Source organism: Oncorhynchus mykiss, chromosome 30 (genome assembly GCF_013265735.2).
Source record: "Oncorhynchus mykiss isolate Arlee chromosome 30, USDA_OmykA_1.1, whole genome shotgun sequence".
Taxonomy (NCBI): Eukaryota; Metazoa; Chordata; class Actinopteri; order Salmoniformes; family Salmonidae; genus Oncorhynchus; species Oncorhynchus mykiss.
Window position 1 is genome coordinate 44915080 of NC_050570.1, and position 288358 is coordinate 45203437.

The following is a 288358-nucleotide window of genomic DNA, read 5'->3' on the forward strand; positions in this document are numbered from 1 at the left end:
CTTTTCTATCTATCTTCAAATAACTAATTGGAACACAAAAGTACTAATTCAACATGGAGATAAAAACAAAGTAAACAGAAGGCACAGTATGTGTGGATCGATGGTGTTGTGTGTGTTTTTTGGTGTTTGGGAAAGTGTGGCGTTGAGTGAGAAAGGAAATGGTGGCATATCCCAGAACCAATGTATTTCTGTGAGCAGGGGTTGTGAGAGAGCTTTCAATGTTGTACAGATGAGGGATGTACATTTTATAATGAATTATTATTATTTACTTATTGTCATATCATTGGGAACTACATTTTTATATATTTATGCTCCTATATTGATGGAACGGTCCACAACCCTATACCCAAGACACCCACCTGAATGACCCAGATACTAAGGAGAAGTCCGCATCTGTTTTATGGGCCTGCTGTAAGCGGCCTGTATACAGACAAAATACGGTCAGAGACCTAGAGCAGTACCGACCCCTCAAGATTCTGAGCCTGCTTGGCAGGGTTGGTCCTGCAAAGCCAAAGCCCCCTGATATGGGAGAGCATAATATACAAGGAAATTCTCAAAGCTGAAAATGAGAACCTTGACGGCCGGTAGGGATTCCAGTGGGGTGCCCCCACCCAGGCAGTGGTAGTGCTGGCAACACTAGCTGCAGTAACCCATGTGGAGGGGGTCACACTCAGACATTCAGAGGGGGCATATTATTGTGGTCCTGGTGGCACAAAATCAAAGGTCTGACTGCACAGAGATGCATGGGAATATGGTCACTACGGGGGACCATGTTGTGGGTGTTTCAGGGGAAGGGGGTATATCTGACCTCCGTCAAGGACGTGACAATGGTTAATCAAATCTCAAATCTCCCATTTCTGTCCATTTTTTTTGTTCAGTTTTGCAGGCCTTCTTATACAGCTGCAACTGTATATGCATTCGTAAATCAAGACCTTTCTTAAGTTGGGCTCTGGGATCGTGCAACTGTTGAGTGTGGGGGAAAGGGGTTGAGTGTGTATGAGTGTGTGTATTCCACAACTGTTGCGAGGGAGTAAAATATGTTAGGGACAATATAGGAGGATTCACAATAATTGTTTGCTAATATAATAATTGCTTGCCATAATGTCATTTTGGTAATGGCGAGACTGGTGAGAGGTAAAAGTCCTTTGCATAAATTGCCTACATTACTACAAATATTAATAGCTAACTATGGAAAATAAGATAAACAGGATTTTTATATATATATATATTTTTGTATTTTAAAATTTTTTAAATGGCTATATGTAATACAAATCGAGGTGAGGGCGATTGAAATGCATTTGGCGGTTGATCTGATTCTCTTCTGTGGGTGGCACTGTGTGCTCTTTTCGAAGGATGGGTCCCGGTCTTTCCTGGGCTATGGGATCCATGGGGTCGGGGGTGGTCTGCCGGGCATTGGGATGACAACCCTACTTGGGATGAGGAGGGCTTTTAGCGGGTGGAATAGTGGGGACCAATTGGAGGTTTACTTAGTAGCAATGCAAAGATCATGGTACAGCTATATGGACACTCAATCATTATGTTACTTTTTAATGGTACGTTTACAAACATATATTTTGATAAATAGAATTGAAACTTGTGTCTCATTATGGTAATTGGTGAAATAAGCATAGCCAGTTATAATTGTAATGGCTTAGCAGATAATAAGAAAAGACGATCAGTATTTACCTGGCTAAAAGAGAAGGAATATAATATCTACTGTTTACAGGAAACTCGTTCAACAATGTTAGATTAACTTTTGTGGAAAAAAGACTGGGGGGGATGAAATATATTTCTCCCATGGGAAAAGAAATTCAAAAGGGTTGATGATATTAATTAACAGTAATTTTGATCCAAATGTGCAAATTGTCCAAACAGATCCTCAAGGTAGATGGATTACTGGACAATAAACAGATATGGCTTATTAACCTATACGGTCCAAATAATGATGATCCAAGCTTCTTTGAAAATATATATAAGAATTTATCAACCCGACACGGACACTAGACTCTATTATTATGGTGGGGGATTTTCACAAGATTTGAAATACCTCTATGGACTGGAAAGGAAATCACACTACAAACTATCACCCTCAGGCACTTAAGGAAATCATGAATGTCATGGATATATTGGAATTCGTGGATATATGGAGGCTTAAATACCCTGACCTAGTGAGATATACATGGCGGAGGCTTAATCAAGCTAGTCGTCTTGATTACTTTCTTATGTCATTTTCTCTGGCAACAAAAGTTTTTAAAGTGTTGATGGGGACAGAATGCGGTCGGATCATCACATAATTGGTATATATATTACTCTTACAGAATTTCCACGTGGACGAGGATATTGGAAATTGAATCAAAGCCTACTGGATGATAACTTGTTTATAACTAGGACAGAAGAATTTAGAACGGACTTTTTCTGACATAACATAGGTACAGCAGATCCCCTTATTGTATGGGACACTTTTAAAACGTGCCTTTAGAGGCCATGCAATTCCGTACTCATCTATAAAACAAAAGTAATTTAGCTCAAATGAGTCCATATTAGCAAAGGAAATTGAAGGACTAACAGTACAGTTAGATAGCAATTAAAACTGCACCATCGAGGCACAGAATATGTTAGAAGAAAAACAAAAAGAAATGGAGGAACTTATTCAAGAAAGATCCCGTGTAATATATTATAAAAATAAAGTGAACTGGATGGAATATGGGGGAAGAATGCACCAAATTCTTTTTCAATCTTCAACAGAAATGCTACCAAAAAATTGTAGTGAAACGTGTTACAAATGATGGAGTCACGCATGATTCACTGAATGATATTTTGAAAGAGGAAGTACTTTAAGAATGTTTTCTTTTCAGTCTCCTCCATCTCCACTAACCAAAGCTAATTGTATGGACTTTTTTCTTATTAATAATGTAAAATGAACATCCTATACAGAAATACTCATTGTGAAGGCCAAATTACAGAGGAGGAACTTCTGGATGCAATTAAAACCTTTAAGGCTGCGAAAACTCAATGTCTGGATGGCATACCAGTGAAGTTTTGATATACTCAGAGGACTATTATTAGCATGTTTTCACCACTTCATTATTACTGAAACAGGATCCAAGTGGTATATATAAAGCTCCAGTCCATTTAAAGTCCACTTACACTTCAGTGTTGTGATGCAAAAATTCTAGCTAAATGCTTGGCGCATAGAATTAAAAAGGTATTGTCAGATATTATTCCTAATCCTAATCAGACAGGTTTTTTTCACATGGACAGTACATTGGAGATAACATAAGACAAGTACTGGAAACAAAAGAATACTATGAAATATCGGGGAAACCAGGCCTGGTTTTCATAGCTGATTTTGAAAAGGCTTTTGATAAAGTATAAAAAAGTTTATGTTAAAATGCCTAGAATATTTCAATTTTGGAGACTCTCTTAGAAAATTGGTTGAAGTTATGTATACTAACCCTAGATGTAAAATAGTAAATAATGGCTACTTCTCAGAAAGTTGGGATCAGACAGAAACTGTCAAGAGGAGTAAAACAAGGTTATCCACTATCGGCATATCTATTTATTATTGCCATCGAAATGTTAGCTGTTAAAATTAGATCCAATGATAATATTAAGGGATTAGAAACAAAGGGATTTAAAAACAAAAGGTGTCATTGTATGCTGATGTATTGTATGTTTTCTTTTGAAACCACAATTAGAATCCCTCCACAGCCTCAGAGGATCTAAATAATTTTGCTAACCTCGATTGGATTAAAACCTAATTATGTTACAAATTATGGTACTATATTACGTATTGGATCACTAAAAAATGCTACTTTTACGTTACCATGTAGTTAACCAATAAAATGGTCAGACGGGGATGTGGACATACTCGGTATACAAATCCTGAAAGAAAGAAATGATCTCACTCCAATACATTTTTATAAAGAGTTAGCAAAAATAGACAAGATATTGCTACCATGGAAAGGAAGATACCTATCTATTTGTTGAAAAATCACCCTGATTAACTCTTTAGTCATCACAGTTTACCTATTTGCTTATGGTTTTGCCTACACTTAGTGACCTGCTTTTTAAATGATTTGAACCAAAAATATTTAATTTAATTTGGAATAGCAAGCCAGAAAAAAAAAGGCCTATTTATATAACGAATATGTTGGGAAGAGATTTTCGATGTACTGATTCAATGGCACATGGGTTATGAATTAACACGCAAAACAACCCCGGATTCAAAACTTTCAATTATTATACCAAATTCTTGCAACGAATAGAATGTTATTTATATGGGGGATACAATCTTACCAGCTCTGCAAATTTTGCTGCTAGGAGGCAGAGTCATTAGATCATTTATTTTGGTACTGTCCATATGTAGCTCGTTTTTGGTCACAGGTCCAGGAATGGCTGAAGAATTGCAACATTTACCTAAAACTAACGCTGCAGAAAGCAATACTGGGTGATTTCAAAAATTATACTCAATCGATTAATAATATAATAATTGTTTTAGCAAAAATGTTTCTTTAATTTACAATCTGTAGAAGCTATGAGAATAGAAAGGTTCAGTACTTTTGTGAAGCATCACAGCACAGTTGAAAAATATATGGCAAATAGAAATCCAAAATGGATGGTACAAAGAGATAAATGGGAGGGGCTGACTGGAGCTGAAGTGGGACTAATAACAACAAGATAACAAATGTAAAACATACGGGTCTGTAAAATGTGTATAGGTTCAGAAATTTTGTGAAATAGCAGTTACAAATAGAAATCAAACTGGATGGACATTAGAAATAGAGGAATGACTAAAAACAAACAAAATATAACTCCTGTAAAATAGATTGTGTCTGTAAAATGTGTATAATATGTATAAACTGAAGGTAGAAGCCTAAGTATTATTGTTTATTAGTTTACTCCAATTGGGGGAAGGGTGGTAGGGTTTGCGGGGAAAAATAAAGGTATATTCTAAAAAAAAAAAGTGTGTACAGTTGAAGTCGGAAGTTTACATACACCTTAGTTAAATACATTTAAACTCAGTTTTTCACAATTCCTGACATTTAATCCTAGTAAAAATTACCACTTTATTTTAAGCATGTGAAATGTCAGAATAATAGCAGAGCGAATTATTTATTTCAGCTTTTATTTCATTCACCACATTCCCAGTGGGTCAGAAGTTTACATACACTCAATTAGTATTTGGTAGCATTGCCTTTAAATTGTTTAACATGGTCAAACGTTTTTGGTAGTCTTCTACAATCTTCCCACAATAAGTTGGGTGAATTTTGGCCCATTCCTCCTGACAGAGCTGGTGTAACTGAGTCAGGTTTGTAGGCCTCCTTGCTAGCACACACTTTTTCAGTTCTGCCCACAAAGTTTCTATAGGATTGAAGTCAGGGCTTTGTGGTGGCCACCAATACCTTGACTTTGTTGTCCTTAAGCCATTTTGCCACAACTTTGGAAGTATGCTGGGAGTCATTGTCCATTTGGAAGAACCATTTGCGACCAAGCTTCAACATCCTGACTGTTGTCTTGAGATGTTGCTTCAATATATCCACATCATTTTCCTTCCTCCTTCCACCATCTGTTTTGTGAAGTTCACCAGTACCTCCTGCAGCAAAGCACCCCCACAACATGATGCTGCAATCCCCATGCTTCAAGGTTGAGATGGTGTTCTTCGGCTTGCAAGCCTCCCCCTTTTCCCTCCAAACATAACGATGGTCATTATGGCCAAACAGTTCTATCTTTGTTTCATCAGACCAGAGGACATTTCTCCAAAAAGTACAATATTTGTCCCCATGTGCAGTTGCAAACGGTAGTCTGACTTTATGGTGGTTTTGGAACAGTGGCTTCTTTCAGGTTATTTCGATATAAGACTCGTTTCACTGTGGATAGTAGCAAAGCTACTTGTGAGGGAGATAATACCTAGATTTGGTGTTCCTGAGGCTTTATCTGCAGAAAATGGTACCCACTTCACTGGTGATGTAGTGAAGCAGGTAGCCATAATGATGGGAGTGGACCAGAAGTTTGTGTCCATCTACCACCCCCAGAGTAATGAGGTTACCGAGAGAGCTAACCAATCTATTAAACAAGGGTTAGCTAAGGCATGCCACTCCACCAAGAAATCTTGGGTGGATTTTTTACCACTGGTGTTAATGAAAATGTACAGTAGTGTTAATAAAAGGCCTGGGGTGTACACCACGTGAACTGTTGACAGGAAGATAAAGGAGAGCCGCACGCTCAGATGCAAAAATGTAATGTCCAACGTTTCGACAGCCAAGCTGTCTTCATCAGGGTATAATCACAAACATGGCTGTCGAAACATTGGACATTACATTTTTGCATCTGAGCTCCTAGAGTGTGCTGCTCTCCTTTATTTTAAAGTTTTCCACTCCACTAGCCAGCACCTCGCCTAATAGGTGTGTGTTTCTTTTTCTTCTAGACTGTTGACAGGAAGACCCATGAATGTTCCCACACACAGAGCCATGACTGACAGACAAATAGACCTCACTCTAGCTGAAGTAGAACACTTGGAGTACACGAAAGAGCTAACTACTGTTGTCAGATCTCTCACACTAGGAAAGCTCAGGAGGAGGTACTAGGTGAGGACCCCGACTACCTGCCTGTGGAGGTTGGAGACTGGGTCAAAATCCACAAGAGAAAATGGAACAAGCCAAGATGGATGGGGCCATGCAAGGTAACCATGGCAACAACAACTACAGTCAGAGTTCAGGAAAGGTCCGGCTGGCACCATCTGTCCCACTGCCAGAAGGTGTTCAGCCCACAGGAGATGATGGAGCCAGACACAGCCTGAAACAATAGGCAGATGTGAGATGAGACCAAAGACTTGAAAAAGATGAAGGGCAAGCCCAAAGCCCTGAAGAACCAACTGTTTTACATGATCAGCAAGGTTGTTGTAAATAAACAAACCTTTAGGGGGTATAAGAGAGGAAAGATGACAGCATGAGGTAGTTGGTGGTTGACTGTGTTGGCTCTATCCACACTACTTGTTTGTGTGGGTGAAGCCGGCCCTGTCAACACGTGGGTAAAGTTTGCTCGTGACTTAGGTAGAAAAGGGGGACCCAAACGGGACTGCAGTGTTAATTTCAAGGAGTAAACCAATGGCAGAGACAGATCAGGCCTGTGGAATGCTGTATTTAATGAGGATGGCAAAAGACAAGCAGAGACAGCGTAATTGTACCCTAGGACTCTTTTGGACATGAGCTAATTGATCAAGGTAATAAAAACGTATCAAAAGTGATTGAGGGATACAAGATCTAGGGAGTGTGTTTGACAAATAGGAATCCATAAGCTGTGGATAAAATAGGGACTGTAACTCATGGGTTTTGGCCACGGCATAATCCCCGGGATGATGGTAATTGGAAGATAGTTAGGAAAAGGCTTGTGTGTACTCATCGAACGATGTATGGTTGAAGTGAAAACCTGGGGACCCCTGTGGCTGAACCAATTGTAGAGAATCTGAAGGAAGAACGTGTTCCGCCATTATGTATCTGTAACAATGGCTCTTTAGCTGTAACAGTGCATTGTAGAGCTTATGCAGGATACGTCCCTGAACAGTTAGAGCGCAGGCAAAGTTTTAGTATGCCTATGGGTGGCATTTAGTGGCTGTCTCATATTTAATTACTAGAGTGACCTATCTTGCTCTAAACGATGATCTGGGATCACCCTGGGGGTTTATGTGTATTTGCGGCAGTAGAGGTTATGTGCTAATTCCAAATAACTGACGCGGGTGTTGTTTCCTCGGTGAAACTATCTTACCAATGCTCTCAGTCCCCGCCTCTGCTACACTAACTAACCGTTCCACTGATCCCATTTCCAAATCAAGAAGCGGTAGGAGCCAACTTCCTCTGCAAGTGCTTGTGCCTCCACTTTGGTCACAGGATCGTTGATCGTCTGTCTGGCTTCCAGTAATGCCTCCCAAACCTCAGAAGCCTGATACCTGATTGCATGAACACTTTGGAGCCTGCTCTCCCATCTTGTGTCACTCCATGACATCACGGTTTCTTCAAAACACTCCATCTTTGTGTGCCAGCTGAGAAGAAGGTGAAGAGATTTTGCACATGCCCAAAAAACCCAAATCTTTTGAAGATTTGGCAGCATCTGCAATGACAAGGTTTAGAGAATGTGCTCCACCATGGGACGAACATGGCTCTGGGATTTTTTTTGAGCAGTCTGACTTGTAATCCTTGGTGCTTGCCCTTCATGTTGGCCCCATTATCATAAGCTTGCCCTCTGCAGTCTTCAAATGGAATCTTCAGCTCGTCCAGCTTCTCTAAGATGACAGTGGACAGGTTCAAGCCTGTTGTAACCTCAACATTCACAAAGCCGAGGAAATGCAGAGGAAATGCTCCTTGGTCTCTGGCTTTCCATTTAAAGCCACGCTTCTCAGAATAATGGGAATTTGCTCCTGGTGAAAAATGTCAGGTGTACAGTCCAAGACTTTGAGTCTCTTACTTGAGTCACTATTGCTTCCAGAATTGTGTCACTAACAACCTGTATCAGCTCATTCTTTGTGTGCTTCCCAAGGTAATGAGCATGTGTCTCCCTATCTTTCATTTTGCTGAGATTATTTTCCATAACGGGGTCCCATTTTGCCAGTAATTCAACCTGTTTTAGGAAGTTTCCATTATCTGGTTGGAAGAGTTTGTCTGATGATCCCGCCATCTCTTTCTTTCAGCCTCAAGAATTGTCATTGGTATCTGGTCAAGAGTCTGTACCCGACATAGGCGCAAATCAAGTTCTCTCCACTTAATCATATTGTTTATGTGTTCAGTGTTTCAGAATGGTGTTAATATTTGACCAGTCATTCACACCTTCCTTTATTATTTTGTAGAGCTTACAGCAAAAACAATACACTGGGTTGTTTTTGATTGAGTATGAAAGCCATCTCCTGGTAACCTATTCCCAATTTGACAGCTGTCTCCGTAACAAGCCTGAATGGAAACCTCTTCTAGACTTGTCTTGAGGGTAAGAAAAATACAGTCCTGGTTTGAATGGACCTCTGCGCACTAACTCAGTCCTCATAAAGTCTGTTAAGACTGGGGGCCAATCTGCTGGGTCATTTGGTGGAGCAGCAACTGTTCTATTAGGGTCTGAGCTGCTTGTATCTGATGCTGGCTGTACACCTTTAGTTGTGCTAGTACTGGCTGAGGCTGCCTGTACTTCACCTGGGTCTGTGTTAGTACATGCTGAACACGGCTGTATTGGGTCTGTGTTAGTATTTGCTGAAGCCAGCTGTACTGGGTCTGTGTTAGTACTTGCCCATAGCTGCCAATACTGGGTTTGTGTTAGTACTTGCTGAGGCTGGATGTGGATCAACTGAGTCTGTGCTTGTACTGGCTGTGTCACGTCCTGGAACCTTAGTTCCTTTTTTATGTCCCTATTTTAGTTTGGTCAGGGCGTGAGTTGGGGTGGGCATTCTATGTGTTTTATGTGTTCTATGTTTTTGTATTTCTGTGTTTGGACTGGTATGGTTCCTAATCAGAGGAAGCTGTTTATCGTTGTCTCTGATTGAGAACCATACTTAGGCAGCCTGTTTTCCCACTATGGGTTGTGGGTAGTTGTTTTGTGTTGCTGCACCTTACAGGACTGTTTTGTTTTCGTTTCACTCTCTTTGTTATTTTGTTTAGTGTTTCTGTTCCTAATAAATAACATGAACACTTACCATGCTGCGCATTGGTCCTCACCTTCTTCCTACGACGATCGTTACAGGCTGATGATCCATCATCTCCTCTACTGACAAACTTAAGCATAGCACCTGTAAAATATAGATAATACTATTATTAATTTTATCAGCTGTATCAGGCCCATTCAAACTGCTCCCCCAGATGTCCTTTTATACATTTTCTAATATAAAATACTATTTATACTACGGCTTGGCTGAATACTTGGTTATTATTTACTGAGCGATGTGCATCGATATTGCCCAGTATGCCCAGCTAATCAACATTTTAAATTCAATATATAAATCAATAGTCATGTCAATCTATTGCTTTCCATCTTGCATTAATCCAGAGTTGTAACTAAACCTTGACTGAGAGACTAAATAATCATTGTCTTGTTTTAAAATGATGTGCTTCTATGAGGAGTGCCATCACACCCATATATTGTCTGGACTGGCAGCAACCCACAGAGGTTGCAGCTGGAAAGCGAGAGTTTCATTTCGTGAACACATGTTCACGCGCAACAAGGTTATCTTTTCTGAGCTGCAGTTTATAAACACCGTTGCCTGTTGGCATTTATCAAACAGAACAAATAGTTGTATTTCACTCTCACTTTTGTCAGGCACAAAGTCCCAGAACACAGCCCTGGAAGTGGCTGGCAAGCAAGACACAGACAGACCAAGAGATGCACTGATCAGCTAGTTTAGCAAGACAGACAGACTAGAGAGAGATGCACTGCAAGCTAGCACATCAACTTAACATTATTGTAATTTGCTGACATCTAACTTGGAGAGGAGAGAACACACCTGATTGCTGTTCCTGCAATTCACTCTCATGGTCTGCACAACACATCACCGGGGGCAAACTACCTGCCCTCCAGGACACCTACACCACCCGATGTTACAGGAAGGCCATAAAGATCATCAAGGACAACAACCACCCGAGCCACTGCCTGTTCACCCCGCTATCATCCAGAAGGCGAGGTCAGTACAGGTGCATCAAAGCTGGGTCCGAGAGACTGAAAAACAGCTTCTATCTCAAGGCCATCAGACTGTTAAACAGCCACCACTAACATTGAGTGGCTGCTGCCAACACACTGACTCAACTCCAGCCACTTTAATAATGGGAATTGATGGGAAATGATGTAAAATATATCACTAGCCACTTTAAACAATGCTACCTAATATAATGTTTACATACCCTACATTATTCATCTCATATGTATACGTATATACTGTACTCTATATCATCTACTGCATCCTTATGTAATACAGTATCACTAGCCACTTTAACTATGCCACTTTGTTTACATACTCATCTCATATGTATATACTGTACTCGATACCATCTACTGTATCTTGCCCATGCTGATCTGTACCATCACTCATCCATATATCTTTATGTACATATTATTTATCCCCTTACACTGTGTATAAGACAGTAGTTTTGGAATTGTTAGTTAGATTACTTGTTCGTTATTACTGCATTGTCGGAACTAGAAGCACAAGCATTTCGCTACACTCGCATTAACATCTGCTAACCAGGTGTATGTGACAAATAAAATTTGATTTGATTTGGTGTTTTTTTTCTTCTCTTTTCGTGGCCAGAAGGATAGTTCCTCTTCATCCTCTCATCTAAGTTTTAAACATTAACACCCGCTTAGACACAAGGGGGAGGCACGCCCTTTCGTCATTTGCGGGGCCCAACGCAACTTGTGTAGTGAGCGTATAGGGCCGCCCGGCTCTGCTCAGATGTTATGAAGGCTTCTTGATGGCACCTACAGGCCAGTTTGAACTGGACATAATATTTCATAATTCTTGGACCTCAGCTGAGACCCTCCTCTCCTTTCCCGTCTTTCAAGGAAACCCCCTTCTTTACACTTCCTGTTTGGCATGATGCTCTCAATGTGTCTCTTTCTCATGTTGTGTGGTATTACCTATAGATTAATTCTAGACACTTTCACACCAACTCCTAGACACATGACCAAATGTATATGGAAACCCGCTCATCGAACATCTCATTCGAAAATCATGGGCATTAATATGGAGTTGGTTGTAACGGGATTCTTGCTGCTGCTGCCTGTCACCACGCCGCTTGGTCCTTGGTTGGTGGGTGATTCTGTAACGGGATTCTTGCGTCGAAGGAGAGGCGGACCAAAATGCAGCGTGGTTATTTGTATACATCTTTAATAAAGATGAAAACACGAACAGTATACAAAAACAATAACCGTGAAAAAACCTAAACAGCCTATCTGGTGCAAACAAACACAGAGACAGGAACAATCACCCACAAACCCCAACACCAAACAGGCTACCTAAATATGGTTCCCAATCAGAGACAATGACTAACACCTGCCTCTGATTGAGAACCATATCAGGCAATACACAAACAGACAAACTAGACACACAACATAGAATGCCCACTCAGATCACACCCTGACCAAACAAAACATACAAAGCAAACTATGGTCAGGGTGTGACATTGGTCCCCTCCTTTTCTGCTGTAACAGCCTCCACTCTTCTGGGAAGGCTTTCAACTAGATGTTGGAACATAACAAAGGCAGTGCGGGAAATCCCAAAATATTTTTTTTAAATATTTAACTTTCACACATTAACAAATCCAAATACAGCAAATGAAAGATAAACATATTGTTAATCTACCCATCGTGTCTGATTTTTACAATGTTTTACAGCGAAAACACAACATATATTTATGTTAGATCACCACCAAATCCAAAAAAACACACAGCCATTTCTCCCAGCCAAAGATAGTCACAAAAGCAGAATTAGAGATAAAATGAATCACTAACCTTTGATAATCTTCATCAGATGACACTCATATGACATCATGTTACACAATACATTTATGTTTTGTTCGATAATATGCATATTTATATCCACAAATCTCGGTTTACATTGGCGCCATGTTCAGAAATGCCTCCAAAATATCCGGAGTAATTACAGAGAGCTACGTCAGATAACAGAAATACTCATCATAAACTTTGACGAAAGACACATGTTTTACATATAATTAAAGATAAACTGGTTCTTAATACAACCGCTGTGTCAGATTTTTTTTTAAACGTTACGAAAAAAGCATACCATGCAATAATCTGAGACGGCGCTCAGACGTAAATATATTTCTCCTCCATGTTGGAGTCAAAAGAAATACGAAATGACATCATAAATATTCCCTTACCTTTGATGATCTTTCATCAGAATGCAGTGTAAGGAATTCTAATTCTGCAATAAATCGTTGTTTTGTTCCATAGTGTCCATTATTAGTGTCCAATTAGCTACTTTTGCTAGCACGTTTAGTTCACATGTCCAAAAGCTGGCGCTGGTCCAGGCGAACTCGGACAAAAACTTCAAAAAGTTGTATTCCAGGTCGAATAAACTGGTCAAACTAAGTAGAGAATCATATATATCCAATAACGTTCCAACCGGAGAATTCGTTTTGTCTACAGAGTAATGGAACGCAAGGCGATATAATGACTACTGCGCGTAACCAGGAACTGGCATTCTGCCAGACCAGTGACTCAAATAGCTGCCATCCAGTCCCACATCACACTAGAGGCTTCATTCTACGTTCTACTGACTGTTGACATCTAGTGGAAGGCGTAGGAAGTGCGAACAGATCCATATCTTATTTGGATGTGAATAGGCGATGAGTTGAAAATCAACCAGCCACAGAATTTCCACAGTTTGCCTGCCCTATGAGTTCTGTTATACTCACAGACATAATTCAAACAGTTTTAGAAACTTCAGAGTGTTTTCTATCCAATAGTAATAATAATATGCATTTATTAGCATCTGGGACAGAGTAGGAGGCAGTTCACTATGGGCACGCAATTAATCCAAAGTGAAAATGCTGCCCCCTATCCCTAAAAGGTTAACAATTCATCCAAGCTTCGTGAAATAACACGGAAATAACGAACGCCAGCCTGGCGCGTTACAAAACACGTAACACACAAACAATATCACACAAAGGCATGAGGGGGAACAGAGGAATAAATACATGCAGTGTAATTGGGGAATGTAAACCAGGTGTGCAAAACAAGACAATAGAAATGGACAAATGAAAAATGGAGCGGCGATGGCTAGAAAGCCGGTGACGTCGACCGCCGAACGCCGCCCGAACAAGGAGAGGAGCCGACTTTGGCGGAAGTCGTGACAGTAACGTAACAAAATGTGGAAAAAGTCAAGGGGTCTGAATACTTTTCTAATGTCCTGTATCCATAAAAAATTATGCCAGCTGATTCATGATTTCAACTGGCTGAGAAACGCTGTCCTGAGGGAGACAGCATGTCTGTCGAAACGTTGGTTATTCAATTATTGCAACTGATCTCCTGTAGTGTGCGGCTCTCCTTTTCTTTTTCAAGTGTTCTACTCCGCTAGCCAGCACCTCGGCTAAACAGGTGTTCTACTCCGCTAGCCAGCACCTCGGCTAAACAGGTGTTCTACTCCGCTAGCCAGCACCTCGGCTAAACAGGTGTTCTACTCCGCTAGCCAGCACCTCGGCTAAACAGGTGTGCTTTTCTTTTTCCTCCTGAGAAATGCTGCCTGTCTGTCTCGTCCCGAATCCCGACACGTTCATTACTAAGGGACAGCTGACGACCGAATTTCAGTATTGAAACAATGTTGCAAATGTCGGAGAGACAGACAGCAAGATTTATACAAATATCTGCTGTTGAAAACAAAACTTTAGTCTAAAAGAAATGTGAGATAATGTCTAGATGATTTTTATAGTGGAGATCAAGTTCATAAATTGCCTGTCTGGGCTGATGAGGCAGTGGATTGCGCGGACAGATGGAACAGGCATTTTAGCTTCATAGATTTAGCCTGTGGAATAGATTTAGCCTGTGGAATAGACACCGGCTGGCATGCAGTTCTAACCAATCAGCATTCTGGATTAGAACCACCCATTGTATAATTAAGCAATAATGCACGAGGGGGTGTGGTATATCGCCAACATACCACGGCTAAGGGCTGTTCACGACACAACACAAAGTGCCTGGCTTGAATTCTAAGTAAATCACAGAGTGTCACCAGCAACGCACCTCCACACCATAACACCTCCTCCATGCTTTACGGTGGGAAATACACATGCAGAGATCATCCGTTTACCCACACCGCATCTCACAAAGACACTGCGATTGGAACCAAAAATCTCCCATTTGGACGAAAGGACAAATTTCCACCGGTCTAATGTCTATTGCTCATGTTTCTTGGCCCAAGCAAGTCACTTATTATAAGTATCCTTTAGTAGTGGTTTCTTTGCAGCAATTCAACAATGAAGGCCTGATTCACACAGTCTCCTCTGAACAGTTGATGTTGAGATGTGTCTGTTACTTGAACTCTGTGAAGCATTTATTTGGGCTGCAATTTCCGAGGCTGCTAACTCTAATGAACTTATCCTCTGCAGCAGAGGGAACTCTGGGTCTTCCATTCCTCATGAGACCGAGTTTCATTATAGCGCTTGATGGTTTTTGCGACTTAACTTGAAGAAGCTTTCAAAGTTCTTGACATTTTCCGTATTGACTGACCTTAATTTCTGTTTGCTTATTTGAGCTGTTCTTGCCATAATATGGACTTGGTATTTTACCAAATAGGGCAAATACCACCCATACCTTGTCACAACACAATTGATTCGCTCAAATGCATTAAGAAGGAAAGAAATTCCACAAATTAACTTTTAATAAGGCACACCTGTTAATTAAAATGCATTCCAGGTGACTACCTCGTGAAGCTGGTTGAGAGTGTGCAATGCTGTCAAGGCAAAGGGTGGCTATTTGAAAGATCTAGATATAGAATATATTTTGATTTCTTTAACACTTTTTTGGTTACTACATGATTCCATATGTGTTATTTCATAGTTTTGATGTCTTCACTATTATTCTACAATGTAGAAAATAGTCCAAATAAAGAAAACCCTTGAATGAGTAGGTGTTCTAAAACCTACTCGGAATATGTGCAAACAGAGATTTGCAAGCAAGGAGAGAGAGACTTGGACAATAGCTTCCCAAAAAGTATTACTAAGGGGAAAAAAAGCTTGCCTACAAGCTATAAGACAAAGAAATGTAAACTTATCCGCCATGACAAGTAACAGCTGAGCAAGTTTAAATGTCTTTCTTTCATGACAATTAACAGCGCAAGTGGTAACCTGGTAACACACTACGCTGACAGGTGGTTGCGCCAGCATGCCCATGTGAGCTGTAACCAACCAACCAGTGTAGAGTAGCCTATGCTGGTCTATAAAAACCTAATCTGATTGGTTAGAAGAATCAGGTTCCACTTCCATGAGCCCCTACTCTCTCTTTCTCAATTATTTTAAATTCAATGGGCTTTATTGGCATGGGTATCATATTTTAACGTTGCCCAAGCAAGTGAAATAGATAATTAAATAATCAAAAATAGACAGTTAACATTACACTCACAAACGTTCCAAAGGAAAAGAGGCATTCCTCTCTCTCTCGCTCTCCTTGCAAATCGCTGTTTGCACATCTACAAATATGTTTGTAGTAAAAAGCACTGCCAGAAGTCTGAGCGTGCGAAATTGACATGTGCAGATATTACAAGTTTGCGAATGCGATTACAACTACAAAAAAAGTATGTTCACAACTCATCTATTACACATGAGAATGTGTTTACAACTACAGATTATTATTTCATGTTCACAACTGACCAGTTACACAATTACAAATTGCATTCATAACTACAGTGATTTACCTGCATACTTTCTTCTCTTTCTTGTGATGTAAGTGTCAAGAAGATGTGTGAAATGCCCAACCGAGCATTACCCAGCTAGCAATGAGGGGGGCTTGGAACTGATTGAATCGGCCTGGAATCGGGAGTCCCGGAATCAAAATGAATGACTGCCCACAATCGGCCCAAGTACATCAGAACGTTCTAATCTGTGAAGCATTCCTTATTTTGCTGTTTGTCTCTGTCCATTTACTAGTCAAAGTTCACAATATAATCCATGGCCTATTGTACTGTGAAAAGAGGGGGAGAGAGAGAGAGAAAGAGGTGAGTTTAACAGCTTTCTTCTGTGGATGAAGGATCGGACCAAAGCGCAGATTGGTTAGTTCAACATGGTTAATAAAGACCATAAACGTGAACACTACAAAATACCAAAACAACAAATGTGAAAAACCGAAACAGTCCTATCTGGTGCAGACACACGAAGACAGAAGACCAGAAACAACCACCCACAAAACCCAACACAAAACAGGCTACCAAAATATGGTTCCCAATCAGAGACAATGACTAACACCTGCCTCTGATTGAGAACCATATCAGGCCAAACATAGAAATGGGAAAACAAGACACACAACATAGAATACCCACTCAGCTCACGTCCTGACCAACACTAAAACAAAGAAAACACAAAAGATCTATGGTCAGAACGTGACAGTGAGGGAGACTAGATTAGGGGTTTAGGAGAGAGAAACTGCACATAGAAACACAGAGAGACAAAGAGACAAGACCAAGGTTGCTATCTGTATCCTGCCATTGAAGGGACACCTTGTTTGTTGGTTGTAGATTAAGGTGACCAGATTTCTGAAATGAAAACCAGGGACATTTCCAGTTCGGCGGTCAATATATAATTAAAACATCCAATGTTATTTTATCTATGAAATAAAAAAGGGGGACAATTCCGGTTTCATGTATTTAGTCTAACAGGCACACTGTGATAGAGAAAACAACTATACTACAGAAACACTACAGACAAGACAGAACTGTCCAATCTGAACAGCCATTCATTGGTCCTGCTAGAGCAGAAGAGAACATGAGCAAAATTGAAAAAACAGAAATAGTATATGTGAAACACTTAACAACATAATAAAGAAATAAGATGCTGATGAGATTGGTAACTACATAATATACTTGAACCAACCTAATCTGTTTACTTCTCAGAAGAATGTATTTTCTTCAGGATTGCTCTGTCTTTGGCCAGCTTCATGAACTCCTGGCAGGGGAGGTTGAAGTTTGTCTTCACAATAAGCATGGCCTTGATGGTAGGAGCAGTGAACCTATTTCTTGCTGCTGTCCATAGATCATTCATTTGGGAGGAACACTCTCTCGACTGGTGCATTACTTCCAGGTAAGCACATGACAACAGACGCTAATCTAGCCAGGTTAGTGTGTGGGATGTCATTCTCTTTGAAGTGGGTAACCACCGTGCTCCATCTCTAAGCCATGACTAAGCTGTGTCTCAGATGTTTTCCATTCTTCAAGCGATCCCCCCTTTAGAAACTCTTGCAGGCCAGTAACCTCGTCACACAATGCATCCTCATTGATGGTCACATTGGGGCATTTTCCCTGCAGTGTGTGTGCCTGCTGCCTTCTGGATCTCTTCACGCAGAGGTTGCCTTTTTAAAAGGAGACCATGTAAATCCTTTAGATTATCTGTGTGCTTTCCCCATGCTTGCAAGTAGTTCACAGCCGTAGTGAAGAATGATTGGGATGTTTTGAGAAAGCTCTCTTTAGACATGGCTCCAGCTCTCTCAGAAGTCCTCTGACCAAAACTGGAATGAAGTTGTCATCACGTCTTGCAGTGAATTTTGCCTCAACGTTTCCCTAGCCTCCAAGCATCTTGATCGTGTCACTGAATACGGTCAAGTTTCCATGGACAAAGGCCAGCCAAAGTTCAGTCAGTGGATCTTCAAACATTGTTCACAGGACAACAGGGCATTTGTCTTCAGAAATAAAAAAGGATTTCAATGGCACATACATTTTCAGCACTCTTTCTAGAGCAGGGAGCATGGACAGCCAGTGAACATTGCTGTGTCCTAAAATGTTATGGTACTCCTAGCCAACAAACTCACAAAAGCCCTTCAGTCTTTCTACTCTGATGGTGAAAATATGAACATATCCAAATATCTTTGTGAGCAGGTACTCAACATCATATCCAAAGCTGTTCTGGCTGTGTTATGAATGATATGGGCAGGACAACCTAAGCCAATCACCTCCCGCTGCAGAGCATTTTTAACTTTGACCCTCCCCAGCCTATTCAGTCCTCCAAAGTTGGTATTTGTTGTTGGCAGAGAAGGTTTTCCAGGTTACATTTTTGGATGACCACCAGGACCTCAGCTGCAATTACCTCTACTGTTTCTCCATTCAATTCAATAAAATCAAGCAGTTTTGTTTCCACAGATGTGCTGCCATCATATATCTTACATATCTGACTATTGGCAGCAGCTTTACCTGTCCATGATTGGACGCATCAATGGACAGGGACACAAATTCAACCTGGTCTAGGTCCTGTGTTACCAAAGTAGTTGCCCATGGTGCTAACACGTTACTCAATATGGCGTCACATTTTGTCCTAGCACATGTAAACTTTGGCTCATAAAGCTTCCGTATCAGTTGTGCTGTGCAGTCCATAGATCTGTAACTATGATTGTGTCGCATAGTGTGGGTATGCGAAGACACCCTCCTGCACAGCTAAACCATATTCTTCTTGGGAAGACTCTATCTACCTTCTTGAAGAATGTGGTGACAGAGGGCATACCAACACGGCCAATCAGAGAGGCTTTATGCTTTTTCGTCTGCTGATGTTCTACCACTGCCGTTCTTCCAAAGCTGCCAATTGAAAGAGAGGAATTACAAAGGGTGCAGTGAACAATTCTATCGTCTTGACCTGAGCGTATAAATGGAAATTCTCTCATTATGTTTTTCATAGAAAGTGCATTGCCGTTTCTTGGAAAGAGTCATTGTATCTGCTCTGTCAGTTCTTCTTCACTCTCCTTGTGTAAGTCTTCTTACTCTCTTAACTTTTTCTTCTCCTCCAATCTTACTCCTCCTCTTTTTTTCACTCGTCTTCATTTCCTTCTCTTCACCTTTCCACCTCACTCTTCTACACTCTCCTTGCTTCACTCTTTTTACTCCCTTAATTTTTCCTTTTCCTTTCTCTCCAATCTGTATTAATAAATAGCATACTATTAGATCAAATACTTTGGTTAACAGATTCCCATTGCTTGCCTCATTTTTGTATTTTATCAAAAACATTGTTTGGAATAATAAATTGGCAGGCTCTGTAACCATATCGTTCCTCCTCTGTCTCCTTCCTATCCAGTCTTCCTCCTCTCCTTCCTCTCCACTGATAATGTTATCCATGAACATTTCTAAATATATTTTCACACTACTTATTATAATGCCAAACCATTAAAATTGTAATCTACAAAAATATTCTCCGAATGAATTGTGCACTCATCTAATATAATAATATTTTCGAAATGTAGACTAACGTTTACTAGCATAACCTATTTTAAATCTAATTGAGCAGATCATCTATCTATATAATAAATTGTGACATTATACAGTGCCTTGCGAAAGTATTCGGCCCCCTTGAACGTTGCGACCTTTTGCCACATTTCAGGCTTCAAACATAAAGATATAAAACTGTATTTTTTTGTGAAGAATCAACAACAAGTGGGACACAATCATGAAGTGGAACGACATTTATTGGATATTTCAAACTTTTTTAACAAATCAAAAACTGAAAAATTGGGCGTGCAAAATTATTCAGCCCCTTTACTTTCAGTGCAGCAAACTCTCTCCAGAAGTTCAGTGAGGATCTCTGAATGATCCAATGTTGACCTAAATGACTAATAATGATAAATACAATCCACCTGTGTGTAATCAAGTCTCTGTATAAATGCACCTGCACTGTGATAGTCTCAGAGGTCCGTCAAAAGCGCAGAGAGCATCATGAAGAACAAGGAACACACCAGGCAGGTCCGAGTGTTACGGTGCGTGAATGAGGACCCAAAAGCGTGAACAACACAAACAAGAATCCGACAAAGACAGAAACAAAAACAGAGAGAGATATAGAGGACTAATCAGAGGGAAAAAGGGAACAGGTGGGAAAAGGGGTGACGAGGTAGTTAGGAGGAGACAAGGAACAGCTGGGGGAAAGAGGGGGAGAAAAGGTAACCTAATAACGACCAGCAGAGGGAGACAGGGTGAAGGGAAAGGACAGAAACAAGACACAACATGACAATACATGACAGTACCCCCCCACTCACCGAGCGCCTCCTGGCGCACTCGAGGAGGAAACCTGGCGGCAACGGAGGAAATCCTCGATCAGCGCACGGTCCAGCACGTCCCGAAAGGGAACCCAACTCCTCTCCTCAGGACCGTACCCCTCCCAATCTACTAGGTACTGATGACCACGGCCCCGAGGACGCATGTCCAAAATCCTACGGACCCTGTAGATGGGTGCGCCCTCGACAAGGATGGGGGGGGGGGGGGGGAGACGAGCGGGGGCGCGAAGAACGGGCTTGATACAGGAGACATGGAAGACCGGGTGGACGCGACGAAGATATCGCGGAAGAAGAAGTCGAACTGCGACAGGATTAATGATCTGAGAAATACGGAACGGACCAATGAACCGCGGGGTCAACTTGCGAGAAGCGGTCTTAAGGGGAAGGTTCTGAGTGGAGAGCCAAACTCTCTGACCGCGACAATATCTAGGACTCTTAGTTCTACGCTTATTAGCAGCCCTCACAGTCTGCGCCCTATAACGGCAAAGTGCAGACCTGACCCTCTTCCAGGTGCGCTCGCAACGTTGGACAAAAGCCTGAGCGGAGGGGACGCTGGACTCGGCGAACTGAGATGAGAACAGCGGAGGCTGGTACCCGAGGCTACTCTGAAAAGGAGATAGCCCGGTCGCAGACGAAGGAAGCGAGTTGTGGGCGTATTCTGCCCAGGGGAGCTGTTCTGACCAAGACGCAGGGTTGCGAAAAGAAAGACTGCGTAAGATGCGACCAATAGTCTGATTGGCCCGTTCTGCTTGACCGTTAGACTGGGGGTGAAAGCCGGAAGAGAGACTGACGGAAGCCCCAATCAAACGGCAAAACTCCCTCCAAAATTGAGACGTGAATTGCGGACCTCTGTCCGAAACGACGTCTGACGGAAGGCCATGAATTCTGAAAACATTCTCGATGATGATTTGTGCCGTCTCTTTAGCAGAAGGAAGCTTAGCAAGGGGAATAAAATGAGCCGCCTTAGAGAACCTGTCGACAACCGTAAGAATAACAGTCTTCCCCGCTGACGAAGGCAGTCCGGTGACAAAATCTAAGGCGATGTGAGACCACGGCCGAGAGGGAATGGGAAGCGGCCTGAGACGGCCGGCAGGAGGGGAGTTACCGGACTTAGTCTGCGCGCAGACCGAACAAGCAGCCACGAAGCGACGCGTGTCATGCTCCCGGGTGGGCCACCAAAAACGCTGGCGAATGGAAGCAAGCGTACCCCGAACGCCAGGGTGGCCGGCTAACTTGGCAGAGTGAGCCCACTGAAGAACGGCCAGACGAGTAGGAACGGGAACGAAAAGAAGGTTCCTAGGACAAGCGCGCGGCGACGGAGTTTGAGTGAGTGCTTGCTTTACCTGCCTCTCAATTCCCCAGACAGTCAACCCGACAACACGCCCCTCAGGGAGAATCCCCTCGGGGTCAGTGGAGGCTACTGAAGAACTGAAGAGACGAGATAAAGCATCAGGCTTGGTGTTCTTAGAGCCCGGACGATAAGAAATCACGAACTCGAAACGAGCGAAAAACAGCGCCCAGCGCGCCTGACGCGCATTAAGTCGTTTGGCAGAACGGATGTACTCAAGGTTCCTATGGTCAGTCCAAACGACAAAAGGAACGGTCGCCCCCTCCAACCACTGTCGCCATTCGCCTAGGGCTAAGCGGATGGCGAGCAGTTCGCGGTTTCCCACATCATAGTTACGTTCCGACGGCGACAGGCGATGAGAAAAATACGCGCAAGGGTGGACCTTGTCGTCAGAGAGGGAGCGCTGAGAAAGAATGGCTCCCACGCCCACCTCTGACGCGTCAACCTCGACAACGAACTGTCTAGTGACGTCAGGTGTAACAAGGATAGGTGCGGATGTAAAACGATTCTTGAGGAGATCAAAAGCTCCCTGGGCGGAAACGGACCACTTAAAGCACGTCTTGACAGAAGTAAGGGCTGTGAGAGGGGCTGCCATCTGACCGAAATTACGGATGAAACGACGATAGAAGTTCGCGAAGCCGAGAAAGCGCTGCAGCTCGACGCGTGACCTAGGGACGGGCCAATCAATGACAGCTTGGACCTTAGCGGGATCCATCTTAATGCCTTCAGCGGAAATAACAGAACCGAGAAATGTGACGGAGGAGGCATGAAAAGAGCACTTCTCAGCCTTCACAAAAAGACAATTCTCTAAAAGGCGCTGGAGGACACGTCGAACGTGCTGAACATGAATCTGGAGTGACGGTGAAAAAATCAGGATATCGTCAAGGTAAACGAAAACAAAGATGTTCAGCATGTCTCTCAGGACATCATTGACTAATGCCTGAAAGACAGCTGGAGCGTTAGCGAGGCCGAAAGGAAGAACCCGGTATTCAAAGTGCCCTAACGGAGTGTTAAACGCCGTCTTCCACTCGTCCCCCTCCCTGATGCGCACGAGATGGTAAGCGTTACGAAGGTCCAACTTAGTGAAAAACCTGGCTCCCTGCAGGATCTCGAAGGCTGAAGACATAAGAGGAAGCGGATAACGATTCTTCACTGTTATGTCATTCAGCCCTCGATAATCTATGCAGGGGCGCAGGGACCCGTCCTTCTTCTTAACAAAAAAAAAACCCGCTCCGGCGGGAGAGGAGGAGGGGACTATGGTACCGGCGGCAAGAGCTACAGACAAATAATCTTCGAGAGCCTTACGTTTGGGAGCCGACAGAGAGTATAGTCTACCCCGGGGGGGAGTGGTTCCCGGAAGGAGATCAATACTACAATCATACGACCGGTGTGGAGGAAGAGAGGTGGCCCTGGACCGACTGAACACCGTGCGCAGATCGTGATATTCCTCCGGCACCCCTGTCAAATCACCAGGCTCCTCCTGTGAAGAAGAGACAGAGGAAACAGGAGGGATAGCAGACATTAAACATTTCACATGACAAGAGACGTTCCAGGAGAGGATAGAATTACTAGACCAATTAATGGAAGGATTATGACAAACTAGCCAGGGATGGCCCAAAACAACAGGTGTAAAAGGTGAACGAAAAATTAAAAAAGAAATGGTTTCGCTATGATTACCAGAAACAGTGAGGGTTAAAGGTAGCGTCTCACGCTGAATCCTGGGGAGAGGACTACCATCCAGGGCGAACAAGGCCGTGGACTCCCTTAACTGTCTGAGAGGAATGTCATGTTCCCGAGCCCAGGTCTCGTCCATAAAACAGCCCTCCGCCCCAGAGTCTATTAAGGCACTGCAGGAAGCTGACAAACCGGTCCAGCGTAGATGGACCGACAAGGTAGTGCAGGATCTTGAAGGAGAGACAGGAGTAGTAGCGCTCACCAGTAGCCCTCCGCTTACTGATGAGCTCTGGCTTTTACTGGACATGAAGTGACAAAATGACCAGCAGAACCGCAATAGAGACAGAGGCGGTTGGTGATTCTCCGTTCCCTCTCCTTAGTCGAGATGCGGATACCTCCCAGCTGCATAGGCTCAGCACCCGAGCCGGCAGAGGAAGATGGTAGTGATGCGGAGAGGGGGGCAACGGAGAACGCGAGCTCCTTTCCACGAGCTCGGTGACGAAGATCAACCCGTCGCTCAACGCGAATAGCGAGTTCAATCAAGGAATCCATTCTGGAAGGAACCTCCCGGGAGAGAATCTCATCCTTTACCTCTGCGCGGAGACCCTCCAGAAAACGAGCGAGCAAAGCCGGCTCGTTCCAGCCACTGGAGGCAGCAAGAGTGCGAAACTCAATAGAGTAGTCTGTTATGGATCGATTACCTTGACATAGGGAAGACAGGACCCTGGAAGCCTCCTCCCCAAAAACAGATCGATCAAAAACCCGTATCATCTCCTCCTTAAAGTCCTGATACTGGTTAGTACACTCAGCCCTTGCCTCCCAGATTGCCGTGCCCCACTCACGAGCCCGTCCAATAAGGAGAGATATGACGTAGGCGACACGAGCAGTGCTCCTGGAGTAAGTGTTGGGCTGGAGAGAAAACACAATATCACACTGGGTGAGGAACGAGCGGCATTCAGTGGGCTCCCCAGAGTAACACGGCGGGTTATTGATTCTGGGCTCCGGAGATTCGAAAGCCCTGGAAGTGGCCGGTGGATCGAGGCGGAGATGGTGAACCTGTTCTGTGAGGTTGGAGACTTGGGTGGCCAGGGTCTCAACGGCATGTCGAGCAGCAGACAATTCCTGCTCGTGTCTGCCTAGCATCGCTCCCTGGATCTCGACGGCTGAGTGGAGAGGATCCGAAGTCGCTGGGTCCATTCTTGGTCGGATTCTTCTGTTACGGTGCGTGAATGAGGACCCAAAAGCGAATTAACGTAAACAGAGCTTCTTTAATAACAAAACAAACGTAGGCTCAGATGGACCGGCAGGTTCCGACAGGACAGGACAAGGTTGCAGCAAACATGACGATAGTCTGGTTCAGGCATGAACAACACAAACAAGAATCCGACAAAGACAGAAACAAAAACAGAGAGAGATATAGAGGACTAATCAGAGGGAAAAAGGGAACAGGTGGGAAAAGGGGTGACGAGGTAGTTAGGAGGAGACAAGGAACAGCTGGGGGAAAGAGGGGGAGAAAAGGTAACCTAATAACGACCAGCAGAGGGAGACAGGGTGAAGGGAAAGGACAGAAACAAGACACAACATGACAATACATGACACCGAGATAATGTTGTGAAGAAGTTTAAAGCCGGATTTGGATACAAAAAGATTTCCCAAGCTTTAAACATCCCAAGGAGCACTGTGCAAGCGATAATATTGAAATGGAAGGAGTATCAGACCACTGCAAATCTACCAAGACCTGGCCGTCCCTCTAAACTTTCAGCTCATACAAGGAGAAGACTGATCAGAGATGCAGCCAAGAGGCCCATGATCACTCTGGATGAACTGCAGAGATCTACAGCTGAGGTGGGAGACTCTGTCCATAGGACAACAATCAGTCGTATATTGCACAAATCTGGCCTTTATGGAAGAGTGGCAAGAAGAAAGCCATTTCTTAAAGATATCCATAAAAAGTGTCGTTTAAAGTTTGCCACAAGCCACCTGGGAGACACACCAAACGTGGAAGAAGGTGCTCTGGTCAGATGAAACCAAAATTGAACTTTTTGGCAACAATGCAAAACGTTATGTTTGGCGTAAAAGCAACACAGCTCATCACCCTGAACACACCATCCCCACTGTCAAACATGGTGGTGGCAGCATCATGGTTTGGGCCTACTTTTCTTCAGCAGGGACAGGGAAGATGGTTAAAATGGATGGGAAGATGGTTGGAGCCAAATACAGGACCATTCTGGAAGAAAACCTGATGGAGTCTGCAAAAGACCTGAGACTGGGACGGAGATTTGTCTTCCAACAAGACAATGACCCAAAACATAAAGCAAAATCTACAATGGAATGGTTCAAAAATAAACATATCCAGGTGTTAGAATGGCCAAGTCAAAGTCCAGACCTGAATCCAATCGAGAATCTGTGGAAAGAACTGAAAACTGCTGTTCACAAATGCTCTCCATCCAACCTCACTGAGCTCGAGCTGTTTTGCAAGGAGGAATGAGAAAACATTTCAGTCTCTTGATGTGCAAAACTGATAGAGACATACCCCAAGCGACTTAGAGCTGTAATCGCAGCAAAAGGTGGCGCTACAAAGTATTAACTTAAGGGGGCTGAATAATTTTGCATGCCCAATTTTTCAGTTTTTGATTTGTTAAAAAAGTTTGAAATATCCAATAAATGTCGTTCCACTTCATGATTGTGTCCCACTTGTTGCTGATTCTTCACAAAAAAATACAGTTTTATATCTTTATGTTTGAAGCCTGAAATGTGGCAAAAGGTCGCAAAGTTCAAGGGGGCCGAATACTTTCGCAAGGCACTGTAACATCACTAGCTAGTATCTCAAACGACTTGGCTTGAAAAGACATTTGTGGTGATGTTGTGGATTCACTTGACCCTTAATAGCTTCTGGCTGAGTTTTCCACAGCAGTTTTCTCTAAAACTAGTGTGAGCAAGTAGTTAGTAGAAGAAGAGCGAATGAAGCTGCTATAGCAAGCAGCCCCCTCTGCTAGCCAAAACAAGCACAACGTGATTTAGACTCTGCTGCCTGGTCTTTCTTGCCAAGTAAAATATTTCACTTTGCGGTCTAAAAAAACAGGACATTTCCGGGGACAGCTACAGCCGGGAACAGGCCACCAAAAACGGGGACGTCTGGTCACCCTATTGTAGATGTAGGTAGAATGTGTGCTTCTATTGCATGACTTAAGGTGATAGTATTGAATCTTGTACGCTAGGATAAAAAGAAAGTAATGCTTGATCACACTGCTCTGGTTTAGCATGGTAATGGTGTGTGTGTGTGTGTGTGTGTGTGTGTGTGTGTGTGTGTGTGTGTGTGTGTGTGTGTGTGTGTGTGTGTGTGTGTGTGTGAAATCATGCATATGGATTTGGAGAGGATCATTCAGTGCATCAAACAAGGAGACCAGGACAGTGTCCAGACACACCTGGACCACTACAACACTCAAGTACTACACTGCCTGTGTTACTATGACTACCACACTACTGTAAACAACTGTCTGTAACAATGACTACCATACCATGGGGCTGTCTGTTTCCATAACTACAATACTCCATGACTGCACCATGTATCCTTGACTGTATTGTTATACTCTCTCCTTCTCTTTACAATTATCTTTATCCCTCCCTCCCACATATCCCACCATCTTCTCCACAGTATGCTGCTTCTTCAACATTGAGGAGAGGGAAAGAAGAAAGGTGAGGACGAAGAAAACTTGAACTATTCTTTATTTCTGTCATTCCTTTGCATCGTTTCGCCGTTGCCTCTCTCTTTCATTCTTCTGTCATCCCTTAATTTCGACTTTTTCCTCCCTCAAATAAAAAAAATACAAAATTCCCTTATGTTGATAACTTCTTGCAGAACCCAATCAGTTTTTCAAGTTGATTCAACGTTATCGCATATACTTTTTTGTTGTTGAAATGACGTAGGAACAATGTCCAGTGGGATGGTTCTTTTCATCCTCCCTCCCCTACATTCCACCTCCCTCTCATCCCCTCTTCTCCCTCTCGTCTGTCATCCCCTTCACTTCCTCTCTTCTCTCTCTGTCGTATCTCTTCATAATGTTAATGACGTCATTATTCATCATTTCTGTCTTCTTTCTTCCACCTATAATGGCTGTGCAAATGACTGCAGCAAGAAGAGCTGGATGAGGTAAAATGATGAACTCATTACACCATCAGAAAGAGAAGGAGAAAGAGAGAGAGATACAGAGAGAGAGAGATACAGAGAGAAAGGAATATAGAGAAAAAGGAAGAGAGAGAGAAAGACAGAGAGGGAAGGAGAGGGAGTGGGAGGGTGAGAGTTGAGCTGACAGGTCCTTGCACTACATTACACCAATCTCCCTTCAGAGCAGTGTTTCATTAGTGGGTGTGTGCGTGTGTGTGTAAGTGCGTGCCCATGTGTGTGGGCGTGTGTGTGGCCTACGTAAGTGTGTGTGTGTGTGTACTCCAAAGCTAATTGTGTCCTCGATGATGTCAGTTCTATAACCCTGTAAACAGAGCGACACGGAGGTCAGTGGGTGCAGTAGGGGCGCTAATGCTAGCTCGTTAGTGGTTAGCAACGTGAATGCTAACGTTGTCGGTGATAGCCCGACCCAGCACCCCTTGTCCCAGGCTTCCACTCAGAGCTGTACAGCTGGTTACGGCCAACAACAGCCAAGGTGGAGCAACGACATTGCCATCGGTGACCAGGGACCCCTGCGGCACCCTCAGCACGGAGACCTGCCATGGCAACCTGTGCTCTGTCTCCACGGAAACCTGCAATGCCAAGCACCACTGCTCTGTGGGGCATGGAGCGCTGGTGCACAGAAAGAGGGATGTCCGGGAAGAGAGGGATGAAGAGGAGGACAAAGAAGAGAAAGAGGAAGATGACCAGGTGGGGAGGAGGGAGGCCCTGAAAGCCCTTTGTAATATAATCTACAACAGTCAGAGGGCGCAAGAGAGGGTCAGCACTCTGAGGTGAGAGAGAGCAACTGTTGGAGTACAGCAAAAACTATTTATAGTATGGCATCACTTCCCTCATCTCTCTCTCTCTCTCTCTCTCTCTCTCTCTCTCTCTCTCTCTCTCGCTCTCTCTCTCAGGAAGGCTGAAGCAGGGGATCAGTGCCAAAGCTCTTCCAAGTGGGCAGTTTTATGAACTATGGCTGCTCTTCCTGCTGACGGCCCTGAGGCCAGAGCTCAGGGTCAACTGCAGCAGGTAACAGCCTCGAGGAGGATGGAGTTGTGGTTTCCCTGATAATGGCGTATGATTTGGGATGGGTAGGCCTACTGTATGCCCCTCTCTCCTGCCATTTATCTTTCTTTTCTCTCCATATCCCCCTGTCTCCCTCTGTCAGGAGTGAGGGGTGTCAATGCTGTGTCTGTCTGTGCAGTGGGGGGAAGAGTACAAGATGCTGAGCGACCACAGTGCGCCAACTGGCTCTAAGGAGGTGTCACAGAGGGCTGTGGAGATCCTCAAGACCCTGTTCAACATCGCATACAGCTTCCACAGACAGGAGCCAGATGAGGTGGGTGGAGGAGAGTTCCATTGAATTATTGAATCTGTACCTTGTCCGTCTTCTATGGGGCATCGCTGGCTTTTAGTTTGTGAGTAGGCAGGAGTAGGTAGCTAGGAGCTGTCGCCAGTATTTTTTAAGTTAAGAATGGGGGTTAGTTTAAACTGATCCTAGATCTGTGGTCAGGAGGCCTTTTTAACATCTCCTCTTCTCTTTATGTCCCTCTCAGGAGGATCCAGCTCTCTATCGCCGCCTGGCTGCAGTGCTACGACACTTCCTGCTGCTGACCAGTGATGGAGAAGAACTCACTGAGGAGTTACAGGGGTATCAGTATGTACAAGGGCTTCTGCTGTCTTCTATTCTGTTGTCTATCTATGTATTTGTATTTGCATCATTCTTTTGAAAGTAATGGTGGCCATTCTAGGTGTTGTCTAAATGTTTCCTTTTTCGTGGCAAAGTGGAAAAGATATGTTCTGAACCATTTCGAAATGGGTGCCATTTCACCCTTAACCCTTGACCTGTAACCCCCCATGGTGTGCAGTGGAGGGTTGCGTCTCAATAGAGAATAGCTATGGAAGCATACTGGGTGTGTATAAAGGGTCATAAGCTGACAAAATCTCCTATGAATTTATTATGAAGGGTCAGAAGTTGAAGGAGAAAAGGACTCCAATTCTGAATCTGTGCCAAAAGCACCGCGAGACACGCCACTACCTCAGACAACAGGTACTGTTCTCTCCCGTTGGGCTGAAACTCCAAATGATTATTGTGGCTTTAATACAGAATGAATGTTAGTCTGATGTTCAGTTTACATTGTTGGAGAAGCCTGCTTCGACTTGTGATATTGGGGCCTCTGTCTGTCCCCTCCCTACATGAGTTCTGGATAGCAGCTAACTGGTTGAGCAGGTCTTTGTTCCCACCCAGCACTAATATTTGCCTCTGCCTGTCCACCACTACAGATCCTTCCCCCTCTGAGGGACATGGCACTGAGGCCGGAGCAGGGGGCCACAGTGAGGGGACGTGGACACGGACATCAAGCACTGTGCTGCCGAGCTCCTCTTTGTGCTCTGCAAAGAGAACGGTGCCCACATCATATCACACTCCTGTCACTCTTACTAGCTCATTTCAAAGTAACTCTTAGTTAGAAGAACCCACTTATTAACCCCTCATAGCACATGTAGTAACTCATCTCTCTCTCTCTCTCTTTCATCCCCCCTTCATATCTGTTTCAGTTAGTGACTATCCAAGTGTGTGAAATAGATGGATAGATCGAAATAGAGGAATGTCTCTCAGTGAGTTGTTTTGTGAAGTACTCAGGCTATGGTAAGCGCAGGGTTCGCTGAGTGGAGGTCAGGTGACCCACGCCTAGTACTCTAGCGACTCAGACTCTGACACAGAGGAATACAGGTGTGTAAAACAACCATTGATAATGTCACAAACACAACACTTTGTAATACTGTATAGGGACACAATTAATCATTAGGCTTGTGATACATGACTAGGCTTGTGATACATGACTGATAGCATAAATCGGAGCATGCAAAATAAACAATTTTTGATGGTTAGGAGTGGACAGTATTTACAAGGGAGGTGTTTGTAACTGTGTTCCACAGGCAAGCTAAGGGGCGCATCAACCCAGTGACGGGGAGGGTGGAGGAGGAGCAGACAGACCACATGGAGGGAATGACGGAGCACGAGAAAGAGCAGGAGGCACAAAGACTCATCACCCTGTTTAACAGGCTCTCACGGTGTGTGTGTATTTGTGAGCGTGTATGTGCATGTTGTGTGTGTGTGTGAGTACATATATGTTTCAGTTAGTGACTATCCAAGTGTGTGAAATAGATGGATGTTGCCATTTTCTCTCTTTCTCTCTTTCTTCCTGCTTCTCTCAGGGACATGATCATCCAACCAGTGGGAGTGACAATAGGGGAGTCCCTGTGTGGTCAGATGAGGGGCAGTACTGTGGAAGAGGTGGAATCAGAGGGAGAGAGAGGAAGAGAGGGAAAAGTAGGGAGGAGAGAAAAGAAAAATGAGATATAGGAGGGTGGAGTAAGAAGATTACAAGAGTTACTGCATAGGATGAAGTTACAGCATATGATGGTGAAGAGAGAGAGAGAGAGAGAGAGAGAGAGAGAGAGAGAGAGAGAGAGAGAGAGAGAGATAAGAGGTTGGTTTGTATTTATATAGCACAGTGGTGGAAAAAGTATCAAATTGTCATACTTGAGTAAAAGTGACAATACCATAATAGAAAATAGTGCAAGTAAATGTGAAAGTAACCTAGTAAAACGTATTTGGTTTTAAATATACTTAAGTATTAAAAGTAAAAGACAATGCAAAAAATATACACTGCTCAAAAAAATAAAGGGAACACTTAAACAACACAATGTAACTCGAAGTCAATCACACTTCTGTGGCTCAAGTGGCTCAGGTAGTGCAGCTCATCCAGGATGGCACATCAATGCGAGCTGTGGCAAGAAGGTTTGCTGTGTCTGTCAGCGTAGTGTCCAGATCATGGAGGCGCTACCAGGAGACAGGCCAGTACATCAGGAGACGTGGAGGAGGCCGTAGGAGGGCAACAACCCAGCAGCAGGACCGCTACCTCCGCCTTTGTGCAAGGAGGAGCAGGAGGAGCACTGCCAGAGCCCTGAAAACGGGCCTCCAGCAGGCCACAAATGTGCATGTGTCTGCTCAAACGGTCAGAAACAGACTCCATGAGGGTGGTATGAGGGCCCGACGTCCACAGGTGGGGGTTGTGCTTACAGCCCAACACCGTGCAGGACGTTTGGCATTTGCTAGAGAACACCAAGATTGGCAAATTCGCACTGGCGCCCTGTGCTCTTCACAGATGAAAGCAGGTTCACACTGAGCACGTGACAGACGTGACAGAGTCGGGAGACGCCGTGGAGAACGTTCTGCTGCCTGCAACCTCCTCCAGCATGACCGGTTTGGCGGTGGGTCAGTTATGGTGTGGGGTGGCATTTATTTGGGGGGCCGCACAGCCCTACATGTGCTCGCCAGAGGTAGCCTGACTGCCATTAGGTACCGAGATGAGATCCTCAGACCCCTTGTGAGACCATATGCTGGTGCGGTTGGCCCTGGGTTCCTCCTAATGCAAGACAATGCTAGACCTCATGTGGCTGGAGTGTGTCAGCAGTTCCTGCAAGAGGAAGGCATTGATGCTATTAACTGTCCCGCCCGTTCCCCAGACCTGAATCTAATTGAGCACATCTGGGACATCATGTCTCGCTCCATGCACCACAGACTGTCCTGGAGTTGGTGGATGCTTTAGTCCAGGTCTGGGAGGAGATCCCTCAGGAGACCATCCACCACCTCATCAGGAGGATGCCCAGGCGTTGTAGGGAGGTCATACAGGCACGCGGAGGCCACACACACTACTGAGCCTCATTTTGACTTGTTTTAAGGACATTACATCAAAGTTGGATCAGCCTGTAGTGTGGTTTTCCACTTTAATTTTGAGTGTGACTCCAAATCCAGACCTCCATGGGTTGATAAATTTGATTTCCATTGATAATTTTTGTGTGATTTTGTTGTCAGCACATTCAACTATGTAAAGAAAAAAGTATTTAATAAGAATATTTTATTCATCTAGGATGTGTTATTTTAGTGTTCCCTTTATTTATTTATTTTTTTTCCAGCAGTGTACTTAAGTATCAAAATGAAAAGTAAATGCTATAAATCCTTTCAAATTCCTTATTTTAAGCAAACCATTCAGAACAACTTATTAGATTTTTATTTATTTATGGATTGCCAGGGGCACACTCCAACATCATTCACAAACAAAGCATTTGTGTTTAGTGAGTCCGCCAGATCAGAAGCTGTAGGGATGACCACGTGTTTTCTTGATACGTTTGTGAATTAAACACATTTCATGTCCTGTTAAGCATTCAACATGTAACAAGTACTTTTGGGTGTCAGAGAAAAAAAAAATACATATTTTATTTAGGAATGTAGCGGAGTAAAAGTAAAAGTTGTACAAAATATAAATAATAAAGTAAAGATCCCCCCCCCCCCCCAAATACTTTAGTACATCAAAGTATTTTTACTTTCATCCATTTACCTGAAAGAACTTTACTTTTCAGCGTGTGTCTGTACCCCACCTCATCTGTCACTACGTGTAGCACTAGTTTGAATGTACTGCATACGGTAGCATCACCCACCAAAACAGCACTCTTAGAATCACTGTAGCCAGGTACATTCATCGAGAGAGAAAAACACCGCAAGAGAAAGGACCAGGAGCAGAGAATAGAGTCCTCAGATTTCTTGCCAATCGTAGTGTTGTTATGCTTCCATATCCTTTACTTTCCACTCTGGTTCCTCTCCTGGAGATACCCCCACTTATATTCAAGGGTGCAATGCCATTCGCTTGTAACAGGGGATAGATCTGGTTGAGTGTGTTCCTGTACTTGTACACTCCACCCAGCCAAGGAGCCAATCCACTCTGAGGATATTATCCCGATGTGGAACAGATATCACAATTGGACTGCAGAGGGAATAACAGGTCCATGATGATTGTAATCAATGATGTGGGAGAAGTTATTGTGCAGGTGTCTGTCCCTGTCATGTGGTGGTGAAAGGGAATCATTACATTTGAGTAACATGCTTTTTCCTCGTCCAACATGTTGTCATTCTTTCATCTGCGTATATACTTCCTTTCCCCTCCAACATTTGCTGTAGTGTAAAGTGCATATGGTTTCTCAGGTGGAAATATAAATAAACAATTCCTGCTGTACTGTGCTGTCAGTGTCTGACTTGGATAGGAAAATAATCAATAGGGGTAAAATCCTCTGAAACTCTTCTGGGGCTGTCAGAGAAACCATGTTTTGTCAGCATTTTCACACCCAAGAAATGATTAACTTGACTGGATCAGAAACTTCACAGACCCAGACTTTTAACTGATGTAACAGATGACCTAGCAAACCAGGAACATTCCCAGAACATTAGCTAAGATTCCAATGAAGTTCTAGTTAAGTTTTTATCTAACATTAGGATGATAACATCCCAAAAGCATTCAAAGAATGTTTATTTGATAACAAATTATTTTTGTCTTCCAGAAAATGTTTTAAATTAAATATCCTTGGAATGTTCTCATTCACTAAAATGTTGTGCACAACAATTCCAGTTAATGTAATAACACAATGTACCCGTTATATTTTTAGAACATACTGCCACAACTAAATGTGAAAGGGAACGTTCTTGAACATCAGGGGAATGTTTTCTACAAACATTGTATAATCATCCACACAACTTGACTGTTTCTGATGAGATTTGCCTCAATCTAACAAATGTTCTGGGAACTTTCAAGAACCAACTTTGGTTTGCTGGGGGCTCAGGGCTCTGTGCAGGCCAGTCAAGTTCTTCCATACTGATCTCAACAAACCATTTCTGTATGGACCTCACTTTGTGCACGTCTGCATTGTCATGCTGAAACAGGAAAGGGGCTTCCCCAAACTGTTGCCACAAAGTTGGAAGCACAGAATCATCTAGAATGTCGTTGTATGCTGTAGAGTTAAGATTTCCCTTCACTGGAACCAAGGGGCTTAGCCTGAACTATGAAAAACAGCCCCAGACCATTATTCCTCCTCCACCATGCACATTGGGCATGGTGATCTTAGGATTGTGTGCGGCTGCTTGGCCATGGAAACCCATTTCATGAAGCTCCCGACTAATAGTTATTGTGCTGACTTTGCTTCCAGAGGCAGTTTGGAGCTCGGTAGTGAGTGTTGCAAACGAGGACAGATCATTTTTAATGAGCTATGCGCTTCAGCACTCGGCGGTTCCGTTCTTTGAGGTTATGTGGCCTACCACTGCATGGTTGAGCCGTTGTTGCTCCTAGACATTTCCACTTCACAATAACAGCCTGTCAGCAACAAGTAGGGCTGAAATAGCCAAATCCACTCATTTGAAGGGGTGTTCACATACTTTTGTATACATAGTGTACTTTACTAACAATAGTACATGTGGTTCAGGGTTGGGAAAATCCTATTTCCAGCCAAATCAAAAGGACACCAAATTCCAATTCCAAACTGTTCCTCATTGGAATTGCAATATTTGTGTACAATTTTAATTGACTGGAATTTAAATGGATTTGAACCCAACCCTGATATGTGGTCAACCACACACCTAATTCATTATCTTATAAAGTTTTAGGAGGAAAAACAAAATTACAGCTAAAGTTGTTTTTCCCTGTCATGTTCATCAATTTCAATTTTTTATTTGCTTTTGTCAAATACAGGAATAGCATGTACAGAAGAGGAACTGGGCTTTAGAGACTGAAGTAACTGTACAATATTTACAGATAAGAGAGCTTGAACAAATAGGTAAACCTCCAAAATAATAATTATCATAAACAACAAACAGATCAAATAAAAACAGTCAACACAGATTTTATACGCTTTTTAACAGTTACACCTCCCTAAAACCACAGAGCTTTCTTTTAGAAAGCGAACAGATATTTATTTTAATTTATTAACTTCAGGTGTAAACTCTGCTCTCATTGTCTTTTGAAGAACAAACATAAAGAACACAGTTTGCTTAGTTTTTAAATGCATATTTCCCGCTCACAATGTATTTAGGCAGACAGAAAAAAGGGAACATCACACACTCCTCTAACCTCTCCCCTTCCCTCCCTTCACCTCAGTTTTGCTCCCCTCCACTCTTTTTTCCCCTTCAGCAGTAAAAGGGGGGACTGAGCAAAGGATTTTGCGTAGGCCATTTCATGTTACCCTAATAAAACATGATTATTTAAAATAACAACAGCAAACAATCCCAGCTAGGGAGGGTAATTTCCTTGTATAAATAATACAAATCATAACTATTAATACATATACGTATATATATATATATATATATATATATATATATATATATATATATATATATATATATATATATATACGTATATATATTTAGTGTTTGTATGTTGGTGTGTGTGCCCGTGCATGTTTGGATGTAGATTCACCGTGGTCCCCTGCTTTTCCTGTTCAGGTCAAGTGGCAGAAGTCATACCCTTTCACACATTCACTATTTTCAACCCGCCTCCTCTGCTCTCCTCCGTCCTTCTTTTTTCTTCAGTCAAGAGATATTTTGTGATAGAAAAACTAAACAAAAGCGCTAAAAACAGTTCATTGTAGCATCCATTTTAAGTTAAAACTCAACCATACTCACAGACCGAACATTGACTGTTCTTTCTTTCTCGCTGGGAAAGAACTAGAATGGTAGGGTCTGAAACCCCCCTCTCTCTCCATCTTGGTACGGTCCAGTGTTCTCCACTCCAACTCTCTTGCTTTGTCTCCCAAATACTGTATACCTCCCCCCTCCCCTCCCTTCTCCAACCCACATTCTGCTTTCCAAATGGCACCCTATTCTCCATATAGGCCCTATGGCCCTGGCCAATTGTAGTGCACTATTTCAGACTGTGTCCCCTCCTCCCTCATCAGGCTTTGGTGCTGAGGGTTAGAAGGTCGATGAAGGAGTTGAAGAGGGTCTCCAGCCAGCCCTGGTTAGCCATACACTGCTGCACCACCTCCTCCTGACCAGGGTCTTCCGCTGCCTGCTCTATACTGTCCGTCTGGGAGGGGGGGAAAGAGAATAGAATAGTTTATTTTCCACCAAGGAAGACATTCGATTATTTTGCTATTGAAATTCACTTGCTTATTTACAGTAATATATACAAAAAGTATGTGGATCTTCAAATTAGTGGATTTGGCTATTTCAGCCACACCCGTTGCTGATGGGTGTATAAAATCGTGCACACAGTCAGGCAATCTCCATAGACAAACATGGCTTTGCTGAAGAGCTCAGTGACTTTCAATGTGGCACCGTCATAGGATACCACCTTTCCAACAAGTCAGTTTGTTAAATGTCTGCCCTGCTAGAGCTGCCCCGGTCAACTCTAAGTGCTGTTATTGTGAAGTGGAAAGGAGCAACAACTGCTCAGCGGTACAGTGGTTGCTCCACTAAAAGTTTTGCGATTAGGCTGCGGGACTTACAGGTAATTTGTGGTTTAGTACGGTACCCTGCGTCACCACTTCATTGCTCCAGACCCGTGTATGGGGTAGTTAACTAATTATGCTTTTGGGTTCTACTGTGTCACTAACAGACAATGAATGGGCGACATAAACCTAAATAGAAACTGATAATTGTCCACGACTTCAGTGGTACTTACTAAAACTGTTGATACACTAAGATTTATGTATATATTTTTTGTTAGGATTATTTTGGTCTTACTGTAGTACTGTAGGCCACTCCCGATCGGTCACATTATACAGTGCCTAAGTGGCACAACAGTCTAAGACACTCCATAGCAGTGCAAGCTGTGTTGCTACAGATGCTGGTTAAATACCTGTGCCGCCCTCGACTGGGAGACCCATGAGATGATTGTAGGTTTTTGGTATCTCTCCCTCTAAAAACAGAATTAAATAAAATAACAAACTGGCTTTATTTACAAATTAGTAACAATGTCTCACCCCATGTTCAAGAATGGCCTTTTTCCTCACTCATTTTACGTTATTTGAAAACAAAATATTCTTATTTTTTTAAACAAAGATATTATTATTATTAATTTAAAATGATATAAAAGCCTGTTGGATATTCTCTCGGATATATTATTAACCCTGTTATTAGCAGGACAATATATATTGGTCATATTGGTCATGGCTCCCGAGTGGTGCACAATGGGATTGCCTAGCAGTTCTCCAGCTGTATCGACTGAAAGCGCGTGAGGTTCAAGGCACGAGGGCAGGGGGCACGGGATGGGCCGCAGAACCGCGCACAAAAGTCCGACCTAGACCATGGGGAAGGGAGGAGGAGGAGGAAGGTGGATGGACCACTACCCCGCCACACTGGCAACACTTTAAGGGGCATTGCACGAATAATGACGCTGACTAGCGAAACGTTCCCTCTGTTCTGTTCTTAGTGCCAGTCTGCATGTTCAAACTAATACAATGCAACTAATAACAGCAAGTCAATTAAGAACAAAGACAGCCTACTCCTTCCTCCCAGTTGGGGAATTAAACCCTGGTCTCCAGCGCGCCATCACGACACAGGGATTATTTTGCTAAATAGCCCGGTACTGTACTCCAGACCATCACGTTTTACAGTGCCATATTTTCCGTTCCGTCCTAACGGAAACCCAGAGGGTTTTTCTTAGATTAGAAACCCCATAATATCAATCAAATTAATCCCAAACTCTAAAAGTAATTGGAAAGGTAGATATAAATTATTTGTAACGTGGTTACAATAAAGAATGTAGACAAGATGTAAACAAGATGCTGTGTTTTTATTTACAGTAGTGATGGACAGCTGGTGGCATTTTGAAAACAGGTTTTCAAACACTTGGTGCCGATTAGCAGGACAAAAAAAGACTCTTTGTAGCCCGGCGACTATAGGTGTGAACATCCCCCTACCTGCAATTTATTCGATGCTTAAGTACTCTGAAGTGTTACATTGCTAACTCAAAACAGTACAGTATTTCTTCATCAACATCTTTATGCTTTCGTTAAAAAAATAACTAGAAAGTTACCATTCAAAAACAAGCTGTTTATCTAAAAAAAAAAAAGACATTGCGACCAAAGAGAACAGATGAAATGGACATCATTTTCATCTTCTTTCTACGGTGCTACCTGTTCCAGGGTTTGAACTACCACGAGGACTTGAAAATGAGCCGGAGCTGAAAGGATCACTAAAACTAAAGTTATTTTGGTTTCAGTGCATTTTCTTTAAAAAAAAAATGTATATAGCCTATCAATGTGAAGGCATACCATGTAATAAAATTGGTAATGAAATAAAGGTTCAATTAAATATATATATATAGAAATGATTGTGTGCTAAAAACATGAATGTGTTTTTGCAGCGCATACAAACATGCCGACAACCATCCGTGGAGATCAGTGGACAAAGGGCGGGACAACGGGCCGCACCAAAAAAACGCATTGTTGCCAAGAAAGCGGTTAGTTTTGCCAGATTCCTAAAATATGTACACAGCATTTGTGTGTTGGAGTCACTGAATTCTTAATTGATCTACCGTTTCTATCATAGGCCACTGTAATTGATGGGGGCTCAGTGCGGTACCATTCTGCTCATCTGATGAAGGTGCACGTGGATCAGATTCAAACTTTGAAGACCGAGATCAAGTAATTGAAGGCAGATCTGCAGAAGAGAAACATTATTGGAGGGCAGAGATACGGGCGACAGCTGATGCATTGGTCCAGAGCCAGGTGGCAGTCACCGCATCGCATTGTAAAATGCGTTGCTACAGATACCCGTGCCGGCCGCCACCGGGAGACCCATGAGACGGCTTTTGGTTTTAATTTAGAATCCTCCAATCCTCTATATGTAATTATTGGCGGAGAGTCACGTCATATTTGTCGATATACTGTAGGCCTACCGTAGGCGACATGAGTCTCAATAGAGTTGAGTAATGGGCTTTTAAAAGTGGTGTAGGTCTTATTTATTTAAAGAGCATATTAAAGTTAGTTGTGGGCTATTACTTCAAATTCAATTGCTTCTATTTTAGTATCATTTCGCAGCGCTCTGAGACAAGCATGGGGACTGTTCTTGATATGGAGATTTTTATTTTCACTGAATCTCCGTTTGGGTATTGGTTAGACTTGAATTAGAAAATGAGATTGTAGAAATGTTATGCTCTCAGTGTAACCTTTATTTAACTAGGCAAGTCAGTTAACTTTGAGATAGGGGGCAGTATTATCACGCCCGGATGAAAAGCGTGCCCAAAGTAAACTGCCTGTTACGCAGGCCCAGAAGCTAGGATATGCATATGGAAGTATTGGATAGAAAATACTCTAAAGTTGCTAAAACTGTTCAAATAATGTCTGTGAGTATAACAGAACTGATTTTGCAAGCGAAACCCAGAGCACAATTTTTTGAGATCATTGTGCTTTCCAATGTTTTTCCTTGGGAAACCTGATTTATTTGGGCCCAGATTGCAGTTCCTATGGCTTCCAGTAGAAGTCAACAGTCTTTAGAAATTGTTCGGTGTTGTTCTTTTGTAAAGTGTCCCTCAGATGGACTCTAGTCTTTTGGTGCACGTGAAGAAGGAGTGCGCTCCTTGTTGTTTTTCTCCGGTATTGGAAACAGTTTATTCCGTCTCAAATTTGATCGATTATTTACATTTTAGGGTACCTGAGGTTGGATTAGAAACGTTGTCTGAAATGTTTGGACCAAGTTTACAGGTAACTTATTAGATACTTTGTAGTTATGTTGGGCAAGTTGGAACCGGTGTATTTCTGAATCAAACGCGCCAAATAAATTGACATTTTGGGGATATAAAGAAGGAATTTATCGAACAAAATGACCATTCATTGTGTCACTGAGAAATGCGTTCTCTGGAATGATGAATCACGTTTCACCATTTGGCAATCCGACGGACAAATCTGGGTGTGGCAGATGCCAGGAGAACGCTACTTGCCCCAATGCATAGGGTGTCACTGAGAAATGCGTTCTCTGGAGTGATGAATCACGTTTCACCATTTGGCAATCCGACGGTCAAATCTGGGTGTGGCAGATGCCAGGAGAACGCTACCTGCCCCAATGCATAGGGTCAACTGTAAAGTTTGGTGGATGAGGAATAATAACCAGGGGCTGTTTTTCATGTTTCGGGCTAGGCCCCTTAGTTCCAGTGAAGAGAAATCTTAATGCTACAGCATACAATGACATTCTAGACGATTCCGTGCTTCCAACTTTGTGGCAACAGTTTGGGGAAGGCTCTATCCTGTTTCAGCATGACAATAGCACTGTGAGATCCATACAGAAATGGTTTGTCAAGATGGATGTGGAAGAACTTGACTGGCTTGCACAGAGCCCTGACCTCAACCCCATCGAACAACTTTGGGGTGAATTGGAACGCCGACTGCAAGTCAGGCCTAATCGCCCAACATCAGTGCCCAACCTCACTAATGCTCTTGAATGGAAGCAAATTCCCGCAGTTATATTCCAACATCTAGAGAAAAGCCTTCCCAGAAAAGTGTAGGCTTTTATAGAAGCAAAGGAGGGACCAACTCCATATTAATGCCCATGAGTATAGACATGTTGCATATAGATCTAACATGAATTGATATTATGCAATTCAAATATCCACTCTAGGATGGATAATAAATAAAGTGATTATTATATAAGCACAACACAACCACCCACAAATGATAGCCAACCTTTCACAACAAAAGGACTAACTACACAGTGCTCCATTTGAATTATTCTTACCACAATGGAAACAGAGAGAGAGAGGAGGGGAAAGAGAGAGAATCAGGAAGAAAGTAGAGAAGAACAACAATGTTGTGTTGTGAAAAGCGATTGTGATGCTGAGTCTTACCTCCTTCTTGCAGTCCAGAAAGGTGTGATACTTGTAGTGATGGAGAGAATGATAAAGGCTATAGACACGACACGTCTCTGTGGACAGCTTGAGGTCCTGAGAATCACAGAGAGAGAGAGGAAAAAGAGAAGGAGGGAAAGGAGAGAGGAATCATTTATTAGGGAATCTCTCCAGTTCTCTTGGACTGAGGAATAGGGAATAGGGAAAAGGCCTAGTCTACTTTGTATTCACAACTTCAAATCAAATTGTATTAGTCACATGGGCCAAATACAACAGTGAAAAGCTTACTTACGAGCCCCTAACCAACAATGCTGCTAAAAAACAAAATCAAAAATACAAATAACAACAAGAAATAAAAAGTAACAAGTAATTAAAGAGCAGCAGTAAAAAAAACAATAGCGAGACTATATACAGGAAGGTACCGGTAAAGAGAAAATGCGCGGGGACACCGGTTAGTTGAGGTAATAAGTACATGTAGGTAGAGTTATTAAAGTGACTGCATAGATGATAACAACAGAGAGTAGCAGCAATGTAAAAAGGGGGGGGGGGGGGGGGAATGCAAGTAGTCTGGGTAGCCATTTGATTAGATGTTCAGGAGTCTTATGGCTTGGGGGTAGAAGCTGTTTAGAAACCTCTTGGACCTAGACTTGGCGCTCCGGTACTGCTTGCCGTGCGGTAGCCGATAGGACAGTCTATGACTAGGGTGGTTGGAGTCTTTGACAACTTTTAGGGCCTTCCTCTGATACCGCCTGGTACAGAGGTCCTGGATGGCAGGAAGCTTGGCGCCAGTGATGTACTGGGCTGTACGCACTACCCTCTGTAGCGCCTTGCGGTCGGAGGCCGAGCAGTTGCCATACCAGGAAGTGATGCAACTAGTCAGGATGCTCTCGAAGGTGCAGCTGTAAAACCTTTCGAGGATCTGAGGACCCGTGCCAAATCTATTCAGTCTCCTGAGGGGAATATGTTTTGTCATGCCCTCTTAACAACTGTCTTGGTGTGCTTGGACCATGTTAGTTTGTTGGTGATGTGGACACCAAGGAACTTGAAGCTCTCAACCTGCTTCACTACAGCTCCGTCGATGAGAATGGCAGTGTGCTTGGTCCTCTTTTTCCTGTAGTCCACAATCATCTTCTTTGTCTTGATCACGTTGAGGGAGAGGTTGTTGTCCTGGCATGACATGGCCAGGTCTCTGACCTCCTCCCTAGAGGCTGTATCGTTGTTGTCGGTGATCAGGCCTACCACTGTTGTGTCATCGGCAAACTTAATGATGGTGTTGGAGTCGTGCCTGGCTGTGCAGTCATGAGTGAACAGGGAGTACGGAGGGGACTGAGCACGCACCCCTGAGGGGCCCCTGTGTTAAGGATCAGCGTGGTGGACGTGTTGTTACCTTCCCTTACCACCTAGGGGCGTCCCGTCAGGAAGTCCAGGATCCAGTTGCAGAGGTTAAGTGTTAAGTCCCAGGGTCCTTAGCTTATTGATGAGCTTTGAGGGCACTATGCTGTTGAATGCTGAGCTGTAGTCAATGAATAGCATTTTCACATAGGTGTTCCTTTTCTCCAGGTAGGAAAAGGGAGTATGGAGTGCAATAGAGATTGCATCATCTGGATCTGTTCGGGAGGTATGCAAATTGGAATGGGTCTAGGGTTTCTGGGATAATGGTGTTAATGTGAGCCATGACCAGCCTTTCAAAGCACTTCATGGCTACAGATGTGAGTGCTACGGGTCGGTAGTCATTTAGGCAGGTTACCTTAGTGTTCTTGGGCACAGGGTCTATGGTGGTCTGCTTAAACCATGTTGGTATTACAGACCCGGACAGGGAGAGGTTGAAAATGTCAGTGAAGACACTTGCCAGTTGGTCAGAGCATGCTCGCAGTACACGTCCTGGTAATTTGTCTGTCCCTGCGGCCTTGTGAATGTTGACCTGTTTAAAGGTCTTACTCACATCGGCTGCGGAGAGCTTCTGGAACAGCTGGTGCTCTCATGCATGTTTCAGTGTTATTTGCCTCAAAGCGAGCTTAGAAGTAGTATAGCTCATCTGGTAGGCTCGTGTCACTGTCACTCGGTTGTGCTTCCCTTTGTAGTCTGTAATGGTTTACAAGCCCTGCCACATCTCACGAACATCAGAGCCGGTGTAGTACGATTCGATCTAAGTACTGTATTGACGCTTTGCCTGTTTGATGGTTTGTCGGAGGGCATAGCAGGATTTCTTATAAGCTTCCGGGTTAGAGTCCCGCTCCTTGAAAGTGGCAGCTCTAGCCTTTAGCTCAGCGTGGATGTTGCCTGTAAGCCTGTAGTCTTCTGGTTGGGATATGTGCGTACGGTCACTGTGGGGATGACGTCATCGATGCACTTATTGGTGAAGCCAATGACTGATGTGTGGTACTCCTCAAAGCCATCGGAGGAATTCCAGAACATATTCCAGTCTGTGCTAGCAAAACAGTCTGGTAGTTTAGCATCTGCTTTATCTGACCACTTTTTTATTGATCGAGTCACTGGTGCTTCCTGCTTTAATTTTTGCTTGTAAGCAGGAATCAGGATGATAGAATTATGGGCAGATTTGCCAAATGGAGGGCGAGGGAGAGCTTTGTATGCATCTCTGTGTGTGGATTAAAGGTGGGCCAGAGTTTTTTCCCCTCTGGTTGCACATTTAACATGCTGACAGAAATTTGTTGAGACGGATTTAAGTTTCCCTGCATTAAGGTCCCCGGGCCACTAGGAACACCTCCTCTGGGTGAGTGTTTTCCTGTTTGCTTATGGCGGAATACAGCTCATTGACTGCGGACTCATTAAAGGAAAAAAATGATTCTGCCAGTTGGTGGTGAGTAATCGCAGTTCTGATGTCCAGAATATATTTTTGGTTATAAGAGATTGTAGCAGCAACATTATGTACAAAATAAGTTAAAAACAACGCAAAGAAACAAACAAAAAAACACAATCGGTTAGGGGACACATAAAACGTCAGCCTTCTTCTCCGATGCCATCTTCACATACTTTCAGAGGACCACTAAAAATACAAATACACTTGATCAACGCTAAAAGAAGAAACATAGCCTTGTCGAGAACCAGGTTTCCCTGATTGGAAAGCCTGGTGAAGTCTATGGCCGAAAGTGGCTAAAAAGGGGTGGAGAGCCGGTGTAAATCAGTGACGCCTTGCAACACGTCAAACCGATCAAATGCATTGCTTGGGCGGAGCTTAACACGCAGCGCCAATCAAACACAATCAAACACATCAAATCAATCAAATGCTTTGCTTGGGCATCGCTTAACACGCAGCACTCCTTCAACGGACATGTGGGGGGAGGGTTCTTGAAATGTAAAATACCTAAAAATGTAGCCGCTGGAAGCCAGTGGACCATTCAAACCGTTTCCAAAGGACGTGACAACAACGTTTTTGGAGGTATGGCTACGTGAGACTAGAAGAAACAAGACAACGCAAGTGTAAATAAGGACAGTGTCATGGTTTTGCTTTGTTAGCACATGGGTAAACACCTTCCGGACCGAGTTAAAACCACCGAGATACAAGTTTATGTACAAAGCAAAGTGGCAAACAAGTCCGGACTTTATTACTCCAGTTCTTGTGAGACTGAATTGTCTCTTCTGCTCGGCTTCTACAACACCTAGACACAATTTTCAAGGCCAGGGTTAGCCACAGTGCAGCGGATTGGATACATTGGTGTCAGTGGTTGGATACTAAAGTCAAGGAGTTCATGACTGGATGTGGGTCACTCACCTGCTGTTTGGGCGTGGTGCTCTTCTTGACGCGGTTGAGGGTTTTACGGCTGTAGCACTCACCGCTGAGGTGCACTTTGACCGCTCCAGAGTCCAGGGGGTCCGCCGTCATTTTGGGGAACATATGCAGAGTCTCCTAAAGAAGAAAAATATAAAGATGGAGGGGGAGAGGGAGAAGAGGTCATTTCAACTGTTTTAAAGCTTTCACTTTTCTTTATGATAGTGAGAAAGTTGGATGGAGATTGGAAGGAGATATGGTAAAACTCCAGACACAACAGGTACTTTTCATAGGTAGGTATCACATCTGGCATCAGCATTTTTACAACTAAACAGACAGACGTACCTGGTGTTGGCCACTCATGTTGACTCTCCTTAACAGTCTCCTCTTTTGTTCATTGAGTAGGCTGTCAATCTTCCTCATGGGCGGGAGGTACAACTCGTCTGGGGGCCAGAGTGGGAGGGACATAGAGTCTGTATGACTTATCTCATGACATCTTTCTTCCTAAATCCTACTCTCACTTACTTTTGATCAATACTCTCTTTACTCACTCCCAGGGGTGGGGTAAATTCCCTTTGAATTCAGTCAATTCAGGAAGTAAACTGAAAATCTAATTCCAAATTATCATAGAGGAGCATTGCGAATAATGTAATTTCAGTAAAAAAAAAAGCTGATACCGATTAATCGGACGATTTCTTTTATTTATTTGTAATACTGACAATTACAAGAATACTGAATGAACACTTATTTTTAACTTAATATAATACATCAATAAAATCAATTTAGCCTCAAATAAATAATGAAACATGTTCAATTTGGATTAAATAATGCAAAAACAAAGTGTTGGAGAAGAAAGTAAAAGTGCAATATGTGCCATGTAAGAAAGCTAACGTTTAAGTTCCTTGCTCAGAACATGAGAACATATGAAAGCTGGTGGTTCCTTTTAACATGAGTCTTCAATATTCCCAGGTAAGAAGTTTTAGGTTGTAGTTATTATATGAATTATAGGACTATTTCTCTCTATACCATTTGTATTTCATATACCTTTGACTATTGGATGTTCTTATAGGCACTTTAGTATTGCCAGTGTAACAGTATACAGTGCCTTGTGAAAGTATTCGGCCCCCTTGAACTTTGCGACCTTTTGCCACATTTCAGGCTTCAAACATAAAGATATAAAACTGTATTTTTATGTGAAGAATCAACAACAAGTGGGACACAATCATGAAGTGGAACGACATTTATTGGATATTTCAAACTTTTTTTAACAAATCAAAAACTGAAAAATTGGGCGTGCAAAATTATTCAGCCCCCTTAAGTTAATACTTTGTAGCGCCACCTTTTGCTGCGATTACAGCTGTAAGTCGCTTGGGGTATGTCTCTATCAGTTTTGCACATCGAGAGACTGACATTGTTTCCCATTCCTCCTTGCAAAACAGCTCGAGCTCAGTGAGGTTGGATGGAGAGCATTTGTGAACAGCAGTTTTCAGTTCTTTCCACAGATTCTCGATTGGATTCAGGTCTGGACTTTGACTTGGCCATTCTAACACCTGGATATGTTTATTTTTGAACCATTCCATTGTAGATTTTGCTTTATGTTTTGGATCATTGTCTTGTTGGAAGACAAATCTCCGTCCCAGTCTCAGGTCTTTTGCAGACTCCATCAGGTTTTCTTCCAGAATGGTCCTGTATTTGGCTCCATCCATCTTCCCATCAATTTTAACCATCTTCCCTGTCCCTGCTGAAGAAAAGCAGGCCCAAACCATGATGCTGCCACCACCATGTTTGACAGTGGGGATGGTGTGTTCAGCTGTGTTGCTTTTACGCCAAACATAACGTTTTGCATTGTTGCCAAAAAGTTCAATTTTGGTTTCATCTGACCAGAGCACCTTCTTCCACATGTTTGGTGTGTCTCCCAGGTGGCTTGTGGCAAACTTTAAACAACACTTTTTATGGATATCTTTAAGAAATGGCTTTCTTCTTGCCACTCTTCCATAAAGGCCAGATTTGTGCAATATACGACTGATTGTTGTCCTATGGACAGAGTCCCCCACCTCAGCTGTAGATCTCTGCAGTTCATCCAGAGTGATCATGGGCCTCTTGGCTGCATCTCTGATCAGTCTTCTCCTTGTATGAGCTGAAAGTTTAGAGGGACGGCCAGGTCTTGGTAGATTTGCAGTGGTCTGATACTCCTTCCATTTCAATATTATCGCTTGCACAATGCTCCTTGGGATGTTTAAAGCTTGGGAAATCTTTTTGTATCCAAATCCGGCTTTAAACTTCTTCACAACAGTATCTCGGACCTGCCTGGTGTGTTCCTTGTTCTTCATGATGCTCTCTGCGCTTTTAACGGACCTCTGAGACTATCACAGTGCAGGTGCATTTATACGGAGACTTGATTACACACAGGTGGATTGTATTTATCATCATTAGTCATTTAGGTCAACATTGGATCATAGAGATCCTCACTGAACTCCTGGAGAGAGTTTGCTGCACTGAAAGTAAAGGGGCTGAATAATTTTGCACGCCCAATTTTTCAGTTTTTGATTTGTTAAAAAAGTTTGAAATATCCAATAAATGTCGTTCCACTTCATGATTGTGTCCCACTTGTTGTTGATTCTTCACAAAAAAATACAGTTTTATATCTTTATGTTTGAAGCCTGAAATGTGGCAAAAGGTCGCAAAGTTCAAGGGGGCCGAATACTTTCGCAAGGCACTGTAGCTTCCATCCCTCTCCTCGCCCCTACCTGGCCTCAAAACAGGAACACATCGACAACAGCCACCCTCGAAGCAGCGTTACCCATGCAGAGCAAGGGGAATAACTACTCCAAGTCTCAGAGCGAGTGACGTTTGAAACGCTATTAGCGCTCACCCCGCTAACCATTTCACATCGGTTACACCAGCCTAATCTCGGGAGTTGATAGGCTTGAAGTCATAAACAGTGCAATGCTTGAAGCACAGCAAAGAGCTGCTGGCAAAACGCACGAAAGTGCTGTTTGAATGAATGCTTACGAGCCTGCTGGTGCCTACCATCGCTCAGTCAGACTGCTCTATCAAATCATAGACTTAATTATAACATAATAACACACAGAAATACGAGCCATAGGTCATTAATATGGTCGAATCCGGAAACTATCATCTTGAAAACAAGACGTTTATTCTTTCAGTGAAATATGGAACCGTTCTATATTTTATCTAACGGGTGGCATCCATAAGTCTAAATATTCCTGTTACATCGCACAACCTTCAATGTTATGTAATAATTATGTAAAATTCTGGCAAATTAGGCAGCCCAAACTGTTGCATATACCCTGACTCTGCGTGCAATGAACGCAAGAGAAGTGACACAATTTCACCTGGTTAATATTGGCTGCTAACCTGGATTTCTTTTAGCTAAATATGCAGGTTTAAAAATATATACTTCTGTGTATTGATTTTAAGAAAGGCATTGATGTTAATGGTTAGGTACACATTGGAGCAAGGACAGTCCTTTTTCGCGAATACGCACCGCATCGATTATATGCAAAGCAGGACACGCTAGATAAACTAGTAATATCATCAACCATGTGTAGTTAATTAGTGATTATGATTGATTGATTGATTGTTTTTTACAAGATAAGTTTAATGCTAGCTAGCAACTTACCTTGGCTTACTGCATTTGCGTAACAGGCAGTATCCTCGTGGAGTGCAATGAGAGGCAGGTGGTTAGAGCGTTGGACTAGTTAACTGTACCGTTGCAAGATTGAATCCCCGAGCTGACAAGGTAAAAATATGTTGTTCTGCCCCTGAACAAGGCAGTTAACCCACCATTCCTAGGCCGTCATTGAAAATAAGAATGTTCTTAACTGACTTGCCTAGTTAAATAAAAGTTAAATAATTTTAAATCGGCCAAATCGGTGTCCAAAAATACCGATTTCCGATTGTTATGAAAACTTGAAATCGTCCGACCTCTAGAATGAACATTGAATTTACCCCACACCTGATCACATCATCACCCCATCCCTCTCACCGTCTGTGTCCTCCAGGGCTTGAATCATGTCGGGGTCAAGTGCTGTACTGACCAGCATCTCTATGTAACTCCTGAACATCTCCCTCATGGCTCGACTGTTCATCCCCCCTCTCACTGGGGCTACAGGGGAGACACACAGAGAGAGAGACAGAGAGACAGAGAGAGAGAGAGAGAGCGAGAGAGAGAGAGAGAGAGAGAGAGAGAGAGTGAGAAAATATGTCACTGAGTGGGTTTGAACCTGGGGCTCCAGTGTGTTACAAGACTTAACTCTCTGAGTTTTTGCCAAGCCATTACACATAAATATACATACCAAAATTGCATTAACACACAGTTACACACACACACACAAACAAAAAATAATCCCTCACCTTGGTCTTCGCTGGGCCCATCGAGGGAGGAGTCTGAGTCAGAGGGGACTTCCTTCAGCCACTTCTTCCTCTTCTTGGGTGGAGGCTCCACCTTCACTAGCCTGGCCCTCGATGGGCGCTCTGTCTTCTTCTCTCCTACTCCTCTCTTCTCCTCCCCCACTCTCTTTCGGTCCACTTCACTGCTTCTTCTCTCCACCTTCTCCTCAGGTGGTGAATGCCTCTTCTCTTTTTCTTCTCTCTCCTCCTTCTCTCGCTCCCTCTCTCGCTGTTTATCTTTTTCCCTCTCCCTCTCTCGCTCCTTTTCTTTTTCCCTCCTCTCTCGCTCCTTCTGCTCCCTCTCCTTCTCTTTCTGCTCTGTTGCTTTGTTGTTTTGCTCCCTCTCTTTCTGCGCTCTTGCTTTCTCCTTTTGCTCCCTCTCTTTCTCCTTCTCTTTGTCCTTTTGCTCTCTCGCTTTCTCATTTTGCTCCCTCTCTTTCTCTTTTTGCTCCCTCTCCTTCTGCTCTTTCGCTTTTTCCTTTTGTTTCCTCTCTTTCTCTCTATCTTTCTCCTTTTGATCTCTCGCTTTCTCCTTTTGTTCCCTCTCTTTCTCTTTCTGCTCCTTTTCCTTTTGCGCTCTCTCTTTCTGTTCCTTCTCTTTTCCCTTTTGCTTCCTCTCTTTTTGCTCCCTCTCTTTTTGCTCCCTCTCTTTCTGCTCCCTCTCTTTCTGCTCCTTCTCTTTCTGCTCTCTCTCTTTCTCCTTCTCCTTCCGCTCCCTCTCATCTCGCTCCAATCGGGGTGGAGTTTGACCGATGGCAGGGGGAGGTGGCTTGGGGAGCGATGGGAGTGATTGACGCCTGTCAAGGTACAAAAAAATGAGTATTTTTGCAGGATATTGCTTACAGTTACACATGCATGGAGGTAGGGGCTACGGTTCTACATGGGGTTGGGCACATATGAATCAAGACCCAGAGGAGTACGGCAAACACGCAGGGACAAACAGCGCAAACCTACCTCAACATGAGTCTAGGTCTGTGCCAGGGTTTACGTGAGCACACACGGACATAATCCTTTTTATTGAAATTCTCCAGGAACTTGACATAGAGGCGTTGGTACCGCATCTTGGCATCGCCAAAGTAGCCCAGATACTGAGAGAGAGAGAGAATGGGAGGGAAATATTTATAGAGAGAGAATCATTTTAGTTATTATAAACAAACTATGTGTAGCTTCAAAATATTTGTACAACTATCATGACGATCTCATGCTGGATTGTAAATCCTTGCATCCATCGCTGGATTGTACTTTAAGATGAAAGAGAAGGAGAGAGTCTCCTGTCTGAAAGGGGATGTGAGTAACTCACGTTACTGGTGGCACAGAACTGCCTCTGTCCGTCTTTGATCTCGGGGCTGAACTTCTGCAGCAGGGCTTTCTGCACTCTCCAGATGGGTGGTGGCTCACGGCCGGTCTGCAGGGCCACCTTGAGAGACAAAGAGAGTGTGTACAGTACCTTCAGAAGTATTCATAACCCTTGACTTTTGTTGTGTTACAGACTGAATTCAAAATAGCTTATATATATTATTCTTCTCACCCATCTACATACAACATCCAATAATGACAAAGTGAAAATATGATTTTAGAAATGTTTGCAAATGTACTGAAAATTAAATACAGAAATATCCCATTTAAATGTCTGGTTAGACTGTAAACTCTCCTTCCAGACCCACATTAAACATCTCCAATCCAAAGTTAAATCTAGAATTGGCTTCCTATTTCGCAAACAAAGCATCCTTCACTCATGCTGCCAAACATACCCTTGTAAAACTGACCATCCTACCAATCCTCGGCGATGTCATTTACAAAATAGCCTCCAATACCCTACTCAACAAATTGGATGCAGTCTATCACAGTGCCATCCGTTTTGTCACCAAAGCCCCATATACTACCCACCATTGCAACCTGTACGCTCTCGTTGGCTGGCCCTCGCTTCATACTCGTCGCCAAACCCACTGGCTCCATGTCATCCACAAGACCCCGCTAGGTAAAGTCCCCCCTTATCTCAGTTCGCTGGTCACCTTAGCATCACCCACCTGTAGCACGCGCTCCTGCAGGTATATCTCTCTGGTCACCCCCAAAACCAATTCTTTCTTTGGCCGCCTCTCCTTCCAGTTCTCTGCTGCCAATGACTGGAACGAACTACAAAAATCTCTGAAACTGGAAACACTTATCTCCCTCACTAGCTTTAAGCACCAGCTGTCAGAGCAGCTCACAGATTACTGCACCTGTACTGCACCTGTACATAGCCCACCTATAATTTAGCCCAAACAACTACCTCTTTCCCTACTGTATTTATTTAATTTAATTTATTTTGCTCCTTTGCACCCCATTATTTTTTATTCTACTTTGCACATTCTTCCACTGCAAATCTACCATTCCAGTGTTTTACTTGCTATATTGTATTTACTTTGCCACCATGGCCTTTTTTTGCCTTTACCTCCCTTATCTCACCTCATTTGCTCAGATCGTATATAGACTTGTTTCTACTGTATTATTGACTGTATGTTTGTTTTACTCCATGTGTAACTGTGTCGTTGTATGTGTCGAACTGCTTTGCTTTATCTTGGCCAGGTCGCAATTGTAAATGAGAACTTGTTCTCAACTTGCCTATCTGGTTAAATAAAGGTGAAATAAAAACATTTACACCCCTGCTAGAATCACCTCTGGCAGCGATTACAGCTGTGAGTTTTTCAGGGTAAATCTCTAAGAGTTTTGCACACCTGGATTGTACAATATTTGCACATTATTATTTTTAAAAGTCTTCAAGCTCTGTCAAGTTGGTTGTTGCTCATTGCTAGACAGCCATTTTTAAGTTTTGCCATAGATTTTCAAGACGATTTAAGTCAAAACTGTAACTAGGCCTCTCAGGAACATTCAATGTCGTCTTGGTAAGCAACTCCAGTGTATATTTGGCCTTGTGTTTTAGGTTATTGTCCAGCTGAAAGGTGAATTTGTCTCCCAGTGTCTGTTGGAAAGAAGACTGAACCAGGTTTTCCCTGTGCTTAGCACTATTGTGTTTATTTTTATCCCCCAAAAAACTCCCCAGTCCTTGCCAATGACAAGCATACCCATAACATGATGCAGTCGCCACCACCATGCTTTGCTTGAAAATATAAAGAGTGGTACTCAGTGATGTGTTGTGTTTGCCCCAAACATAATGCTTTGTATTCAGTACAGTAAATTAATTTCTTTCCCAATTTTTTTTGCAGCTTTACTTTAGTGCCTTATTACAAACAGGATGCATGTTTTGGAATATTTGTATTCTGTACAGGCTTCTTTCTTTTCACTCACTTAGGTTAGTATTGTTAACCTCTACAGAATCGGTGCCTCCGCCCGCGGGATGGTTGAGCTAACGAAGGTTAATGTGATTAGCATGAGGATGCAAGTAACAAGAAAATTTCCCAGGACATAGACATATCTGATGGGCAGATATGTCTATGGGCAGAAAGCTTAAATTCTTGTTAATCTAACTGCACTGTGCAATTTACAGTAGACACTACATGGAAAGAATACCATTCTATTGTTTGAGGAGACTGTGCAGTTATGAACTTGAACAAATATCAACAAATATCTAAGATAAGATAAGAAAGCTCAGGAAATATTTTCGTTATACATTTTTTTTAACCCCTTATTTTTGTTGGGTTACCTTCAGACGAGTGGGGGTCAGAGCAAAACGGATATTAGTTTGTAGCCCAAAAGGTTCAGCAATTGGCACGTTACCGATTTCGGACTCCCGTAACACTTGTGGGGCTCGTAGAGCTGTTCAGATGCTACAGACGTTTTCGTGAGAGGACCGATTTTCAAGATGTCTCATGGTCTGACAAACACAGCTGTAGGTCTGCCACCTTCCACCGCAGATGCGGAAGGCCGACATAGGCGGATGCAGTGGATTGATACCTCTAGTTTAAACTGACGGATTATGATGGGGATTTTTTTTATTATGTTACTTAGACTGACGCACGGGCGTGTCTCTTATTAAGGATTAATAACTTCCCCATACTCAAAGGGATATTCAATGTTTTTTTTTACCCATCTACCAATAGGTGCACTTATTTGTAAGCCATTGGAAAACCTCCCTGGTCTTTGTGGTTGAATCTGCGTTTGAAATGTACTGCTCGACTGAGGGACCTTACAGATAATATGTGCGTGGTATAGAGATGAGTTAGTCCTTTAAAATCATGTTAAACACTATTATTGCACACAGAGGGAGCTCATGCAACTCATGGTGTGACTTGAACTTATTTAGGCTTGCCATAACTAAGGGGTTGAATACTTATTGACTCAAGACATTTCAGCTTTTCATTTTTTATTAATTTGTAAAAACATGATCCCACTTTGATATTATGGGGTATTGTGTGTAGGCCCGTAAGTGTGTGTGTGTGTGTGTGTGTGTGTGTGTGTATGAGTGAGAAGACAAGACATACCACCTCCCATAGTGAATGCCAGAAGCCCTCACCTTGAGCGTGCCAATGTCCTCAGTCCGCACCACAAACTCGTCCCTCTCCCGGAAGATGCCCTCGCCGCCACTCTCGCTGTCCTCCTCCTCGCTCTCTCCAGCAATGGCCGCATTGTCCTGCTTTTTGGCCAGGTGCAGAGAGGTGATTTTGGAGGCTGGAGCATCCTCAGGGGTGGGGGGTGAGGGTGGGGAAGAGGAGGGCAAGGAGGAAGGCTGGGCCAGCTCTGTAGCATCCGAAAGGGGAGGGGAGGAGGAGGGAGGGGGGGTAGTGGAGGGGGGCATTGCAGGGGAAGGGGAGGGTGGAGAGGGCAGGGCCAGGGGCGAGGAGCTGGGGGGAGGAGAGGTGGAGGGGTTGTGGTGGGGGTGGTGGGTTTGTTGGGGGGACGGCTGCTGCTGCTGCTCCTCTTCATCGTCCTCATGCTGGAAGGGCAGAGGGGAGGGTGGGGAGAGTGGTGGGGGAGGTAGGGGGGAGGGGGAGGAAGAAGTGAGAGTGGACGGGGAGAGGGATGGGAGAAAGGGGGGTAGGGGAGGCCCGGATGGAGAATCTGTGGGTGTGTGTGGGGGGGGGGGGGGGGGGGGGGGGGGGGGGGGGTTCAGAGTATATTACATCTTTGGAAATGAACAACTGTTTGTCAGACCATTCCAGAATATCTGAGATAGTAGGCTACTCACCTTCCACTTTAGGAGCATCCAGCATCTCAAACTCAGGCTCTCTCTCCTCCTCTTCTCTCTCCTCTACTTCTTCCTCCACACCCCTAGACTCTAAATTCAGTTCTTCCTTTACCCTCTTCTTCTCCATCTCCTTCTCTTCCTCCTCTTGTCGTTCATCCACTCTGTCCATCCCACTCAGTCCTTCCTGTTCTGGGGATGGTGTATTTGGCTGTGTGTTGGCCTGTGTGTTGTGAAGTTGCATGTTTGTCTCTACTTCATTGTCCTGCTCCTCCAGATCGGCTACGTCCTCCTGCATTTGGACCACGGGCAGCGGCGTTGGTGGCAGCGATGGGCTCTGAGACGGAGATGGGCTGGGTGGGGGCAGAGCCACGGCTGCAGCCAGTGAATGGGGAGTGTCGTAAAGGGCAGATATGGCCGAGGAGATGCTCTTCTGCAGGTCCTGGTTCTTACTGACAGAGTCCTCCTCCTCGTCGGAGGAGAAGGACGGCAGTGTCTCCAGGTTCCTCTTCAGCTCGTCGTCCAGACGCTTACAGGGACTCAGCCCATCCTCGCCCTCGCTACTGTCCCCAAACGGAGGGGGTGGAGGAGGGGGCGGTGGAGGGGGAGACAGGGACAGGATCCTACCCTTCAGGGAGGAAGAGTCTGTGGTTTCAGCTCCTTCCACTGGCCCTCCTAGGTCTTGTGGTCCACCAGGTCCAGATTCAGGCTGCTTCTTCCCCGTTTTGAGGAAGTCCAGGAAGGAGGCCATGAAATTAGACTTCAGCTCCGGGGGCTTGTCCTCTGTCTAAGAGGGAGGAGGGGGGGGAAGAGAGGAGATGAGGAGAGGAGAAAAGAGAGGGAAGAGGAAAGGTGAGGTGCAGACAAGACAGGGGAGGAAAGAAATAAGAAATATAATGGCAGGAGAAATAATGAGAAAAAGGTGTGAATGGGAAAATAAAAAAAATAGTATATAGGAGGGAGAATTGTATATATTATTATAATTAAACTTGGACAGAAACAAATGGTAATAAATCCCTAAATGCCATATAATCATATTTTTCCATGCTTCGTGTTGGGTGTACCTTTACAAACCTTTCTCTTCCTCTGAATAGAGGTAGTTCACCTTACCAACAGCAGGGGGGGGGGGGGTGTCTGAGGGTGGTAAGAAAATATAATTGGGTAACCGTGGCAACAGCAACCCTGGCAACAGCCTTCTCTCTCCTCTCTCCCTTACTCTCTGATTTATTGTCAGTCAGAGGCTGGCTGTCAATCACCTCAGACTCATGTCTCTGCTTCGCCCTCTATAGGCTGCCGATATGCACACAGCCTTACACACAGCCTCACACACACAGCTCTATGTAGATTCACACACACAGCCTCACATACACACAGCCTTACATACACACACCTCTAATGCATCTTCAAAGCACAGCCAAATGGTGAGGTCATTTGTTTCGGCTGTCCTGACACTTTCAGATGTAAGTGGTATCCCTCTGGGCACACTGCGTCATTTCAACGTGGATAATTGGCTAATATCTGGTTGAGACGTTGATCAATGAGATTACAACCTATATTCACCCACTCAAAAAAACAGGCAAAAGTTAGTTGAACTTCCAATGTGTTATCACTATGCTTTCAACCATTTAAAAGCACAACCAAATTCCAAAATAAAAACAATGTCTGATAAAACAATGTCTGATTTTTGGGGAAAATACAGTTATATAGCATTTAGGGATTTCTTACCATTTGTTTCAGTCCAAGCTTTATTATAATGACATGTAAAAATCTCCCTCCTATATACTCTTTTTTTTCTCTTCCCCATTCACACCTTTTTCTCATTATTTCTCTATCACTATACTTTCAACCATATAAATTCACAGCAAAGTTGAAATTGGAATACAAAGTCAGATATTTAGTTCATTTATACAATAGATTCATGTGATGTCACTGTGCTTCATCTAATAGCAGAACCAAATGACCTAGATTGCAGTTGAGATTACATTAAAAGTACATGGTGCAAGTGATCAATGCCGTTAGAGATTCTGCAGAGATTATTACAGCAATCTCCACAGACCTGCGATAACCTAAGCATGCTATCTTACGCGCACGGTTTATATGATTACGTAAGAAGAAATGTATAGCTACGGTAACCTCAAAATGTGGCGATTGGATGTGTCAATGCCGTTTGAGATTCTATGCACGCTTTATATGATTACATAAGAATTTGACCATGGATGTGTTACTCATATTATTGTATTTCAAAAGTGATATTGATTTGTGTTTAGTTGTCAATGCAACCAAATATCAACATTTGAAAAATATTTTGATCTTCTACATGAATAGTTCCATCTGTGCAACTGACTTAGTCTGCCTTTAATTCCTGTATATCTACAAATTAATAATTGATATGTTGGATTCAAGTCTCCATCTCAATTTTTGTGTTGAATTCTGGGTTGAATTAAAACAATTTCTGTTGATGACTTTGAAAATAGCATCACTGATGATAGATAAAGTATGGTCACATATTTGCTCTGTTAAACCTACCCTTTGGAATGATAGCAACAATGACTCTACTTAGTTTTTAAGTGGAGCTCTCTCAACAATCATTCTCACAATAGCACATTGCTAATAGTCAGTGACAAATATGATAGCTGGGCTTTGTTAAAACTTTGGATGGGAGGGTAGCTGTAGCTAGAACAATTCTACAGTAGGAGGTGCTGCCCAGCCTATTGGTACAAATTCAACATATTTCAACATAAGGCTTGTCTATGTTGAAATTTGGTTACCTTGATGACATAATCCTGTCGTTGACAACCTCAAAACAATAGCGGATAACTTTTTTCAAATCCAATGTATTTTCCATGTAGATTCTACATCACAATACGTTGACGAATTACGCTGAAACAATGTTGATTCAACCAGTTTGTACCCAGTGGGATATTTTCAAAACTCAAAGTACAAAACTAAACTGATAACACTTGTATCTTATGCTCAGAACATTTGATTGTTCATGCATTGGAGTTTCACACATATTTCACCCATGAGTCACTCATACAAAATCCAATTATTTTGTGAAATACCAGGAGAATATTTTATTTAGTCACCAATACATCAGATAATGACGATAGGCTCAGCATTTAGTCAAGTTAACTACTATTCAATCCAATAGCAAAAAATTCAACATACACATTTTAACACGGTTCTTTTTGAAGTGCTGAATAGAAAGAATAGTAGATGGTAAATATAATTTTCCATACAGTATTTGGCTATAGCTTGACATGCACAGATTTTCTTTCTGATTTGTATCAATTGACAGGTTTTGAGCACGTTGAGATATACACTACATATACAAAAATATATACTCCCTTTCAAATGAGTGGATTCAGCTATTTCAGCCACACAAGTTGCTGACAGGTGTATAAAATTGAGTGCACCGCCATGCAATCTCCATAGACAAACACTGCCAGTAGAATGGCCTTACTAAGAGCTCAGTGACTTTCAGTGACCGTCATAGGGTGCCACCTTTCCAACAAGGCAGTTCGTAAAATTTCTGCCCTGCTAGAGCTACCACGGTCAACTGCAAGTGTTGTTATTGTGAAGTGGAAACGTCTATGAGCAACAAAGGCTCATTGGCAAAGTGGTAGGCCACACAAGCTCACAGAACGGGACCGCCGAAGCGTATAAAAAGTGTGGAAGAACTTCACTGGCCTGTACAGAGCCCTGACCTCAACTCCATCAAACACATTTGGGATGAATTGGAACGCAGACTGCGAGTCAGACTAATCGGCCAACATCAGTGCCCGACCTCATGAATGCTCTTGTGGCTGAATGGTAGAAAGTCCCCGCAGCAATGTTTCAACATTTAGTGGAAAGCCTTCCCAGAAGAGTGGAGACTGTTACGGCAGCAAAGGGGATACTCCATATTAATGCCCATGATTTTTGAATGAGATGTTTGACGAGCAGTAGACGAGTATCCACATACTTTTGGTCATGTAGTGCATGTCAGCCTTACAGTTTCATTATCCTTATACAGTACATATGTTTTGGCTCTGTACTAAAGCACTTTGGATTGTAAGTGATACAATGACTATGAGGTTAAAGTGCAGACTGTCAGCTTAAATTTGAGGGTATTTTGTGCCCAATAGAAATAAATGGTAAATAATGTATTCTGTCATTTTGGAGTCACTTTTATTGTAAATAAGAATTGAATAAGTTTCTCAACACTTCTACATTAACGTTTGTTGCTACCATGGTTAAGGATAGTCCTGAATGAAATGTGAATAATGATGAGTGAGAAAGTTAGACACACAAATATCATACCACCTAAAACTGTTAACCTCCCCTGTTATTGTAATGGTGAGAGGTTAGCATGTCTTGGGGGTATAATATTTGTGCGTCTCACTTACCATTACTCACAATTCATTCAGCACTATCTGTAATCATGGTAGCATCCATATTAATGTAGAATTTTTTAGAAACATATTATATTCTTACTGTATTTACAATAAAAATTACACAATGCTTTATTTACCATAAATTTCTATTGGGCACAAAACAATTTGACACACAACCAAAACAAACAGCAAATGCATCCAACAAGTTTCTAGCATCACAAGCTTGATGTAAACATTGCATGCTAGGAATATGGGCCCAAATACTAATCTTTTGACTACTTTAATACACATACAGTGGGGAGAACAAGTATTTGATACACTGCCGATTTTGCAGGTTTTCCTACTTACAAAGCATGTAGAGGTCTGTAATTTTTATCATAGGTACACTTCAACTGTGAGAGACGGAATCTAAAACAAAAATCCAGAAAATCACATTGCATGATTGTTAGGTAATTAATTTGAATTTTATAGTATTTGATACATCAGAAAAGCAGAACTTAACCTTTGTTTGCAATTACAGAGATCATACATTTCCTGTAGTTCTTGACCAGGTTTGCACACACTGCAGAAGGGATTTTGGCCCACTCCTCCATACAGACCTTCTCCAGATCCTTCAGGTTTCGGGGCTGTCGCTGGGCAATACGGACTTTCAGCTCCCTCCAAAGATTTTCTATTGGGTTCAGGTCTGGAGACTGGCTAGGCCACTCCAGGACCTTGAGATGCTTCTTACGGAGCCACTCCTTAGTTGCCCTGGCTGTGTGTTTTGGGTCGTTGTCATGCTGGAAGACCCAGCCACGACCCATCTTCAATGCTCTTACTGAGGGAAGGAGGTTGTTGGCCAAGATCTCGCGATACATGGCCCCATCCATCCTCCCCTTAATACGGTGCAGTCTTCCTGTCCCCTTTGCAGAAAACAATCCCCAATGTGTTTCCACCTCCATGCTTCACGGTTGGGATGGTATTCTTGGGGTTGTACTCATCCTTCTTCCTCCAAACACGGTGAGTGGAGTTTAGACCAAAAAGCTCTATTTTTGTCTCATCAGACCACATGACCTTCTCCCATTCCTCCTCTGGATAATCCAGATGGTCATTGGCAAACTTCAGTTGGGCCTGGACATGCGCTGGCTTGAGCAGGGGGACCTTGCGTGCGCTGCAGGATTTTAATCCATGACGGCATAGTGTGTTACTAATGGTTTTCTTTGAGACTGTGGTCCCAGCTCTCTTCAGGTCATTGACCAGGTCCTGCCGTGTAGTTCTGGGCTGATCCCTCACCTTCCATCATGATCATTGATGCCCCACGAGGTGAGATCTTGCATGGAGAGGTTGTAGTCTGTTTGATTGAGTGTGTGGACAGGTGTCTTTTATACAGGTAACGAGTTCAAACAGGTGCAGTTAATACAGGTAATGAGTGGAGAACAGGAGGGCTTCTTAAAGAAAAACTAACAAGTCTGTGAGAGCCGTGACTGTTTGAAGTTGTTATCAGTATAAAGACACCTGTCCACAACTTCAAACAGGTGCAATTAATACAGGTAACGAGTGGAGGACAGAGGAGCCTCTTAAAGAAGAAGTTACAGGTCTGTGAGAGCCAGAAATCTTGCTTGTTTGTAGGTGACCAAATACTTATTTTCCACCATAATTTGCAAATACATTTATTAAAAATCCAATGTGATTTTCAGGATTTTTTTTTCTCATTTTGTCTGTCATAGTTGAAGTGTACCTATGATGAAAATTACAGGCCTCTCTCATCTTTTTAAGTGGGAGAACTTGCACAATTGGTGGCTGACTAAATACTTTTTTGCCCCACTGTATATGATTTGGTTTTACCTTCCAACCTAAATTTATGTCAATTTGATACATTTATGAGGGAAAAATATAGAAATGTAGTGTTCAGAAGTTATCAAACTATGTAAGCTACAGTAACGAGGCATGAGTATACTTTTGGTTCAGTAGTTAGCAGTTTGGAGCACTTTGATTAATTAAGAGATAGTTGTGTTGTTAAAAAATGACAAGAACATAATATCTAAAGGCAAGTGAATATTGCATTTTGAAAACCAGATACTTAGATAGAATATTTGTCCAAATTGACAGAGTATTTTGGTAAAGTTCTTTGTTGTATGTACTCAGTCAATCGAAAATAGAGTTGTGAAAATGACCCACATACTTGCGAAAATTGCACCTTAAATGTTTTTTAAAAACTTACACACACCAATGTGTGGTTCTCTTTTGTCTTTCCCCAACTTTACTCTGAAGCTTGAAATATCACTTGTGGAGCCCTATGCCCCTCTATCTTTATGCTCCACTAACCACAAGATCTAACTACACACATAAACTCTCCTCTGAATGTTTGTGTTCCAGTCAACGTTAGCCCACCACTGTTGTGACTGAGGTAGAGCCTTCCCTGCAGCCTTCTTGCCTGGCGAGTTTCACAGCGCTGAAGGGATCTCTGAGTTATATGACTTGTGAAATATGAGTAATGAATTATAGATGATACTGTGAGATATTAGGTGTAGCTAGGGACAGATTGAGGTTTCTCACCGTGTTGGAGAGCTTCTGCATGGCAGCCCAAGCCTCTGGGGTCAGCTGCTCATCCATATCCCTCTCCCACGTCATCTGTGGAGGCCACAAAGAAAATACATTAATTAATCATATGTTCAAAAAACTAAACCCATATTCAATTAAAGGCAGTGTCCGGCCAGCTTGTTTCATGGGGTAACATTTACATTGTTGGCATATCGGCACTGCTGTGTGCTACAAGAGAGGTTTAATTAATGATTAAATTGATGATTGGTGAATTGGCTGATTGACTTTGCATTGTTGTCTAGTTGAGGTTATATTCCATTTTCTATAGAGTGACGTGAGGAAACCGGTCGCCACTGTTTTGACTGTTCAACCCGCTTCAAATCATATAATATGGACATCTGAGCACACTTGATTAAGACTCAACAACAGTCTTTGTTGCACCACTGTGAAAATGTTGTATCATCTCATCAATTAAACTTACTGCATTATGTTAAAAAGGCATTACAGTCAATTGACACCAGTATATTTTTATAATTGCAACCGCAATTCCACTCGACTCCACTCCACTCCTCTCCCCTCTACCCCTGCAAATCGCACAGAAATGTACACTGTTCATTTCATTGGCCACTTTCCTGAGTCCACACTCTCCCTGTTGCTGAGGCAACAGCCGCCATTTTACTTTTACCATGACCAACCAGCAGACATCAACAGATGGAATCCAGAACATCAAACTCACGCAAAAAGAATCCATCTTATCGATCTCTAGCCCAACATAAGAAATACATTCAAAAGCCCTATTATCATACATGGCTGGCTGCTGCTACACTGTAACACTCAGACTACAATCACATATTGATAGAGGATGAGGTGACTCGAAGTGCTTTGAGCACCTGGAAAAGGGCCATGTAGAGGTTAGGAAAATGTTGTATTATATGTACCATCTTAATGACTTCCTATGAGATTCCGACCATTATTATACAAATACCGAATATAAATATACGGTGCCTTCAGGAAGTATTCACACCCCTTGACTTTTTCCACATTTTGTTGCGTTACATTCTGAATTTAAAATTGACTCAATTGAGATTTTGTGTCACTGGCTTACACACAATAACCCATAATGTCAAAGTGGCATTGTGTTTTTAGAAATATTTAGAAATGTATTCAAAATGAAAAGCTGAAATGTCTTCAGTCAATAAGTATTTAATCTCTTTGTTATGCCAAGCCTAAATACTGCAAGTTCAGGACTACAAATGTGCTTAAACAGTCACATAAGAAGTTGCATTTACTCACTGAAATAATAGTGTTTAACATGATTTGGAATGACTACCTCATCTCTGTGCCCCACACAGAGCGGCAGGTAGCCTAGTGGTTAGAGCGTTGGACTAGTAACCGAAAGGTTGCAAGATTGAATCCCTTAGCTGACAAGGTAAAAAATCTGTCGTTCTGCCCCTGAACAAGGCAGTTAGCCCACTGTTCCTAGGCCGTCATTGAAAATAAGAATTTGTTCTTAAGTGACTTGCCTATCTACACTGGAGTTACTTACCAAGATGACACTGAGTGGCCTAGTTACAGTTTTGACTTAAATCGGCTTGAAAATATATGACAATTCTTGAAAATGGCTGTCTAACAATGAGCAACAAACAACTTGACAGAGCTTGAAGAATTAAAAAAATAATAATGTGCAAATATTGTACAATACAGGTGTTCAAAGCTCTTAGAGACTTTCCCAGAACGACTCACCGCTGTAATTATTGCCAAAGGTGATTCTAACTATAAGGACAGACGCTGGGTACAGGGAGTGAACATTTAATAAACACGGACATGAAACAGAACACGGACAGCGTCTGGACAGGGAAAACAAAACGACAATAATGCTGACACGGGGAACAAACGGAGGAACAGACAGATATAGAAGGGGCAATCAACAAAGTGAAGGAGTCCAGGTGAGTCAATATTGAGCACAATATTGTGCTGATGCGTGTAATGATGGGCAGCCTGGTGCCCTCGAGCACCAGGGAGGGGGTACGGGAGCAGGCATGACAGTACATGACAGTTCATTTTCAATACATTTGCAAACATTTCTAAAAACATGTTTTCACTTTGTCATTATGGGGCATTGTGTGTAGATGGGTGAGATTTAAAAAAAAAAGACTTAATCCATTCTGATTTCAGGCTGTAACACAACAAAATGTGGAATAAGTCAAGGGGCATGAATACTTTCTGAAGGCACTGTAAATATTGTATACTATATATGCTGAATTTAAATATATAAAGTCAGATGTAGATTAAACACATACTCGTTATCACATCTAGTAGATGTCCAAGTTCTTTTTTTGGACTAGTTGTTCATATCAGAAATATTTCAGTTTTCTATGCAAAAGGTTTGTCAGTTTAAATGTAAATTTAAATAAAGTGATTCCTCCCTCCCAAGCTGGTGTGTATAATGTGACAAGAAAGAGGAGAAAACTCTCAGGTTTGGTCACACACCACAGAGCGTCAAAATCCCCAAAAATGTGCATTGTAAAATGATTACTGATTTGACGTGATCCAAACCCCCAACCCTTTTCATAAGTAAAAAATTACAATTCCTACACTATGTGCATGAGAGACAGATTTACACTTCAAATAACTTTGTCGTTCTCACTTTGTAATGAGAAACTCTGACGAACATGAATAATTAGAAACATATATCAGGTACACCCACTAATGAGAAGAAATCTCTTTCAAAACCTCCGATACTGTAGCTACAGTGCATAACAACAAATCAACAGTGAAGTACTGACCAGCGAGTTCGGTAGAAAAATAGAAAAATAAACATCATTGCTGATGAAATATTCAAAAATGTTATCTTTGTTTTTTTTAAATCATATGCATCACTACGGATTCTCTGAAACTATCTCTTAGTGTCCAATAGAGAGAGGCCTCCCTATCACCCTTGCCCAAGGATATACATGTAGTGGTAAATAAGTTGGGATAAAGCTGAACACTGGTCAAAATGACAGATGGTGAATGAAGTAAACATTAACGCAAACAATAATAACGTAATAGGTACTATTTACAAAATAAAAAGGTGAATAAACAGTATTCACTAGCAATGCACGATATATCGGTGAACTTATCGGAATCGGCAGAAATTAGCTAAAAATGCCAAAAATGCCAACATCGGTATCGGCCCGACGTCTAGTTTAAGGCCGATGTGAAAAACCAATGTCAAAGCTGACGTGCATATCTATATTATGTACGTACATGACGTAATGACGCCACGGGAAATTTTGCGCTGCACCTGCAACACAGCATTCCTAACCCAGCCCACAATGTCTGCCGTGTGGATCGAGCAGTCAACAAGTCGAGCAGTCATTTGAAAGAGTAAAAACATTTCAGCGAGACAACTCAAATGCGTAATCCATTAACACCAAGATAATGGAATTCATTGCCCTTGACAATCAACCCTTCTCTGTCGTGGGTGATGTTAGCTTTTGCAACTGATCGAGCACCAGTACACACTAATGTTACCAAGTGCGCTATTGTTCAGATGTTGCCCTACCGGAGTAACATAGTAATAGCATCACTGCAATTAGCTTCACAACATACTATGGAACGCCGTTTGGGTCTTTGCGTGTCAAAAAAGAAACACGTCAAATAGCACAATTTGACAATAACACTATTTGACACGTTAAATAAACGCTTCATTTGACATGTCAAATAACACAGTTCTATTATAGAATGTTGTGTGTTCTGAATTTGCAGGTGCAAGCCAAGCGCCACCACTACTATCAGTGGCACTGTCGAAGCTGTACAAAAAAGTCTGCAAACAAGCAAACACTTGCCACGAACGATGTGTTTACAATACCGTGTTGGTAATAAAGCATTATTTGTTCGACCCCAACTTCTGGGGTAGCTAGATAGCTTTAGCTTGGTACCTAGCTAGCACCAATACAACCTGCCTGAAAACAATGACCAGGAGAAACTGCAGTCATTTTCAGTATTCTTAGCAATGATTTAGGAATCCTTGTGAGTAAGTATTAGCTAGCCACAATAAGGATTAGCACACAATAGTGGAATTTGCGTTTTGCCCTCAAAATAAAAGTACCTCTTTGAAAGTGATGCAGAAGGTTACAATTGGTGGAATCATGCCATGTTTAGACTAGATAATGGTAAACAAGGTTGGAATGTGAAGCAATGTAATGGGGTATCAGTCTACTCGGTGACACCCACAGAACACAACTGTGAAGAGTTTACACAAATATTAGCGTTGTAGCTCTTATCGCGGGACTGTGACTGTGTGAAATCACCTCTACAGTCAGCCTATTGTGTGTATTGACATTCATATTGCACTGTACAGCTTTACCTAAGGATTGGGGATCAATGAAATGGGGTATCTGTCTACTCAATACCCAAGATATTTTTTCCCAACATCCTCCTCAGAGTTATCAGACTCCAAAACATCCACGCAATATTGCTTTTTCTCTGGAATAGTGTTCAATACACATAGGTTGACAATAAATGTGGCTCAATTCACAGTTGTTTCAGAGTCCCGCAACAAGAGCTACGATGCTAATGTTCTCTGGGTGTCACTGAGTAGACAGATACCACATGTCATTGATCCACAATCCATAGGTAAGGCTGTACAGTGAAATAAGTATGCCCCCAATGCAATCCTAAAGTATAATACATCCAGTGTGATTTCAACAGATTTTTGTCAAATTAACAAATTGATTTTATATAACAACATTCCAACCTCGTTTAGCATGACCTATTCAATTATGGCATAATTCTACTATTTTTAAGCATTTGCATCACTGTCAATTACATACTTTTATTTTGAAGGCTAACCGCAAAGTCCACTATTGTGGCTAATCCTTTTTGTGGATAGCTTCACATTTGATGGGTCCAACCACCAGTAATCAAATAAGAACTGTCTTATAAATTAGGGTTAAATGAACAACGAAACAGCACAGCAAGTAAGTGAAAGAAATAGGTTTTGATTATGTTTTACTGGTAATGGGGACATACGTAAAGGCCAACAAAATTACCTTTTGATCAGTGTGGTGTGTGTGTGTGTGTGTGTGTGTGTGTGTGTGTGTGTGTGTGTGTGTGTGTGTGTGTAACCTTTATTTAACTAGGCAAGTCAGTTAATATCAAATTATTATTTTAAATGATGGCCAACCCGGACGACGCTGGGCCAAATGGGCGCTGCCCTATGGGACCAATCACGTCCGGAGGTGATACAGCCTGGATTCGGTATCGGCCAAAAATGTCATATCGGTGCATCACTAGTATTCAAGCAACTCCCTGCCCTTTCCCTTTAAAATAGTTCCTGATGTACGAAGAGGGAGACATCCTGGACCCAAACTGCTACAGACCTATATCCATCCTGCCCTGCCTATCTAAGGTCTTCGAAAGCCTAGTCAACAAACAGATCACTGACCATTTCGAATCCCACCGTACCTTCTCCGCTGTGCAATCTGGTTTCCGAGCCGGTCACGGGTGCACCTCAGCCACGCTCAAGGTACTAAACGATATCATAACCGCCATCGATAAAAGACAGTACTGTGCAGCCGTCTTCATCGACCTGGCCAAGGCTTTCGACTCTGTCAATCACCATATTCTTATCGGCAGACTCAGTAGCCTCGGTTTTTCTAAGGACTGCCTTGCCTGGTTCACCAACTACTTTGCAGACAGAGTTCAGTGTGTCAAATCGGAAGGCATGTTGTCCGGTCCTCTGGCAGTCTCTATGGGGGTGCCACAGGGTTCAATTCTCGGGCAAACTCTTTTCTCTGTATATATCAATGATGTTGCTCTTGCTGCAGGCAATTCCCTGATCCACCTCTACGCAGACGACACCATTCTGTATACTTCCGGCCCTTCCTTGGACACTGTGCTATCTAACCTCCAAACGAGCTTCAATGCCATACAACACTCCTTCCGTGGCTTCCAACTGCTCTTAAACGCTAGTAAAAACCAAATGCATGCTTTTCAACCGTTCGCTGCCTGCACCCGCACGCCCAACTAGCATCACCACCCTGGATGGTTCCGACCTAGAATATGTGGACATCTATAAGTACCTAGGTGTCTGGCTAGACTGTAAACTCTCCTTCCAGACTCATATCAACCATCTCCAATCTAAAATCAAATCTAGAGTTGGCTTTCTATTCCGCAACAAAGCCTCCTTCACTCACGCCGCCAAACTTACCCTAGTAAAACTAACTATCCTACAGATCCTCGACTTCGGCGATGTCATCTACAAAATAGCTTCCAATACTCTACTCAGCAAACTGGATGCAGTTTATCACAGTGCCATCCGTTTTGTTACTAAAGCACCTTATACCACCCACTACTGCGACCTGTATGCTCTAGTCGGCTGGTCCTCGCTACATATTCGTCGCCAGACCCACTGGCTCCAGGTCATCTACAAGTCCATGCTAGGTAAAGCTCCGCCTTATCTCAGTTCACTGGTCACGATGGCAAGCCTTTTATCTCCCTCACCAACTTTAAACATCTGCTATCTGAGCAGCTAACCGATCGCTGCAGCTGTACATAGTCCATTAGTAAATTGTTACGGTGCGTGAATGAGGACCCAAAAGCGAATCAACTTAAACAGAGCTTCTTTAATTACCAAACATAGGTAGGCTCAGATGGACCGGCAGATTCTGACAGGACAGGACAAGGTTACAGCAAACATGATGACAGTCTGGTTCAGGCATGAATGACACAAACAAACAAGAATCCGACAAGGACAGGAGCAGAAACAGAGAGAGATATAGGGACCTAATCAGAGGGAAAAAGGGAACAGGTGGGGAACGGGGTGAATGGGTAGTTAGAGGAGACAAGGGACAGCTGGGGGAAAGCGGGGGAGAAAAGGTAACCTAACACGACCAGCAGAGGGAGACAGGGTGAAGGGAAAGGACAGAGACAAGACAACATGACAGTACATGACAGTACCCCCCCACTCACCGAGCGCCTCCTGGCGCACTCGAGGAGGAAACCTGGCGGCAACGGAGGAAATCATCAATCAGCGCACGGTCCAGCACGTCCCGAGAGGGAACCCAACTCCTCTCCTCAGGACCGTACCCCTCCCAGTCAACTAGGTACTGATGACCACGGCCCCGAGGACGCATGTCCAAGATTTTACGGACCCTGTAGATAGGTGCGCCCTCGACAAGGATGGGGGGGGGGGGGGGGGAAGACGAGCGGGGGCGCGAAGAACGGGCTTAACACAGGAGACATGGAAGACCGGGTGGACGCGACGAAGATATCGCGGAAGAAGAAGTCGCACTGCGACAGGATTAATGACCTGAGAGATACGGAATGGACCAATGAACCGCGGGGTCAACTTGCGAGAAGCCGTCTTAAGGGGAAGGTTCTGAGTGGAGAGCCAAACTCTCTGACCGCGACAATATCTAGGGCTCTTCGTTCTACGCTTATTAGCAGCTCTCACAGTCTGCGCCCTATAACGGCAAAGTGCAGACCTGACCCTCTTCCAGGTGCGCTCGCAACGTTGGACAAAAGCCTGAGCGGAGGGGACGCTGGACTCGGCGAACTGAGATGAGAACAACGGAGGCTGGTACCCGAGGCTACTCTGAAAAGGAGATAGCCCGGTCGCAGACGAAGGAAGCGAGTTGTGGGCGTATTCTGCCCAGGGGAGCTGTTCTGACCAAGACGCAGGGTTGCGAAAAGAAAGACTGCGTAAGATGCGACCAATAGTCTGATTGGCCCGTTCTGCTTGACCGTTAGACTGGGGGTGAAAGCCGGAAGAGAGACTGACGGAAGCCCCAATCAAACGGCAAAACTCCCTCCAAAATTGAGACGTGAATTGCGGACCTCTGTCCGAAACGACGTCTGACGGAAGGCCATGAATTCTGAAAACATTCTCGATGATGATTTGTGCCGTCTCTTTAGCAGAAGGAAGCTTAGCAAGGGGAATGAAATGAGCCGCCTTAGAGAACCTATCGACAACCGTAAGAATAACAGTCTTCCCCGCTGACGAAGGCAGTCCGGTGACAAAATCTAAGGCGATGTGAGACCACGGTCGAGAGGGAATAGGAAGCGGCCTGAGACGGCCGGCAGGAGGAGAGTTACCGGACTTAGTCTGCGCGCAGACCGAACAAGCAGCCACGAAACGACGCGTGTCATGCTCCCGGGTGGGCCACCAGAAACGCTGGCGAATGGAAGCAAGCGTACCCCGAACGCCAGGGTGGCCGGCTAACTTGGCAGAGTGAGCCCACTGAAGAACGGCCAGACGAGTAGGAACGGGAACGAAAAGAAGGTTCCTAGGACAAGCGCGCGGCGACGGAGTTTGAGTGAGTGCTTGCTTTACCTGCCTCTCAATTCCCCAGACAGTCAACCCGACAACACGCCCCTCAGGGAGAATCCCCTCGGGGTCAGTGGAGGCTACTGAAGAACTGAAGAGACGAGACAAAGCATCAGGCTTGGTGTTCTTAGAGCCCGGACGATAAGAAATCACGAACTCGAAACGAGCGAAAAACAGCGCCCAACGCGCCTGACGCGCATTAAGTCGTTTGGCAGAACGGATGTACTCAAGGTTCCTATGGTCAGTCCAAACGACAAAAGGAACGGTCGCCCCCTCCAACCACTGTCGCCATTCGCCTAGGGCTAACCGGATGGCGAGCAGTTCGCGGTTACCCACATCATAGTTACGTTCCGACGGCGACAGGCGATGAGAAAAATACGCGCATGGGTGGACCTTGTCGTCAGAGAGGGAGCGCTGAGAAAGGATGGCTCCCACTCCCACCTCTGACGCGTCAACCTCGACAACGAACTGTCTAGAGACGTCAGGTGTAACAAGGATAGGAGCGGATGTAAAACGATTCTTGAGGAGATCAAAAGCTCCCTGGGCGGAAACGGACCACTTAAAGCACGTCTTGACAGAAGTAAGGGCTGTGAGAGGAGCTGCCACCTGACCGAAATTACGGATGAAACGACGATAGAAGTTCGCGAAGCCGAGAAAGCGCTGCAGCTCGACGCGTGACTTAGGGACGGGCCAATCAATGACAGCTTGGACCTTAGCGGGATCCATCTTAATGCCTTCAGCGGAAATAACAGAACCGAGAAATGTGACGGAGGAGGCATGAAACGTGCACTTCTCAGCCTTCACAAAAAGACAATTCTCTAAAAGGCGCTGGAGGACACGTCGAACGTGCTGAACATGAATCTGGAGTGACAGTGAAAAAAATCAGGATATCGTCAAGGTAAACGAAAACAAAGATGTTCAGCATGTCTCTCAGGACATCATTGACTAATGCCTGAAAGACAGCTGGAGCGTTAGCGAGGCCGAAAGGAAGAACCCGGTATTCAAAGTGCCCTAACGGAGTGTTAAACGCCGTCTTCCACTCGTCCCCCTCCCTGATGCGCACGAGATGGTAAGCGTTACGAAGGTCCAACTTAGTGAAAAACCTGGCTCCCTGCAGGATCTCGAAGGCTGAAGACATAAGAGGAAGCGGATAACGATTCTTCACTGTTATGTCATTCAGCCCTCGATAATCTATGCAGGGGCGCAGAGACCCGTCCTTCTTCTTGACAAAAAAAACCCCCGCTCCGGCGGGAGAGGAGGAGGGGACTATGGTACCGGCGTCAAGAGCTACAGACAAATAATCTTCGAGAGCCTTACGTTCGGGAGCCGACAGAGAGTATAGTCTACCCCGGGGGGGGGGTGGTTCCCGGAAGGAGATCAATACTACAATCATACGACCGGTGTGGAGGAAGAGAGGTGGCCCTGGACCGACTGAACACCGTGCACAGATCGTGATATTCCTCCGGCACCCCTGTCAAATCACCAGGCTCCTCCTGTGAAGAAGAGACAGAGGAAACAGGAGGGATAGCAGACATTAAACATTTCACATGACAAGAGACGTTCCAGGAGAGGATAGAATTACTAGACCAATTAATGGAAGGATTATGACAAACTAGCCAGGGATGGCCCAAAACAACAGGTGTAAAAGGTGAACGAAAAATTAAAAAAGAAATGGTTTCACTATGATTACCAGAAACAGTGAGGGTTAAAGGTAGCGTCTCACGCTGAATCCTGGGGAGAGGACTACCATCCAGGGCGAACAAGGCCGTGGGCTCCTTTAACTGTCTGAGAGGAATGTCATGTTCCCGAGCCCAGGTCTCGTCCATAAAACAGCCCTCCGCCCCAGAGTCTATTAAGGCACTGCAGGAAGCTGACGAACCGGTCCAGCGTAGATGGACCGACAAGGTAGTGCAGGATCTTGAAGGAGAGACAGGAGTAGTAGCGCTCACCAGTAGCCCTCCGCTTACTGACGAGCTCTGGCCTTTTACTGGACATGAAGTGACAAAATGACCAGCGGAACCGCAATAGAGACAGAGGCGGTTGGTGATTCTCCGTTCCCTCTCCTTAGTCGAGATGCGGATACCTCCCAGCTGCATGGGCTCAGCACCCGAGCCGGCAGAGGAAGATGGTAGTGATGCGGAGAGGGAGGCGACGGAGAGCGCGAGCTCCTTTCCACGAGCTCGGTGACGAAGATCAACCCGTCGCTCAATGCGAATAGCGAGTTCAATCAAGGAATCCACGCTGGAAGGAACCTCCCGGGAGAGAATCTCATCCTTTACCTCTGCGCGGAAACCCTCCAGAAGACGAGCGAGCAAGGCCGGCTCGTTCCAGCCACTGGAGACAGCAAGAGTGCGAAACTCAATAGAGTAGTCTGTTATGGATCGATTGCCTTGACATAGGGAAGACAGGGCCCTGGAAGCCTCCTCCCCAAAAACAGATCGATCAAAAACCCGTATCATCTCCTCCTTAAAGTCTTGATACTGGTTAATACACTCAGCCCTTGCCTCCCAGATTGCCGTGCCCCACTCACGAGCCCGTCCAATAAGGAGAGATATGACGTAGGCGACACGAGCAGTGCTCCTGGAGTAAGTGTTGGGCTGGAGAGAAAACACAATATCACACTGGGTGAGGAACGAGCGGCATTCAGTGGGCTCCCCAGAGTAACACGGCGGGTTATTGATTCTGGGCTCCGGAGATTCGAAAGCCCTGGAAGTGGCCGGTGGATCGAGGCGGAGATGGTGAACCTGTTCTGTGAGGTTGGAGACTTGGGTGGCCAGGGTCTCAACGGCATGTCGAGCAGCAGACAATTCCTGCTTGTGTCTGCCTAGCATCGCTCCCTGGATCTCGACGGCTGAGTGGAGAGGATCCGAAGTCGCTGGGTCCATTCTTGGTCGGATTCTTCTGTTACGGTGCGTGAATGAGGACCCAAAAGCGAATCAACTTAAACAGAGCTTCTTTAATTACCAAACATAGGTAGGCTCAGATGGACCGGCAGATTCTGACAGGACAGGACAAGGTTACAGCAAACATGATGACAGTCTGGTTCAGGCATGAATGACACAAACAAACAAGAATCCGACAAGGACAGGAGCAGAAACAGAGAGAGATATAGGGACCTAATCAGAGGGAAAAAGGGAACAGGTGGGGAACGGGGTGAATGGGTAGTTAGAGGAGACAAGGGACAGCTGGGGGAAAGCGGGGGAGAAAAGGTAACCTAACACGACCAGCAGAGGGAGACAGGGTGAAGGGAAAGGACAGAGACAAGACAACATGACAGTACATGACATAAATAGCCCACCCAATTTACCTACCTCATCCCCATACTGTTTTTATTTATTTACTTTTCTGCTCTTTTGCACACCAGTATCTCTACCTGCACATGACCATTTGATCCTTTATCACTCCAGTGTTAATCTGCTAAATTGTAATTATTCGCCTACCTCCTCATGCCTTTTGCACACAATGTATATAGACTCTTTTTTTCTTTTTTCTTCTGTGTTATTGACTTGTTTATTGTTTATTCCATGTGTAACTTAGTGTTGTTGTCTGATCACACTGCTATGCTTTATCTTGGCCAGGTCGCAGTTGTAAATGAGAACTTGTTCTCAACTAGCCTACCTGGTTAAATAAAGGTGAAATAAAAATAAAAAAAGGTTAACGGAAAAAGGCATCTAAACAGCAGGTAGAATCCAAAAAAGACAAAGGCAGATGCACTCACCTCCTGGGCTTGAGCTTTCTGCTTCATCTTCTCCTGGCTCCTGGTCATGTTCATGTCCATCCCAGCAGTGGGTCCAGGACTCAGGCCCAGGGAGGGAGCCGAGCCCACTGACCCGTCAGAGAGAACCGGGTCGGTGCTGGACAGGGAGTCTGTCCTTAGTAAGGAGTCAGAGGGAGACACAGAGGGAATAGGCAGCTTGATCTGAGAGATGTAAAGAAGGGATGGAGAAGAGTGATGGGTGTAGGGAAAAGAGGAAAAGAGACAGAAGGAGGAATGAGGGTATTTGGGGAATGGCGAGGGGAAAAGAAAGGGATAGTTGAAGTGAGGGGTATAGGGATAGAGGAAGAGAAAATGCAGAGAGAAAGAGAGTTAGTGGGGTAAGAGAGGAAATAACACAACTGATTTTTTACAGTGCCTTCAGAAAGGATTCACCCCCCTTGACTTTTTCAACATTTTGTTGAGTTACAGGCTGAATTTAAAATGGATTAAATTGAGCTGAAATGTCTTGAGTCAATAAATATTCAATCCCTTTGTTATGGCAAGCCTAAATAAGGTCAGGAGTAAAAATGTGCTTAACAAGTCTCACAAGTCACATAATAAGTTGCATGGACACAACACATCACTGAGTGCCAGTCTGCATATTTTCAAGCATGGTGATGGTTGCATCATGTTATGGGTATGTTTGTCATCGGCAAGGACTAGGAGTTTTTTGGGGGATAAAAAAAGCACAGAGGAAAACCTGGTTCAGTCTGCTTTTCAACAGACACTGGGAAACAAATTCACCTTTCAGCAGGACAAAAACCTAAAACACAAGGCCAAATATTCCCTGGAGTTGCTTACCAAGACGAGATTGAATGTTCCTGAGTGGCCTAGTTACAGTTTTGACTTAAATAGGCTTGAAAATCTTTGGCAAGACTTGAAAATGGCTGTCTAGAAATGATCAACAACCAACTTGACAGAACTTGAAGAATTTTAAAAAGAATAATGTGCAAATATTGTACAATCCAGGTGTGCAAAGCTCTTAGACTTTCCCAGAAAGACTCACAGCTGTAATCGTTGCCAAAGAAGTTTCTAACATGTATTTACTCAGGGGTGTGAACACCTATGTCTGTATTCATGTCTGTATTTCATTAACAATACATTTGCTAAGATTTCTAAAAACACGTTTTCAGTTTGTCATAATAGGGTGTTGTCTGTAGATGAGTGAGAAAAAAAAAATATTTAATACATTTTGAATTCAGGCTATAACACAACAAAATGTGGAATAAGTCAGGGGTATGAATACTTTCTGAAGGCACTGTAAGCTTTACGGAGTCCATACAACTCGCTATCTAAACATGATATCACTCTGCTCATGTCTCCCTTACCTTGATAGGCTTGAAAGTTTTATGGTGCTGTGGATGCTGTGCTTGTTGTTGTTGATGAAGGTGTTGTAGGTGCTGCTGCTGTTGCTGCTGTTGATGTTGAGGTTGTAGATTTTGCTGCGGTTGGAAGTGATGGTGTTGGTGCTGCTGTTGTTGAAAGTGCTGTTGTTGGTGGAACTGCTGTTGTTGTTGCTGATATTGGAGGTTGGGTACTTTGTTCATGTCTCGGTGCATCTCTATCATCCCTTCCTCCTTCCTGCCACGCCCCCTACCCCGCCCACGACCCCTACGGGTCTCCCCGCCTACATTTCCCATCAGCCCCCTACAGTAGGGCGGCTCCGGGAGCGGGCGGATGCGAGGGCGCCCTCTGGGCCGAGGTGGCCCTTCACGTTTGGGTTTGGTTGGTTTCCTGCCCCTCTTCTTGGGCCCGTCGTGGGGTAGGAGATGTGGAGGGGGGCCAAGGGAGGGGTAGCCGGACGGGTGGCAGAAGTCCAGGTCACCCATCAGAGGGCTGAGGGAGCCCATCCCCGAGGCCCCTCCTCCTCCAGCCTTCCTGCAGCTGGACACCAGGTCGGGGAGGAGGTCAGGGAGCCGCCGGCTGTTCAGGCGGATGTCAGCGGGAACATCAGCCTTGTCCTCGTCGCCCTCGAACTCGTACTCCTGGGCGTAGTTCTTCTTGGCCTGTGGCTGCGGGTCGCGGCGCTGCTTCAGCAAGTGGAAGGAGCTGGTCTTCAGCAGCTTCTTGGGTCGGGAGGAGCAGAAGATAGGCGACGTCAGCCCGGCCAGACCAGAACCCCCACCCACGCCCGTACCCCCAATCATCTTGTTGGCGGAGCTGTCCCCAGGAACTCCCTCTGGACCCCCCAAGACAGTCTGGGACTGGATGAGGCCGAGCTGCTCTGTGTTCACAGTGGAGGGGAGCTCATGGGTTTTCAGGGAGTCCAGGTCCAGATGCATGGTGCTGTTTTCTGTTTCCGTGAGGCCGTGGCAGTACCCGTAACCATGGTCGCCATGGTGACCCATCACATCATACACACCTCCTCCATCACTGGTCTTGACGTCCTCCATGCTGTCTGGTCCCTGTCCACGTGCCTCAGACATACCTTCCTGGACCCCTTGGCCTGCCCCAGGACCCCCGGCGCAGCTCGACTTGGAGTAGTCGTCAGAGCAGAACATATCCTCCATGCCGGGGAAGAAGGAGCGATCCTCATCCTGTAAGAGGGAGTCTGGGAAACAGATGGAGGTCAGAGGCACAAACCTGTGCTGCTGCTGCTGACCTTGGTTCTGGCCCGCTTTCCCCACGGGGCTCACAGTGTCAAACTGGTGCTCTTTGAGCTGGTCCAACTGGGATTGGCAGAGCTGGGGCTCCTGGTCCCTCTGATGGGGAGGAGGCTGCTGCTGGGGCCCTGCGTTGGTCTCCAGGTGGTGGGAGTGGTGGTGGGCATGGGTGTGCGGGAGGGGGTGGTGCGGGTGGGTCTGCTGTTGGTGATGGACGTGGGGGTGGTGTGGGTTGAGGTGGTGCAGGTGGGAGGGTGTGGTTATGCCCAGGTCTGGCTCGGAGAGGAAGTTGTGAAGCTTGGAGGCAGTTTGTTGGGAGTGGTGATGAGACGGCAGCCTGTGCTGCTGCTGTTGTTGTCTGTGTCCATCACTACTGCCCCCATCTCCTCCCCCCACCCCACTTCTATCCGCGGCCCCTCCACTGTCTCTGCTGTTGGCCCGAGACAGGGTGCGCTCCAGCATGCCCAGAGGAGAAACCGAGTTCTGGCTGGCTTGGCTCTGGCCGTAGTGGGCCTCCATAGCCTGTGACTGGAGTTGGAGCTGCAGCTGGGATTGAGCCTGGGGCTGGGGATCCACCCCCACTTGTCCCCCAGGCTCTGCCTCTCCACCTGCCCCCATCATGGCCTGCTGACTCATGGAGTGCTGCTGCTGCTGAGAAGCAGCTTGCTGGGTGTCCATCTTGTTGCGGGTAGTGTGGGACAGAACAGACTGGAGCATGTGGGCAGAGGGAGGCTGCTGGGGCTGGTTTGGGGGGGAGTCCATGAGGGAAAGGGAGGATTGGGGCTGTCGGGGCTGCTGCTGCAGTTCGGGTGTCTTCCGCAGGTATGGCAGCTCGGACGGGTCGGGAGGCTTTTTGAGCTCCATGTGAGGGTGGATGTGGGAGTGGGGGTGGGCATGTTGAGAGTGCTGGGTGTGTTGGGGATGTGAGGGGACCTGCGAGGGATGGTGGGGGTGCTGGGAGTGAGGGTGTTGGGAGTAAGGGTCGCCCCTGCCGTATTGCACAACTGAGCCGAGGGAGTCGTGTTGCTGCGGATAGGGGACGTGAGGGTTGGGATGTGAGAGGGAGTCTGCCCCCCCTCTCCCTCCGCTGGCCCCTGCTCCAGACAGCCCTAGTTCGTTCTTGGCCTGCTGCTGCTGCTGTTTCTTCAGAGACATCTCCAGCTGGCTCTCCAGGCCACCTCCGCTGACGTTACCTGCAGTACCGGGAACCATGCTGTTGGTGGCGCTGTTGGTGCGGATGACGCTCTGGAGGTGGTAGCGCTCCTCAGAGGCCTTGTTCAGGTCGTAGGCCAGACCTTTGCCCCCATCCCTGGCCTGAGTGATGGACTGGGGCGGCTGCTGCTGGGGGTGGTGCTGGGACGGGTGGGACGCAGGGCTCTGGGCATGCAGCAAGTGCTGGATCAGGAAGTCCTCGTCATCTTCCTCGTCTTGGGAGCGCTCTACTCCCAGCATGTCAGTGTCTGGCTTGGGCTTGGGGGGCGTGGGGTGGTAGGACTGAGGCTGGGCGCCTCGGGTGTCGGGGTAGCCCTGCGGAGAGGACAGGAAGGCAGGGGAGAGGACGGAGGAGAGGTATTTGTTTCCCCCGGGGGACTGGGCAGGACGGGCGGGAGCAGGAGAGTGCAGCCCAGGTCGAATGATGCTGGAGGGAGAAGGGCTGGAGTCAGGGAGGTGGTATGAGCTGCTACCACCTGATCCTGATCCTGCACCCCCAACTCCTGATCCACCTCCACCAGCCCCGGACCCTGCCCCGCTGCCGGCTGACCCTCCACCCCCTCCAGACCCCAGGAGGGCAGGGGAGTGCCTTGGGCCACTGTATCCCAACGAGGGACTGCCTGCTCCCCCAAGGGAGGTAGGCAGCGAGCCGTATCCTGAGTCCGTCCCGTAGACCACCTCGGCAGAGAAGGAGCGGCCTCCTGGCCCTAGTCCTCCATACCCTTTCCCAGAACTCCCAGGGCCAGAGGTCAGGTCCTGGGGGGAGCTGAAGCCCCCATAGGGCTGGTGGGAGGGGAGGTGTGAGGGAGGGGGCTGGCTGGGTGAGTATGACTGCTGCTGGGGAGGTGTCTGGCCAGGGAGGCCTGTGGTGGGCTTGATGGGGGCCACAGGGGAGCCATATGCTGACAGGCAGGGTTTAAGAGGAGGCTGCTGGGCTGGGGCGGATGAGACTGGGGGGGGGGGGGGGCGCCGACTGAGTTGGGGGCTGCTGTCTGGAGGGGGCAGACGAAGAGCTGGAGGAAGGGTTAGGGTTGGGGTTTGAGGAGGACGAGGAGGTGGAGGAGGCTGAGGGTGGGGTGTGGGGAGTTCGGGACGACGAGGAGCCCGAGGAGGAGTAGCCACTACTGGAACTGGAGTTCTTAGCCCCTTTCCCTAGACCTCCACCTGACCCTGACGAGGAGGCGGCGGAGGAGGTGTACGGGGTCTGGATGATGGGGCGGTACACTTGGTCTGAACGGGGGGAGGGTTTGGGGTCTGCTGAAGGGCTCTGCTCCCCCAGCGGACTGCAGGACACCCCTCCATGCCGGTGGTGGGAAATCTGCTGGTACCCCGATGCCCCACAGCTGAGGTAGTGCTGCAGGGGATGGGGGGCTGAGGAGGAGAGCTGCGACTGAGCCGGAGAGGAGCGCTGGTAGTGCTTGATCACGCTGTCCTGCCGTGGGATGGCCCTTTCCTGGGGTGGCGGGGGGCCTGGTGCCGATGAGAACACAGAGGCATTGTACAACTGGGAGGACTGGTCCTGGAGCTGGGAGGACAGCAGGTTAAACTGGGGAGGGGGTAGGTGGCGGCCTGACGAGGAGGAGGTTTGCGGCGGGCCTGTGGGGTCCTGCGACCCTCGGTAGGCGGCGCCCTGCGAGGAGAGTAGGCGGTCGAAGCCCAGGCTGGACTGGGAGGGTGTCTTGATGTGCAGCAGGGGGTCGTGGGGGGACAGGAGGCCGTTGGACGTGGGGCTGAAGGTGGGGGAGTCCTGGAGGGAGAGCGAGGAGCCAGGGAAGGACCGCCCGGAAAAGGAGGCTGGGTGCTGGTAGGCCGAGAGGGAGGAGGAGGGGAAGGAGCCAGACCCGATGAAGAGCTCTGGCTGAGTGTGCATCGCTATGGAAAATGGAGATAGAGAAAAAGACAAGTAACAGAGATTATTAGAAATGTGCTGCTGTCCTTCATAACACTTAAAAAATGATGAACACGACTCGAGTTGTACTTGAGCATTACTCATGACTGGCTCCTGCACTCACCAGTCTGCCAGGAGGGTGTTCGGAACTGGGAGAGGAGAGAGGAGGCTGAGGGGGGTGGCTGCCGACCCTGGGACTCTAGTGCTGAAATCAAGTTCATGACAGATGGGTCTGGACCAGAGGGACTGGCATGGTGTAGCCCAGTATCAAACAGCCCAGATAAGCCTAGAGAACATAGACACAAAAGCATTTACTCAACCACCCACATTTTTCTGTTTAAAGTGACTCATCTAAACAAAAGTCTAATCTAAACAAAAATACTTTGATAGAGAGAAAAATGTACATTCTCCCTGACTGTGTATAGGATAGGACAATATTGTACTGTAATAACAGGTATACTAACATTCTATATGACAACCTTTTGGCATCATGCAGAGACCTCAATTTTACATTTGAATCAAGGTTCATATTAGCCCGGCCCCTTACCTAGACTCCGCCCAGCCCCCCATGCCCCGCCCTGTCCAGAGCTACCAGGATGGTGATTGGTTGCGTAGCCCTGCAGAGGGTGGGGTGTGCCATAAGCCTGGCGATGGAGCAGCTCTGAGTCCGGATGGGAGGACCTAGAACTCCCATACACCAGGCTGAGGAAAGAAGGGAGAAAGGGGAGAAAAATGAATCATAATGAAAATATGCATTATTCTTCTATATCGGGGTTATCTAAATCCTGGGATCGAGATCTGCAGTACAGCTGTTTTTCTTTTCTCTTTGGTAGATAATTGATTGATTAATGTAGCCTAATTGATTGGCCAGAGAGTCCACTCACTTAGTGTCTCAGGTCGGAATCAATCTCTGATTATAGGGTGAATGTATGTAATGTTGTCTCATAGTTCTTCAATCAATCAATCATGAAAACCAGAAGCGCTGCAGGCTTGATACATACGAATTGGGATACTCGTATTGTTTACCAGGGCTATTGAAATCTTACTCTACGAAGTCCAGAGTACTGCTGGGTTTTTTTTCAACCTGATTCCCCCGACCTGATGTCCCAGGTCTAACTCAGTCCCTGATTACTAGAAGAACAAAAAAAAGCAGTAAAACTGACTTTGAGGTCAAGATCTGAATTTGAGGGTTGCATACGAATAGTGAGACAAGAGAAGTATTGTGCGTACAGGATATTACTGATAACCCATCATCATCAATTAGGCCTAGATACGGCTACTTTTTTGAAAGCTTACAGCATTTTCCATAACTGTTTCCACCTCCTGTTATCAAATAACAAATAAATAGTTAATTTCCCAACCAAATAACTGTAAACATCCAACAAAAATGGTGATGGCATGGCAAATGGAAAAATGTCTAAAGTGTCCTTTAGTAGTAGTGCGAAGGAATCAGCAAATGCAAGGCTCTCTGCACCGACTTTAGATAAAATCCTGTTCTAACCACAAAGCCTCAACAACAACAATGCATTCTGGTCCCGGCTGACAGTCTCCCAGGCTTTGGTGATGGATTACCTTTCTAATCTACCTATACTCTCTTGTAGAGTTGTTTACTTGGGTATACTCCATACTGTATACAGGCAATATCGCCCTTTCCAGCCCACACCATATAAAATCTGAGCCTTGCACTTTACACAGGGTAACCTAACACTCAATAAGGTATTGTTCATCAATATCAGCCTCTGAATAGAACTGGGAGCAACATTCAAATGAAAGTCTGAATGAAAAGAAAGATTTTTAACAATCACCCCCACTTCCAATCACTTACTTGCACAGAGGAGAAAAACAACACCCAAACATAGAGACAGTGTTCTAAATGGCCTGGTCAAAAGTATGGCGCTATGTAGGAATAGGGTGCCATTTGGGATGCAATAGGGTGCCATTTGGGATGCAACCATAGTCTCAGAGAACAGAAAATCTCCACAGAGTCAAGAAATCAAAGGTTGGGCATGGTCATGAGATCACCACACTACAGTGCAGTGTAGTCTCTACATTTAAATTATATTCTTTCCTTCATTCATTAATGTGGAATACACTCAAAACTATTATGCATAAAGAAAGTATTATTAACTGTTAACTTTTAAAGTCCTGTGGTTCTATTTTTGAACTGCCCGATAACCATGGCCTTTTATCAATTAGATTTGCTCGCCTCCTGCGTCCTCTCTCCTCTGTCCTCTCTCGCCTCCTTTTGAAAAAGGTCAAAGGTAATTGAGGAGAGGCAGCGAGGAGTGGGAAAATGGATGAAAATGGCTGGTATGAAATGAGACTCTCCTTCTCCAATCACGCGTCATCAGGCAAATTAAGTTTACAGGGTGGAATCCCAAATTAAATGTATAAACTGATGAAAACGATTAAGCCAGTGCAAGACCTTTTATAGATAAAAGGATAAGTAGCATATTGTTTTTACATGTTTGCATGCTTTTCTCCATCGATAAAACAATAGCTGATTCAAAGGGGGGGTGATTTCAAAACTCTTCCGTGAAGGATTCAGGTAGGATACACTTCTCAAGTTACTATATGCTTCCTCGCCAAAATGAGGCCATCAAATCAAATACCTTTTTATTGGTCACATACATATGCTTAGCAGATGTTATTGCGAGTATAGCGAAATGCTTCTGTTTGCCTGCAAGCGAATTTACACACTCGTCGACCACTCATCGGTTTCCGGGTCACGGAGGAGAGAGGACGGAGGATGGTATTTTGCTCAAACGAGAAAACCGCTGTATCACCCTTTGGTTCTCTTCAGTGTAATGTGATGTTGATTGGCCACCAATCAACCAATCAACCAATTGTGTGACTCTGTGGCTAACCACCTTAGCTGATTGGAAATGCTGTTCCCCAGACATGCATAGACAGCTAGCAGCAGAGAAGAGTGGTTATGGCTGGACAACAAAGTGGTGAGGCAAGACCCATAGTGGTTTTATTGATAAACGTGTGGTGACTGTCTGAGTGTGTCGGATGCTGACTCCTCCTCCTCGCTAAGTTTAACCACGGCTTGGTTAGCGTACGCCACTCCCTGACTCAGGAATCAAAGTGTGTGTGTGGGGGGTTTAATCATTCTCTGAATATGACCCATCAGTGTGTTCAGTATTCTTGAGTTTGACACGTCCATATATTCTATTGAAATCTTCATAATGTGTTAACAAATATAAATAATTATGGCTAAATGCTAAAATATCAAACTGAACCCTAATCCCTAAATGTGGATTTCTATGTTTAAGAAACTGGTTCCATTGAAATTAATAGTTCTGGATAGTGTAACGATTTTCCTCCTCTTCTGACGAGGAGTATGAAGGATCGGACCAATGCGCAGCGTGGTAAGTGTTCATGTTATTTTAATAACTCAGAACACGAGAAAATACCAAAAGAACATAGTGCAAGAAAGAAATGATAATCGAAACAGTCCTGTAAGGTGCAGCAACACAAAACAGAAAACAACTACCCACAAAACCCATGTGGGCAAGAGCTACCTAAGTATTGTTCTCAATCAGAGACAACGACAGACAGCTAGCTGTCCCTGATTGAGAACCATAGGCCAAAAAACAAAGAAATACAAAAACATAGAAAAAAGAACATAGAACGCCCACCCTAGCCTAACCAAAATAGAGAATAAAAAGCCTCTCTATGGCCAGGGCGTGACAGATAGAGGTCGACCGATTAATCGGATTTGCTGATTAGAGGTCGATTTCAAGTTTTCATAACAATCGGAAATCAATATTTTTGGACACCTTTATTTAATCTTTATTCAACTCGGCACGTCAGTTAAGAACACATTCTTATTTTCAATGACGGCCTAGGAACAGTGGGTTAACTGCCCAACGCAATAACGACCTGTCTCTCGTTGCACTCCACAAGGAGATTGCCTGTTACGCGAATGCAGTAAGCCAAGGTAATTTGCTAGCTAGCATTAAACTTATCTTATAAAAAACAATCAATCAATCATTATCACTAGTTAACTACACATGGTTGATGATATTATTAGATATTATCTAGCGTGTCCTGCGTTGCATATAATCTGACTGAGCGTACAAGCATACAAGTATCTAAGTATCTGACTGAGCGGTGGTAGGCAGAAGCAGGCGCTTAAGCATTCATTCAAACAGCACTTTTGTGCGTTTTGCCAGCAGCTCTTTGTTGTGCGTCAAGCATTGCGCTGTTTATGACTTCAAGCCTATCAACTCCCGAGATGAGGCTGGTGTAACCGAAGTGAAATGGCTAGCTAGTAATAGCGTTTCAAACATCACTCGCTCTGAGCCTTGGAGTGGTTGTTCCCCTTGCTCTGCGTGGGTAACGCTGCTTCGAGGGTAGCTGTTGTGTTCCTGGTTCGAGCCCAGGGAGGAGCGAAGAGAGGGACGGAAGCTATACTGTTACACTGGAAATACTAAAGTGCCTATAAGAACATCCAATAGTCAAAGGTTAATGAAATACAAATGGTATAGAGGGAAATAGTCCTATAATTCCTATAATAACTACAACCTAAAACTTCTTACCTGGAAATATTGAAGACTCATGTTAAAAGGAACCACCAGCTTTCATATGTTCTCATGTTCTGAGCAAGGAACTTAAACGTTAGCTTTCTTACATGGCACATATTTCACTTTTACTTTCTTCTCCAACGCTTTGTTTTTGCATTATTTAAACCAAATTGAACATGTTTCGTTATTTATTTGGGGCTAAATTGATTTTATTGATGTATTATATTAAGTTAAAATAAGTGTTCATTCAGTATTGTTGTAATTGTCATTATTACAAATAAAAAAATCGGCCAATTAATCAGTATCGTCATTTTGGTCCTCCAATAATCGGTATCGGCGTTGAAAAATCATAATCGGTCGGCCTCTAGTCCTGGAACTAGACACTATATACTAGAACCAGATGCAGTACTTCGACTTTCCCAGAACATATGTAAATTGAGAATTCAATGGGCAGAGCAAATGAATCAATAGTATGTATTTAGTTGAGTGCTTGTACTGCTCAGATGCATTTTTCAAATGAGCGCACAACCTCTCCACCTCTTCCCAATCTTTTCTCTCCCCTTCTACAGACTACTCTTATGACTCCTCAACTCACCTTCCTATCCTTATCACTCTTCTTCTCTCTCCATCATCTCCTCTCCTTCTTCAACCGGTCATCTTCTCTCCACTCCTCCCTACATCTCCTCCCCTCTCTTCCAAATTCAACCATTGATTCTTTCTTTTCTCCTCTCCTCCACCCTCACTACGTCTCTTCTCCCACACCCTCCCCTTCTCTCCAACTCTCTGTCAGGCCGTATAACCATAATGGAGTGAGCTGCAGTCCTCAAGATTGTGAAAGAGGGGATAAATAAAGGAGGGGGAGCTATTAATCCTTCATTAAGACTGCTTTCGCAATCAACCACAGTTCATTTCACCCTGCCGTTCCGTCCGGGCGGTTGTATGATGATAATAGGCTCACTAGTTTAATACACTAGATATTTGTCTTCTACAGACATGTCTGGTACTAGTAAGAGCAGGTAAGAGCTTGGTATGGAGATTCTGAGCTAAACAAATGTATTCTACTAGTATTATTGCTATGGTTAGTTGACTGCAGCAGAGGGCATTGTTTTGGAACTCTGCTGTAGTTACAATACAATATCATTCAGACTACCAATGGGCCAGACTACCAACATGTTGTCAAGGCTACCTGCAAGCATGTACATGTATGATACCACACTAGGTGTAACCAACCAGTCTCATACAATCAATGAACTGATTAAATTACTCATACAAGTAATTAACATATTCAAATATGTATTGCATATTAAAATAAAGGTTTCTATAAATGTATTCACTTCAATCAATATGGCTGAAGAGAAAATATTTTGTAACTGTCATCCAAAGTTGGTTAGGTTCATTACCCTAGAACAGTAAGAGAACAGTAAAGTAGTACTAGTTTCTGTTCCTTAACTTTTTGCAAAAAAGGCAGCCAGCCAATCCCACATTAGGGAGCATGAGGTCATCATAAGAACACCAGGACTACATCAATCTGCATGTGGGCTTGCAGATGCCCTTGACTCTGGGATTCAGCCATAAAAAAACAGCTGGCTAGGCTAGAACAGCTGACCAGTGTTTTAAATATATATATAATCATGTCATATATAAATCATGTATATGATTTTTATGCAGGGGCCTAAATACTCCTTTGGTTCATCAAAGATACAACATTGTATGTAGCCTACTGCATTTTATGTATCTCAACACTGTCAGTTACCAAGGTTACATACAGTCGTCTATTCTGCATAAGCAATTACTATAGATTTGAATTTGTTTGTGCAGTGATTTAATAATTTACATCTGTGAGGAACCAATGAGTATTCAGGCCCAAAATAAAAAACATGGTAAAACGTCATAAGGACTATATAATATATGGCACTACCAGTGAATGACACTGTAATAGAGGGCACGATTTAGGGCTTTATGACTTCCAGCAATTGAGCAATTACTCCATGCACACGCTCAGTCAGAATGCAACATTTGCCTGTGGGACTAATACTTGAGAGGTATGTCCCTTACTACCATTATGCAATGGTATTGTGCTCATATTACATTTTATCGCCAATCTGGAATTTCACAGTATCTGCGTTTGAAAAATAAATTATCAAAATAAACCGGGTGTTTACTGCGAGCTACACTGTTGCTACATGAAACTTACGTTCTGTAGCAAGATTGATTTGGTTGTCCCGGCGACGAATGGTAATGTGCGTAGCCGGGTAGCCTTTGACATGTAAGTAGGCCCCAATTCATTAAAACAGAGAGACTATGCATTTTAAGAAACAAAATGTGAAACATTGTAACATTTCGTTCTATTAATGTTCTTACTGTATGTCATTCCCGTTTTAATTCATGCGGTTAACGGAAATGAAAGATTATTGAGATATCTTACCAGTACGCTCGTAAGCTTAGCTAACGCGTTAATGTTAGCTAGCTAACGTTCGGTGGTTAGAGTTAGCCAACTTGTCTCTCAATACCGTATAACATGATTTAGCTAGACGGGTAGCGAGTTCTAGCAAACATCACACAAGCCATCGTTTTAGCTAATGGCGTATGTTGGTGTTTATGATCGATTCCTGTGTTTTTACTTTGTTGCCAAAGACCTGCAGCATTGAGTCAATATGCCGAATCATTTAACTTGAAATGAACAACTAACGTTAGCTAGCTAGCAAAGACAACAGTTACCTGTACCTTTAAGCTAGCTAACTTTACCCCAAAATGGCTAGCTAGTAGGTTTTTCTCACATGAATCAAAATGCAGTTGGTGCCAAAAAAAAGGGAATACACCTATCATTCATTGCACCTGTTAATAATACGCCTATCACGTAAACTTGAGAGTGAAGTTATAGAGTTATTATACACGGTGTACCGTTACCAACTTATCGAAGTTTCCATCAATACAATTGCGAGGCTTAAAGCTATCTAGGGGTTATCCCAACAGCAAAAGATTTGCACTAATATCCATGCTGCAACTGCTGCTGCTTTAATAATGGGATGTAATGTACTCGTGCTTACAGAGTGAGTTAATTAAAATACCTTAGAATCCACTGGTATAGTAGCTGTCACTAGATGATCACTGATATTAGCTAAGTTATGGAAAGTGTTTATTCAATTGTTTGATGATAGCTGCATATCGTGATTTGATTTAGCCTTCACTCATCCTAAAGTGTATTGCCGAGAATGTGAGACGGGGAAGCAACCCTGCAGCACCACCATTTCTAGCATAAAGGCCATTTCATTTGTAGACAGTGTGCTAGCTACAGTAAACTGCCGACAGCAGCCTTGCTACAAACATTGCATGTTGCATCGTCAAATACATTGGGTTTGTATAGTTAATTAGCACCAACCGTTGCTTTGTAAACATATTACGCAATCAATGCATTAGTAAAGACAACCCAGTATGGATTCATATAATTATGGCATATTGTGAAAAATGCAAATGCTCTCTGCAAATATCATTACATTATGTTTGTTCCATTTCTGATTATACACTAGCCAGCTAAAGCTAGCTATATCCTCCCAAGTCCAACCCATCCCCCCTCTTTTCGCCCCTCTCCCCCCTCGTTTTTTATGTCTCGGTCTACCTTCCGTATCACGCATTAACTCTCAATTGCGTTCCTTGCATTTTCAAGACCCCCCACCCATCTTGCTAATGACAATACTGATAGCCTTGCTATAGCCTACCTGGCGCTTGCAAACAATGTAATCTATATATATATGAACGGAACGATAGAGGGAGCACGGATTGCATTGCCTCTATCGGCATGGGCATTGTTACAGCAAGCCAAGCATATGTATGCATCCTATGTATGAGGGCGCACATGTACGGGTACAAATGCTTACCTTGCCTTGGCCGATCTCTCGTAACTCCATCCCGTACCAGCGCCCAAATCACCGAACCCTGTACCAGGATAATTTCTTTCCATTAAAGAAAAGACGAGGGATGAAGATGGAGAGATAGTGAGGGGTAGGGGAGGGAGGAGATGTCTTAAATTCTCGCACGCTATCTCTCCCTGTATCCTTTTTCCCCTCTGCTCAGTGTCTGTTTATTTCTCCCGATTCACTAGCAAGTCCTCAAGACTGCGACCAGCACGGAGGGGGAGAGGAATGGAGGGGAGGAGAAGGAGGAGGGGGATATGGAGGATAAAAGAGAGGGGAGGAGGGGGTGGATGGGGGGTCACACCAACCACCACCACCACAAAAATCCGGTTTCTTCCTTCCCTCCCCTCTTCAGCCCGCTATATATATTTCAATGTCTATTGTCCTTCTAGGCACAACCAGCGATTCAGCTGATGCTAGCGCGTAGTCTAAACCAGTCTGTGCAAATCAAAATATTTGGTGCCCATTTATCACTCTAGACTGAAGCACGCTCTCTTACCATCCCCGGTCCCCTACGTTGTGGAAGTATTGCATTTCTAAAAAATAAATAAAAGGGGGCGATTCAATTATAGCAACAGTGTCTATTGTTTATATTTTGGCTTGCCAGTTCCCTCTCCAAAATGCATTTACACACACCCCCTCCCCAATATTGGTAGCCTAGGCAGCCGATAGTGGGCGCTAGATCTGCACTATTGTCTATGATTGATGTTCCCAGACGGTAATACACTCGTATCCCGCGTGGTTGCCTGACGAATCAAACTGAATTACTTGGCTGCTCTATGTTCGCTACATACTTCAGTCGGAGACTGCCAGGGGTGTTGTACAAAACAAAGTAATCAGCGATTGGATAATCTCTAACCGGCTCAGAAGGCCCGCCCACCCGACCAATCAGATGAGGGAGTGTGACGACCAAATATCTAAATGCACAACATCACTCAAATTCATAACATTGAGAAAGGACAAAAGTTTTGGGCAAAAGGGTCAATTGGCCTTTTTAAATGTATTTTAATTCTCATCTCAAATGAGCTAGCTAGCAAGCATAAAGTATTCCATTCCAAGCACAGATAAGTTATTCTATTATTCTTTTTTTTTTTTAAATTTAACTAGGCAAATTCTTATTTACAGTGAAGGCCTACCCAGGGCCAAACCCGCTGGGCCAATTGTGCGCAGTCCTGTGGGACTCCCAATCATGGCCGTTTGTGATACAGCCTGGATCACAACCGATTTGATGGAGCAATGTTGTTAGTTTCCCTACAAGCCTTTCATTCTAATAGTAATATATCATATTATTGACCTTCAACAGATGCACAGCCTTTGGCAGGGAAAAAAACTCAGTTGGGAGAGTAAAAGTCTCCCAACTTGAAGTTGTGAGCACAAAGACGTATGAATGCCACCAGGGGAAAGACAGACAGAAAGTATTCACTCCTCTTGACTTTTCCACATTTTGTTGTGTTACAGACTGAATTGAAAGTGGTTTAAATGTAGATGTGTACAGTGCCTTTAGAAAGTATTCACTCCTCTTGACTTTTCCACATTTTGTTGTGTTACAGACTGAATTGAAAGTGGTTTAAATGTAGATGTGTACAGTGCCTTTAGAAAGTATTCACTCCTCTTGACTTTTCCACATTTTGTTGTGTTACAGACTGAATTGAAAGTGGTTTAAATGTAGATGTTGTGTCACTGGCCTACACACAATACCTCATAATGTCAACGTGGAATTATGATTTTTTTTAAACAATTTATTTGACTAATTAATTAATAATGAAAAGCTGAAATGTCTTGAGTCAATAACTATTCAACCCCTTTATTATGGCAAGACTAAATAAGCTGAGGAGTGAAAATGTGCCTAACAAGTCACGTAATAAGTTGCATGGGCTCACGCTGTATGCAATAATAGTGTTTAGCATCATTTTTAAATGACTACCTCATCTCTGTACCACACACATACAATTATCTGTAAGGTCACTCTGTCGAGCAGTGAATTTCAAACACAAATTCAACCAAAGACCAGGGATGTTTTCCAAAGCTTCGCAAAGAAGGGCACCTGTTAGTAGATAGGTAAAAATAATAGTCAAGGGGTATTAATACTTTCTGAAGGCAATGTAAGTGGGGTTAGGGTCGTAAGTTTCCCCTTACACTGTAAAGAGCTTTGGATGTCTAAAAAAGTGCCATGTACAGTGGGAAGAAAAAGTATGTGAACCCTTTAGAGTTACCAGTAACTGAAAGGTTGCTAGATCGAATCCCTGAGCTGACAAGGTACAAATCTGTTGTTCTGCCCCTGAACAAGGCAGCTAACCCACTATTCCTAGGCTGTCATTGTAAATAATAATTTGTTCTTAACTGACTTGCCTAGTTAAATTAAAAAAATACCTGGATGTCTGCATAAATTGGTCATAACAATAGACAAACACAATCTGCTTAAAACTAATAAGACACAAACAATTATAATTGTTCATGTCTTTATTGAACACACAGTGCAAGTTGGAAAAAGTATGTGAACCCTTGGATTTAGTAACAGGTTGACCCTCCTTTGGCAGCAATAACCTCAAATGTGGTAGGCTTGATTACCAACAACGACGAGACGGCCTACAGGGAGGAGGTGAGGGCCCTCGGAGTGTGGTTACAGGAAAATAACCTCACACTCAATGTCAACTAAACAAAGGAGATAATCGTGGACTTCAGGAAACAGCAGAGGGAGCAGCCCCCTATCCACATCGACGGGACAGTAGTGGAGAGGGTGGAAAGTTAAGTTCCTCGGCGTACACATCACGGACAAACTGAAATGGTCCACCCACACAGACAGCGTGGTGAAGAAGGCGCAATAGCGCCTCTTCAACCTCAGGAGGCTGAAGAAATGTGGCTTGTCACCAAAAATACTCAAACTTCTACAGATGCACAATCGAGAGCATCCTGTCGGGCTGTATCACCGCCTGGTACGGCAACTGCTCTGCCCATAACCGTAAGGCTCTCCAGAGGTCTGCACAACGCATCACCGGAGGCAAACTACCTGCCCTCCAGGACACCTACACCACCCGATGTCACAGGAAGGCCAAAAAGATCATCAAGGACAACAACCACCCGAGCCACTGCCTGTTCACCCCGCTATCACCCAGAAGGCGATGTCAGTACAGGTGCATCCAAGCGGGGACCGAGAGGCTGAAAAACAGCTTCTATCTCAAGGCCATCAGACTGTTAAACAGCCATCACTAACATTGAGTGGCTGCTGCCAACATATTGACTCAACTCACTCACTTTAATAATGGAGAAATTGATGTAATAAATGTATCGCTAGCCACTTTAAACAATGCCACTTTATATAATGTTTACATACCCTACATTACTCATCTCATATGTATATACTGTACTATATACCATCTCCTGCATCTTGATGTGATAAATGTATCACTAGCCACTTTAAACAATGCCACTTTATATAATGTTTACATACCCTACATTAATTATCTCATATGTATATACTGTACTGTATACCATCTACTGCATCTTGCCTATGCCGTTCGGCCATCACTCATTCATATATTTTTATGTGCATATTCTTATTCATTCCTTTACACTTGTGTGTATAAGGTAGTTGTTGTGAAATTGTTAGGTTAGATAACTTGTTAGATATTACTGCATGTTCGGAACTAGAAGCACAAGCATTTCGCTACACTCGCATTACCATCTGCTAACCATGTGTATGTGACAAATACATTTGATTTGAAATGTTTTCTGTAGTTGTGGATCAGACCTGCACAATGGTCAAGAGGAATTTTGGACCATCCCTCTTTACAAAACTGTTTCAGTTCCACAATATTCTTGGGATGTCTGGTGTGAACCGCTCTCAAGGCATCTCAATCGGCTTGAGGTCAGAACTGACTGGGCCACTCCAGAAGGCGTATTTTCTTCTGTTCAAGCCATTTTGTTGTTGATTTACTTCTGTCTTTTGGGTTGTTGTCCTGTTCCATCACCTAACTTCTGTTTAGCTTCAATTGGCGGACAGATAGACTTACATTCTCCTGCAAAATGTCTTGATAAACTTGGGAATTCATTTTTCAGTCGATGATAGCAAGCAAGCTGTCCAGGCCCTGAGGCAGCAAAGCAGCCCCAAACCAAGATGCTCCCACTACAATAGTTGGGATGAGGTTTTGATGTTAATGTTGGTGTGCTGTTCCTTTTTTTCTCCACACATAGTGTTGTGTGTTCCTTCCAAACAACACAACTTTAGTTTAATCTGTCCACAGAATATTTTGTTGCCAGTAGCGCTGTGGAACATCCAGGTGCTCTGTTGCGAACCTTAGACGGGCAGCAATGTTGTTTTTTTTGGACAGCAGTAGCTTCTTCCATGGTGTCCTCCCATGAACACCATTCTTGTTTAGTGTTTTACGTATTGTAGACTCATCAACAGAGATGTTAGCATCTTCCAGAGATTTCTATAATCTTTTGCTGACACTCTAGGATTCTTCTTAACCTCATTAAGCATTCTGCTATGTGCTCTTGCAGTCATCTTTGCACTCCTAGGAAGAGTAGCAACAGTGCTGAAATTTCTCAATTTATAAACAATGTGTTTTTTATGGGGCGGGGCAGCTATTATCAAAATCTCACACTGTGAATGTATAAATTATGTATTCAATATAGACAAAAAAATACAATAATTTGTGCGTTTTTAGTTAAGCTGACGGTGTTTGTCTACTGTTGTGACAGATGAAGATCAGATTAAATTTAGTCAAATTTATGCAGAAATCCAGGTAATTCCAAAGGGTTCACATACTTTTTTTGCCACTGTAAGTCCAATTAATCATAATTATTATTAAATGTTTTGCCACCTTCCATAACTTGAAGAGCCTTTGTACTGAAATGGGTACAAAATACCAAATAGGTGTACTGTTAAGTTAAATAAACAACTATAGTAAGTTCATAGATGCCAAATAAAGTAACACATTTAAAATAAAAACAATTCTGTGAACATTTCTATGAAATTACGTTTTACTTGTGACTTTTGAAAATAAAATGTAAAATCAAGGTGTCAACATGCCATTTTAAAAACAATGCAGATATTGGAGTAAACCTATTTTGGGTTAAGACAAGTAACTGAGTTTGAAAAAGACATCCAATTACCAGTTTGCATTTAGAACGGTTGGTTTTATTATAGCTAATAAATAAAGAAACCATTGATGGATAACTTGATAAAATGGTGCTCTGTTCAATTACTAGTCGGAACTAGGAAACTCAAATTTCCGACTTGATGATTCGTTGAACGCGGGACGTGTATAACTTACAACCAGTTAGCAAGTCGGAAATGTCAGTTTCCTAGTTCCGACTACTACATGAACGCGGCATAAATGCATCTCTCTCGTCTGCCCCTGCAAGCCGGTCAGCATACGCGTCATCACACTCCCTATTCTGATTGGTCTTTTCCCACGAATAGTAAACCGGCATACGCGTTCATCACACTCCCTCATCTGATTGGTCAAGTAGGCGGGCCTTCTTACTTCGACGACTACAATATTCGTACCGCACATCAAAATATATTGTAGTAGTGCTCGCGTTCTTTTGTAAAACCAATCAGAAATAGACCAGATAGAATTGAAGAGTGGTTTCGCGGCCGTACTAGAATCTTGATGTCAGGGTTTCACGTCTTTTTCTTCTGAAGACGCCATTTTTGAGAGCGGCTGGTTGGATCGCTCGTTAGCACACTCCCCCACTCACTCACTTTTTCTCCCTCTCCAGTGCGCGCGCACACACACACACACACACACACGTAGTCTGTCTGCTACTCCGACTCTTGTTTAAAAACCATTTATGCTTGATCATGAGTGTGGTCGGAGGTTTCGTATGGCGGGTGTGACGCAATTGCGGAGCAATAAGAGGAATGCAGAGGCCAAATCAAGCTCTGAATCGCATCGCCGTGCGCCTCAAATTGTGAAACAAAGCAGAGGACTCTGTATTGCTCCGCATTGACATGATTGGTTGACGGTATGTGGGGGCGGGAGGTCCTGTATAAACACCAACTCAACTTTCTTGACAAATTCCTTCACGATAGTTCAGCTAAACACAAGATGTCTGCGCAGTAAATGCTTTACAGCCACCTCAGATGCAGATTGACCATGTAAAGCCTTTAGTCATATACACAGAGACCATTCTCTAGCACAGGCCAATTCTCAACCAGGGAGAAAAAGGGTACATTTGGGAGCAATGCAAGATACATTTATTTTTGATGAGTGCAGATATATGCAGGGTGGGCAGATTACTTAAAAAAATGTAATCCGTTACTGATTGCAGTTATATAAAAAATTAAGTAATCAGTAACGGAAACTTTTGGATTATGCAAAAGTAGTAACATAATCCGATTACTTTTGGATGACTTTCACTTCTAACACCCGGGCATATTTTAAAACCTTGAAAACGTGCATCCATGGAGTCTTGATGACTGATTGACCAGTGGGCCAGGGTGCAAAACATTTTATAAAAATATTTTTAACAAGAAATGTGTATAAATATAAACAAGTTCAGAGTGGTCTGTCATGTAACAATTCAGATAAAAACAACTGAGATAAGACAAACATTAGGCAACATGTTGACCTAAATACAGTACCAGCTGCTAGTTTATACATATTAAAGGAAATTCCACCCCAAAACTATTTTTTGTTTCATTAGTCCATTGTTGACATAAGCAAAACATTTGGTGACTGTCAGCAATCAAGTTTTCAAGATATGTAACTTTCAAGGGATTGCTTCTCTTTCTCACAGGTAATCTTAATTTCTCTATTCTATAACATCCTTCAGCCTTGCCCCGATGAACTCCCCTCTTCCCCTGAATAAAAAAAAAGTCCTAAAAACTAGAACTGTGTCAATTACATCCCAATTTCAATCAGTACAGGGATTGAAATGCTCGCCTATTATATGGACATATACCATGTCTATTTCAACAACTCACAGGAATTGAAATGGAAATGTTCACAGCTGTGCTCACTTATAACTGTCCAGATCTCCAACTGAAGAAGCTTGTAACACACACACACACACTTCCTGAATGCCCCTTTTTAAAATGTCCATCCCTCCTTTTCACTCAGTGTCCTCAGTATTAGCAATAATCCCAGTATTGTCAACTGGGTCAGGAGGTTCTGATGGCACCCCCCTGTGTAAAAAAGAGAGAGAAAAATAATGATATGAATGAAACATGCACAGACAGACCAGTGATGTAAAGTACTTAAGTAAAAATACTTTAAATGACTACTTAAGTAGTGTTTTGGGGTATCTGTACTTTACTATTTATATTTTTGGCAACTTTTACTTCACTACATTCCTAATGAAAATAATGTACTTTTTACTCCATACATTTCCCTGAAACCCAAATTGTACTCATTACATTTTAATAGGAAATGGTCCACTTATCAAGAGAACATCCCAGGTCATCCCTACTGCCTCTGACCTGGCAGACTCACTAAACACACATGCTTAGTTTGTAAATTATGTCTGAGTGTTGTAGTGTGTCCCTGGCTATCTGTCAATTAAAAAAATGTAAATGGTGCAGTCTGGTTTGCTTAATATAAGGAATTTGAAATGATTTATACATTAACTTTTGATACTTAAGTACATTTTAGCAATTCCATATACTTTTGATACTTTAGTATATTCAACAGACTTTTAGACTTTTATGAAAGTAGTATTTTACTGGGTGACTTTCTTTACTTTTATGAAAGTATGATATTTTAGTACTTTTTCCACCACTGAGACAGACAGACACACACAGTGGACGGACATGCATATTACAACTAGTACAGAAAGCTGGAATACATTTACGCACAGTACACATTCGTCAACTGTATGTTCTACCATAGTTTAAGTCGGAAGTTTACATACACCTTAGCCAAATACATTTAAACTCAATTTTTCACAATTGCTGACATTTAATCCTAGTAAACATTCCCTGTCTTAGGTCAGTTAGGATCACCACTTTATTTTAAGAATGTTAAGTGTCAGAATAATTAGGAGAGGATGATTTATTTAAGCTTTTATTTCTTTCATCACATTCCCAGTGGGTCAGATGTTTACATACACTCAATTAGTATTTGGTAGCATTGCCTTTAAATTGTTTAACTTGGGTCAAACGTTTTGGGTTGCCTACCACAAGCTTCCCACAATAAGTTGGGTGAATTTTGGCCCATTCCTCCTGACAGAGCTGGTGTAACTGAGCCAGGTTTGTAGACCTCCTTGCTCACACGATTTTTCAGTTCTGCCCACAAATTTTCTATGGGATTGAGGTCAGGGCTTTGCGATGGCCACTCCAATACCTTGACTTTGTTGTCCTTAAGCCATTTTGCCACAACTTTGGAAGTATGCTTGGGGTCATTGTCCATTTGGAAGACCCATTTGCAACCAAGCTTTAACTTCCTGACTGATGTCTTGAGATGTTGCTTCAATGTATCCACATAATTTGTGTTCCTCATGATGCCATCTACATTGCATCAGTCCCTCCTGCAGCAAATCACTCCCACAACATGATGCTGCCACCCCCGTGCTTCACGGTTGGGATGGTGTTCTTCGGCTTGCAAGCCTCCCCCTTTTCCTCCTAAAGTAATGATGGTCATTATGGCCAAACAGTTCTAATTTTGTTTCATCAGACCAGAGGACAGTTCTCCAAAAAGTACGATGTTTTTCCCAATGTGCAGTTGCAAACCATAGTCTGGCTTTTTTATGGCGGTTTTGGAGCAGTGGCTTCTTCCTTGCTGAGAGGCCTTTCAGGTTATATAGGACTCGTTTTACACTGGATATAGATACTCTTGTACATGTTTCCTCTAGCATCTTCACAAGGTCCTTTGCTGTTTTTCTGGGGTTGATTTCCACTTTTCGCACCAAAGTACGTTCATCTCTAGGAGACAGAACTCGTCTCCTTCTTGAGCGGTTTGTAGGCTGCGTGGTCCCATGGTGTTTATACTTGCGTACTATTGTTTGTACAGATGAACGTGGTACCTTCAGCCATTTGGAAATTGCTCCCAAGGATGAACCAGACTTGTGGAGGTCTACAATTGTTTTTCCTGAGGTCTTGGCTGATTTTTTGGATTTTCCCATGATGTCAAGCAAAGAGGCACTGAGTTTGAAGGTAGGCCTTGAAATACATCCACAGGTACACCTCCAATTGACTCAAATTTGGTCAATTACTTGTGTCATGCACAAAGTAGATGTCCTAACCGACTTGCCAAAAGGAGGATGGCTCAATAATGGCTGTAAATGGAATGGCATCAAACACATAGGAACCATGTGTTTGATACCATTCAACTCATTCTGTTCCATCCATTACCACGAGCCCATCCTCCCCAATTAAGGTGCCACCAACCTCCTGTGATACACACACACACGCCTACCCAGAGTAAGGTGGCGGGGGTGCGTCATGCTGCCCACTGCGGTTCAGGGCTTCGCCATAGGAGGGCAGTCCTGGGGCGATGATCCCAGCGAGAGGCACTGTCTCTGGGGCAGGCTGGCCATCCAAAATCATCCTCACTGGACCACTGAAACAGATGACATAAAAGTAATACTAGGTTAGGCTACACACAAGTAATGTTGGCCACACACAAGACAAAATATGGGAAGACTCAGGGTCCATTGCTTATTTCTGAAATAATGTTGCTGCTAGGTAGGGCTATCCGGGATTACATAGACCTATGTTATCATGTTGCTAATACCTCATGTAGGCTACTGTAATTAAAAAATAATAAGACAAATGTACTTTACCATATGTTGCTACTATGTAGGGATACCAGGGATTACATAGGCCTACTTTATAATTTTAAATTTGCTGACAGGTAGGGCAACCAGGCAGTAGATGCTTTAGGCTATAGTGTACATACTTACACTCTAAGATCGACACACTAACATACATAGACACAACACACACACTCAATCTTACCTGCCTGCCATTCTACCAGCCTTGTTCTTGTAACAGTAGCAGCCCAGCACCGTGGCTATGACAGCAGACACTAGAATAGCCAAGATCCCTGCCACTAGACCCGACACATCCACTCTGGGCGCCGTGTCTAAAAAAACAACACAATAAATATATTTGCAATGTACATTATATTAAGATTACAGCCTGTGCGATTATAATCCACAACACTAGCATCATCCATAGAGAAACATGAGGACAGTTGTGAGAAAGTAAATGTCAATATTGACTTAGTATAGATTTCCTAAATACCCCCCCAAAAAAAAGGTCTTACTGTGACTGCTGGTATATGTGTCCCAAAATACATTCTGGGGATAATAGAAAATTAATTCCAAGTAAATTTCTAGTATCCGATTAGTCAATTAATTGAACAAGCTTACAGTATTCTTAATGTGTGTAAATAATCCATCATTTCCAACAGACTTTCATGAAAGGTACCACCACATTCACTGCCCCCTTCCCTCACCGTTTTGGTTGTGTCCTCAAACACCTCCCTGGCCTCCTCGTAGGTGCACACCTCCTCCATGCACTCCCTCTCAAGGCTGCCTGGCGTCACCAGCTCCAGGTCCCATTTGTTCCAGAGCAGCGAGCGAGACAGGTACGAGGACGCAGACTGTTGTCCCAGGAACACTGGACCCAGAAAATGAGAAACAGAGAGACAGACAGCGTGCGAGAGACAGAGAGGGAATAAGACAGACAGACCGAGAGAGAGAGAGGATATTGGTGGTCATGAGATTGAGGTTGATATAATCAGAGATAGAGACGGAGCCTCTTTCACACACACACACACACACACTAGCAATCATTGATCATAAGTCTGACTTCGACAGACAAAAGTCAGTATTGAATGGATAACCTCACAATCAGATATAAATAGAAAAAGTGAAGCAAAAGAACAATTGCCCGACACAGTGGTTCCCAAACTTTTTCACTCAGTCCCCTTTCTATCTTTGGGGACACCCCTCCCCTACACTGTCCATGACACAAACTGGTCACACCCCTCTTGGAGGAGAGAATTTTGCAAGTTTCAAACTTACTTCCTGCAATTCTATAAACTTTCCCATGGGGTGGTGATTTTTTAAAACAGCAATTCTTCACATTTTGCCATGTGGTGGAGAACACATTTTGCCATTTCAAAGCAGATTTCCTGCAATTCTACATAGTTTGCCATGTCTTGTCTGTTCATGTGATAATTGAGTGACTAAAACATTACAACAAAATCAACGCGCTAAAAAAAAAATCTATAAATAGCTCTCTAAAGGTCTGCAATGACAAGAGGAAAACTGATTCACTATCCAATCACGAAATTGCACATTGTGCATTCTACTATTACAACTTTCAAGAGTAAGTTAAAAGCCCAACTGAGTTCTTTGGGCTGAGATCCTGCTAACGGGATCGATATGACAACAGCCAGTGAAAGTGCAGGGCGCCAAATTCAAAACAACAGAAATCCCATAATTAAAATTCCTCAAACATAGAAGTATTTTACACCATTTTAAAGATACACTTCTTGTTAATCCCACTACAGTCTCAGATTTCAAAAAGGCTTTACAGCGAAGGCAAACCAAACGATTATGTTAGGTCAGAGCCAAGTCACAGAAAAACACAGCCTTTTTTCCAGCCAAAGAGAGGAGTCACAAAAAGCAGAAATATTGATAAAATGAATCACTAACCATTGATGATCTTCATCAGATGACACTCATAGGACTTCATGTTACACAATACATGTATGCTTTGTTCGATAAAGTTCATATTTATATAAAAAAATCTGTTTACATTGGCGCGTTACGTTCAGTAGTTCCAAAACATCCGGTGATTTTGCAGAGAGCCACATCAATTTACAGAAATACTCATAATAAACATTGATAAAAGATACAACTATTATGCACGGAATTATAGATACACTTCTCCTTAATGCAACCGCTGTGTCAGATTTTTTTTTAAATGGAAAAAAATAGAAAAAGCACACCATGCAATAATCTGAGTACGGCGCTCAGAGACCAAAACAACCCAAACAGATATCCGCCATGTTGGAGTCAACAGAAGTCAGAAATAGCATTATAAATATTCACTTACCTTTGATGATCTTCATCAGAATGTACTCCCAGGAATCCCAGTTCGATAATGTCCATAATTTATGTCCAAATACCTCCTTTTGTTAGCGCGTTCAGTTCACAAATCAAAATTCATAACGCGCGTTCACTAGCAGCAGATGAAAAGTAAAAAAGTTCCTTTACAGTCCGTAGGAACATGTCAAACGATGTATATAATCAATATTTAGGATGTTTTTAACATAAATCTTCAATAATGTTCCAACCTGAGAATTCCTTTGTCTGTAGAAATGCAATGGAACAGATCTCGCTCTCATGTGAACAAGCGTGGTCAGCTCATGGCACTCTGCCAGAGCCCTGACTCGTTCCCCTCTCATTTGCCCCCACTTCACAGTAGAAGCATCAAACAAGGTTCTAAAGACTGTTGACATCTAGTGGAAGCCTTAGGAAGTGCAATATGACCAATATCCCACTGTGTATTCGATAGGCCAAGAGTTGAAAACCTACAAACCTCAGATTTCCCACTTCCTGGTTGGATTTTTTCCTCAGGTTTTTGCCTGCCATATGAGTTCTGTTATACTCACAGACATCATTCAAACAGTTTTAGAAACTTCAGTGTTTTCTATCTAAATATACTGATATAAATATACAAATATGCATATTATATATCTAGCTTCTGGGACTGAGTAGCAGGCTGTTTACTCTGGGCACCTTATTCATCCAAGCTACTCAATACTGCCCCCAGCCATAAGAAGTTAAGGCCTCACAGTTTGGGAACCACTGGCCCAATATGACCGTACATGAAGTAGGGTGAAAAAGGAGGGGGTAAACCTGCCTCCAAACATAACATTAAATAGTTTATCTTTAGTCTCTCTGTGTTTCATAATTTTCCTTCAATTTGCAAGAAGAGGCTGAATGTATGTCATCGGAGAAAGCATCCAAGACGGCACCCCGTTGTCTCTGTATCTATCTGATTCTGTCTGGTCAAAAAGAGTAAGACATTGTTGCCGCTCATAGCACTGAATGCATGGGAAGCCATGCAAGGGAAGCGAACATTTGGCCACCCTTGAAAAAAAAAAAGTCTAAAATAATAGCAGATCAGCGTTGAGCTAAACTGAGTGAGCCCTACTGTGAATGGTCCTGGCGCACAAAAAGAGTGTCAAGTGTCAAGGGAAGCCAGTTTGGATTTGGCTTCACACCAATCACTGACAGCTAATTGCTAGCTAATTGCCCCTTTCCTAAATTACTCATGGATGGAGATTGGGATTTAGACATGTGGTTTCACTTAATTCTCCGTACTGGCCAATGATTATAACAAAGATTCTGATCCAACCAGAAATTCATACATTGTGCCCCTGGCCTGAGAGGATGGAAGTTCAATATGTAGCTAGATGTAGTAGGCTAATGTTAATTAGCTGGCTCATCGTTGCCCATGAAAGGAAGTTAGCGAGCAAGCATTTTAGCCAGGTAGCCTAGGACAACAAAAACTAAAAGTGTGTACTGTATGACAGTCATATACAGTTTTGTCAGCATCAAAGAGAGGAGGATAGCATTTCTCAACAAGTAGGGTGATTCAACATGTTTTTTCTACAGCCAGCCAGACACATCATATTTAGCGTACGTTGATTGAACTAAATCGTTTTTGTTATATTTTAGTTTTCACTGTATTGGACTAAGCATAGGTGATTTGATGATGTTGAACTGTTGAAGTTGAAATAGTGCTGGAATAGTGAAGGCAGCTCCTGTTTTCTTTGCAACTTGCGGTAACTGTCCGTGGTTCTAAATCAATAGCTGTTTAGTAGTAACTTGCTTGACAATGATGTAGGTCATGTAACTGTTTGTTACATGCAATATGCTTTGTGGACTTCATCAGACAGAGGTTGCTCTCCGGGTTTGTGATGAAACAAAGGTGTGGTTGAATTTATTCTGCCACTGTGTCTGTCTCCTTGTCTCGGCCTTGGGCCTATATATTACAGTGGCAAGCATATGAACTAACAGGTTATAGAGCAAACAACACAATTATCACAACACATAGGTAGTAATATGGCTTTTTCTTCCCTGGCTTGGCTTCTCCAGTGATTTTACCCACACACCACGACTGAACAGATGTGTGTTTACCTTCGTTGTGGTTGTAGACAACTCTGGCCCGAGCCAGGGGGACCAGCGACAGCATGCCAATACATATCTCTGCCAAACCTGGCATTTTTCAAGCAGGAGACACAACTGCAACAAAATGTATTTATTCATTATTTCTCTAATTAAATACGCCATACTCAAAACATTATTCAGTGATTTTCTCATGTAAAAAAAGCACCCACACATAAAAAAAACGACTGTTTCGCCCTCTTGAGGCGGAGGTTGAAACGAAACAAAAGCTACTTTTAGAATGTTTCGACATGTAACAAAATTGAATCACATAGGAACAAATACCTACATTGTAGCGTATCGTAGGCCTACTGTCTTATAAATAATAAGGAAAATAAAGAAATACATTTACATTTTTATTTTTCTATCTTAAACAAAATATTTGTTCGGTTGCATTGAGAAAAGAGAAAGCACAATTAACAATAATTAATTATCATAGCTATAGTTATATCGATAATAAACAATTGGTCAGTGATGCCTGCCCAATGATTTTGGTCGAAAATAATTGATCGTAATTCGTTAACGAGAAAATATTATCCTTACCTTGTGTCTTCGGTGTTTTCGCTTCGAAACGAATATTTAATCCTCTATTTTCAACTCGCTCACCCAGGCTTTCCTTAATTTAGACCATTACTAGGCTAATTTACGACAGATACAATATCTACACAAATGTACCTGTTAGACAAACACCCTGCCTATAACGTCACATGACATACCCGTTTTACAACATACCCTATGGTCATGGGGGTGTGAGGGCAGAAAGGGGGAGTTTCCTGAAATTGTGTGTGAAAGAGAGGAAGAGAGATCAACAAGGATATTAATTTCCATATCCAAACAGTTGCTGTCACGTTTACTTTAACGTTTTAATTGACAGAAAATAAGTAGAGATTTGTTATGTTTACTACTATAACGACATTCGATACTATGCTATAGCCACAGAGTGGGGGGCCAAAGTGAGGAATCTGTGAACCTTGGTCAGTGGCGGTTCTAGCTTGTATGGCTCCCTGGGCGAACCCCTCCTTAAGCGCCCCCCCTCACAACAACAAAAAAAGCACCATTCTGCACTACCTGTAATTTTTATTCAGTCATTTGGAACAACACAAATAAATAGTCCTAACATTTAAAACGATATAAATATAAATATTTATACAAAAATAAGACAAAAAAAGAAGTAACAAAGACAAATAGAAACAAATTTGTTTCCATCCCCCAACACTGTCAACTAAACTAAGTCAAGACTAAACCAATTCACCTTGGTGGTGTGCAGACTGGTTTTATATTATTCTTAACGATTCCGTGTATAACTTTAGACCGTCCCCTCGCCCATACCCGGGCGCGAACCAGTGACCCACGAAGCATCGTTACCCATCGCTCCACAAAAGCCGAGCAAGGGGAACCACTACTTCAAGGTCTCAGAGCAAGTAACGTCACCGATTGAAACGCTATTTAGCGCGCACCACCGCTAACTACGCTTGCCGTTTCACATCCGTTACATTTCGCACAAACCAGAAAAAATGCAACAATATGTCTGTGAAACTATATATTCACAGTATTATGAATGAATTGTGGTTTATTTGGTAGCATTTCGTAGTGTGACTGATTTTACTAATTGCATTAGTCCTCTACCAAGTTAGAGGTGCGCTATTTCATAGCCCCTTACCTCAGGCTTCCAGTGGGGAGACCTGCCCCCTCCCCATCTCATACTTCTGAGTGGGAGACCTGCCTAGGCAGTAGCCTGCCTAGCTCACAAACTAGAATCAGGGCGCCCACTCCGACAAGGTTAGTTGACCCACAGCCCCACACGTTGACATGATATCATTGACGTGACGTGGAAATGAGTGATAGAAAACCGATCGCGCAAATGTCACCATTCCAATTTTTTTGGTTGCCCTTGTCGCCTATAACTAAATTTGAAACAGGAGTCTTATCATCCATTCATAGGTATGATGGGAAAAGAGATAACCCTTAGGGCAGTGGAATTTGGTATTGTTCTGCCCTCATGTGGCAGTCCCCCAACCCCAGGTAGACCTCTATGCAGAATATTTTTTAATCCTTGTGATGTTCATGTTTTTGTGTTCACCCAATGTTCACGGGTCAGATAGACCCACAATATTATTGGGTATTTAAATCAATACAGCCATAACAATTTACATAACAATACTTCATACTTAGATGTTGACATCAATTACAAACAATATAGACAGCATACATGGTTAATATTTGCCATTTACCTCTGCTCACATTTACCTCAGATCACTTTGCTTGTAATTGTAAACAAAACTCACTTATAATCAAGACATGGGTGGACAAACATCGCATCGCTTCTTCTTGTTGCTACCAGCTGCAATCTAGAATGATGAAATCACTTAAGTTCAGGAATTTTACAAACATCACTCACTCACTCAAATGTATTTATATAGCCCTTCGTACATCAGCTGATATCTCAAAGTGCTGTACAGAAACCCAGCCTAAAACCCCAAACAGCAAGCAATGCAGGTGTATAAGCACGGTGGCTAGGAAAAACTCCCTAGAAAAGGCCAAAACCTAGGAAGAAACCTAGAGAGGAACCAGGCTATGTGGGGTGGCCAGTCCTCTTCTGGCTGTGCCGGGTGGAGATTATAACAGAACACGGCCAAGATGTTCAAATGTTCATAAATGACCAGCATGGTCCAATAATAATAAGGCAGAACAGTTGAAACTGGAGCAGCAGCACGGCCAGGTGGACTGGGGACAGCAAGGAGTCATCATGGCAGGTAGTCCTGAGGCATGGTCCTAGGGCTCAGGTCCTCCGAGAGAGAGAAAGAGAGAAAGAGAGAATTAGAGAGAGCACACTTAAATTCACACAGGACACCGAATAGGACAGGAGAAATACTCCAGATACAACAAACTGACCCTAGCCCCCCGACACAAACTACTGCAGCATAAATACTGGAGGCTGAGACAGGAGGGGTCAGGAGACACTGTGGCCCTATCTGAGGACACCCCCGGACAGGGCCAAACAGGAAGGATATAACCCCACATTTCTGATGTTTCTGGCTATAGATTCTCCCATCCCTATGCAGGGTACTCATGAGTACCACATTTTTGCCTTTCTTTGGCAAGTAGGACACTAGGGAAGTGTCGGCCGTGAACACAAACTTAGAGGAATTGATAGGCCTGTTCCATGTATTCAAGAGCTGAGGTGGGAGCTCTGGGTTATTTTTGCGTACTGTTCCTCCCATCGTCAGATTCCTCTTGAGGAGCTCCTGTCCCAGATTGTGCGAAGTAAAAAAGTTATTGCATGTGATGTTGTGGTCACAGTTGTGGTCACAGAGCCTGTGTCATGTCCAGGACAACCCTTGGTTCTTCTCAGGGGCTCCTCCACCTGGCCTCCCCGTATGGGGTTAAGACGGTATGTACTGCCTAACGTTTGGCACATGGTTGTAAAACAGGGGAAGGCGGTACACCCACTTGTCCCACACTGACCTGATTACAGCTGGCTTGTCTCTCTGCCGCCAAGCTGGTCTGGTGTCTCAGTTATCGAAGCGGATAATCCTGGAAATAATGTGGAAGTCTTCAAGAGACATTGTTGCACGGAAAAGTTATCTGCCAGTTTCTGCATCCCACAGGGATTCCCCATTTGATCTGAAAACACCAGCAAGAATAAGAACCCCAAAGTATGCATGTAAATGGTCCCTCTCCTTCCATCTCTCTCCAAAAATCCACTTTTCCCTCCAAATTAGTGCAGTCCAGTATGATTTTCTGGAAGGTGTCTGGAATGAACAGTTCAAAGTAAGACTGTGTGTCCTGCACATGAGTAACCCCCATCCACGTTGGCCCTGGTTGCATCCTTATCACATTGGCAGCCATGCGGGTGGCTCATTCCTTGACCAAGAAGACCATTCAATTTCACAATTTTTTAACATACATATTTCTCCTCCTGCAGGCTGATGATGAGCTGGTTGCTGATGGGCTGGTACTGGGGGCTGAGGGTCAATCTCATCCTCTCCTTCCAACTCACTGTCAGACTCTGAATAGACAGAAACATGATCCTCATATTTCGGAAAACTCCTTCCACACTAGCTTCTCTCTCTGCAAAAATAATTTTAAGGGCCCTCTGAGCAGAGATCATTCTTGCCATACTGATCGATTGTGACAACGAGCTACACATGCAAAGCTATTTGTTGTGTCCCTCCTCCAATTTGCACCTGGTTGGGGTAGAGTGTGGGAAATACTTAATTTTTTTACAATGTATCAAAATAATGTAATGTAATAACATTGTTCAGGTTCCCACAAGACATTGTGTAGTTTTACACATTACAAAAGGGTAAAGAGTGCAAGACAGCAGGAGACAGGTTCTTGGTGCTCTGTTGAAACAGCAGGCTCAGGAAGGAGCAAGGCAGAGTGAAGGCACACAGCAAACCTTGTTTAAGTATTACTTGTTTTCACCTACACACACACACTTGTATTACCCTCGGGTCCAGTGGACTCAAACACCACACGTGTAATATAAATGTGCGGGGGGGGGGGGGGGGGGGGGGGTGCAGTGCATGACAGACTCAATGAAAATGTGTTCTTTTACATGTTCACAGAAAATGAGCCAAGTCCAATGAGTCTCAGGTTGAAAAAAATCATTAATTGTATAATTTGTCTTTTAGTAAACATTGAAAATGGGTTCCACAGACCTGAACACTACACTAGGGTTAAAGGTATTTTTTTAAACTTTATATATTTTTGAGATTTTATTGAAGCGATAGAACAGTGTTGGAAAGATGGGGAGGGCGAATCAAAGGGCAGTGAGACGGATTCGAACCCATGCCGGCTATAACCACACAGGCTACCTACCATACATAATATTTTTGGGAATGAACATCAGATAAGTGCATGCTTGAGTACATTGAATTGTCACAATCCCAATTCAAAACAGTCCTTTTTATTTATCTGTACATTTACATGCTCCTTTTCTCATTGCATTCATCAGAAGTTCTATTTTTTTCAATCAAATTTGACCTCGGCCAAACTGAGATTTGCTACTTCTTTCCTATCACTAATTGTTCACCAATGCTGTTGAAGAGAAATAGTAAAGTAGAAAAAAAGTTGGGGTTATCCAGATAAACCAGCTGCCCTATTTCATTCTGAGCAAAATATCTAGATTTAGGTAATAACATAAAAAGTGTAATGTGTAAAAAAAAGTATTTGGTTTATTTCAGTACAAAATACACATGGCAGATACCGGCAGATTACAGGGTGCAAGTTATATATAGTTTGAGATTCATTAGTATACGAATACAAACGGCTCTTTGCTGTTAAAAATTATTACAAAGAACAGACTTAAGTACAATTGTATGTTGTGGCTTATTACACTACAGTAATAAACACAGAGTCAACGCATTATTTTAGAATTAGGTAAAGAACAAATGGGGGACAAATGTTGATCCTACATCATCAACAGGGTTCTATTTCACAAATAAAATAAGATTGCCAGTTTTGAGATGTCAAATTATTCATCAAAACATCTCAAATATTTTTAGGGTCACAGAATTGAGTCTGAATCAACTCACAAATATGGAACATATCCAGAATCTTTCAGAAATTTAGATGGCTATCCTGCTTTGTGTGAAATATCACCCAGGGGAAAAGTAGGCTAACTGTTAATTACATCTATATGAAGGTTTGCAGGACTAGTGCTACACATCCTCTCTAAACAAACAAGTTACTTCATGACAAATGTAGTTTACGGAAGTTCAATCAGGAAGGCTGGTCTGAATGCTTGGTTAACTTGAAGCATAACATAATTATATGGGCATAGTGGGAATGAATACGAACGTATTATCATCAGCATAGCGGCCTTCTTTCCTATTAGCCACGTCCGGAATGTAATTCATTATTTACCTTATATCCCATAAGCACGGCACAATAATGCACATTCCTCATGCCTGCTGTTCAGCTTATGAGCTCACACTTATAATTAGCACCGTCCTCTCTCGCAGCCAATGGGCAATCTTACGATGTATTTATATGTCAACTTACCCATGTTCTCGCACTTTCTCATCAACAGTTGTCGACAACCATCCCCTCCCCCAGTTATAATAATGGGAAGCGGAGTTGGTTTCCGATGCCAGCTGCCCAGTGTAGGGCTACCCGTCATCAGCATCTGGCTCTGAGGGGCAATCCCCGGAGACGAGGCCATACCGCAAATTTAAGAAAATTCCATATTACATTCTGTCTCTGTTGTTAATTCAGTTAACCCTGTATACTATTGAACTTTACATAACACCAACATTATAAATACACTGCATTTGTTGTCATTGTTGGACCCACAATTATTTTGGTTGATAGGAATGATGCCTTGTCTGCAGCTTTTCAACGGATCTTCATTAGCTTTGACTCATTCATTTAATACAGTTCAAAAACGAACTCCTTGATGTACATGGCTGGTAAGCAGTGTGACAAAAAATTTGCAAACAGCATTACAATAAAAATGACTTAAAAAGCAGGCCTACACCTGTATGCACAGACAAAAAGTACCTGGACAGCCTAAACTTCCACCCAATCATTTTAAAATAAACAATAGTACTTTAGTGTCAAACTACTTTTGCCTACCAGTCCATAAGTTGAAGTTGTGCAAAAAATATATTATGTGGTCATGGATACTACACCGTGAAATAATACCAGTGTTTCAAACATTTGTTTCCACTCTCATTCTGCTTCTTCTTTATCTCACTCGATTCCATGCAGTTTTTCAAAAATCAAATTTGTCTAGTCAGTTTAACTGGGCTCCCTTCCTTTTCTGTTGTAGGTATGAATAACAGCACCCTCTAGTTTCTAAATGATCCCATTCCTTCCAGCAACGTCAAACCAGTGACTTACATCAGGTTGACCCAATGTAGGAGGCCACCTAAAACACAGTATCTGTGAGATCTCCCCCTTATACCATCCCTCCTCTCTCACTCTTTCTTCAGGCTGTGGACTCATCTCTTGCTCTCTTCTCATCTAGCTCAAGGCCTCCCTTTACATCCTTACTCAATAATGAAATAACAAAACCGGAAATACAAAAAGTATAGTGAAAAAAAGTTTGAAGATGCTAATTTCTATGTGTGAATGAAACCATAAAAATGTAACACCACTTTGCCCACCATTGACGTAAGCAAGCTCTCCCACACACATCCCTGCCCCATTCACCAGTTTTTTTTTGCATTTCCAAGTGTATATCCCCCCCCCCCCCCCCCCTTGCCCAATTTTCCCATTTCCCTCCAGGTAAGTCAGATAAGACTTGCATCAGTGGTGAGGTGAGGAGGTTTTGGTCTCTGTGACAACAGTGCTATGCCAGGGGAGGGGACAGTTAAAGGAGGGTGCAGGGGCAGCCACCGCTCTTCCGTTTTCCTGTGTGGTTTGCAGGTAGAGGGGGACTCTCAGTCTCCTGAAACTTTCTGTGTTTAAAAAAAAAGAGAATGAAAGAGAGAGAGAGACAGAGAGAGAGTGAGGGAAAGAGCATTGGATGCTTCGACTCAGGAGCAGGCTATAATGGACACCACAACATCTGTCCCTCAACTTTGCCTCTAGTCACCAACTCTTCTAATCATCTAGCTATAAACATGATGACCTATTATAAAGTACCTTACAGCTTTCTGCAACATAATAAAATATTTAAAACAGCCTACTTTGCAGCTAGCTGTTAACGTTGTGACATTACCTTATAGCTCGCACCACCTCCAGGAAGGCTTCGTCTACGTTGTAGCGGTTCTTAGCCGAGGCCTCCATGTAATGGATCCTGTTCTCTCTGGCAAAGCCCTGGGCCTCCTCTCTGGAGATCTACAGGCAGTACAGAGAGAGAGAGGTACATGCACTCAGGTTAAAAGCGAGCTGCTCGCCAGGCGAGTTTCATTTCCTCATTCCATTAAACTGTGTAAGATTAGGAAGTTGCTATTAGATCTAGCCAAAGAAACACTTGTAGCCACTCGCCACCTGTTGGCAACTCAAACGTATTTTCAAGGCCTGAGACTTTGAACCTGTAGGATCTAAATTGGCATTAAAGCTAGCAGAATATCTCTTTTAACAATGAAGACCAGTACCACTCTCGACTGGTCCAGGTCAGCCTTGTTCCCCACCAGCACCATGGGGAAGTCATCCCGGTCCTTCACTCTCAGTATCTGGGTGTGGAACTTGTGGATCTCATTGTAACTGAAAAAAGGGAAGGAAAGTGGTCGAAACAAGAACACATTAGGAACTGATCACAAGTGCTTTATGTCCAGGTGCAATCCATTCATTCAATTTACTGTAAAAAAACAACAAGTGTACATACCCCCTAAAACAGAGGCATATTCATTTGCATAAATCCAACTTCTTTTTTGTTTGTTGAATTGTATACTCTTATTTTAAAATGTACAAAGACGACAGCACAGTGACAACAAACATTCAAACATGACAACAAACACTAGAAGTGGGAGGGGTAGCCTGTGTCCTACCAGGACACAAAGGACATCTATCGAACCCTGCCAAATCAAGCCAGGCATCCTGTGTGACCTGGCAGGAGTCAAGTCTGGGGGGAAAGGTACAGTTCATAAATAAATACAGACAATTGTTATATTAGGCTAAGCTCTACATATGTTCTTAGAATGTTGTGTTTGTACTTAGACTCGTCGCCGCATGGGGACAGAACTTCTGCAGTGCACCTTTAAGACCCATTCTACAGCTCATAAGAGGGCAAGGGCTTGTTGCAATTCATAGGAGCTTCACAACTAATCTAAACTAACGGCACACATTAACTCTGTTAAGGTGCAATTGCACCCATCCACCTTTCAATTCAGAGAGAACTACTACAGCAGCTCATTACGCTGCCTGTATATGACACCATGTCATGAATGCAACACTTATGAGAGGTGAACGCCTATAACAAGTCTCACTTCCCCTAGTTACTGTAGCACTCTTTGATTAGTGTTGCATGGCCGAAACCAGAAAACACAGTATAGACTAAGTGTAATACTGACCATGGCTTGAATGCCTCAACACCTCAAGGAATGAATAAATGATCATGAGTGTGCTGCATTTGCATCGCAAATAGGGATGTTAACGGTTAACAGTTAAATCGGTTAGCAGCCAAAAATGTATTTGACTAGTCATGCTTATTGGTCTCTACAGGGATCATCAACTAGATTTAGCCGCTGGCCAATTGTTCTTGAACAGACGGTCGGGGGGACAGAACATCATTTAAAAAAGTTTGACTGTAAATTGTACGACAAGAACAGATACACATTTTGACTAAAATAATCATTTCAAACCTTGATTACATTTGGGAACATTGCCCTGCGTAGGGTGCTGTCTTTTGGATGGGACGTTAAACGTGTGTCCTGACTCTGTGGTTATTCAAAATCCCTTGGCGCTTATTGTAAGAGTAGGGGTGTTCACCCCGTTGTCATGGCAAAATGTTCTACCTGGCCACATTCCATCATGGCCACTTAATCATCCCCTTCAGTCCTAATCGCATACATCACTCCTCACCTCTCCACCTGATGTGTAGTGGTCGCTGTGCATCTCTGAGGTGTGTGAAGGGAGTCTTCCCCTGACTATATAAAAGTGCTTTGAGTACCTCAGCTGGTAGAAAAGTGCAATATAAATCCAATCAATTATTTGTAATGATTATTATTTGAATATGATCACATCTCTATAATGCATGGGAATATATTTCCAAAATAAAAAAAACTAACTTGGAGCTGATTTCCTGGTGTCTTATGTCCAACAATGAATATTCAAATGTATTTATTGCTCAGAAAACTGGGGGGTGGGGGAGGGGGGGCAAATAAAACCACCCACAGGCCAGATTCGGGCCGCAAGTTTTGGGGAACCTGGGTCTATATTTTACTTTGCATAATTTTTGACATTAAAATTGCCGCATGTGTATTTTCAATAGTCGTCATAAATCAAATGTATCACATGTGCACAGCACAGAGAGCCTAGTTTGCGGAGAGGAATAGCCTACCAGACAGCGTGAGAGTAGCTCCTCAAAAAGCCTGTAGGCTACTGGAGTGAAACCTGCTTTTGTAAGCCCAGTCATTGCACAACAAACAATTCTAAATGCAACCGCGTGTTAAAACCTTGTGGCATTGACTAAAAAGGAGCTATTTTTATTTCTCAATCTCAACTCGTAAAGCGAGCCTCCCATTTGCCATAAGCTATTAATGAAAAATGTCCGGTCCTTGTATGCATATGCATGCATAGTATCAGAGAGGAAGAGGCAAGGCGCCAAAATCTGTCCAATGTGTTTCTATGGGCTTATTTTGGACCTAAGATTGTCGCCTGCTTTCCTGCCTTGGGACGACTCCCATTGTTAGAGCGGAAACATAAGCATCTCATCATTATATACATATCTCTGATAGTATTTTCTGTTGGTCATTTTAATGTTCTGAATTTTTTTTTTACCCTTCGTTGGACTGGTTAATGAGGGTCAGTTAGTTGGCAGCTAAATTTACCAAAATTTGCATCCCTAATTGCATACAGTGACGTTGCCTTCCTGAAACCTTGAGTACTGTAGCCCTGACAAATGCTTTAGATCTGAGGACTATGTTGTGTAGTTGGGAATACTGTTTTGAATCTCCAATCTACAGCTTGCCTATGACTCGAGATTGTCTGGGTGGATGCATTCACCCAGACGATTCTTACCTGCCAGTGTCATTCAGAGCGAACACCAGCAAGAAGCCTTCTCCTGAGCGCATGTACTGCTCCCTCATTGCCCCAAACTCCTCTTGACCTGCTGTGTCCAAGACTGACAGACACACACACACACAGATTCAGATGTACATACACAGGGATAAATATGTACAGTGACATACAGTACATTCGGACAGTATTCAGACCCCTTGACCTTTTCCACATTTTGTTATGGTACAGCCTAAAATTAAACTCCCCCCCCCCCCCCCCCCCCCACACACACACACCAATCTACAAACAATACCCCATAATGACAAAGCATTATACCCCAGTCAGAAATCCTGAGTCGGTTTCAATCAAGGATCTCTGTACTTTGCTCCATTCATATTCCCCTCGATCCTGACTAGTCTCCCAGTCTCTACCGCTGAAAAACATCCCCACAGCATAATGCTGCCCCTATTTTAGAACAAGGCTTTAATAACAAAATGTGGAAAAAGTCAGGTGATCTGAATACTTTCCGAATGCACTGTAGATGCAACATAGTAACAAATGCAGGAGGGGTGCAAGGAAGGCTCACTGACAAGCGCAACACCCTCCTTTTGTGTCAGTAGGAATTACACTTCAGCTCAGATTTTCACTTTAAAATGTATGCAAAACAAAAAACATTGATTTAAAAGTTCAAACCATACAACTCTATGCACAATCTACATAGAACATTTCACAAAAACACATTTACTGATATAACTGAGCAGATGCAAAGTTTCTAAAAAATAATTATGATAAAATCAGTTTATGCGACCACGTTTTCCAAAAACGGTTAAATATCTGCTCCGAATTAAGATTCAAAGATGTCTGCTGAAAGAATGGGGTGTCAGTTATGACAGGACACCTTGAGTTTAAAATAAGGTATTTTGGTCATTGAATAACAGTAGGTGAAGTGGATTTACATCCCTGATCTGTACTATACAGGAATGCATATAATTATGGATATGAATATCATTCTCTTCATGGTGATGTATCCTGAACTATCCAGAGGTGTGGGGGACAAATATAGAACAAAGAGGATAAAATGACAGAAGAGGACAGAGACAAAAGACAAAGAACAGCTTAAAAGAGGAAGAGCTTGCATGCAGTGGTGGAAAAAGTACCCAATTGTCATACTTGAGTAAAAGTAAAGATACTTGAGTCATTTTCTATTAAGGTAAAAGTCACCCAGTAAAATACTACTTGAGTAAAAATCTAAAAGTATTTGGTTTTAAATATACTTAAGTATAAAAAGTGAAAGAATGAATCATTTCAAATTCCTTAAGCAAACCAGACAGCACAATTTTTTAAAAGTACTTGTTACATTTTGAATGCTTAGCAGGAAAGGAGGAATGTTCAAATTCACGCACTTATCATGAGAACACCCTTGGTCATCCCTACTGCCTCTGATCTGGCAGATTCACTAAACATGAATGCCTCGTTTGTAAATTATGTCAGAGGGTTGGACATAATTTATAAACGAGGCATTCATGTTTTGTGAATCTGCCAGATTTGGATAGAAAACACTCTAAAGTTTCTAAAACCGTTAAACTTATGACTGTGAATGTAACAGAACTGATATGGCAGGCCACAACCCCCCCCCCCCCCCCAGAAAAAAAATTTCAGCCTACCATTATTTTCAATGGCTATCACTTTTATTATAAGGCCAAGTCCTCCCAGATTGCAGTTCCAAGGGCTTCCACTAGATGTCAACAGTCTTTAGAAAGAGTTTCATGCTGGTTTTTGGAAGAATGAGCCAGAAATTGTAGTTTTTCTAGGTGGCTCCCATTCTGGCTGTAGTGTTTCCAAGCGTGTGGAAGAGAGTGCGTTCTTTGGTATTATTCTCCGGTAAAGACAATATCGATTCTCCGTCTTAAATTGTATTGTTTATTTACGTATTAGGGTACCTACGGTTTGATTATAAATGTTGTTTGATTTGTTTGGAAAAGTTTATTAGTAACGTTTGGGATTAATTTTGTATGCATTTTGATGGAGGGAAACTGGGTGGATTATTGACTGAAGCGCGCCAGCTAAACTGAGTTATGGATATAAAGAGGACATTCTTGAACAAAAATACAATTTGTGATGTAACTGGGACCGTTTGGAGTGCCAACAGAAGAAGATCAAAGGTAAGGCATTTTTTATATCACTATTTCTGACTTTCGTGTTGCACCTGCCTGGTTGAAATATGTTTTTCATGTGTTTGTAGGCGGGAAGCTGTCCTCAGATAATCACATGGTTTGCTTAAAACGCCGTAAAGCGTGTTTGAAATCTGACAACGGCTGGATTAACAAGAAGTTAAGCTTTATTTTGATGTATTACACTTGTGGTTTTATGAAAGTTAAATATTTATAATACTGTAGTTTGAATTTTGCTCTCTGCAATTTCACCGGATGTTGGCCAGGTGGGAAGCTACCGTCCCACCTGCCCATAAGAAGTGCTTTACACTACTGCTTGCGTAAGTGATTCAAATAATAGAGGCCTATCTCTGCTATCATTCAAGAGGTCAGCAGTAAGAGAACTATGGGCCCCAGAGCAGTGGGCAGGGATGCTGGCCCCCTACTTTCTGGGTGTGTACAGGCTGCGTATTTCAACCTGGATCCTGCAGATGCAGAGAACTAAGAAACTAAAAGCCAAAATCTTATCCCGGTGCTGTCTGAATCCACAGGCCAAGCGTTTCCACGAGTTGACCTTCGATAGCAACGAGTCAGCAAGAGCCCAAATGTATCAACTAATATGGCTGACCAGGGGTTGGTGAGAGACGGTGTTTCTGGTGCCCACTGAGCCTTCCTCCGGTTCAAGGGGTGCACATCCATGTAATCTATCCCCGCAGTGTTGGACCGCGGAGGGAGCCCCGGTATTAAAAGTCCAAGGAGAGGATGCAGAAGCGATGTAAGATTACCCTAGTTCGGTCACACTTAGTACAGGAGGGAGATTTATGTCAGGAACAGATGTCAGTCTCCTGTATCCATGGCAACACAGTGGTGCAGGTTACGTTAGTTACTCCACGAGGCAAGTGCACTATGAAGGTGGGGGTGGTGAACCAATTATCAGTACTGCTAGGGAGAGACTAATTTGTTTGAGAGTTTGTGGCGGATTAAACAGAGCAGCCCCAAGACTGCACCAGTGCGTGTAAGCAATGCAAAGCAGTCACTGGCACACTCAGAGAAAACACATCCCCCAAAAGGCACGTAACCGATATGCCCCACTAGCACTCCAGGGAGAAGTCACCCAGATCAAGAGCAGGGGAGGAAGAAAATGAAATTCAAGATCAGAGGCACAGGCAGCTGTTTCAAGAAAAGACCGGAGGATACATGCTTAGGTATCAAAACGGAGAGCGGAAGAGACCAAGGGCCCGCACGGGCCCCGGTGTGAATAGACAGCCAAGACGTTAATTTATCTGATGAGTTGACAGGACAGTTTAGCACCACACAGCTGCAGGACCCAGACCTGGTCTCGGCGCAACACAGAGTGAAGGTGATGGATGGGAAGCACATGGAGAACGTCAATCCCCCCTTATTAAACCCCCCTTATTACTGCATAAAGGGCTTACAGTACTGGTGGTTAAGAGAAGGGGCCTATAGAGACATGGTACGGTACCTGGCGCATGTGTTGAGCGGCCACTTGGCAGTAGACAAAACTAAAAAGCACATCATGAGTAGATTCTACTGGCCCCACATTACAAGTGATAGTAGAGAAGTACTGCAAGTCAAGTGACAAGTGCCAAAAATAATGCCTCCTCAGCAAATTACAGAAACCAACTCATCCCCCTCCCCATCATTGAAACACCCTTTGAATAGATAGCCATGGATCTGGTAGGTCCTATTCCCAAATCAGCCCGGGAGCACGAATATACAGTGCCTTGCACCACCATCCCCCTTGGTGGTTTTCCTATTTTGTTGCATTACAACCTGTAATTTAAATTTATTTAGATTGCATGTAATGGACATACAAAATATTCAAAATTGTTGAAGTGAAATGAAAAAAAATACATGTTTCCAAGAATTTAAAAAATAAAAATAAAAATAAAAAAAAGTTTTAATTTTTAAGTGGTGCGTGCATATGTATTCACCCCCTTTGCTATGAAGCCCCTAAATAAGATCTGGTGCAACCAATTACCTTCAGAAGTCACATAATTAGTTAAATAAAATTAACCTGTGTGCAATCTAAGTGTCACATGATCTCAGTTATATATACACACCTGTTCTGAAAGGCCCCAGAGTCTGCAACACCACTAAGCAAGGGGCACCACACCTAATCAAGGGGCACCATGAAGACCAATGAGCTCTCCAAACAGGTCAGGGACAAAGTTGGAGAAGTACAGATCAGGGTTGAGTTGTAAAACTATATCAGAAACGTTGAACATCCACGGAGCACCATTAAATCCATTATTTTAAATTGAAAGAATATGGCACCACAACAAACCTGCCAAGAGAGGGCCGCCCGCTAAAACTCACGGACCAGGCAAGGAGGCCATTAATCAGAGGCAACAAAGAGACCAAAGATGACCCTGAAGGAGCTGCAAAGCTCCACAGCGGAGATTGGAGTATCTGTCCACAGGACCACTTTAAGCCATACACTCCACAGAGCTGGGCTTTGCGGAAGAGTGGCCAGAAAAAAGCCATTGCTTAAAGAAAAAAACAAGCAAAGACGTTTGGTGTTCGCCAAAAGGCATGTGGGAGACTCCCCAAACATTTGGAAGATGGTACTCTGGTCAGATGAGACTAAATGTAGCTTTCTGGCAATCAAGGAAAACCCTAAGTCTGGCGCAAACCTAACACCTCATCACTCCGAGAACACCATGCCCACAGTGAAGCATGGTGGTGGCAGCATCATGCTGTGGGGATGTTTTTCCATCGGCAGGGACTGGGAAACTGGTCAGAATTGAAGGATGGCGCTAAATACAGGGTAATTCTTGAGAGAACCTGTTTGTCTTCCAAAGATTTGAGACTGGGACGGAGGTTCATCTTCCAGCTGGACAATGACCCTAAGCATACTGCTAAAGCAACACTCGAGTGGTTTAAGGGGAAACATTTAAATGTCTTGGAATGGCCTAGTCAAAGCCCAGACCTCAATCCAATTGAGAATCTGTGGTATGACAAAGATTGCTGTACACCATTGGAACCCACCCAACTTGAAGGAGCTGGAGCAGTTTTGCCTTGAAGAATGGGCAAAAAATCCCAGTGGCTAGATGTGCCAAGCTTATAGAGACATACCCCAAGAGACTTGCAGCTGTAATTGTTGCAAAAGGTGGGGGGGGGGGGGGGGGGAATAGTTATGTACATTCAAGTTTTCAAATTGTTTTTGGTCTTATTTCTTGTTTGTTACACAATAAAAAAATATTTTTCTGCATCTTCAAAGTGGTAGGCATTTTGTGTAAATAAAATGATGCAAACCACCCAAAAATCTAATTTAATTCCAGGTTGTAAGGCAACAAAATAGGAAAAATGCCAAGGGGGGTGAATACTTTCGCAAGCCACTGTATACCGGTGGTAATTGATTTTTCCACATGCTACGCCAAAGCCATACCACTGCGTAATATGTCCACTAAAAGGTATTGCTAAAGAGTTGTTTCAGATATTCTCCCGAGTCGGCAGGGACCCCGTTTATGTCCCGCATAATGAAAGATTTGTGTGCCTTGTAACAGGTTAAACAGATACACTCAAGCATATTTCATCCTCAGATGGTTCATGAGAACGCTTGAATAAAACTGTAAAGTCGATGATAAAAGGTAGTTGTGGAATGGGACAGGAGGAACTGGGACATGGTATTACTTCACTTATTGTTTGCTCTTAGGGAGATACCCCAGTTGCCAATGGACTTCTCCCTGTTTTAACTGTTAAATGGGAGGCCGTGCCGAGGGATCCTGGACTTATGTAGGAGATAAGGTACATTGGATCTTAGCGCAATGGAAGTAATGGCGAGTATCCCCTGTAAACTACAGAGTTAGGCAGCCAGGTAGGAGAAAACCTGAACAGCTATACCACATCAACCTTATGAAGGAGTACCATGAGAGAAATTAAGATATTAGGTTCTGCTCCCAACCCGCAGTCCAACAAGATCAACCCCAACTAGAGGTGCAGGTCGTGAAGTCACTGACACACCAGCAAGAGCAGGACCTACATGCCCTAGTGGTCCGACGCCAGGAGGTATTCTCTTCCCTCAAAGGGAATATAAATCTCATCCAGCATCATATATACACAGAGCCAGGCAAAATAGTGAACTTAAGGCCTTACAGAATCCATGCTGCGGGACAAAGAAATAGTCAGAGAGATGCTGGGTTGGGGAGTTAGAAGCGTCTCAGTGCATGGTCAAGTCTGTTAGTTCTCGTTCCGAAGCCAGACGTAACGGTGATATTCTGTAACGCCTTCTGAAGCCTGAACGCCATCTCCAAATTTGAACCCAATGCCCAGTGTAGATGAGCTGATAGAGCGATTGGGAAAGGCGAGCTACATAACTACGCTAGATCTCACGAAAGGCTATATGCAGGTGCCTCTGGCGGCCTTTTCCATTACGTGAAATTACTGTTGGGTTTCACAGCGAGACCGCCACGTCACAGCTGTTAATGGACAGCTACTCAGACCCCACCGAGCCTACATGGCCACTTACATCGACAACGTGATGATCCATAGCGAAGACTGGGAGACGCACCTACAACAGGTACGGCCGTGCTGGGAAGCCTAAGGAGAGCGGGCTTGACAGCTAAGAAATGCAGGCTCGGGTTAAGTGAGGCAGAATATGTGGGGTACACTATTGGATGTGGTGTCATACGCCCCCAGACAAAGAGAGTGGAGGCTATCCAAGAGTGGCCAAGGCATAAAAATCAGGTGTGATCCTTTTTAGGGCTCACAAGTTACTACTGGTGCTTTATACCAAATGATGTCTCTATAGCCGCTTCATTGTCCGACCTGACCAAGAAAGACCTCCCCACACATGTGAGATGGACTCAAGTAGCAAAGATGGCTTCCTTTAACTTCTAGAAAGCTCTGTGCGCAAAACCAGTGCTAAGAGCACCAGACTTTGACAGGGACTTAAAAAAAATATATATATTTGCGAAGTAATTACAATTTAGCAATTTACACTGGAGTGATATATGTGCAAGTAAAAATACTGGTGTGCAAAAGAGTAGAAAGACAAAAACGGGGATGAGGAAGGTAGTTGGTTGGATGGGCTATTTACAGATGGGATGTGTACAGCTGCAGCGATCGGTAAGCTGCTCTGACAGTTGACACAACATTAGCGAGGGAGATATAAGTCTCCAACTTCAATGATTTTTGCAATTCGTTCCAGTCATTGGCAGCAGAGAACTGGAAGGAAAGGCGGACAAACGAGGTGTTGGCTTTGGTGATGACCAGTTAAATATACCTGCTGGAGCGCGTGCTACAGGTGGCCGTTGTTATGGTGACCAGTGAGCTGAGATAAGGTGGAGCTATACCTAGCAAAGACTTATAGATGACCTGGAGCCAGTGGGTTTGATGATGAATATGTAGCGAGGACCAGCCAACGAGAGGATACAGGTCGCAGTGGTGGGTAGTATATGGGGTTTTGGTAACAAAACGGATAGCACTGTGATAGCAAATTGGATGTAGTCTGAGTAGTGTTGGAAGCTATTTTGTAAATGACATCGCTGAAGTCAAGGATCGGTAGGATAATCCGTTTTACGAGGGTAAGTTTGGCAGCATGAGTGAAGGAGGCTTTGTTGCAAAATAGGAAGCCGATTCTAGATTGAACTTTGGATTGAAAATTCTTAATGTGAGTCTGGAAGGAGAGTTTACAGTCTAGCCAGACACCTAGGTATTTATAGTTGTCCACATATTCTATGTCAGAACCGTCCAGAGTAGTGATGCTAGTCGGGCGGGCAGCTATCGGTTGAAGAGCATGTATTTAGTTTTACTAGCATTTAAGAGCAGTTGGAGGCCATGGAAGGAGTGTTGTATGGTGTTGAAGCTTGTTTGGAGGTTTGTTAACAGTGTCCAAAGAAGGGCCAGATGTATACAGAATGGTGTCGTCTGCATAGAGGTGGATCAAATAATCACCCGCAGCAAGAGCAACATCATTGATACAGTGCCTTGCGAAAGTATTCGGCCCCCTTGAACTTCATGTTTGAAGCCACATTTCAGGCTTCAAACAAAGATATAAAACTGTATTTTTTTGTGAAGAATCAACAACAAGTGGGACACAATCATGAAGTGGAACGACATTTATTGGATATTTCAAACTTTTTTAACAAATCAAAAACTGAAAAATTGGGCGTGCAAAATTATTCAGCCCCCTTAAGTTAATACTTTGTAGCGCCACCTTTTGCTGCGATTACAGCTGTAAGTCGCTTGGGCTATGTCGCTATCAGTTTTGCACATCGAGAGACTGACATTTTTTCCCATTCCTCCTTGCAAAACAGCTCGAGCTCAGTGAGGTTGGATGGAGAGCATTTGTGAACAGCAGTTTTCAGTTCTTTCCACAGATTCTCGATTGGATTCAGGTCTGGACTTTGACTTGGCCATTCTAACACCTGGATATGTTTATTTTTGAACCATTCCATTGTAGATTTTGCTTTATGTTTTGGATCATTGTCTTGTTGGAAGACAAATCTCCGTCTCAGTCTCAGGTCTTTTGCAGACTCCATCAGGTTTTCTTCCAGAATGGTCCTGTATTTGGCTCCATCCATCTTCCCATCAATTTTAACCATCTTCCCTGTCCCTGCTGAAGAAAAGCAGGCCCAAACCATGATGCTGCCACCACCATGTTTGACAGTGGGGATGGTGTGTTCAGCTGTGTTGCTTTTACGCCAAACATAACGTTTTGCATTGTTGCCAAAAAGTTCAATTTTGGTTTCATCTGACCAGAGCATCTTCTTCCACATGTTTGGTGTGTCTCCCAGGTGGCTTGTGGCAAACTTTAAACAACACTTTTTATGGATATCTTTAAGAAATGGCTTTCTTCTTGCCACTCTTCCATAAAGGCCAGATTTGTGCAATATACGACTGATTGTTGTCCTATGGACAGAGTCTCCCACCTCAGCTGTAGATCTCTGCAGTTCATCCAGAGTGATCATGGGCCTCTTGGCTGCATCTCTGATCAGTCTTCTCCTTGTATGAGCTGAAAGTTTAGAGGGACGGCCAGGTCTTGGTAGATTTGCAGTGGTCTGATACTCCTTCCATTTCAATATTATCGCTTGCACAGTGCTCCTTGGGATGTTTAAAGCTTGGGAAATCTTTTTGTATCCAAATCCGACTTCAAACTTCTTCACAACAGTATCTCGGACCTGCCTGGTGTGTTCCTTGTTCTTCATGATGCTCTCTGCGCTTTTAACGGACCTCTGAGACTATCACAGTGCAGGTGCATTTATACGGAGACTTGATTACACACAGGTGGATTGTATTTATCATCATTAGTCATTTAGGTCAACATTGGATCATTCAGAGATCCTCACTGAACTTCTGGAGAGAGTTTGCTGCACTGAAAGTAAAGGGGCTGAATAATTTTGCACGCCCAATTTTCAGTTTTTGATTTGTTAAAAAAGTTTGAAATATCCAATAAATGTCGTTCCACTTCATGATTGTGTCCCACTTGTTGTTGATTCTTCACAAAAAAATACAGTTTTATATCTTTATGTTTGAAGCCTGAAATGTGGCAAAAGGTTGCAAAGTTCAAGGGGGCCGAATACTTTCGCAAGGCACTGTATATACAGAGAAGAGTCGGACTCTGTGGTCCGGACAACAGGCCCTCCGACGTGACACACTGAACTCAATCTGAGAAGTTCATCGTCGGTATCGGAGCGGTCCTCTCCCAGGGAGTGGGAAAGGTCGAACACCCCATAGCCTACATCAGCAGTAAGCTCTCAGGGAGGGAAATAAAACATGCCACGGTTGACCGAGAGGGGCTGGCTATAAAATTGTTACTCAACTACCTCAGATATTATCTGCTGGGAATAAAATTCCCCCTCGTGACTGATAATGCTCACTCACCTGGATGGCGAGAAAAAAAGAGAATAACAGGAGGGTATGTAGATGGTTATTGTGCTTGCAACTCTAACTTGAAAGAGCTGCAAAATCTGGACCCCTACAAATCAGCCGGGCTAGACAATCTGGACCCTTCCTTTCTAAAATTATCTGCCGAAATTGTTGCCACCCCTATTACTAGCCTGTTCAATCTCTTGTGTCGTCTGAGATTCCCAAAGATTGGAAAGCAGCTGCGGTCATCCCCCTCTTCAAAGGGTGGGACACTCTTGACCCAAACTGCTACAGACCTACAGTGGGGCAAAAAAGTATTTAGTCAGCCACCAATTGTGCATGTTCTTCCACTTAAAAATATGAGAGGCCTGTAATTTTCATCATAGGTACACTTCAACTATGACAGACAAAATGAAAAAAAAAATCCAGAAAAATCACATTGTAGGATTTTTTATGAATTTATTTGCAAATTAAGGTGGAAAATAAGTATTTGGTCACCTACAAACAAGCAAGATTTCTGGCTCTCACAGACCTGTAACTTCTTCTTTAAGAGGCTCCTCTGTCCTCCACTCGTTACCTGTATTAATGGCACCTGTTTGAACTTGTTATCAGTATAAAAGACTCCTGTCCACAACCTCAAACAGTCACACTCCAAACTCCACTATGGCCAAGACCAAAGAGCTGTCAAAGGACACCAGAAACAAAATTGTAGACCTGCACCAGGCAGGGAAGACTGAATCTGCAATAGGTAAGCAGCTTGGTTTGAAGAAATAAACTGTGTGAGCAATTATTAGGAAATGGAAGACATACAAGACCACTGATAATCTCCCTCGATCTGGGGCTCCACGCAAGATCTCACCACGTGGGGTCAAAATGATCACAAGAACGGTGAGCAAAAATCCCAGAACCACACGGGGGGGGGGGGGGGGGGGGGGGGGGGGGGAGCTAGTGAATTACCTGCAGAGAGCTGGGACCAAAGTAACAAAGCCTAACACTACGCCGCCAGGGACTCAAATCCTGCAGTGCCAGACGTGTCCCCCTGCTTAAGCCAGTACATGTCCAGGCCCGTCTGAAGTTTGCTAGAGAGCATTTGGATGATCCAGAAGAAGATTGGGAGAATGTCATATGGTCAGATGAAACCAAAATATAACTTTTTGGTAAAAACTCAACTCGTTGTGTTTGGAGAACAAAGAACGCTGAGTTGCATCCAAAGAACACCATACCTACTGTATAGCATGGGGGTAGAAACATCATGCTTTGGGGCTGTTTTTCTGCAAAAGGGCCATGTATCGTGAGATTTTGAGTGAAAACCTCCTTCCATCAGCAAGGGCATTGAAGATGAAACGTGGCTGGGTCTTTCAGCATGACAATGATCCCAAACACACCGCCCAGGCAACGAAGGAGTGGCTTCGTAAGAAGCATTTCAAGGTCCTGGAGTGGCCTAGCCAGCCTCCAGATCTCAACCCCATAGAAAATCTTTGGAGTGAGTTGAAAGTCCATGTTGCCCAGCAACAGCCCCAAAACATCACTGCTCTAGAGGAGATCTGCATGGAGGAATGGGCCAAAATACCAGCAACAGTGTGTGAAAACCTTGTGAAGACTTACAGAAAACGTTTGACCTCTGTCATTGCCAACAAAGGGTATATAACAAAGTACTGAGATAAACTTTTGTTATTGACCAAATACTTATTTTCCACCATTATTTGCAAATAAATTCATTAAAAATCCTACAATGTGATTTTCTGGATTTTTTTTTCTCATTTTGTCTGTCATAGTTGAAGTCCATAATGAAAATTACAGGCCTCTCATCTTTTTAAGTGGGAGAACTTGCACAATTGGTGGCTGACTAAATACTTTTTTGCCCCACTGTATATCTATCCTACTCTGCCTTTCTAAGGTCTTCGAAAGCCAAGTCAACAAACAGATTACCGACCATTTCGAATCCCACCATATCTTCTCCGCTATGCAATCTGGTTTCAGGGTGCACCTCAGTCACGCTCAAGGACCTAAACGATATCTTGACCACCATCAATAAGAAACAACACTGTGCAGCCGTATTCATTGACCTGGCCAAGGCTTTCGACTCTCTCAATCACCACATCCTCATCGGCAGACTCGACAGCCTTGGTTTCTCAAATGATTGCCTCGCCTGGTTCACCAACTACTTCTCTGATAGAGTTCAGTGTGTCAAATCGGAGGGTCTGTTGTCCGGGCCTCTGGTAATCTCTATGGGGGTGCCACAGGGTTCAATTCTTGGACTGACTCTCTTCTCTGTATACATCAATGATGTCGCTCTTGCTACTGGCGAGTCTTTGATCCACCTCTACGCAGATGACACCATTCTGTATACTTCTGGCCCTTCTTTGGACACTGTTAACAACCCTCCAGGCGAGCTTCAATGCCATACAACTCTCCTTCCGTGGCCTCCAATTGCTCTTGAATATAAGTAAAACTATATACATGCTCTTCAACCGATCGCTGCCTGCACCTGCCCAACATCACTACTCTGGACGGCTCTGACATAGAATATGTGGACAACTACAAATACCTAGGTGTCTGGTTAGACTGTAAACTCTCCTTCCAGACTCACATCAAACATCTCCAATCCAAAGTTACATCTGGAATTGGCTTCCTATTTCGCAACAAAGCATCCTTCACTCATGCTGCCAAACACACCCTTGTAAAATTGACTATCCTACCAATCCTCGACTTCGGCGATGTAATTTCCAAAATAGCCTCCAATACCCTACTCAATAAATTGGATGCAGTCTATCACAGTGCCATCCGTTTTTTCACCAAAGCCCCATATACTACCCACCACTGCGACCTGTACGCTCTCGTTGGCTGGCCCTTGCTACATATTCATCATCAAACCCAATTCTCCCTTTGGCCGCCTCTCCTTCCAGTTCTCTGCTGCCAATGACTGGAACGAACTACAAAAATCTCTGAAACTGGAAACACTTATCTCTCTCACTAGCTTTAAGCACCAGCTGTCAGAGCAGCTCACAGATTACTGCACCTGTACATAGCCCATCTATAATTTAGCCTAAACAACTACCTCTTTCCCTACTGTATTTATTTTGCTCCTTTGCACCCCATTATTTCTCTCTACTTTGCACATTCTTCCACTGCAAATCAATCATTCCAGTGTTTTACTTGCTATATTGTATTTACTTCGCCACCATGGCCTTTTTTTGCCTTTACCTCCCTTATCTCACCGCACTTGCTCACATTGTATATAGACTTATTTTTCTACTGTATTATTGACTGTTTTTGTTTACTCCATGTGTAACTCTGTTGTTGTATGTGTCGAACTGCTTTGCTTTATCTTTGCCAGGTCGCAATTGTAAATGAGAACTTGTTCTCAACTTGCCTACCTGGTTAAATAAAGGTGAAATAAAAATAAATAAAAAACTTTGTCATCCACAGATCCGGGGTCCATCACAGAAATACAGACGCACTATCCCGTTGCGACGCACTGAATTTTGTTTCCACTTCTTGAACCGGCCGAGTGCAATTCGATGAACATTAAATATATTGTTTTGATTTTTGCAACTTACAAAGCCAACTCGTCATCTGTTTACACCACTCCTCGCTACCGCATAGATCGGAACCCCTCTGGACCAATACCAGTACACAAAAGCTAGAAATATGCAATATCCTTCTTTTGCATATTTGGGTATTATTCTAATGAGCTCTGCCTCCAAAGAAGACCAGTTTTGGTTGGTCTGGACCAGACCAAATCTGAACAAATCATAGATGTCTGTGTTTCTCAAGTTTGGACATTACAATACAGCACAGTAGAGTACAGTTCAGTACAGTAGATATTGGGCGGATTGACCAAATTTCAATTACTTTTCAACATCCATGGAGGTCCGTTGTCGGTTGGTGCTCAGTGGTTGAGGATGCTTGTTATAGTAAATGGAAAGAGGGTAGGTGGTTAGGTGTCATGGTAGGTATCAGTAAGAGTTGGGAGAGGTGACATTAACTGGAGAGAGATTAAAAGAAGAGAGTGGCAGAAAGGAGAGAAAGAGAGAAAGAAAAAAGAAAGAGAAAAAGAGAGAGCGAGAAAAAGAGAGCGAGAAAGAGAGAGCGGTTGTCGAGACCGTTTTCACAGTCTTGTTTTGACCACCAGACGACAGAAAGAGAAAGAAAACAGTTATGAGCAGAAGATAACAGTATGCCAGTTGAAGGGAGGACAGTAGCAGGTGACCCACATTGGACCCAAATGTTCCGTGTAGAGCATGGCGCTTGCAATGCCAGGGTTGTGGGTTTGATACCAGTATGGGAAAAAGTACAAAAATGTATTCACTCACTACTGTAAGTCAATCTGGGTAAGAGCGTCTGCTAAATGACTCAAATGTAAATGGTTTGTGACTACTATGACTTCCCATTTTAGCCAATTCAATCGCAGTAATTCCGTTACTGATTGTTCGGTAATTCCATTACGGATTTGGTAACAGAATTACAAGTTTTAATCACTTAATAATTCATAAACAAACTTGATATCAGTAAAACCCCTATAACGAATTATGAGGTCTACCTTTGCTTGTTACTTATGTGAACTTTCATTATCCTCCTTAGAAAATATTTTAAATGTGTGTGTTTCTGGTAACAGAATGCACAAGACAATGTTTCTTAAACCTACAGAAGGCAAATAATTTCTCTGTAACTAAATATAAGTGTTCATATTAGTTGGCAGGGGTCTTTACTTCAACATTGTGTTTTGATGTATTTATAATACCTTAAAACAATTATCTGGTAGATGTTGTCTAAGACCCCTTTTCCATCAGTACAACCAGAATTCGAAGCCTTTGATTATTCCTCATTTTTAGGATGGAAATGGTTAAAAACACATATACATATATACAGTGCCTTGCGAAAGTATTCGGCCCCCTTGAACTTTGCGACCTTTTGCCACATTTCAGGCTTCAAACCCTAAAAATATAAAACTGTATTTTTTTGTGAAGAATCAACAAGTGGGACACAATCATGAAGTGGAATGACATTTATTGGCTATTTCAAACTTTTTTAACAAATCAAAAACTGAAAGATTGGGCGTGCAAAATTATTCAGCCCCCTTAAGTTAATACTTTGTAGCGCCACCTTTTGCTGCGATTACAGCTGTAAGTCGCTTGGGGTATGTCTCTATCAGTTTTGCACATCGAGAGACTGAAATTTTTTCCCATTCCTCCTTGCAAAACAGCTCGAGCTCAGTGAGGTTGGATGGAGAGCATTTGTGAACAGCAGTTTTCAGTTCTTTCCACAGATTCTCGATTGGATTCAGGTCTGGACTTTGACTTGGCCATTCTAACACCTGGATATGTTTATTTTTGAACCATTCCATTGTAGATTTTGCTTTATGTTTTGGATCATTGTCTTGTTGGAAGACAAATCTCCGTCCCAGTCTCAGGTCTTTTGCAGAGTCCATCAGGTTTTCTTCCAGAATGGTCCTGTATTTGGCTCCATCCATCTTCCCATCAATTTTAACCATCTTCCCTGTCCCTGCTGAAGAAAAGCAGGCCCAAACCATGATGCTGCCACCACCATGTTTGACAGTGGGGATGGTGTGTTCAGCTGTGTTGCTTTTACGCCAAACATAACGTTTTGCATTGTTGCCAAAAAGTTCAATTTTGGTTTCATCTGACCAGAGCTTCTTCCACATGTTTGGTGTGTCTCCCAGGTGGCTTGTGGCAAACTTTAAACAACACTTTTTATGGATATCTTTAAGAAATGGCTTTCTTCTTGCCACTCTTCCATAAAGGCCAGATTTGTGCAATATACGACTGATTGTTGTCCTATGGACAGAGTCTCCCACCTCAGCTGTAGATCTCTACAGTTCATACAGAGTGATCATGGGCCTCTTGGCTGCATCTCTGATCAGTCTTCTCCTTGTATGAGCTGAAAGTTTAGAGGGACGGCCAGGTCTTGGTAGATTTGCAGTGGTCTGATACTCCTTCCATTTCAATATTATCGCTTGCACAGTGCTCCTTGGGATGTTTAAAGCTTGGGAAATCTTTTTGTATCCAAATCCGGCTTTAAACTTCTTCACAACAGTATCTCGGACCTGCCTGGTGTGTTCCTTGTTCTTCATGATGCTCTCTGCGCTTTTAACGGACCTCTGAGACTATCACAGTGCAGGTGCATTTATACGGAGACTTGATTACACACAGGTGGATTGTATTTATCATCATTAGTCATTTAGGTCAACATTGGATCATTCAGAGATCCTCACTGAACTTCTGGAGAGAGTTTGCTGCACTGAAAGTAAAGGGGCTGAATAATTTTGCACGCCCAATTTTTCAGTTTTTGATTTGTTAAAAAAGTTTGAAATATCCAATAAATGTCGTTCCACTTCATGACTGTGTCCCACTTGTTGTTGATTCTTCACAAAAAAATACAGTTTTATATCTTTATGTTTGAAGCCTGAAATGTGGCAAAAGGTCGCAAAGTTCAAGGGGGCCGAATACTTTCGCAAGGCACTGTATATATGTCTTAATTTAAAAAAATAATAATATAGACTTCGCTTTCATTTGACATGCTCCTATGAACTTCACGTTGGTCCTCATGGGTCCTTTTAGACGTAAATGCCCAGGGTTAACCGACTCGACAGGGGCCAACAGGCCATAGTGCACTTACATATTGTTATCTTCCTTGAATATGAACACAGACGGACAGAAACACTTTTGTTACGGCATAGTGAAAAGACTACACCTTGGCTTAGAGCATCAACATCTGCCAACTGCAAGTCATAACAGAGCAGATGTTGGTGAATCATACAGACAGATTTGGCCTTGCTCACTCACCGACTCAAGTAGTTTACGCTTTCCCTCTATTCTTGGAGCAAAGAACGTCAGTAAACTCACAGTATGACTTACTGTCTAATCGTGTCTCTTTCCCATCCACTGTGCATATTTTGGTGTAGGAGTCCTCGATGGTTGGGTCATAATCCGATACAAAGTATGACTGCGAAAAAGATAGGAGAGCATGGGTTAAGACTGTGTGGGTTGGCCTATATGGGTTAATATGCACAAGTTCAATGACCACCACAACATACTAGTCACATCAGAAGATGTGACAAGTTCAAGACAAACAAAACAACACACAGTTGACAATGTCCAAACAGTTGGGGGATTCTCTCACCTGAATGAATTGTATGGTCAAGGCACTTTTCCCCACACCGCCCCCGCCCACGACGACCAGCTTGAATCTCTCCTCCTCAGCAGACATGATTCGTTTCGTAAAATACTTTCAACAATTGTCTAAAAACGAAATGATAAAACTGATGACTAGCTGATAGGATCTATTGACTAAGTGTCATTTAGTAATCCGCAGGGTAGATGAGGGGGAAAAATGAAAGTCCACTTCTCCCACGATTGAGCGAACCACTTTTATCAAGGTAACGTTAGCTCATAGAGGTAGCAGAGTTGGGCTTTTACCTCGGTATTACGCCAATATATTTAACTTGAATTACCTACGATAGGTTATCAATATCTCAAATATAAAATGTATAGTTCGTTTTTTGATACTATTTCATAACATTGAAAAGTTTAGTTTTAGTCTGGCCCAGTGTTGTAAACGATCCACAAAAGTCGCCTCTAACCCCAATAGTTTCGTATTACTGCCCCTAAAATTCATAGGTCGCTACATAACCCGGTAAAAAAAAAACAAATCAAGTATTATTGTTAAAATCTAACGGTTTATCGGCCTCTCTCACATCATTTTTGTCAGGTGAAAAGCCTTCCGCACCCGCCTTAAGTAAATTGGGCTACCGATGCCAACTTTGTGACTCCAGAAGAAAGAAAAATATGAGCTTGATTATCAACTACCCCGTCAAACTTCAACGCACTTGCCTAACTTGCATTATCTCGAGATTGATCCGTCTACATATCTCTGCAGACGCATTATATACAAACGTTTGTGATGTCTAAGTTACAGGGTTTTTCTTGGCGATGTGTTCATTTTTCCCTCGTCTTCACGGACTTATTTTTTCATCGCTCCAAGGCAACTTTTGTTTCTCAACCAAGAAGGGTTTCTCGAAATCTCATGCATATGTAAAACCAGGCGTGTCTTACCGACACTGTTTCCTCATTGTATAAATTCTCATGCTTCTCCCTCTTTTCATGAATCAGCAAAGGCTCTATTAGAATGAGATACATTCTAAAAATGTTTATTTAATTAACACTGACCGTTTATTCGTGAAACTGAAACAATACGGTTAAACCAGATTTTAAATGAGTTAACTATAGTATTCACACATTATGTGTACTACATTACGTTTACTACCTTATTTGGCCGTTGAGCCCAGTTGTATGAAGGTCTAGTCATTCATCTGTTTAATGAGGAATTTTACAGCAGAGTGTACATATATCTAGGGCAGGGGAGTATACGTATAAAGCTGCTTTTGCAACATATGGGGGGGGGGGGGGGGGGGGGTATTGATCCCTGGCACATGGAATGTTTTATAACCCCTTTATTTATTTTTTTGTTTTGGGTTTAGTACTTTAGCCAATGCTTTTGAGAGTATTGTATGATTTCCATCAAAGGACTAAGGCCAACCTGTTGAGAATATGAGGAGATATGGGAGGGAAAACTCGTAGCATACAGTATTTTATACTAATAGTTATTGCCAAGTAAAGCATTCTTGTCTTCCTTTCCCTCCCTGATTTGCCCATCCCCTCAACCGGATGTGACTCATTTACATGGGCATGTTGCTCATTTTTACCACACCCACAGTGGTTAGAGCATTGGGCCAGTAACCAAAAGGTTGCTGGATCAAATATGTTGTTCTACCCCTGAGCAAGGCAGTTAACCCACTGTTCCCTGGGCGCGGTGGATGTCGATTAAGGCAGCCCTCGCACCTCTTTGATTCAGAAGGGTTGGGTTAAATGCGGGAGACACATTTCAGTTGAAGGCATTCAGATGTACAACTGACTAGGTTTCACCCTCAACTCCTCCTTATTAACCCAAGTAATTTGTTGACGTTTTAAGGGTGGATTTGTCTAAAAGTGAATATTATCCAACCTTTATTTTGTATTCTTGTAATATTTTATAAAATAAGTGAATAACCATATCAGATTTTTTCCTCATAGGCCTAAATGATTGTACATTTATGGTGAAATACATGGGAGATGAGTCAGAATTGAAGAACCAGGAGAGAACAGGAGTAAAATATGTCATCTCTAATGAACACTGTGATCCCATTACAAACAACAGTGCCAAAATACCATCCTCAAAATATTCATTTTATAAATAACAACAATAAACTGATCACTTAATTCACATCAATCAATAAATAAAAATCAACATAATCAAGCCTTAATCCATGAGCATTGTGTTGGAGGCATAAACTGCCCTATTTGTAATATACATAGTGCTTTTGAAGGAAGTCAACAATAAATGAGCATTTATAGGACAAAGCATTCACTCAGAGGACTGTGAACTTGGTATGGGCAGACAAATATTATACATGGAGTTCAGTTCTCTGTTCTCACACACACACACACACACACACACACACACACACACACACACACACACACACACACACACACACACACACACACACACACACACACACACACACACACACACACACACACACACACACAAATCAATCTCCTGGCATTTATCAGCCCTCTCTCTGTCCTCGCCAACGGTCTCTTACTGCATCAGCACCTATAGGGCAGAATAGCCGGTTCCACTTTGATCCGGGGGCCAAACAGCACCCCCAGCAGCATCTTCTCCCCCCAGCCCAGCAGCTTGTTGACAGTCAGGTTGAGAGGAAACAGGAGGCCCTGTTCGGCATCCACTCTTTCCTCAGACCTCACTGCAGATGCAGACAGCTTAGCTGCTGGCGACACCTGCTGGTCAACTACGATACTGTCCTGGCTCAAAACAGAACTGCTGCTCAGGCTCCCTGTTAGTGTCTCCCTCTCTGCTCTTCCCTTGCTGTGGTCCTTCCCTGTCTTTGGAGTCAATTTAGGCCTCCCCTTCTTCACGCTCTGACAGTGGCTGGGCTCTCTTTTAGGCTGGCCTCTTCCCTCTCTCTCTACCTTTGCCTGGGTTTGGGAGGAGTAGCGATTGGGCCAACCTGCTGCTTTGACACAGGATGTGCTCCTCTCTCTCTGTTGTACATCTGTCTGTGAGGAGGAAAGGGCCATCGTTGAAGGCTTTCTACCGTGCCTTTTTGAACCACTGGTGCCTTCTGACTCCCTCTTGTGGATGGTGTTAGAAACGCTGGACTGCGTTGGCTTGTGGCTAATGCTGTGCCTGTTGCTGCTTTCTGGCTCATTCTGGTGGGGAGTTGGTGGAATTGCACCAACGCGAGACAGGGAGAGGGTGAGGCTCTTGCGCTTCTCAGAGTGAGATGCAATGCCTGTTGCGATTTGTTGTGTGTTGGACTTTGGTGTCGGTGTCGCTGGTTCGTTGGGGCTTGGAGTCATTGCTCCACATGGGCTCTGGGCCTCCCTCTGGTTCCGGTTATGGTTCAGGTTGAGAGTGAGCGTTTTGTGTTTTCTGGAGAGAGACAGCGTCAGTTGTGACGGCACGCTCCTCTGGTCTTGCTGTGGCTTCTCTGATAGACTCTGAGTTTCACCTGAATATGAGGACCTTTGCTTTATATTCTCTGTGTTACAAGTGGAATTCTCATTGTACATATTATGCACTTTAGCAACCTCTAAAAAGTCCTTAGCAACATAGCCATTGACCTGAATATTCCCCACCAGGGGGACAGAGGAACCGCCGCTAATGTTTTCATTGCTTGGCTGCAGACATGTGTCCAGTGATCTGATTGGCTGGATAGTGGGGTTGCCATTAGATGTTTTCTGAGTGAGGGTTCCTTGGAAGTGTTGTAGCTGACCCAGAAAATTGAAGTTTGGGGAGATTGAAGGCCTGCGCTCTTTCACAAACCTGAAAGTGAGGAACAGACAAGATCAGATGTGAATAGTTTACACACACACACACACACACACGCACACGCACACGCACACACATTATAATACACATACAGCACAGACAAACACACCTGTAGGCATGGTCAAGGTCCATCCCCAGGTTGTACATAATGTAGGCCACAGCCAGGGCAGGGGAGCGAGAGATTCCTGCAGCACAATGAACTACCACAGATCCACCTGATGACATAGCCCCATCTGAGAGAGAGAGAAGAGATAAGACATTTTCTTTTATTTGAAATCATCCATAATATATTGCATGACATCACTTCAGCCAGACTGCAAACTGTGCAAAGCACACAGTTTACGTCAACTGTCATGAATGGGCTTCCTGCAACAGTAGGCTTGTATCAATTGTCCGTGGTACTGAATGGGATGTAACAACATTCAATATTTCTGAAACCATAGGAGCATAACTGGCCTACATGAAACCCTGATCAATAACTGCTCATCACTTGAACTGGGTCATCTGTGTTTCTTCCAGACAGACAGTCGCCAGTGTGTAATGCATACAGATGCAGACTACAGATACAGATGCAGACTATAGCATAATGATGACATGCAGAAATGTCCTACTACCTAATCTGCAGGATTTGCGTCGTCAAATCTCCAATGATGCCTATATTACCCTTATACTGAACTAGCTATATCTTTGCACTATATGGGGAATAGGGTTGCCATCCATTTCACACCAAACTAACCCAATCTCATCATTATTCTCACCGATAAAACGCAGTGCCTCCGGGATATGGGGCAGCAGGTCGTCTCGGAGAGAGTCCTCGATTGGGATGCGAAGGTACTGGGAACGGGGAAGGAAAGTAGGCTGCGGGCTGAAGCGGCTCACGCTTAGCACGTATGAGATCCCGCGGGCGTCGAGGCAATCCTGCAGCCGAGTAGGGAGTGCACGGGGACAAGCGAGACAGGGAACACGAAATATGAATACATTCTAGTCTTCTGGAAGAGGTACATTTTCGGTGCATTGTGAAAATACAAAACTTTGGCCAGTGACGAGAGCTAGGCTATCAATTCTATAGACTGACCTACTGAATGAAAACATTATTACCTGCGTAACGTCTGTCTCTGCACCCAGGTAAAGATACGGTAGGATGAGAGACAGCGGTGGACGCTCGCGTGTCCGGTTCTCTCTCTCCCTGTAGAACACCATCTCTGTCCTTTGTGTCTGGAACCGAAACATGAGAGAGAACGGTGTTCATTTCAATATCAAGGGATTACAATTATGTATTAGGCATCGAAAAAAGACTGCATGGAACTTTGACAATCATTTTAACAGTTGCATGAAATATATTAGCATTATTATTGCTATGAATGTTAATTAAGAAAACATTAATTTGTTCTATTGCTGCTAGAGAATGATGTTCTCTTTGCATTACGTCATGGATTTTGCAAGTTTGCATTCATTAGATGATCATAGGAGAATATAAAACCAGACATAAATGATGCAAGCAAAATGCAAGAAATATTACATTGTACTTACAGCGACGATTTTCACTCCAAACGAAGATACTGGAAATATCGCACAAATCAACTTGCACACCAAATAACTCGATCTAATCGACCCGAATGGTCTCAAATAAAATGGATTAAGAATGCAAAAATATATGTTATGCTTAATTAATAATAAGTAGAGTATAGAGCTCGCTCTCTCTTTCTTGACTTCTACTCTCGTCCTGTTCCTTGTCCTGTCTGCGACTGTAACATTATTTGTTGTTGTATGGCTATACCTGCGCGAGGGGGAAAGGATGAGGTAATGCTGTTTCTACAAGCTAAGAATAGTACAATTGTATGTGATGTCATTTTCAACCAATCCGCCGCCCATGCCGGACTCATTTGTTAATCATCATCAATTCGCCTGAAGACCCTTTGCTTTTTATTGTGACGAATCGTACCTTTTCTTACGCTATTGTTGCAGAGGCGTTTTTAAAAAAACATGCAGCTGCAATACGTCGTGGCGAAAAGCATTTATTTGTGAAAAACCCTATAATCTCTTCCAGTGGCGATTTTAGCATGTAAATCTTGGCGGGGCAACAAAAAAGAAAGAGTGGGATGCATGCCAGCGAAGCCACAACACAACGCTAAACAATACATTCATTGTACCATAACGGTGACAAACGGTGCCCATAAACTGTTAGAGCCTACATAAACCTGTCCCAACAGCAGAGTCCCAACACTTTACCACTGCTACACCTGGTCTGGCAGCGAAACAGTTCATTCAGCCTAATTTACTGCCATTAAAAAACCCATAACAGATATGGCTGACTTCCTTAAACAAATGTGGTTTCTGCTGACAATTGAGATGTACAAACTACGGCATAAGGGGACGACAAGCGGATAAGAGGCTATCCGTAATTCCGATTAAGACATGAGCGAGCTAGGATGGACGCAGTCAATATAACTATTTGTTCAGTGTTTTTGAAATGTACAGCAACAGAATCCAAAACATGGTCTGTTCTTACAGTGTTCTCCCTGTACACCAAGTCAGAACTGTAGGATAAATAAAGGAGGCATATAAGCAGACAAGGAAAGCTCTTACAATATTTGATGATTACATTTATCACGACTCAGGATATGACCCAGATGCAGACAGAGGACCCGGATAGTACAGTTCTTAATCATTTATTTTAACACTGGGCAAAGGGCAGGTCGAGGAAAGGCATAGGTTTGTAATCAGGTAAGAGTCAGGCAGGTACAGGACTGCAGGCAGGCTCGGAGTCAGGGCAGGCAGAGGTTTGTAATCAGGTCAGAGTCAGGCAAGTACAGGACGGCAGGCAGGCTCGGGGTCAGGACAGGCAGAATGGTCAGAACTGGGAAAACTAGGAAACAACCAATTGACAAAAATGGAAAAATTCAACATTTAAAATGATAAACATTCAACATTGGCCTTGCTGTCAATGATGCATGATTTGTGCCGCGCTCAAAACAACTGTTAACTCGGAACTGCGAAAACTTGACTTCAGTGAGTTCAAGACAACTGGGAAGTCGAGAATAAACGAGCTCCGACTGGGTAAAAACCCTTTTGAACCGTCATCCAACTTGAAATTGTAAATCCGACCTCTTTCTAGAGCTACGACCTGAAGATCAACGACATCATTATGATTCGACCTTGCTTTTTCAGAGTTCCCAGTTGTTTTGAAAGCACGATAAATCCAGAGAATGCCAGACTGGAATGCCAGAAAGGGATGTTAAGATGGCGCCGAATACGATGGCTGACGCTTTACATGACCAACTGTGCTATTTTGTTAATTTTTTTTGCATTGTTTGTAACTTATTTTTTAACTTATTTTGTACATAATGTTGCTGCTACTGTCTCTTATGACCGAAATTAACTCAGAAAAGACGGAGGAAAAGGGGGCTGCCTTCTGAGAATCCTTAGGCGAGTGAGTAAACTCCCACCGCCATCCGTTCTACTGGCTAACGTGCAATCATTGGAAAATAAAATGGATGACCTACGATTACGATTATCCTACCAACAGGACATAAAAAAATGTAATATCTCATGTTTCACCGAGTTGTGGCTGAACGACGACACGGATAATATAGACCTGGTGAGATTTTCCATGCCCTGGCAGAACAGAGAAGAAGCTACGTCTGGTAAGACGAGGGGTGGGGGTGTGTGTCTATTTGTCAATAACAGCTGGTGTGCGATGTCTAATATTAAAGAAGTCTTGAGGTATTGCTCTACCTTATGATAAGCTGCAGACCACACTATCTACCAAGAGAGTTCATCTATATTATTCGTAGCCATCTATTTACCACCACAGACCGATTCTGGCACTAAGACCGCATTCAAACAACTCTATAAGGCCATAAGCAAACAAGAAAATGCTCATCCAGAAGCGACGCTCCTAGTTGCCAGGGACTTTAATGCAGGCAAACTTAAATGAGTTAAACCAAATATTTACCAGTATGTGTCACCAGAGGAAACTAGAGGGAGAAAAAAAAAACTCTAGACCACCTTTATTCCACACACAGAGATGCATACAAAGCTCTACCTCGCCCTCCATTTGGTAAATCTGACCATAATTATATCCTATTGATTCCTGCTTACAAGCAAAAACTAAAGCAGGAAGTACCAGTGACTCCATCAATAAGGAAGTGTTCAGATGACACGGATGCTACGCTACAGGACTGTTTTGCTTGCACAGACTGGATAATGTTCCGGGATTCATCCAATGGCATTGAGTATACGACCTCAGTCCTCAGCTTCATCAATAAGTGCATTGACGACGTCATCTCCACAGTGACCGTACGAACATATCCCAATCAGAAGCCATGGATTACAGGCAACATCCGCATCGAGCTAAAAGCTAGAGCTGCCGCTTTCAAGGAGCGGGACACTAATCCGGATGCTTATAATAAATCCCGCTATGCCCTCAGACGAACCATCAAACAAGCAAAGCGTCAATACATGATTAAGACTGAATCCTACTACACCGTCTCTGATGCTCATTGGATGTGGCAGGGCTTGAAAACTATAACGGACTACAAATGGAAAGCCAGACGCGAGCTAACCAGTGACACGAGCCTACCAGACGAGCTAAATGCCTTTTATGCTTTTTTCAAGGCAAGCAACACTGAAGCATGCATGAGAGCACCAGCTGTTCTGGATGACTGTGTGATAACGCTCTCAGTAGCCGATGTGAGCAAGACCTTTAAACAGGTCAACATTCACAAAGCCGCGGGACATGTACTCAAAGCATGTGCGGACCAACTGGCAAGTGTCTTCACTGACATTTTCAACCTCTACCTGACCGAGTCTGTAATATCTACATGTGTCAAGCAGACCACCATAGTCCCTGTGCCCAAGGAAGCAAAGGTAATCTGCCTAAAGTATTACCGTCCGTAGCACTGACGTCGGTAGCCATGAAGTGCTTTGAAAGGCTGGTCATGTCTCACATCAACAGCATCCTCCCAGATACCCTAGACCCACTCCAATTCGCATACTGCTCCAACAGATCCACAGATGACACAATCTCAATCGCACTCCACACTGCCCTTTCCCACCTGGGCAAAAGAAACATCTATGTGAAAATGCTGTTCATTGACTACAGCTCAGTGTTCAACACTATAGTGCTCGCAAAGCTCATCACTAAGCTAAGGACCCTGTGACTAAACACCTCCCTCTGCAACTGGATCCTGGACTTCCTGATCCTCAACACTGGGGCCCCTCCGGGGTGTGTACTTAGTCCCCTCCTGTACTCCCTGTTCACCCACAACTGCGTAGCCAAACACGACTCCAACACCATCATTAAGTTTGCTGATGACACAGCAGTGGTAGGCCTGATCACCGACAACAATGAGACAGCCTATAGGATGGAGGTCAGAGAACTGGCAGTGTGGTGCCAGGACAGCTGATCGTGGACTACAGGAAAAGGCGTGCCAAACAGGCCCCCATTACCATCGACGGGGCTGTAGTTGAGCGGGTCGAGAGTTTCAAGTTCCTTGGTATCCACATCACCAACACACTATTATGGTCCAAACACACCAACACAGTCATGAAGAGGGCATGACAAAACCTTTCCCCCTCAGGAGACTGAAAAGATTTGGCATGGGTCGTACTGCCCAGTATATTGCGTACGTCCCAGTACATCACTGGGGCCAAGCTTCCTGCCATCCAGGACCTATATAATAGGCGGTGTGAGAGGAAAGCCCATAAAACTGTCAGAGACTCCAGTCACTCAAGTCATAGACTATTTTCTCTGCTCTGCTATCGCACAGCAAGTGGTACTGGAGCTCCAAGTCTAAGACCAAAAGGCTCCTTAACAGCTTCTACCCCCAAGCCATAAGACTGCTGAACAATGAATCAAATGGCCACCGGACTATTTACATTGAGCCCCCCTTTTGTTTTGTACACTGCTGCTACTCGCTGTTTATTATCTGTGCATAGTCACTTTACCCCTACCTATATGTACAAATGACCTCAACTAACCTGTATCCCCACACACTGGCTCGGTACCGGTATCCCGTATATATCCTCGTTATTGTTATTTTATTGTGTTACTTTGAATTTTTTACTTTCGTTTATTTGGTAAATATTTTCTGAACTCTTCTTTAACTGCACTGTTGGTTAACGGCTTGTAAGTAAGAATTTCACAGTAAGGTCTACACTTTTGTTGTATTCTGCGCATGTGACAAATAAAGTTTGATTTGATTTTGATTGGACTTTGATGAGAAAATTTGCCCACGAAGGACCGCCATGCCACCTTCCTGTTCAAGTGAGCTCAGCACAACAAGGTGAGTCCAAAAATGTATTGTATGCTGTTGCATAAATTATGTAATATGCCAAGGAGATACTGTAGATACTGTAGCTAAGAAAGTAATACTAAGTGTATGTTGTGTAGTAAGATGTTAGTACCCCATGTGCCTCACCCTAATCATTTCGCCTACTGTAGCCTATAACCTGTTTTAGAGAAATGTAATCATCGAATATTGTAAGAGCTTTCATTGTCTGCTTATATGCCCCCTTTATTTATCCTACAGTTCTGACTTGGTGTACAAGGAGAACACTAAGAATGGCTAATGTTCTGAATTTTGTTGCTGTACATTTCAAAAGTGCTAAACAAATAGTTATATTGACTACGTCCATCCTAGCTCGCTCATTGTCTAAATCGAAATTACGGATGGCCTCTTATCCGCTTGTCGTCCCCTTATGCCATAGTTTGTACATCTCTTTTGTCATTAGAAACCACATTTTTAAGCCAGTCAGCCATATCAGCTATGTTTTAAAAAAAAAAAGGAAGTAAATGAGGCCGAATGAAATGTTTTGCTGCCAGACAAGGCTCCGCTGATAGCCAGGTGAGGCAGTGGTAAGATGTTGGGACTGCTGTTGGGACAGCTTTATGTAGGCCCTAACAGTTTGTAGGCACCATTTGACACCGTTATAGTGCAATTAATGTATTGTTTAATGTTGTGTCGTGGCTTTGCTGGCATGCATCCCACTTGGTATTTTTATTTGTTGCCCCACCAAGATTTACATGCTAAAATCGCCACTGCTGCTAGAGCTGCCCTGGTCAACTGTAAGTGCTGTTATTGTGAAGTGGAAACGTCTAGGAGCAACAACATCTCAGCTGCGAAGTGGTAGGCCACACAAGCTCAAGGTCACAGAACTGAAATGCTTGATAATGTTTGTGATATCAACAGAGACAGAATTGTGTCAAGGCACAGATCTGGGGAAAGGTACCAAAACATTTCTGCAGCATTGAAGGTCCCCAAGGACACAGTGGCCTCGCTCATTCTAAAATGGAAGAAGTTTGAACCACCAAGACTCTTCCTAGAGCTGGCCGCATGGCCAAACTGAGCAATCGGGGGAGAAGGACCTTGGTCAAGGAGGTGACTAGAAACGTGATGGTCAGTAAACAGATACAAATACACCTTATGGAACAGTGGGGATTGTGAAGAGACACACATGCACAGACAAAAACTTACACAATAAGACACACACTCTACAAACACATTTTGCATCGTAGATATGTGGTAGAGTAGTTGCCTGAATGTACACACTTAATGTAATGTAATATTTTAAATTGTATATAACTGCCTTAATGTTGCTGTACCCCAGAAGAACAGCACCTGCATTGGATCCTAATAAATACAAATAATGTAATCATTCGATCATAGCCTATATATAGTGACCCACAGATGCAAGAGGGGGAGAAAACTCACATAACATTGCACAACTCAAGATAAAATGGGTTAACATGAGAAGTACATAGATAATTTATATTAAGATCATGTTTTATTTCTGCATCAAGGCTGCTCTGTGCTTTGCACGGGGCACACGTTTGCATGTTCACTGTAGCCTAGGAGACGGCCTAGTTCGTCCCATTGGTGCATCATGACGAGTTACTCCTCTTGCTGAAGCCCTATATTCCCAATAGGTCAAATTAAGAATAAGAAAGAATTAATCTAATCTGATCTCAATCCAGTTCTGCGTTTACCCCTGTTAACAGTTCAGGTTTATGACTGGGGGAAGATTTGCTGATCCTAAACCTGTGCTTGAGGACCATTTTAACCTGGTGTTGAATTAGGAAAATAGAAATATGACTCTAGAACTTGTCTGTTGTCATTTTGATTATTGAGGGATAAAAACACATGCAGATGCTGCTTTCTTCAGTGGAAGCTCGTAATAGATGTGATCAGCACAACAAAGGACACCGGGAACAGGTGAATAAGGGGTTTGGGTCACTTTCACTCCCCCTCTGACCTGTTCATAGAGGATGTAATACCAAATCAGGAGTTCCTTTCTGATTAATCAGGAAAAATCTAATCTCACACCAGAAGACATACATTTAATTTATATGTGGATTGAGGGTCAGTTTCCCAAACATCTCCATTGATCATGCCTTTTAGTCCAGGAAAAAGGCTCTATTATGTCAAGATAACAGTGAGGATGGAATCTGTTATCTTTGCACACTTGAGCTGCATTTACACAGGCAGCCCAATTGTGAATTGGGCAAAATATCTGATCCGATTGGTCAAAATACCAAGAATTGGACAAAACATCAGAATTGGGCTGCCTGTGTAAACACTGCCTAAATGATCTGTAAAGGCCCACTCAGTGATCTGTTAAGGCCCACTGTGACACTCCATACCCCTTTCATCCTCAGCCATTAGGTTAGAGGTACAGGTTGGTAACATGCAGTGTTAGAGAAGCTACTCTGAAAATATAGTTAACCAAGCTACCAATTACTTCACACTGTAAGTTAAGCTACACTAATTCTACCCTCAAGAAAATATAGTTCACTTGACTAAAGTTACTTTGAAGTAGTAGTTCACTACATCCAAACTAGTTCATGAAAAAGCATCATATGTAAATCCAATATGTCAGACTACAAATCTCAAGAAAAGATCACTTCGGGGTCATATGTTAACATAATGTGGAATTTAGCCAATTAAACAGCATTTCAAGTGAGAGTTAGGCAAGTATGATGCAGAAAAAGGAACTTATTGCCTACTTCACCCAAATTATATTTTAGCAAAATCAGTAGTGTCTAGTTCCAGTAGTTAACTACACTGCTACATGGCAAAACAATCTTCATTCAAAGAGCAAAATCACATTACATCTACTACTTAGTCAATGTGGTGAGTTCTTATTGATTGGACTATGTGATACATCCAACTACGGTTCTGGAGAGCTGCTGGGTGTTCAGGCTTTTGTTCAAACCCAGCACTAACACGCCAGTTTTTTGTTGTGGACGTGGAACTGTGGTGAGCTTTGGAAAGAAATTCCTCTTCACACATCATCACACACAGACACACTTTCCCACCAAGAAACAGAGAGCCAGTGGTAGAGTATATGGCATAGTTTTACTTTCACATTATTCAGTACAGAGTAAATCTTAAATCTAACACAGGTATCTCACAGGTTTAACACCGATACACAGGGCTGCATTAGCTAGCGGATACTGCACACACACACACAAAATTATTCTACAGTTTCCACTACAATGATCAGACTGTCCCACTAATGTTGCATGGGTTAGACATATAAGTGACTCCTGTTGAAACTAATATGACCATGTCTCAAAGATAATTTAGGATATTTTTACCATGTGGTACACCAACACACACTCGTTGCCCACCCCTGATGATTAGATCCTGGTAGTTGTGATTGACAATTGGTCCGAGTTCCCTCCTCCCTCTCATCTCTAAGAATGGACATGTTGGTGCGTGTGTCTGAAATGTGAGTTTACAGATAAGTGCTGTCCAGTGTCTTTGTGGTTGGTTGTGTTTTCAAAGATTATAATCAATCTATTTGCAGATTGCTATCTTCTCCCAATTAATACCATAAGGTAAGTATTTGTGACGTGTGTGTGCGCGTGCGTGGACAAGCCTGTGCGTGTTTAGAGATCAAGTTCTGAGGTACTTCTCTTTTTTCAGTCAATCACGGTGTCAAGCAGCACTCTACTCTCCAATCCCATCCCTCTTTTCAGCATGAAAAATTTAAAATAAGGAATACTAGGCCTCTGCTCTGCCGCTTCACTCTTCATGTGAACACGGACTGGCCCACTGCCCTCTAACTCCTTCCAACTACCACCTGAACTCCCATCAATGGGACTTGCTCAATGCTTGCTTATGCACGACAAACATTTCATAAACTGTCGTAAAACAGCCCATGTCAGTTCCCTGCCTCAAGTGTCAAAAAACATTTCTAATCTGAAATAAACAGTTAATTACAATGGTGGTAAGTAGGCTTTATGACAGGTTTAAGTCAAGTGTCAACCTCACCGCTGTCTGATTAACACTGTAAACAAGACCAGCTACCCTGCTACTCTCTCCCTCAATCTCCTTCGAGCTGACCCCTCTACCCTATTCGCAGGGTACACACGGCTAGCCCTACTCTCGCTCTCACACACACACGACAAACACTTCAATAACTCCACTACTAATAAAAGTAAAATGACAAAAAATATAAAGTAATTACATTCTTAAAAAAAAAATATATATATATATATATATATATATATATATATTTCAAAAAAAGAATATATATATATATATTCCATGAACAGGTACATAATCATTTGAGTTTATGTATAAAGTATGGTTACACGCCAGAAAGACAGGGGAAGTGGGAGAGGGGTGGTGTGTGTATGTGTTTGAGGGGTACTGAAGGACTGAGGTCTCTTAGAACCACCTAAAGTGCACTGGCCATTTCCACTGGAATAGAGCTGGAACTGTAGACTTGGGAATGTGCCGGAGATTTTTTTATGGAATATTATATCTCAGGGATTATACTGATAGAGGCCCTTGGAATGTATAACCGGTGGGGGACTGGGACAGCAAGGGTGGAGAAGAGATGGGGTTGGGGTGAAGGTGGGGGTTTAGAGTGTCATTTTGGACCCTTACACAGAAGAGTCCCATTTCTTTAGTGATTTCGTTTTACCCCTCCCTCCCACTAAAGGAGGACCCTATACAGATTCTTTACACGGACACTTAAGCATGTACAAATATATGTATCTGCCTACATGTGAGAGTATCTGGGTGTGTATTACGTGTGTGTGTGTAGAACTCCCAGGAATAGTCTAAGGTTGAAATGTCGCGGAATCAACGCACAGATTCTTCCACCCTCCCCCCCATGCATCACACAGGTACCAGCTGTCATCACAAGTACTCAGGGCTTAAACAGACAGGACGGAGAAGAACAGGACACACACACACACACGCACGCACGGGTAAACACCAGAAAAAAACCAAGAATTGTAGTGCCATTGATAATAAACAGTAATAACAATAAGAATCGGAATTATAATCATGACAAAAATAATAAATGACATTCATAATAGGGCAGTCGTGCAAGTGGCAACGGCTGCTTTTTTCCCTTTTGTAGGTATTTTTCTTTCTTCTCATTGATTCTTTGTTCGGGGGGGGGTTGAAACACTGGTCTCTCGGTGTGTTGGGCATCTAGAGCGTAGTGATGATGGCCTGGAGCGCGTTGGGCGAGTTCTAGACTCAGGGTTTCAGAACTGTTCTGCCAGGAGGTCACAGACGCGCTGGGAAACAGTGTCCTTGCTGCTGCGCAGAGTCAGCCGGTACATCTGACAGAGAAGGGACACAGATTTAACATGTGTAAACACACACACACACACACACACACACACACACACAAATGAACATACAGGGTGGTCAGTAAAGTTCAAACACACATAATATATATATATATACAGTGCCTTCAGAGAGCATTCATACCCCTTGACTTATGCCACATTATGTTGCATTACAGCCTGAATTAAAAAATGGATTACATTTAGTTCTCACCCATCTACACACAACATCCCACAATGACAAAGTGAAATCAAGGTTTTTTTTAAAATGTTTGCAAATTGATAGAAAATCAAATACAGAAATATCTAATTTACATAAGTATTTATACACCTTTGCTATGACACCCCAAATTGAGCTCAGGGGCATCCAATTTCCTTTGATCATCCTTGATACACCTGAGGCCAACTCAGTTGTTTGGACATGATTTAGAAAGAGAAACACTCTATACAAGGTCCCACAGTTAACAGTGCATGTCAGAGCGGGAACGATACCATGAAGTCCAAGGAACTGTCCGTAGAGCTCAGAGATAGTATTGTGATGAGGTATATATCTGGGGAAGGGTATAGAGTGCTGAAAGTTTGCAAGAGCAGTGGTCTCCATCATTGGGAAATTGAAAAAAATATGGAACAACCCAGATTCTGCCTACAGCTGTCCGTCCGACCAAACTGGGCAAGAAGGACCTTGGTCAGGGAGGTGACCAAGAACCCAATGACCAATCTGACAATTCCTTGGTTGAGATGGGAAAAAATGTATCCCTTTGGCCTGAATGGAAAGTGTTATGTCTGGAGAAAACCAGGCACAGGTCCTTGCCTGTCAACACCATCCCTATGCTATGCATTTCAATGAATGGAGCCAAATACAGGCAAATCCTTGATGAGAACCTGCTTCAAGAGTGAAAAATCTTAGATTGGGGCGAAGATTTATGTTCCAACAGGACAATAATGACCACAAGCATACAGAGAAAGCAATGCTGGAATGGCTTCAGGACAAGAATGTGAAAGTCATTGAGTGGCCCAGCAAAAGCCCAGACTTGAATCACATTGAACATTTGTGTAAAGACTTGAAGATTGCTGTTTACCGCCGCTCCCATCTAATTTAAGCGCTTGAGAAAATCTGCAAGGAAGAATGGGAGAAAATCCCCAAATTCTGATGTACAAAGCTGATACAGACAATGACACATTCTCCAAGACGACTCAAAGAGGTAATCGTCGCCAAAAGTGAATCCATAACGTATAAACTCAGGGGTGTGAATACTTACGTAAATTAGATATTTCTGTAATTAAAAAATAAATAAAAATTACTTTGTCATTATGAGGTATTGTGTGTAGATGGGTGAGAAATATACATTTAATCAATTTTGAATTCAGGCTTAACAATAAAATGTAGAATAAGTCAAGGGGTATGAAAACTTTAAGGCATTGTATATATTGGATCATCAAAAATGTTACGTGTTTAGAATGGATTTACACTGATGACACATTATCAACCTCGAGTCTAACACTGCACAGAGACCGAGAGAGACAGAGAGAGAGAGAGACAGAGAATGTGGAGATTCAAGTGTTCAATTTTGGGATGTCAGTGAGAAAGTGTGGAAGAATCAATGTGGAGGGAAAAGTGAATGAGAACGTGAAAAAAGGGTGTGAAAGAGAGAATAGGGGGATGAGAAAGAAAGAACGAGAGTGAGAGAGAACAGGGACAGTTGTGTGTTACCTGCTCGCCAGGCTTGATTTGCAGCAGCACACAGAAAGACACAGACAGCAGTGAGTGATGCAATGAGAGCAGCACAGAGAAGGACAGACGGACTCTGTGTGTGTGTGTATATGTGTGTGTATGTGTGTATATATATATATATATATATATATATATATATATATATATATATATATATATATATATATGTGTGTGTGTGTGTGTATATATATATGTGTGTGTGTGTATATGTGCATATACATTTGTGTGTGTGTGTATATGTGCATATACATTTGTGTGTGTGTACCTGGGCCTGCGCATTGGGTTCCAGTCTCAGCAGACAGCCGACCTGTTGGGCCTTGGTCTGGATGACTCCAGCACACACATAGTTCTCTGGGTTAGGATCCACATTCTCCAACAGGGCTGTCCCAAGGCCCAGCAACTAGAGACAAGAGTGGGAGGGTGGGGGGGAGAGAGAAAATGGGAGGGGGTAGAATGTGGTAGACATTCAGCAGGCAAAGGAATTAAATGAATATGCCTAAAGTGTGTGTGTGTGTGTGTGTGTCTACCTTGGCCTTGAGCACTTCTGTGTCCATGCCATGACTGGCCTTGAAGATCTTTTGTGCTTCTTGCTGGGGCCTGAAAAGAGAAGAAGTCATAAATACACACACACGCACCCTCTTACATGCTCGCACCCTACACACACTCGCTCACTGGCTGAGTTGTTTCCAGCGCTGGAAGAAGTCTGCGGCGGCCATCTCTGTGGGTTGGAAGAACTTGTTGATGGTGACAGGCAGCTTGAGAGAGATATTCTGCAGGGCTCCCCCATACCTGAGAGGAACACACACACGCTACTTAATAAACTGAAGATAACAACAACAAAAAATGTTTGCGTGTATGTTTGAGTTACTACTGATCTTCCGTGCGTCATTGCGAGGTGTTTGTATTATATGTTCTGTGTAATATTCTGTGCGCGTGTGCACCTGAACTTGATGTTGAGCAGCGGAGCATCAATGAAGTCGGTCAGACACTCGATATTGATGACTTGCTGCACCTGTGCTCCTCCCTCCACTAGGGGTTCCACTGTTTTGGTCTGCACGTTGAGCTGTGGGAAAGCCAGTCAAGGAGAGGAACAGAGCCGGGACTAGAGACTATACTGGGGGGACTTTAATATTGAATATAGCTATCTATGTGTGTTAAAAAGTATAGACTACAACCCAATGGACACACATAGTAGTGTTGCACAGTACAGTTGTGGCCCAAAGTTTTGAGAATGACAAATATTACATTTCAAAGTCTGCTGCCTCAGTTTGTATGATGGAAATTTGCATATACTCCAGAATGTTATGAAGAGTGATCAGATGAATTTAAATTAATTGCAAAGTCCCTCTTCGCCATGCAAATGAACTGAATCCCCCCAAAACATTTCCACTGCATTTCAGCACTGCCACAAAAGGACCAGCTGACATCATGTCAGTGATTCTCTTGTTTAACACAGGTGTGAGTGTTGACGAGGACAAGGCTGGAGATCACTCTGCCATGCTGATTGAGTTCGAATAACAGACCGAAAGCTTTAACAGCATTCTCAAAAGTGACCACAAATGCGATGAGTGTAATGCTTTTATTATAAAAAGGTGAATTTTAATGGTGAAAATGATCAGCGTTATGTATGCCAGTTAGGCTCTACACCCGTTGTAATGCAGAATAATGTGTTTAAATTTTAAGAAGCTATTTGGCAACATCAGTTATGATGCAAACCTCATCAAAACATATAGGCCTATGGGCAAGGCTACATGAGGTGTGCGACTGTAACCGGTGTGAAATGGCTAGCTAGTTAGCGGGGTGCGCGCTAATAGTGTTTCAAAATCGGTGACGTCACTCACTCGGAGACCTTGAAGTAGTTGTTCCCCTTGCTCTGCAAGGGTCGTGGCTTTTGTGTGGAGTGATGAGTAACGATGCTTCGAGGGTGGCTGTGGTCGATATGTGCAGAGGGTCTCTGGTTCGAGCCCAGGTAGGGACGAGGAGAGGGAGGGTAGCTATACTGTTACATTGATGCTGTTTACCCAGATCACTGGTTGCTGCGGAAAAGGAGGTCGTCAAAAGGGGGGTGAGTGCAACCGGTGTGAAATGGCTAGCTAGTTAGAGGGGGTGCGCGCTAATAGCGTTTCAAATCGGTGACGTCGCTCGCTCCGAGACCTTGAAGCAGTTGTTCCCCTTGCTCTGCAAGGGCCTCAGCTTTAGTGGAGCGATGGGTAACGGTGCTTCGTGGGTATCTGTTGTTGATGTGTGCAGAGGGTCCCTGGTTCGAGCCCAGGTAGGGGCAAGGAGAGGGACGGAAGCAAAAAACTGTTACACGACTATGGTTTGGAAAAAGAAGGTGGACAAAAGCATGTGAAACAGCAGGGCATCATTCACAAGTGAGCAGCTAATATTGTCACCCATCACACTATTCTTGATATAATCTTGTCTTTACATATACTAAATCATATACAGTACCAGTCAAAAGTTTGGACACCTACTCACTCAAGGGTTTTTCTTTATTTTGAATATTTTCTACATTGTAGAATAATAGTGAAGACATCAAAACTATGAAATAACACATATGGAATCATATAGTCACCAAAAAAAGTGTTAAACAAATCAAACTATATTTTATATTATTCAAAGTAGCCACCCTTTGCCTTGATGACAGCTTTGCACACTCCTCCCCCATATGCTGAGCACTTGTCAGGTGCTTTTCCTTCAATCTGTGGTCCAACTCATCCCAAACCATCTCAATTGGGTTGAGGTCAGGTGATTGTGGAGGCCAGGTCATCTGATGCAGCACTCCATCCCTCTCCTTCTTGGTAAAATAACCCTTACAAAGCCTAGAGGTGTGTTGGGTCAATGTCATGTTGAAAAACAAATGATAGTGGGACTAAGTGCAAACCAGATGGGATGGCGTATCGCTTCAGAATGCTGTGATAGCCATGCTGGTTATGTGTACAGTTGAAGTCGGAAGTTTACATACATCTACGTTGGAGTCATTAAACTCGTTTTTCAAACACTCCACAAATGTCTTATATCCGCAGTAAAACGAGTCCTATATCAACATAACCTGAAAGGCCGCTCAGCAAGGAAGCCATTGCTTCAAAACCACCATAAAAAAGCCAGACTACGGTTTGCAACTGCACATGCGAAAAAGATGGTACTTTCTGGAGAAATGTCCTCTGGTCTGATGAAACAAAAATAGAACTGTTTGGCCATAAGGACCATTGTTATGTTTGGCGGAAAAAGGGAAGAAAAAAAGAACACCATCCTAACCGTGAAGAACGGGGGTGGCAGCATCATGTTGTTGGGGTGCTTTGCTGCAGGAGGGACTGGTGCACTTCACAAAATAGATGGCATCACGAGGAAGGAAAATTATGTGGATATATTGAAGCAACATCTCAAGACATCAGTCAGGAAGTTAAAGCTTGGTCACAAATGGGTCTTCCAAATGGACAATGACCCCAAGCATACTATAGAACATTTGTGGGCAGAACTGAAAAAGGGTGTGCGAGCAAGGAGGCCTACAAACCTGACTCAGTTACACCAGCTCTGTCAGGAGAAATGGGCCAAAATTCACCCAACTTATTGTGGGAAGCTTGTGGAAGGCTACCCGAAACGTTTGACCCAAGTTAAACAATTTAAAGGCAATGCTACCAAATACTAATTGAGTGTGTGTAAACTTCTGACCCACTGGGAATGTGATGAAAGAAATAAAAGCTGAAATTAAAATCGCTCTACTATTATTCTAACATTTCACATTCTTAAAATAAAGTGGTGAATATTTACTCTGAAAACGAGAGTTTAAATGTATTTGGCTAAGGTGTATGTAAACTTCCGACTTCAACTATACCTTTAATAAATCACTGACAGTGTCACCAGCAAAGCACCAACACACCTCCTCCATGCTTCACGGTGGGAATCATACATGCAGAGATCTTCTGTTCACCTACTCTGCATCTCACAAAGACACAGATGTTGGAACAAAAATCTAATTTGGATTCATCAGAACAAAGGACAGATTTCCACCGGTCTAATGTCCTTTGCTCGTGTTTCTTGGCCCAAGGAAGTCTCTTTTTCTTATTGGTGTCCTTTAGTAGTGGTTTCTTCGCAGTAATTCGACCATTAAAGCCTGATCAACAGTCTCCTCTGAACAGTTGATGTTGAGATGTGTCGGTTACTTGAACTCTGAAGCATTTATTTGGGCCGAGATGTCTGAGGTGCAGTTAACTCTAATGAACTCATCCTCCGCAGCAGAGTTAACTCTGGGTCTTCCTTTCCTGTGGCAGGCCTCATGAGAGTTTCCTCATAGCGCTTGATGGTTTTTGCGACTGCACTTGAAGAAACTTTCAAAGTTCTTCAAATGTCTTTGCTTATTTAAGCTGCTCTATACATAATATGGACTTGGGTCTTTTACCAAATAGGGTTATCTTCTGTATACCACTCCTTACTTGTCACAACACAACTGATTGGCTCAAACGCATTAAGGAAAGAAATGCCACAAATTAACTTAACAAGGCACACCTGTTAACAGAAATGCTTTCCAGGTGAATACCTCGTGTTGCTGGCCAGTACATGATGCAACAAAATGCCAACATGGCGATTTACAGTTAGCTGGTGTTCTAAAGCCTATTGTTTCCATTCCCCTTTAATACATACATGTCTGTCTCCAAAAAATGTTGACGTAAAAAAAAAAGAAATGTAATGATATTGAACTTAAAAGATGCCCATATACTGAACAGAGCAGCAGCAGCATTTGTCTGGATCATCTGTCATTTTGTGACTTTGGCTAATATACCTTCTTTTTTTGCAGCAGGATCATTTTGGTATCGAGTATCGTGATGGTATCGCGTATTTTGATACTAAACCTGGTATCAGTATCGAAGTCAAAATTCTGCTATTGCTATAGTGTGCAAGATAAGGGTGTGCCAGTGTGTGTGTGTGTGCAAATGCATTGAAGGATATGAGACTGCAGCTCCCCTGGACAGCTGACTGTGGTGTTAAAGCTGACAAACTGCACCGAGGTTTTATTGCCATAGAACAGATACATCCTCCCTAAAAAATATATAAAAAAACATGTTAGAAGATATGTCAAATGGACACATTTAGGTGACATTTCCAAAATAAAACATACAGGTTATAATGCATTATGTACGCTCCCATATTAAGGCTATAGTGCAGCATTTACACACCAACTCATTCCCGTTTATAATGCATTATAATTCATAATAACTACAGTACAACAACATATGGACACAGTCGGTAACTCACCCATCTCAATAGTAAAAGCACATACATACATAAACTCAGCAAAAAAAGAAACGTCCTCTCACTGTCAACTGCGTTTATTTTCAGCAAACTTAGCATGTGTAAATATTTGTATAAAAATACCAAGATTCAACAACAGACAAAAACTGAACAAGTTTCACAGACATGTGACTAGCAGAAATGGAATGGTGTCCCTGAACAAAGGGGGGGTCAAAATCAAAAGTAACAGGCAGTATCTGGTGCGGCCACCAGCTGCATTAAGTACTGCAGTGCATCTCCTCATCATGGACTGCACCAGATTTGCCAGTTCTTGCTGTGAGATGTTCCCCACTCCTCCACCAAGGCACCTGTAAGTTCCCGGACATTTCTGGGGGGGAATGGCCCTAGCCCCCACCCTCCGATCCAACAGGTCCCAGACGTGCTGAATGGGACTGAGATCCGGGCTCTTCGCTGGAAATCACACACAGAACGAGCACTATGGCTGGTGGCATTGTCATACTGGAGGGTCATGTCAGGATGAGCCTGCAGGAAGGGTACCACATGAGGGAGGAGGATGTCTTCCCTGTAAAGCACAGCGTTGAGATTGCCTGCAATGACAACAAGCTCAGTCCAATGATGCTGTGACACACCGCCCCAGACCATGATGGACCCTCCACCTCGATCCTGCTCCAGATTGCAGGCCTTGGTGTAACGCTCATTTCTTCAACAATAAACGCAAATCCAACCATCACCCCTGTTGCCACCCCCGTGCTTCACGGTTGGGACGGTGTTCTTCGGCTTACCAAGCCTCCCGTTTTCCTCCAAACATAACGATGGTCTTCATGGCCAAACAGTTCTATTTTTGTTTCATCAGACCAGAGGACATTTCTCCAAAATGTACCATCTTGTACCATGTGCAGTGGCAAAACATGGCAAACCATAGTCTGGCTTTTTTATGACGGTTTTGGAGCAGTGGCTTCTTCCTTGCTGAGCGGCCCTTAAAGTTATGTCGATATAGGACTCGTTTTACTGTGGATATAGATACTTTTGTACCTGTTTCCTCCAGCATCTTCACAAGGTCCTTTGCTGTTGTTCTGGGATTGATTTGCACTTTTCACACCAAAGTACGTTCATTTCTAGGAGACAGAACACGTCTCCTTCCTGAGCGGTATGTAGGCTGCGTGGTCCCATGGTGTTTATACTTGCGTACTATTGTTTGTAAAGATAAACGTGGTACCTTCAGGTGTTTGGAATTTGCTCCCAAGGATGAACTAGACTTGTGGAGGTCTGCAATTTATTTTCTGGGGTCTTGGCAGATTTCTTTTGATTTTCCCATTATGTCGAGCAAAGAGGCACTGAGGTTGAAGGTCGGCCTTGAAATACCTCCAGAGGTCCACCTCCAATTGACTCAAAGGATGTCAATTAGCCTACCAAAAGCTTCTAAAGCCATCATTTTCTGGAATTTTCCAAACAGTTTAAAGGCACAGTCAACTTAGTGTATGTAAACTTCTGACCCACTGGAATTGTGATACAGTGAATTATAAATGAAATAATCTATCTGTAAACAATTGTTGGAAAAATGACTTGTCATGCACAAAGTAGATGTCCTAACGGACTTACAAGAAATTTGTGGAGTTGATGAAAAACGAGATTGAATGACTCCAACCTAAGTGTATGTAAACTTCCGACTTCAACTGTACATACACACGTGCAAATACACCCATGCCGTAGCCAAGATATGCATTATGCTCACTCACCCAGCATCTAATGCATTATAGAAACTGAAGCGTACCTTACCACTGAATAAACATTCTGTATACTAAAATGGACATGACAAAGCTAGGATGTGAACACAAATACTAAATGACGTCATCTATTACATTCTGTGCACGCTCAGAGGTACTTACCAATGCTATAGAATAGCACAGACATCAATTCAAATAGGTTTAAGCATATAGGTTAATGTATTTCACACGGGACTGATCTGCATGAAAAGGGTTAATACTTCAAGGGAAGAATCCTAACTTGAAACCCACACATAACGCAATCTCCCAGAACTCACATCAATGTGACAAATGTGACTTATAGGATTCAAGCATCTCCCCGCATTGTCTAGTAGCCCAAACTCACCCAGGTTCTGGCGGTACTCAGACTTGATGCCGATCTGAAGCAGCTGGTTCTCAAACAACACACCGTTGTTCTTACACACAAATCTGACAGGAGAGAGAGAGGGAGAAAGTGAGTGAGAATGAACGTGTTAGGATTTATCATCATGTAGCATTTGCTGCTTATAACATGTCAATCAAGTGGCACATACACTACCTATAAGTCATTGGAACTCTGCAGTCATGCCATCATATCGCAATATCAATTCACTTTGCAGACAAACATACGTATCTTACCATACGTGAATGACTTAACATAAGACGTCAGTGACATCTACACAAGTTGGTTTTGTTTCAATCCAGTAGGTTGTTAGATACCTTTGCTCAAGAGTGACAGAACCCAAAAACAAGCCAGCCCCGCCGGAAAGAGAGAGATAGGAGGAGCGAGAGAAAGCTCTTACTTGTTGAGAAGCTCATCTGACTCGGGCAGAGGAGGGGCAGGATCCTCAGAGGCCACAGTAGGGGGAGCAGAGCTGAGAGGAGGAAGGAGGGATGGAGAAAGGATGGATGAGGAGAGGTGGATGACAGCACCCACAGAAAATGGCAGGGGGTGTGAGAGAATGTAAAATGTGTTTGAAGGGGATAAAATGAATTACAGATAGAAAAAGGGATAGAGAGAGGAGGAGGAAAAGAGTGTGTCAAGCGAGACCCAAAGCAGTGAGGCATGACAAACAGGAGAAGAGAAGGAGAAGAGAAAAAGCAGAGGTGGGTTAGTATGAGCACTTAGATCCAATTAATCAAAACTGACAGTATTAACAAAAACAATGAAAAGTATTTTGCTTGTAAACATTTGTGTGTGGTACATGCATGTATGAATAAACAGCATAGGTAGACTACAATAACATAATCCAACAACCCACATGCAATAGAGGGTATGTGTGTCCATGTGACTAGTTTAAGGTTGAGGTGCCCATGCAGCCTCCCTAAATAGCTTTAGATTAGAACAACAGTGTTCATATGTGTGTTTGGGTGCAACATGACAGTCAGCCATCTTATTGCTGGCCCCTTACTCCGAGTCACCAGGACCCTCCACCAATGGGGAGTCAGAGGCCTCGGGAGCGTGAAGAGCGCTGCCAATGTCCAATCACAATCGAGGACAAGAGACACACAAGCACGCACGTTGCCGGACCAAGCACGCACGCACACACACACACACAAAAACACAGAGAAGGAGAAATAGAAAAGGGGAAGGAGAGAAAGTAAGAAAATAGAAAGACAGTCACATACACAGCAAGATAAAAAGAGAACAGACAAGATTACACATAGAAGACGCAGAGTGACTGATAGAATGACTGATAAAGACAGAGACAGAGGACCAGCACATATCACAGACAGCAAGCACCACAAGAATAAAACAACGCTCATTTTCAAGAGCAAGCTTCATATTCTACCACAGTGCATCTGGACAACTAAAACACATAACAGCCACACCACAAACATCAAGTATCCACTAGACACTGATCTTAGGTCAGTTTTGAATTTATCCCCAAGGGTAGGCTTGGAGTGGGGGTAATCTAGGCTGATTCCAGATCTGTGTCTATGGGAGTCTTCTAGTCACAGGGTGAACATTCACCTCAGGAAGCCGTCGTCGTTCACGCCAGCAGAAGTGGCAGAAGGCCCCGCCTCTGAAAACACATCAACCAATAGGCTGCCTGCACTGGGAGTGGCCCCACTAGCAGGAGCGGTCGAACGAAGGCCAAGCAGATCTGCTGAAGGGGAGGGGGTGGACTGGAAGACAAAGAAAGATGGACAGGGAACAGAGAGAGAAAGGATAGAGGGAAAGAGAGAGCGAAAACAGAGAGAGAGAGAACAGAGAACGAGAACGAGCGAGCGAGCACAAGAGAGAGAGAGCGAGAACAGAGAGAGAGAGAGAGGAGAACAGAGAGAGAGAGAGAGAGAGAGGAGAACAGAGAGAGAGAGCGAGAACAGAGAGAGCGAGAACAGAGAGAGAGGAGAACAGAGAGAGAGAGAGGAGAACAGAGAGAGAGAGAGCGAGAGGAGAACAGAGAGAGAGAGAGAGAGAGAGAGAGAGGAGAACAGAGAGAGAGAGAGAGAGGAGAACAGAGAGAGAGAGAGAGAGAGAGAGAGAGGAGAACAGAGAGAGAGAGAGAGAGAGAGGAGAACAGAGAGAGAGAGCGAGAACAGAGAGAGCGAGAACAGAGAGAGAGGAGAACAGAGAGAGAGAGAGGAGAACAGAGAGAGAGAGAGCGAGAGGAGAACAGAGAGAGAGAGAGAGAGAGAGAGAGAGGAGAACAGAGAGAGAGAGAGAGAGGAGAACAGAGAGAGAGAGAGAGAGAGAGAGAGAGGAGAACAGAGAGAGAGAGAGAGAGAGAAAGAGAGAGGAGAACAGAGAGAGAGAGCGAGCGAGAACAGAGAGAGCGAGAACAGAGAGAGAATGAGAACGAGCGAGCGAGCACGAGAGCGAGAACAGAGAGAGAGGAGAGAACAGCGAGCAAGAGAGAAAGCGAGAGAGAGAGTGAACAGAGAGAGACATCATTTGTATAATAGCAGTGCTTTGAGAATATATTGCTCAATATTAAGTAAATCCATTACACAGACCGTGATTGTGTTTTTTCCAAAGCAATCACCATCTCTTTCAACTGCTGCCAGTCTTTGAATTGTCAGAACAGAAATTACAAGATTGCAATAACAGTATTATAACATCACGTTTTTTTTAACACTCATTTGTGTGTGTGGACTGAAAGTGGGTCTCAGAGATTAACCCTGACTGTGGATTTACGACAGATTGGTGAGAAACAACATCCCATTCCATGATTAGTGTCTGTCAGTCAGTACCAGGGAGAACCAATCTCCAGTTTCTTTAAAGAAAAAATGTAGTATTCTAGGTTGCATTAGTATTTTTGTACCAGAAAGCAGTAAATTAACTAGAGACAGATATTTGGTGCCATGTAAATCTTGATGTCTGTTGCATGAGAGCAAAATGTGCCTTTGTATAAATGATCTCATATGTGATTTGTCATGAAAATCCAGGAGGATGGACTTTGTTATAAAATGCTGTGGCTTAGTCCTGCTGGCTGGGGTCTCAACGAATCACCTACGGGTGACCTCATTGACAAGCTCCATTACTGCAGTAATTAAATAATAACGCTAACTTGCTTTGAAGAAATTTAAAAGTCTCTCCTTTTGATTACAATAATTCCACGACAATTTTGGTGACGAGGATGGGATGATGAACTTCATTTCTCTGATTGTTCCCAGTGAAATTCAGGTTAACCGTGTGCATTAGATGCAGCTGGGGAAAGACACTCTCCCCTATTTGGAGCAGATCGGATCCCCACATGGCTGGGAGCGTCAGCTGAATGGATACATCATTTTGACACGAATTGGATTAGGGAGGAGACTTTTTTCTTCTTCAATTGAATTTGAAAGTGCACAATTGATAGTACTAGTTAGACATTACATTGAACGTTGACGTCGGAGTGGACAATCAATAAGTGATAGGCTAACAAATTTTTGAAATAACAAAACAAAACATAAAAGCCCCTGTTGAGGGTACTCTCAGAGCGAGGTCTTCCTTAAGATGGCCACAACTGGGGTAACTAGCAGGACTGAGTTGAGTTGATAAGAGTGTTCTTAAGTGAGGTATCAGTTGCGGACTTCCAAAAGTCCAGATCCGTGGTACTGGTTGATCACAGTAGGACTGGTGAGGTTAATGTATTGATCGAGGAACCAGAGTGCGGGTGACGCCTTGCGAGGGCATTTGGCTTACTGAAGTTAAAATTATAACATGAAATGTTTTGATAAATTAGTTAAACAGGTATGACCTGGGTTACAATTGTTGAGAGGTTATTGTGAGTATTTGTTGTTGGGACCACTAATTAGGTAATCATTTGATAATGTTATGTGTTTTCCTGTTCATATAGACAGGGTTTGAAATCAGGTGTGGGTAATCTTTGTAGAAGCGTTCTGACCAAGTCTGACCAAGTCTGTGTGAGTGGTCTGACCATTCCTCTGTGGATGGTTATTTAGTCATGTTCTGTGTGAGCATTTGATCACTCCTGTGTGGATGATCATTAAGGTTCTGTGTAAGCCTGAGATAAATAATAATTAGGAGATAAGTTAATGATATGCAATGGTTTAAAATAGTTAGGTACATATGTGAAAGCTGTAAACCAAATGTACCTATAGAAGTAAGAAAATATTCCGTCAGGCGATAAATATTAAGTGTGTTTGGGAACAGGGCTGTGTGAATGTGATATGAAAGTTCTGTGAGTGTGGAAATAAGATGTAGAAATGTATATAAGAAGATTGAAATTTGGTTAATAAATGTTGATAATGTTATTTTGGGGTTCCGTCCATTACTTCCCATCATAGAATATCACCGGGTGGTATTGAGAGCGGGATGTTATTTTATACCTGAAGAGCATTATTCCAACGACCCGCTGGGCAGTGTCCAGGAAACTTCAGGTTTTTTCCGCTGGGAGATTGCTGAACCAATGGATTTGGTTGATGTGAGTACCTAAGAATTCAACGTTCTACATGGATTCTGTGAAGATATGAAAATATGATGAATTGTATGTGTGTATAATCAATTACTAGAGATTTTATAAAGTAATTCTGGGAAAATAATGAGATGCAACTTAAACAACCCATACGTAGACGTACGTAGGTTTTGAGTTGGTCCCTTTAATGGATCATTTGATAAAGATGAGGTTTAACATTATTAAAACTGTCTACAAAGTCTGGGCAATTGTCTCAGAAAATGATTTGAGTGTTTCCACTTTTGGTTAACTTACCCTAACGATGTCACTATAAAACGCTTATTGGATTTTCTCCGTCCGGGTACTACATTTGAAATAAAACTGCCCTTTAAGGCAATTTTTTTTTCTTCTTCTTCCCAGTATGAGAGGAGTTGCTATATTTATTGAATAAACCTTTTTCCATAAAGTTCGAGCGAATTAAGATTGAATCTCGACGTAACTTATAACGTCGTACAAAGCCTAGGGTATCCATCAAACGATCATTGCTGGATTAATGTGATGTAGTTCAGTAAATAAAATATATTGCATGAGAGAACAATCTGCTTCTATTAAAAAGCGAAAAATCCGTTTCCTAATCAATGAATGTCGATTTAACTCGTTGACTGCTAATCTATTCCTTTTGTGCATGTGAGAATCTCTGCGGAGACACGTGTGGACCTGTAGGGCTATTTCCTGGGAATTGTGTCGTTACTATGTGCCAGATGTTAAGACTACAAACCATTGTAATTGGGTTATTTGTGGGATTTCTTCGTCATTTCAATAGCATTGGGTCTATAATATTGACCAAAATATGGGTTTCTGATTGTAAATCAAGTATTGGTATGTTTTGCCTAGACAGAAACTGCCGGCAGTGTTTGTTTAAGATACAAACTGAACGTTTTAGCAGCTTGCTTAGTTCGAATTAAAAGGTCAATTTATTCAAGGTAATATGCTTTATTCGAGGTAATACCGTGGGGTCAAAATGATCACAAGAACGGTGAGCAAAAATCCCAGAACCACACGGGGGGACCTTGTGAATGACCTGCAGAGAGCTGGAACCAAAATAACAAAGCCTACCATCAGTAACACATTACGCCGCCAGGGACTCAAATCCTGCAGTGCCAGACGTGTCCCCCTGCTTAAACCAGTACATGTCCAGGCCCGTCTGAAGTTTGCTAGAGAGCATTTGGATGATCCAGAAGAAGATTGGGAGAATGTCATATGGTCAGATGAAACCCAAATATAACTTTTTGGTAAAAACTCAACTCGTCGTGTTTGCATCCAAAGAACACCATCCCAACCATGAAGCATGGAGGTGGAAACATCATGCTTTGGGGATGCTTTTCTGCAAAGGGGACAGGACGACTGCACCGTATTGAGGGGAGGATGGATGGGGCCATGTATCGCGAGATCTTGGCCAACAACCTCCTTCCCTCAGTAAGAGCATTGAAGATGGGTCGTGGCTGGGTCTTCCAGCATGACAACGACCCGAAACACACAGCCAGGGCAACTAAGGAGTGGCTCCGTAAGAAGCATCTCAAGGTCCTGGAGTGGCCTAGCCAGTCTCCAGACCTGAACCCAATAGAAAATCTTTGGAGGGAGCTGAAAGTCCGTATTGCCCAGCGACAGCCCCGAAACCTGAAGGATCTGGAGAAGTGTATGGAGGAGTGGGCCAAAATCCCTGCTGCAGTGTGTGGAAACCTGGTCAAGAACTACAGGAAATGTATGATCTCTGTAATTGCAAACAAAGGTTTCTGTACCAAATATAAAGTTCTGCTTTTCTGATGTATCAAATACTTATGTCATGCAATAAAATGCAAATTAATTACTTAAAAATCATACAATGTGATTTTCTGGATTTTTGTTTTAGATTCCGTCTCTCACAGTTGAAGTGTACCTATGATAAAAATTACAGACCTCTACATGCTTTGTAAGTAGGAAAACCCGCAAAATCGGCAGTGTATCAAATACTTGTTCTCCCCACGGTGTGTGTGTATATATATTTTTTTTTGGTAAGAGTTTCCATGTTTTAGTCCACTGGTGAAAGCGAGTCGTGCTCGTTGGGCTATATCGGGCCGTAAGGGATGCAGTAGAGGTCTGAATAGTTGAATCGGAAACTTTCTTCAATCATTTCTGATTACTGTTGCCGAGTTTTATAGTTTATGTAACACCAGTGAATTTGAGCAGGTAGTTAATGTATTCTAACATTATAATATGTTTCCATTATGTGGAACAGTGTCCGGTCATTAAAGTGGATTGCAGTTCGAGATTATTTTTACAGGGACAGTGCACATTAATCAATGTTTCAATAAAAGTGCCGGTTTTAGCCAGCCGGCTAATTTTCAACCACAGTCCCTGGGCAGGTTATTAAGAACAATTACAGTACAGACAATCAATGAGCAGTGAGCACATGCAGAGCAACATAGAACAAGCAACACGTAGCACGCAGACAGAGCAATAGCACAAAAAGCAACAAACACATAAAAGCAACAAAGTGTTTCCACAACTCACAAGCTACAGACAACATGGAAAGCAGCAATACACAGCTAGGGATAATATTCACTAGTCTGATTGGCCTTTAGCCATGTCTTCATGTTTTTTGTGAAGGTGTGAAAGGTGGTACAGTTGTGTCTCTCTGATGGCAGTGTATTCCAGACATGGGAAGCTCTCACAGAGAAAGCAGATCGACTAAAGGTGCTTTTCCTTAAGGGAACTATAGTCACCTCTCATGGCAGACCTTGTGGCTCTGCTGCCATAGGTTTGAGTTTTCATTTAACAAAAGTACTGAGTGGATGGGGAGCCAGGCCATTTAGGATCTTGAATACAAGACATACGTCAGTGTATTGCATAAGATTTTTCCAACTGAGGAGCTCATGCTTTCTGAGGATGTAACAGTGATGATGACAATTGGGCTTCCTATCAAGCACTTTGAGAGCCTGTTTGTAGACAGACTGAATGGGTTTTAATGTTGTACAGCAAGCTTGGGCCCAACTAGTCAAGCAGTATGTATGTTAAGGGAGACGTACGTCTCAAACAACTGTTTCATAGATGCCTGAGATCAAATATCACTGATTCCTTAGGCTGAGAAATTGACTACATTTGTGACCCGGAAAAAAAAGTATTACATTTAGTAACGATACCAGGATAACGTTATATGGTTATGGAAAAGAGAGACCAGTCATATCATATGATATGGGAGGGAATCGTTAGTGGCGAGACAGATTTTGCTGTGTCTAAGGGTAGCACATGCTAAATTAAGCACACAAACGTTGGGGTACATTAAAACAAAAATGATTTGAGGGAGTACAGTGGACTTATTATGTTATGTTTGTAGTTATAACTTTGGGTTGCTGATTAAGATGTAGTATAGTGGATATTGATGAAATGTACACTTTCTCTAGGATGAGAATGGGGGTGGTCATTTTCCTCTCTTTGAAATGTTTCCCCGGGGCTATGGTCTTGGCGAGAGCAGTGAGTGTGACTGAGACCGAAACTACCAAATTAACTAAGGCCTGGCCATTTTTGTTTGTTTTTACCTTAAGATTTGCAAATACCCACACACAACACACTTGTTATGACTATTTGTTGGTGTTTTTCAAATACTATGTCTGATTTATTGTGAGTGTTCTATTTCAGCGTAGCCTAGTGGTTACAGTAAATCCCACAGGGTAGCCTAGTGGTTACCGTAAATCCCGGCAGGGTAGCCTAGTGGTTAGAGTGTTGGACTAGTAACTGAAAGGTTGCAAGTTCAAATCCCCGAGCTGACAATGTACAAATCTGTTGTTCTGCCCCTGAACAGGCAGTTAACCCACTGTTCCTAGGCCGTCATTGAAAATAGGAATTTGTTATTAACTGACTTGCCTAGTTAAATAAAGGTAAAATAAAGTTTGGGTTTAGTGAGTTTTCCATTTGTCTTTGTGCCAAGGTATCTTAAAGGGACACGCACACACAAATAGAATTTTCTGGAGTTTTAATTGAACACAAGTTAAATATTTTGATAAGATACACTGGAAACTTGCATTTCGTTTCCAGTATGACATTGACTGTTTTTCATTATTTAGTCTAATATAGTAAGAAACCCTTCTTTGAAGGGTTTGTATGACCTCTGACATCTGTCCTGACTTTCCAGTGTGGTTTGATCACCCTCATTGGAAAGCTATTTGGATAATGAATTTAAGGTCAATTGTAATACTAATTTGAAGGTAATTTGTAATATTGATAATTATGATGAAGTTTATAGTTCTTAGCCATATTTGTGATTTGGACCAATGTGAAGAAGGAGAGGGTGTTGCCTTTGACTAAGGCTAGGCTTAAGTCCATTTTACTATGACCGTATAGGTGCAACTATTTTTCTTTATGGAGTTGTTAAGGATAGTGATTCTAATTAAATTATTTGAAATGATTTTGTTTTATTTTTAACCAGTAGTAGTGTTTTTTTTAATACACATTACTCACACTGGGAGTCATGCATCAAAATGGAGGAGGTAACAGTCCTCTGAGGTTTTGGATTGAAGTTTACACACCTTTAGTGATATATAGAAGTGTATTGAGTGACATGTGAAGGAATGTATTGTTGTGTTGTTTGTTCTGTTCTGATACAAATCTCACCAGAATAGGTCTGCTGGATGGTTGGGATGTGGTCTATCTTCCTGATCCTGTGGCTCTGCGATGATGTTGACAGTGTGATGGGGAGTATAAGCCAATTTGAAAAAATTGTTGTTTCAATATAATGTGTTATTCTCTTTGACATACATTTAGACATTGGTATTAAGAATAATTGGTAAACGTAATAATTTATCATATAGCCAATGCTTGTCTGGATTTCCTGAATCAAAAATGAACTGAGCTAAACTGTTGTTTTGATCTTTCCTCTCTCGAGGTCACAGTCGGTGGCTTAATGCATAAAAGGGATAATTTGCCCACGAGAAGTGTGAACCTCAAAACCCCCCCAAGCTGGCTGAAGAAGAGTGACAAAGGCGTTCAATACGGCCCTGTCTGCACCACTTCAACAGAGAGACCTGAGTCCGAGCCAGCAACCGATGTACAGCATCCAATCTAAGCTGTTTTTACTCGCATGTCTTTTCTCTCAGGAGTGTGACAGGAGTCCACATTGAGTGAGCATGGGGAGAAATCTGTTCCAAACTTCTCTCATGTTGTTGGTTGACAAATGGACTAGACATAATGGGTGGTAAATGTGGTGGTGGCTCAGGTGAGACATTGAAATTGGGACATTATCATGGACATCCACTTTGAACTGTAAAGCTATCTGAAAACAATGACGAAGACGGCAGCAGAATCAGTGCCTGAAGCGTTGGGGGGGAGGCATTGGTCAACAACTGTGCCCAAAATTGATTGTAGAGGTCTACACAGTGCTGAAATAGTAATTTAGATTAAGAATGATGCATTAGGATACTGATCTGTAATTATAATCATGATAAGAAAGTTAATACTAGAATGATTGGATAATTATGCAGTATGTTAATATAAATGTACATTCTGCCAATGTGTGTTGAATTGAGGGTTTTGAGTGATTGGTCCTATCACTGAGCAATGTCATTCTACAATTTGGTTGGAAAATTAATTGGGTTTTGATTATGATTTGGAAACTGAATGATTTTTAAAACTGACGGATTGATTGGTGAATGGGTAGATTGAAACTGATCCTAATCTATTTGACTTAGTTCCACTACCAAATTACGTTTTTGATGATAGTGATAATAGTCAGGAACTATAGCAGGTATGGTGTTATTAATGGCAGAGAGACTATAGGAGTTGCCTTATAAATAGTGGAATCATGACGCTTGTCTCGGGTCATGTTCATTAGGCACCAACGGAATACATTTTTACTTAAACCAGGAGTCACTACCTGGATTTGTCCAACAAGATATGCTAATTTTAGTTTCTAGAAATAGTTATTTCCACCATGCTGATCCATTGGAGTGTGATAGATAACTAATAACTAATGCATATTTTATTAAACTCCATTGTTGCATGCACTGCATTATGCATTAAATATTTGATTTTCACTCTCTATGAAGATATAGCCTTGAATCATATAAACTGTATGCATCTTTTGCTTTTCTTCAACTGCTGCCAGTCTTTGAATACAAGTGATTTATGTCATTGTGCTGTGTCTTGTAATTGCTACAAAACAAATTGTCCCTTCACAGAAAAACAACGATGATAAGGGCAAGGGGGTCTACTAAGCTATCCATTAAGATGGTCATACCAAGTATCATTTAGCTACTTGATTTTGAATTTAAGGACCCATTTAGGTATAATTAATATTTGTAAAGATTGTTATGAAACATTGAATTTGGCCTTACTGCCATTAGCCCATAGAAACACATTGAATAACAGATAGTCAAATAAATAAATAATAAAAGGATGTTTGTTTAAAAGTGTCCGTCTTCTGAGAGATAGGTGGACACCTGCTCGTCAAACATCTCATTCCAAAATCATGGGCATTAATATGGAGTTGCTGCTATATCACCCTCCACTCCTCTGGGAAGGCTTTCCACTAGATGTTGGAACATTGCTGCGAGGACTTGCTTCCATTCAGCCACAAGAGCATTAGTGAGGTTGGGCACGGATATTGGGCGATTAGGCGTGACCCGCAGTCGGCGATCCAATTCATCCCAAAGGTATTCGATGGGGTTGAGGTCAAGGGCTCTGTGCAGGCCAGTCAAGTCCTTCCACACCGATCTCGATAAACCATTTCTGTATGGACCTCGCTTTGTGCACGGGGGTATTGTCATGCTGAAACAGGAAAGAGCCTTCCCCAAACTGTTGCCAAAGTTGGAAGCACAGAATCATCTAGCATGTCAATGTATAATGTAGCATTACAATTTCCCTTCACTGGAACTAATGGGCCTAGCCTGAACCATGAAAAACAGCACCAGACCATTATTCCTCCTCCACCAAACTTTACAGTTGGCACCATGCAGTCCGGCAGGTAGCGTTCTCCTGGCATCCGCCAAACCCATATTAGTCCATGGGACTGCCAGATGGTGACGCATGATTCATCACTCCAGAGAACGTGCTTCCACCGCTCCAGTGTCAAATGGTGCAGATTTTTACACAACTCCAGCCGACACTTGGCACTGCACGTGGTGATCTTTTGTGTGCGACTGCTCGGCCATGGAAACCCATTTCATGAAGTTCCCGATGAACAGTTATTGTGCGGACGTTGCATCCAGAGGCAATTTGGAACTTGGTAGTGAGTGTTGCAACGGAGGGCCGGCAATTTTTTAATACATTTTTTGTGACGAACTGACTTGTTGGAAAGATGGCATTCTATGCCGGTGCCACATTGAAAGTCACTGAGCTCTTCAGTAAGGCCATTCTAATGCCAATGTTTGTCTATGGAGATTGCATGTGGCTGAAATAGCTGAATCCACTCATTTGAAGGGGTGTCCACATACCTTTGTTTATATAGTGTATAAGAAAGATCAGGAAATTATTTTTTATTTAGTTTGACCCATATTTCACCAATTTCTTTTTCCATATTTACTTCCATTCATTTTTTAAACTGGTACCGCTACCTTGAGACGAGTCAAATAACCAACATGTACGTGTTCGTGAGAGTCTCGGTGTGTAATCCCAAAACTGCTCGGGAACTACAGACAAGAGGTTGGCAGATCGACAATAGCGACTTCGGAGCAAAACGGAGAAACACCATCGTGTTCTTGAGTTTCATCTTTTCGTAGAGGGGTTTGGACGCTACAGGAGTTCTCGGGATGTCTCATGGTTTGACAAACACAGCTGTAGCTTGGCCACCTTCCACTGCAGAAGGCCACCATTGGCGGATGCGGTGGATTGAGATGCAGCGCATTCAAAAAACTTAAAACGGATTTTGTTGAGGATTTTTTGATTATGCTAATTAGATTTCCACGGGTATAGAGAATAGGTGCCATTTGGGGTGCAGAGAAAGTATATTGAATTGAATGCTCACAGCGTTAGAGGCTGCGATGGCAGCGTCGCCCCCCCTGTCCCCTCCACCGTTGAGCTCTCCTCTCTCCTTGCCGTCCTCCAGCTCCACCGACACGGCACCCGGACCCTTCTTCTTCTTCAGCTTGGCCAAGATGGATGACTCCCTCTCTGGGAAGGGAGGCATCTCCTCCAGCACAGTGGCCTGAAGAGGGGGGAGGGAGGGATGTGGTTACAGTTATGACAATGTGACTAAACCAGTCAGAGGTCAGGCCTGTGACCGTATAGCAATGTCCATGACCGTGGTTGAGGTTTACATTTGAAACACTGAACCGTATCTGAACACGGCAAGGTTATGTTGTTGATGCTCTGTTGGCCCGCAGTCAAATCGAAAGGTATTCTACAGTGGCTTCAGAAAGTACTCATAACTCTTGACTTTCTCCACATTTTGTTGTGTTACAGGAACATTTTTACTAAATTAATTCATAACGAAAAGCTGAAATGTCTCAAGCCAATAAGTATTCATACCCTTTGTTATGGCAAGCTTAAATAAAGTTCAGGAGTGAAAATGTGCTTAACAAGTCATAATAAATTGCATGGACCCACTCTGTGTGCAGTAATAGTGTTTAACATGATTTTTGAATGACTACCTCATCTCTGTACCCCACACAATTATCTGTAAGGTCCCTCAGTTGAGCAGTGAATTTCAAAACAGATTCCATCACAAAGACCAGGGAGGATTTCCAATCCCTCGCAATGGCACCTATTGGTAGATGGTAACCATTTTAAAAAGCAGACATTAAATAAATGCATTGTTTGCAACAAGGCACTTAAAAATACTGCTAAAATTAGGCAAGTCCATTAACTTTTTATACAGAATAGAAAGTGTAATTGTATGGGTATGCTTGTAATCATTAAGAACTGCAGAGCTTTTCAGGATAAAAAACAGAAACGAAATGGAGCTAAGCACAGGCAAAATCCAAGAGGAAAAACTGTTTGTCTGCTTTCCACCAGACAGGACTAAAACAAAACTAAAACACAATCTACTCAAGAGTTGCTTACCAAGAAGACAGTGAATGCTCCTGACCTAGTTACAGTTTTGACTTAAATCTGTTTGAAAATCTAGGACAAGACTTTAAAATGGCTGTCTAGAAATGATAAACAATCAATTTGACAGAGCTTGAAGAACTTTTAAAATAATAAAATAGGCAAACAGTGTACAATCCAGGACTGCAAATATCTTAGAGACCTACCCAGAAAGGCTCACAGCTGTTATCGCTGCCAAAGGTGATTCTAAAATGTACTGACTCAGGGGTGTGAATACTTATGTAAATTTGATCTTTCTGTATTTTATTTTATTATTTTCAATACATTTGCAAAGATATCTAAAAACATGTTTTCACATTGACATTATGGGGTATTGTGTGTAAAGAGAGAAAATCTATCGAAATAAGTGAAGGGGTATGAATACTTTCCAAAGGCACTGTAAGTGCATATAAAATGGCAACATATTTTACAGTAAACAATAAAAAATAAAGAAGTGAAAGAGATGAAGAAACACGTGCAGAGCTGCGATAGCCTGACACCTCACACTAAATTCTTCCTCTGCTCTGTTGTTCGCTACAGAGAGTCTGAAACTGCTACCGTAGAAGTCGTTTGTATGACTTTAAAATGAAGGGTGTGGTACAAAACAATTTAAATCAGTGATTGGATAGTGTATCAAATCTAACCAGAGGATCAAAATTGATCACGACATCTTGTAGTCTGGCCCAACCCATCAGTTTCTGGGACCAATCAGAACGGTAAGAATGTGTTCACATTCTAGAAACCGTCGGGGAGAGTGGCAAATCCAGACTCATTGTGGAAAAGAAACGTCAGTTGGTCAGAGCGATGTGGATGGGTAGCCAGGCAAGAGCTGTGTGTGCAGTGATAACACTCCCTGGCACAGTCACATATTCGACTCTCACACTGGAGACCAGGGTTCAATCCCTGTACCCACCCTTCCAACCTGTCACAGAGTGTCAGAACGCCTACAAATATATAGACCTCTTTTTTTGCCGATCAAAAACCCCAAAAGCTCACCAGGACGTCGGTGCTGGCGATGGAGGAGAGCTTGAGGTACTCCACGGCCCTCTGCTGCAGCTCCACGTCTGAGTTCCTGATCTGGCTGTCGGAGCGAAGCACCTCCTGGATCGTGGCCTTGGTCTCGGGGAACAGGTTGATGAACTTGATGTAGGCGGAGAGCAGCAGGGCGCGCGTGGGCACCGAACACAGGTGGAACTTTGAGTGGAGCAGGTTGAACTGGACCAGAGGGCTGGAGAGAGGGATGAGAAAGAGAGAGAAGACAGAGAGAGAGAGAGGGGAGCAGTAAAAGAGTTCAAATGATCGTGGGAAGAGAGGATGAGAATGGAGGAGAAGAGGGAGAGAAGGATGACAAAAAGGTAGAACCATAAAAAGAAATGAGAAAGATGGGGAAGAAAAACCTGATTAATACATCAGAAAATAAGAACACCCCGCATATTTGTGTGCGTCTCAGGTTGATGATGTCACTGGTGTGGGAGAGGCCACCACTCACCTAGAGCGGGGATCCCCGGCGATGAGGTTTCCAAACTCTCCCAGGATGTACCCCCCCACCTTCACCATGTTCTCATGACAGGCTGGGGCCTGCAGCGCCTGGAGGGGGAGGAGGGGGACAGTTAGAAATGTAAGTAATTTGAACAGATTTTATGATAGCCAAATGCTATGGATCTTCAGAGCCGTGTTCAGTAGGCACTGTGCGTCTGTGTGTGTATGTGTGTGTGTATTGTATGTTTTCCCCCTCGTGAGTGCCTCTGTTTGTGTCTGTGTTAAAGAGTGTGTAACCCAGCGTTTCCCAAACTGTGGGTCGCCTGATATGAAAATGGTGTCGTGGGAGAATTTATAAAACAAACAAATTACTCAAACGGGGAGGAAATAATAAACATATATATTTTTTTATAATACATTTTAATAGTTTTAAAAATGTTTTCACCGTAATGTACTCAACCAGGGAATATGATTGAGGAATTTCCAAGCTGAGACAAAAAGAGCACATTGGATCCAGACGTATCCGGCTTGGGGAACCCCTACCTCAAAGACAGTCTTGGCGGCATAGCCCTGCACGTCATCGCGGTTGATGACAATCTGGATGACGCGGTACCACACCTCCTCACTGACGTAGTCCCCGGCAATGCGGATGAGGTTAAGGATGGTGTCAACATACCATGAGTAGTCCACTGCATACTTTTCTGCCAGGATGGCCACCTTCAACACCTGGGAGAGAAGGGAGCAGAGGTTACACCAGGGGTTCCTAAACCTTTTAGGCCTATGACCCCATTTTGATATCTGAAATTTCTTGCAGCTCCACCCATATGATATTTTTAAGTACAACAGCCAAGTTGTACGTTTTTATTTGGGGCTATGGCAGTCAATTGAAAAACATTTTCATTTAGATTTTTAAGATTAACCACATTACAATGATTTTGAGACACAAAGACGATATGATAATATATATCTACATATATATTTTTTTAAATTCGGAATTTTATAAATTCTCCCACGACACCATTTTCATATCAGGTGACCCACAGTTTGGGAAATGCTGGGTTACACACTCTTTAACGCAGACACAAACAGAGGCACTCACGAGGGGGAAAACATACAATACACACACACACACGCATACCATCTCCTCTCTGATGGAGTAGTCGGCTGTCTCCAGGTAGCTGAGCATCTCGGCAACTATCTGCTTGGCGTTGCTACGGTCACACATGGCGTAGAGCAGGTCAGCAGCCCTCTGGCGAACACTCACATCCCTTTCAGTCTGAAGAGAAAAAAAGGTAGAAAATGTGTTACAAACACCAAAGTACTTCAAACAAAGTGTTAATCAAAAAAGCAGCGTCTCATCTGAACAGTGTGTGTGTAGCGTGCGTGTGTTTGACAGAGACAGACCTTGAGTGCGTTGATGACGGTCTCGATGTGCGTCTTGACGGCCTCATGGGAGAACTCCGAGCTGGCCAGGGTACACATGCTTTCCAGAGCCAGGTAGCGCAGATTGGTCTCTCTGTGCTGCAAGAACTGACCTAGCTGGTTACAGGCACGCACCAGCAGGTTGGGCTCACTGGAGAGGGGGAGGTAGGAGGGAGAAAAAAAAATGAGTAAGCCACACCATAATTGCCATTCTTTAGGTTTAGGATGAGAAAGAGAGAAAGAGACAGAGAGAGAGTAGAAATAAGAATATACTCTGTGTGTGTGTGTGTGTGTAAATGTATTCCACATTTTGTTGTATTACAGGCTTGATAAAAACTATTTCTCTCACCAATCTACTAAGAATACCCCATGAAATACAGTATTCCATAAAGTATTCAATACATGTTATTATCACCTTTGGCATCGATTGCATCTGTTAGTCTTTCTGGCTAAGTCTAAGAGCTTTGCACACCTGGATTGTACAAAATTTGCACATTATTATTTTTAAAGCTCTGTCAAGTTGGTTGTTGACCACTGCTTGAAAGCCATTTTCAAGTCTTGCCATACATTTTCAAGCCAATTTAAGGAAAAACTGAAACAAGGCAACTCAGGAACATTCAATGTCGTTTTGGTAAGCAACTCCAGTATATATTTGGCCTTGTGTATTAGGTTATTGTCCTGCTGAAAGGTGAATGTCTCCAAGTGTCTGTTGGAAAACTGAACCAGGTTTTCGCCTGTGCTAAGCTCTATTCTGTTTAGTTTTATCCCCTCAAAAACTCCTAGTCATTACCAATGACAAGCATACCCATAACATGATGCAGCCACCACCATGTTTGAAAATATGAAGAACAGTACTCAGTAACGTGTTGTGTTTGCCCCTAACATAATGCTTTGTATTCAGGATATAAAGTGAATTTCTTTGCTACATGTTTTTGCAGATTTACTTTAGTGCCTTATTCCAAAACATGCATCCTTTTGCAATATTTTTTATTCTGTACAGGCATCCTTTTCACTCTGTCAATTAGGTTAATATGCAACTTATTATGTGACTTGTTAAGCACATTTTTACTCCTGAACTTATTTAGGCTTGACATAACAAAGGTATTTAATACTTATTGACTCAAGACATTTCATATTGTATTAATTTGTAAAAATGTGTAAAAACATAATTCCACTAGCAAGGCCAGTGACACAATATCTACATTTAATCAATTTTATATTCAGCCTGTAACAACAAAATGTGGAAAAGGTCCAGGGCTGTGAATCCTTTCTGAATGCAATGTATATACAGTGCCTTGCGAAAGTATTCGGCCCCCTTGAACTTTGCGACCTTTTGCCACATTTCAGGCTTCAAACATAAAGATATAAAACTGTATTTTTTTGTGAAGAATCAACAACAAGTGGGACACAATCATGAAGTGGAACGACATTTATTGGATATTTCAAACTTTTTTAACAAATCCAAAACTGAAAAATTGGGCGTGCAAAATTATTCAGCCCCCTTAAGTTAATACTTTGTAGCGCCACCTTTTGCTGCGATTACAGCTGTAAGTCGCTTGGGGTATGTCTATCAGTTTTGCACATCGAGAGACTGAACATTTTTCCCATTCCTCCTTGCAAAACAGCTCAAGCTCAGTGAGGTTGGATGGAGAGCATTTGTGAACAGCAGTTTTCAGTTCTTTCCACAGATTCTCGATTGGATTCAGGTCTGGACTTTGACTTGGCCATTCTAACACCTGCATATGTTTATTTTTGAACCATTCCATTGTAGATTTTGCTTTATGTTTTGGATCATTGTCTTGTTGGAAGACATATCTCCGTCCCAGTCTCAGGTCTTTTGCAGACTCCATCAGGTTCTTCCAGAATGGTCCTGTATTTGGCTCCATCCATCTTCCCATCAATTTTAACCATCTTCCCTGTCCCTGCTGAAGAAAGCAGGCCCAAACCATGATGCTGCCACCACCATGTTTGACAGTGGGGATGGTGTGTTCAGGGTGATGAGCTGTGTTGCTTTTACGCCAAACATAACGTTTTGCATTGTTGCCAAAAAGTTCAATTTTGGTTTCATCTGACCAGAGCACCTTCTTCCACATGTTTGGTGTGTCTCCCAGGTGGCTTGTGGCAAACTTTAAACAACACTTTTTATGGATATCTTTAAGAAATGGCTTTCTTCTTGCCACTCTTCCATAAAGGCCAGATTTGTGCAATATACGACTGATTGTTGTCCTATGGACAGAGTCTCCCACCTCAGCTGTAGATCTCTGCAGTTCATCCAGAGTGATCATGAGCCTCTTGGCTGCATCTCTGATCAGTCTTCTCCTTGTATGAGCTGAAAGTTTAGAGGGACGCCCAGGTCTTGGTAGATTTGCAGTGGTCTGATACTCCTTCCATTTCAATATTATCGCTTGCACAGTGCTCCTTGGGATGTTTAAAGCTTGGGAAATCTTTTTGTATCCAAATCCGGCTTTAAACTTCTTCACAACAGTATCTCGGACCTGCCTGGTGTGTTCCTTGTTCTTCATGATGCTCTCTGCGCTTTTGACGGACCTCTGTGACTATCACAGTGCAGGTGCATTTATACGGAGACTTGATTACACACAGGTGGATTGTATTTATCATCATTAGTCATTTAGGTCAACATTGGATCATTCAGAGATCCTCACTGAACTTCTGGAGAGAGTTTGCTGCACTGAAAGTAAAGGGGCTGAATAATTTTGCACGCCCAATTTTTCTGTTTTTGATTTGTTAAAAAAGTTTGAAATATCCAATAAATGTCGTTCCACTTCATGATTGTGTTGATTCTTCACAAAAAAATACAGTTTTATATCTTTATGTTTGAAGCCTGAAATGTGGCAAAGTTCAAGGGGGCCGAATACTTTCGCAAGGCACTGTATGTCGCGCTGCATGAGGCAAATGGCGGTCACATCCAATAGTGACTGGTTTTCTGATCCCCACCCTTTCCTTTTTTTAAGGTATCTGTGACCAACATTAGCATATCTGTACTCCCAGTCATGTGAAATCCAAAGATTATGGCCTAATGATTATTATTATTTTTTTACATTTTCTGATTTCCTTACATGAACTGTAACTCATTAAAATCTTTGAAATTGTTGCATGTTGCGTTTATATTTTTGTTTAGTGTATATGAGCGAGAGAAATATACAGAGATATTGAAAAAGGGAGAGAAAAAGAGAGCGAGAAGAAGAAAGACCCCTAGAGTGACAGACAGCCTCCTCACCTGTCGTAGTGGATGATGAGTGAGATAGCCTCGAACAGGATGGCGTTCTTGGCGTTGGAGTGCTGCACCTTTTTGGACTTGGGTGGTTCCTGGGCCTTGTTCAGGATGGTTTCCAGACACTCCACCAGGCGACCCTTCACGGCGCCATCCTCTGGCGGGGGGTAGCACTGCAGCAGGCGCAGCAGTTTACAGGACAGCCATGGGGCCGGGACAAAGTAGTAGGTGTAGTCCTGCAGGTCAGTGGAGGCTGACGACACAATCTGGAGGAGAAAAGGAGGAGATGGGTTGAAATCCAGGGGATAGAGACAATGAGGCAAAGGAAGGATGGATCGCTGGACTGACATACATGATCTTATAGGTATACATGCACACGTGCGCAGACACACACACACACACCCTGCTCAGACGAGAAACAGCCAGGGACACACAGGTTTTGAACTCATCTGGGTTCTTCGAGCTGAGACAGGTGATGAGGGAGATGGCTGCCGTGACAACACCCTGCGAGAGAGAGACACACGCTCATCATCAGAAACAACAGTAACACCTAAAAGGCATAAACCTCAACCTTACAGTCTCAATGAAGTCAGTAGTTACGTTCCAATATCCATACCAGCATACCACTTAAAAAGCATATCCAATGCCTTGCTTCATACTAAGAAAGCACCCTGAGAGGGGATGTTAGCAAACGGATGCATAAGGTTTTCAGGGAGAGCCTATAACGCAACTTCCGCTTTTGTACATTAAGGCGACACTCCATCTAACTCCTCCACATTTTCTGGATTGTTTGAACAGTGCAGAAGAACCTCCCCTCACATTTATTTTTTTCTCATCAAGACCAGTATCTGAGGCATCTATTTTCAGGCATTTATGCCTGCTACATTAGGTTACTCTGGCTTCGTTTGGAAAAAATCTGAATTGGGCTGCCTGTGTAAACACATTCTAGACTAGTGTGGATAATGTAACAGAGCTATTTAGCTAGCACACCTACGGCCTGGAAGATAAATGCACTAGCACACCTGATTCAACCTGATAAATCAGGGGTGTATTCCTTAGTGTAGCAAACCGCTTTACAATGGAAAACGTTTTGAAACGAAAGCAAACGTTTCTAATTAGACAATTCAGTTTAGTCGCTCCCCGTCTTCATTGTTTGCTTCCTAGGTGAATACACCCCAGGTGTGCTAGTGTTGGGCTGGAGCAGAAATGTATAGCCTGTCTCTCACCATGTGCTGGTCGTTGAGGAGGTGCACCACCCGGGAGGTCCACTCCCCCATCAGAACCAGGTCTGGGGAGGCCTTGTACAGACGCAGAAGACACAGGGCAGCAGACTGCTTCACACTGTCCATGGTGTCCCTGGCAATCACATCACAAATAGCACAATGCTCACTATAAAGGGCTACCAGTCTCCAACATCTCTGGACCTGGAAATATAGTCTATGCCGCAGATTTTGTATAATCACGCTGTTACAGCAAATTAATACAAAGAAAATCATGTCCTCAGTCCCCCCCCCCCATTTGCTTCTCCGGTCTCCTCACCCTCCCTTCCTCTCCCCTTCTCCATCCCCTCCATTCTTACCCGGCCACCAGAATGCGTGGTATCTCTCCAGCGAAGGCCTCGGCCATCTCACGGCTGCCTACGTTGGCGATGCAGTGCAGGGCCAGGCACATGAAGGTGGGGTTGCGGCTAGACAGGTCGTTCTTGATGGCGTTGTTGATGAGGCGGATCAACTCGCTGTTGCTGTTCACCAGCACCGAGATGAACAGGTAGCCCTGAGAGGGGAGCGAGAGGGGGAAGAGAGAGATCAATCATATTTTATTTGTATAGCCTTTTTACAACAACATTTTACACAAAGTGGTTCACAGTAACCCGACAAGCAGTGGCAAGGAAAAATGTGTTAATTCCTAAAAGGAAGAAACCTTGAGAGGAACCAGTAGGGAGTGATGGCAGGACGCCTTGTGCAGGGTTCATTACCTCCCTGCTGTTCGTCTGTGTCACTTTCATGTGGCTGAGACGGAGTAGGCCATCATTACGATATAGTCTCACCGCCTGAACCGTGGCTGCCTGCCACTTCCTCTCACATCATATTCCTTCCATAACACACTCATTCCTGTATACAGTGTATTCAGAATGTATTCAGACCCCTATATACTCTTTCCACACTTTGTTACGTTACAGCCCTATTCTAAAATGGATAAAAAAATGTAAAAATTAAATCCTCAGCAATCTACACACAATACCCATAATGAAAGTGAAAAACAGTTTGTTTATTTTTACAAATGTAGTAAAAAAACAGAAATACCTTATTTACATAAGACCCTTTGCTATGAGACACAAAATAGAGCACAGGTGCATCCTGTATTAATTTATCATCTTGAGATGTTTCTACAACTTGATTGGAGTCAGCCTGTGGTAACTTCAATTGATTGGGCATGATTTGGAAAGGCACACACCTGTCCCACAGTTGACAGTGCATGTTAGAGGAAAAACCAAGCCATGATGTCAAAGGAAACCTGGCACCATCCCTACGGTGAAGCATGGTGGTGGCAGCATCATGCCGTGGGAATGTTTTTCAGTGGCAGGGACTGGGAAACTAGTCAGGATCGAAAGAAAGATGAACGGAGCGAAGTACAGAGAGATCCTTGACGGAAATTCAGGACGCTCAGGACCTCAGACTTGGGCGAAGGTTCGCCTTCCAACAGGACAACGACCCTAAGCACATAGCCAGGACAACGTAGGAGTGGCTTCAGGAGAAGTCTCAATGTCATTGAGTGGCCCAGCCAGAGCCTGGACATGAACCGGATCAAACATCTCCGGAGAGACCTGAAAATAGCTGTGCAGCAACGCTCCCCCTCCAACCTGACAGAGATTGAGAGGATCTACAGAGGAGATGGGAGGAACTATCCAAATACAGGTGGGCCAAACTCGATGCTGTAATCGCTGCCAAAGGTGCTTCAAAAAGTACTGAGTAAAGGGTCTGAATACTTATGTAAATGTCATGTGTACTTACATTTTCCCAAAACCTGTCTTTCGATTTGACATTAATGGGATATTGTGTGTAGACAAAACATAACAAAATGTGGAAAAATGTGGAAAGATAACACATTTGGGAACAAATTGATTGTAATAGAATAAAGTATTTTTTACCTATCTATTCACCCATCTATCCATTCCCCATCCCTCTCTTCATTAGCCAGACATCCTCTCCTCAGACAGAAAACACTCTCAGCCATTACACAGCAGAATAAGCTGCAAATAAGCTGTTGAGCAGTAGCATAGAAAGACAGGCCCCAGAATGTTTGGAGTGTATTGTGACCGTAGGCTAATGTACTCTAATGCTAAATATGGTCCTGACTGAGTGAATTGCTATGCTGTTAGGGGGCCTAATGCTCGTCTCCTGTGTCTCTATGGCTATGTCCCAATTCTCCACTATTTTCCAGAAATGAGCACTTGCACACTCCTCGTCATTGATTTAAAAGCTTGGAATTGGTGTAAGAATTGGCTGGAGAGGAGTTTCCACCACTGTCAAATCCATGTGAGAATGTATGCAATTGCACACTTCGGGAGAAGGATAGCGAATTGGGACTTGTTTCTAATGCTGTCAAGGGGAGTGATCCCAAAGCCATAACGGCTAGCAGAGTCATATATTTAGAGAGTTAGAGAATCCAATGAATTGATCAATTTAATATTCAAAAGGCGCAAACATAGCAGAACTCTATGGCTCTGACAGCTAGTAGCCTCCCACTGGCTGCCACTTAATGTACATTCTACTTTGATGAGGGTGAGAAAGATCAATAGCAATTCATTTGTAGTGATTGCTATCACAGGCATACAAAACGCTGTCACTTGAATGACAGCGTGTTAGGGGCCTACGTACAGTGCCTTCCAAAAGTATTCACCCCCTTGGCGTTTTTTCTATTTTGTTTAATTACAACCTGTAATATAAATTTAATTTATTTTGATTTCATGTAATGGACATACAGAATATAGTCCAAATTGGTGAACTGAAAAAAATTACTTGTTTCAAAAAATGATAAATAAAAAAAATTAAGTGGTGTGTGCATACAGTGAGCACCATAATTCATTGGACAGTGAGCATTTTTTTGTTACTTTGGTTCTGTATTCTAGCACTTTGAGTTTAAAAGGAAGCAATGGCAATGAGAGTCAAAGTGAAGACTGTCAGCTTTAATTTGAGGGTATTTTCATACATAGCAACTTTTGTACATGGTCCCCTCATTTTAACGTACAATAAGCATTTGTTGAATTGGCTTCACAGCTGTGTGTCATTAGGCAGGTGTATTCATTTGTGTCGTTAGTGAATGCAGGAGAGCTGATGATGAATAGTATGGATTCTAGACTTTGCTATTGCCTTTGGAGGTTGTTGTTGGGGTGTGACAATATGAGGAAGACAGCAGTGCCGATGCAAATGAAGCTGGCCGTCATAAGGCTCAGAAATGAAAATCAATCAATCAGGAACATTGCAAAAACCCTGGGCATGCCCAAGTCACCGGTGAACTCAATTATGTCAAAAGACCCGGTAGACTGAGGAAGACCACTGTAGTGGATGACCGGAGAATACGCTCTATGGTGAAGAACCCCCCCCCCCCCCCCCCTGACAACAGCCCAACAGATCAAAAACACTATCCTGGATGCAGGTGCAGATGTGTCAAAGTCTACCATACGTAGAAGACTACACAAGCAGGACTACAGAGGGTACACTACAAGATGCAAACCACTGATAAGCCTGAAGAACAGAAAGGCATTTCATCATTAAGACCTTTAGGATGTCTGGAGGGTGTCTAAATCAAATCAAATTTTATTTGTCACATACACATGGTTAGCAGATGTTATGTAGCGAAATGCTTGTGCTTCTAGTTCCGACAATGCAGTAATAACCAACAAGTAATCTAACTAACAATTCCAAAACTACTGTCTTGTACACAGTGTAAGGGGATAAAGAATATGTACATAAGGATATATGAATGAGTGATGGTGCAGAGCAGCATAGGCAAGATACAGTAGATACATATGAGATGAGTATGTAAACAAAGTGGCATAGTTAAAGTGGCTAGTGATACATGTATTACATAAGGATACAGTCGATGATATAGAGTACAGTATATACGTATGCATATCAGATGAATAATGTAGGGTAAGTAACATTATATAAGGTAGCAATGTTTAAAGTGGCTAGTGATATATTTACATCATTTCCCATCAATTCCCATTATTAAAGTGGCTGGAGTTGAGTCAGTGTCAGTGTGTTGGCAGCAGCCACTCAATGTTAGTGGTGGCTGTTTAACAGTCTGATGGCCTTGAGATAGAAGCTGTTTTTCAGTCTCTCGGTCCCAGCTTTGATGCACCTGTACTGACCTCGCCTTCTGGATGATAGCGGGGTGAACAGGCAGTGGCTCGGGTGGTTGATGTCCATGATGATCTTTATGGCCTTCCTGTGACATCGGGTGGTGTAGGTGTCCTGGAGGGCAGGTAGTTTGCCCCCGGTGATGCGTTGTGCAGACCTCACTACCCTCTGGAGAGCCTTACGGTTGAGGGCGGAGCAGTTGCCGTACCAGGCGGTGATACAGCCCGCCAGGATGCTCTCGATTGTGCATCTGTAGAAGTTTGTGAGTGCTTTTGGTGACAAGCCAAATTTCTTCAGCCTCCTGAGGTTGAAGAGGCGCTGCTGCCCCTTCTTCACAATGCTGTCTGTGTGAGTGGACCAATTCAGTTTGTCTGTGATGTGTATGCCGAGGAACTTAAAACTTGCTACCCTCTCCACTATTGTTCCATCGATGTGGATAGGGGGGTGTTCCCTCTGCTGTTTCCTGAAGTCCACAATCATCTCCTTAGTTTTGTTGACGTTGAGTGTGAGGTTATTTTCCTGACACCACACTCCGAGGGCCCTCACCTCCTCCCTGTAGGCCGTCTCGTCGTTGTTGGTAATCAAGCCTACCACTGTTGTGTCGTCCGCAAACTTGATGATTGAGTTGGAGGCGTGCGTGGCCACGCAGTCGTGGGTGAACAGGGAGTACAGGAGAGGGCTCAGAACGCACCCTTGTGGGGCCCCAGTGTTGAGGATCAGCGGGGAGGAGATGTTGTTGCCTACCCTCACCACCTGGGGGCGGCCCGTCAGGAAGTCCAGTACCCAGTTGCACAGGGCGGGGTCGAGACCCAGGGTCTCGAGCTTGATGACGAGCTTGGAGGGTACTATGGTGTTGAATGCCGAGCTGTAGTCAATGAACAGCATTCTCACATATTTATTCCTCTTGTCCAGATGGGTTAGGGCAGTGTGCAGTGTGGTTGAGATTGCATCGTCTGTGGACCTATTTGGGCGGTAAGCAAATTGGAGTGGGTCTAGGGTGTCAGGTAGGGTGGAGGTGATATGGTCCTTGACTAGTCTCTCAAAGCACTTCATGATGACGGAAGTGAGTGCTACGGGGCGGTAGTCGTTTAGCTCAGTTACCTTAGCTTTCTTAGGAACAGGAACAATGGTGGCCCTCTTGAAGCATGTGGGAACAGCAGATTGGTATAGGGATTGATTGAATATGTCCGTAAACACACCGGCCAGCTGGTCTGCGCATGCTCTGAGGGCGCGGCTGGGGATGCCGTCTGGGCCTGCAGCCTTGCGAGGGTTAACACGTTTAAATGTCTTACTCACCTCGGCTGCAGTGAAGGAGAGACCGCATGTTTTCGTTGCAGGCCGTGTCAGTGGCACTGTATTGTCCTCAAAGCGGGCAAAAAAGTTATTTAGTCTGCCTGGGAGCAGGACATCCTGGTCCGTGACTGGCCTGGATTTCTTCCTGTAGTCCGTGATTGACTGTAGACCCTGCCACATGCCTCGTGTCTGAGCCGTTGAATTGAGATTCTACTTTGTCTCTGTACTGACGCTTAGCTTGTTTGCTAGCCTCGCGGAGGGAATAGCTGCACTGTTTGTATTCGGTCATGTTACCAGACACCTTGCCCTGATTAAAAGCAGTGGTTCGCGCTTTCAGTTTCACGCGAATGCTGCCATCAATCCAAATCCACGTTTGCAAAGAGTCAAATAAAGTTCATTCAGAGCCATCGATGTGTCTGCTTGGGGGAGGATATATACGGCTGTGATTATAATCGAAGAGAATTCTCTTGGTAGATAATGCGGTCTACATTTGATTGTGAGGAATTATAAATCAGGTGAACAGAAGGATTTGAGTTCCTGTATGTTTCTTTCATCACACCATGTCACGTTAGCCATAAGGCATACGCCCCCGCCCCTCTTCTTACCAGAAAGATGTTTGTTTCTGTCTGCGCGATGCGTGGAGAAACCCGTTGGCTGCACCGCCTCGGATAGCGTCTCTCCAGTGAGCCACGTTTCCGTGAAGCAAAGAACGTTACAGTCTCTGATGTCCCTCTGGAATGCTACCCTTGCTCGGATTTCATCAACCTTGTTGTCAAGAGACTGGACATTGGCAAGAAGAATGCTAGGGAGTGGTGCATGGTGTGCCCGTCTCCGGAGTCTGACCAGAAGACCGCCTCGTTTCCCTCTTTTTCAGAGTCGTTTTTTTGGGTCGCTGCATGGGATCCGCTCCGTTGTCCAGGTTTGTAAGGCAGAACACAGGATCCGCGTCGCGAAAAACATATTCTTGGTCGTACTGAAACCTAAGATGACCTGGGGTACTAATGTAAGAAATAACACGTAAAAAAACAAAAAACTGCATAGTTTTCTAGGAACGCGAAGCGAGGCGGCCATCTCTGTCGGCGCCGGAATGAACTGTTGTCTATAGGATGTCTATAATGTCTGGAGGGTGAAAATCCAAAAACATTCTCTTTTGCTCAGAGTATTATTTATATCACCTCCCATGTCTGATATCTTAACTTTCTCTATGCCACAAAATCTAATGGTAGAAATGTCATGTTTTTGTCATTAAAATGTACTGCGACTGGATAATCCCTGTTGTTTTTCCTGATTGAACTTATGTTCACTAATTCTCTGTTTGAGAGAGCGGGAGGTTTTACCGACATAGCAGAACCCACATGGACATTTAACAATGTAAATAACATGGTTGGTAGAACATGTAATGATGTCATTTATTTGGAACAGTTGTCCTGTGTGTGGGTGGCAGAAATATTCACACTTCATCATATTGTTGCACTGTGCGCATCCTCTGCATTTATAGCTACCATTTGGTAGTTTGACACCAGGCCATCCACCAAAAGTCGTCGCCTCACTGTGCGTGCAGATGCACTCACGCCTGCTGCCATTCCTGAGCAAGGTCTGTACTGGTGATGCCCCGATCCCGCAGCTGAATCAACTTTAGGAGATGGTCCTGGCGCTTGCTGGACTTTGGGCGCCCTGAAGCCTTCTAAACAACAATTGAACCGCTCTCCTTGAAGTTCTTGATGATGCGATAAATGGTTGATTTAGGTGCAATCTTACTGGCAGCAATATCCTTGCCTGTGAAGACCTTTTTGTGCAATGCAATGATGATGGCATGTGTTTCCTTGCAGGTAGCCATGGTTTACAGAGGAAGAACAATGACACCCTCCTTTTGAAGCTTTCAGTATGATATTCAAACTCAATCAGCATGACAGAGTGATCTCCAGCCTTGACCTCGTCAACACTTACACCTGTGTTAACGAAAGAATCACTGACATGATGTCAGCTGGTCCTTTTGTGGCAGGGCTGAAATGCAGTGGAAATGTTTTTTTGCAGTTCATTTGCATGGCGAAGAGGAACATTGCAATGAATTGCAATTCATCTGATCACTCTTCAAACGCAAACTGCCATCATACAAACTGAGGCAGCAGAATGAAAATGTATTTGTATCATTCTCAAAACTTTTGGCAACGACTGTACATATGTGGATATCAAAATATGTTTTAATTTCAACGGTTTTCTGCAAGGATGCCAATATTGTTGGCCACGGCTGTATATAGGCTATTTCAAATCATATTGAAATCAATTGAGTTCTATTTTGCGACAAGGCTACTGTCTAATTTTAAGTCTCAACGCGTTTCATGATGTGACCAATTTGTGATTTAGTGCATCATTATTTGGTAAGCATAATTAAGTGCCTCATAGCCTACTTGCAGTCATACAGTTGAAGTCAGAAGTTTACATACATCTTAGCCAAATACATTTAAACTCAGTTTCACAATTCCCGACATTTAATCCTAGTGAAGATTCCCTTTCTAAGGTCAGTTAGGAACCCCACTTTATTTTAAATTATTGAAATGTCAGAATATTAGTAGAGAGAATGATTTATTTCAGCTTTTATTTCTTTCATCACATTCCCAATGGGTCAGAAGTTTGCATACACTCAATTAGTATTTGGTAGCATTGCCTTTAAATTGTTTCTTGGGTCGAACGTGTCGGGTAGCCTTCCACAAGCTTCCCACAATAAGTTGGGTGAATTTTGGCCCATTCCTCCTGACAGAGCTGGTGTAACCGAGTCAGGTTTGTAGGCCTCCATGCTCACACAGGCTTTTTCAGTTCTGCCCACAAATGTTCTATAGGATTGAGGTCAGGGCTTTGTGATGGCCACTCCAATACCTTGATTTTGTTGTCCTTAAGCCATTTTGCCACAACTTTGGAAGTATGCTTGGGTTCATTGTCCATTCGGAACACCCATTTGCGACCAAGCTTTAACTTCCTGACTGATGTCTATGTGAATATATTGAAGCCATCTCAATTTTCCGCCCTCATGATGCCATCTATTTTGTGAAGTGCACCAGTCCCTACTGCAGCAAAGCACCCCCACAACATGCCCCGTGCTTCAGGGTTGGGATGGTGTTCTTCGGCTTGCAAACCTCCCCCTTTTCCCTCCAAACATAATGATGGTCATTATGGCCAAACATTTCTATTTTTGTTTCATCAGACCAGAGGACATTTCTCCAAAATGTACAATCTTTGTCTCCATGTGAAGTTGCAAACCGGCTTTTATATGGCGGTTTTGGAGCAGTGGCTTATGCTGCTGGAGCTCTTGCTATTTATTTATTTATTTATTTATTTAACCTTTATTTAACTAGGCAAGTCAGTTAAGAACAAATTCTTATTTACAATGACGGCCTAGGAACAGTGGGTTAACTGCCTGTTCAGGGGCAGAACGACAGAGTTGTACCTTGTCAGCTGGGGGATTTGAACTTGCAACCTTTTGGTTACTAGTCCAACGCTCTAACCACTAGGCTACCCTGCCACTCCTATTCACAAGAGCGGCACGTGTAGCTTGTTGTTGTTGTTGTCATACAAATCATCAAACCGGCGACTCGATGGAAGACTGAATTAAAATGACAGAACTAAAAGTTAAAAGGCCAGGCTACAACACCAAGAGCCAACAGATAGGCTGCTATTTACTGTACGATTCAGAAGGGGAGAAAGTGCACAGTTCAAATTATCTAGTCTCAATTCGGTCTAAGGCACTGCATTACAGTGCTAGAGGCGTCACTACAGACCCAGGTTCGATTCCAGGCTGTATCACAACCGGCCGTGATTGGGAGTCCCATAGGGTGGCGCACAATTGCCCCAGTGTCGTCCGCGTTAGCGTTTGGCCGGTCTAGGCCGTCATTGTAAATCAGAATTTATTCTTAACTGACTTGCCTAGTTAAATAAAAGGTTAAATAAAAAATAAGATGATTGGTTTCGTGTAGCTCAGTTGGTAGAGCATGGCGTTTGCAACACCAGTACGGACCAGTACAAAAATGTATGCACTCACTACGGCAGCAGTTGTGAAAAAAGGATTGCGGGAGAATTTCTAAAATTTGAAAGAAATTGTGTTTTTATACATGCATAACAGTGCATTTGGAACGTATTCAGACCCCTTGACTCATTCCACATCTTGTTACATCACAGCCTTACTCTAAAATTGATGAAATTGTTTTCCCCCCCTAAATCTACACACAATACCCCCATAACGACAAAGCAAAAACAGGTTTCAGAAATGTTCTCAAATTTGTATAAATGTAAAAACGAAAATATCACATTTACACACAGTACCAGTCAAAAGTCTGATCACCGACTCATTCAAGGGTTTTTCTTTATTTTAACGATTTTCTACATTGTAGAATAATAATGAAGATATCACAACTATGAAATAACACATATGGAATCATGTAGTAACCAAAAAAGGTTTAAACAAATCATAACATATGAGATTCTTCAAAGTAGCAACCCTTTGCCTTGATGACAGCTTTGCACACTCTTGGCATTCTCTCAACCAGCTTCACCTGGAATGCTTTTCCAACAGTCTTGAAGGAGTTCCCACATAAGCTAAGAACTTGTTGGCTGATTTTAATGCCATCTTCCATAAACCACCCCTACCTTGTCACAACATAACTGACTGACTCAAACGCATTAAAGAAAGAAATTACACAAATGTACTTTTAACAAGGAACACCTGTTAATTGAAATGCATTCCAGGAGACTACCTCGTGAAGCTGGTTTTGAGAATACCAAGAGGATGCAAAGCTGTCAAGGCAAAAGGTGGCTACTTTGAACAATCTCAAACATAAACAAAAATATATTTTAACACTTTTTTTGTTTAACACTTTTTTGGTTACTACATGATTCCATGTGTTATGTCATAGTTTTGATGTCTTCACTATTAATCTACAAACCAGAAAATAGTACAAATAAAGAAACACCCTGGAATGAAAAGGTGTCAACTTTGACTGGTACTGTATGTAACGGGGAATTGATAGACACTAACAATCAAGGCAAAAAATTCACACAATGAAGTTACAAAACAATGAATGTGCATAAATTGGCAGGACAGCGCGCATTCTGGAGAGAGACGTGCCTTGTGCATTTTAGCCACACTGACCTTCTTGGACTGTGCCATCCATGCGGCCTCTGCAATGGATTAGTCTCAGCCTCTGCAATGGATTAGTTCACTGAGATTGGGCGCGAATCAGACAGGTGTCTCGAGTGCCATAACAAAAAAAGACATATATATATATTTGTTACTGGTCAACTAACAAAACAAGTATCAGTTGACCAACAGCCTATGAACCAAACAATCGACACGTCGACTAATTGGGGTCATCCCTAAAACATTCACACCCCTAATTTGTTTTGTCTTAAGGTGCATTGGAGTTCCTCCACCAAATGCTGAAAAGGCATGATATAAACATTTCAATTCTATCCCCCTGAACCTAGGTTGTGTTAGAGTGAATAGATTATATGATTTCTTACTGTAAACAGAGGCGAGTCTTCACAGTATTTTTCTATGTGAACATTCCACAATGTTGTACCCTACTGAATGTGCAATGTGGCCTTGTAAAAATACTACGTACCGTATTGCATGCCTTCCTTTTTCCTCAAGGAAACCACAAATCTGACATGGCAAGAGTGAATGTGTGGTTTCCACAACATTATCAAGGAAGGAAAGGAAGGGAGGAAGGAGGATGCATTTTCAAAGTATTCAAACCAGACCAAAGGCTACCATTGTGAAAGAGTTTGTACTGAAACAGGCCCTGTCAGGTCAACCTTAGACCTAAATATTTTTATATACCCCAATAGTCATACAGACATATTTAAGACTACTTATAAGTCTTTGCTCTGGCAATTGAATGTTCCGGAATATCTGATCACAAAAGCAGAGCTTGGCGTTCAAATTAATGACACTAAGTTCAATGATCTGTTGTACTGCAAATATAGACAGACAAGACTAGGACCCCATAATTGGTTTAGTAAATGCATCCGTGTATTTTTTGTATCAACATTGAAAGAACAGTTTAACCTTTTGCGTTTAGGGGGCGTTTTTGGCAACAAAACAAATTACCACCTTTGAAACTGCCTATTTCTCAGTCCCAGAAACTAGAATATGCATATAAAACACTCTAAAGTTTCCAAAACTGTCAAAATATTGTCTGAGTATAACAGAACTGATATTGCAGGCGGATATCTGAGGAAAATCCAATCAGGAAGTGCCTCTTATTTTGAAACATCTCTGTTCCTATGTATGCCTATGTATGCCTGATTATAAAAAACATTTGACATGTTTCTGTGGACATTATGGATATTATTTGGAATTTGTGTCTGCGTTGTCGTGACCGCTCTTTCCTGTGGATTTTTGAACATAACGTGACAAACAAACGGAGGTATTTTGGGTATAAAAATAATCTTTATGGAACAAAAGGAACATTTGTTGTGTAACTGGGAGTCTCGTGAGTGAAAACATCCGAAGATCAAAGGTAAACGGTTAATTTGATTGCTTTTCTGATTTGTGACCAAGCTTCCTGATGCTAACTGTACATAATGCTATGCTAAGCTATCAATAAACTTACACAAACGCTTGGATTGCTTTCGCTGTAAAGCATCATTTCAAAATCTGAGACGACAGGTGGATTAACAAAAGGATAAGCTGTGTTTTGCAATATTGCACTTGTGATTTCATGAATATGAATATTTTTTGTCATATTATTTGACTGTGGTGCTATGCAATTCAGCAGTTGTTGATGACAATTATCCCGCTTAAGGGATGGGTAGCATCAAGAAGTTAAGAGAAAAAGAAAAAGAGTAGCAGGCAACCAGTACAAACTACTGACAAAAAACAGACACTGGGATACCATGATACAGACATAGACAATGAGAAATGGAGTGCCACAAACTGAAAATACAGACAACCAAACACAGACAGACATAGCTATAGAACACACACATTGTTCATTCATACAAAGTTCGGTGCTCTCTCACATACACACTTCACTTACGATCTGTTTCTCTGTGTACTTGTTGGAGCTGAGCAGGTTGACAGCCTCCATGTGTCCAAAGTCGATGTCATGTCCCAGCAGGAAGATGAAGAGCAGCTTGCAGACATACTTCTTCTTACTATAGCCATCCAGTGCCTTATCCCCCTTGAACTTGGAGCGGATGTTGGCCAGCTCCTTATTGATCCGCTTGATCTCTGCCTCCTTGCTCTTACCTGGGGAAGAAGTGCAGCCCTTTTAGATTGGATTAACGTTTTAATACTTTATTGCCATACCAACCAAAGATGTAAGGAATTAGATTTAATGCGGCTCTTAAAAAAAGGGACAAAAAGATACACATATACATACCAGGGATCAACATTCAGGTACATTTATTTACTATCAAATGAGAGACAAACTTATCACACAAGTCAGAGTAATACTAAATCTTGAATCACTTATTAATAAGGGAGCAGGTCAACACAACGCACACATATAAAGTGAATCAATTGAGTGCGCTACAATAATGATGGCTGGTCAACGAAACACCCTCAGATGATTCATTGAGAGCCGTGAGACAAAAAGTACAAAAGGTATTTTATAGCCAAGATACACCCCTTTCAACCTACATGACGAACAACAGATGTACAGAATGGGTCACAAGGTTAAGATTTGTATGAAAGACACGTATATTTCACAGCAGACAGTATCTGCTGTAAAAACAGTTATCTTTGTGTAGAGACCAGGGTCTGGGGTCATCTCTCCCTGGTACCATATAGAACAGAAACATTAACTTATGCTCTGGAATGCGGTCTCTTTAGGTTTTATCACCCAAATGACACCCCATTTAGTTGACTGGTTGATTGTTTAGTCGATTGTTTTGTCGATAGGCTGTTGGTCGACCAAGATCTCTTTAGTTGAGCAGGTGCAAATTGTTAGATATTTTTTTATTGGTCAAAAAAAATACATCGGTATGATTTGTCTCTTTGGACTAATCCATTGCTGAGGCCACGGGGACGGCAGTCACTCGAAGACATATGATACTGAAATTGTATATGGTTATTAAGCAAAAATAATCGTGCAACACTAATCAATCTAATATTATTTTAGAACAAATTAGCTTTCTCCCACTGTTGGATACTGTAACGGTTTTGACTTGAGGTTATTTTTTTATAGGGGTGCCAGGTAGGTTGTGCCTACCAGAGAAAACATTGGTTTCTCCTTTTAGTTTGGGAGGGAATGAGTCCCATCTGGTCCGTCAAGTCTACACCATACAAAGGACTTATGTAAACGTCAGAAGGGAAATCAACTTTTCATAAACCCTTAAAACATTGAAAGAACTTCAAAAACAACTATTCTTTTGCGTGGGTTGTATTAGCAACATCAATGGATTACACACACATAATAATATAACACAATGAGTTCTGGTTCCTCCAGAAATGTCCTGTACCTCGGGCCTAAAAAGAGTCCCGCCCGGTAAAGGAGTTCAGTGAACTCAAGTGACTTTGGTCACACAATGTTGGTCCGTTCATTCCGTGTAGCGTAAACCCAGTATTAAATCATACAATCAATATAACCATTGTACCACAGAACTTTAAAGCGTATCTGCTCTTACTAATTCCTCAACTACATCTAACTACATAAATCATCACCGTATACATCATATCAGAACAAATGAAATACCGTATACAAAAAGGGTGGTAGTCAGTCGGTCAGTCAGACAATCCAATCCGCCAACAGATCTCCAGCGGAGAAAGGCCACGAAGAATAGAGAGGAGTAGTCCACGGACGCAAAGAGTGGATCCGATCCTGGGTAAACTCTCAGGCTACAAAACACACGTTTAACAGCAACAAAACAACCGGAATAGAGAAGCTTCGGGAACACATCCTCAGTCACGTCTCCATCACAAACGCCACTTTTGCGCAGCTGATGCTGGCTATTTAATTGGGAATTAAAGGGAAAGCACCCTATTGGAAGGAGAAGCACTGAGACGGCTCAAAATAATTCAGGGCCGTCACACACCCCCTCCCCTGGAAAAAGCCGACCATTGCCCTGGAAGGCACATCTTGGTCGGGGTAACCGAGAAAGGTCTCCTCATCACTTTCCTCTACAAAAATTCTCATGACTTTTTGGAGCTCACGCTCCTCAGCTGAGGGGTCACAGGCCTTAAGGTGTGAGACTTCTGGGTCTGGGAATCCGAGAAAAGTCTCCTCACTTTCCTCTTCAAAGATATCCAAGATCTTGCGGCGCTCAATCGCCTCCAATTCCTCAGCCGAGGGGTAACAGGCCTTAAGGCGTGAGACATGGACAACGCGCATATCTTCACCTGTGTCCTCTTTCACCACTCGGTAGTTCAAAGGGCCCATCTGCTCCACAATCCTATATGGTCCTTGCCATTTAGGAGCGAGCTTGGCAGAGAAGAATTGTTCAGCTTTCGAGTAAGGATGAGAGCGAAGCCACACCCGATCACGAAGCTGAAACTGCATGTCTCGTCTGTTCTTATCATAATTTCTCTTCTGCTTGAGTCGAGCCTGGGTCATGTTCTTTGAGACAAGAGCTCTCAAGTCATGGAGATGGACTACCTGGTCATAGCAAGCAGCGTCTGGAGTAATCTGCTGGGGCTGTAGCACCATATCCAAGGGTCCTCGGAGGGGACGACTTAGGTTCAGCTCTGCAGGTGTGACTCCAGTGGACTCTTGCACAGCAGAATTCAGGGCAAATCGAAACTCGTGAAGGTGCTTGTCCCAGTGTTTGTGCTGGGTCCCTACATAGGAAGCAATCATTGTCTTCAAGGTTCGATTTACTCTCTCAGTGAGATTGGTCTGTGGGTGATAGGCCGTGGTCAACTTCTGTCTCAGGTTCCATCTTTGGCAGGTCTCCTCAAAGAGATCAGAGACAAATTGGGAACCTCGATCAGACAGGATGTAATCAGGCACTCCCCAGCGAGTCAGGATCTCTTTCGTAAGGATGTTAGAGACGGTCCTTGCTGTGGCCTGACGCAGGGAAAAGAGTTCCACCCACTTTGAATAATAATCAACAAACACAAGCATGTACACATTCTGATTGGAGCTTCTAGGAAATGGACCCATCAAATCCACTCCTAGCATTTCCCAAGGTCGGGTAACCACCGTTTGCTGCAACTTGCCAGCAGGCTTTCTACCTTCTGGTTTGTACATTTGACAAACCTGACAGTTTCGGATGTGTGACTTCACATCCATGCTCAGATGTGGCCAGTACAGTAACGCTTGCAACCGCTTGTAGGTTTTGAACCTGCCCAAATGACCAGCTAATGGGTCTTCATGGAAATGTTGAAGCAGTTGTAGGCGTAGAGTTTCAGGTATGTACAATTGGTAGAGGGTTCTGTGTGGTAGTTGTACAACACGGTAGACTTTGTCTTCCAGGATGGTCAGCTTTGTGGTAGGATTGACCATCTTTTCTCCATCTTCCAGGATAGTCTGGTACAAAGCCTGTACTTCTGGATCATCCTGTTGGGCTTTCCATATGGTCTCATCAGAGATGGGAAAGTCTGTTTTGGGCGAGTCTCGACTGCTTGACAGGACAGTAGCACATGTAAAATGAGGGCCACCGTTATCACAAGCAGGAGCTCTGGATAAGGCATCTGGAACAGTGTTGTATTTTCCTTTCCTGTATTCTACTGCAAAGGTGAACTCTTGCAACCGTAGAGCCCATCTTATGAGTCTGGTGCTTGGTTTGTTGGTCTTGAACACCCACACAAGGGAGGAATGGTCAGTGACCACAGTGAAGTGTCTTCCCTCCAGGTAGTACCTCCACTTTTCCAAAGCCCAGACAACTGCAAGGCACTCTTGCTCGGTTGTGGAGTAGTTCCGTTCTGCTCCATTCAATGTCCGACTGGCGAACGCTAGCACTTCTTCAGTGCCAAGTCCAGTCTGTTGGACTAGGACAGCACCAAGTCCAACATCACTTGCATCAGTGTAAACAACAAAAGGGGAATCAAAGTTGGGATGACCTAAAATGGGAGGTGTGACGAGGTGTCGTTTCAGGGTTTCAAAGGATGTCTGGCACTCTGCCGTCCATAGGAATTTCACTCCTTTTCGCTTCAACGCGTTGAGGGGTTCTGCCACCTGGGAGAAGTTCGACACAAACCGATGGTACCATCCAGCCATCCCAACGAACCGTTGAAGGGCCTTGAGTGTGGTTGGCACAGGAAAATCTTGTACCGCCTTGGTCTTTTCAGGATCCACATGAATGCCGTCGAAAGACACAATATGGCCAAGGAACTTCAGGGAAGTTTGGCAGAAGTTGCTCTTCTTCATATTCACGGTCAGACCAGCTTCTCTTAGCTTGTCCAACACTGCTTGAAGATCTTGAAAGTGTTGTTCTCTGTTCTGGGAGTAGATAATTATATCGTCCAGGTAGACGAAACAGATCTTCCCTTTGAGCTCACCTAACGCAATCTCCATCAGTCTTTGGAAAGTGGCAGGTGCATTCTTTAATCCAAAAGGCATCACCTTAAAGGAAAACAAGCCCTCAGCACAGACAAAAGCAGTCTTGTCCTTGCTTTCCTGGTCCATCTCAACTTGCCAATAACCACTATTGAGGTCAAGGGTAGTGAACACAACAGCGCCAGACAATGACTCCAGGATCTCGTGGATGGTAGGAAGCGGATAGGCATCAGTCTGGGAAACATTGTTGGTCTTCCTATAGTCCACACAAAATCTAAGACCACCAGTCTTTTTTGGGATGAGGACAACAGGAGCAGCCCAAGGAGAGGAGGAACGTTCTATTATATCTTGTGTTAACATATCATTAATGAGTCCCTTTTGGATGATTAGCTTCGCTGGGGACAAACGATATGGCTTTTGCTTGATCGGCATTTCCTGTGTAAGGAATATTTTGTGCTTCAGGAGCCCGGTGCGTCCTAGCCTTGAAGTACATACATCAGCATTATTCTGCAGCTGTTCCAACAGCCTTAACTCCTCTGGATGTTCCAGCTGAGCTCTTCTTACAGCCTGTAAAAGGAGATCGTCAGAAGGATTATCAAGGGTTAGTGGTAACGGAGCAACGGCAGAGAAGACTGCCACATTTGAACCCCAATCATGTAACTTCGTAGCTTCTGATTGGAAGAAATGCTTCTTGCTCGGATTGTATGGAAACCAGTAGCAATTGTGTGCGATATCAATCTGGACACCACTGAAGTACATGAAATCAATTCCCAACACGACAGGAAAAGCAAGGTTCTTGGTTTGTAGGATAACCGAAGGAATCATATAGGAACGGTTACACAGGCGGAACTCTACCTCACTCCATCCAAGTGGTCGTTTAGCCTCACCATCAGCCAGATAGAGTGGACCTTCTGTCCACGGCTTCAAGTTGTATTGCGGACCTTTAACCTCCTTCCACAGTTTCTCATTGAGCAGTGTGTAGGATGACCCGGTGTCCAGGATGGCTCTTCCTGTCCATGGGCCTATGGACAGGGGTAACACCAGTTGGTGCGGTATGAACTGAAAGGAAGGGGATGTCGATGGGGGGGCGTAGGCAGTGACTCTTGGGATTTCAGCTCTGGTTAAAGCACCCAGAGAAGGATGGTCATTCCTGCGAAGAGAGTTAGGTGTGTTGGCCTGTTGTGATTTGTGGTTTCTGGAAGGGTTTTCTTGATACGGTCTTGGACATGTAGCTGAAGAATGTCCCTTTTGGCTACATCTCCAACAGAACATGAGAGGGGTCATGGCTTGAGACTCTGGCTGTTGTTGATGGTCTGTCTTGGGTAACGGTTTGGGTGTCTGTTTCTTTCTTTGGTCATATTGCTGTTGGCATTCTCTGTCCTTCTCAAACTGCTGTCCCAAGCGAACCAGTCCATCGACAGTGGTGACTCGTTCTCGGAGTTGACTGGCTAGTAGTGGGTTGATGTTCTTCAAAATCAATTTAATGACCTCTTCCTCCTCAATGCCAGGTTTCCACCTTCTGCACAGGGAGTGGTAACCGTATGCAAAGTCACAGATACCTTCTTTCTCGCTTTGCACTCGATTCCTGACTCTGTCTGCCAGCTCATCTGTGTAGTCCTCAGACAGAAATGCAGAGGAAAACTTGGCCTCAAAGTCAGCCCAGGAGGTAGTGGTGAGACGTGCCACATCCCACCAGTCTCGAGCTGTCCCATGCAACACATTCCTCAATGTGGCAAGGAGTTCTTCGTCAGCCAGGGGATTGAGGGCAAGAAAGTCACGACATCTTTCTAGGTACATTAGCGGATCAGGACTGTCATCTTTTTTCCCAAAGGTGGGAAATTGCAATTTAATGGGCATCGCCCCCACATGACGTCTACTCAATTTACCATGAACAAACGAGCTAGGAGGGATTGAGGAAGTAGAGGGGGAGGGCGTTATCGGACAATGAAAATGAACACCAGGATGCATGGTGGATTGCATCCTGCAAGGGGTGGCTGTAGCATGGCCTTGTCTTGGCTCTTCAGAGGTGCCAGCTTGGCCCTCAGTGGCCTGAACAGAAGTGGACACTAGAGAAACTCTGTGTAAGGAGTTGTGCTTAATGGAGGCCATGTCCACAGACACGTCATCCAACATTTTAACACAATTAGAGAGCTCTGTTTGCAAGTGGTCTACAGTGTTAACCATGGGAGAAAAAACAGAATTAACGTCCTTGAGGACCTCAGTGTGATGATGTTGCAGGCGCCATTGGAGAGTGGCAGTGAGTTGGTTTCGTTGGTAGTCAAACTGCCTGTCCATGGCACCAGTAATTTCCCGTCTTCCACTCTCACTGAGCTCTGTCAGCGTGTGGGTTAGAGTGCTCAGTGAGGTTCTGAATTCCATGGCACTCTGTTGTTGCTCTTCCCTCAGACATTTGAATTTATCGTGGATAAGAGTTTGGAGATGTTGTTGAGTCCGACGAATATCAAGGATGTCACCTTGAAGTTGTAAAACTACAACCTCTGGAGATAAACCAGACAATGGAGGAAGGTTGGGTGTCAGATGGAGGGCTGGCTCAGTACTTTCACACAGATCCATGTCAATAAGTGAGTAACTGGTTAGACCTCCTGTGGCCTGTGGTCCAGACCGAGCATTCAGATTCCCAGGGCTCTGGCCCAAATCAACTCCATTATCTCCATTCCCATTATGATTTGTGTTGTCAGCTTGATGGTCAGAATGGCCCTGTGTATTCCCATTGACAGGTATGAAATGGATGAGCACATTATCTTGGGGTGAATCCATTGTTTTAATTCCACACAAAATATTTGCTTTGGTTAGTTCTCAATGTTGAGCTGTCCCATCTGGGGTGCCATTTTTTATGTAACGGTTTTGACTTGAGGTTATTTTTTTATAGGGGTGCCAGGTAGGTTGTGCCTACCAGAGAAAACATTGGTTTCTCCTTTTAGTTTGGGAGGGAATGAGTCCCATCTGGTCCGTCAAGTCTACACCATACAAAGGACTTATGTAAACGTCAGAAGGGAAATCAACTTTTCATAAACCCTTAAAACATTGAAAGAACTTCAAAAACAACTATTCTTTTGCGTGGGTTGTATTAGCAACATCAATGGATTACACACACATAATAATATAACACAATGAGTTCTGGTTCCTCCAGAAATGTCCTGTACCTCGGGCCTAAAAAGAGTCCCGCCCGGTAAAGGAGTTCAGTGAACTCAAGTGACTTTGGTCACACAATGTTGGTCCGTTCATTCCGTGTAGCGTAAACCCAGTATTAAATCATACAATCAATATAACCATTGTACCACAGAACTTTAAAGCGTATCTGCTCTTACTAATTCCTCAACTACATCTAACTACATAAATCATCACCGTATACATCATATCAGAACAAATGAAATACCGTATACAAAAAGGGTGGTAGTCAGTCGGTCAGTCAGACAATCCAATCCGCCAACAGATCTCCAGCGGAGAAAGGCCACGAAGAATAGAGAGGAGTAGTCCACGGACGCAAAGAGTGGATCCGATCCTGGGTAAACTCTCAGGCTACAAAACACACGTTTAACAGCAACAAAACAACCGGAATAGAGAAGCTTCGGGAACACATCCTCAGTCACGTCTCCATCACAAACGCCACTTTTGCGCAGCTGATGCTGGCTATTTAATTGGGAATTAAAGGGAAAGCACCCTATTGGAAGGAGAAGCACTGAGACGGCTCAAAATAATTCAGGGCCGTCACAATACGGTTGCAGTTTGTGGTTCTGTAACATATTCTTCAGTATACCGTAGAATTGCTGCCTTTCCTTATGTTGTTAGGTGCATAATATCAAAGTTACCCAACATATTAGGATTGAAAACAATGCGATGGAGGCAGCAGTAGCAGAGACGAGGAAACAGACCTTGCCTTAGCTTAATTGTCTAAGAAAACTCAGGAGATAGGAAACAAATTGAAATTAGGCTATTATTTATAGACCTAACTGTTAAATCATCCATAAACAAGTGTATTCGGAAAGTACAACTTCCCTTTTTCCACATTTTGTTACATTACAGCCTTATTCTAAAATGGATAAAACCTTTTCTCCTCATTAATCTACACACAATACCCCATAATGACAAAGTGAAAACAGTTTCTTAGAAAGGTTTGCAAATGTATTACAAAATAAAACAGAAATAACTTTTATTAACATAAGTATTCAGGACCTTTGCTATAATACTCTAAGTTGAGCTCAGGTGCATCGTGTTTCCATTTATCATCCTTGAGATGTTTCTACAACTTGGAGTCCACCTGTGGTAAATTCAATTGATTGGACATGATTTGGAAGGCACACACCCATCTATATAAATAAAGTACCACAGTTAACAGTGCATATCAGAGCAAAGGATTGTGTCAAGGCACAGATCTGGGGAAGGGTACCAAAACATTTCTGCATTATTGATGGACACAGTGACCTTCATCATTCTTAAATGGAAGAAGTTTGGAACCACCAAGACTCTTCCTAGAGCTGGCCGACCGACCAAACTGAGCAATTGGGAAAGAAGGACCTTGGTCCTTGACCAAGAACCAGATGGTGACTGACAGAGCTCCTCTGTGGAGATGGGACAACCATCCAGAAGGACAACCATCGCTGCAGCACTCCCCCAAATCAGGCCTTTTATGGTAGAGTGGCCAGACAGAAGCAACTCCTCAGTAAAAGGAATGACAGCCCGCTTGGAGTTTACCAAAAGGCACCCAAAAGACTCTGACCATGAGAAACAAGATTCTCTGGCCTGAAGAAACGAAAATCTGGTGGAAACCTGGCACCATCCCTAAAGTGAAGAAGGGTGGTGGCAGCCTTATGCTGTGGGAATGTTGCTCAGTGGCAGAGACTGGGAGACCAGTCCAGATTGAGGAAAAGATGAACGGAGCAAAGTACAGAGATCCTTGATGGAAACCTGTCCAGAGCGCCCAGGACCTTAGACTCGAGCGAAGGTTCACCTTCCAACAGCACAACGACCCTAAAAACACAGCCAAGACAACACAGGAGTTGTCTCTGAATGTCCTTGAGTGGCCCAGCCAGAGCCCGGACTTGAACCTGATCGAAGATCTCTGGAGACACCTGAAAATAGCTGTGCAGTGACGCTCCACATCCAACCTGACAGAGCTTGAGAGGAACTGCAGCAAAGAATGGGAGAAACTCCCCAAATACTGTCACACCCTGATCTGTGTCACCTGTCTTTGTGTTCATCTTCACCCTTATCCCCAGTGTATTTATACATGTTTTCTCTTTGTCTGTTGCCAGTTCGTTTTCCCATGCTCCTGTCTTTCTCTAGTTCCTGTTATCCCGGTTTTGACCATTCTGCCTGCCGTTCTGTACCTTTCGGACTCTCCATTGGATTACTGACCCCTGCCTGCCCTTGACCTGTCATTGCCTGCCCCCGTTTTGTAATTATCTTTGGTTACTTCGAAACTGTCTGCATCTGGGTCTTCTCCTGAGCCTTGACAGTACGAACTAAACACGACTAACCCAGCAGACTCGGACCAGCTCCGCAATTCCATCTCCTCCCAAGGAGCCACCCTTGGAAGGCACAAGGAGTTGCTGCATGGTCTTATGGAGGGGTTCCAGACCTTAGCCAAACGCCATGAGTGCACGTTGAACACATTGCTGGAGCAATTACGCAGGTTGTCTATCAGGCAGCCTACCACGACGGTAACCTTTCAGCCCCTAAGTAACCCGGGTGTTAGCAGCACGGCCACCCCGGTTTCCCGAGAACCCCACTTACCTTCTCTAGAAGGCGTCGCTGGAGAGTCTGGAACCTGTCGGGCATTTCTCGCTCAGTGTTCTCTCATCGAGCTGCAGCCCTACTCCTCATCGGACCGCTCGAAGATAGCGTACCTCATCACTGATGTCCGGGAATGCTCTTGCCTGGGCTACAGCTGTGTGGGAACAACAGTCAGCCGTATGCTTCAGTCTGGTGGAGCTCGTGGCAGAAGTGAAGAAGGTTTTTGATTCTGCATTTTCCGGGAGAGAGGCTGCCTGAAGTCACTCCATCTTCGGCAAGACTCCCGCAGTGTGGGAGACTATGCAGTGGATTTCTGCACGTTGGCAGCTGAGAGTGCCTGGAACCCGGAATCGATGTTTGACACGTTCCTGCACAGATTATCGGAGGAAGTGAAGGACAAGCTAGCTCATTGCCTTGACCACCTAAATTGATGGGTGGCTACAGGAATATAGGTAAGTGAGGAGGTCCAATTCCACCACGCCTCCGAGGCATCCCGGAAGTCCTCGACGTCTCCCTGACAGAGAGGACCCGAGTCTACCAGAGTTCTCCTGAGAGTCTCCGAAGTCTGACAAATCACCTTTTCCCGAGTCGACGCAACTAGGCAGCGCTTGGCTGTCCCCAGCCAAACGTCTACACCGGCTTCACATGAAGAGTTGCGTCTACTGGTAATTCCGTATCCTCCAGTCCACTGAAAGACCAGCCTCACCGGTAGGGGCGAGTACTCTGGTGGGCCATACGAAGAACTTTCCCTCTTAAAATCAATTTATTAAAAAATGTACGTGTTTTTCTGGATTTTTTTGTTGTCATTCTGTCTCTCACTGTTCAAATAAACATACCATTAAAATTATAGAATGATCATTTCTTTGCCAGTGGGCAAACATACAAAATCAGCAGGGGATCAAATATTTTTTTCCCTCACTGTATATAAATATTAGGACGAGCGATGTCGGAGTGTCATTGACGAAAATACAGAAAAATACAGCATTTGAAAAGAGTAAAACAGTATGTAAACAAACTGACTAGTGTTTCATTATTAAAGCGACCAGTGATTCCATGTCTATGTACATAGGGCAGCAGCCTCTAAGCTGCAGGTTTGAGTAACCGGGTGGTAGCCAGCTAGCAATGGCTATTTAAGTCTGATGGCCTTGAGATTGAAAAACAGATTCTGTCTCTTGGTCCCAGTTGATGCACCTGTACTGACCTCACCTTCTGCATAATAGCAGGGGTCAACAGGCCATGGCTCGGGTGGTTGATGTCCTTAATGATCCTTTTGGCCTTCCTGTGAATTCTGGTGCTGTAGGTGTCCTGGAGGGCAGGCAGTGTGCCCTCCAGGAGAGCCCAGTGGTTGCGGACAGTGCAGTTGCCATACCAGGCGGTGATGCAACCTGACAGGACGCTCTCAATGGTGCTTCTGTAAAAGTTTGTGAGGGTCTTAGGGCACCCGAGTGGCGTCAGTACAGTCTCTGGTTAAAATCTAGGCTGTATCACATCCGGCCGGGAAGTCCCATAAGGTGGCGCACAATTGGCCCAGGGTCAATTGGCCCAGGGTTTGGCCAGGGAAGACCGTCATTGTAAGTAAGAATTTGTTCTTCACCGACTTGCCTAGTTAAATAAAAAGGTCAAATATATATATCTAAAATACATTTACAAAAAAAGCCACATTTCTTCAGCCTTCTGAGGTTGAAGAGGCACTGTTGCACCTTCTTCATCACACTGTCTGTGTGGGTGGACCATTTCAGTTAGTCAATGATGTGTAAGCCAAGGAACTTGAAGCTCTTCACCTTCTCCAGTAAGGCCCCGTCGATGTGGATAGGGGCGGGCTTCCTCTGCTGCCTCCTGAAGTCCATGATCAGCGTCTTTGTTTTCTTTACGTTGAGGGAGAAGTTATTGTCCTGACACCACTCCGCCAAGGCCCCAACCTCCTTGTTGGTAATCAGGCCTGCTACCGTTGTGTCGTCTGCAAACTTGATGATTGAGTTGGAGGCGTGCGTGGCCACTCAGTCATGGGTGAAAAGGGAGTACAGGAGGGGCCTGAGCACGCACCATTGTGGGGCCCCTGTGTTGAGGATCATCGTAGTGGTGTTGTTTCCTACCTTCACCACCTGGGGCAGACATCTGAGGACGCGGCTGGGAATGCCGTCTGGGCCGGCAGCCTTGCGAGGATTAACACATTTAATGTCTTGCTCACGTCAGCCACGGAGAACGGGAGCGGGCTTTGTCAGTGGCACTGTGTTATCCTCAAAGTGGGGGAAGAAGGTGTTTAGATGTCCGGGAGTAAAACGGTGCCCGTGACATGGCTGGTTTTCCCCTTTGTAATCCGTGATTGTCAGTAGACCCTCTCACATACACCTTGTGTCTGAGCCGTTGAATAGCGATTCCACTTCGTCTCTGTACTGATATTTTGCCTGTTTGATTGCCTTACGGAGGGAATCACTACACTGTTTGTATTCAACCATATTCCCAAATCACCTTGCCGTGGACAAATGCGGTGGTTCGCACTTTGTTTTGCTGCCATCCATCCACGGTTTTTGGTTTGAGTAGGTTTTAATAGTCACAGTGGGAACAACATCCCCTAGACACATCCTTATGAGCACAGTCACCGTGTCCGTGTGTAAGTCAATGTTATTCTCAGAGGAAAACATTGGTCGAACCAACGTTGAATTGACCTTAGCACGAGTACTTCCCGTTTGAGTTTCTGCCTATAAGAAAGGAGGAGCAGAATGGATTTGTGATCGCATTTGCCGAATGGAGGGAGGGGGAGGGCCTTGTAGCCATCCCGGAAGGGAGAGTAACAATGGTTGAGAGTTTTTGAAGCGCGAGTACTACAGGCAATGTGTTGAGAGGACTTTGTTTAAAATCCCCTGCTACAATTTATGCAGCCTCAGGATATGTAGTTTCCAGATTGCAAAGTCCAGTGTAGTTCCTTGAGGGCCGTGATGGTATCGGCTTGAGGGGGAATGTACACGGCTGTGACTACAAGCGAAATAGAATTCTCTTGGGAGGTAATGTTGTCAGCATTTGATTCTGAGGTATTCTAGGTTGGGTGAACAAAAGGACTTGAGTTCCTGTACGTTATCACAATCCCACCATGAGTAGTTAATCGTGAAACATACACAACTGCCTTTCTTCTTCCCTTTATTCCTGTCTGCGCAATGTACTGAGAATAGATAGGCTTACTGATTTGCTCAGTTGTCCATTTTGGAGGTTAATACTTTTTTCAGATACGTTACATATGTTGAGACAGTCATTTCTTTGCCTTTCTCTCTAAAACTGAAAAACCTCATGCCAATGTTGCTGGCTGTATGGACAGGGACAGTATATCCGGAGAGAGCCATGATTCCATGAAACAGAGTATGTTACAGTCCCTGATGTCTCTCTGGAAGGGGATTCTCGCCTTGAGCTCATCTACTTTATGGTCCAGGGACTGAACATAAGCGAGTAATATACTCGGAAGTGGTGGATGATGTGTACGCCTCCAGAGTCAGACTAGAAGTCCACTCGGAATACCTCCTCTCCACCGCCGTCATCGTCTTGGAGCAGCCTCTGGGTTAAGTTAAATTGCCCTGGGGGGGGTAAAAACAAAAGATCTAATTCGGGAAAGTCGTATTTCTTGTAGTAATGCTATTGAGTTACCACCGCTCTGATATCCAAAAGTATTTTCTGACTATGTAATAACAAAAAAAAACAACATTCATGGCTAATAATCTAAGAAATAAAAAAAAAATGAAATAGTGCGAAGTTGCTTAGGCGCTAGAAGCAAAGCTGCCATGTCTGTCGGCTCCATCTTCTGATGTTGTCTTGCTCATAATAACCACACATGGTTAACGCAACAGCGTACCGCAAAAAAACTCCAATTGAAACGCCAGGAAACAAATGAAATCGGCTACCTCTCTCATAAAAACTGATCAGAAATGAAAATTACAATAATTATATTGGAGCAGTAGATATTATAAATAAGCTACAATGACTAAGGACAAAATACCATATGGAAGTGTCAGATTTTCAAGATAGGCTATTCCATGGTGACCACTGCACATCGCAAATATTCAACCAAGACTTTTAACTTTTTAAATACCTGGTTTTCATACCCATTCTGCAAACCCATTCTTGCCTTAGCATTTACTGGTAGATATCACTTGGAACATCTTTCCTACCCCTACCCGGTGTTGGTCTTTGTTGAGCTGCTCCTTGCAACAACCAGCTGTTTGAGAGCTGAGCACCCTCTCTGCCCAACAGATTACCTCAAACAAGGCTATGTGCGCAGCGCGTGTACACAATAATCAACATTAAAAAATTATAATCCCGAAGCTGGTAGTTTAATCAATTATATAGCCTTGATAAAAAATAGCATTATTACAATCTTTTTTTTTCACTGGCCCAAGTAGGCCACTGATGGATATGCTCAACTGGCCAGCAGGCAGCCCTGTATGTTGAGCCCTGAATACATACATTTGCATAGCTGTTACATACAATCAAGACATTACATATGTTAGGAAAGTTCATAATCTGCAATATAAATATGGTCGTGTGTGGTAACATCTAGGTTACACGATATACAATCGTCTAGATTGTATATCGTGTAACCTAGATATTACCACACACGACCATAAAAGGTCTAGATCAGGCTGGCCTATATCTAGACTACTCTCTGGAAATAATTGCACTCATTGAAAGATAATAATGGTATGGAGTAAATCCATTTGAATTCAATCACTTTTTGACATCACCCTTTTGATTTTAATAAAACTGTCCATACATATTTGCCCATTATAGAAGTGCTCAGAAAGTGCATTTTTAGACCTCAATGCCAAAACATTCAAGAGATAAAAGGTGCTCAAAGTTAACCCACTTTGCATACCCCACCATACGATTAGACATCCATGTCTTCATCACTGCAAAAGATAAAAGGTTGAGACTGATTTTATTTAAAAGCTTACAAAAACAGGGTTGTCAAACTATTTTATCATTTCTGGGAAAAAAATGTTTTATCAAAATGCATGTCCTTTTTAACCTTTAACATCAATTATCTAAAAAGCATTTAAAAAAATGTTTTGCATATGTTGTAGTTTAGACCTTCCTACTTAAGCAGCTTGGTTTGAAGAAATCAACAGTGGGAGCAATTACAGTGCCTTGCGAAAGTATTCGGCCCCCTTGAACTTTGCGACCTTTTGCCACATTTCAGGCTTCAAACAAAGATATAAAACTGTATTTTTTTGTGAAGAATCAACAACAAGTGGGACACAATCATGAAGTGGAACGACATTTATTGGATATTTCAAACTTTTTTAACAAATTAAAAACTGAAAAATTGGGCGTGCAAAATTATTCAGCCCCTTTACTTTCAGTGCAGCAAACTCTCTCCAGAAGTTCAGTGAGGATCTCTGAATCATCCAAAGTTGACCTAAATGACTAATGATGATACAATCCACCTGTGTGTAATCAAGTCTCCGTATAAATGCACCTGCACTGTGATAGTCTCAGAGGTCCGTTAAAAGCGCAGAGAGCATCATGAAGAACAAGGAACACACCAGGCAGGTCCGAGATACTGTGGTGAAGAAGTTTAAAGCTGCATTTGGATACAAAAAGATTTCCCAAGCTTTAAACATCCCAAGGAGCACTGTGCAAGCGATAATATTGAAATGGAAGGAGTATCAGACCACTGCAAATCTACCAAGACCTGGCCGTCCCTCTAAACTTTTAGCTCATACAAGGAGAAGACTGATCAGAGATGCAGCCAAGATCCATGATCACTCTGGATGAACTGCAGAGATCTACAGCTGAGGTGGGAGACTCTGTCCATAGGACAACAATCAGTCGTATATTGCACAAATCTGGCCTTTATGGAAGAGTGGCAAGAAGAAAGCCATTTCTTAAAGATATCCATAAAAAGTGTTGTTTAAAGTTTGCCACAAGCCACCTGGGAGACACACCAAACATGTGGAAGAAGGTGCTCTGGTCAGATGAAACCAAAATTGAACTTTTTGGCAACAATGCAAAACGTTATGTTTGGCGTAAAAGCAACACAGCTGAACACACCATCCCCACTGTCAAACATGGTGGTGGCAGCATCATGGTTTGGGCCTGCTTTTCTCCAGCAGGGACAGGGAATATGGTTAAAATTGATGGGAAGATGGATGGAGCCAAATACAGGACCATTCTGGAAGAAAACCTGATGGAGTCTGCAAAAGACCTGAGACTGGGACGGAGATTTGTCTTCCAACAAGACAATGATCCAAAACATAAAGCAAAATCTACAATGGAATGGTTCAAAAATAAACATATCCAGGTGTTAGAATGGCCAAGTCAAAGTCCAGACCTGAATCCAATCGAGAATCTGTGGAAAGAACTGAAAACTGCTGTTCACAAATGCTCTCCATCCAACCTCACTGAGCTCGAGCTGTTTTGCAAGGAGGAATGGGAAAAAATGTCAGTCTCTCGATGTGCAAAACTGATAGAGACATATCCCAAGCGACTTACAGCTGTAATCGCAGCAAAAGGTGGCGCTACAAAGTATTAACTTAAGGGGGCTCAATAATTTTGCACGCCCAATTTTTCCATTTTTGATTTGTTAAAAAAGTTTGAAATATCCAATAAATGTCGTTCCACTTCATGATTGTGTCCCACTTGTTGTTGATTCTTCACAAAAAAAGACAGTTTTATATCTTTATGTTTGAAGCCTGAAATGTGGCAAAAGGTCGCAAAGTTCAAGGGGGCCGAATACTTTCGCAAGGCACTGTATATGAAATACAAATGGTAGAGAGAGAATAGTCCTATAATAACTACAACCTAAAACTTCTTAACTGGGAATATTGAAGACTCATGTTAAAAGGAACCACCAGCTTTCATATGTTCTGAGCAAGGAACTTAAACATTAGCTTTTTTTTTTTTTTTTTTTTACATGGCACATATTTCACTTTTACTTTCTTCCCCAACACTGTGTTTTTGCATTATTTAAAACAAATTGAACACGTTTCATTATTTATTTGAGACTAAATTTATTTTATTTATGTATTATATTAAGTTAAAATAAGTGTTCATTGAGTATTGTTGTAATTGTCTTCATTACAATATATATGATTTTATTTTTTTAATGGCTGATTAATCGGTATAGTCTTTTTTTGGTCCTCCAATAAATCAGTATTTGCGTTAAATCATAATCGGTCGACCTCTAGTTCTGATAGTACGAACTAACCATGACTGACCAAGCAGACTCAGACCAGCTCCATAATGCTGTCTCCCTGCAAGGAGCCACCATTGGAAAACACGAGGAGCTACTGCAATGTCTTTATAGAGGAACTCCATACCCTAGCAGAACACCATGACCAGGCTTTCGATACATTGCTGGAGCAATTCCGATTCCCTACTGGGCAGCGGGTCACACCAGTAATCTCCCAGCCTACCCCAGTGTCATAAAAACCCCGCTTACCTCCTCCGGAGCGCTATGCTGGAGAATATGGAACCTGCCGGGCTTCTCTCGCCCAGTGTTCCCTCGCCTTCGAGCTGCAGCCTTTTTCATTCCTCTCGGACTGCTCAAGGATAGAGTACATCATAACGCTGACGTCCGGGAGGGCACTCGCCGGGGATACGGCAGTGTGGGAGCAAGAGTCCGCCATCTGCTTTAGTCTTGAGGAGTTAGTGACGGATGTTCGGAAGGTGTTTGATTCTCTGTTGTCCGGGAGAGAGAGGCTGCTCGTAAACTGCTCCAGCTATGTCAAGAATCCAGTAGTGTGGCAGACTATACTGTGGATTTTAGCACATTGGTGGCTGAGAGTGCCTGGAACCCGGAAGCATTGTTTGAAATGTTCCTTCAAGGATTATCGAAGGTGATCAAAGACGAGCTCGCAGCCCGGGAGCTGCCCACGGACTTTGACTCCCTCATAGCCTTGACCATGCGGATCGATGGGTGGCTTAGAGAATGTAGCAGGGAGTCTGTGCCCTGTCGCGAGTGTCAGGGAACCACAGCGAGGCAATCCAATTTATGTTGATTAAGTCTCTTCAGGTTTCTGTGGTAAAGGGGATTCCCTTGGCTCCAGCAATACAATCCCCTCCGACTGAACTGCTGGTGCCATTATGAGCTGGAGCCTGTTCTGCCACGCCCATTGTCTGAAGTCAGCACAGCCTGCCCCGGGATATCTTCCTGTGGGCTCGGAGGTTGCCCCGGACCTCTCCGCCATAATCGCGGAGTACCAGGAACTGGATACTGGAAGGGGACGAGTGGAAGACTACCTCCAACACAGCCAGCGGCCACTACAAATACCTGGTTGTGCCATTTGAACATGTTGAACCAGTTCATTTGTCTACCTCGATAACATCCTTGTTTCTCCCACTCAGCCCAAGAACACGTGCTCCACGCCCAACAGGCCCTCCACAGCCTCCTGGAGAACCAGCTTTTAGTAAAAGCAGAGTGGGGGCTGTCCTGTCCCAGCGTTCTGCCATGGACCTCAAATTACATGCCTGCGCCTCCTCCCATCGCCTCAACGCCATGGAGAGGAACTACGATGTGGGGAATCGTGAGCTTCTCACGGTGAAGATGGCGTTGGAGGAGTGGAGACACTGGTTGGAGGTGGCGGGAACATCCGTTCATTGTGTGGACGGGCCACAAGAACCTGGAATATCTTCGCACCGCCAAGTGGCTCAATTTCAGGCAAGCTATGCGTGCCCTGCTTTTCACCCGGTTTAATTTCCCACCTCGTGACCATCCTTCCCACCTCGTGACCATCCTTCCCACCTCGTGACCATCCTTCCCACCTCGTGACCATCCTTCCCACCTCGTGACCATCCTTCCCACCTCGTGACCATCCTTCCCACCTCGTGTCTGGCGACGGCACTCAGCTGGGGAATAGAGAAGCAGGTCAGTGAGGCGCAGTGTTCCCAGTGGGGCGGTTCGGCTGGGAAACATCTGGCCCAGATAACCAGATGTTTGTACATGATGCTGTCCGCTCCTAGGCCCTGGAGTGGGCCCACTCCTTCAGGCTGCCAACGGGCTCTCGCCTTTCGAGTGTTCCCTGGAGTATCAGCCCCCACTCTTCCCGGAGCAAGAGGTCGGCATACCTTCGGCCCAGATGTTTGTCCTCCGCTGTTGCCATACCTGGAAGAGAGCCCGGTTGGCTCTTCTCAAGACCATCTCCAGGTATCGACGACAAGCAAACCGCTACCGGACCCCGGCATCGTCTCGGGCAGAGGGTTTTGGCTGTCCACTCATGACCTGCCCCTCCGGGTGGAGGGGCAGCAAAAAAAAAAAAAATCAGACCTTTCAGACCATCTCCAAGATCATTAGTCCCTCTGCTGTTCAGCGTCTGTTACACCGTACCATCCCACTTTTCAAGTGTCACAGATTAAACCTGTCTCACAGCCCTTTGTCTCCTGTAACGTAGCACCCTAAGTTTTAATATAAACCAAATTTGATCATATTCTCCAACAACACAAATAAAATGGAAATATTTGATTCTATAAATACAAAGCTTAGGCTATAAAAACATGACGTTTCTTTCCCCTTGGTCCAGATGAGATCAGAGTGCATAGGCTTCTCTAGGCTACCTGTAGCTGTGGTCGATATCAGTAGGTTACAGTTGATCAGACTGAAGCACAGACTAATTGTGCACCTTCACAAATCATTAAGCATTTATTTTGTGTGGCAGGTATGGGCTTACACATAAAACAGCTCATTGCAACTCCACAGTGAATTCACTTACACCCCTGTTTTCAGTCACAATTTGCTTTTACAACATTTGCATGATATTGATAAAAAATGTCTGATTTATTGTAATGTTGTAAGGTAGGCCTACTGTACTTTTATATTTGTATGAGAGGGTTAATTGTTTTTTTTTTTAAAGCTAACGTGACTTGATGAACAAGCTAAAATGAAGCTAAAATGAAGCTAAAATATAATGAGTGTAGACTACAGAGGAGAAAATATACCTTTTAAATTGTCTGCACCTGCTTGTGAATTGTTGCATTATTCAAGAGTGCAATGTGGTTTGGTTGCCTTATTCAATAGTGTAATATGTTTTAGAAGATAAGTTTGTGGTTTACTGGGTTGGCTAACTGTGATATTTACAGTCAATTTGAGTTGTGGACCAAGAATGTCACGTTGCCAGGCACAACGGAAGGCAAGGCAAGGAAGGAATGAGAATTGCTTCTCCACTCCTCAGACTCTCCTTCATATCTCATAGAGGGAATAGGGCCATGTGGGGGAAAGAAAGGGGTGAGTAGTATATTGAGTAACTTGAAAGAAATAGGGCCTAGCATGTGTAAAGTTCTTAGATAGCCTAATTCTCCAACATTCACCCTATGTATTTATGAGGAATAAATAAATAAGCAAAGAACTTGAGAGTTAACTAATAGAACAACAGGAACAGCGACTAAATTGGGGAACAGTAGGGAAGGAGAGATCAAGGAGAACACAACGTTCCAGAGGGAGAAGAGAGGAAAAGCCATACTGTACAAATCATCAGAGGGATGGATGGGAAGAGGACAAGAGTTGGAGGTGGGACAGAGGAGGGACGGGGCTGGGGTGAATAAGGGTGAAATTCAAGATATTAGTGTGTGACTGTGTCCATTTCAAATAGAAATTTCAATTTCAGTTTAGACGCTGGACTAAGGTAATGCGTGTGCTGTTTGAGTTTTCCAACTTTTCAATCTGGACTACTATGATGTCATTTTGTGATCTCAGACAGCAGTCTATTCCAAATCAATCTTATGCTAACCCCACAACACCACTAGCAGTCTTGTAACCTCTTCAGGTCTTGTTTCTGTTGTTTATCATGTTTGAAAGAGGGGCAAGGTACCCTAAATGCCATGCGGTGCCCTCTTATGAAGAAATATTGCAGTCAGAGCACAGTAAACCAAAGAACAATGCCATTTTTTTTTACTGCAATAATTTTGCAGTGTAGCTGCAGTATAACTGCGTCTAAAATACCACAGTTGACTGCTGTTACTGCACTTTTTTGTAAGGGCCAGCTTTACATGAAACAAGCTGCAAGCAAGACACTGTCTAGTATTCTTAAAGCCTGCATTTTCCCTTACAAAAAAAGATTGCAGGTTTGAAACTGCAGCCGACTGTGGTATTTCTATTGCAGTAAAAAAAATATATTGGACACAGTATTTGCAGCATACTGCAGTTATACTGCACTCTGACTGCAATCTTTTTTTTGTAAGGGTTAATGTGCACACGGTGTGTGTGTGTATTTTGAGTGAGAGAGAAAGATTATTCTGCTCTATCATGACAGTGGTTATGAAAAATGGCAGTGTCATGCACAATATCTGTATAATGTATGGGCGTGTATGTGTGCGCTATGACAGACAATGCACTCGGAATAAACCAGGCCTCAAATTAGAAAAACTGGATTAGCAACATTTGTATATTATTCCAACTATTGACAATACATTAATATCACTAAACAAGGTAGGCGCAAACACATGATCGACTACTATGCTGCGAGTGGCGACCAATTCTAATCGACCCAGTAGTTCAACCGGTTGGTTTAGCTACTGTAACGTTCTCTCTCAACAGCGATACAACATAACTATCCATCCAGCCCTGCTACATTTCGCCCTATGCGACTGCCTGATAAAATGTATTATCACAACAACAACAAAAACTGGGCAAAATTAACCCTGGTGGCCCATCGCGATAACAAGTCAGCTACTCTGCTTCTGTTCTGGTACGGGTGACGTGAACAGCAGTGACAACATATCATGAGTAGCGGCCTAGTAGTATGCTACGAGTCTGACACACAACACATCATCACGGTCGACCGTGTATAACCACCAAGCACAGTAGTAGACAGCGCAAATGGAAAAGGGATGCGGTGCAGCAGCAACTGTACCCGCGAATGACCTCTCTCCATAGTTATAACCCCTCTCTCCTTACCATTGAGCTAGCTGTTTTACTTTACACCACTACATTTCAGGGTACAGTTGAAAACAAATGTATGTTGATCAAATGTCGTCCACCATGCAAATGTTTATAATAACATGGCTCGTTGAAAAGCCAATCAATGATGGAAAAATACACTTACAATTCCGTATGTCCGAAATGAACACCGCTAATCCGCGCATCCCATCTCCCTTCGACACAGCCGGCATTTTTGCTGGTTTCTGTCCTCACTCCGGACTTTCCCGTAAAAAAAAAATGAATTGTCGATGGTCAGCTATCAAACGTCAGCTGGCGTTTAGGTGTTACAGTGCAGGATGTGTTAGCTTGTTTCCTAGCTAGTTAGCCAGCTAACCAACTTTTAACCGTTAATGTTCCTTGGCGTTTTACCAAAGACAGCAGGTTTATAATGGCTTGCTAGCAATGTAGATTAGCTAGTTTGGATGACAGTGCCGTTGATCAATTCAGCAAACTAGCAGTATGGTTACTCCAAGTGTATCCGTGTTAACTAGCCGACGTTTCCGCTGGCTAGCAAATTCATTCAAACCTTCTCTTCGTTCACGACCAGATGACGGTTAAAGTACACGCAGTTGTAACTAACTACATCTACCCGCTAAATATATTAACGTTATATATCCAGATATCAGAGAAAAAGCACAATGCCAAAAAAATGCCACTCAGTCTGATCTCTGACTGTCAGTGAGTCACGCACGCAAGCTAGCTAAACAGCTAACGTTAGCTGGCTAGCTAGCTATATCAAATCTTGGAAAACATCACTAGTTGACCGTGATCAGTCAGCATACCATCGTATTTCCACAATGTATCTATTCCAATAATCACGTATGTCCGATGGCTAAACGAAGGCAATTCGATGTCGTCAATAATTTATGTCAATTCACTACTCGGTAGCCTTGGACAAGGCTCGTGACAGCACAAGCAGCGCGACCACGAGACGTGTTCGTTTTGCGCAGACTCTGGCGCTTCTTTTTCCTTCGTCTTGTACTCACCAGTGTGTTGTGAGCATCATTCGCGTAAGCAACAATAGCGGAAACCGCGGTTCGCCTTCAAAATAACAGTTTCCCATTGAAACTGACGATACAATTGTGTAATCAGGCTACAATTGGACTAGATCATGCAAAACAAGGTGGGAATGTTGTTATATAACTTCAACAAAAGACAATTATTTGTTAATTTGACTCAAAAAAAATTACACAACTATTAGCGTCTTAGCTCTTAAACCACTGAAATGAGCAACATTAATCTCACCAGTTAGCCAGTATATTGAAAATTCATATTACACTGTGCAGCCTAACCTATGGATTGTACACCCATGAAATGGGGTATCACCATAGTGCCCTCTAAGCTCACCACAAAGCTCATGGCCCTGGGACTGAACTCCTCCCAAGAGGACTTCCTGACGGCCTACAGAGAGAAGGTAGGCACTCTGACGGTGTGATGCCTGGCAAACAACATCTCACTCAACGTCAGCAAAACAAAGGAGCTGATTGTGGTCTTCAGAAGGAACCAAGCTGGGCACACCTCCATCCTTATCAATGAAGCAGCCTCGAGATGGTCAAAAACATCAAGTTCCTCTTCTTACAAATCTCAGAGGAACTGAAATGGTCAAACCAGAAGGACACCATGGTTAAGAAGGCGCAGTACAGTATAGTCGCGCCTTATCGTATTGGCAGTATAGTAGCATCGTGGCAAAAACTGTGAGACTGGCCAATAGCTTCTACCCCTTTTTTGTTTTACCTTTATTTAACTAGGCAAGTCAGTTAAGAACAAATTCTTATTTTCAATGACAGCCTAGGAACAGTGGGTTAACTGCCTATTCAGGGGCAGAACAACAGATTTGTACCTTGTCAGCTCAGGAGTTTGAACTTGCAACCTTCCGGTTACTAGTCCAACACTCTAACCACTAGGCTACCCTTAGACCATCAGGCTGCTGAATAGTCACCAGCTGCTCCCCATGTCCCCCAGACTTAATACCCCTGCGACCCTGTGCATCTGACTAATAAACTCATGTAATCTAATCTATCAGCCTATTCAGTGACACACACAGAACACAAATGTGTAGAGTTTATACAAACATTAGCATCTTAGCTCTTATCGCAGGAATTTGAATGTGGGAAATCAACTTTCCAGTCAGTCTATTGTGTGTATTTGGACATTCAGACTGCACTGTACAGCCTAAACCAGTGGTCACCAACCTGATCGATCTTCAAGGCATACCTCGTCGATCACCAAACATTTCTGTAGAAAAGACAATGATAAAGGCTTGTCTTTTTGTATTATTTGTGTTGCACTGTTGGCGGTCAGTGCTCTTGATTCAGAAGCCCTGCGCACCGGGTAGGCAAAGTGTTCCCATTATTTAACCATTTAATTTGTCTGAAAATACTAACTCTGGCTGCCTGGAGGACCGGGAGATCTGTGGCTAATTCGAGTGTATCTACTGCTGGCCAATCTGGATAGCTCAAATCACAGTGCCTACAACTTCCATGATCTTATGGCCACAGCAAGGTTTTATACTAGCCTACTTGAGATTTCATAACTTTTTAAACAATGACCAGAGGGAGACTGTAAAGAATACAGCAAGTGCTGCTGTTTTTATGAGTGAGTTCATGTTTAAGTATTTATTCAGCACTGGTTTTATTCAACACTATTACAAAACATAAAATGCTCATCTCCCTACTTCCACTCGAGCTGCAGCTGCATTAAATGAGTAGCCAAGTGTATCAATAGCCCTGCATTTTTATTATTATTAGCAGCTCGTCGTGTCCATTTTAAAATGGAAGAATATTTCACTTTCTTTGGTCATAGGAACAACATGAATTTGTACATGAGGCAGATGCAGAGCCAGAGCGACTCGAGTTTCGCCATGAGGCAAAAAACGGTGTCCCCTCTCTCTGGTCAGTCTCACCTGAGGAAAGGAAGGAGAGAGCAGGGACCATGTCTCTCTCCCTCAGCTAAGATTTATGGTTCAACTGGGAACTCGGAAACAAACAAGGTCGAACCATGATGTCAGTTATCTTCAGGTCGGAAAGTCGGAGCTCGAGAAAAGGGCCAGAGTTCCCAACTTGGAATTCCGAGTTTGATGATGATCGGAGATCATTTTGTCCAGAGTTCCCCAGTTGTCTTGAACACTCAGAAGTCTGAGATTTCCCAGTTCCCAGTTCCCAGTTGTTTTGAATGCGGCATAATGCCATGTTCAAAACAACTGGGAACTTGGAAATCTTAGACTTCCGAGCAATCAAGACTACTGGGAACTTGGAAATCTTAGACTTCCGAGCGATCAAGACAACTGGAAACTCAGAGAAAAACGAGATCGAACTGGGAAAAATTGCTTTAGTCATCCAAGAAACAAATATTTGGGTAAACTCTACATAATTGTGTTCTGCTGCTGTCACCGAGTTGGATGATACCCCATTTCATGGGTGCACAATCTGTAACTTAGGCTGTACAGTCCAATATGAATGTTAAACAGGCATAATAGGCTGTAAAGTGAGCTGATTTCCCACAGTTAATGTTCCCCAATAAGAGCTAAGACGCTAATACTTGTGTGAACTCTTAAACTCTTAACAGTTGTGTTCTGTGGGTGTCACCGAGTAGACTGATACACCATTTCATAGGTGCACAATCCATAGGTTAGGCTGTACAGCTCAATATGAATGTCCAATACACACAATAGACTGACTGGAAAGGTGATTTCCCACAATCAAAATCCTGCAATAAGAGCTAAGATTCTAATATATGTGTAAACTCTACATAGTTGTTTTCTGTGGGTGTCACTGAGTAGGCTGATACACCATTTCATAGGTGCACAAGTCATAGGTTAGGCTGTAATGTGTATATAAGTATGCCCCCAATGCAATTCTGAATTGCAATTATTTATATTATTTACATAACAACATTCCAACCTTTTTTGTTGCATTGTCTAGACCAATTGTGTCATGATGATATTATTTTTATCTGTTAGAATCCATTTCAATCAAGGTCTTTTAATTTGATGGCGAACAGCCGATTTCACTATTGTTTCTCACACTAATGTTGTTCATGACACACACATCTCGGGCCTCGGCTCAAAACACAAAAACTGATTGGTGGAATGTTGACTATTTGCTCATCTCAAAGTTGGACCCTTGGGTTGAACAAAATCTGCCGTATTTAATCAGTTTAAGTGCATATTATTTTAATGACAAAGATTTGAAAGAGATAATACAATTGTTTTATAAAAGGAGACTTTTTAACTCAAGTAAGTTGGTTTCTTGCCCCCCCTCCCCTCCATGCAAATGTGGCATGAAGTCAGCTCAATGTTACTAGCTAGTACTACTGCTAAGCCTCATCAATAATGTCTGCTCTGCACTTTCTGCAAATACTAAACAAATGAAGCGCTTGACCAAATTGAAACTAAAGCCTAATACTGAGCATACCATTGAAACCCTGTTTTAAAAAACAAACATATTTATGACCAATTCTAAGGTGAAATACATTGATTTGATGATGCACCATGGTCAGGTTAATTATCTATTTTTGTGAGTGGTATCGTCCTCTGGGAAAGGTGGTGGTCAATATTTTCCATCTTTCATATGAGACCTCCAATTGAAAATCTGTTCTGACTCTTTTATGGACAGTTTTCCAGAGCATTGCTGGACTTAAAAGCCCTTGACACCCCTTATACCATATTTGCTTCAGTGTCCCTAGCTTGTTGGCTCCACTGCAACGCTTTCCTTTTCAAATAAAGGTGCATAAGAACAACTGCAATTGCAAGTGGGGTTCCCGAGTGGCGCAACGGTCTAAAGTATTGCCTCTCAGTGCTAGAGGTGTCACTACAGACCCTTGTTAGATTCCAGGCTGTATCACAAATGGCCGTGATTGGGAGTCCCATAGAGCGGCACATACTTGGCCCAGCATCGTCTGGGTTAGAGTTTGGCTGGGGTAGGTCGTCATTGTAAATAAGAATTTGTTCTTAAGTGTCTTGCCTAGTTAAATAAATAAATAAAAATTGCCATTGTAATATTCACTGCTGGGATAAAGCCTACAACCTTGGTATATCCCACAAGCTCTAAGTATACTTAGTCATATAGTTAGTTGTTGATGACGACTACTTACATTTTGTTTGTTTGATAGATTGCGCAAAGATCTTAATCCAATAATCTTTCATTAGTCAGAAGTGCAGCAGTTTTAGCCAAACGCAATCATAGCTGGCAGGGCATGCAAACCATTACAGACTACAAAGGGAAGCACAGTCAAGAGCTTCCCAGTGACACGAGCCTACAGGACAAGCTAAACTACTTCTATGCTTGCTTCAAGGCAAATAACACTGAAACATGCATGAGAGCACCAGCTGTACCGGAAGACTATGTGATCACGCTCTCCGCAGCCGATGTGAGCATGACCTTTAGACAGGTCAACATTCACAAGGCCACAGGGCCAGATGGATTACCAGGACGTGTACTGCGAGCATGCACTGACCAACTAGCAAGTGTCTTCACTGACATTTTCAACCTCTCCCTGTCCGAGTCTGTAATATCAACATGTTTTAAGCAGACCACCAAAGTGCCTGTGCCCAAGAACACAAAGTTAACCTGCCTAAATGACTACCGACCCGTAGCACTCACGTCTGTAGCCATTAAGTGCTTTGAAAGGCTGGTCATGGCTCACATCAACACCATCATCCCAGAAACCCTAAACCCACTCCAATTTGGAACACCTATGTGAGAATGCTATTCATTGACTACAGCTCAGCGTTCAACACCATAGTACCCTCAAAGCTCATCAATAAGCTAAGGACCCTGGGACTAAACACCTCCCTCTGCAACTGGATCCTGGACTTCCTGACGGGCCGCCGCCAAGTAGTAAGGGTAGGTAACAACACATTCGCCATGCTGATCCTCAACACAGGGTCCCCTCAGGGGTGTGTGTGCTCAGCCCCCTCCTGTACTCCCTGTTCACTCATGATTGCACAGCCAGGCATGACTCCAACACCATCATTAAAGTTGACGATGACACAATGATGATAACAACGAGAGCCTATAGGGAGGTCAGAGACCTGGCCGTGTGGCGCCAGGACAACAACCTCTCCCTCAGCGTGATCAAGACAAAGGAGATGATTGTGGACTACAGAAAAAAGAGGACCGAGCACGCCCCCATTCTCATCAACAGGGCTGCAGTGGAGCAGGTTGAGAGCTTCAAGTTCCTTGGTGTCCACATTAACAACAAACTAACATGGTCCAAGCACACTATGACAGTCGTGAAGAGGGTAAAACAAAACCGATTCCCCCCCAGGAGACTGATATGGTATGGGTCCTCAGATCCTCAAAATGTTCTACAGCTGCACCATCGAGAGCACTGGTTGCATCACTGCCTGGTATGGCAACTGCTCGGCCGCAAGGCACTACAGAGGGTAGTGCGAATGGCCCAGTACATCACTGTGGCCAAGCTTCCTGCCATCCAGGACCTCTATACCAGGCGGTGTCAGAGGAATGCCCTAAAAATGTTCAAAGACTCCAGCCACCCTAGTCATAGACTGTTCTTGCTGCTATCACACGGCAAGCGGTACCGGAGTGCCAAGTCTAGGTCCAAGAGGCTTCTAAACAACTTCTACCCCAAGCCATAAGACTCCTGAACATCTAGTCAGACATTGCCCCACCCCCCCCCTCCCTTCTCCATACCACTGCCACTCTCTGTTGTCATCTATGCATAGTCACTTTAATTAACTCTACCTACATGTACATACTGCCTCAACTAACAGACTCTGTACCAGCACCCCCCTGTATATATATATTTTTTACCGCTCATCTTTAAATACTTGTTGCTTGTATATGTTATTCTTATCCGTATTTCTTGAAACTGCACTGTAGGTTAGGGGCTCGTAAGTAAGCATTTCACTGTAAGGTCTACTACACCTGTTGCATTCGCCGCATGTGACTAATACAATTTGATTTGATTTGATTCGAGGTGAAATTGTGAACCAATGATAAATCTTTATGCAAAACTGGGGCTGTCGTTTGGGAGATGCCTGCAACACGGATCCAATTACGAACTGTATTTTGCGTCAAAGGGTGGGGGCTCAAAGCTGTGCGTTTTAATACCACTATGAGTCTGCGTCCAGGACCACACGGAATTGAAATGGCGGAGACAACAGATAGAATGGAGGTAAGCGCAGCGGTGTGGTCGAATGCACTTTAAACAACATATAATTTGTTTCTGTAGGTTAAAATGCAAGTATTTTCACTAAGCAAAAGTAACTATATGTCCAATGGCACCGTAGGCCGCGGAGCCTGCTAGTTCAGAGAACACACGCACTTCACTAGCAAAGCATCCATTTTAGCCAGGCACCACATAACGTAGGCTCATTCATTTGTCGCCACGTTTGCTAGCACAGCAAACTCTTACTGTGTATACGCGGTTGTCATGTAATTATAGTTACTGAATTATGAATGCAATTGGGAAATTGATTAGTAATGACATATGTATGTTGTGATCTAATCATTATCAAGCCATCGTTAGCTCGTGCTTCGGGGAGAGCCCGCATGGGTGCCAGGTTGGTAATGCTAACTAGCATTTCACAAGGCACATCTGGCACTGTGCCGGCATTTGATTTATGTAGGCCAAGTTCAGTTTTAATCCATCAAGTAAGTGTCGATAACTAAATCAATTTAATAATTGTTAGACATTGGTGTTAGCTCTAAGTTGTGCTACTTACGTTAACCTAACCGGCAGCCCGGGAGGATTTAGACGCCACTATTTTAGCTAGATAACTATGTTCCTTGAATAAGGCATGGCACATGTTCATTAGGGGAGCTCGCAAGTAACGTTCTTATGTTCAGCGCGCACCATTCGGTTAACTAATGGTTTTCTACGTTTATTTGCTGTCCCAACTTCACATCTGTCAGTGAAGGCCTAAATCACCATGTGCTTTCTCTCTCCCTTTGTGCTCGGAGAAAAGGAAAGCTTAATGCACTACACTGAACTTGGGCTTAACTACAACTACGTGAATTTAACACCGCACTCCCGTACTCCCAAATGTAACTAAAAAGTTGGAAGTATTGTCCTATGAACATTAAATGTTAAGTTTTTAGCTACTTAAAGAAATGAACACACACTTCAAATCTGTTCAATAGTTATTTTATCAGCATGTTCTGCCTGGCTGTAAATGGTTTGGATGGAGAACCTTCATACATGTTCATTGTTGCCAGTCTGGTGCTGGTTGTGACTGTTATCTCTTTTGGTGAGATTTCTCAGGGGGAGAGCTCGGCCAAGCCAGCAGCAGAAGACATGACTTCTAAGGACTATTACTTTGACTCATACGCCCACTTCGGTATACATGAGGTAGGTATATTTGGAAAAAATGGTAGTAGTTATACATTTACAGTTGAAGTCAGCAATTTACATACACCAAGGTTGGAGTCATTAACTCGTTTTTCAACCACTCCACAAATGTCCTAACCGACTTGCAGTTAATGAGACATCTATGTGCATGAGTCATTTTTCCAACAACTGTTAACAGACAGATTAATTCACTATATCACAATTCCAGTGGGTCAGAAGTTTACATAAACTAAGTTGACTGTGCCTTTAAACAGCTTGGGAAATTCCAAAGCATGACATTTTCTGGAAGTTTCTGATAGGCTAATTGACATCATTTGAGTCAATTGGAGGTGTACCTGTGGATGTTTCAAAGCCTACCTTCAAACTCAGTGCCACTTTTCTTGACATTATGAGAACATTAAAAAAATCTGCCAAGACTTCCAAGTCTAGTTCATCCTTGGGAGCAATTTCCAAACGCCTGAAGGTACCACGTTCATCTGTACAAACAATAATACGCAAGTATAAACACCATGGAACCACACAGCCGTCATACCACTCAGGAAGGAGACAAGTTCTGTATCCTGGAGGTGAACGTACTTTGGTACGGAAAGTACAAATCAATCACAAAACAACAAAAAAGCACCTTGTGAAGATGCTGGAGGAAACGGGTACAAAAGTATCTATATCCACAGTAAAACCAGGCCTATATTGACATAACCTGAAAGGTCGCTCAGCAAGGAAGAAGCCACTGCTCCAAAACTGCCATGAAAAAGCCAGACTACGGTTTTCAACTGCACATGGGGACAAAGATTGTACTTTTTGGAGAAATGTCCTCTGGTCTGATGAAACAAATAGAGCTTTTTGGCCATAATGACCATCGTTATGCTTGGAGGAAAAAGGGGAGCCTTGCAACACCATCCGAACCGTGAAGCACGGGGGTGCTGTGCTGCAGGAGGGACTGGTGCACTTCACAAAATAGATGGCATCATGGGGAAGGAAATTGGTACATATATTGAAGCAACATCTCAAGACATCAGTTATAGTCGCAAATGGGTCTTCTAAATGGAAAATGACTCCAAGCATTACTTCTCTTCATACTTCAAAATGGCTTAAAGACAAAGTCAAGGTATTGGAGTGGCCATCACACAGCCCTGACCTCAATCCTATAGAACATTTGTGGTCAGAACTGAAAAAGCGTGTGCGAGCAAGGAGTCCTACAAACCTGACTCGGTTACACCAGCTCTGTCAGGAGGAATGGGCAAAAATTCACCCAACTTATTGTGGGAAGCTTGTGGAAGGCTACCTGACAAGTTTGACCCAAGTTAAACAATGTAAAGGCAATGCTACCAAATACTAATTGAGTGTGAACTTATGCCCCACTGGTAATGTGATGAAAGAAACTAAAGCTGAAATAAATCATTCTCTCCTATTATTGACATTTCACATTCTTAAGATTAAGTGGTGATCCTAACTGACCTAAAACAGGGATTTTTAAATATATATTTTTTACTATAATTAAATGTCAGGAATTGTGAAACTGAGTTGAAATGTATTTGACTAAAGTGTATGTAAACTGCCGACTTCAAATGTAAATGTTTATTTGGTGAGAATTGGTACCACAACCAAAATGGTTGAAATGTGGAGACTCCTGTCACACTGCCTTATACTGAATTGTGGTCAGCATATCTGTACCAAAATACAATGGGGCTAATAATAGTCTTTGATGGGTAGTACATTTGTCAAATGTTCGGTCATGTATACATCCCAGTTGGAATGACTCACCTGGTAAGTGTTGCCTTAACTAATGTTCCTCATGTCCTGCTCTGTAGGAGATGCTGAAAGATGAGGTGCGCACCCTGACCTACCGGAACTCAATGTTCCACAACAAGCACCTGTTCAAGGACAAGGTGGTGTTGGACGTGGGCAGTGGGACTGGAATCCTCTGCATGTTTGCAGCCAAAGCTGGTGCCAAGAAGGTCATAGGCGTAAGTATCCCCACCTTGTTTGCATATGGAGAAGAGACTCATACACACACACCTCATTTACTACCATGCATTGTCAATAGTCTGTAGTATGTTTAGAACTTGTGATACAGCTTCACCATTCTATATGCTATGTGTGACATGTCCCCATTGTCATACCATATTGTGTAAGGCACACCTGTTCTTAATCTAGCACAGATGGGACTGCTTTGCATCTAGCCCTGTTTTATTTGCTTAATCATAATGAACATAGAAAGCCCACAAATTCCAAGTGGACTTCAATTCCTTTGATTGGTGCACTAAAGGATACCATGGTTCTGGTTAGTTGTCATTACTTGAGACACCCAAAGGCCTGCTGTCTAACCCTCGCTTCTGTGCTTTCAGATTGAGTGCAGCAGTATTTCTGACTATGCCGTGAAGATCGTCAAGGCCAACAAAATGGACCACAGTAAGTCAGTACTTTTCCCCTGCCTCTTCAGTCACACCTATCCTTCACAGTGCTTCAACCTGGCTTGAAACAATGTTGTGGCTATTTAGTTGTAACTCCTTCTCCTTCAGTTGTGACCATCATCAAGGGGAAGGTGGAGGAGGTGGACCTTCCTGTAGAGGGAGTGGACATCATCATCTCTGAGTGGATGGGCTACTGCCTCTTCTACGAGTCCATGCTCAACACTGTCATCTACGCCAGGGACAAGTGGCTGGTATGTTCCTGTCCATATATTTAATTAGTACATGATGGAATGGACTTATGTTTGTTTGAATGTCTTAATTGCCATCTTTCCCTATACTGAAATTTTCAGGGACAAGTGTTCAACTCTGTTTGGCCATATACCAAGGCTTTTAGGAGATTCAGTTCCTGACTTGCTGTGGAATTGGCCATAAAGTAAAACTAATTCCAGTGGATCTCGCCAGCGCCATGCTGGGGTGACTTATTGGGAACATTTCAGCTTTTGCACTGGTGTAAACTCAAATGTTGTCCATACCATGTATAAGTGTTTGTCCTGTAACAATATTCAATCTGATCAAATTATGCAATTGTGAAGTGTTTTAGATCAGTGTTAGACTTTGTCTGGAGTTGGCTTCCCTCTTTTGGGGGCTCAACTCCCCTTGCAGACTGATGCATGCATACCACCAGCAGTCATTGTGCCATGATTCCACACAGCTGCAACAAAATGTCAGGCCTCTGAATAGCCTGCTAATCTGTCATTCCTAAGTGTATTAACCTGCCATGTTCTTTTTCCCTCTCCCTTTGTCTCCCAGAAACCAGAGGGCCTGATTTTCCCAGACAGGGCTACCCTGTATGTCACAGCCATTGAGGACAGGCAGTACAAGGACTATAAAATCCACTGTGAGAATTCCTCTAAATTTTGGGGTAATGTAGTTGGTGTGATTTGGCCAGCGTTGTACCCATGTTTTTGGTTGGAGAGGAGCTAGTCAGGGGACTTTGAGTGTCAGATTGGATTCTGTGGTCAAGGACTGTCATGGCCCTTGTTGAACAGATTCAGCTAACTCTCAAGTCTGTCATTGGAGCCAAAAGCTACTTTTACTGACTCATCAGCAATTTGGGAAATAACATTTACTTGTTCTGTGTTTGTATTAAGATCACTATTTGTCAATTACACGCAAGGTCCAACCAAAATGTAACTCCCTTTTAACTTAACCCCTCCGAAAGATACATGCGCGTGTTTTGGAGAGGTGCGGTGAGATGCCACACTGGGTGCCTGGGGAGTTAAGTGCCTTGCGCAATGGTGTCTGATTTGATACCAGCAATCCTTACTGCTAGGCTACCTGCCACCCCTGTAATAGTTAGCCATAATGCTGATCTAGCTAGCTAACTAGTCTGGACTTAAGTGTGCATTTCTAGACCTAGCAAAGCTTTCCTTTTCCTTCAAAGAGCAATGCCTGGATGACAATTTAATAAAGTTACTTTCTAAACTCGCCGTCTGCCCAGTTGTGGTGGTAACCCCCTATTTCTTCTCTGTAACAGGGTGGGAGAACGTGTACGGCTTCGATATGTCCTGCATCAAGGAGGTGGCCATCAAGGAGCCCCTAGTGGACGTGGTGGACCCCAAACAGCTGGTCAGCAGCGCCTGCCTCATCAAGGTGAGTCAATCACACTCAGCAGCCTCCCCAATATAGTTCTGTGACTTTGTATTGGCACCATATCTCCAGTTCAAACAGAGGATTTTGCCTTGTCATCTGGGTCTCCCCCCTCCCTACATTGTCCCCAGGAGGTGGACATCTACACAGTGAAGATCGACGACCTGTCCTTCACCTCGCCCTTCTGCCTGCAGGTGAAGAGGAATGATTACATTCACGCCCTCGTCACCTACTTCAACATCGAGTTCACTCGCTGTCACAAGAGGACGGGCTTCTCCACCAGTGAGTCTTTAGCCCCCCCCCCCGTAAACAGTCTGCACTACAATAATAGACTTGTTCACTGAATCCTCGTAAATTTAAGTCTATGGTAAATGACAGCACACAAGTAGTCTTTAATAATTGCGAGAATACATTTGACTCTTAAGGGCTATATTTTTTTTCTGTTGCGTGAAGTCATATTAGACCTGTTTCTCCTCTCCCCAGGTCCAGAGTCCCCCTACACCCACTGGAAGCAGACTGTATTCTACCTTGACGACTATCTGACTGTGAAGACTGGAGAGGAGATTTTCGGCAACATCAACATGAAGCCCAATGTCAAAAACAACGTAAGAGAGGAAAAACCTCCCAGTCTTAGTTTGTTGGGATGCCTTTGTAGTCTCTTTTTTGCCTTCCGTTGGTTTGACGGTCTTATAAGGCTGTTTACGCTTTTCCTGGGTATAATTTTCCAAAACTAGAAATGATTAATCTTCTGTGGTTTAAAGCTGGGAGCTTATCCAGTGCCCACTCTTTTAACCTGTTTCTGTATGTTTTGCTTGCAGAGGGACCTCGACTTCACAGTTGACATAGACTTCAAGGGTCAGCTCTGTGAGGTGTCCAAGACCTCAGAGTACAGAATGCGTTAGGTGCCCCCTTCTCCCACACCTTGTGTGTTTTGTGAAAGGGGGAGTGCTGAAGGAAGAGCAGCGGTCAGTGTGTGTCTATGATCACTTAATTCTCATCCTCCAAAACTAGTACTCTTAAGCAATATTTGAAATATTCTGTTTTGCTTTCTTGTAACGTTTAATCAGATGTTCTGAGGTTTAAAACAACCAGTGGAAAGACATGGCGACTCATTGTGCAATAGTCACTGAAATAGTTTTTTTTACATGTGCTTATGTCTTTACGTTCAGCTCGATCTTAGCCTGTGCTTAAACTCGAAGTGTACACACACGCTGACCCCCTCACCTGCCTGTACATAGTGTTATTGTTCAGTTATTTTGGCCTTTTTTTTTCTCTTTTTTTTTTTTTTAAAGTCCTGGATCTTGTTGACTTGGCAGAGCCCCCCCCCCCATTTTCATAAGAAGTGCCTCCTGTGACTGGATTCTGTCCCCCCACCAGCCAATTAGATTGTCTATTGGGGGGATGTAAATCAGCCATTGGTGTATTTAAAAATTCAGATTGAGAGTAATTGGAGGAAATCCAATTACAATTGTAGCTGTGATATGACTATCATGACATGGAGCCTGCCTCAAGATGAGCTGAGTGGCCCCATGGATCATCATGTCTGATTGGGTAGGTCTGTGCTGATGATCTTGCACAAGACTGACCGTAAGCGGTTTGTTCTCATCCAGCAGGTGGGGGTGATGTAGTCTAACCATGAATCCGTTATAATTTCCCCCTCTTTCAGATTGGTCTTTGCTGAACCTGTTCTAGCAATCAGAATTCATAAGAACCCCCCTACTAAGAAAAGCAAATAAGTGTGTTTTGATTAGAGGAGTTTAGCCCTGTGTACCTTAGTGCTAGACCTGGATGGCTGGTTTATTGGGACCACAGCAAAGCGTCCACTCTTCCCAGTGCAGGAGTAAACGAGATTCCTCTACCCTGTTGTCATCGCCTGGATTCCGTAGCATTGGTTTAGCCGAACCCAGGGACCCTTGTTTGCCCTCTAGCGCAAAGTGCAGCACTTAAATCTGAAACGTGTGCCAATATAGCCAGGCCGCCAGCCAGGAGTGGCAGATGTCTACCTCTGAGATTGGTTATTACCAGTTGGCTATGCAGGGTGGACATGGGTCAGACCGGACTGTTTCATGTTATGTCTTTTTTGGCCTTGCTGCTTCATGCAGCTTGAGTGCGGACCCAACATACTTTTAAATTTTATTTATCTTTTTTTTTTAATAAAGTGAAATGGGAAACTGTCATGTCTTTTTTTGTAACTTCTGTTTCAGAATATTTGTATTGGCTCATGTCTTTATGGCAATTGGAATAGGGTTGGCTCTGAAGAAACCATTCATAAATAGAGGACACATGGCCAGTGTTGCTTAAACCTGTCAGGATTTGTGTACTCCCTTATTAAACTACTTGGCTTATCAGAGTCCATTTGTCATCAAAACAGTGGGGACTGTTCGAAAATAAATCGGGTCAGGTTTGTGTCAACATGCAACAGTCTTTTAAGCAGTGGGTGTCAAGGATCATATCACTTCTGTCACCCTAGACCCACTTCAATTTGCGTACCGCCCCAATAGGTCCACAGGCATGCAATCGCCATCACACTACACACTGCCCTATCCCACCTGGACAAGAGATATACCTATGTAAGAATGCTGTTCATTGACTACAGCTCAGCATTCAACACCATAGTACCCTCCAAGCTCATCAATAAGCTTGCGGCCCTGGGTCTCAACCCCGCCCTGTGCAATTGGGTCCTGACAGGCCGTCCCCAGGTGGTGAAGGTTGGAAACAGCATTTCCACTTCGCTGATCCTCAAACAATGCTCCTCAAGGGTGCATGCTCAGCCCCCTCCTGTACTCCCTGTTCACCCATGACTGCATGGCCATACACACCTCCCACGCAATCATCAAGTTTGCAGACGACACAACAGTAGTAGGTTTGATTACCCACAACGACGAGATAGCCTATAGGGAGAAGATGAGGGCACTCGGAGTGTGTTGTCAGGAAAACATCCTCTCATTCAACATCAACAAAGCAAAGGAGATGATCGTGGACTTCAGGAAACAGCAGAGGGAGCACCCCCCATCCACATCTAAGGGACAGCAGTGGAGAAGGTGGAAAGTTTGAAGTTCCTCAGCGTACAAATCACAGACAAACTGAAATGGTCCACCCACACAGACAGTGTGGTGAAGGCGCAACAGCGTCTCTTCTACCTCAGGAGGCTGAAGAAATTTGGCATGTCACCTAAAACCCTCACAAACTTTTACAGATGCACAATTGAGAGTATCCTGTCGAGCTGCATCACCGCCTGGTACGGTAACTGCACCGCCCATAGCCACAGGGCTCTCCAGAGGGGGGTCTGCACAACGCATCACCGGGTGCATACTACCTGCCCTCCAGGACACCTACACCACCCAATGTCACAGGAAGGTCAAAAAGATCATCAAGGACAACAACCACCCGCACTGCCTGTTCACCCCGCTACCATCCAGAAGGCGGGGTCAGTACATGTGCATCAAATCTGGGACTGAGAGACTGATAAATTGCTTCTCAAGGCCATCAGACTGTTTAACAGCCATCACTAACACAGTGAGACTGCTGCCTACATAGACTTGAAATCATTGGCCACTTTAATAAATGGATCACTAGTCACTTTAATAATGACACTTTAATAATGTTTACACATCTTGCATTACTCATATAATGTATAAACTGTATTTTATACCATATATTGCATCTGCCTATGCTGCTCGGTCATTGCTCATCCAAATATTTATATGTATATATTCTTATTCCATTCCTTTACTTATGTTTGTGCATATTAGGTAGGTGTTGTGGAATTGTTAGTTTACTTGTTAGATATTTCTGCACTGTCGGAACTAGAAGCACAAGCATTTTGCTACACTCGTAATAACATCTGCTAACCATGTGTATGTGACCAATAAGATTTGATTTGATTTGAATCAGGCCTTCATGATCGAATTGCTGCAAAGAAACCACTACTGAAGGACACCAATTAGAAGAAGAGACTTGCTTGGGCCAAAAAACATTACCTGTGGACATTAGACCAGTGGAATTTTTTGTCTGATGAGTCCAAATTTGTTTATTTTTGGTTCCAACCGCTGTGTCTTTGTGAGACGCAGAGCAGGTGAACGGATGATCTCTGCATGGGTGGTTCCCACCGTGAAGCATGGAGGAGGAGGTGTGGGGGTGCTTTGCTTGTGACACTGTCTGTGGTATATATATTTAGAATTAAAGGCACACTTAACCAGCATGGCTACCATAGCATTCTGCAGCGATACGCCATCCCATCTGGTTGGCGCTTAGTGGGACTGTCATTTGTTTTTCAACAGGACAATGACCCAAAATACACCTCCAGGCGGTGTAAGGGCTATTTGACCAATGAGAGTGATGGAGGGTGCATCAGATGACCTGGCCTCCACAGTCAACCAACCTCAATCCAATTGAGATGGTTAGAGATGAGTTGGACCGCAGAGTGAACGAAAAGTCGCCCAACAAGTGCTCAGCATATGTGGGAGCTCCTTCAAGCCTGTTGGAAAAGCATTCCTAGTGAAGCTGGTTGAGAGACTGCCAAGAGTGTGCACAGCTGTCATCAAGGCAAAGGGTGGCTACTTTGAAGAATCTAAAATATATTTTTATTTGTTTAACACTTTTTCGGTTACTACATGATTCCATAAGTGTTATATCATAGTTTTGATGTCTTCACTATTATTCTACAATGTAGAAAATAGTAAAAAGGAAGAAAAACCCTTGAATGAGTAGGTGTGTCCAATGTTTTTACTGGTACTGTACATTAATAAACATGTATTCACTCTGGACATGTACTGATTTTCTCAGTTTTGAGTCATAAGCTTTAAGTTTTGTCTTGATGTTGAATTTACCATAGAAGTTAATAAAAAAAATGTGAAGACCAATGTGCCAAACATGCTATGAAAAAGTTATTGTTTTGTAATCTAACAACTGAAAAATGAAAATGTGTTGTTTATGCAAAACCTTATTGTATTTGGTCATCCCCAAAATGTGGCCACTTAAAAGCTTGATAGGTGCATCCTTCGAGTACACAAAATCCAATCCAACCAGTTGTCTGGGATAATCTGCTATGTCATCACACATACAGACTGCTATAGTTAAGGAGTTTTACATAGTGCATCAGGTATACTATTGTGAGTGGAGCTTACTTTGTGCTTTTGTAAAAAAAGGCCGTCCTGCTCCCCACCTCTCTACCCAACATCCCCTCACAGTCTACTTAGTTTCCCTTAAATCCTGTTCATTTGTCTTCTCAGTCTAACTTAGTTGTCACTCATGCCATTCCCAACCAATCAGAGTGCTTGGAAAAGCGTGTCTGGACACTGCACCCGCCCACTCAGGTCAGAGTGTTATCGCTGTCCGAAGAGAGAAGAGGCATGTTTTCTGAATACTTTTTATTGTGGGCAGTAACACGAATTGAATGTTGTGTGTGTGCATCGAAATAACCACAAGTCATTCAGAGTATCACAACAGTTCAACTACTATTCCACAAAATTACTTGTGGAGAAGCAATTATTGGTATCATGATTGTCTATGAATTATTTTCATTTTTATTTCCATTCGCTATAATGGGGGATCCTGTTTTTTGCTAACAATGCCTGCAGTACCTTGGTCGGTTATGAACTTCCCCGGCTCCAATGAGTGCAAGCGGTCGATCTCCCCTGGTACGCACGGACAGAGACAGATACACAGTCCCCTCCCCGATTTTATCATGTAGACAAAAAGAATGGTCATCACTAGCTTCATAAACCTGACCATTTCTATAATTTCTCTTCTTAAAACCTAATCTTAACCCTAGCTTTAACCACACTGCTAACCCTAACCTTCTTTCGGCTTCATGGCTTTGGAAACTAGTGGAAACAAGAGATATCTCCGGTGGAAACCTATGTCACTTTGATTACTATGTTACTTTTGTTGCCATTTCACTGTGTGATAATTATGTCAATAAAAATGTAAATGTGATTTGGTTTTGGTTCTCAGTACACTAAAGTGATATAATAAGAACTAAATCCTGTCAAATTAAATGTTTAATTGACAGGCTTCTCACAGTCAAATGACAACAAAAGTGACATAGTAATCAAAGTGACATAGTAAAGGAATCAAATAAGCTACGTTGTAAATTCACTATACACTGCATTTGGAATGTATTCTGACCCCTTACGTAATGGCCTTATTCTAAAATGTCTACAATTGTTTTTTCCCCTCATCAATATACATACAATTCTTTGTTGAAGCACCTTTGTCAGCGATTACAGCCTCGAGTCTTCTTGGGTATCACCTTACAATCTTGGTACACCTGTTCAAGTCCGTGCTCTGGCTGGGCCACTCAAGAACATTCAGAGACTTGTTCCGAAGCCACTCCTGTGTTGTCTTGGCTGTTTGATTAAGGACGTTGTCCTGTTGGAAGGTGAACCTTTGCCCCAGTCTGAGGTGCTCTGGAGCAGGTTTCCATCAAGGATCTCTCTGTACTTTGCTCCGTTCATCTTTCCCTCAATCCTGACTAGTCTCCCAGTCCCTACAGCTGAAAAACATCACGATACTCTTACATTCGGCAGTGGAAAGAACAAGAAGAAAAAAAACCTGCAGGTTAATTAAAGCAATTCCCAATATCAGACATTACCTTTTTAATTCCATGCGCTATACATTTTGCTAGAATTTTTGCATCACAAAAGTGCAGTGTAAGGGGTCTCCAATTTATTTTAATGGACAGGGTCTTTATATTTAGAACTTGGATCATGTTTCAGTAATAATGAAATCAGACCTTCTTGTTGAGTAACTAATAATCTACCATGTGTGTAGGAGTGGTTAAAACATGCTAATAACGGTCCTCTGAGTGCATCAAAAAAGGTTTGGTATACTTCCACTGGTATGCCATCCAACTCTGGAGTTTTCACTGACTTAAAGGCTTTAATTGCATCAAGAAGTTCCTCCACTGTAATTTGGGATTCACATGCGATAATTAGTTAGTTAATTTTACATAATTAATAGAAAAAAATCCATACAATTATCTGGAGATGGAGGAGACTGAAATTAAAATGTGCTTAAACTACTTGCTTCCTCTTTCAAAATATTGTTTGGTGAATCATGGGTGACTCCATCATTGTCACAAGTTTCAGTAAATTATTTTTGGTGGCATTTCTAAATAATTTGGTGCATTTTCCCCCATATTCCATCCAGTTTGCTCTATTTTTTTATTTTGTTTTTCCTCTAACTTATTATGTGCCTCTATGGTACAGTTTTTATTGCTATCTATCTGTACTATTAGTCCTTCCATTTGCTTTGTTAATATGGACTCTTTTGACCTAAATTGCTTTTGTTTTAGAGATGAGTGCTGAATTGCATGGCCTCTAAAGGCACATTCATACAATAAGGGGATCTGCTGTACCCATGTTATGTCCTTTATAAATTCTTATGCCCTAGTTAAAAACAAATGATCATCCAATAGGCTGATTCAATTTCCAATATCCTTGCATACGTGGAAATTCTGTAAGAGTAATATATATGTCAATTATTTGATGGTCTGACCACATTCTGTCCCCTATCAACACATTTTAAACTTTTTATACCAGCGAGAATGACATAAGAAAGTAGTCAAGATGACTAGCTTGATTGAGCCTCTGCCATGTATATCTCACTAGGCCTGGATATTTAAGCCTCCATTTAAAGAGCATTCGGAAAGTATTCAGACCCCTTGACTTTTTACACATTTTATTACGTTACAGCCTTATCCTAAAATTGATGAAATAATGTTCCTCATCAATCTACACACAACACCCCATAATGACAAAGCAAAAACAGTTTTTAGAATTTTTGCTAATGTATAACTTTTTAAATATTTTTTAAATACCTTACTTACATAAGTATTCAGACCCTTGCTATGAGACTCGAAATTGAGCTCAATTGCATCCTGTTTCCATTGATCATCCTTGAAATGTTTCTACAACTTGATTTGAGTGGTACCTGTGGTACATTCAATTGATTGGGCATGATTTGGAAAGGCAGACACATGTCAGAGCAAAAACCAAGCCATGAGGTCCCAGGGCCCCCGAGACACCGGGACCCAAACTTCGAAAAGAGCACACAGTGCCACCCACAGAACAGAAGAAGATTAACCGCCAAAAGCATTTCCAACGCCCTCACCTCGATTTGTATTATGAACTCAGCAAAAAAAGAAATATCCTCTCACTGTCAACTGTGTTTATTTTCAGCAAACTTAACATGTGTAAATGTTTGTATGAACATAAGATTCAACAACTGAGACATAAACTGAGCAAGTTCCACAGACATGTGACTAACATAAATGGAATAATATGTCCCTGAACAAAGAGGGGTCAAAATCAAAAGTAACAGTCAGTATCTGGTGTGGCCACCAGCTGCATTAAGTACTGCAGTGCATCTCCTCCTCATGGACTGCACCAGATTTGCTAGTTCTTGCTGTGAGATGTTACCCCACTCTTTCATCAAGGCACCTGCAAGTTCCCGGACATTTCTGGGGGGAATGGTCCTAGCCCTCACCCTCCAATCCAACAGGTCCCAGACGTGCTCAATGGGATTGAGGTCCGGGCTCTTCGCTGGCCATGGCAGAACACTGACATTCCTGTCTTGCAGGAAATCACGCACAGAACGAGCAGTATGGCTGGTGGCATTGTCATGCTGGAGGGTCATGTCAGGATGAGCCTGCAGGAAGGGTACCACATGTCTTCCCTGTAAAGCACAGCGTTGAGATTGCCTACAATGACAATAAGCTCAGTCCGATGATGCTGTGACACACTGCCCCAGACCATGATGGACCCTCCACCTCCAAATCGATCCCGCTCCAGAGTACAGGCCTCGGTGTAACACACATTCCTTTGACGATGAACGCGAATCCGACCATCACCCATGTAGAGACAAAACCGCGACTCGTCAGTGAAGAGCATTTTTTTGCCAGTCCTGTCTGGTCCAGTGACGGTGGGTTTGTGCCCAAACGCGACTTGTTGCCGGTGATGTCTGGTGAGGACCTGCCTTACAACAGGCCTACAAGCCCTCAGTCCAGCCTCTCTCAGCCTATTGCGGACAGTCTGAGCACTGATGGAGGGATTGTGCATTCCTGGTGTAACTCGGGCAGTTGTTGTTGCTGTCCTGTACCTGTCCCGCAGGTGTGATGTTCGGATTTACCGATCCCGTGCAGCTGTTGTTATACACGGTCTGCCACTGCGAGGACGATCAGCTGTCCATCCTGTCTCCCTGTACCGCTGTCTTAGGCGTCTCACAGTTGCAATTTATTGCTCTGGCCACATCTGCAGTCCCCATGCCTCCTTGCAGCATGCCTAAGGCACGTTCACGCAGATGAAAAGGGACCCTTGGCATCTTTCTTTTGGTGTTTTTCAGAGTCAGTAGAAAGGCCTCTTTAGTGTCCTAAGTTTTCATAACTGTGACCTTAATTGCCGACCGTTTGTAAGCTGTTAGTGTCTTAACGAACATTCCACGGGAGAATGTTCATTCATTGTTTGTGGTTCATTGAACAAGCATTGGAAACAGTGTTTTGGGATTTTTATGAATGATCTTTGAAAGACAGGGTCCTGAAAAAGGGACGTTTCGTTTTTTGCTGAGTTTATATAGTTATCAATACATACACTTCCGTTCAAATGTTTGGGGTCCCTTAGAAATGTCCTTATTTTTTAAAGAAAAACACTTTTTTGCCCATTAAAATAACAAATTGATTAGAAATACATGGTTAACGTTGTAAATGACTATTGTAGCTGGAAACGGCAGATTTTTTTATGGAATATCTACATAGGCGTACAGAGACCCATTATCAGCAACCATCACTCCTGTGTTCCAATGGAACTTTGTGTTAGCTAATCCAAGTTTGTCATTTTAAAAGACTAGTTGATCATTAGAAAACCTTTTTGCGGCCTCCCGGGTGGCGTGAGTGGTTAAGGGTGCTGTACTGCAGCGCCAGCTGTGCCATCAGAGCCCCTGGGTTCGCGCCCAGGCTCTGTCGTAACCGGCCGCGACCGGGAGGTCCGTGGGGCGACGCACAATTGGCCTAGCGTCGTCCGGGTTAGGGAGGGATTGGTCGGTAGGGATCTCCTTGTCTCATCGCGCACCAGCGACTCCTGTGGCGGGCCGGGCGCAGTGCGCGCTAGCCAAGGTTGCCGGGTGCACGGCACATTGGTGCGGCTGGCTTCCGGGTTGGACGGCGCTGTGTTAAGAAGCAGGTTGGGTTGTGTATCGGAGGACGCATGACATTCAACCTTCGTCTCTCCCGAGCCCGTACGGGAGTTGTAGCAATGAGACAAGATAGTAGCTACTACAACAATTGGATACTACGAAATTGGGGAGAAAAAGGGGTCAAATAAAAAAAAATTACATTAAATAGTACCCGCAAAACACCAGTCTCAACGTCAGCAGTGAAGAGGCGACGCCGGGATGCTGGTCTTCTAGGCAGAGTTGCAAAGAAAAAGCCATATCTCAGACAGGCCAATAAAAATAAAAGATTAAGGTGGGCGAAAGAACAGACACTGCACGGAGTCGCCTCTTTGACACTAAGACTGGTGGGCACTATTTAATGAAGCTGACTTTTGAACTTTTGCTTATCTTAATTTCCACAATTCACAAATAATGTGCGTAATAATGTAGGCAGTGTCACGGCCGTTGTCGGAATGGTGAGCGTGGTGAGCGTTTATTTTATTTTATTTGGCCCCTAACAAAGACAACTTCCCACAATGACAGAAGGGAGGCCGTCGTTGGAGCCTTCGTGCTATGACTCTTAACTGGAGGCTTCGTGCCATGGATCATTACTGGAGTGAGGAGACGTATGGGCAGCCTGGTGCGTGGAGCTGCCACAGGGCTTACCAGGCAGGGGAGACACACAGGATTCCTGGTTCTGGGAGGAGGCACAGGACTCACCAGGCTGGGGAGACATACTGGAGGCTTGGTTCTTGGCGGAGGCACCGGATACACTGGGCCGTGGAGGCGCACTGGAGGTCTCGAGCGTAGAGCCTGCAGAACCCGTCCTAGCTGGATAGTTATCTTCGCCCTGCAAATGCGGGGCGCTGGCACAGAACGCACTGGGCTGTGTAGACGCACCGGAGACACAGTGCGCAGAGCCGTCGCAGGATATCCTGGGCCGAAGAGACGCACTGAAGACCAGGCGCGCTGAGCCGGCACCATCCGTCCTGGCTGGATGCTCACCCTAGCCCAGCAGATGCGGGGAGCTGGGATGTAGCGCACCGGGCTGTGATCGCGCACTGGAGACACCGTGCGCTTCACCGCATAACACGGTGCCTGACCAGTACCACGCTTCTCCCCACGGTAAACACGGGGAGTTGGCTCAGGTCTATAACCTGACTCCGCCAATCTCCCCGTGTGCCCTCCAAAATATTTTGGGGGGCTGCCTCTCGTGCCTGCTACATTGCAGTGACTCCTGGTATCGTTGTCGTTCCTCCCTTGTCCCCTGCCATAACATGCTCCCATGTCCAAGATGTCCTCCACTCGCTCTTCTTCCGTGCTCTTCTTCCGGGCCCAGGATCCATGCTCCTCCTGGCCACGCTGCTTGGTCCCTTGGTGGTGGGAGGTTCTGTCACGGCCATCGTCGGAATGAGACCAAGGTGCAGCGTGGTGAGCGTACATTTTATTTTATTTGTTAAAATGTCACCAACAAAACAAGAAATACCAAAAACGACCGTGAAGCTTACAAAGGCTATAGTGCCCCTAACAAAGACAACCTCCCACAATGGCAGAAGGGAAAAAGCTGCCTAAGTATGATTCCCAATTAGAGACAACAATAGACAGCTGTCCCTGATTGAGAACCATACCCGGCCAAAACATAAAAAAAGAAAAACATAGAAAACAGAACATAGAATGCCCACCAAAATCACACCCTGACCAAACCAAATAGAGACACTAAAAGGCTCTCTAAGGTCAGGGCGTGACAGGCAGTTCATGCAAAGGTTTGTTACCTAGAAGCAGTATTGCCATTACAAAGGTTACATTTTTGGCAAGCAATTATTATTTTAGGAAACAATTATTGTGATTCATCCTACAGTGCCTTGCGAAAGTATTCGGCCCCCTTGAACTTTGCGACCTTTTGCCACATTTCAGGCTTCAAACATAAAGATATAAAACTGTATTTTTTTGTGAAGAATCAACAACAAGTGGGACACAATCATGAAGTGGAACGACATTTATTGGATATTTCAAACTTTTTTAACAAATCAAAAACTGAAAAATTGGGCGTTTGAAGCCTGAAATGTGGCAAAAGGTCGCAAAGTTCAAGGGGGCCGAATACTTTCGCAAGGCACTGTATATTGTCCCTAACATCATAACCCCATAGCAACAGATGTGGGATACATACACACACACACACATACTCGTACACACTCGACCCCTCTCCCCCACAAACAACCACAAGCTCAGATGTTCAACAGTTGTTCCATCCCCGAGCCCAACTCAAGAAAGGCCTTGATGTGTGAAGACAGTTGCAGTTGTTTGAGAAGGCATGCAGAATTTAGCAAAAAAAATTGGCAAAAATATGTCAATTGTATTAATCAATGTCAAGTCCTAGCTGTTGGAGATCAGGTACACCCCGTTCCCCTGAAACACACACACGCTGGTCCCCCGTTGTGATCATTTTCCCAAGTATCTCTGTGCAGTCAGACCTTTGATTATTCCGTGCCACCAGGGCCACAGTAATTTATCCAGTCTCTGATTGTCTTGAGTGTGACCCCCTCCCCATGGGTTACTGCAGCTAGTGTTGCCAGCACTGCCACTACCTGGGTGGGGGCACCCCACCCAAATCCCCACCGGCTAGGTACAAGGTTGTCAAGGTTCTCATTAACAGCTTTGAGAATTTCCTTGTATATTACGCTCACCCATCAGGGGACTTTGGCTTTGTAGGCCCAACACTGCCACTAGCCTCATACCATGAATATGCATATCCATCTCGAGACCATTCCGATTTTTCACAAAGTTGCCGGGATGTTACGTGTCCTATTTATATCAGTACATTCGTAACAACGTAAGCAGTATGAAACATCTATTCAATCAAATAAACCTCACGTAGCAAATAAGCCATATTTCAACACTTTCATTGACCTCCATACAGAAAGTCCCTACCATGTAGGCGAAACAACGAAACATCGCCATCTGCTGGAGGGAGACAGATTTCCGCGGAGTTGGGCCTCTCTCTTCCCCATCCTCTCTGTGGAAACCAGGTCTCACGTAAATTATCCCGAAGCTTCGTGAAACATTAGAGGAACTGTCGCGACAGTGTTGTCGCTTTACGTCATCCCGCCATTTTAAGTTGAGGACAAATATTTTTTCTGGCAAGAAGCTAACCAAGCTGAAGCTCAAGTATATTCAACTGTGGGGAAACATCTTGCGTTGAACAATTAGAGTGCACGCTCTTATTCCACGTTGCCTGATTCGGGCTCTCTGAGTTTTAAAGGGATTGAATGAAGAGTTAAGGTGAGTGGGCCAGAAATGTGTAGTGTCCCTGAGTGGAGGCACGAGGCCTACGCTGGACAGTGGTTAGCGTTTTGGTAGATAACGTTACATATACCAGTTTAGTTAACCGAACTAGACCTGTTAAAATGTACCACATTTGCACCATATTTCATTTTAGGTATCTGGTATTTCTGTAGTTAACTAGCTTAAAGCTTTGGTGGATTGGCTAAGGTCCATTGTTTGACTGCGTTGTTAGCCTCAGTTAGCCCACTGAGGTGTCTCGTCGGAAGCCAGACTAATCTAATCAAATTGTATTGGTCACATACACTCGCAATAACATTTGCTAACCATGTATAACGAAATGCTTGTTCTAAAGGCGTCCTTATCCGGAACAGTTGGTGCATATATTACGGAATTTTGTGACATTTTTGTTCGTTTTAGTCTTGAAGGTGCAATTCGAAGGACTCTCCCTGCGCTATGTACACGCAGAGATTAATGGGATGCTTGAGGGGGGAGGCATCCCGTTAGTTCATTTTTTAGGCTGTTCGTGCGAACATTTGTTTTTCACAAGTTCGGTGCAAAAGTCAACGCCCCTTCGTTGCTCATTGGTCAACAGTAGGGATTCTAAAAATTAACTGTTTGTGTAATAGCGGGTTCTCATTGTGTGGTTATCCAGCAGAAGTAGACTCTGTTCTCTGCTTTCACAGGTCAGTGTGGATTGCACATTTTGGTCACCGAGAAAATATAATAAAAAGCGAATGGAAACTTCAATTGCACCACTGTTTAACTTTACCTTACACCTATAAACTATTCCCCAAAACCGACCAACCCATCCCACTACTTTGACCCTACATTTTCCTACACTAGGCCTGGGAGAATGGAACCCCTTCTCTCAACGTACTGCAGATCTTCTGTGTTAAAATCTTACACCCAAATATTTATCTGCTGCTGCAACTACCATGTATCTTCTGTGATTTCTGCTCCATCAGTATTAGAGGTTGACCGATTAATCGGAATGGCTGATTTAATTAGGGCCTATTATAACAATCGGTAATCTGCATTTTTGGACACCGATCATGGCCGATTACATTGCACTTCACGAGGAGACTGCGTGGCAGGCTGACCTGTTATGCGAGTGCAGCAAGGAGCCAAGGTAAGGTGCTAACTAGCATTAAACGTATCTTATAAAAAAACAACCAGTTTTAACAATCACTAGTTGATTAGTATCAACATGGTTGATATTACTAGTTTATCTAGCTTGTCCTGTCTGGCATATAAATTAACAGGCACCGCATTGATTATCATTGAATCACAGTCTACTTCTCCAAACGGGTGATTTAACAAGCGCATTTGCGAAAAAGCACTCGTTGCACCAATGTGTACCTAAACATCAATGCCTTTCTTAAAATCATTACACAACTAAAACATTTTAAACCTGCATATTTAGTTAATATTTACTTGCTAACATTAATTTATTTTAACTAGGGAAATTGTCACTTCTCTTGCGTTCTGTGCAACAGTCAGGGTATATGCAGCACTTTACTGCGTTTGCCAGCAGCTCTTCTCAATGCTTCAAACATTTGTGCTGTTTATGACTTCTGTTTATGACTTTTATGACTTCAAGATTATCAACTCCCGAGATTTGGCTGGCCATACTGAAGTGCCTATAAGAACATCCAATAGTCAAAGGTATATGAAAAACAAATGGTATAGAGAGAAATAGTCCTATAATAACTACAACCTAAAACTTATTACTTGGGAATATTGGACTCATGTTAAAAGGAACCACCAGCTTTCTCATGTTCTGAGCAAGGAACTTAAACGTTAGCTTTTTTACATGGCACATATTGCACTTTTACTTCTCCAACACTTTGTTTTTGCATTATTTAAACCAAATTGAACATGTTTCATTATTTATTTGAGACTAAATAGATTTTTATTGATGTATTATATTTAGTTCAAATAAGTGTTCATTCGGTATTGTTGTAATTGTCATTATTGTGTGTGTATGTACTGTGGGGCAAAAGGTATTTAGTCAGCCACCAATTGTGCATGTTCTCCCACTTAAAAAGATGAGAGGCCTGTAATTTTCATCATAGGTACACTTCAACTATGACAGACAAAAAAAGAAAAAAATCCAGAAAATCACATTGTAGAATTTAATGAATTTATTTGTAAATTATGGTGGAAAATAAGTTTTTGGTCACCTACAAACAAGCAAGATTTCTGGCTCTCACAGACCTTCTTTAAGAGGCTCCTCTGTCCTCCACTCGTTATCAGTATAAAAGACACCTGTCCTCAACACCCCCCTATCCACATCGATGGAACAGTAGTGGAGAGGGTAGTAAGTTTTAAGTTCCTCGGCATACACATCACAGACAAACTGAATTGGTCCACTCACACAGACAGCATCGTGAAGAAGGCGCAGCAGGGCCTCTTCAACCTCAGGAGGCTGAAGAAATTCGGCTTGTCACCAAAAGCACTCACAAACTTCTACAGCTGCACAATCGAGAGCATCCTGGCGGGCTGTATCAACGCCTGGTACGGCAACTACTCCGCCCACAACCGTAAGGCTCTCCAGAGGGTAGTGAGGTCTGCACAACGCATCACCGGGGGCAAACTACCTGCCCTCCAGGACACCTACACCACCCGATGTCACAGGAAGGCCATAAAGATCATCATGGACATCAACCACCCGAGCCACTGCCTGTTCACCCCGCTATCATCCAGAAGGCGAGGTCAGTACAGGTGCATCAAAGCTGGGACCGAGAGACTGAAAAACAGCTTCTATCTCAAGGCCATCAGACTGTTAAACAGCCACCACTAACATTGAGTGGTTGCTGCCAACACACTGACTCAACTCCAGCCACTTTAATAATGGGAAATTATGTAAAATATATCACTAGCCACTTTAAACAATGCTACCTAATATAATGTTTACATACCCTACATTATTCATCTCATATGTATACGTATATACTGTGCTCTATATCATCTACTGCATCTTTATGTAATACATGTATCACTAGCCACTTTAACTATGCCACTTTGTTTACATACTTATCTCATATGTATATACTGTACTCGATACCATCTACTGTATCTTGCCTATGCTGCTCTGTACCATCACTCATTCATATATCTTTATGTACATATTCTTTATCCCCTTACACTGTGTATAAGACAGTAGTTTTGGAATTGTTAGTTAGATTACTTGTTGGTTATTACTGCATTGTCGGAACTAGAAGCACAAGCATTTCGCTACACTCGCATTAACATCTGCTAACCATGTGTATGTGACAAATAAAATTTGATTTGAAACAGTCACACTCCAAACTCCACTATGGCCAAGACCAAAGAGCTGTCAAAGGACACCAGAAACAAAATTGTAGACCTGCACAAGGCTGGGAAGACTGAATCTGCAATGGTTAAGCAGCTTGGTTTGAAGAAATCAACTGTGGGAGCAATTATTAGGAAATGGAAGACATACAAGACCACTGATAATCTCCCTCGATCTGGGGCTCCACGCAAGATCTCACCCCGTGGGGTCAAAATGATCACAAGAACGGCGAGCAAAAATCCCAGAACCACCTAGTGGACCTAGTGAATGACCTGCTGAGAGCTGGGACCAAAGTAACAAAGCCTACCATCAGTAACACTACGCTGCCAGGGACTCAAATCCTGCAGTGCAAGATGTGTCCCCCTGCTTAAGCCAGTACATGTCCAGGCCCGTCTGAAGTTTGCTAGAGAGCATTTGGATGATCCTGAAGAAGATTGGGAGAATGTCATATGGTCAGATGAAACCAAAATATAACTTTTCGGTAAAAACTCAACTCATGTTTGGAGGACAAAGAATGCTGAGTTGCAGCCAAAGAACACCATACCTACTGTGAAGCATGGGGGTGGAAACATGCTTTGGGGCTGTTTTTCTGCAAAAGGACCAGGACGACTGATCCGTGTAAAGGAAATAATGAATGGGGCCATGTATCATGAGATTTTGAGTGAAAACCTCCTTCCATCAGCAAGGGCATTGAAGATGAAACGGGTCTTTCAGCATGACAATGATTCCAAACACACCGCCTGGGCAACGAAGGAGTGGCTTCGTAAGAAGCATTTCAAGGTCCTGGAGTGGCCTAGCCAGTCTCCAGATCTCAACCCCATAAATCTTTGGAGGGAGTTGAAAGTCTGTGTTGCCCAGCAACAGCCTCAAAACATCACTGCTCTAGAGGAGATCTGCATGGAGGAATGGGCCAAAATACCAGCAACAGTGTGTGAAAACTTTGAAGACTTACAGAAAAAACATTTGACCTCTGTTATATACCCTTTGTTGGAAATGACAAAGTATGGAGAAACTTTTGTTATTGACAATACTTATTTTCCACCATAATTAGCAAATAAATTCATTAAAAATCCTACAATGTGATTTTCTGGATTGTTTTTCCCCCTCATTTTGTCTGTCATAGTTGAAGTGTACCTACTTGCACAATTGGTGGCTGACTAAATACGTTTTTGCCCCAGTTATGTATGTGTGTGTGTGTAATATATAAATAAAATTGGCAGATTAATCGTATCGGCTTTTTTTGGTCTTCCAATAATCGGTATCGGCATTGAAAAATCATAATCGGTCGACCTCTATTCAGTGTAGTTGATCACCATGGCTATAAATGCAAGAAATCCTACTCACTCGGGGGCTCCCAGTTGACTCTCTCTCACCCTCGGGCTATTCTCTGCTCTATTCACTGCCTCAACATAGGCTGCTTTTTGCACCACTCGAACTCTGGCAATCTCAACCTGTTTCTCGGGGCACTTTTGATCCCCAAGTGCATGGGCATCCCCACAGTGCTTTCTCTATCCTAACTGTACACTCCCTCTGACTATGCCCTCCTGTACATTTCTCATATTGTGCGATCTCCATTCTATACACTGCTGCAACATGTCCAAATTGTAACTGACTTCAGTGGGCAAATGCGCCCTTTCGATGGCCACTGGCATGCTGGAGAAGTGTGCCCTTCATGGATTAATCCCTGTTTCAACTGTACCGGGCAGATTGCAGACAGCATGTGTGGGTGAGCGGTTCGTCAACGTTGTGAATAGGGTGCCCCATGATAGCGGTGGGTTTATGGTACGAGCTGGCATTCGCTACGGACAGCTAACACAATTGCATTTTATCGATGGCAATTTGAATGCACAGAGATACAGTGATGAGATGCTGAGGCCCATTGTCGAAACATGGAGTGATGGATGAATGGCACAACATGATAATGCACGGCCCCATGTCGCAAGGATCTGTACACAATTCCAGGAAGCTGAAAATGTCGGTTCTTCCATGGCCTGCATACTCACCAGACATGTCACCCATTGATCATGTTGGGATGCTCTGGATCGATGTGTACGACAGCGTGTTCCAGTTCCCGCCAATATCCAGCAATTTCGCACAGCCATTGAGGAGTGGGACAATATTCCACAGGCCACAATCAACTGCACTGCATGAGGCAAATGGTCATGCCAGATACTGACTGGTTTTCTGATCCACGTCCTTTTTTCCGTGGTATCGCTAACAGCTACATCTGTATTTTCAGTTGTGAAATCCAAAGATGACGTCCTAATGCTTTTTTTTATTTCAATTGACTGATTTCCTTAATATGAACTGTAACTCAGTAAAATCTTAAGTTGTTGTGTTTTTAATTTTTAATTTTGTGGTGTATCAGCCTAAAGCATTCACTTTCTGCTAGCTAGCTATCCTTGTAAATGTTTTTGGGGGAGAAATCTCATGTTGGCGAGTTAACGTTAACCTCTGATCTCCCCATCCCGGATCCGGGATCGTGAATACAGACTCAAGCTCATTACCATAACGCGACGTTAACTATTCATGAAAATCGCAAATGAAATTAAATGAATCTATTTGCTCTCAAGCTTAGCCTTTTGTTAACAACACTGTCATCTCAGATTTTCAAAATATGCTTCTCAACCATAGCTAAACAAGCATTTGTGTAAGAGTATTGATAGCCTAGCATTGCATTAAGCCTAGCATTTAGCATGCAACATTTTCCACAAAAACCATAAAAGCATTCAAATAAAATCATTTACCTTTGAAGAACTTCAGATGTTTTCAATGAGGAGACTCTGTTAGATAGCAAATGTTCCGTTTTTACAAAAAATATTATTTGTGTAGGAGAAACCGCTCCGTTTTGTTCATCACGTTTGGGTAAGAAAAAAAAAGTCATTTAAACTTTTTTCCAAATTAACTCCATAATATCGACAGAAACATGGCAAACGATGTTTAGAATCACTCCTCAAGGTGTTTTTCACATATCTATCGACGATAAAATCCATCGTGGCAGTTTACTTTCAATTCTGAAGAAATGGAACGCGCATGGACCTACAGATTACGCACACAGGACACCGGGCGGGACACCGGGTAAATGTAGTCTCTTATGGTCAATCTTCCAATGATATGCCTACAAACACGTCACAATGCTGCAGACACCTCGGGGAATAGACAGAAAGCGCAGGCTCATTCCTGGCGCATTCACAGCCATATAAGGAGACATTGGAACACAGCTCCTTCAGAATCCGGGGCATTTCCTGTATGAAACTTCATCTTGGTTTCGCCTGTTGCATTAGTTCTGGGGCACGCACAGATAATATCTTTGCAGTTTTGGAGACGTCAGAGTTGTCTCTTTCCAAGGCTGTCAATTCCATGCATAGTCGAGCATCTTTTCGTGACAAAATATTGCGCTTAAAACGGGCACGTCTTTTTATCCAATAATGACACAGCGCCCCTATAGGTTCAACAGGTTAACCTGTGACTTTCCGGCCTTCATTTTCCTTGAAAATGGGAAGATTTGAGCATTGTTTGGCAACATTGATCAGTTTTCGACACTAGCTTCGAAGCTAGTTCCACACATCAAAATAAGATGTTGCCTTACCTTGCTAGCTACATGGAAATCATTTAGCTAGCTTTGCAGAAGAAATTTAGCTGCACATGGTTATCGCAATGGTCTTCCAAGCCTTTGTGGCTCTGTCCACACTGCCTAATGACAACACTGATGCAACCAACTCCATGTCTGCATATTATTAGTTACTATGTAGTATGTAAACTAAACATGTCGTTTTCTCGCTGCAGGTGAAAGATGACCCAGTTTTTACCCCCCAATCTGCTGGCCCTATTTGCACCGCGGGACCCCATACCATTTCTGACCCAGTTGGAGAAGCTTCCACATGAGAAACACCACAACCAACCATACTGTGGCATCGCTCCCTTCATCAGGCACTTTGAGGTAAGGCAAACCTACCTAGTTCTTGTGCAATTACTCTTCATTAATGAGATGGATAGTTGGCTATTTGATTGAATGCCTTTGGCCCTCTAGCTTTTCTTAGCCTAACTTTTGGACTGTTTTGATAGGATCCCAGAGATGCCCCTCCCCCTACTAGGGCAGAAACTCGTGATGAGAGGTTGGAGAGAAAGGTGAGACAATTGGAAGAGGGGTTACTTTCTTTTGGACATTTTCTTTCACTTTTAGTCTCTGAAACCTCAATGCGTATCTGAATGAGATTGGATAACTTGGAATCTTCAGTAGGTTGTACTAGTACATGGCTTTAATGTACATGGCTTTAATGTACATGTACAGTACCCATTTGGGGTTTGAGTCTGAGGGGCCTAGCTAACCTGTGTCTGTTTTACAGAGGAGGGAGAAGATCGAGAGGAGGCAGACGGTTGTGGAGACAGAACTGAAACTCTGTAAGTTGACATGATGAGCTTGTGACATTCATAGGATTTTCTGAAAGTTGAAGTCATGTTGTAATATTGGCTTCTGCCTTCTAGGGGATCCACACAATGACCCCAATGCTCAGGGGGATGCCTTCAAGACCCTGTTTGTGGCTCGTGTTGTAAGTGCATTATACAGGCTCTTCCATGGCATCTTTACCTTCCATCCTGTTTTGGCCATTGATACTTAAACCGGGTAGTGATTAATAACAAATGAAGCACACATACACCACAATATAATGAAAGAAAATGCAGATGCTTTGTTATCGAATGGTATGAAAGACAGAAGTGTGTTCTGAGGACAATTCTAAGACCAAGCTGCCAGTGAAGTTTACACCTTTTGTATTTGGCACATGTGATCGATGTTAACTGTTATCATTGCTGCAGAATTATGACACAACGGAATCCAAGCTTCGCCGTGAGTTTGAGGTCTATGGACCCATCAAAAGGGTAAGTTTTGTCTCCCAAACCACCCATTGGTTTTACAATACAACTTATTGGCCATTTGTTAGTGGCAGTTGGTCCTCTTGCCCCCCCCCCAGCTTGTTCAGCTAGCTTTATTATAGTTGCTCTCTCTTCCAGATCTACATAGTCTACAACAAGCGGTCAGGGAAGCCCAGAGGCTACGCCTTCATAGAGTACGAGCACGAGAGAGACATGCACTGTGAGTACCACGAGAGACCAACCCCCTTATAACCCACCATCTCAAATGGGTGTCTGAATGCTGGGAGGGTACGTAGGTGGGATAGTATTTGTTGAAGGACTCGTGTAAGTGAGAAATGACGACGGCACCAGATTGTGGCAGCTTACAAATGGTTGTAATTTCACTATAGCTTTAGAAGTTGTAGCAGTTGGTGTTGCTGACTATTAGTTAACATCAGCACCTTATACTCTTGCCCAGTGTACGAGGAAGCCTCTTTACTGAATAGCACCTTTTTTATGGTGCAAACTGACTAGGCTCTGTTTTTAAAGTGTTTTTTTCTTTCTGTACTGCACTAGCAGCTTATGCTGTCCCTGGTGTGATTTCCCATTGACGGGCCAGGATGGGTGTTGGTTTTACATCTATCCATAGGTCTAGGCCCACTCTTAATATCTGCCAAATTTAAAAAAATAAAATGTTCACACTGCTGAGGCACACTGAGCTGTTCTGCGCTGGTCTGATGATGCTGCGAGGACATGTTGAATGGAAAGTATCCAGAGTATGGTTTGGATTGGAACAATGGTATGAAAAGAGTCAGACAAGAACTAGCTGACAAGTAGGCTTGGGCGGTATCCAGATTGTCATGCTTTCATAATGACCTTGTCATACTGGGATATTCGGTAATACTGGCACTGAACCCAAGCGGTGCTGTTTTCAAAACCCACTGATACTCTAATCTGAAGGTTAGCATTGCTAACAAGTACATGTAAAATTCCATTGAATGCTAGCCGCATTGTGAACATTTTGTACAGTTTCTGACCTAAACTATACAAGTAACTCAAATGCTACACAGTTTGCTGCATGCACAAAACCAATATATGCCAACAAGGCTCTTGATCCAGGAGGGGATTATCTGCTGTTACCAAGCGAATGCTTGATTTTTGGAAGAAGCTAACCACTTAGCTAGATGGCTAACTAGCTACTAAATTAGCCAACCAAACACAGAGGAGAACTTTTAGACCTTCTGTAATTAGATCACCTGGCTCATGCGGCACAACAGTGAATGACTCCCAAGGCTCCGGTCTCTCGTAGTTGTGTGCTTGTAAACAAACACCACATGACAGGGGACTACAGTAAGCTGCATTATAATGTAACGGGTGAAATTAAGAACTCAATGTTTATCTCCTAATGTATTGTACAAGTTGACTGCAGGTATTTACTTAAGTAGCTACAAATGTTAAAATGTATCAAATTTGAAAGAAATTATTTCAACAGTATGGAAAAACCATCCTTGTCTTTTTCCAAATACCCCGGTATACGGTATAACGCCCAAGCCTACTGGCAAGGGGGTTAAAAATATGGATCCACAGTCCATACAAGTTGAAGGTATAACTCTGAACACAAGGGTCACCAAAATCCATCCATCCTTTTTATTTTCAGAACTTTGAGTTTAGAATGGCTATGTTATTAATTAGGGGAAACAAGGTGCTGAGTGAGGTTTGTGTGACGTCTGTCTTGTGTTTGTGGAGCATGATGACCTCTTGACTAACTCAAGAAAGGGTTTCTGTACTGCACTTGTCTGAGTGAGTGCAGTTAGTCCAGCCATGGCACTTCTATGTGGCGGTGCCATTCGGTGGGAAGATTTGGCCTATGTCTTGTATGTATAAACAACTTCTAAGCCTTGTTCTTCTGGTCACCTTGAATGCCTTTGCTTGCATTAGGTTAGGCCTGTAATGATTAGTGTTAAGTCCTCTGTGGAACGGGTGGGTTCCCTGGTTGGACCACGCTACAGGCCACCAACAGGCTAGTACCCCCCCCCCCCCTCCCAACTTGTCTGGTTAACTTGGGTACCCTCCTCTCTGTGCTTTTGTGTGACACTAGGCCATTTCTATCAGCTCATATCAGTGGTCCTCCACCCTGGTCCTGGCATTATTGTCATTTATCGTATTTAAATTATCGTATTTAAATTCAGGCAGGCGGGTGTTCCCGGTCTAAATCTGGCCTCTAAGATTGCTACTTACTGGCTACCTTCCAGGCCGACTACATTGCAGTCACTTGCCAGATATCACATCACCTGGGTAGGTGTTTTACATATCAGCTAATCATATAAAATAAGAATCGGATGCCTGACTGCTAGTCGGTGATGAGGCAAGTATCCACACAGAGCGACTGCAATGTAGCTGGCCTGAAAAGCAGCCACTGATTAATTGCTGGAACACTTAGGGTCATGCACCCATGGTGCAATGAACAGACAGGGAGTAGTGTTCCCCGGGACCAGGGTCACCCACCCTTGGTATGATGTGACTCAGGTGAGGGTTGACTTGAGGGGATGTCTATGCTGGCTCTGCAGTGTATTAATTGTTTGTTGTTCTCATTGCCACTGCAGCCGCCTATCTGTGATGGCTATTGGCCAGAGCTGGCTTGCAGATGATGATGATGATGATGATGATGATGGTTATGATACATCTACACCCTACTACCACAGCTCAGTATATGGTTGGTATGATGGGTTTGTATGATGGGTAAGCTTTCTTTCCACCCTCCATCCTATTTAGGGAAGAGGAGCTACGTTCAATGGGCAAAGCACATTTTTGTTTGAAGCTGCTTATGTTGCTTGAACAATATTGACATTAATAAGATGGCGCTGGTGCTTTGACCATTGAATGCACCCCCCCAGGCCATTAGTCAGTTATTGGGTGCCCTATGAGTTTTCCTTTTGTGTTAAAGCCACCTCAGATGTATCCATTTTAGCACTTTGTTTTTTACAAATAGACCGAAGTGCTTTTACTATTTGAGTATTTTAGTTGTCTGAAACAGCATTTTATCAAGTTGTCTCTTGCATAATCATTAAGAAAAGGGCAATATATTGCATAACATTGCATCAAAAAGACCACACGTCCAAAACAAAATCCCCTAGCATTGTAAGTTAAGGTCCTTTCTTGTGTGCGTTGAGCTGGCTTTAATGGAATAGGGTTACGAAGGGACTCTAAACACTTTTACAGCAAGGCACATACTTATGCGCACATTTAGCTTTGTCCCTACTATATAACTAGGCAAGAGCAGATGCCAACAAGAGCATAGCGGTAGCTCATTCAGACATGGCAGTCATCTCACCCCCAGATCTCTTTAGCACAGCTGATAGCAAGGATCCCGTGTATACAGCTAATAGAACCAGTCTAGTGAGGAAACATGTCACCACTTTTACTAGCCTACATTTATTCTAGCCTACACCAAACACATCCAATTTTCTGTAGATACATACCTTTCTGTTTCTTAAAAAAATATTTTTTGGATATGCACCGTATGTGTGCTTGTATAGTAAGATTGTATTTAGGCCATGTTTTCGAGTCGTTTTTGGGGTCGAGGTAAGGCAACCCCCGTTTGAGTAAAGTCCTGTCTGATTGGTTGAGAAGGTTATGGTTTGTGGTAAGACAAACCTGGATTGGTTAGGTTAGTGAGGGGTTGTGGTAAGGCCCCCTGGGTAGTATAAACGTGTGAGATGTCATTAAAGTACAGCGATAATTTGCCATGCTCTAGAGAGGGTTCTGGTAAGGCCCTCAGATTGGCTATGAAAGTGAGTGGTTCTGGTAAGGCCCTCTGATTGGATATAAAGAGGAAAGAGTCCTCTGTGCCGTTTCCCATTGGATCGTCTACCACAGCAGAGCAGACCAGTGTAGAGGCCAGGATGGGTCATCATGGATCTCGCCGAATTCTTCGGTCATAATAGACTGATCCCAAGACTGTCTGGGCCAAGGGAGTATATATTTGTGTGTGTTCTGAGTTTGATTCAGAAGCTGCAGCTTCTATGTGGTAAATCTGGCAGGAGCCTGCCATGTTGACTTGCAACTGGAAGCCCTATGCTCTGAGAGGTTCTGAGTCCGACACTGCGCTCGTGTCCAGGCGGTGGTAAGATAGTTGGTGAAAAACAAACACAGCAGCCCATAAAACTCCCACTAAGGTATGTGAACATGGTCACATTTAACATTGGCTCGTATTGAGATGACCCCTCCCCTATATCTCCCCCTCTAGACCAGTATTACAAGGTCAGAGGTTGTATGTAAGGCAACCTAATTTACTCTAGTCTCAATATAGTCTGAAGCACAACATATATTGGGTAAGAAGATTGCAGCATTGCCATACAAGGTTGTGTACTCTGGCAATCAGAGTAAATATTCAGGAACTCAAACCAATGTGTCACAGAATTTGTTAGTTTGGCATGGTGGGATCTTTGTCTATAAAATTGAATTATGTGCGAAATTGCGGTGTAAATGCCTTTTGTGCAAAATATTGATTGTAATAATAATCTTATCAAATGACTATATAGTGTGTGTATGTGGTCCTCCCATTACGAATTGGGGAAACCATTCAGTTTGATAGGCTACCGATAAAATATGTGTGGTGAAAAGTGCACGGCGATAAGCTTGATTTTCCTTTCCAATAAATATCGAGGGTCTTATGCTTGTGACATGATGATCGATGTTTGACTGCCGTGACAAAATATTATCTCATCCATTATCTCGTGTAGACTAGCCTATCCGTACTGTATATGCAATCTGTTGGCTAGAGCACACATGCCAAGACCAGCGTAGGCACATTTGCTATTAAACGCAGGTTTGTGACTACTCAATTTACATTTTTATACATCAGAACTTAAGCGAAAAATTAAGTTGTGTGCACTACGTCGTCACGCACCTTTTTTTAAATCCGCAACAAGTCAGTTTGGTGGGAAAAATTGCATTTACTTTGGATTTGAGAATATTTGCATTCAAATCTGTCGCCAATTGGATGGAAACATAGCTACTGGTAGAAAATCCCCAATTCCACCTGTAAGTGGATAGACGTGCTTTGGTAAGTGTCTGATTTGACGCACGGTGACGCCTATTCACTGTTCCTTCTGGGTAAGAGGTTGATGTGAAAATGCGGAAATGCATAAATATGGTGCGACATGAATTACTGTCATCTGATTTTAATTTCAAGTGCGCAAGCATTTTTCACAGCAGGCTCTCAAACGCACTCCACAACGAAGTACTGTCAACTGCTTGGACTACTTTGTTTACATTTTATTCATTTAGCAGACACACTTATCCAGAGCGACTTACAGGAGCCGTTAGGGTTTGCTCAAGGGCACATTGACAGATTTGTCACCTAGTCTACTCGGATTTGAACCACCGACCTTTCGGTTACTAGCCCAACGCTCTTAACCGTTGGCTAACCACTAGGGACACGCAGTATTCAGTAATAAAGCATTATTGGTAATGGTCTATTTATCTGATTACCGTAGCTTTTAAATTAATGCATTTTTACAGAATCCCATGAGATTAAAGTTATGAAAGGCTGGGTATTTTCTAAATCACTGGAGCTATTTAAATTAATATAGTTTCATGTAAAAATCTTTGCAATGCTACATGAGCCATTCATGTTGCACACTGTAATTTAAGGGTATACATATAAACTCAGCAAAAAAAGAAACGTCCCTTTTTCTGGACCCTGTCTTTCAAAAGATAATTAGTAAAAATCCAAATAACTTCACAGGTCTTGATTGTAAAGGGTTTAAACACTGTTTCCCATTCTTGTTCAATGAACCATAAACAATTAATGAACATGCACCTGTGGAACGGTCATTAAGACACTAACAGCTTAGATGGTAGATAATTAAGGTCACAGTTATGAGGACTTAGGACACTAAAAAGGCCTTTCTACTGACTCTGGAAAACACCAAAAGAAAGATGCCCAGGGTCCCTGCTCCTCTGCGTGAATGTGCCTTAGGCATGCTGCAAGGAGTCATGAGGACTACAGATGTGGCCAGGGCAATAAATTGCAATGTCCGTACTGTGAGACGCCCAAGACAGCACTACAGGGAGACAGGATGGACAGCTGATCGTCCTCGCAGTGGCAGACCACGTGTAACACCTGCACAGGATCGGTACATCCGGATGGCAACAACTGCCCGAGTTACACCAGGAACGCACAATCCCTCCATCAGTGCTCAGACTGTCCGCAATCGGCTGAGAGAGGCTGGACTGAGGGCTTGTAGGCCTGTTGTAGTAAGGCAGGTCCTCACTAGACATCACCGGCAACAACGTCGCCTATGGGCACAAACCCACCGTCGCTGGACCAGACGGGACTGACAAAAAGTGCTCTTCACTGACGAGTCGTGGTTTTGTCTCACCAGGGGTGATGGTTGGATTCTCTTTTATCGTCAAAGGAATGCGCGTTACACTGAGGCCTATACTCTGGAGTGGGATCGAGGTGGAGGGTCCGTCATGGTTTTGGGCGGTGTGTCACAGCATCATTGCCTGCTTTGACAACAAGCGCAGTCCAATCTCAATGCTGTGCTTAACAGAGAAGACATCCTCCTCCCTCATGTGGTACTCTTCCTGCAGGCTCATCCTGACATTACCCTCCAGCATGACAATGCCACCAGCCATACTGCATGTTCTGTGCGTGATTTCCTGCAAGACAGGAATGTCTGTGTTCTGGCATGGCCAGCGAAGAGCCCGGACCTCAATCCCATCGAGCATGTCTGGGGCCTGTTGGATTGAAGGGTGAGGGCTAGGACCATTACCCACAGAAATGTCCGGGAACTTGCAGGTGCCTTGTTGGAAGAGTGGGGTAATATCTCACAACAAGAACTGGCAAATCTGTTGCAGTCCATGAGGAGGAGATGCACTGCAGTACATAATGCACCAGATACCAACTGTTACTTTTGATTTTGACCCCCCTCCCCCCTGTTCAGGGACACATTATACCATTTTTGTTAGTCACATGAATGTCAAACTTGGCTGTGAGGATTTATTTTTGCTGAGTTTATAATTGATTTTCAGAATTTTTGCTTGCTACCTTAGATGTAATATTTTAGCTTATTTGTGGGCCAAGTCGAGACCGTTGATTGGTCTAAACTCCACTCTGGACCTTGGAAGCCTGTTCCCCTTAATCAGAGACTGATTTAGACCTGGGACACCAGGTGTGCTATTATAAGGTAGAACAGAAAAGCAGCAGGCTCGGGACCGCGTAGGGTAACACGCTGACCAAACCGGACGCGCGCATGTTGATTTTTGTACCCCCACACCAGACGTGATCAGGACACGCAGATTAAAATATCAAAACAAACTCTTAATCAATTATATTAATTTGGTGACAGGTCGAAAAGCATTAAACATTTATGGCAATTTAGCTAGCTAGCTTGAGTCTGTTAGCTAATTTGTCTTGGGATATATACATTGGGTTATTTTACATGAAATGCACAAGGTCCTCTACTCCGACAATTAATCCACAGATAAAACGGTAAACCAAATTCCTGTCTCATCTCTCCACCTCCCTCAGGGTTCTCTTTTACTTCTTTGGACTTTATATGGAGGTTGGCAACTAACTTTACGGTGCGTTACTACAACCAACAGGAGTGTGGACGTCAGTTCATCTTTCAATCATCCACGTGGGTACATGCTCCTAAAAACCAATGAAATGGGAGAGTCCGGACTTGCAGCGCGTTGAGCGTCAAATAGAATTTATATTTAAGCGCCTGGCCACACAGATGCTCGAGCAGTGTGGGTGAAATGATTGCATAACGTGTACATTTATTTTGTTGTGCACGTGACGTGAGCGGTGTGGTCAGCATGTAAGTATTACGTACCCTTGGTCTAAACTAGAACCTTCAAGGTAAAATGAGCCATTCAACAGTGAGCGGTTGACCCTCTTCAACAGTAGTGTGGTCATTACTGGACCTAAGTAAGATTTAAATTATCGGTCTCTAGTGCTCCACAGAAACCACACCTGAACAGGGCAATCATTATATGCCTAACTTCAATGTTTTGTTTGGATATATTATATGGCAAACTTGATATAATAAAATAAGGTTTGAGATTTTAATAAATGCTTTCAATGGAAGTTGTCAACTTAAAATCTCCCCAATTTCGTGGTATCCAATTGGTAATAGTTAGTATTTTCTCATCGCTGCAACTCCCGTACGGAGAGGCGAAGGTCAAGAGCCATGCGCCCTCTGAAACGCAACCCAACCGCACTGCTTCTTGACACAACACACATCCAACCAGCCGCACCAATGTGTCGGAGGAAACACAGTGGCGACCTGGTCAGCGGGCACTGCGCCCGGCCAGCCACAGGAGTTGCTAGTGCGTGATGAGACAAGGATAACCCTGCTGGCCAAGCCCTCCCGGATGACGCTGGGCCAATTGTGCGTCGCCCCACAGACCTCCCGGACGCTGCCGGCTGCGACAGAGCCTGGGCTCGACCCAGGGTGTCTGGTGGCACAGCTAGCGCTGCGATGCAGTGCCTTAAACCACTGTGCCACCCAGGAGGCCCCCGGTTTTGTCAACCTTATCTGCTATACCGGCTCACTTGTGATTTTGGTCTAGAATGAATTTCTTTATTCTATCCCTCTTTAGCGTTTCAAAATAAAGATTTACTGAAGTAAAGTGCTTGCACAACAAAGTACTTAAACTGTGGTGCATCTTCGAAAAAGAGATGTGCAGGTAAATGCAGCATTTAGTGGTGGAAAAAGGTCTACTACTACATGGTCTGTCTGCCCAGAGAGCAGCTCCACACTACCTCACCTGCTCCTGGTCAGTATATTCATGCACTCTTTGTTAACCTTACCTTTAAAACCGCAGATCTCCAACTTACCCTTCTCTACCTTATTCTCACCCCCCCCCCCCCAGCTGCCTACAAGCATGCAGACGGGAAGAAGATCGACGGAAGGAGAGTGCTGGTGGATGTGGAGAGAGGCCGCACTGTGAAGGGATGGCATCCCCGCAGGCTAGGTGAGGAACTGCACATGATCTCTGTGACGGTGCATAATTATCCATACTACAGTCATGCCATTTAAAATCTTAACACTGAATTCAGTGTTTTGGAATGGATGATTCTCATATTGGCATTGGTCATTTTATGAACCCTTTTTAAAATATTTTGTCAGTTTTTAAATGCTTTCATTTCCTGTCAATGATTTTGGTATCACATGAGCCCTGTTTTCTGTCCCCAACCAGGCGGTGGTCTTGGTGGGACAAGGAGAGGTGGGGCTGACGTCAACATCAAGCACTCTGGAAGAGACGACACCTCACGTTATGATGACCATCCCCCAATTGGAGGGTGAGTACCTACACTGGGCCCTTTGGGTGGTTTGCTATGGGAGGGTTGTCACCCTATTTTAAATAGGCCCTACCCATTAGACCTGAAAGAATTGGATAATCTGAAGGCGAGAGATTTATTACCATATTCCTTAGTTACATCAATCCAATTTATTTTAGATCTGTGTAGAGTGTATGGGCCAGTGGTAGATTTGGGATTGGACATTTTGTTGTTTGACTGACTTGATATTTCTGTATAGAGGTTTGACAGTTGACTTATTTTTGCCCTTCTCTTCACCTCAGGGAACGTGAGCGCGAACGTGGACCTGAGCCCAGAGGGGAACGCAGAGAGCGCAGCCGTGAGCGCGAACGGGGTGTGGAGAAAGAGCGCGGTGGCGAGAGACGACGGTCCCGGTCCCGGGAAAGACGCAGGCGCAGCTCCCGCTCCAGGGAGAGGGGTGACAGGGGTCTGGTCCAGGCTGGGCCCGCAGAGGAGAGTGTAGGGGGTGGCAGAAGGAGAGACCGAGAGAGGGAGAGGGGGGGAGGAGGGCCAGGGGGAGACAGTCATAGCAGGGAGAGGAGCAGAGACAAAGGTGAAAGGAAGAGGAGGAGCCGCAGTCGAGAGCGCAAGCGAGACCGGGAGAGGGGCAAGGGTGGTGAAGGTGATGAGGGCTTGGTGCTAGGAGATGGTATGATAGGGGAGGGAGGAGAGAGGATGCCTGAAGAGCCTAGTGTGGGTGAGGAAGTGGGAGAGGAGCGCGGCGGGAGGGAGCGGGACAGAGACAGGGAGCGGGACCGTGACCGGAGGCGCAGCCACAGGGACAAGGACCGTGAGAGGGACCGTGAGAGGCACAGGGGCGACAGGGAGAAAGACAGGGAGCATAAGAGAGACAGGGAGCGGGGTGGCGGGGAGCGCAGGGAGGACCGGCATGGCTCTCTCCTGCTCCCCTCGGCCGAGCAGAACGACGTGGGTAACGGGGATGAGGGCGACGCGCCGCCCCAGCCAGAAGAGAACAGCCAGGATGGGTTGATGATGGACCAAGAGTCGGTGCAATCGGGGGAGGGTTACGTTTCCAATGAGAACGGCTACAAGGTGGAGACCCAGGCAGAAGAGTATTAAGAGGGGCTTTGCCATCTTTACTAATTTCCTTTAAAAAATACATGTATCCAACACAAACTCACATACTCCTTCCCTGTTAGTGTGAAGGATATTGTAATGAGCTGCTGCCCTGTTAGAAACCACAACGGCGCTGTGTAGGCATAAGAAACAAACTGTCCGTTTTATAGGGTAAGTAGGGTTTTGTTTCTTCTGTATTTGAACCCCAAGGACGAGGTCCACACCACAATTATTTCAAACCCGTCCCTCGGTACCAAACTGAGAACGGTGCTCACTGTCCCTTAACATTCACGCTCTCCCCCAACCGGAACTTTAATCTCACATTCTGCTCTGTCAAGTACTTAATTGTCTGATTACAATCCCTTCACGAGCGAGGCAGAGATGGCGTAGTTAGGGTGAAATATTTGTTTCTCTTTTTCTTAATCTCAGTTGGTGTATTTTTCTTTATTCAACCAGGGTTTTATTTTTATTGGGGTTACGTTTTGGTTTTATTTAACATTTCCCCCCATGTGGTTTGTATGAGTCCATGTTTGTTAGATTCTTTTTTTTCCTTCATAATTTTGGAGCCTTCATGTTCCTTTTACTTTAAGTACAAACCTGAGAACATCTTACTCAACTGTCTGGACACATGTCTACCCTGAAGAAAATGTACAGCAACAGCTAGGTTTCCATTCAATTGGCGACAGATTTTCATGCACATATTCTTGAATCTGCCTAAAAACATGCGCATGTTTCCATCCTATTGACTTGGTGCAAATAAAAGGCTGTGTGATGTAGTGCAAATTAAAAGCATTTTGTGGTTAAATTCCCATGTATCAAAAATGAAAAACTAGTTAAATGGGTTTCATCACATTTTCAACTCCACTGATTGCGTTATAGTGAGTGTGCTCACTTTGGTATTGGCATGTGTGCTCTAACCAATAGCACGATCTGTGTGCTGTTGGCTAGAGCGCACATATTGCCTACATGACATCATATGGACAATATTATTTTTTTTTTTTAACAACCAAGCATAGATTATCATGTCACCAGACGAAAACCCTAGATATTTATTGGTTAGTAGCATCAAGCTAATTACCTTGTGCTTTCACCACCCTGTGAAGTTCACTTATTTCATCTGTAGTTTAATGAACAGCATGCTTTCCCGACTAGTTGTTGTGGGAGGACCACATGACTCCAAGTTTACTTCAATATGATGGTTATTGTATCAATATTTGCGCATAAAAGCATTTCCACTGTTTTTCTAATTAATTTTACTTACAATATTCTACTTTGTCTAGTGTGTTTTTTGTTTTGACATTTGGATAATTTACCCCAAAAATGTCTATGGCCTGTCATTACTTTTTTGTATCCGATGTCCTTTACTCACATAAAGGTTGGCTGGAAACCTGGTTATTGAAAATGTTTGTGGGAGTAAGGAAATGTGTTGCAAAGTGCATGTCCAAGAGTTGGCAAATATTGCTCATTTTTATTCTGTAAAGCAAGACTGGGGAACCCTCAATGGAATTGTTCTGATTCTCCTGAAATAAAGTTTTGTTTTTAAACATTTAGTCAGTGTCATCCTGTTCAGTAATCTAAATGACCAGGTTCATCATTGGTTGGCATCCAACCTTATGGTGCATTACTGCCACCTACTGTACTGGAGTGTGGGACAGCAACTGGGAGAAACTAAATCAATCGTACCTTATGTAGCCAATTTCATGCCATTGAATTGAAATGCATCGTAAACATAAAAGTTGCTAATGTAAACATTTTGAGGAGTGAAATTGATGTTAATCAAAAAACAAACCATTTGAAGCAAAATTTTGAGAATTGTAAACTACACTGCTCAAAAAAATAAAGGGAACACTAAAATAACACATCTGATCTGAATGAAGGAAAGAAATATTCTTATTAAATACTTTTTTCTTTACATAGTTGAATGTGCTGACAAATCACACATTATCAATGTAAATGAAATGTATCAACCCATGGAGGTCTGGATTTGGAGTCACACTCAACATTAAAGTGGAAAACCACACTACAGGCTGATCCAACTTTGTAATGTCCTTAAAACAAGTCAAAATGAGGCTCATTAGTGTGTGGCCTCCACGTGCCTGTATGACCTCCCTACAACGCCTGGGCATGCTCCTGATGAGGTGGTGGATGGTTTCCTGAGGGATCTCCTCCTAGACCTGGACTAAAGCATCCGCCAACTCCTGGACAGTGTGGTGCAACGTGGCGTTAGTGGATGGAGTGAGACATGATGTCCCAGATGTGCTCAATTGGATTCAGGTCTGGGGAACGGGCAGGCCAGTCCATAGCATCAATGCCTTCCTCTTGCAGGAACTGCTGACACACTCCAGTCACATGATGTCTAGCATTGTCTTGCATTAGGAGGAACCCAGGGCCAACCGCACCAGCATATGGTCTCACAAGGGGTCTGAGGATCTCGGTACCTAATGGCAGTCAGGCTACCTCTGGCGAGCACATGGAGGGCTGTGCGGCCACCCAAATAAATGCCACCCCACACCATGACTGACCCACCGCCAAACCGGTCATGCTGGAGGATGTTGCAGGCAGCAGAACGTTCTCCACGGCGTCTCCAGACTGTCACGTCTGTCACGTGCTCAGTGTGAACCTGCTTTCATCTGTGAAGAGCACAGGGCGCCAGTGGCGAATTTGCCAATCTTGGTGTTCTCTGGCAAATGCCAAACGTCCTGCACGGTGTTGGGCTGTAAGCACAACCCCCACCTGTGGACGTTGGGCCCTCATACCACCCTCATGGAGTCTGTTTCTGACCGTTTGAGCAGACACATGCACATTTGTGACCTGCTGGAGGTCATTTTGCAGGGCTCTGGCAGTGCTCCTCCTGCTCCTCCTTGCACAAAGGCGGAGGTAGCGGTCCTGCTGCTGGGTTGTTGCCCTCTTACGGCCTTCTCCACGTCTCCTGATGTACTGGCCTGTCTCCTGGTAGCGCCTCCATGCTCTGGACACTACGCTGACAGACACAGCAAACCTTCTTGCCACAGCTCGCATTGATGTGCCATCCTGGATGAGCTGCACTACCTGAGCCACTTGTCTGGGTTGTAGACTCCGTCTCATGCTACCACTAGAGTGAAAGCACCGCCAGCATTCAAAAGTGACCAAAACATCAGCCAGGAAGCATAGGAACTGAGAAGTGGTCTGTGGTCCCCACCTGCAGAACCACTCCTTTATTGGGGGTGTCTTGCTAATTTCCTATAATTTCCACCTGTTGTCTATTCCATTTGCACAACAGCATGTGAAATGTATTGTCAATCAGTGTTGCTTTCTAAGTGGACAGTTTGATTTCACAGAAGTGTAATTGACTTGGAGTTACATTGTGTTGTTTAAGTGTTCCCTTTATTTTTTTGAGCAGTGTATATCAAAAGCAAAACCCCAAAACTTGCAAAGACTATTTTAAAGCGAGAACAAAAACTCTTGAAATTATTGAGAAACGTATTTGAAAACCAATGCAAAAATGTTTTCAGTTCAACTTCCCCAACAACCAATCCTATTGAATCCATTTCCACTATGCTCTTGGCTGCAATTACTACCTTTTGGTTATGCTACTCATGTCTTGGCTCTCAATTTCTTTGTTTTCACTGCCAGTTTTTTTTTGTGAGTTTTGGCTTTTTGTTGTTGTGAAGGGCAGGGTTTAGAGGGAGGTGTAGACAATGAGTCTCCATTGGTCCACTAATTTGAGGGATTGTTTACCTTAACATAATCAATGAACATGAGTTTATTTTTTGGGCTACTTAACCAGATGGTCTGACGTCACCACTACACGCCACATCTTTCCCCCTGTGGCCGCATGTTCTGAACATGGCGAACCACTTACTAACAGTTGCGCCGAACTTTGGGCAACAGGTAATTCATATGTTTACCTAAGTAGGTACATGGTTTGTTATTAAATGTATTAGACACGCTTCTAATATCCATATATTATTGACCCGTGACTGACAATTTTGAAGTACGTTAGCTTTGTTGGCTGGCTTTGGCGTCAAACTAGCCAAATGGAATGAATCGCAAGACTGCATGCCTGTAACATTACAGCAAGCCACTGCTAGCCATAGTGAAAAGTTTGCCTGGTGTGTGAGAGTGAGATTAAACAGCCACAACCCTAAATAGCTATTCACATAACAATAACTGAAGCCTAGACACAATCTTGCCTGATACCATCCATTAAATTGTGGAAAGAGACGCTTAATATACTGAAGAAAAATATAAACGCAACATGTTACAATTTGACTGATTTCACACAATCCTATACACATAGTCTGCGGTTGTGAGGCCGGTTGGAAGTACTGCCAAATTCCCTAAAATGACGTTGGAAGCGGATTATGGTAGAAAAATGAACATTAAATTCTCTGGCAACAGATCTGGTGGACATTCCTGCAGTCAGCATGCCAATTGCATGCTCCCTCAACTTGAGACATCTGTGGCATTGTGTGAGAAATCTGCACATTTAGGTGCCTTTTATTGTCCCCAGCACAAGGTGCACCTGTGTAATGACCATGATGTTTAAACAGCTTCTTGATATGCCATACCTGTCAGGTGGATGGATTATCTTGGCATATGAGAAATGCTCATTAACAGGGATGTAAACACATTTCTGGGACCTTTTAGTTCAGCTCATGAAACATGGGACCAACATGTTGCGTTTTATATTTTTGTTCAGTGTATTTTGATCTGTGACTATTGAAGTACGTTACGTTCCTAATTAGCTGTGTGATGCTTAGGGCACTATCCTAAGTTGATAAATAAATGATACTTTTTAAAGCACCAGCTTCGGACAGTCTACAGGGATGACCTATGGACCTCTGGGGAGAAACTGGTGAGTACGGTAGCTGTAGAGCCAAAGGCCTCAGGGTACATTTGAAACTTTACCAAGGCTGGTATTTTGCTCGTATCCTTAAGTGATCCTAGCAAAGAAAACCACTTGGGCAACCACATCTATGAGATGGGTCCCATTGTCTGCAGACAAAACCTCAGGCATTCCGAACCTGGGTATGATTTTCCTGACTAGCAATTTTGCAACTGTTCGCACAACACAGTTGGTAGTGGGACATACTTCCAAACTACCTGGTGAACCTGTCAATTATTACCAGGCAGTATCTCTTTCTTTCTGTTCGCTCTGCCATGTCTATGAAAGTCAATAGCAAGGTGGACAAAAGTCCTTTTGAAGTGGGGAACTTCCCTGGTTGCAGTGGAGTTCCCTTGTCTATGTTATATAACAGACATGTCAATCCATGAGCCAATCGGCAAATATTAAAGATCATGGTTGATGGTAAACAGACAAAATATGTAGCCATAAGCCAGACCTAGGACAGAGAGCACACCCTCTCTCCCTCCACACATGGTGATTGAGAATATCCGCCTGATGCTGTTTCTCAAGATCAGTAGTTTCAAATGACACAAACGACTAAAAATAGAATGCATGTGTGTGACAACAGGAAGCAGCCAATTTGGCCGCCTTATTAGCTATACTGTTACCAATACTAGCATAATCACTCCTACCTGTGTATGCCTCAACCTTAACAATAGCCAATTTGGTAGGTTTTCACATAGTCTCAATCAAAGTAAGGTCTGTTTTTAATAGGTGTGCCTGTTGTATAAGTAAACCCTGCTGCTCTCCAAACCCCAATAGCATATGCTGAATCTGAGTAGACAGTAAGGGCATTCCCTTCCCCCAATTCACAAGCTGTGTTCAGAGCTAATACATCTGCCTGATGCGCTAATAAGTGTTCTGGTAGGGGCTGTATAACCTCAATATCACCTTCCACATTTACTACAGCAAATCCTACATGTTTCTTCCCTGTGCTTTGATCTATGTAAGCAGAACCAACAACGAACAGCACCATGTCAGAGTCAAGAAGAGGTTCATCAAACAAGTCTTTGTCCAGTACACATTCCTGGGCTGTCCAGATGTCCCTGTTATTGTTACTGATGATTTGCTCAGAGAAGCCCAAACAACTTGTCCAGGTTTGCCTAAACAGGAACAGTGAGCTCCAGTGTTCATTAGAAATGGTAGGTCATGTCCATTAACATTAAGAGTAACCATTGGCTCTTCTCTTCCATCATTGAATTCGTACCGGTGACACTGGAGCAGGGGAGTTAGGCACCTTCATTGTTGATTCTGAGGGAAATAAGAACGGTTGATGTTCTGATTTCCCATTGGCCATGGCTGTCCTCTGTCATGAACTTGTCCTCCTTGTCCATAGGGCATAGGTGGCCCCTGGGGAGCATTTTCAGCTCCGGGCGACTGGTACTGTGGCTGAGGAGCATACTGTTGCCATGGTGGGTAGTACACTTCAGAATGTGCATTAGCAAAATTTCCTCTGCCAGGCCCAAGGTTTCCTCTGCCCCTGCTGTAACCCCCTCCTCTTCCATGTCCCCCACACTGCAAATTCATATGTCCCAACTGCCCACAGGTCCAGCATTGACTGTTCCAGTCACGAGGAGCTCTGGCGGGCCCATATCCTCTTCCAAACCATATTTTTAGGTCACCATAAGGCTGAATGGGGAAAGGCACCTTCCCTGCAGGAACCAGGTTCACGGGTGCCAGATGTGACTGTTTCATCTTCAACCTTTTTTCTGATGGGTTCAGGGCAATTCTTGGCAGTATAATCATAGAACATGCGTTCTCCAGTGTCATTCTTGTCATATCTTTCTCTGAGTTCTTCATTCCATATTGCTTTAAACTTTTCAAGCCATTCTGCGAAATCTGTGTTTTCGTCGAGGGCCACATGGCTTAGTCTGGTCATATCTCTTACAGTGGGGTATTCATATCTTAGAGTCCTCCATAGGGGTGCTCGGACTTCATGCAATACTGTTTCAGGTGGGGCATCATCGATGAGGGCTCTCAACAACAGTGTCTCCAATTGCCCTGGTGTAATCATCCTCACCAGCAGCGCCTTGATGTCCCCCAGGCGCTGTTTTTCGTTGTGCCCGTGTAAATGCTCAACCGTCTGTATCCACCCATCCGCTCCTTTTGAGATCCTGGGCATGCCTTTTACTGCTGTTTTCAGGTATCCAAAACTCCAAGCCTTGTATTCCCGAGTCACCTGTCCTCCTGGACCTGTACAATACACCAAGGGTATCATGGAATATGCCTCTCCCTTTCTATCTCTCCCTAAATCTCTCAGTTCCTCTTCACACTCTTCTACCTCCCTCTGGTATTGTCTTACCATATCCGTGGCTTTTCTGACCTCCTCTTTTAGCTTTTTACTTTCGTCCACCTCGTCTGTGTCCATTGTCTCTTTAATCTTATTAGCACTTGCAGATCTTCTATCAACTTCCTCTTCTCTCTTGTCATAATGTATACATAATTTTCCAGTCTTCTTTCTTCTCTCTTTTTTCCCTTTCTCTCTGGTCTCTGAATAGGTCACCCATGGATGGTAACTCTTTGTACTTTTCTTTTACTTCTTTAGTAGTTAGTTTGTTTTCTACAGGCGGCCATATGTCTAGGGTCTTCCAGTCTGTTCCTTTTTGTGGAGTGAGTTGGGGTGGTGAGGGAAACTCCCTCCAGGAACTGTGCCTCCTTTTTTCATCAAATTCTATTGTTCTCATGTCACTTGTTGCTGCTGTTGTGTCATCCACCTCCTTCATCAGAGTCCCCTTCCTTGAGGATAATTGTGGTTGCTTCTCCATTTTCTTCTGTCAGTGGTATGAGAGGGTAGATCTGTGTATAGTCGCCCGGGGGTCCTTTGGGTTGATTCTCATACGGCGGTGGGGAGTACTCATGTTCTGCCTCTGTCCTGACTCATTTCTTTCCTCCCACACTCTACTGTTCTCCCCAGCTTTTAGTTTGGTCACGGTGGCCTTGTTCATGAAGATCTGACCTTCCAGCATCATCATTCCTATCACAGTTTCTGATACAAGGGTACTTTTCTTCATCCCCTTCTTTTTGTCCATTTTTCTTGTCTGAATTATCTCCTTGACTAAATCCAACTTAGTCTTGTTGAATGAACCATCCATTGGGTATCTATTTTCTCCTGCCATCTTTGTCCAGATATGCCATTTTTTAAAAGTGAATGTAAATTCCACAGCGGGAAACTTATTTAGCATATATTCAACAGGTGTGACAGGCTTCATTGATCACTGCAGTACCTCCCAATATGTAATGGATGATTATCACTGAACCACCTCTTCAAAACCAAAATAACTAGTATTCAGTAATGGTCACTGAAATTACCACCCCAAATAAAATAGATGATTATTACTGAATCACCTCTTAAAAACTAAAATAACTAGTATTCGGTAATGGTCACTGCATTACCACCTGAAATAAAAATTTAAATCATCAATCATTCATTTCATTCATCATATATTTTCCAAGCCGATTTATTAAAGGCACAGTCAACTTAGTGTATGTAAACTTCTGACCCACTGGAATTGTGATACAGTGAATTATAAGTGAAATAATCTGTTTGTAAACAATTGTTGGAAAAATGAGTTCTGTCATGCACAAAGTAGATGTCCTAACCGACTTGCCAAAACTATAGTTTGTTGACAAGAAATTTGTGGAGTGGTTGAAAAAAGAGTTTTAATGTCTCCAACCTGAGTGTATGTAAACTTCTGACTTCAACTGTAACTCCACCAGTCCTATTTATGATCTAATTAAGAAAGATTATACCATTCTTAATACATTTTTTACAAAAATATCAACTTTTTTTTTAATCAACTATTATAATTCAATTTAACCATAATATTTGTTGTAATATTTGTTCTGTCTTTGCTGGTGGATTAAACTGAAATTGCAACCAGTTTTCTATGGCTTGTTTTAAAAATAGCGATATTCTGGAGATGATTTAATTTTCAAATAACCGAATGTGAGAGGTTGTAATCTGAATAAAGGGAGAAATGCAATTTTTGAACACTGGGTGAGCCATTCTTACTAACCTGTTGGAAAACCAGTTTGGATTTAAGTTCAACTTTTTGTACGACTGAAGTCTTTAGTTAGTGGCTCAATGCTTCAATATTTAATTGGGGCTCAGGTGAATATAACTCCCTCAATGTCCAATGCAGGCTTCTTTGCAATTCTTACAAACAAGGAAATATGTCAAATGAAATAATTTGCTTCAAAACATCACACAGTTCAACCATTGGCGACTCGTCATTCAGAGCAGGTGGGGCATGTATATATATTTTGTTGTCTGTTTTGCATGTTATTATTTTGGCTTCAATATGTGTCACATATCAGTTTGCAAGAGATGTAAATAAATAAATCATTAAGAAAACTGCATACAAACATGGTCACTTTTTTGCTTTCTTGAGTAAGGCAGCTCCAAAATGCAGGTGTTTCCGCCTAGCTCAGTGGCAGCCAGTGGAAAATATGGAGCGTAGGGGTTGGTAATGTTCTCTAGTTGCGCCGTGATCCCCCAAAATCTATGGTTAGAGATTGAAAATTCAAGCCCCTTGGGTGCTGACATAGACTTACATTAGAAGTGCCCGTCCGAGAAGGCTCAAGGTCATTGGCCACAAATAAAAGTATGTCAAATCACGTTATATCTACAGTAGCTTTGATTGGACTCACCATACTTCAACATCTTAGCTAGCAAGCTAGCAGTCATCATCATGAATCAAGTCGGCAATCTACTGGCAAATCCTTTTCAATCCTTGTCATATGAAGAGGAATTCTAGATAAAACGTATTGGTGCTTATCGGCCATTGGACATAAATATTACACAACAAGTTGGAAATCACAAATTCAACAATGAGTGCTAAGGCTCCACTGCAGCCCCGGGTTTGATCCCAGGCTGTGTCACAGCCGGATGTAACCGGGAGACCCATGAGGTCCAGTGTCTTCCGTGTTAAGGGAAGGTTTGGCCTTCCCTGTAATACCTACCTGTTTCAAGCAGACCACCATAGTTCCTGTGCCCAAGAAAGCGAAGGTAACCTGCCTAAATTATTACCGCGCTGTAGCACTCATGTCTGTAGCCATGAAGTGCTTTGTTCCCTCCTGTACTCCCTGTTCACCCACGACTGCGTGGCCAAGATCGACTCCAAAACCATCATTAAGTTTGCTGATGACCCAACAGTGGTAGGCAATCACCAACAAACTGCCTTAACCCCATGATCTCACCTAATTTGCACTCACTGTATATAGACTTTATGTTTTCTTTTGTTCTACTGTATTATTGACTATGTTTTGTTTATTCCATGTGTAACTCTGTGTTGTTGTATGTGTCGAATTGCTATGTATGTGTTGTATGTGTCGAATTACTATGCTTTATCTTGGCTAGGTCGCAGTTGCAAATGAGAACTTGTTCTCAAATAGCCTACCTGGTTAAATAAAGGTGAAAAAACAAACAAATAAATAAATAAATATCATGGTCCAAACACACCAAGATAGTCATGAAGAAGGCACAACAACACATTTTTTTGGCATAGATCCCCAGATCCTCAAAAAGTTCTACAGCTGCACCATTGAGAGCATTCTGACCAGTTGCATCACTGCCTGGTATGGCGACTGCTCGGCATGCCACTACGGAGGGTAGTGCTTATGGCCCAGTACATCACTGGGGCTAAGCTTCCTTCCATCCAGGACCTATTTACTAAGCGGTGTCAGAAGAAGGCCCCAAAAACTGTCAAAACTCACCCAAGTCATAGACTTTTCTCTCTGCTACCGCAGAGCAAGCGGTACCGGAGGGCCAAGTCTAGGTCCAAAAGGCTCCTTAACAGGTTTTTCCCCCAAGCCATTAGACTGCTGAACAATTAATCAAATGTTATTTTATTTGTCGCAAAGTTGTTCTACACTTGGTGCATATTATCAAAATGTGATGTTAGGTAATTCATATGTAATTACTATTTAGCTAAAGTTGTTGAACACATCAGGAACATGTTAGCTGCCAGACAGCTAAAATCACAGCATACAATTACATTGTACATGGTTCTGTGCTTCTAAATTTGTGGCAACAGTTTGGGGAAGGCCCTTTCCCGTTTCAGCATGACAATGCCCCAGTGCACAAAGCGAGGTCCATACAGAAATGGTTTGTCGAGATCAGTGTGGAAGAACTTGACTGGCCTGCACGAAGCCCTGAACTCAACTCCATAGAACACCTTTGGGATGAATTTGAATGCCGACTGCGAGCCTGGCCTAAGCACCCAACATCAGTGCCTGACCTCGCTAATGCTCTTGTGGCTGAATGAAAGCAAGATCGTATGTGTATGTGACTCACACAAAATGTATGGTCACATTTGTGTTTATGTATTGTTTCTTTGTATTGGGGAAGAATGCTTTTACTGAAATGTCAGTCCTCCAAGGTCTTGCATGGAGGAGATGCTGAGCTCCCTCAGGGACGAATGCTGTATTCCATACCTGGACAATGTCCTTTGACTAGCTTGTGGACAGAATCCGTAAAGTCAACAAGGCTCTCCGACATCATGGAGTGAAACTCCGTCCAGAGAAGTGCGAACTCTTCCTCCTGGAGTCCTGGTACATGGGGCGCCTCGTGTCGGCCGAAGGGGTGATGGACCCTAAGGACCTGCAAGCTGTGCTGTCCCTGAAAACCAAGACACCACAGACAGTGGGTGGCGTCAGGAGGATCCTTGGTTTCCTCAGCTACTACAGATCATATGTCCAGGACTTTTGTCGAATAGCCAAACCACTATGAGCTGCTCCAAGTAAAATCTGGAATGCCAAAGTCCAGCCGCGCAGAGAAAAGACCAAAGGCCCCCAGCTGTCCTCCAGGACCCCCGTGGATTAGACAGGCGAACACCAGAGCACACTTGAACGACTCGTTGACATGCTTGTGAACACACCTGTATTAGCATACCCTAACTTTGACTTACCACTCGTACTGCAAACCGATGCTTCAGAGAAGGGCCTTGGAGCTGTCCTTTATCAGCAGCATGATGGGAAGTTGAGAGTCATCGGGTATGGATCAAGAACATTGACACCAGCTGAGAGGAACTACAATTTGCAAAGCGGAAAGCTTGAGTTCCTTGCTCTAAAATGGGCAGTGTGTGAAACGTTTAGAGGCTACGTATCACCATTTATACAGATAACAACCCCTTAACCTACGTCATGAGCACCGCAAAGCTTAATGCTGTCGGCCACCACTGGGTTGGAGAACTGTCAGATTTCCGGTTCAACATTAAGTACAGGCCTGGAAAGATAAATATAGATGCGGATACATTGTCTCGTATCCCCATGGACATCAACCAATATGTGACAGAAGGCACTGAGGAGCTGTCACAGGACATTGTGCGTGCAACTTGGGGAAGAATGCCCGACCTCATGGAGCCAAGCGGCCCAGAGGAAGGACGTGGCCTGGATCGCTGCCCTCCACATCTCCTCTGTAGACTCCAGTCAACAGCCCAGTGCACTTCTGCCAATGACAGGTCATGATGAGCTGTTGAAAGCACAGCGTGAAGACCCAGCCTTTGGAGAGATTGTAAAACTTAAGGAGACTGCAACAGTAGTTACTGATGAAATGAGAAAAGTGGTGAATGGGGTCACAAGCAAGACGAGTTGAGCAAACTGCACCTGGACAATGGGCTCCTATATAGACGGACCAACGAAAGACTACAGCTCATCCTTCCTGTAAAGTACAGACCGGTAGCCCTTAAACATCTCCATGATGACATGGGACACGTTGGTACCAAAATAGTACTCCACCTTGCGAAAGAGAGGTTATACTGGCCAATTATGAAGAAGGAAATCGAGAACTATGTCACAAGGAAATGTCTGTGCATAAAGCAGAAGAAACCCGTCATGCATGTGCGAGCACCTATGGGTAGCATCACATCTGTATTGATTACTTACATCTGAAGACCAGCAGAGGAGGTTAAGAGTACATCCTGGTCGTGGTTGATCATTTTACAAGATTTGTTCAAGCTTACCTGACAAAGAACAAGTCCTGACGGACTACAGCAGAGCGTATCTTTAATGACTTCGTACCCTGATTGGAATACCCCTTGAAACTGCATCATGATCAGGGTCGGAAGTTTGAGAATGAGCTTGAATGAGTTTCATACACTCCAGCAGCTGTTGGGGGTTGGCCATTCCTGAACATCACCATACCATCCCCAAGGTAACCCAGCTGAGAGATTTAATCGCACCTTGCTACAGATGTTGCGATCGCTGGCAGACAAAGGGAAGGAGAGATGGAAGGACCATCTTCCACAAATTGTACACGCATACAACTGCACCCGACATGAGTCCATAGGTTACTCACCCTACTATCTGCTCTACGGTCATCATCCATGTCTTCCAGTGAACTTGTTGTTTGGCTTGCTGGGAGAGAGAGACACAATCACACACAAGAGATATGCAGAAGATTGGGCGGGAAGAATAACTGAAGCATATCAGATCGTAAACGAGAAAAGCAAGTAGTCAAGTGCTAGAGGCAAATCCTACTATGACCAGAAGATGAAAGGGGTAGTTCTGCAACCTGGAGACCGAGTTTTGGTTAGGAACCTCAGTGAGCGGGGAGGGCCCAGGAAGCTAAGATCATATTGGGAGAAAGTGATCTACATAGTGAAGGAACAGTTTGCAGACTATCCGGTAAATATAGTTCATCCCGAGGTTGGAGACAGGGGTAAAACCAGAACACTGCACCAAAACTTGTGGTGGAGGTTCAACTTACTGGTTGAACCTCCACCACTACGTCCAACTAAACCAGCAACGGAGAAGCGATCTATGCAGAGAAACAGACAATCAAAAGTCAGTGATGTGGAAGAACACACTCACAACGGGGACACATCTGACTCTGATGATGAATGGACAGAAGACTATTGGTTAAGGAGACCTGTGACTAGGCCAGAACAAAGATCTCCAATCCAGGTACCTGCAAGACCTCCCATGATACAAAGAGATACAATCCAAGTACCTGTAAGGGAAGAGGAAAGACAACCTGCAAATGGGTACCTACCTGATACAGTTCCAGTACCTGAAGAACAAAGACAACCTGAGAATGAACACTTAGATGATCGATATGAACCAGAACCTGAGAATGAGCATGAGGAGCATCAAACATGAGCAGGAAGAGAGACCCCCCCCCCCCCCCCCCCCCCCCCCGTAGTTGAGGCTCACACTGAGAGTACGCAGTACACTAGAGATAGAAGGCCAAAGCCAATGTTCACATATGAGACACTCGGTCAACTTTCAATGCAATCACACCCTCCAGTTAACACACTCGGTGTAACACACTCGGTGTAACATTCCGCCTTACTTACCAGTATGGGAAACACCTTACTGCATTCCTCCACCCTATTCACTTGCACCTTACATGCGGTCCGTATACATACACTACATCTGTTGATTGACGAAAAAGGAGTCAATTTTATTTGTGTCAGGTAGTGTGTGATGCACACAAAAGGTGTGTTCACATTTGTGTTTCTATATTGTTCTTTGTATTGGGGAAGAATGCTTTTACTGAAATGTCAGCACTCCAAGGTTTCGCCATTGCAATGCGTTTATACTACTGTTGGCCAGTAGGGGGCAGTGAAACGTGTTCGCTTCGCACTATTCTCCTAATTGAGAGAACCTTTGAAAGAGAAGCCACGTTCTCCTGTTTCATCATTTTTCCTGTGTTACAGGAACTATTATCTGCTGCACCAGTCCCAAAACTGGGACCTGTAACATGTATATTTGTCTGTGTTGTGTCAAGATGATGTGAGAGCAAGCTGCTGCAGAGATATGGTGAAGTGAGACCTTGGTAAATTTCAATGTGCATTTTTTGCTTTACTGTTTTGCTGGATAATACAATATACAATAATACACAACATCAAGTAACTAGGCCTACAGTCATGCATCTGCAGGTCAGACAGGATAATAATTTCACAATAGTAAGTTAACGTTAGCTGTAGTATCTGAAACCACCGGTATTATGATTAATGTATATCATTTATGTATTTCTCGTATGTCTAGCTAGCTAAGCCAATAGTTGTTTTTCTAACATGGTTACAGTTTTCCCTAAGAAGTCTACAGTCTGAGTCTACAGATATGTCTTAGGGCAAGGTTATATGCATCTGCAGATAAAACAGAATAGAAGGTTTTCTGAAGAGTAATTTTACCTAATGCTAGTATTTCAAACCAACCAGTGTGAGGGTTTTCTATCATTTACAGTTTTGTATCATTTTAACATTTGTAATGTCAGATAGAGTGCTTTCAGAAAGTATTGCCACCCCTTGACTTGTTCCACATTTTGTTGTGTTACAGTCTGAATTTAAAATGGATTACATTGAGATTTTGTGTCACTGGCCTACACACAATGTCCCATAATGTCACAGTGGAGAAGTGTTGAGTCAATAAGTATTCAAGCCAATTGTTATAGCAAGCCTGAATAAGCTCAGGAGTAAAAATGTGCTTAACAAGTCACATAATAAGTTGCATTGACTCACTATTTGTGCAATAATACTGTTTAACATGATTTTTAAATGACTACCTCATCACTGTACGCCACACACACAATTGTCTGCAAGGTCCCTCAGTCGAGCAGGGGATTTCAAACACAGATTCAACCACAAAGACCAGGGAGGTTTTCCAATGCCTCACAAAGAAGGGCATGTATTGGAAGATGGGTATAAAAAAGCAGACATTGAATATCCCTTTGAGCATTGTGAAGATATTAAAATACACTTTGGATAGTGCATCAATACACGCAGTCACTGGTGACTTTACAACAGTTACAGAGTTTAATGTCTGAAAAAGAAAACTGAGAAAACTGAGGATGGATCAACAGCATTTTAGTTACTGCACAATACTAACCTAATTGACAGAGTGAAAAGAAGGAAGCTTGAACAGAACAAAAATATTCAAAACATGCATCCAGTTTCCAAAAATGTGGAAAAGAAATGAACTTTGTCCTGAATACAAAGCATTATGCTTGGGGCAAATCCAACAACACATCACTGAGTACCACTCTTCAAGAATGGTGGTGGCTGCGTCATGTTATGGGTATACTTGTCATTGGCAAGGACAAGTGAGTTTCTTTGGGGGATAAAAGAAACAGAATAGAGCTAAGCACAGGCAAAACATGGTTCAGCCTGCTTTCCAACAGACACTGGGCGACAAATTCACATTTCAGCAGGACAATAACCTCAAACACAAGGCCAAATATACACTGGAGTTGGTAAACAAGACATTGAATGTTCCTGAGTGGCCTAGTTGCAGTTTGCATTTGGCTTGAAAATCTATGGCAAGAATTGAAAATGGCTGGCTAGCAATGATCAACAACCAACTTGACAGAGCTTGAATCATTTAAAAAATAATAATGTGCAAATATTTTACAAGCCAGGTGAGCAAAGCTTTTAAAGACTTTGTCATGTACTGTCATGTTGTCTTGTCTCTGTCCTTTCCCTTCACCCTGTCTCCCTCTGCTGGTCGTTGTTAGGTTACCTTTTCTCCCCCGCTTTCTCCCAGCTGTTCCTTGTCTCCTCTAACTACCCATTCACCCCGTTTCCCACCTGTTCCCTTTTTCCCTCTGATTAGGTCCCTATATCTCTCTCTGTTTCTGCTCCTGTCCTTGTCGGATTCTTGTTTGTTTGTGTCATTCATGCCTGAACCAGACTGTCGTCATGTTTGCTGTAACCTTGTCCTGTCCTGTCGGAATCTGCCGGTCCATCTGAGCCTACCTATGTTTGGTAATTAAAGAAGCTCTGTTTAAGTTGATTCGCTTTTGGGTCCTCATTCACGCACCGTAACAGAAGAATCCGACCAAGAATGGACCCAGCGACTTCGGATCCTCTCCACTCAGCCGTCGGGATCCAGGGAGCGATGCTAGGCAGACACGAGCAGGAAGTGTCTGCTGCTCGACATGCCGTTGAGACCCTGGCCACCCAAGTCTCCAACCTCACAGAACAGGTTCACCATCTCCGCCTCGATCCACCGGCCACTTCCAGGGCTTTCGAATCTCCGGAGCCCAGAATCAATAACCCGCCGTGTTACTCTGGGGAGCCCACTGAATGCCGCTCGTTCCTCACCCAGTGTGATATTGTGTTTTCTCTCCAGCCCAACACTTACTCCAGGAGCACTGCTCGTGTCGCCTACGTCATATCTCTCCTTATTGGACGGGCTCGTGAGTGGGGCACGGCAATCTGGGAGGCAAGGGCTGAGTGTACTAACCAGTATCAGGACTTTAAGGAGGAGATGATACGGGTTTTTGATCGATCTGTTTTTGGGGAGGAGGCTTCCAGGGCCCTGTCTTCCCTATGTCAAGGCAATCGATCCATAACAGACTACTCTATTGAGTTTCGCACTCTTGCTGTCTCCAGTGGCTGGAACGAGCCGGCCTTGCTCGCTCGTCTTCTGGAGGGTCTCCGCGCAGAGGTAAAGGATGAGATTCTCTCCCGGGAGGTTCCTTCCAGCGTGGATTCCTTGATTGAACTCGCTATTCGCATTGAGCGACGGGTTGATCTTCGTCACCGAGCTCGTGGAAAGGAGCTTGCGCTCTCCGTCGCCTCCCTCTCCGCATCACTACCATCTTCCTCTGCCGGCTCGGGTGCTGAGCCCATGCAGCTGGGAGGTATCCGCATCTCGACTGAGGAGAGGGAACGGAGAATCACCAACCGCCTCTGTCTCTATTGCGGTTCCGCTGGTCATTTTGTCACTTCATGTCCAGTAAAAGGCCAGAGCTCGTCAGTAAGCGGAGGGCTACTGGTGAGCGCTACTACTCCTGTCTCTCCTTCAAGATCCTGCACTACCTTGTCGGTCCATCTACGCTGGACCGGTTCGTCAGCTTCCTGCAGTGCCTTAATAGACTCTGGGGCGGAGGGCTGTTTTATGGACGAGACCTGGGCTCGGGAACATGACATTCCTCTCAGACAGTTAAAGGAGCCCACGGCCTTGTTCGCCCTGGATGGTAGTCCTCTCCCCAGGATTCAGCGTGAGACGCTACCTTTAACCCTCACTGTTTCTGGTAATCATAGTGAAACCATTTCTTTTTTAATTTTTCGTTCACCTTTTACACCTGTTGTTTTGGGCCATCCCTGGCTAGTTTGTCATAATCCTTCCATTAATTGGTCTAGTAATTCTATCCTCTCCTGGAACGTCTCTTGTCATGTGAAATGTTTAATGTCTGCTATCCCTCCTGTTTCCTCTGTCTCTTCTTCACAGGAGGAGCCTGGTGATTTGACAGGGGTGCCGGAGGAATATCACGATCTGCGCACGGTGTTCAGTCGGTCCAGGGCCACCTCTCTTCCTCCACACCGGTCGTATGATTGTAGTATTGATCTCCTTCCGGGAACCACCCCCCCCCGGGGTAGACTATACTCTCTGTCGGCTCCCGAACGTAAGGCTCTCGAAGATTATTTGTCTGTAGCTCTTGACGCCGGTACCATAGTCCCCTCCTCCTCTCCCGCCGGAGCGGGGTTTTTTTTTGTCAAGAAGAAGGACGGGTCTCTGCGCCCCTGCATAGATTATCGAGGGCTGAATGACATAACAGTGAAGAATCGTTATCCGCTTCCTCTTATGTCTTCAGCCTTCGAGATCCTGCAGGGAGCCAGGTTTTTCACTAAGTTGGACCTTCGTAACGCTTACCATCTCGTGCGCATCAGGGAGGGGGACGAGTGGAAGACGGCGTTTAACACTCCGTTAGGGCACTTTGAATACCGGGTTCTTCCTTTCGGCCTCGCTAACGCTCCAGCTGTCTTTCAGGCATTAGTCAATGATGTCCTGAGAGACATGCTGAACATCTTTGTTTTCGTTTACCTTGACGATATCCTGATTTTTTCACCGTCACTCCAGATTCATGTTCAGCACGTTCGACGTGTCCTCCAGCGCCTTTTAGAGAATTGTCTTTTTGTGAAGGCTGAGAAGTGCACTTTTCATGCCTCCTCCGTCACATTTCTCGGTTCTGTTATTTCCGCTGAAGGCATTAAGATGGATCCCGCTAAGGTCCAAGCTGTCATTGATTGGCCCGTCCCTAAGTCACGCGTCGAGCTGCAGCGCTTTCTCGGCTTCGCGAACTTCTATCGTCGTTTCATCCGTAATTTCGGTCAGGTGGCAGCTCCTCTCACAGCCCTTACTTCTGTCAAGACGTGCTTTAAGTGGTCCGTTTCCGCCCAGGGAGCTTTTGATCTCCTCAAGAATCGTTTTACATCCGCTCCTATCCTTGTTACACCTGACGTCTCTAGACAGTTCGTTGTCGAGGTTGACGCGTCAGAGGTGGGAGTGGGAGCCATCCTTTCTCAGCGCTCCCTCTCTGACGACAAGGTCCACCCATGCGCGTATTTTTCTCATCGCCTGTCGCCGTCGGAACGTAACTATGATGTGGGTAACCGCGAACTGCTCGCCATCCGGTTAGCCCTAGGCGAATGGCGACAGTGGTTGGAGGGGGCGACCGTTCCTTTTGTCGTTTGGACTGACCATAGGAACCTTGAGTACATCCGTTCTGCCAAACGACTTAATGCGCGTCAGGCGCGTTGGGCGCTGTTTTTCGCTCGTTTCGAGTTCGTGATTTCTTATCGTCCGGGCTCTAAGAACACCAAGCCTGATGCTTTGTCTCGTCTCTTCAGTTCTTCAGTAGCCTCCACTGACCCCGAGGGGATTCTCCCTGAGGGGCGTGTTGTCGGGTTGACTGTCTGGGGAATTGAGAGGCAGGTAAAGCAAGCACTCACTCAAACTCCGTCGCCGCGCGCTTGTCCTAGGAACCTTCTTTTCGTTCCCGTTCCTACTCGTCTGGCCGTTCTTCAGTGGGCTCACTCTGCCAAGTTAGCCGGCCACCCTGGCGTTCGGGGTACGCTTGCTTCCATTCGCCAGCGTTTCTGGTGGCCCACCCGGGAGCATGACACGCGTCGTTTCGTGGCTGCTTGTTCGGTCTGCGCGCAGACTAAGTCCGGTAACTCTCCTCCTGCCGGCCGTCTCAGGCCGCTTCCTATTCCCTCTCGACCGTGGTCTCACATCGCCTTAGATTTTGTCACCGGACTGCCTTCGTCAGCGGGGAAGACTGTTATTCTTACGGTTGTCGATAGGTTCTCTAAGGCGGCTCATTTCATTCCCCTTGCTAAGCTTCCTTCTGCTAAAGAGACGGCACAAATCATCATCGAGAATGTTTTCAGAATTCATGGCCTTCCGTCAGACGTCGTTTCGGACAGAGGTCCGCAATTCACGTCTCAATTTTGGAGGGAGTTTTGCCGTTTGATTGGGGCTTCCGTCAGTCTCTCTTCCGGCTTTCACCCCCAGTCTAACGGTCAAGCAGAACGGGCCAATCAGACTATTGGTCGCATCTTACGCAGTCTTTCTTTTCGCAACCCTGCGTCTTGGTCAGAACAGCTCCCCTGGGCAGAATACGCCCACAACTCGCTTCCTTCGTCTGCGACCGGGCTATCTCCTTTTCAGAGTAGCCTCGGGTACCAGCCTCCGTTGTTCTCATCTCAGTTCGCCGAGTCCAGCGTCCCCTCCGCTCAGGCTTTTGTCCAACGTTGCGAGCGCACCTGGAAGAGGGTCAGGTCTGCACTTTGCCGTTATAGGGCGCAGACTGTGAGAGCTGCTAATAAGCGTAGAACTAAGAGCCCTAGATATTGTCGCGGTCAGAGAGTTTGGCTCTCCACTCAGAACCTTCCCCTTAAGACGGCTTCTCGCAAGTTGACCCCGCGGTTCATTGGTCCATTCCGTATCTCTCAGGTCATTAATCCTGTCGCAGTGCGACTTCTTCTTCCGCGATATCTTCGTCGCGTCCACCCGGTCTTCCATGTCTCCTGTGTTAAGCCCGTTCTTCGCGCCCCCGCTCGTCTTCCCCCCCCCCCCCCCCCCCCATCCTTGTCGAGGGCGCACCTATCTACAGGGTCCGTAAAATCTTGGACATGCGTCCTCGGGGCCGTGGTCATCAGTACCTAGTTGACTGGGAGGGGTACGGTCCTGAGGAGAGGAGTTGGGTTCCCTCTCGGGACGTGCTGGACCGTGCGCTGATTGATGATTTCCTCCGTTGCCGCCAGGTTTCCTCCTCGAGTGCGCCAGGAGGCGCTCGGTGAGTGGGGGGGTACTGTCATGTACTGTCATGTTGTCTTGTCTCTGTCCTTTCCCTTCACCCTGTCTCCCTCTGCTGGTCGTTGTTAGGTTACCTTTTCTCCCCCGCTTTCTCCCAGCTGTTCCTTGTCTCCTCTAACTACCCATTCACCCCGTTTCCCACCTGTTCCCTTTTTCCCTCTGATTAGGTCCCTATATCTCTCTCTGTTTCTGCTCCTGTTCTTGTCGGATTCTTGTTTGTTTGTGTCATTCATGCCTGAACCAGACTGTCGTCATGTTTGCTGTAACCTTGTCCTGTCCTGTCGGAATCTGCCGGTCCATCTGAGCCTACCTATGTTTGGTAATTAAAGAAGCTCTGTTTAAGTTGATTCGCTTTTGGGTCCTCATTCACGCACCGTAACAGACTTACCCCAAAAGACTCACTTATCTAATCAAGATACCATGTTTTCTTTTTCTTTTCTTGTTTTACAAATGTTACAATTTTTCTTCCACTTTGACAGAGTATTTTGTGTAGATCGTTGACAAAAAATGACAAATCAATTTTAATCCCACTTTGTAACACAAACAAAATGTGGAAAAAGTCAAGGGGTGTGAATACTTAGCACAAAGTATTTAAAAACCCACCAGGTCTGTTATGCACTTGATTTAATGTACAGACATTCATCTACTGGTTTAGATTCCAAATGTGGGGAAAAGGAGGCGTCCCCAGCTCACTCGCCGCCAACCCCCCTTACAGCCGAGGAGCCTGAGAGGTCTCTGGATGTCACGATCACTGTCGTCGGGGAAAGGACCGGACGAAGGTGCAGCATGGTGAGCGTACATTTCTTTTATTGATAAATGTCGCCAACAAAACAAAGAACAAGGAAACAACCTTGAAGCTTACTTGGGCTATAATGCCACTAACAAAGGCAACTACCCACAAATACAAAAGGAAAAAAGGCTGCCTAAGTATGATTTCCAATCAGAGAGAACGAGCCTGATTGAGAACCATACCAGACCAAAACATAGAAACAAAGAACATAGAGTTTCCCACCCGAGTCACACCCTGATCAACCAAACATAGAGAATAAAAAGATCTCTACGGTCAGGGCGTGACAGTACCCCCCCCCCCCCCCCCCCCCAAAGGTGCGGACTCCAACCACAAACCTGACACTATAGGGGAGAGTCCGGATGGGCATCTAATTCGGTGGCGGCTCCGGTACGGGACGCAGGCCCCGCTCCACCTCTGGCTCCCCCCACTTTGGTGGCACCTCTGGTGTAGGGACCCTCGTCGCCGACCCCGGACTGGGGACCCTCGCTGCAGGCCCCGGACTGGGGACCCTTGCTGCAGGCCCCAGATTGGGGACCCACGCTGCAGACCCGGGACTGGGGACCCTCGCTGCAGGCCCCAGACTGGGTACCCTCGCTGCAGGCCCCAGACTGGGAACCCTCGTTGCAGGCCCCGGACTGGGGACCGTCGCTGGAGGCTCCGGACTGCAGCTCGTCGCTGGAGGCTTCATGCCATGTATCCTCACTGCAAGCTTCGTGCCATGGATCATCACTGGAGGCTTCGTGCCATGGATCCTCACTGGAGGCTTCGTGCCATAGATCATCACTGGAGGCTTCGTGCCATGGATCATCACTGGAGGCTTTGTGCCATGGATCATCACTGGAGGCTTCGGGCCATGGATCATCACTGGAGGCTTCCTGCGTGGAGCCGGAACAGGTCTCACCGGACTGAGACGTACTGGAAGCCTGGTGCGTGGAGCTGCCACAGGGCTTACCAGGCTGGGGAGACATACTGGAGGCCTGGTACGTGGAATCGGAACAGGTCTCACCGGACTGGGGAGATGCACTGGAAGCCTGGTGCGTGGAGCAGGCACCAGATCTACTGGTCCGTGGAGGCGCACTGGAGGTCTCAAGCGTAGAGCTGGCACAACCCGTCCTGGCTGGATGGTTACTTTCGCCCGGCAAATGCGGGGCGCTAGCACAGGACGCACTGGGCTGTGCAGACGCACCGGAGACACAGTGCGCAGAGCCGGCGCAGGATATCCTGGGCCGAAGAGACGCACTGGAGGCCAAGAGCGCTGAGCTGGCACCATCCGTCCTGGCTGGATGCCCACTCTAGCCCGTCCAATGCGGGGAGCTGGAATGTAGCGCACCGGGCTGTGAACGCACACTGGAGACACCGTGCGCTTCACAGCATAACACGTGACCAGTACCACGCTCCCTACCGTGAGCACAGGGAGTTAGCTCCGCCAACCTCCCTGTGTGCCTCCCCAAAATTGTTTGGAGTGGCCTCCCGGTCTTCCTTGCCAGCCGTGACCCTGTGTAACACTGGGCCCCTTTACTAGCTGCCTCCGTCTTCCTTGCTGCTTCCACCTGCTCCCACGGCAGGCGATCCCTTCCAGCCAGGATCTCTTCCCACGTCCAGGATACCTTTCCTTCCATAATGTCTTCCCATGTCCATTCTGTCTGCTACTTCCGGCCACGCCGCCTGGTCCGTTTGTGGTGGGTAGTTCTGTCACGATCGCTGTCGTCGTGGAAAGGACCGGACCAAGGTGCAGCATGGTGAGCGTACATTTCTTTTATTGATAAATGTCACCAACAAACAAAGAACAAGGAAACAACCGTGAAGCTTAGGCTATAATGCCACTAACAAAGACAACTACCCACAAATACAAAAGGAAAAAGGCTGCCTAAGTATGATTCCCAATCAGAGACAACGATATACAGCTGTTCCTGATTCAGAACCATACCCGGCCAAAACATAGAAACAAAAAACATAGAGTTTCCCACCCGAGTCACACCCTGACCAACCAAACATAGAGAATAAAAAGATCTCTATGGTCAGGGCATGACACTGGAGATGAAAGTCCCCGGGACACAGAGCATCGGCCAGAGCCCACCAAATCTTTTCAGTCACTCTAGCTCGCGGCCCAGCATGACGGATGCTGGTGAGACACCCGTTGTGGAATGTTGCGTTGCTCTGTAGTGTAGCAGTGTGAGGAAGAGGGCCTTGTTTAAAGTACACCCCTCGGCTAGGTGTGTGTTGAGTCCATTCTTTAAAGACTGATTGAAGCGCTCCACCCCTCTGTTGGCCTGGAGGTTGTTGTACTCCATTCGGACGTGATGGATGCCTTTGCTTTCCTGGTAGGTGGACAGTTCGTATGACATGAGATGGGACCCTTTGTGTGTAGTGATGGTCTTTGCTAAATCACAGAGGGAGAAGAGGGACTCTAAGAAGTCGATGATAACCTGCAAGGGGACGGAACCCACCGCAATGACCACTGGTTATTTTGAGCGTAGACTGCAGGACACCACCAAGAACCGTTGGTGGTGGGGAACCCCATGGATCTCACTGCAGATATCCAACTGCAGGTGCTCCCAGGGCTCAGCAGGCCAGGTGAGGGGTTGCAGGGGCGGAGGAGCCTAGTGGCCACTTTTAGGTCTCTAATTGGGAATCTTCCATTTTGTTGTGAAAAAAAATAAAAACCAATGGTATAGCATCACTTCTCAGCTGCCGTTGAAATGGATTCCCCATCAGTTTAGCCGTAAAATCACTCTAATCTTTGGTCACTGCACTATTCTTGATAACCGCAAGCCACTGGCAGAATCGGGGTGAATCTCTGATAGGTAGAACAGTGATAACTGTTGTGAATGATAACTGTTTATGATAAAAACATAATGTTGTTAATATAGAAATGACTAAATGCCGTGGCAGAGCCAGGATGAAATTACCCTTTAATATAGTTGGTTCACAGTTGGTTTTGGTATTTTAACCTGCACGTCATGAACGCATCTGGTGGGGATAGACAAATTCAACATGTGCACAATGATCATCTGGTTATTAGTGTAGAGTGCGCCACATCATCCCATGGGATCTGTCAAGGATGGGCACAGCAGAAATATCACCGAAATATTTTAGTTCCTACACATCACCTTCTATACCTGTATATATTCAAACAAGATAGGCCTTTTGGCGTGTTTTGGGAGTCGAGCAAAAGTCGACTATGACTCCAAACACAGGTGTCAGAGTCGACTCAAAAAATCCTGGAGTCGTTCACTTCTACATCAGACAGCCACTCACGTTTTCACAAAAGACTGTGTTTACATTGTAGATAGAAGCAGGCCATTGGCAACCTTCAACACGATGGGTACAGTGGGGCAAAAAAGTATTTAGTCAGCCACCAATTGTGCAAGTTCTCCCACTTAAAAAGATGAGAGAGGCCTGTAATTTTCATCATAGGTACACTTCAACTATGACAGACAAATGAGAAAAAAAATCCAGAAAATCACATTATTGGATTTTTAATGAATTTATTTGCAAATTATGGTGGAAAATAAGTATTTGGTCAATAACAAAAGTTTATCTCAATACTTTGTTATATACCCTTTGTTGGCAATGACAGAGGTCAAATGTTTTCTGTAAGTCTTCACAAGGTATGTACAGGAGTTCTGATTGATTCAAACCTTAGCAGTTTGGCAAATTTGCCTGAGCCGGTGCTATCGGAGTCAGTGCAGCCAGCTGGTTTCTCCACGCATCGCGCCGACAGAAACAAACATCTTTCTGGTAAGAAGAGGGGCGGGGGCGTATGCTTCATGGTTAACGTGACGTGGTGTGGCCACAACAACATACAGGAACTCAAGTCCTTCTGTTCACCTGATTTAGAATTCCTCACAATCAAATGTCGACCGCATTATCTACCAAGGGAATTCTCTTCGATTATAATCACAGCCGTATATATTCCCCCCCAAGCAGACACATCGATGGCTCTGAACGAACTTTATTTGACTCTTTTCAAACTGGAATCCATATATCCGGAGGCTGCATTCATTGTAGCTGGGGATTTTAACAAGGCTAATCTGAAAACAAGACTCCCTAAATTTGATCAGCATATCGATTGCGCAACCAGGGCTGGAAAAACCTTGGATCATTGCTATTCTAACTTCCGCGACGCATATAAGGCCCTGCCCCGCTCTCCTTTCGGAAAAGCTGACCACAACTCCATTTTGTTGATCCCTGCCTACAGACAGAAACTAAAACAAGAAGCTCCCGCGCTGAGGTCTGTTCAACGCTGTTCCGACCAATCTGATTCCACACTCCAAGACTGCTTCCATCACGTGGACTGGGATATGTTTCGTATTGCGTCAGACAACAACATTGACGAATACGCTGATTAGAACGTGCGTTGAAGATGTTGTTCCCATAGCAACGATTAAAACATTCCCAAACCAGAAACCGTGGATTGATGGCAGCATTCGCGTGAAACTGAAAGCGCGAACCACTGCTTTTAATCAGGGCAAGGTGACCGGAAACATGACCGAATACAAACAGTGTAACTATTCCCTCCGCAAGGCAATCAAACAAGCTAAGCGTCAGTATAAAGACAAAGTAGAATCTCAATTCAACGGCTCAGACACAAGAGGTTTGTGGCAGGGTCTACAGTCAATCACGGATTACAAAAAGAAAACCAGCCCCGTCACGGACCAGGATGTCTTGCTCCCAGGCAGACTAAATAACTTTTTTGCCCGCTTTGAGGACAATACAGTGCCACTGACACGGCCCGCAACTAAAACATGCGGACTCTCCTTCACTGCAGCCAACGTGAGGAAAACATTTAAACGTGTCAACCCTCGCAAGGCTGCAGGCCCAGACGGCATCCTACGGACATATTAAATCAATCCCTATCCCAGTCTGTTGTTCCCACATGCTTCAAGAGGGCCACCATTGTTCCTGTTCCCAAGAAAGCTAAGGTAACTGAGCTAAACAACTACCGCCCCGTAGCACTCACTTCCGTCATCATGAAGTGCTTTGAGAGACTAGTCAAGGACCATATCACCTCCACCCTACCTGACACCCTAGACCCACTCTAATTTGCTTACCGCCCAAATAGGTCCACAGACGATGTAATCTCAACCACACTGCACACTACCCTAACCCATCTGGACAAGAGGAATACCTATGTGAGAATGCTGTTCATCGACTACAGCTCGGCATTTAACACCATAGTGCCCTCCAAGCTCGTCATCAAGCCCTGTGCAACTGGGTACTGGACTTCCTGACGGGCCGCCCCCAGATGGTGAGGGTAGGCAACAACATCTCCACCCCGCTGATCCTCAACACTGGGGCCCCACAAGGGTGCGTTCTGAGCCCTCTCCTGTATTCCCTGTTCACCCACGACTGCGTGGCCACGCACGCCACCAACTCAATCATCAAGTTTGCGGACGACACAACAGTGGTAGGTTTGATTACCAACAACGACGAGACGGCCTACAGGGAGGAGGTGAGGGCCCTCGGAGTGTGGTGTCAGGAAAATAACCTCACACTCAACGTCAACAAAACTAAGGAGATGATTGTGGACTTCAGGAAACAGCAGAGGGAACACCCCCCTATCCACATCGATGGAACAGTAGTGGAGAGGGTAGTAAGTTTTAAGTTCCTCGGCGTACACATCACAGACAAACTGAATTGGTCCACCCACACAGACAGCATCGTGAAGAAGGCGCAGCAGCGCCTCTTCAACCTCAGGAGGCTGAAGAAATTTGGCTTGTCACCAAAAGCACTCACAAACTTCTACAGATGCACAATCGAGAGCATCCTGTCGGGCTGTATCACCGCCTGGTACGGCAACTGCTCCGCCCACAACCGTAAGGCTCTCCAGAGGGTAGTGAGGTCTGCACAACGCATCACCGGGGGCAAACTACCTGCCCTCCAGGACACCTACACCACCCGATGTCACAGGAAGGCCATAAAGGTCATCAAGGACAACAACCACCCGAGCCACTGCCTGTTCACCCCGCTATCATCCAGAAGTCGAGGTCAGCACAGGTGCATCAAAGCTGGGACCGAGAGACTGAAAAACAGCTTCTATCTCAAGGCCATCAGACTGCTAAACAGCCACCACTAACATTGAGTGGCTGCTGCCAACACACTGACTCAACTCCAGCCACTTTAATAATGGGAATTGATGGAAATGATGTAAAATATATCACTAGCCACTTTAAACAATGCTACCTAATATAATGTTTACATACCCTACATTATTCATCTCATATGTATATGTATATACTGTACTCTATATCATCTACTGCATCTTTATGTAATACATGTATCACTAGCCACTTTAACTATGCCACTTTGCTTACATACTCATCTCATATGTATATATATTGCACTCAATACCATCTACTGTATCTTGCCTATGCCGCTCTGTACCATCACTCATTCATATATCTTTATGTACATATTCTTTATCCCCTTACACTTGTGTCTATAAGGTAGTAGTTTTGGAATTGTTAGCTAGATTACTTGTTGGTTATTACTGCATTGTCGGAACTAGAAGCACAAGCATTTCGCTACACTCGCATTAACATCTGCTAACCATGTGTATGTGACAAATAACATTTTATTTGATTTGATTTGTTGAAATATACTTTAAATTATAAAATGTGCAAGAATCGAAAGTGTCAACAACAATTGTTTTTTCTGTTGTATACCAAAATCAGCTCCTCCCTCAACAGGGATCGATCAACTTCACATTTGTCAGTTCGACCCACCACATACTAAAATTGACTGGGTCTAAGCCATACACTAATGCTCAGCCCCAGTCAATTTGACAAAAAGAGATTTGCTGGCCACAAAAATACTACATGTAGTGCATACATCTTTAACCCGAGCACTGCTGTGTGAGGGAGAGGTTGGCACTATATTACTGCAGCTGTGCAGGTGAGATTGGAGCTAGCAGACGGAAGCAGAGAGTGAGACACTACTTGGCTACACCCAAGACTACCTAACTTGTAGCAGCCACAATGTTATTTATCATTCCACATACAGTGCATTCAGAAAGTATTTAGACCCCTTACCTTTGAGTCCAGGTGCATCCTGTTCCCATTGATCATCCTTGAGATGTTTCTACAACTTGATTGGAGTCCACCTGTGGTAAATTCAATTAATTGAATATGATTTGGAAAGGCACACACCTGTCTATATGAGGTCCCACAGTTGACAGTGCATGTCAGAGCAAAAACCAAGCCATGAGGTCGAAGGAATTGTCTGTAGCGATCTGAGACAGGATTGTGTTGCGGGACATATCCAGGAAAGGTTACCAAAACATTGAAGGTCCCCAAGAAAAAAGTGGCCTCCATCAGTCTTAAATGGAAGAAGTTTGGAACCACCAAGACTCTTCCTAGAGCTGGCCTCCAGGCAATACTGAGCAATCATGGGTGAAAGGCCTTGGTCAGGGAGGTGACAAAGAACCCAAAGGTCACTTTGATAGAGATCCAGAGTTCCTCTGTGGAGATGGGAGAATCTCTGCAGATCTCCACCAATCAGGCCTTTATGGTAGTGGCCAGACGGAAGCCACTCCTCAGTAAAAGGCACATGACAGCCCGCTTGGAGTTTGCCAAAAGGCACGTAAAGGACTCTCAGACCATGAGAAATTAGATTCTCTGGTCTGATGGAACCAATATTGAACTCTTTGGCCTGAATGCCAAGCGTCACGTCTGGAGGAAACCTTGCACCATCACTACGGTGAAGCATGGTGGTGGCAGCATAATGCTGTGGGGATGTTTTTCAGTGGCAGGGACTGGGATACAAGTCAGCATTGAGGGAAAGATGAACGGAGCAAAATACAGAGAGATCCTTAATGTAAACCTGATTCAGAGTGCTCAGGACCTCAGACTAAGGCGAAGGTTCACCTTCCAACAGTACAACGACCCTAAGCACACAGCCAAGACAATGCAGGAGTGGCTTCAGGATAAGTCTCTGAATGTCCTTGAGTGGTCCAGCCAGAGCCCAGACTTGAACCCGATCTAACATATCTGGAGAGACCTGAAAATAACTGTGGAGCGATGCTCCCCATCCAACCCTACAGAGCTTCAGAGGATCTGCAGAGAAGAATGGGAAAAACTCCACAAAAACAGGTGTGCCAAGCTTGTAGCGTGATACCCAAGAAGACTCGAGGCTGTCATCGCTGCCAAAGGTGCTTCAAGAAAGTACTGAGTAAAGGGTCTGAATACTTATGTAAATGTGATATTTGGGAATTTGAATAAATGTGCAAAAATGTCTAAAAACCTGTTTTTGGTTAGTGATTATGGGGTATTATATATAGATTGATGAGGGAAAAAAACTTTTTTATCAATTTTAGAATAAGGCTGTAATGTAACAAAATGTGGAAAAAGTAAAGGAGTCTGAATACTTTCTAAATGCGCTATAACAGTACCTTGCTTGACTGGAGTAGCCTAGCTAGCCAGCTATAGCTAGATAGGCTAATTGAGGCCACATTTTGCCTTTCTTCCCAACTCCCCTGTTGTTTGCTCGTTGTAGCCTACTCCTTCTCATTTATTTTAGCTTTTAATTCCATAATCTTGCATTGCGTTAGTGAACTCTCACTACACTTGCTACACAATGTGCCTCTTTGATTGGCCAACAAACAAAAAGCTACACACATGAAGGCTACCAAATGGCTACAGGTCTTTTTTATGGGGTGCAGTGCATGTCATAAAAACTACAAAACTACATTGAAAATACAATTTTTTATTAAATTAATCATTTGAAATGTCATGGTATATACTATGTAATAATGTCACATGGATATTGTGATGTAATTCAGAAAAAATACTTTTCAGTGTTAAAATAGGCCTATATTTTTATTTTGCGCATAAATTAATACTCACACTATTTTAATATTCAAATAACAGTGCACATCTCTAGTTTCAAGTAGTCTATAATAGATTATTGGATCCCCACTCCACAGGGGTTCTGAAATGATCCGCTCCATTTCACCAGATTTTTTGTCAATAAACCACTAAAAGGGAATCTGGCAAAATTTCAATCTTCCCTATGTGTGTATGCAGGATAAGGCATACACCACAGACATGCTCAAAGCCCTGTATGCTGAGTTGAGCTTCAGCCGGTCCAAGGTCCAATGTGACATTCCCAAACTGCGAGAGGAGCTCCAGACTGCAACAGGGTCTCCCAGGGATGAGGATATGGGCGGCGACGGCCCCAATGCTGCTCAGGTATACGGTAAGACGTGCACACACAAACACCCCCTCACCACACAGTTCAACCTCTTCACACTCACATGTGCACACCTGTATGCACACTTACTGGCATGTACTGCTGGCATACTGGCATGTATAGTTACTTAGGTCTTCTCTCTGTGCATACACTGAAGACATAGTGAAGTTGACAAGCAACACTGATTTCCTGAAGAAGGAGAGGTCGACACTCACTAGGCAAATCAGAGGGGTCAGGTCAAAGGTGAGAGGTCATCTGCATACAGGGGTGAGGTAACTCTCAACCAATCCCAATTTGATAATACTTTGCTATAACTAAAAACAAAACCCTGATCTTGTGCCTTATTTCTTCACTTTTTATCCATATGTGTCATCTCTTTGTCAAAGTCTGAATGAGGTTTTCTCTGTCCAGGAGAGAAGGAAGCTGTTTGAGTCCATGGACTAGAAGAAGATCTAAGCTATTTATTTTTGCTCATTCTTCAGTGTGTGTGTGTTTGGTATTTGCCAATCATGTGCTACAGTGCTAGTCTTAGAGCGAACATTCCACTCCTTGCCACTTCTTGTCATTGCCAATCTTCATCTTTGGCACATGACATGGACGTCAGGGCATGAAAGGCATGACATATTTCTACAAAAGAAATCAATCAGATCAAGTGTTAACCGGGTATAGCCGACACCACGGTGTAAAAGGTGGAACTGGTACCCAGGATACTACAGTGCTTGGCTTGCTTGTGTTCTGTAGAGTGTACCATTGGGAGATTTTTAGAGCAGTGATGTGGTGAGGTTACTATTTATTTATGTATGAATTATTACACAGACCAAAATATTTTTTATTTGAATGTCAAAGTGTGTCTAAATGAATGTAATCTCAGAACTATTTTTCTGTTACCATCCTTTCTCCCAGTGGCCATGTTAACACCTCACCACAAGGTGTCCCTCTTGCAGCAGTCAGAGCGTTCATTGGCATTCTCTCGCTCATTGTCCTTATGGTGTTTATTTTTCTCAATGCATGGCAAAATGAGGCCTCGCATCCCTTCCCTACCATTTATTTGGGATCCACTATTAAACTATAGTTCTGTAAACTACCTGAAAACATGCAAAGGTGGTGTCATTCAGTGGTATGATCATCCCATTGAAAGATTGTGTAGGCAGAAATTATTATGAATCTATTTTACCGTGTAGTGAAGGGTAGCCTAAATGTAATTTACTCACCTTCATTTTACGTGAGCGTTTATCCACCTTTTACAGAAAAATGAATTGAAAGTATAGGGAGCACATTTTTTCACTGCAACCTGGGATCAGCTATTCTTTTTACCACTACACCACTGTTTCTACGCCAGCATCTAGCTATCAGAGTGGATCTGAAATGGCCTTTGTTAAAACTTTACAGCGACGCTATGGACATTGAAACGTCACTGTCCCATCACATGAATTTGGCACAGTATTTGACTCACAATGGGTGATGTTGGTTCATGGTGATTCTCAGATGTATGCGGAGAAAAGAGGAAATTGGTCCCGGTGAGGAAGTGTGTCATTCACAGTACTTTTTAATAACTGCAGCAATTATCTGCAGTAAATAATTCCAGATTGCTCTTATTCTTGAAGAATGTAGGTTATACTCACTGGTTTGAGACCACAATAATGTGCTGCTCACAACTTTATCGCGATTAAAGAAAAAAAATTTTTAGAGATTAAATAACATTTTTAATGTATAGGTCCATTATTTCAACACACTTCTGTTTGTAGTCGTTTAAATTCATACTGGAGTATATTTTATATAACCTTTATTCCAACAGAGAGTCCCACTGGCACAAAGGACCGGTGTCTTTGATAAGGGAGCCCTGCATTTTACAATTTCACACATTTTACAAAATATAAGAGAATACAAAAATACAGTAATGAGTGCAAAACATGCCACCTGTGATAAAACTACAGTGCCTTGCGAAAGTATTCGGCCCCCTTGAACTTTGCGACCTTTTGCCACATTTCAGGCTTCAAACATAAAGATATAAAACTGTATTTTTTTGTGAAGAATCAACAACAAGTGGGACACAATCATGTGGTGGAACGACATGTATTGGATATTTCAAACTTTTTTAACAAATCAAAAACTGAAAAATTGGGCGTGCAAAATTATTCAGCCCCCTTAAGTTAATACTTTGTAGCGCCACCTTTTGCTGCGATTACAGCTGTAAGTCGCTTGGGGTATGTCTCTATCAGTTTTGCACATCGAGAGACTACATTTTTTTCCCATTACTCCTTGCAAAACAGCTCGAGCTCAGTGAGGTTGGATGGAGAGCATTTGTGAACAGCAGTTTTCAGTTCTTTCCACAGATTCTCGATTGGATTCAGGTCTGGACTTTGACTTGGCCATTCTAACACCTGGATATGTTTATTTTTGAACCATTCCATTGTAGATGTTGCTTTATGTTTTGGATCATTGTCTTGTTGGAAGACAAATCTCCGTCCCAGTCTCAGGTCTTTTGCAGACTCCATCAGGTTTTCTTCCAGAATGGTCCTGTATTTGGCTCCATCCATCTTCCCATCAATTTTAACCATCTTCCCTGTCCTGCTGAAGAAAAGCAGGCCCAAACCATGATGCTGCCACCACCATGTTTGACAGTGGGGATGGTGTGTTCAGCTGTGTTGCTTTTACGCCAAACATAACGTTTTGCATTGTTGCCAAAAAGTTCAATTTTGGTTTCATCTGACCAGAGCACCTTCTTCCACATGTTTGGTGTGTCTCCCAGGTGGCTTGTGGCAAACTTTAAACGACACTTTTTATGGATATCTTTAAGAAATGGCTTTCTTCTTGCCACTCTTCCATAAAGGCCAGATTTGTGCAATATACGACTGATTGTTGTCCTATGGACAGAGTCTCCCACCTCAGCTGTAGATCTCTGCAGTTCATCCAGAGTGATCAAGGGCCTCTTGGCTGCATCTCTGATCAGTCTTCTCCTTGTATGAGCTGAAAGTTTAGAGGGACGGCCAGGTCTTGGTAGATTTGCGGTGGTCTGATACTCCTTCCATTTCAATATTATCGCTTGCACAGTGCTCCTTGGGATGTTTAAAGCTTGGGAAATCTTTTTGTATCCAAATCCGGCTTTAAACTTCTTCACAACAGTATCTCGGACCTGCCTGGTGTGTTCCTTGTTCTTCATGATGCTCTCTGCGCTTTTAACAGACCTCTGAGACTATCACAGTGCAGGTGCATTTATACAGAGACTTGATTACACACAGGTGGATTGTATTTATCATCATTAGTCATTTAGGTCAACATTGGATCATTCAGAGATCCTCACTGAACTTCTGGAGAGAGTTTGCTGCACTGAAAGTAAAGGGGCTGAATAATTTTGCACGCCCAATT

The 288358-nt window shown here is 43.6% G+C and overlaps 7 protein-coding genes and 1 non-coding gene across 18 annotated transcripts; 3 read left to right on the forward strand and 5 right to left on the reverse strand.

Moving 5' to 3' along the window:
- Window positions 1-35423: 35423 nt before the first annotated feature.
- On the reverse strand, window positions 35424-88190 carry LOC110521015 (proline-rich protein 12). Its single transcript, XM_036968946.1, is given in 18 exon segments — window positions 35424-36817; window positions 41576-41671; window positions 45306-45440; window positions 45648-45745; window positions 49312-49431; window positions 49680-50004; window positions 50131-50512; window positions 50670-50803; window positions 51016-51132; window positions 54166-54710; window positions 54838-55621; window positions 61746-61820; window positions 73763-73963; window positions 75130-78558; window positions 78560-79488; window positions 79629-79790; window positions 80052-80206; window positions 87912-88190. Coding segments are annotated over 18 exon segments (7905 nt in total). The 5' UTR covers window positions 87995-88190; the 3' UTR covers window positions 35424-36682.
- A 6201-nt stretch (window positions 88191-94391) lies between these two features.
- tmg2 (Transmembrane gamma-carboxyglutamic acid protein 2) lies at window positions 94392-102760 on the reverse strand. The gene is given in 7 exon segments (NM_001165242.1): window positions 94392-95082; window positions 97310-97453; window positions 97852-97978; window positions 98162-98195; window positions 98354-98517; window positions 102057-102161; window positions 102627-102760. Coding segments are annotated over 6 exon segments (627 nt in total). The 5' UTR covers window positions 102142-102161; window positions 102627-102760; the 3' UTR covers window positions 94392-95009.
- A 4478-nt stretch (window positions 102761-107238) lies between these two features.
- On the reverse strand, window positions 107239-130749 carry LOC110521016 (ras-related protein R-Ras-like). The gene is made up of 6 exons (XM_036968766.1): window positions 129824-130749; window positions 129559-129646; window positions 112719-112821; window positions 110135-110243; window positions 109756-109874; window positions 107239-109492 (listed from the first exon to the last, which is right to left on the reverse strand). Exons 1-6 carry the CDS (start codon window positions 129908-129910, stop codon window positions 109405-109407), a joined length of 594 nt encoding a protein of 197 aa, XP_036824661.1. The 5' UTR covers window positions 129911-130749; the 3' UTR covers window positions 107239-109404.
- Window positions 130750-131904: 1155 nt separating this feature from the next.
- On the reverse strand, window positions 131905-135387 carry LOC110521913 (tyrosine-protein phosphatase vhp-1-like). The gene is made up of 5 exons (XM_021599866.2): window positions 135128-135387; window positions 134696-134812; window positions 134356-134515; window positions 133707-133830; window positions 131905-133591 (listed from the first exon to the last, which is right to left on the reverse strand). The coding sequence occupies exons 2-5, from the start codon at window positions 134795-134797 to the stop codon at window positions 132352-132354; spliced, it is 1626 nt and encodes a 541-aa protein (XP_021455541.1). The 5' UTR covers window positions 134798-134812; window positions 135128-135387; the 3' UTR covers window positions 131905-132351.
- Window positions 135388-142937: 7550 nt separating this feature from the next.
- On the reverse strand, window positions 142938-210655 carry LOC110521915 (AP-2 complex subunit alpha-2). Of its 8 annotated transcripts, XM_021599869.2 has the most exons (24): window positions 210472-210655; window positions 209814-209908; window positions 187639-187850; window positions 175531-175724; window positions 175178-175307; window positions 174354-174455; window positions 173958-174217; window positions 170702-170870; window positions 170436-170573; window positions 169841-170023; window positions 169308-169405; window positions 168815-169046; window positions 166758-166937; window positions 155896-156050; window positions 155333-155392; window positions 154724-154795; window positions 154288-154370; window positions 151876-151965; window positions 147867-147990; window positions 147598-147714; window positions 147453-147522; window positions 147191-147325; window positions 146905-146916; window positions 142938-145187 (listed from the first exon to the last, which is right to left on the reverse strand). In XM_021599869.2, exons 2-24 carry the CDS (start codon window positions 209878-209880, stop codon window positions 145110-145112), a joined length of 2961 nt encoding a protein of 986 aa, XP_021455544.1. In that variant the 5' UTR covers window positions 209881-209908; window positions 210472-210655; the 3' UTR covers window positions 142938-145109. The 8 variants fall into 8 exon arrangements, with proteins under 8 accessions (XP_021455544.1, XP_021455543.1, XP_021455546.1 ...); XM_021599868.2 differs by having other exon boundaries at window positions 209814-210655; XM_021599871.2 differs by lacking the exon at window positions 155333-155392 and having other exon boundaries at window positions 209814-210655.
- A 6025-nt stretch (window positions 210656-216680) lies between these two features.
- Window positions 216681-224237, forward strand: LOC110521916 (protein arginine N-methyltransferase 1). Of its 4 annotated transcripts, none has more exons than XM_036968891.1 (10): window positions 216681-216826; window positions 217916-218002; window positions 219811-219966; window positions 220348-220411; window positions 220522-220664; window positions 221224-221335; window positions 221951-222066; window positions 222195-222345; window positions 222547-222668; window positions 222882-224237. In XM_036968891.1, the coding sequence occupies exons 1-10, from the start codon at window positions 216686-216688 to the stop codon at window positions 222963-222965; spliced, it is 1176 nt and encodes a 391-aa protein (XP_036824786.1). In that variant the 5' UTR covers window positions 216681-216685; the 3' UTR covers window positions 222966-224237. The 4 variants fall into 4 exon arrangements, with proteins under 4 accessions (XP_036824786.1, XP_036824785.1, XP_021455551.2 ...); XM_036968890.1 differs by having other exon boundaries at window positions 216682-216826; window positions 217907-218002; XM_021599876.2 differs by having other exon boundaries at window positions 216682-216826; window positions 221224-221311.
- Window positions 224238-235286: 11049 nt separating this feature from the next.
- Window positions 235287-255625, forward strand: LOC110521917 (U1 small nuclear ribonucleoprotein 70 kDa). Its single transcript, XM_021599877.2, has 10 exons — window positions 235287-235491; window positions 242597-242750; window positions 242876-242938; window positions 243157-243211; window positions 243296-243360; window positions 243626-243688; window positions 243821-243902; window positions 252551-252652; window positions 252878-252980; window positions 253262-255625. The coding sequence occupies exons 2-10, from the start codon at window positions 242604-242606 to the stop codon at window positions 254076-254078; spliced, it is 1497 nt and encodes a 498-aa protein (XP_021455552.1). The 5' UTR covers window positions 235287-235491; window positions 242597-242603; the 3' UTR covers window positions 254079-255625.
- LOC118945915 lies at window positions 242451-242529 on the forward strand. Its single transcript, XR_005041068.1, has one exon. It is a non-coding gene; the product is annotated as a small nucleolar RNA SNORD35 (small nucleolar RNA).
- Window positions 255626-288358: the final 32733 nt, after the last annotated feature.

What these genes read in the sequence shown, in the direction of transcription:
- LOC110521016 (XM_036968766.1), bottom strand. Translation starts at nt 129,910, where the DNA reads ATGTCTGCTGAGGAGGAGAGATTCAAGCTGGTCGTCGTGGGCGGGGGC. An exon ending in GCTCTGAATGACACTGGCAG is followed by an intron (nt 110,244 to 112,718) that starts GTAAGAATCGTC and finishes CCCTTTTTTCAG; the next exon opens with TTACAATGAGATCCACAAGT. An exon ending in GAGGTGGTGCGAGCTATAAG is followed by an intron (nt 109,493 to 109,755) that starts GTAATGTCACAA and finishes TTTTAAACACAG; the next exon opens with AAAGTTTCAGGAGACTGAGA.
- LOC110521913 (XM_021599866.2), bottom strand. Translation starts at nt 134,797, where the DNA reads ATGGTGTTCTACAGGGAGAGAGAGAACCGGACACGCGAGCGTCCACCG. An exon ending in GGAGGCACTGCGTTTTATCG is followed by an intron (nt 133,831 to 134,355) that starts GTGAGAATAATG and finishes TCTCTCTCTCAG; the next exon opens with ATGGGGCTATGTCATCAGGT. An exon ending in GACCTTGACCATGCCTACAG is followed by an intron (nt 133,592 to 133,706) that starts GTGTGTTTGTCT and finishes CCTCACTTTCAG; the next exon opens with GTTTGTGAAAGAGCGCAGGC.
- LOC110521915 (XM_021599869.2), bottom strand. Translation starts at nt 209,880, where the DNA reads ATGCCGGCTGTGTCGAAGGGAGATGGGATGCGCGGATTAGCGGTGTTC. An exon ending in CTCATCATCCACTACGACAG is followed by an intron (nt 170,871 to 173,957) that starts GTGAGGAGGCTG and finishes CCCCCTCTCCAG; the next exon opens with TGAGCCCAACCTGCTGGTGC. An exon ending in TCCAGGGGAGCTGCAGTCTC is followed by an intron (nt 147,991 to 151,875) that starts ATATCCTTCAAT and finishes TGGCTTTCCCAC; the next exon opens with AGCTCAACGTGCAGACCAAA.
- LOC110521916 (XM_036968890.1), top strand. Translation starts at nt 216,686, where the DNA reads ATGCCTGCAACACGGATCCAATTACGAACTGTATTTTGCGTCAAAGGG. An exon ending in CCCACTTCGGTATACATGAG is followed by an intron (nt 218,003 to 219,810) that starts GTAGGTATATTT and finishes CCTGCTCTGTAG; the next exon opens with GAGATGCTGAAAGATGAGGT. An exon ending in GAGGACGGGCTTCTCCACCA is followed by an intron (nt 222,346 to 222,546) that starts GTGAGTCTTTAG and finishes TCCTCTCCCCAG; the next exon opens with GTCCAGAGTCCCCCTACACC.
- LOC110521917 (XM_021599877.2), top strand. Translation starts at nt 242,604, where the DNA reads ATGACCCAGTTTTTACCCCCCAATCTGCTGGCCCTATTTGCACCGCGG. An exon ending in CCTTCATCAGGCACTTTGAG is followed by an intron (nt 242,751 to 242,875) that starts GTAAGGCAAACC and finishes CTGTTTTGATAG; the next exon opens with GATCCCAGAGATGCCCCTCC. An exon ending in ATGAGAGGTTGGAGAGAAAG is followed by an intron (nt 242,939 to 243,156) that starts GTGAGACAATTG and finishes TCTGTTTTACAG; the next exon opens with AGGAGGGAGAAGATCGAGAG.